Raw genomic sequence first — 288,358 nt, 5'->3', positions numbered from 1 at the left:
GATAATAGAAATATAACAAGTAAAAGGATTTCTAGACATATCTAAAAGGAACATTGCCAATTTCAATGCTTACATTTGACAGTAAGAAAAGTCTAAAATCAATAGGGTAATATCTACCTCTAGATGCCAGAAGAAAACTGAGCTCAACATAGAGGAAAAAAAGAAAGAAGCCCAAGCACAATAACTGAAGAAATGGAAAAGAAATGGCAAACTTTAAGTTAAAATTTAAAAAAAAAAAAGGGATGCGTGCGTTTCCTCTCTCTCTCTCTCTCTCTCTCTCTCTCTCTCTCTCTCTCTCTCTCTCTCTCTCTCTCTCTCTCTCTCTCTCTCTGTATGTGTGTGTGTTCCCCTGCATGCAGGTACCTACAGAGGCCCTAAGAGAGTGTTAGATCTCCTCAAGTTACAAGCAGTTATGAGATGCCTGATATGGGTACTGAAAACTGGACCTAAGTCCTCTTCAAGCACAGCATGTACTCTTAACTGCTGACCCATCTTTGAGACCAGCTAAATCTTTTTTTTTTTTTTTGGGGGGGGGTGTCAGGATTTCTTTTGTTTTTGTTTTGTTTTATTAAGGAATTTTTAAATTCATTTTACATACCAATTTACCATTTTACATACCACCCTTCCCACCTCCCCCTCAACCCTCCCCCCATTCCCTTCTCCAACAAGTCAAGGTCATTTTGTAATTGATTTTTACACTGAATTACGCACTTGTGTGTGTGTGTGTGTGTGTGTGTGTGTGTGTGTGTGTGTGTGTGTGGTGGGTTAGTGTGCATGCTCATGTACATTGGTGCAAGTGAACATGCACCATAGGGCATGTGTGTAGGTTAGAACACAACCTCAGGAGGCAGTCTTGGCCTCTCCACCTAGTTTTGAGACAAGTCATTGCATAAGCCAGGCTAGCTGGCCCAAGAGCTTCTGTAGATTGTCTGCCCCCACTTCCCAGTCCTGCCCTTGCCATCTTCCCAAAGGCAGGCTGGAGTTTACAGATGTAATGCAGCTATACCTGGCTTTCAGGGAGGTTCTGGGAATTGGAAACCAGATCAGCGTTGTGCAGCAAGCACTTTCAACCACTGGGTCATCTCTCCAGCCATCACTTAGACATTTTTACAGTTCCTTTTTGATTTGTGATGGTTTCCTTTAAATACTGAAGTCCATAATTTGTCTTTGAAAAACTGTTCGGCTTTATTTGTGATAATTTTTGTCCCTGAGTACATTTTGTTGTTTATATAGTAATGGTGTTTAGCCCTTCTGGACTTTGTGTTCAATTCAAGAAGACTTGCCCTGCACTGAACATACCCTGGAAATTCCATGGTGTTGTTTGAAGCTGCATCTGAATGTTGCTGTAGAACGTATGGTGAGGTGATGGAGTGGCTTTCTTGAAATGGCTACCGAATTTCCTCATTAACATTTACTGAATAATCCAGACTGTTCCCATTGATAGGAATAACTAAACTAAAATCCCATATGTTTATAGATCTATTTACATAGTTACTCATTGATCTATCTATCCATGCTTAGTGAGACACTGCAAAAAATAATTAGGTTTATAATAGAACTAGTTTCAGCTCACTAACCTCCTCTCAAGCACTGATCTGTTTTGCTTGTTGGTTGCTGTTGTCTTTAGATTTGTAGTCATTTTCTTTAGAAGGCCATGAGTCTTGAGAAATGGAAGAAGAGTTAATACCTTATGACACTGAGTCTTAGCTGAGATTAGGTATGTTAGATATTAGATGTGCTTTCTATAGAATTGGTTTTTTTGGGTGTCTTACTAATGCTTGAATGTTAAAAGTCTTTCTGGGTCTGGGGGGATGTCTGAGTGAGTAAGCATAGAAACCACAACGATCTGACTTAGGATGCCCAGAACCCACATAAAAAGCCCAGTAGCATGGCTGAAATCCAGCACTAAGGGGGAGGGCTGGGACTAGGTAACCAGGCAGCTAGCTGAAAAGCAGTGAACTCCAGGTTCAGTGACAGAACTTGTCTCAAGGGAACCAGAGAGGAATAGAGAAGGACCTGGCACTGCCAGTGTTTGTTACTATGCGTCATAGCCAGGTTTAGCTGTCAAGTTAGTACAAATCTAGAGGCACCTGGAAAGAGGAAACCTCCCCCGAAGAATGGCCAGGATCAGCATGGTCTGTGGGCAAGTCTGTGAGACATTTTCTTTCTTTTTTTTTGGTTTTTCGAGACAGGGTTTCTCTGTGTAGCTTTGCGCCTTTCTTGGGACTCACTTGGTAGCCCAGGCTGGCCTCGAACTCACAGAGATCCGCCTGGCTCTGCCTCCCAAGTGCTGAGATTAAAGGCGTGCACCACCACCGCCTGGCTGAGACATTTTCTTAGTTGCTAATTAATGTAGGAGGGCCCAGCCCACCGTGGGCAGTACCATCCCTGGCCAGGAAGGCCTGGTTTATATAAAAATGGTAGCTGAACCTTTGGTAACCAGTGTTCCTCCATTGTCTCTGCTTCAGTTCCTTTTTCCAGGTTCATGCCTTGATCTCCTGCCTTGACTTTCCTTTCCTAAGTTGCTTTTTGTCATAGTTTTATCACAGGAACAGAGAAGCAAGCTACAACATTCTGAATTTAGTGTATACATGTGTATCTGTTCATGTGTATAATCTTTATTGTTGTAATTTTCTTTTTTGTTATTAATTCTTCGAGAGTTTCACACAACAGATTTTGATCATATTGACTACTCCAGCTCTTCCTAAGTCCAGCCTGTCTGTCCTAACCACCCAACTTTGTCTCCTTCATTTTCAATCCTTCAAGAGCATCTTGTGTTGCCCAAGTGTTTTTGGATGTGTGGTCTCCCACTGGAGTATGGCTGACTTAACGGGTGACACTTTTAAAGAAAACTGTCTATCCTTCTCCCAATAGCTAACAATTCCCATTTGCTCCATGGCTAGGGGTGAGATTCTGTGCCCAGATCCCCTCTCCATGGTGGTGTTTGGTCTGGAATTTTGGGAGTTGTTTGCTTATTTGTTTTTGAATAAGATTTGACATGAATGATTTATTAATTTGTGGTTTTTAAAATTTGATTTTTATTATGTTTATTATTGTATGTTTAAGCACATACATATTCAGACACAAAAAGATGGATACATATACTGAGCCACTTTTTTTATTATTATTTGTAGTGAGTCTCGAGATGTTTAGGTAAATGATAGAAACTATCAATAATGGCTGCTTCCTAATCCTCTGTAGTTTTATACTTTCCCTTTCTCATCGCCAGTCTTTTAGACAACAAATCACTGTGTAGCTCTTGCTGTCTTGGAACTCACTCTGTAGACCAGGCAGGACTCAAACTCACAGAGATCAGCCTGCCTCTGCTTCCCAAATGCTGGGACTAAAGCTGTGAGCCATCACACCCAGCTCTCATCTTAATGTTCAAAGGGAAATCTTCCACACTCTCAGTGAGTATGCTTCTGGCCTTTAGATTAGTGAAGACTTATTTTGGAAAGAAATTGTCTTCCCAACGCCATTGTAAGAGGTATTTTCCTCATGAGCAACAGGTATTAGAAATTTTATTTTTGAACTACTAGAACCCTGAACCATATTTACATTGCTGAATAGAGTCCACCAGATTATTTTGCATTCCCTCAGTGTGCTGTTGAACTTTACTTGCTGATATTTTGCTGAACAATTTTGCATGGCTATTTGTAAGAGTTAATATCATGGTTATGCTGTAGGAAATGTATTATCAATGTTTTTACTATTTTATAAAAAAGGATTAACAACTGTGTTCTAAAACATGCTTTGCAATCTGTTGTGTTGTCAGCTCAGGTTTGTAAATAAAATTTTATAGAATGCAGTTAACCATGACTATTCATTTACTCATTTCAGCCATTAGCATTCTATGGACAGAGCCAAGTAGATTGAGTAGAAACCAGGAAGCCTGTGAAGTCAAAGGTGTTTAGTGTCTGAACCTTGCAGAAAAAATTGCAGACTCCTACTGTGGAATAATTTAACTGGAATAAGGACTGGTTAACTTAATTTGGAAGGAGTCCTATGACGCTCATTACTTCCTTGGATTGATATTTTCTTCTGTTTAATGTGTTTATTGTTAACATAACTTCTACTCGTCACTTTCTTTGTGACTAATACATTTGGCATGTTCTAACTCTCTTGAAAGCACTGTATTTTTTGCGTGTGTTATATATACAATTAGCTTGATGTATATTATTTGCTTTTTATTTGCACCTGCTATGCCCTCATGTTTCTTCACTGACAATTTTTTAAGCAATAATAAGGATGGATTATAAAGTCTAATTACTTTTTGCATTTCTTAGTATCTTTGTTTTCTAATGTTGCTTATATATTATTTGAGGGGCAAATAATCAAGATTATTAGATTCATAATATGGAGTATCATCTTCAATGAATTAATTTCTTTTTTCCTAAATTTAATCTTCCCTGAACTGGAAACTGCCTCCTCCACTTTATTTCCAGGAGTTGTTTTAAGTACCTTCATTATTTTATTGTAATTTTCTGTCAGTGTGCTTCTTGCAAATGATATAGTATTGAATATATATCTATGATCATTTTATTGTTGAATGTGCAGTAATTTTCCTAGCTTATTTAATCTTTTAATTTTCAAATTTTAATTTGAGAAACTAAGTCATGTTTTATTATAATTGGTGATTTAAATAATTATATTTCTAATCTCCATCTCTCTCAATTTATACATGTCATCGAACTATGTTCTTTACCTTAGTGATTACTTTTATGCCTTTAATTCAGACATAGTCATTTTAATTAGGTTGCTGCTATTCCAGTCCTCTCAGTACAGAAGATGAGAACATGAACAACTTCTTAGATTTTTATCCCCATTTCTTTCAGTTATCTTATCTCTGTATTTTCAGGTGGTAAGATTTGTAATTTGTTAATTAACTTCTAAGTGTAGCTAGTTGATAGATGAAAGACACATAGATGAATGGTGGGTAATGAGAACAATAATACACATTTCATAGAAATGTTATATGGATTTATAATAGTGGCTGACCATTGCTAACTAGCTAATGGATATTAGCTTCTAATTATTATTTTATTGTTATTTATAGTCCTTACATTTCTTAGCTCATAGAGCTAAATGGGTTCGACGTTATTCCATTTACAGTTTGGTTACTTAAAAATACATCTTTAGTACCATCCTAAGGACTTTTGCAAACCACACTTCTTATTTTATGTCTAAAATTACCAGTTTTGTTTTGTTTTCACACGTGACCCATGGCTTGGCCAGTCCTAAGTCTTGGAGGATTTTGTGACTATCCTTTGTGCCTCACTGGACTTCACACTGTTGTGGAGAAATTTAAGTCAGTGTCTACTATATGTAATCATAGAGTTATTGATCATTTAGCCTTAATTTCCTCAAAATTTTTTGTTTTTGAAGTTTAATACAGGTATTTTTTTTTAATTTCTATACTCTATTTTTGTTGTTGTTTTCTTTGGTTTTTTGAGACAGGGTTTCTCTGTGTGTTTTGGTGCCTGTCCTGGATCTAACTCTGTAGACCAGGCTGGCCTTGAACTCACAGAGATCCACCTAGCTCTGCCTCCCAAGTGCTGGAATTAAAAGCGTGCGCCATGGCCGCCTGGCGAGTTTTCTTTAGTAATGACGGTTATCTGACTCTTGTTGTGCTGTTTCCACACGTATCATCTTCCCCTTCACTTTCATCTGTGTTCACTCTACTCACTACTTCACTTACTGAACTTTTTTGGTGGGTGTTTTGTGGTATTTTTCTTCTGCTGCTTCTTGTAGGCTTTATTTCTGAGCTGATTTTTTTCCACTGAACTCTTACTTAAGCCATCTTTTGGGTTGTGACATTAATCAAATCTTTACAGCTTCACAATTTTGATTCAACCCATCTTTGATTCCGTATTATATAGTGTGCCACTTGTTGTTTTTATTTCTTGTTTTCATCTGAGTGGAGACATCTGTACTTTTAAAATGGGGGCAAGACATCCTTTCAGTCAGTGTATGTATTTGAATAACTTATTTCCTCTCTAGAATTATTACAGGGGATCTCCTTTTATGCAAACAGATCTTTTCTTTCATGTTCAGTTATATATATGAAGAATGAATGGATCCTACTACTGTGCTTCCCAATTTCCTACATCTGCAGTGGCAAAATTGCATAAGTAATTCAAGTCTTCCACATTATTGCAGGCTGCTTCTTTCAGCTGGCCCAGCAATGTCCTGTCTCTTACAGGACCATTTTACTTTTATCTTTGAGTCAGCAGAGGTTCAGGGTGACTTCCATCACAAATCTGCCCTCCTATTTCCATTATTGCAAGCTGGGAATTTTTGCTGTTGCTTTATAAGTTTCCTGTATCTGCATGTGATGCCTCTTGGACTTCATCCTGTATCCCCATATGAATCTCCAAGCTCTGAATGCCCTCTCTTTGTTTCGCTCTTTAGTAGGAAGAATGTCTTCTTTCCTTTATATGTGAGTTTAGGAAGTATTAGTTTTGACTCCTCGATGTCTGGTTATGTCACCTTCACCACCAAGGAAAAATCATGAAAGCAACGTATTTGTTGTACTAATTAGTAATTCTGGGATCTGGTTTTATGTTTTAACATTGGCCACTGACACATGTAAAAGCAGTATTTCCTTTTCTCTATCAGTGCAAGCTGCCAAGTCCCAACAGTTTCCCCAGTTGTATGATACACTGAATAAAAGAACTGCCTCATTAATCATTAAATAGTCAGCTCTAGGTCCACAAGGACTTCCTGTCGATGGGTGCCTGCCAGAGGAGACAGTTCCCTCATCCCTTCCCCCAAGGGATCAACTATTTATATCCTGCCTGCAATATTTATTAGACAAAGTGTCAGTGGGTTTTGGTTTAACTCACCCTTTTAGGAATTTCACCAAAGACTGAGTAATACCTTCTTGGGCTTTGTCATGCTGACAGTCATCTTTGTCTGAGAAACACTGCACCTTCCTTCAGTTTCAAAGTGTTCTATCCTTCAAAGCTCAGCAAACATCCTGTTCTTTTCTAAAGACATCTCTAACTGCCAGGCACACAACCCAGGCTGCCTTTTCTGAATTTCCAAAGTCTCTCCTTCCATATGTTGTGTATTGGAGCTCTTTTCCCCAGACACATGCTTACACAGAAACTTCAATCCTATGAGTAGCTTTAATGTCTTTGCTTCTCTAGGCCTCAATATCTTAACCTAGAGAAGAGGGTATTTGTCTGGCTTTGTTTTCTTATTTTTTAAATGTTTGATAAAATGTGACCCCCTTGGGGTTTTAAAAAATGAACTAAATAAATTAACAGATGATATTTGTTTATAGCAAGCATTGTGTATGTGCTTATTATTTATAAGTGAACACATAAAATGGCATGGATGCATTTGGTACCTAATATATTCTAACCCTGGTGCCAGTGAGTTTTCATGAGGATAGGTCAGGCATCAAAATTCTCTTTCTTTTTAAAAGATTTGTTTTCATTTTATTTGTGTGTATGGTGTGTGTGAGTGTGTGTGTGTGTGTGTGTGTGTGTGTGTGTGTGTGTGTGTATGTGTGTGTATGCGCGTGTGCACATGCGTGTGCACACGCGCTTCAATACAGGAACCTGTAAAAGCCAAAACAGAGTATCAGATCTCTTGCAGTTGGAGTTGTGAGCTGCCTGCTGTGAAGGCTGAGAATTAAGTGTCCTCTAGAGGAGCAGCAAGCACTCTCAACTGCTCAGCCATCTCTCCAACCCCTCAAAATTTTCTTTTGATGAATGTGAGATGTAGCATTTATTTTCTCTTCTTTTTTAAACAACTTTATTGAAGTATAATCTTTTGTACAATAAACTACATATGAAAGTTATATTTTATTATTACTATACTTTATATTTCATATATTTATATATTTTATACTACTATAAAATATCATCACAACAAGCATAAGAAATACACCCAGCACTCTAAAATGATTCCCTTGGCCTCCTTTTAAAATCTATCCTTTCTTCCCACTTGTGTTTCTTTATAGTGACTGGTCTACAGTCTGGTTGTGGTTGTTTTTTGTTTGTTTGTTTGTTGTTGTTTTAAGACAGGGTTTCTCTGTGTAACAGCCCTAGCTGTCCTGGAACTAGTTCTGTAGACCAGGCTGGCCTTGAACTCACAGAGATTCACCTGCTTCTGCTTTCCGAGTGCTGGGATTAAAGACATGTGCCACCACTGCCCAGCTACAGTTCATTTCTAAGGACTGGTTTATATTTTCTAGAAATTATATAGCTGAAAGCCTAAAATTAACTTTCTTTCTTAAATAACTTTAAGTATTTTTAATTGATATACTAATCATACATATAAATCTTTTGTTAACTACTCTGAAATATGCAAATTCTTGTCAGTGGTAATTACCCAATGGCACTGTGAAACCTTGGAATGCATTTCTCCTATACAACTACATCCTTGTACCCAACAGTTCATTTTGTGTCTATATTTTTTCCATGTAACCTAACAATTTTAAGATCCAGTCAAGTTGTTTGGGTATATCTGTTAGTTATTTAGCCACGTTGTGTTCTTACCCTGCAAGGAGATGTCACGAAACACGACAGAATCCACTTATAAGAGTTTTATTAGAGATAAAGGGATAGAGAGTGTGCAGGCCTGTGGGAGAGACACGTGCGTGGAGAAGAAGAAGAGAGAACCGGTAACATGGCGCTCTGCTTTAAAACCGGCTGGGGGCATGGCCAGGTCACATCACTACTCCACGTGTGTGCGTAGATCACATGGTCACGTTGCGTGCTTACGTGGCCATGAAACGTCACGGATCCCGGTTACGCAAGACGCCTTGACCCAGAAATGGCTATCTTGACTTGGAATTGTCTAGGCGGAAGTGTCCGTCTGGTATATGCGACCGTGGGGGTGTGTTGTGAACCTTTCAATATCATTATTTATCCATTGAACTGTTGCTAGGTATTGGATTGCTTCTAGGGTTTGGAGTATACTAACAATTACTGTGAACAACCACTCATAAGATATTGTGTGATTGTTTTCATTTGAACTCTCTAGATTATTTGGGATATACATATTTAATTTTCATAAAATTTAATTTAATTAATAATTTACTCTCATAAAAAACAACACAAATGCCTGCTGTCTGGTTTTTCTATTCCTGCAGACCTTTTTCTGATGGAACTAAAATGTCTGAAAACATATGTTTTGAATGTAACTCCAGATAATAGAGAAACCATGTTTCTCCAGTATAAAATCACAAATTAAGAACTTGCAATTTCTATCATCCTCTCAGTCAGAACCAAAATTTATGATGGAATTTCTAAGCCCAAGAGACCTGGACAGTCAGGTTCTATAGCCTTGAGGTGGTCTAGGGATAGGAGAGGCGAATTATCATATAATGTATGACTATGTTCTCCCACAAGTGTCTGTTAAAATCCCAACTCCTATGGCATCAGGCAGTGAGACCATTAGGAAGTGGTTTGTTTATGAGTCCTTATGATTGGGGTTCAGAAGAACACAATAAGAAGGTAGCATTCTGCAGTTAGGAGGAAGGTCCTTATCCTTTCCTGGTCATATTAGGACCCTGATCTTATGCTTCCTGTCTCCATCACTGTGAGAAATGAGTTTCTGTTGTTTATAAGTAATCCAGTCTGTAGTGTTTTATTTTAGTAGCCCAAGCTATGATGCCTATCATACATATTTTTAAATGAGTATTTGAATGAACATTTATTTTTATTTTAGTCTGTCTGTTACCATAGCATTTTCCACAGAATGAAGTCCTGGGATTTTACTTCTTAAAAAATGGATTTCAAAGCAATGTGTTTTCAATCTTGTCTCAGAAATAAGGCAGTGACATATATAAATGTGATTCTTATTTTATTTATCACCCTTCTGTGTTGTATTTAGTTATTTGTGTTTTAAATACTTCTTAAATTCTACAACTGAAATGTAATTTTCTTATTTTTGCCTGCTATGTACTAAACACCACACACTGAACACAAACTCAGGTTTTCATTGTGTGTTTCCTAATAGATTGACTCATAATGTTGATGAGTAGAGGGCCTAGTTGATATTCACTTAACATTTGCTCATTGGATGCATGTCAGGTGCTGTTTTAAGGGATTTAAATATAAACTAACCACTTCAGATGGTATTTTCTGCCTTTATACAGTTCGAGTTATAGTTTGGGTTGGTGGTAAAGAAAAAAAAGAAATAGAATAAATACATAATCTGATGTGTCACAGGATGACAAAGATGATGGGGAAATAAAGCAGGGATGTACGGTGGTGACAAGCAAGCTATGTAGATATTGATGGAAGTCTACTTTAGGTGGCGAGTCAGCATGCACCAAAGCCGGTGGGAGCATCCCTTGCTGGCAGCATTGTGCAGAGGAAGAAAGTGATCCTGAGTTCTCTATGGCATCTTTAACTCCTTGAATAACATCTATGTTTTATGTAATTCTTATTTTTTTTAAGATGCTAAACTCTTGGTTTTTTAGTTTAGTTTTGTTTTTTATAAAAACTGTCAGTTGTCCATTCCTTGAAAGAAGTACATTCTAAAATGTCCCAGTTTAGAAAATACCTGCCAGTACATAGTGAAGTGTTCAGCAATATACCAATTTGTAAATTTCTTTGCATTTCATATGACTAAAATTGAATAAATTATTATTATTACATGTGATCATTGTTGCTCCAAGCACAAGCATCTTTTTCTGTTTATTAAGATTATTCAGCCATACAGGGCTCTCTGAGTCTTTGGTTACTTCTTTGGGGATCACACCCTATGTCTGAGGCTCAGATCATTCTTAAAATAGGGTGCTTGTTCTGTGTCGAGGACTTTGTGGTGCCACAGACAAATGGTTACCACTAGAACTAGCTTGATGAAGTCAAAGATTTGATTTATCAGCTTCCAGTCATTGTGTAGTAGGGAAGAACAGTGGTACCTGGGGCTGCCAGTACATTTTCATTTGAACAACTAGTATTAATTGTCAAAATGACAAGACCTAGAATAACCTAGAACAAATCTTTGGGTATGTCTGCGTGGGAGTTTCTAGACTGGGTTAATTGAGGCATATAAGATGGTTGACGTGCTGCCAGCAGAGATTGGAAAAAAGGGGACCTGAGATCGTGGACCATCAACCCTCCATGTGTTCCCCTCTGGATCTTCTGCTTAGCATGCTTCTAGAGGGCCAAGGCAGAAATGTCTACGTGTCCCAAGGTCATGCTTTATGGCGTGCATGTCATGTCCTCCTCCATATAAATATTACTTGTAATACTAGTCTTTTTCTTCTATCTGATCTTCATGTTCTGTATTCTTAGACCAATGGTGACTTCTGTGATGCAGGAAAGGAGTGAAGTAAATTTCACAGGAAATTATACAGAGATGATCGCTCAGGCTGGGATTAAGGCAGTTATGCAGTTCATGGGAAAGAACCTGCAGCCTGGGGAAGCTTTTTAGGCTTGGATACAATGTACCAAATGTATGTTCAACTATAGCATATGGTATGATGTGTATTAACACACTGGACTTAAATTGGCCACGATGAATAATTCAGTTTCTAAGGATATTCCAAGGACATTGTGTAAAACTTGAGACCCTAAGGGGTATTGGCTGAAGACTATAGATGGAGTAACACATAGATGGGATGACAAACTAAAAGTGTGGGAACCTAGAATAGGAGGAAAACAGTGGCCTCAACCAAGAAAGGGAGATGGCAACTTTAATTCAGATACTTTTTATTCCTCCTGAAGGAGTATGGAGATAATGTGACAATTGATGGAGTGATTGCTACAAGCTTTATTGGGTTCCTAGATTAAAAAGAGCTGCCAGAAAAGGTTAGCTTCCTTTCATAGGAGCTCCAAAAAATGAGATTAGGTCTTCCTTGGAATTGTTGGATATAGAAGGACAGAAATTGCTGACTTGCAGGGACAGATTTCTTGTCTGAGGTCATTGTAGCCCACCAGTCATGGGGCTTAGTGTTTGCAGAGGGCTGAGGAAGAACTTAGGTGGCACAGGGGTCTTGAGGATGGAGCAGACTGTGTGAGAGGGAAATGACTGTCTGGTACATTGACAACTGTTCTTATTTTTACCTTTCTTTGTGAAATTGCATGTTGTTACCCTTTGGGTCAAGTGCTCAAAAGATTGTATAATCATTAATAATAAAAATAGATTATGTTTGCTTTGGTGTTAAGTCTGGGATAGTTCCTGAGTTTAGTAAAAGATGATGAAGAATATATTGGTGATTTTCTAAGAATAACCTTTGGAATCATGAGAACATTTTGTATTGGGTGATTTCCCTTTTTTTTCTGTTCCCCCTTTTCTTATAATAATAAAAGACTGAGGTTACCAGGTCAAAAGCAGAAGCTAAAGCTAAGAGAAGCCAGGGAAGAAAAAGAAACTTAGCAACTCCAGAAGCCTGAAGTGACCTGTCAGCTTACACGAACATTGTTTCTGAGTCATTATTGCACCTTCCAGGTATCCCATGCTTCAGACCCCAAAACTGCTGAGGCTGGTCCCTGACAGGGAAGTCCCACCCTAAATATGGTTGGCACCATTCCATGGGCCAGCACCATGGACTAACTAAAAAAAAGAGAGATGCAAGCATTCAACTCTCTCTACTTCTTGACTTTGGCCTCAACGTCATTGGCTGCCTCATGATTTTGTCACCATGCTTCCCCTGCCCTAGTGGACTATATTCTGTGAGGCAGAAGAAATCCCTCCTTAAACTGCGTACATCAACTGTGTTGTCACAGTTGAGAATGACTGGCACAAGCAACATAAATGAAAGTCAAGGTGACATTGAAAAGAAGGAACACTGCGTCGACCCCAGCACCGAAGGTTCCTTGTGTTGACCTCTTCCAGGTGATCAGTTGACTTAAGCTACAGAACCAAACCAGTGAGAAAGGAAGGTAGAGAAATAAGCTTTCTGGGTATTTTTTTAACATGTATTTCCAATAGTTTTGAGTGATGTTTTATAGCTTAAGGATTTCATGCCTGATTTAGAAACTTATTTTTAGAATAAAAATGAATTTCACTACATTAAAAAAATCTTTATTCCCCCATAAAAGTATTAATCTAAAAATATATAAAGCTGAGCTGGTAATTTGCATAGGAGGTAAAGGTGTTTGCTTCTAAGCCTAAAGACCTGAGTTCAATCTATAGAATTCACATGTTAAAAGGCAAGAACTGACTACCTCAAGCTGCCTCTGGGCTCTACTCATGCCACCCACCCCAAGAAGGAAATGCATGTGTTGAAGTGGTATTTTAAAATTATATTTCTTTGTTTAAATATCATGGATTTTAATTGTCATCTAATTGTATCTTAAATAACCAGTAACAACTTTATTGGGAGACACTTAATTACTTTGATAAAGCATCTCTACTCCACCTGAATTGTTTGTTAAAAGCTTATACATGTCAACTGTAATGTATTATCTACAGACATGAAAAATATGTTTCTTCAAGTGGAGGCAGGAGAATTGTAATTTTAAGGCTAGACTATGCTGCATAGAGAAAGACGGTCTCAAGTAATAGAAATGACAACAAAATGTTTTGTTTCTAGTTCTTGGCATAAATTGAAAATATAGTTGTGAAAATTTGTAATCTCTACTAGCATTCATGTGAAATAGATGATATCATATACTTTGAATACTATTTCTTTCAAACGAATCATCTAGAATTTACTACTTACAATGAAGGGGAAGTACGTAAGGAAAGAATGTCAGGAATTTCCTGAAACTGTGAGGGTCTGCATCTGCCCCAGTGAATGGTTCCTTGAAGAAAATCAGTTCACTTATAATAAACATCTGGCTCACATTTTGCATAAATAAAAACACAGGTATGGGCCAGAAGTAACAGACAAGAGGGCTGGGAGGATGAACTGTGGGTTTTTGCTGCAGGCTGCAGAAATATTGAAGTAGGAATTCAGATTATGATAAGCTAATACCTGGAAGAAGCCAAGGGTCTTCCAGAGGTAAATCCCAAGGGTCAAGGAGTCTTGGTGATATTAGCTTTTGAATATTAGGTGGTTCCTGCAATGATTTTCTTGTGAGCTATGGCAGCTTTCCCAATTAATTCTTCTCCTAAGAACTAAACAGTGTGGATTGATCATTCTTTGGGCACATATCATCAAGGTATTTGGGTAACAGCCACACAGGCAAGGCTTCCTGCTTCCAGGATTTTTTTAGCATTAGGATCAGATATTTCCCTTAGCTCCATCCAAGGACAAATGACAGACAGAAATAGCATTCCAGTTCACCACTTGTTGGTCTCTTGAATTAAAGTAAATAACCATATGGAGACACTGCCTAGGCCAGGTTAACTGTTAGGTACATGGCTGGCCTTGTTTCCTGTGCAAATTAAGCTCAGACCTTCCTTTCTTACACAGCCTTAGTAGCACCCCCACTTTTCCCCTCCAGCAGTTAACTAAGTACAAAAGGGTTTTTACATATCAGGTGCAGTCGAGGTATGAGGCAGGTTTCCTAGCTCCAAGCAGACTGACCTTACCTGCCCAGAAAGTGGCAGGGCCAGAGTATTGCTGATTGTAGGTGTAGGAAGATGGGTCACTGGAAGAGGAGAGGAAGGAACAAAGATGGAGATGGGAATGAAGACAAAGATGAGAATGAGATAGAAAGAACTTAGATAGAACTATGAGAGGACTGGAGGAGACGGGACAGAGAGGAGCTAAGTATGAGAACAGAATTGAACCTGTGTAGCTAGAATTTTGTCTTAGGAGCATAAAGTAAATGGACTAAACAGCTTGGTATACTTAGATTCATTCCCTCAGATTATTCTCGCCATTGGTAGCATCTCTTCTGGAAACCCTGGGAAGAAGACTATTAGAGGCTGGACTCTAATACCTTTTATTAGGTTTTCTTGCCTAATCACTTATAACAGCCAAGAAATCTAATTAGAGGAAATGTCATCTGATGAGACACCAGCCAAGATAATTCCATAGGAGAAGGGAGAACCTCATGAGATTACAAGAAAAGGAATGAAACTACTAATAATTAAAACAAAAACAAAAAACGAAAACAGAACAAAATATTGGGGCACTATGTAGAGCTGAAGGACTCCATTCTGTCAAAACACCAATTATCAATGTCTTTTCTGGGCACCATTTATGATATTAACCACAGAAATTCCATGTTGTAGTCAATATGCCTTAACAATCATGGCAGTGTAATTTGTGTGATCAGTTTTCTGTCATTTCCTCTACTTACTGTCAGTCTGGAAGAAGAGAGCATGCCAATTAACTATGGAAACAGGAACATACCATTACACTGGTACATGGGCTAGTGGAATAGTTTCTCCATGGAAATACCATTTCTAATGATTAGTTGGAAGCCAACTTGATGTTAAAGTTGAGTGTCATCGATTATTCATTCCTCAGTTAAATTTTCTTCTGGATTTTTCCTAGTATAGAAAGTGAAGGAATAAATTGAAATCAAATCACATAGACTATGATTAAGCAGTACTATTAATAAATAGTGAAATAGTTTAAATAAAATAGTTGAAGTAACTGGGGTTACTTTTGTTCCTTTCTCTAAAGGAGTTAGCTGGTTTGAGTTAGACAAGTTTTGCCTGGTGTTTTTTGTTTGTTTGGTTTTTTTTCTTTTGTTTTTTGCTTATCTCCTCTTTGCTCCACAAAGCCTAGAAAGGAATGTTGGGAAGGAAAGTTTGTGTGCCTCTTACCGACTCAGACTTCTTGAGAGACAAACTAGTCATTTAATAGAGCCACTAAAACTGGTTTAAGCCTCCAAAGTCAATGTATTAAAGAAAATACTGGAAAAAATACAGATTCCACTAAAAATTAAAACTAAGAAAGCAATACATTACTATAGGGTTCCTTAAACGTGGTTCATCTGTGGTTGTGCTAACAAACTTCCTTTCACTGTACTTCCTGTGTTAATTACTTTTCTTTATGATTCAGTAAGAACTTTGATGACAAAAAAATAAAATAAAACCAATTAGCACTTCTGGTGATATTTTGGCAACAACTATTGCATTCTAGATTAAATGTCCCAATTTAGCTATTATGCATTTGAAATGTGTAGCTTTTGACCCACCATTTCTAGGAACTAATTCTAATAGACTAAATACCCAGAATCATACAGGAGAGTGATTAACATTTTTACAATTGTAAAAACTGGAACCAAGTTAATGTTCTATATAAGAGCAGGGTCCAACTATGTGAGTTCCATGGGTGTGCCGAGGAGTCTGATTTAATCACTGTAAAGATGAGAGGAAGGAGCAGCCAATTCCAGTCTTTAATAGAATGCTTATTTATTGAGTCAATCCCTTCCAAGAATGCTGAATTTACTCAATGACACAATGTAAGACATGGCCTGGAAAGGCATACTTGAAGGATGTTAATAGTCGCCAATGAAAACTGTGATGATTTACTTCCTCATTACAATATAGTCCTGAAATGATCATAGCCTATTTTGAAGACACTTGTGTAAAACCAGCCAACAACTCTAGATTTCCACTTCCTTGGTTTCCTTCTCTCCTGCCACCTTTTGCTTCTCCATCCTCCACCAGAAATGATAAAATCCTGTAAGTTATATTACAAATAAATATGAGAATGTCAGCTTTTCTCTTTTTGATCCTCACATTCTGTTACTTCATCTAGTTCAGAACTTCTCAGCATAGTCTATGATCATGTTGCTTCTTTCTCTGATCTAGAAACAACCATCTTAATTATCTAGCTGGGAATCTAGATAGACAGACCTAACTCTTTGATGTGGTTTAATTTTCTGCTCTTCATTTTTTCATAGCACTGACAGGATTTCTATAAAGTGTCTTCTCTGTGGGAAGTTTCTGCCCCTTATCTGGAATCTCTAAAAAGTAAGAAATGGAAATTTTATGGGAAATTTTCTGCATAAATTTACCCTGAAAACAATTTGAAGCACACATATGGGATAAAGCAAGTAAATGTGTTAATTGTATTTGGAACTAGGATATTTGTGTTCTTTTAGTTTTTACCAACTTGATAGTCAACTGAGAAGAGAAACCTCAATGAAGGAATTGCTTCCATTCAGATTGGTCTAAAACCATGTCAATGGGTCATTTTCTTGATTGATGGTCGATGTAGGAGGGTCTATCCCATTATCCTAGTGTCTCCCCTGGGCAAGTGGTCCTGGATTACATAAGAAAAAGAGCTAAGAAGTTCCTCCTTGAGCAGCCTGACAGTAAACAATGTGGGAGCCCACAGAGGCTTCCTGGTGAGATCTGAGCTTACTTTACTCAACAGGGCTACATAAGGGGATGACTTGACCACCTGCGTGGTTGGTTACCAGGTGTTTATAAGGGTCTGCACTTGGCTGTGTGGTATGCTTTGTTCTAACAAAAGAGAGATCTTTTGCCCCACCCCTTGGCATTATTGTGAAAAGCCCTTTTGAAGAGACACAAGGGACCAGTGGATTTTGATCCAGGTCCCCCCAAAGCTATCCTGTGTTTCTGTCTGTCTCATCTCCACTATCTTTCTATCTACAAATTCCTCATGCCTCTTTCTTCCTTGTAGGAATCCTGTAAAAGGTGGGAGCTGGCCTCTTAAGAAGCAGAAGTCCTCCACAGTTGCTGCTTTAAGCAACTTGAGTTCTTGCTTTGACTCTCCTTGATGGTGGACTGTAACATAAAATTAAACAAACTCTTTCCTTCTCAATTTGCTTTTGGTCTTTGATTTATGACAGAAACAGAAAACAATCTGGAACAATATTCAATGCAAACAAGAAGTACTCTAGGATCAACAAAGCAAGTTAATATCAGTTAGTACTGAAGAGGAATTGAAAATAGCAGTATGAACTCAGGTTATGTTTCTAGCTATATTTTTATGAATTGTTTTAGTTTTGTCCACTGAAAAGCACAAGAGTAAACATGAATTTGTAATATTAAGTGCCTGGTAGACTTGTACTCAGCAAGCATCATTTTCTTCTGAAGTCAGAGCCCCTGGGAGAAATGGTTGGTTCCAGGAATGGTTGGTGAAAAGAAGCAAGCAAGATGCTCCAGGAATATCTCTTCATGTCAGAAAAAGAGGACACCATTATCAAGACAGTTGAGAACAGGTATACCTAGCAAAATATGGGACAGTGTCACAGATACAGGTAGCTGCAGAAGTTGAAACACAATAACTGTGCTGAACTATATATAAGTTTACCACACTGTTAAAGCATAGTGCTTTCTAGGACAGTCACTGGAAGAAGAGAGAAATCACCTTCAATCTGAAAACTAGAGAATCAGACATTTGTGCTTTACCATTAACTGTCTTTGGGACAGCCATCATGAGGAAAAGTCATAGCTAGCCAACGAAGAAGCAATAACAGAATTAGGATGCCTTCATTTTGTTCTCTCTACTGGGGCAATGGATCAGCAGTAGCTGCCAAAATCATTAGGTGCAAAAGTGGCGGGAATTTTTATAATGGACGAACAAGATGATACGACCTTGATCCATGGGTCAATCTTAATACTGAAAAAGGCTAGATATGAAAATACAATCTGACTTGCTTGGGCACAGTATCCTACTACAGGCTCAGAGTAACATGAGGGCTGAAGATACATTTTTAAAGATACAACATGGAATCAAATAGTGAAATACCATCACATAGCTTTCTCAGAAGAAACAAACACAGGAAACACATATTTTCTTAGCAACTAAATTACAAATAGGAAAAAGAATAGTGAATGGAACATTTGAAGAGACTTTTGAGACTTAGTAACCAAATACCATGGGTGGCACTTTCGAATCAGATCCAAGTTTAAAAAGAAAGAGAGAGAGTATAGACAATATTTATAGACTTTTTGTGAGATATTTGAAACAGATGGGATTTTTGAGGAAGTTATCAGCTTCTATGTAGTAGTTTTAGGTGAAAAATATGACACTACATTAATGTTCTTTATCTTTTTACAGAGAGCTTCTAGAACATTTTCAATTGAACAATAAGATACGTTGTTCTTCTAAATATTCCTGGGCTGTAGGTTTGGTATGGTGAGGGGGAATATATGAGTCAGGTTTGACAAAATGATGAAAATTACTGAAGAAGCTATATGATTAGTTACCCATAAAGGAGGAGCTCTGGAGATTTTTCTCTACAGGTCTCATTATTGTAAATGAATGCCTGTGTTTACAACATCTTGGCCCATTTTTTTTTTTTTTTTTTTTTTGGTTGGTTTTTCGAGACAGGGTTTCTCTGTGTAGCTTTGCGCCTTTCCTGGAGCTCACTTGGTAGCCCAGGCTGGCCTCGAACTCACAGAGATCCGCCTGGCTCTGCCTCCCGAGTGCTGGGATTAAAGGCGTGCGCCACCAACGCCCGGCGTTGGCCCATTTTTAAAATGGTGGTTTTTCTGTTTATTCACAGGCATCTGTGCTGCAGCAGGATTTTTTAGGTAGTGATTATGTTGATGGGTGACTCTATTTTTCCTCTGTGATTTAAAGCAAGTTTTAATGATATATAAAAATATTTGATATTCTAATTACCTCCAGAATCAGAATCTATAATTAAAGAAAGCATTAGCACCAGCTTCAAAGGTGGATGGGTTTTTAGTAAGAAGGTTGATTTCTGGGGTGTTTTAAAGAGCATCCATTTTTTTGTGTACCTAATGCGTGATATTTTAAATTGGTTTTTTACAGTGAATGATTTATTCTCCTGGATCATTAATGAGTAAGTACATGCAAGCCCATTTTGAGCTGTGATCTAAATTTTGTGAGATCATCTTTTCAGTCCCATTTAGAGTTTTAACCATATTTTAATAACACACAGTACCTCCCCATATCCTAAGGAGAATTGAGGGGCCCCTTCATCTGCCTCTAGAAGCTTGTGCCTCCATTTCCCATTTACAAATATTATGAGCAGTTAACTATTTTAGTGAGTGAAAATAGCGATTTCATCTTTGTTTCTTGTTATTCTTGAAATCAAGCTCATCTTCTTTCTCTTTTATGACATTATTCTTGTTCTGTCCTTTAATTCCTTGCACCTCCTAAGATTTTCCCAGGACAGTTTCCCACGAGGTCAGTAAGGCTAGTCCATTTGTCAAGATTTATTTCTTCTCACTTATCAGCTCTTTCTTGGTCTGGTTTCACTCTAGGTCTATGACACACTGGCATCCAAGAACCTTTCTGAACAACACCCCACCCTTGTTTTTTTTTTAAAATCTCAACTTGGATTTCCTGGTTTATATGTCATACTTTCCTATTTATTCTGATGGGAACATATGCTTCAGTAACTTGATCTGGATTTGGGTGGTGCATCTTTGATCACATGTGGCTGACTGGCTCTCCCATGCTTGCTTCCTGCCTCAGACTCCTGGGAATGCTTCTGTCTGAGGCGTGTCTGCCTGGGGTCTCCATCCACATCAATTTAGAGAGTATCATCACATTCCTTCCGTGTGGAGTCTCCTCCAGTCTGAAACTGATCATCCCTTCTTGGATACTTCCCTTTTCAGGCAGAAGCCATTATCTAAAAGATGCATTGGAAGGGAAAGTTTTTGGGGAAAATTTTATCCTAGAAGCCAGAGAAAAGTTGCAGTGAACTTCTCTTCTGAATTGTGCAGATGTATTTACATTATTTTCTTAACCATTGTTACTTCCAAGGAGCCCATACCTCCAGGGATTTATGATTCTTTATAGAAACTTCTGATTTTCACATCTAGAAGACTTCAGAGCCCTTTGTCTTTATCTGTGTGGCCCTGGCTTACCAATATTGAGTAAACTGTTGCCTGCTTGCCGACCTTGACCAGATGTCCTCCCTATGCAGATTCCCTGCTGGTTTCCTTCTTCCTGAATGCTCACCAGAGGTTCTTTGTGTATCCTGCATTTGGTGTAAAGAGCTTAGATGCAAGAATGTAGAACATTAGGTAGCGAACTTCTGCCCTCCGGGGATCCTCCATTGTGCTGTAAGCCTGTATTTAAGGTTTCTTCCCTCTTTCAATAAAGGGCGTTTGGCATTCTGCTATGGCAAATGACTCGCTGTCTCTTGTCTCTTATTTTTTAATCCACAGCCCCTCACTTGGACATGGTGAATGGGTGGTGGTAGCGTGGGCGCTACTGCAACATTTATCTACTTCAAGATTCACATTTATGCTCTGTTGAATAAATTTCATTCTATATAATTTTCATTGGATATGTCAAGTCCTAGCATGGCATATTTTCATAAATGTTTATGCTTTCTCCTGGTCATAGCATCACCTTTATTTTCTTGTATACATCTTCCTTTCTACTTAGAAATCTGTTATTTTGGTACTGGCTCTCCTGGATTGTTTCTTTAATCTTCTTGTTTATTTATTTATATTTGTATTAAAAGCAAATTTATCTGGACATATCACAGAGTTTACCTATTTATTTACTTATTTAATCCAGTAGTTTCTTATTAATCCTTTGATAATTTACTACAACATGTTTTGATCATGTCACCCTCCTTTTCCTATATATTGTCTTTCTCTTCCCTTTTTCTCTTTTGGTATGAATTCTGGGTGATTTTATTTTCAGATGTGTCTGTTCATGGCTTTGAAATGTTCCACTATCATGTTTTCAATTTCTAAGATTAATTTCAACTTCTCTAAATGTCCTGTTTTATTTCATTCTATTCTTTAAAAAATTTCTTTGAAATGTTGTACATGTACATATCTTGATCACATTCACCCCTTAATTCTTCTCTTCAGCTTTCATTTGGACCCCTACTAAACATGTTTCCCTCCAAATTTCATGCCCTCTTTTTTATTTTTATTTTGATTTATTTATTTATTTATTTATTTATTTATTTATTTATTTATTTATTTATTTATTTATTTATAAGCCATTTAGTCTAAATGGTGCTGCCTATGAGTATATTGACTAGTGTGGAATTACCCAGGAGGGTATAGGCAACTTAACAATAGTTACACCTAAAGAAAAATGATTCTCCCCACTGCAACTATCAACTGCCAGTCACTCCTCAGCTAGGGGTGACTCAGGACCCCTTCTCCCTTCCATGCTGGGTATTTTTAAAATGGGTTTAATCTTATGCTGGTAACTACAGCTACTGTGAGTTCATGTGGGCAACACCCACTTCCTACCTAGAAGACAGCATTTCATAGCCCTCCTCCCCATCCTTCAGTTCTTATGAATTTTCTGACCCCCTCTTCTGCAATGTTTTCTGAGCCTTGGGGATGGGGGTTGGTAGAGTTGTCCTCTCTGTGGCTAAGCACTCATGGTCATTTATTCTTAAAACTTTGAAAGGTTATAAAACTACATTAACCATCATCTACAGCAATAAGGATCACCCCACCTTATATCACCTTTATCTCTTTAAACATGAAATTAACTTTTTTTTAAAAAAAATAGCATTCTCATTATTTGAAAGTTTCATACACTTATACAATGTATATCAATCATATTCATCCACCATTACCTCTCTCCAACATCCCCTAGTGCCCCATCCCATCTCCCTCCCAACTCTGTGTCCTCCTTTTATTGTTATTGATAACCTACTGAATCAAATTAGTGCTGCTCATGTGCTCATAGGCTGAGGGCATCTGTGTATAGCAGCCCTATCCTCAGCTCTTCCTTGCTGGTTGGGAATTGGGTTTACGTGGATCTGAAAAATCAGATACTGAACATGGAACGCAGCTGAAGCTGTGCTTATCTCTCTAGTCCATTTGTCTTGCCTTCATAGTTTAAAAAAATGTAGTTCTCATGGAAATTTCAAGAGGGGAAAATATTTTTTCATGTGCATTAGCATCAGTAGAAGTAGGAACAAGATGAAACAAGAAAAAAAAGAACACCATTTTTTCTGCTTTATTCTACAAAGAACACTATTGCCTGAGATGTATAAACTGACTCTAGTATCAATAAAGTACCAGATGAACTCAAAGTAAAAGACACTGTAGAAAATTGTACAAAGTCAATGGATATGTCAAGGACATAAAAATAAGGAAAAAGTCAGGGACTATTACAGATTCATGACAGTGATATGGAGAAGTCTTACTCTGGACAAGGCTCATTCACCGTGAACGGGTTTGCTGAGAACATTAGTTTAACTTGAATGAAATTATTTCTGGATATTAATTTCCTGATTTTGATGATAGTGAATGTCCTTGTTTATAGGAAACAAATATACCCAGAAGTATTTAAATTGTCAGGTACTGGGTCATTCAGCTTCCTAGAAATTCAATATATAATTTTCATAATAATATAATAAAATGTACCAAGATTCTTTAAATTTTTTGATGCATTTTATTAAAAATTCTTTACATACAATGTATTTTGATCATATCTTTTCCTGTCCTCCAACTCCAAGACCCTCCCTGACTCCCTCCCACCCAACTTCATGTTATTCTCCCTTTCTCTTTCTTAAAAATAATTATCAAAGTAAATCAATAAAAAGGAAAGAAACATGACAAAACATACCAAAACAAAAAATGTAAGTGCGCGCGCGCGCGCACACGCACACACACACACACACACACACACACACACACACACACAGAGAATATGTTTTGTATTGGTCAACTATTCCTGGGTATGGGGCCTGTCCTGAAGTGTGGCTGATATACACAGTGACACTCCATCGGAGAAAACTGATTTTCTATTTCCCAACAGGCATCAATTGCAAATGGGTGTTTTACCTTCATGCATGTCTATCTGTGGGCGCCATGGGCCCTGACCCCCGACTGTGAGTGGCTGCAGCCTTGCTTGCTGACCAGGTGTCCTCCCTATTCAGATTCCCTGCCGGTGTCCTTCTCACCTCAGGATCATCGGAGAGCTTACCGGAGGTTCTTTGTTCCTACATCCTGCTTGTGGTGTAAACAACTTAGGTGCATCCTGTATTTGGTGTAAACAACTTAGATGCAAGAATGCAGAACTTTGGGTCTAGAATGTAGACCATTGGTAGCGAACTTCTGCCCTCAGGGGATCCTCCATTTGTGTTGTAAGCCTGTATTTAAGGTTTCTTCCCTCTTTCAATAAACGGCATTCGACATCCAGTCGTACGAATGACTCGCTGTCTCTTGTCTCTATTTTTTAATCCGCAGCCCTTCGCTCGGACATGGTGAACGGGTATTGGTAATGCGGGCATTACTGCTACAGATGGAGGTTCCTACCGAGATCTGAGTAAGAAGGACCAGCTGACGGACACTCTTGGAAGGCCGGCCGGCATTTTACAGGTAAGAGTGGATTGAAATGGGTACAGCTAGCTCACAGTCAGTTAATTGGACTGTTGAAGCAGGAAGGCACCAAAGTTAAGAAAGGACAAGACAGCTAAAGATTTTAAATGAAAAAGGAAATCTTCCCAATAGAGAAGAGGGAAGGAAAGGAAATTTCCCGTTAGAAAAGGGTAAAAAAATTTTAATCAAGAAAAAAGGATTTTCCCGGTAAAAAGGGGAAAAATTTTTGAAACTAGGCCTAAAGATTTGGGCCCTGTAGAGAAAGGATGAAGGAAAGAGAAAAGCCTCTTCCCAGTGGTAATGGAGGATGTAAAGACTTTTTCCAGTTGTAGAGTTTTCAGGATAGCTGGAAACTCTTGAGTTTTTTCTCCCTGCCAGTGCAGAGCGGCAGCATCTGAATTACAAAGAATCAGCAGGTAGGCCTCTGCTGCTGGCTGAACAGCAAGCGAGCCCAGAGCTTAAAGTTTTGCTGTCTGTTTGCTTAATTTTGGTTCAAATGTTTTTTTATTTTTCCCTCAGAGTGGGAATAATTCAGTATTTAGGATCCCTTTGTGGGAAATGTTTTTCTGTTTTTCCCTTATGGTGGGAATAACTCGTTATTAGGTAGTCCCTTCATGGGAGTAGGAAGTTTAAATGTGAGTTTGTGTGTGCGGGGCACGCCCAGTGGCTGTGGCGGACAAAGGCATGCACGAGATAGCCCGAAGCAGCGGGCAGACAGGTATGCGCCGATGGGAGACAAAGCCGTGATGGAATGCGGCCCAGGCAGGTGCTGGCAATAAAGCCTGAGCACTGGGCAGAGCCAGCGAGCTGAGCCTGGGAAGGGACTAGCGCTAAAAGTTTAAACGGGGCCTAATTTCTGGTGAAATATGGTTTCGGTCAGGACACTGAATGCTAAGTCAATGCTGTTTTAATAAAGGATGTTCTGTTCTTTTGATTGTCTTGATAAATGTTTGGATAAATGTTTGATCCTCATGGTAGATAAACTAAAGGAACAGGATTCATAATTTTGAACTATATATTAGGTATGGTCTTGTCTGTTGATCATTACTGAAAATTTGGTTCTGCAATTTAAGTTGCTTTCTAGAAATTCTTGGTTTAATTCTATAAAAATATAACACCTGAAATGAATTGGGTTATTAGCCTATTAAATAATGCTGCTAAGAAAACCCATAAATGATAATCTCTCCCTGATAAAGAGGTTACAAAATTAATTTTCCAGTAAATAAAATACAGGTAAATTGTTTGGTCCACATTGTTAATAATTGGCTATTTGTGCTAATGTGTTATTTGGGATCTATAAAAAAGAATCCTCTTTTTAAGATTTTATAAAATACTACTGAAAAGTATTACCTAAAGTTTACCTTTTCAAATCCTATAGAGATTATATTTAATGCTTTTATAATTGGCATATATAAAAAGGACCATGGAAACAAAAGCTGGTGATAGAATTGCTCAATTATTATTGCTTTCATATTTTAAATTCAAAATGGCGCCGATATATAGAACTAGAGGCTTTGGTAGTACAGGGGAAAAAGGTGTTTTGACAAACAGTTATCAATGATAAACAGCCTAAATTAAAAACAAAATTATATGGGATTGAGATTGGAAGATTATTGGATTCTGGTACTGGATATATCTGTAATTTCACAAGAATCCTGAGATCCCAATTGGCCCCTTAAAAATTCTACCTCTAACCAAAAGGTATTGGCACAGTTCAGATGCCATTGCAGAGCAGGCTACTTTTAAATTGGAAGGATGAGGAAGGTCATGCAGGAACTTTTCAACCCTTTGTGCTACCTGACATTCCAGTGAACTTGTGGGGACGGGATGTGTTAGACGTTATTGGAACAGTGCTTACTACACAGCCTGTACAACAGATGCTGAAGAGTCAGGGCTACTGCCCGGACAGAGGCTTAGGGAAAATGTTGCAAGGAGGCCCACAACCTGTGGCAGACAAAAACTGTCACTAGAGGTCCTGGGGATACTAGAGGATTAGGGTCTTTTCCATAGAGGTCACTGCACAACAGCCTTCGATTATACAACCAATAAAAATCACTTGGAAAAGTGATGACCCTGTATGGGTGGAGCAGTGGCCCCTTGCTAAGGAAAAATTGGAGGCTGCGTATGCATTGGTTAAGGAGCAGTTAGATGCTGGACATATCATTCCTTCCACTTCACTTTGGAACTCACCTATATTTGTTATTAAAAAGAAATCAGGAAAATGGAGGCTGTTACAGGATCTTAGAGCTGTATATAAAACCATGCTTCTCATGGGAGCAACACAGCCTGGCTTGCCTGCCCCTGTGGCAATTCCTAAGCATTGGCATTTAATTGTGGTTGACTTGAGGGATTGTTTCTTCACCATTCCTTTGCATCCAGAGGACAGTCCTCGCTTTGCTTTCAGTGTTCCTTCAGAAAATCTTAAGGAACCTTATCAGAGATATCAGTGGGTGGTATTGCCTCAAGGAATGGCCAATAGCCCTACTATATGTCAAATTTATGTATCTTTGGCCCTAGCTCCAGTTCGAAAAGCTTTTCCAGGTATTTATATAATTCACTATATGGATGATATATTAATGGCTGCTAAAGATAAAAAACTTGTTTTTGATGCCTTTTCTTATTTACAAGAGGTTCTTAGCTTGGCTAATTTACAGATAGCCCCAGAAAAGGTACAGGTATCTTTTCCCTATCATTATTTAGGTCATGAATTGTTACGCACGGGCATATGCCCACAAAAGATTACTCTGCGCATGGATCAGCTACGCACACTTAATGATTTCCAAACCTTTCTGGGAGATATTCAATGGCTTCGGCCCACTTTAAAAATTCCAACAGGTCAGCTTCGCCCCTTGTATGATGTCTTAAAGGGCGACCCTGACCCTTCATCTCCCCGTAAATTAACAGCTGAAGGACGTGTAGCCCTACAACGTGTGCAAGAGGCCCTGGAACAGGCTCACGTACAGTATATAGATCTTAATTCTCCCTTATTGTATTTGATATTTTGTTTTACTCATTCACCTACTGGAGTGTTTTGGCAAACAGGTCCTAGTCTATGGGTACATTCCCCAGCTTCTCCAGCAAAAATCATCACTCCTTATCCACAGGCTGTCGCTCAGATTATATTTAAGGGAATCAAGATCAGTGTTCAAACTTTTGGTAAGGAGCCAGATATTGTGGTGACCCCATACACCCAGTCTCAAGTAGCATGGTTGCAAGCTAATGATAATGATTGGGCCATATTGACATGCTCCATGCAGGGTCAGTTTGATACTCACTACCCCTCCAATGATGTGTGTCAATTTTTTAAATTGCATCCTGTTATATTTCCCAAGATAGTACAAATGACTCCTATTCCTCAGGCCCATGTGGTATTTACTGATGGCACTTCACGTGGTTTTGCTGTGGTGGTTTCTGGTAACACAGTAAAGAGAATAAAAGTCCAGGGCACTTCTGCCCAGATGGCAGAGGTACAGGCGCTGTTGCTTGCTTTACAGATGTTTTCTGATGAGAGTGTAAATATTTATACCGATAGTCAATATGTGGCACATGCCATTATGCCTTTGGAAACAACAGCCTACATACCATCCATTTCTTCCATTCATGAATACTTATTGCAAGTGCAAGGGCTTATATGGTCCCGCTCACATAACCTTTATGTGGGCCATATTAGAGCTCATACTCAATTGCCTGGACCTCTAAGTGAAGGTAATCAGAGGGCTGACGCCATTACTCGTATAGCTGTCACATTAGTCTGTTCTGCCTTTGATAAGGCTACTCAGTTGCATCACCGTTATCATCTTAATGCTGGATCTCTCCGTGATCATACAGGCATAACCCGGGAACAAGCCATCCAGATAGTTAAATCATGCCCTACTTGTGTGGAATTTTTACCTGTTCCTCATTTGGGAGTTAATCCTCGAGGACTTTTACCTAATCATGTGTGGCAGATGGACGTCACACACATGCCTTCCTTTGGAAAATTACAATATGTCCATGTGTCTATTGATACATATTCTTCTCTAATTTTTGCTTCTGTCCATTCAGGGGAAAAGGTTAAGGATGTAAAGAATCATTGTCTTCATGCTTTTGCTTACATGGGAGTGCCAAAATGCATAAAGACTGATAATGGTCCTGCCTACAGTAGTACGGGATTTTCAAAATTCTGCCAAGATTTTTCTATTGTTAATAAGACTGGTATTCCTTATAATCCTCAAGGGCAGGCTATAGTAGAACGCTGCCATCGTACCTTAAAAACTTATATTGCTAAAGTAAAAAGGGGGAAGTTAGGGGCTCATCTCTCCTCTCCACATTCTATTCTTTCCCTTGTTTTATATATTTTAAATTTTTTATCGGTGGATTCTGCTGGAGTATCTGCTTCAGATAAGCACTGGAGGGCTCCTGTTGCAAATCATCCTCTGGTGTGATGGAAAGATCTTTCTACTGGCACTTGGAGGGGACCCGATCCGGTGTTGGTGTGGGCCCGGGGATCTGTTTGTGTCTTTCCGCAGGACAATGAAATTCCTCTGTGGGTTCCTGAACGCTGTGTACGTCCTGTGGCTGCTGCTGAATCCCAACATGGCAGAGACCTATTGGGCCTTTGTAAAAAACTCTCCCCTTCTGATGCCAATGGGGATTGAGAGCCCAATACGGCCAGCCTTGGCAAACATTATTGTAAGCCTAGGAACTGTAGCCATGTGGTTGGATTCTTCAGAAGGTAATGTATGGTAACTTTTTTCAAAAAACATTGAGAATGTATCACACCTTGGAGATTAAGGATAACTCTGAAAGTCAATGAACTTCATTTGATAACAGTAGCATGCCAGCTAAGCTTTTTGCATTTTGCAACCCTCCTCAAGCTGGTGTAGTACCTACTTTTCAGGAATGGCTCTGTGCAACATTTATTTGCCTCCTAAAATTCATCTAGCCTTTTTGAAGATACCTCAAAATTTGTGAGCCTGAATGTAGCCATTATTGAGGCCATTAGTTCTGCTCCTTGTTTGCTGTTTTTGTTTTCTGTTTTCCTTATGTTTCTCAGTTGTTCTCTTGCAGACCTGCCAGCCTAAGTAGTGCTGGGATCAAGAAAAATGGGCCTTGGTGGTTCGTGTTCCTGGAGCCGTGTCCATGCCAGTGGACCGTGGCAGCTAGACACAGATGATGCTCACACGCTCCAGAAGAGACTCTGACATCGCTGTTGCCATTGATGCTATTGTTTCTGGGATTGCTATTTCATAATTGGTTACTACAGCTAGCACAATGGAGACCCTGGCAGCAAAAGTAGCTACCACAGTTAGTTAATCTTTCTTCTTATTGGGCATGATAAATTTAATTCCACTTTTATACATTATAATTGGCTTTGTAAGTTGTAAATTATTTAAAACTCAAGTTCCATTTGCTCGGGATACCACCTCACAGGACTCCTATTTGCGATAAAGCTCGTTTAAATAGGGAATGGTTCAATTGCCTGTAGCCTTCTGGCTATGGGTGGGTTAGGACTTCTGTTGGTCTTTTCTGTGTCGCACAGATTGCAAGCCCAGTGCCACTTTGAGATCTTTGGCAGCAGTCACTCTACAGCTCACGTGGTTGAGTCTGTATGATAATGAGTATTCAGAGACGGGTAATAGTTGGGGGGCTGCCATCAACCTAAGACAGAGCACTTGTGTGGCCTGGGTAGGTGTCTCTATGACGGGTAAGGTGGTCTGCTGGTCCCACGCAACCTAAGTCAGAAGCTCATTTAATAAAAAGGGGGGACCTGTGGGCGCCATGGGCCCTGACCCCCGACTGTGAGTGGCTGCAGCCTTGCTTGCTGACCAGGTGTCCTCCCTATTCAGATTCCCTGCCGGTGTCCTTCTTACCTCAGGATCATCGGAGAGCTTACCGGAGGTTCTTTGTTCCTACATCCTGCTTGTGGTGTAAACAACTTAGGTGCATCCTGTATTTGGTGTAAACAACTTAGATGCAAGAATGCAGAACTTTGGGTCTAGAATATAGACCATTGGTAGCGAACTTCTGCCCTCAGGGGATCCTCCATTTGTGTTGTAAGCCTGTATTTAAGGTTTCTTCCCTCTTTCAATAAACGGCATTCGACATCCAGTCGTACGAATGACCCGCTGTCTCTTGTCTCTATTTTTTAATCCGCAGCCCTTCGCTCGGACATGGTGAACGGGTATTGGTAATGCGGGCCTTACTGCTACATCTATCCACCATGTATGTGTGGTGCCTAAAGAAGACATCAAATGTTCTGGAACTGGAGTTACAGATGGTTGCTAGATGCCATATGAGTGCTAGGAACTGAGTTCTTCAGGTCCTCTGGAAGAGCAGCAAGTGTTTTTAATTGCTGAGACATCTCTTAGGCATGTAATAAGATTTTTAATGTATATGTCCCTAATAGCACATGTTTACAAAACGCTAATCAATACTTGAGCAAACTGAAGGAGAAATGCTTAGATCCGTAGACCTGCTTGAAATACTTTTACACTAGTAGTTGATAGGGAAAGACACTTAAAAATTTAAACATTTCCTTAATACATTTTAAAAAAAGATTTATTTATTTATTTATTTACTTACTTACTTATTTATTTATTATGTATACAGCATGTATGACTGCAGGCCAGAAAAGGGCACCAGATCTCATTGCAGATGGTTGTGAGCCACCATGCGGTTGTTGGGAATTGAACTCAAGACCTCTGGAAGAGCAGTCAGTGCTCTTAACCTCTGAGCCATCTCTCTAGCCCCTACATTTTTGTTTTAATAAAAAGACAATTACATCATTTCCACTTTCACTTTGTCTTCTCCCTTCAACCCTTCCCATGACCCCCTTACTCCCTCACAAATTTATAGCCTGTTTCTGTGTGTGTGTGAGAGACGGGGGGGGGGGGAGAAGGAGAGGGGGGAGAGGGGAAGGGAGAGGGAGAGAGGGGGAGAGAGAGGGGGAGGGAGAGGGGGAGGGAGAGGGGGAGGGAGAGGGAGAGGGAGAGGGAGAGAGCGCCTGTTGAGTCCATTTACCGTTACATATGATTTCAGGGCTGACCACTGTAATGTCTAGACAAAGAATAACAGGCACTGGGCATGGTGGCAGCGGTGGTGCACCCCTTTAGTCCCAGCACTTGGGAGGCTGAGGCAGGTGGTTCTCTGAGTTCCAGGACAGCCAGGGCTACACAGAGAAACATTTATTATTGAAAAATAATAAAAAAAGAAAGAAAGAATCACAGAATTATGGATAACTAACAACACCCGAGAGAGGTAGAATTAATCAAATTAGTCCTCCGTAGGGTGAATTGACCTAACTGGCTATCCAATACCAAGTGATCAGGCTTGAACACTGTTTTGTATTGGTTCTCTGTACATAATCCATTGTGGTCTTAAACTTGGGATCCTTTTGCCTCTTTTTACTTTGGGCAGGGATTATAGGTATGTGCTTCCATTCTTGGAACAATATCTTTAAGTAAATGATCTAATTGATATGAATGAATACTTCACACTCAAAAACAATATTTTCATTCATCAAAGTAAGACAGGACATTAGAGTATTTTTTTTTTAAAGAATTGAAACCATACCTGTTTGCATTCTGGGACACCATTAATTAAAATAGAAACCAGTAACAAAAGTGTAAGTGAAAAAACCCAAAATGATAGGAACTGAACAAATGTAAATAATTTATGGGTTGAAGGAAAAATGTTTAGAGAAATTAGATAATATTCTAAGCAGATGAAAACAAAAATGCATTAAAGCTCTTTCTTTAGTTATAGTTACATCAATTCTTAATGAAAGGTTATGACTTTGGGTGCATGTATTATAAACATAATTAGCTGAGTTTCTAATTCATGTAGCTAGATAAAGAAGAGCAAATTAAACTATGTAAAAAAATAAAAATATGATAATAAGGAATGATAAAAAGAGTTATTAGAGAAAACTAAAAAAAGAAGATTAAAGTACGGTTCTTAAGAAAGATAAATTCTGGGCTAGAGAGAGAGCTCAGTGGTGAAGAGTGCTTGCTGTTTTCGAAGATGAGTTTGGTTCCAGCACTTGCTTAGGCCAGCTAACATCTGCCCGTAATTCCAGCTCCAGAGGACCCAACGCCTCTTCTGGCCTCCACAGGCACCTGCACTCATGTACATACACACAGACATACATATACACATAATTAAAAAATAAAATCTTTAGAAACATGTTTTAAAAGATTAATTTTGTGTGTATGTGGGGGGGCGGGGAGAGAAATACAGTATCAGGGGCTCAAACTGAGTTTAAAGGTCGATAGTTATTTGAGGGCCAGTTGTATTTGAAATTAACACATAATCAAAACTCTGGGGGTATATTAAAGACCTTTCAGAGTTGGGTTCGCAGAGTTAGAACTGTCTATAGAGCTGTAGACACAGAACTTTCCTTGGAAACTTCATTATTGAATACATCTAATCAATGGTAGTTAGATGGTATATATCAGCTTAAACACTTTTATGCCTAGCCTGTGACTGGCTGCAGCAATGCCCTTAATCATAGCAACTGGGCTGTTAGAGTTCCCATCACAAGTCTTGGAATATAAATGTTTAACCTGTGACCATTTTTCATCTCCGATTATACTGGTTTGCTGTCTTATGACATTTTATATTCCTTCCTTTCTTCCTTTTTTTCTGGAAAGGAAATAGGTAATCAGATCTTTTCTTCCTAAACTTTTCTTGTATTTTATGCTACCCAAGATCATGTTCTACATTAAATTAAGGGTGACATTTAAAGATCATGATCAGCTTGATGGTTTTGTGTTCTAGTTAATACAATGTTTCTCTATGAAGCCCAAGCTGGTCTCAGATCCTCCTGATTCAGCTTCCTAAATGCTGGGATCACAGATGTATGATCAAGCATGCTTTCTATGTTATGTCTTAGTTAGAATTAACATTGTTGATATATCCTTGTTGTGGATGAGTTAAAGCAAATAAAAAAGTATTCCTTATGCCGGGCAGTGGTGGCGCATGCCTTTAATCCCAGCACTCGGGAGGCAGAGGCAGGCGAATCTCTGTGAGTTTGAGGCTAGCCTGGTGTTCAAAGCGAGTTCCAGGAAAGGCGCAAAGCTACACAGAGAAACCCTGTCTCGAAAAACCAAAAAAAAAAAAAAAAAAAAAAAAAAGTATTCCTTATAACAGAACTGTTGACTGATTTTCTCACAAATGTGTGTCCAGATCATGCGCTCAGTGAATTTCAGAAGTGGAGTCCATTGTAACAGATGTCAAAATAGGCCTGGGGAAGAAACGTGCTGTGGTATGGTTTCAATTTGAACTTAAAGTACTTAAAATGTTCCCCAGCAACATGTGATTCTCTGAACTGTATGCTGTCTACTGTAGAAATGCCCATCAGACAGAAAACAAACAGAGACAGTTAGGCTAAATAGAGGGTGGTTGTGAGGATTGTATGAAGAGGGACAGAAGCAGGGTATAAACACCTCCTAGGATCAGCACTATTTCATGATTAGTGTCAAGAGGTAGTCAACTGACTTCTCCAAGTTCTATTCAGGGTAACTGTGGACTTGACGTTTACTAAGTGCTAGTGGGAAGATGCAGAGTTAGAGAGAGAATAGCCCAGTGGGTAGAGATGGAAAACAAGTTGACCAGGACTGCAGAATTTGCCATTGGGTATCTAAACAATCTCAATAGCTAACCAAGATGGCTGATAGAGTAAAGCACTTGCCATGCAAGCATGAAGACATGAATTCTGGTCCCTAGAATCACATAAAAGCTGAACACAGTAGTAATTGTAGTTAGAATCCTAGCTCCCATCATGATATGAAAGGAGGCGGAGAAAGGAGAATCTTAGAAGCTTATAGGCCAGCTGCCCTGGCCTGTGCAGTGTGGAACAGGAAGAGAGACTCTGTCTTCCTCAAGGTAGAAGGTGAGACATACATACTATGGGGTGCTCATGATCCCCCACACATAAAGTTATACAAGACTAGCTATGATCAGTTTCTCAAAGTTCCAGAGAACCAATTACATCAGCTGTTCTGTAGCACCCGCCATTGAAGATTTAGAGAAGAGCAGGAGGGGCAAGGTCCATTTCCACCTGTCTCCTCACTACCTCATGTAACCTTAGCTTTACCTCTTCCATACAGCCAGTGATCAAATGGGAAAGTCAGAACAAGGAGAGTCCAAGACTTATTTATTCTGAAAAGAAGATAGGTGCCATCTTATTGGAAATTATTTAAATAGGACACTCTGGCAAGTGCCAGTTTTCATTGTTCATTGAAAAAAATATCAGAACAATCATATGAAATAATCAGAGCTAAGTTTCTTTGGAGAATTAAATGTAGCATGCATAAAGTTGTGACTTGATTATATATAAATGTAAAACAATATCTTCAAACTGGTCAGCAGTTATCTGTATTATCAGCAGGAGGTGTACTTGGTTTATAACTTAGCTGAGTTTTTCTGCAGTTTTCTTCTGGTGAGAGGCTGTGAAGCAGGCTGTGACTGCCAACCTAGACTCTGGAGAGTAGGCATTAACTAGTGATAGACAAAGAATGAAGCAAACACTTTAGATGTTTGGATGTGCATGAGCTCATTGCAAAATGAGGTATTCTTAGACTATCAGTAATGTGAGGGTCAGCTGCTTTTTATGAGATGGAAGGCCCATGGATCTAGGGCTAGGAGGGGATCTATGTCATGCAGTCTGGTGTAACAAATGGTCTTTAATAAGAGAGGAAGTCATGGGTGTCTAGACTTTAACAACACAGGCATAGAGTCATTCCAAAAAAAAGAGTTCAACATTCTGTTTGTTTTTATCCCTTTGTTCTTAATGACAAAGAAAGAAGGACAGAAGCACAGAGATTTCTCACATCATCAGAGCAGGGGCTGTATCCACGAAATAGGAAAGGTCTGCTTAGGTTTGTCTGTATTGTTGTAGGCCTCAGAAGTTTCTCTGTAGTAGTTTTCACCGCACACCCCACCTGGAGTCCCATCCCTATTGACAGGACTTTTGGACATGTCCACAGACAGGATCCTCTCTTCTGACAATCATGACATGCATAAAGAGATTATCAGCAGGCCTTCAATAAATATATTAAAGTTACAAAGAAAAGGGTGTCTGCTGATTTATGCTTCTTCACCATCATTTTTAGAGCTTCCTAAATCATGTGAAAGACTAGGAGGAGGAAGGCTACCATGCTCATGAGTGCAGTAAATTAAGTAGTACTTACATTCTGACCTTCAGAGATTTTTCAGTTTGATCTCCTGTGGCTTTTTCCTCATTATGGAGGCCATCCACATTTACTTTAAGCTCCCTCTCTGGATTCCCATGGGTCTTCTTGATCCCTTCACTTTGAGTCCATTGTTCTACCTGTACAGTCTTCCTTGGATTGCCCCCTGGCTGCTGATTCACATCTGTTTGTTCCGCTGGGACCTCTTGATCCGAGTTCTTGGGCTCCCCCCCCCCCAACCTGACTGTTAACTCAAAAGTAACTAATATTGAATTAATAGGATGGTCATGAAAGACAATTCTGGGGTACAAATTATAGGATGTAGCAGATGTTTGATGGGAAACCAGCTATTAAATGAGTGTTTGTGTCATCTGTGGAGTCTGATTGATGGTAAAGATTTTGATAAAAACATTGACAAGTCATTGTGATGGGTTGATCTTGGTTGTCAACTTGATTGGCCAAAAATTGTCTAGGAGAATGTTAGAACATACTTCTAGCTGTGTGCATACCATTTCAAGAGACAGGTCATGAGGATGCTGACATGGTAAGTGTATCAGTGCCTCAAAGGTTCAAAACATGATGACACCATTGGGAAGCAGTGATAGATTAAAGTAAGGCCTGTATGAAGAAAGTAAGTCATTAGAGGGCAAGTCCTAGAGAGTTATACTTTTCCTGGCCCCTTTCTGTATTCCATTTTACTTGTGATTTTTTTGCTACTGTGATATGGATGACTGTGACTCACCCCTACTGTCACCATAGATGGGAACATTCCAAACTAAGAGTCAGGGTAGTAATGTACCTTTTAAATTGTTCTCTTAGGTTTACAGTAATGATTTAAAAAAATGAGTAATACGGTCATGGAGGTGGGAAGAGATGATGGTGTAGAGAAGGAGAGAAAATAACAAATGTAGTATAGGATAAAAAACAGAGACTGATTAGCCTTCTGTCATATTGATTTCATGTTTTATTTTGACATACATAATTCCACAATGCTAAACACATTTTAATTGCTACTTTCTAAAAATATGATGTATTTAGGGAAAGAAACCAAAGTTAAGTAAGCTTGAATTACCTAAGATTCTAGCATAATAAATGATAAAAAAATAGGTGTTTGTTTCATCTTGACTGAATTCACTAACTGACTTTATAAACATCATCATCTACACATGTAACAGGAGTCCCAACATTAGTTCCGATATATCCTCTGACAATCCAAAGAGGCATAGGATTTATTAAAAGAAAATGGGTTCCTAAGTGTTGGGAAACCAGGTTTCCCATTTAGGGTCTGTATTCCTGAGTTCTCTGTTGCTATGGCAAAATACCTGAAATAATCACATTACAGGAGGAATAAATATCCGTTCTGGCTCATGGTTTCAGAGTGTCCAGCAACAGTTGCTTGGCAATGTTGCTTTTGACCCTGTGGAACATCAAGACAGAAAGTACATTGTGGAATGAAAGTACTTAATTTCATGAAAGCTGGAAGCAAAGAGACTGATAGGGGGAAAAAAACTTGAAGGTTTTATTGTCTTCGGCAAGGGCACTACTTCCTTCCACTGAATTCCACCTCCTAAGGTTCTGCTGCCTCAAACAGGGTAACAAGCTGTCGACCAAGACCAAGACTTCAGCACATGAGCCTTTTGAGATCACTAAAGACCTGAACCATGAGCTCACTAAAGTCTCTGGCCCTGGAGTATGTGATCAATATCCTGCTTGCTTTGTGTGTGAGAATTACAAATACAATCTATGACACACCTGCCCTGCATTCTCTTATCTATCAACACTCTTCCTGTTATAACAATCCAAGATTTATTAGATACAAATGTCCACTGAAAGCTGTATGTGAAAGACTCAATAAAAAGACAGGAATAAAGGTTTGTCTCCAGGGCTTTCAAAGGCAACCTTGTAATCTCAATATTGACAAGATGCTGATAAAATATTGAAATAATAAGAAAATTCACATTATAGGAGCCAGAGGGATCAAGGACACCACAAGAAAACTCACAGAATCAACTAACCTGGGCTCATAGGGGCTCACAATGATTGAACTGACAACCAGGGATCCTGCATGGGACTGATCAAGGCACTCTGCATATATGTGACAGTTGTGTAGCTTGCTCTTCTGGTGGGACTCCTAACTGTGAGAGTGGGGGCTGTCTCTGACTCTTTTACTTGCATTTGGGATCCTAATCCTCATAATGGGTTGCCTTGTCCAGTTAATACATGGGGTGGTGCTTAGTTTTACTGCAACTTGATATGCCATGTTGTGTTGATATCCATGGGAGGCCTGCCTTTCCTGAATAGAAATAGAGGAGGAATGGGTGGGGGGTGGACAGAAGGGAACTCGGGGGAAGGACTGGGAGGAGAGGAGGGAGGGAACCTGCAGCCATGATGTAAAATAAATAAATTTGTTTAAAAAAAAAGAAAATTCACAATAAGAGACTAACACCTCCACATTGATGGTCTAAATCCATGGAAGGCCTGACCCACAACCGGAATACAAACTCACAACTCTACATGTAACTTCTGAAATTCATCATTGCTGATCCAGCCATCAGAATGAGAACAGCTGGATTCTATTGGTATTTGGACTCTGTTTGGAATTCCTTTCTCATCTATTTTTTGAAACCATTCTAAATAATCCAGAATGCAGAGAATGTTTTCTGTGGACTATTAGTAAATGTGGGTTGTATGATACACATCTGTGAGCTATATGAGGAAGTGTTTTGTGTTGTGTATTTTTATATTTATCATTTTTTTCAATCTGATGTTTTGGAAAAAGAAAAAGGACCATGTGCTTGGGTCTCATGTGCTTTCTGGTGCTGTTTAGCTTGTTTAGATTATCAGATGTTTTTACTAAATTATAATCATCTTTTATTAAGGCCATTTGGCTTGCAGCAAGAGTCATCTGGCTGGGGAATCATGAAGATGTGATTTTGATTCATTTACAGATTACAGAGAAGGCATTCATTTATGGTCATTGTAATAGGCACTTTGGGTATTTCTTAATAGTCCTAAAAAATCAAACTTGTAATATCTGAGTAGGTTCCAATTTAACTGTACTTTATGTAGAAGATTCATCCTAACTCCAAATTATGTTTGTTCTCAAGATGTTGTAGAGTTCAGAGGATCTAGCAATGAGATGAGTCCACTTATGACTTCTCCAACTGAGGTATGATTTTCAGCTGGGAAGATTCCATTTCTCCTTTCTTCTTTCTCTTCTTCCCACTCCCATTTATATATAAAGAATGTAACAAGGAAGAAAGACAAAGATCCACCATGTAGCTCAACCAGTCAAATCAATCTTGGCCTGCATAGAACCTGGATCCTGATGTTGGAATCAACTCATGTACAAATGTGCTTCAGAGAAGGTTTTCTACTCTTGTTCATCTTCCTCTCATGGATTTGGTTTGTTTAATATGTCAAGAAAAAACTAAAGGCATTGAGAATGTAACTCAGTGCTGGAGTACATGCTTTGCTAGCCTGAGGCAAGGAAGGCCCCGGGTTCAATACACAGTACTGAATAAAACTTCATACAGGGAAGACATTTGCAGTGGGTATCAGAGATGAGAAAGGTATAGTGTCATGTTTTCAGGAGGAAAAGTGACAATGATTCCAGCAGGAAGTAGTAGCAAAAAGGTCAAATGGGAAGGACAGAAAGTCATGCTACTGCAGAGCCACATGTCAGATGTGGTAGGATTCTAAGACTCAATTCTTTTATGGACAATTAGTTAGTGCTCTATGACAGTGGTTCTCAATCTGCGGGTCACGGTCCCCTCAACAAACCTCTATCTCTAAAAAATATTTACATTATGTTTACAGTAGCAAAATTACAGTTTAGAGTTGCAATGAAAATGGCTAGGGGTCACCAAAACATGCAGAACTGTATTAAAGGTTCACAGCATTAGGAAGGTTGAGAACCACTGCTCTATGTGAAAATGTTCTAGAGCATAACCTCAGGTAAACATTACAAGTACTGATTTTTTCCCCCTGTGTATCTCTTTCACCCTCATGTCCATCCCAAGTTCTCTAGAGTCTGCCATAGCTCAGCCTACTTTAGATGTTCTGGCTTGATCTAGGAGAAGTTTGATTTTCACATGTGTGTGGTATACAGATCTTCTGGAATATAGCAAGACTTCTACCAGCCTCCCCTGTGGGTGATACCTCACAGGACCAATCACTCCTGCATCTCATCCTTAAAAAGTTGATTTCTCAAGGTTTTCTGCATAGCTGTGAAATGGTCTAGGATTATAATCAACTTCCAGCTGAACCCTTTACCCATAACCAGTTCAGATGTCTGTAGGAACCATGACAGACCTAGCCCTTTGGCAACTGGGATCAGATCACCCTCTTCTCCTTTCTACACAAGTTTCCATTGTTTGTTTGTACTTATTATCAGTTGTCTGTGGTTAGATCTCCATGTCTATATACTCTGCCCTCTTGATTCCTGAGGTGATCTTAAGTCTCTTGTGTCCAGTGTCACCCAGAAGATGAAGTGAATGCCCCTATGTTGCCTCCCTACAATCCTATTACCAACATGGAAAAGTATGAGACTCTCCTCTTTCACTCATTTGCCTAGGTGTCTTTTGAAGTGCTTTGTGAGCAAATGGTCAGTAGTAAGAGAACTCATTCTTTGTGGGCATGTTTCTATTAAATATAGTGCTTTTTTCATAATTGTTAACTTTTTACAGCAGTCTATGTATGTATAGGTTATGTGCCACAATCATTGTAGAGCTGTGTGTGGTGATAAATTGAAGGGTGGAGGGAAAGGACCAATCAGTAATACATGATTCAAAAAAGGGACTTCACAGTTGGACATTTCTCATAATCACCTCAACTGTAATCATTTTTAGTGCTCTTGTGTTATGATTATCCTGGTAGAGACCTAATTTATTCTTCTTGCTCCAGTAAATTCTTAAGTGTAGCTAGAGTTTTCCTGTCTTGCCCACAGTCAGGACAAATCTTTGTCACCTGCCAGTCCCACAGCTGCTCAGACCCAACCAAGTAAACACAGAGACTTATATGGCTTACAAACTGTATGGCCGTGGCAGGCTTCTTGCTAACTGTTCTTATAGCTTAAATTAACCCATTTCCATAAATCTATACCTTGCCATGTGGCTTGTGGCTTACCGGCATCTTCACATTCTACTTGTCCTGGCGGCGGCTGGCAGTGACTCCTTCTGCCTTCCTGTTCTTTCTTTTCTCCTCTCTGTTAGTCCCACCTATACTTTCTGTCTAGCCACTGGCCAATCAGTGTTTTATTTATTGACCAATCAGATCAACACATTTGCCATACAGAACATCCCACATCACTTAAGTGTCAATTTTATAATGTCCTCAATTGGGTAGCAAAATTACTTGAAGACTCTATTCAGAGGATAATTTCATGGAAAAAATGGAGTTTAGCTGAAGGTCAAAGCTAGAAAATTATTTTTAACTTATTTATCAGCTCTAAACAAAGGAAGCTTCAGAGAGGTTGACTTGAGGAGATTTCAAGGCTGTGTTCTAGCTCACCAGAGGTGATGAAAACTGTATTCCATGAATAGAGTAGAGTATATGAATTATTCCAATTATCTAACTCAGACAGCACTTTATAGATTGATCATTGTACTTTCACAGCATACATAATTCATAATTGGTCATTTGATATCCAAATCTGAGATAGATGGAGTGGCATGATTCATAGTCACATGAAGATTAATCTATAGGTTCCATATTCAAACCACTCAACTTATATACAACTACATTCTTTATTTACTTTTATTTCCATCATATATAGTGTTTGTTCATTGTTCACCTATTCAGAGTTCACAAACTACCATCTATCTGTTTATCTATCCATATCTCTGTGTATATTACCTATACATCTACCTACCTTTATAGTCATCTCTTTTATATCTAATTAATATATCATATATCTAACTTCTATTATCTGCCTATCACCATCATTTTCTTTCTATCTTTCAATTTCTATTTCTAGTGCTTTAAATAATCTTTACCCCTTCTTCCATTTTCCTGTCCATATGATCACTACAGCTTATTCCTCTTTATACCTTCCTACATGTATCAAAAACATAGTCCCTGTTACATGGGTCCAACGCAGGTCTGTTTGAATCAAATGAAATAAATTGAATGGAAACAGATATCATAACCATCTTTTATATGGATCATTGACAAGAATTTCCAGACTAATCACTTACTATGCAATTATATGCTTCACCCAACCTGTCACTAGAAAGTCTTACTCACTAGCTAGAAAAAAAATATTATAGAGAACTTTGATGTAGATCAATGTTCTCGATGGTCCTATACAAGCCACATCAGCCTCTCTTGAGAAATTCAGTTTCTCAGATGCCACCAGATTTCTCTGGGTTCATAAGAGGACCCCATAAAAGTGCATTTAACAATGTGGCCACATGTTCCTCAGGCGTGCTGTAACTGGCAATAGCTTCTCTGGAGGCTGAGTTATTCCCTGCTATAGCTCAACTCAAATCACTTTTTACATATCTCTGGAGGCATGCCAATTCTCTTATTCTTTTATTTCCCCTTACCATGGCTCTTATCTCTTCCTTTTTCTTCAGCACACCATATTTTTGCCCATGCATTTCATATGCATGGGATGACCTTTTCCTTTGAACTATGCATGACTACCCATTATGGTCAAGCATATTAATGTATTCTCTAATTGAGAAGATTAAACCTCATCTTGACCCTAAACAGCCCCTCCTTTTCACTAGAGTTAATGATTCCCCCTCTTTCCTCTGTACCTTTGTAGCTCTCACTATGCATTTTCATTACACTCTCATTATGTGTTTCTAATTTTACATCTGTTATCCTCTGCTGGAATGTCTTTTATAATAGAGCAGGGACACTGTCTCAGTAGATGCATGAATTAGTGAGTCAAGAGACTATTAACCTTAAGGCTGGCTCTGATGTTGCCATTTCTTAAAGGAAGCTTTCTTGGATTTCATATTTGAGGGAAATGTATTTTGATAATTTCTTTCAAGGATTGCACAGAAGCCAACATACTTCTCTTCCTTAAGTATCTTCTCTCTATTCTTGTTTTATAGCAAGCATATAGCAAATAGTGTTTCAGAAAGGTGTGACCCAGCTTTGTCACCAATAGTTTAACCAGAAGCAGAAGGAATTCTTACCATCACCATTACTGACATATGCATATTCTGTTCAAATTTTGGCAAAACATCCCGTATTTTATTGCTAACAAACATTCTAAACCAAAGTGCAGAAATAATCTCATGCATTTACAGTAGAAGGAAAGGACAAGTGTGAAGGAATTTAAGTTGGTCAAAGAGAAAATAGTTTGCATGAGATTGGAGGGTTAGAAGGGAGCCAGTTTTCATGAACATCATAGATCCTGGAGAAGGAGTGAGGTTGAAGAGTGAAGTGAGAAAGGAATGTAGACTTACTAAGTTTACAAAGGATAACTTACAGAGCACATTATCCTAGTTTCCTTGCTGTTTGTATGACAACATTAACTTAAGAGAGAAAGAGCTTATTTGGCTTACAATTTTAGGTTATAATTTAGCACTGTAGGGACGTCAAGGCAGGAACTTTCAGCAGCTAGTTAGGTCTACAAGATGTACAAGAACAACGAGAGAGAGGAGTGCATGTGTGCTTCTACTCAGTTTGATTTCTCCATTTTTATACAGCTTATGACCTAACCCCAAGGGATGGTCTTGCTGACTTCTGGGTTAAATCTTCCCACACCAATTAATCTAATCAAGATAATCACTACAGATACTATGGAAGGCCGACATTATCTTTGCAATCCCTTATGGTGATATTTTATTTGTACTGAAATGTTATTTTAATTTTATGTTAATAAATAAAGTTGCCCTGGGGTCAGAGCTATTAGAGCCATAGCAAGAGCGTGGTGGTTAGAAGAGCTAGGTAGATTTCTGTGTGTTCAGGGATACAGCCAGTATTGGAGACATATGCCTTTAAGACCTGGAGGGCGGTACTTACAGGCAGTGATGAGGCAGTCATGTGGTTGGGTTTACAACAAATGAGAAGGCAGAACAGAAAGAATATTTAAACACGGACAAACAGGAAGTAGCTCTCTCTCGGGGAAGCTAGGAGCACTGCAGGAGGTAAGATTTTATCTCTGAGCTCTGACCTCTCGGCTTTCTCTTTTACCTTGGCTCTGTGTTTCTTATTTTAATAAGATGATTGGTTACATCTACATCTGGCGCCCAACGTGACAAGAATCCATTAAAAACTGCTTGGGGCCGGCTCCCTAGCCGGAGCAGCCGGCTCCCTAGCCCCGGCCCAGATCTGCTTGGGCTCAGGCTGGACTGTGAGCTGCTTGCTTAAAGCCAGTGCTACAAACAGCTCAGGCCTGCCCTGCTAAACAGGGCCCCTGCCTGTAAAGCCAAGCCTTGACTCGGCTCAAGAGGGAACAAGTGGCTGGCTTTAAGCTTTAGCCGGCTACCCCTTCACTTTCACTTTCACTTTCGCTTTCGCTTTTGCTTTCTCTCTGTCTCCCTGTTTCTGTCTCTCTCTCTCTCTCTCTCTCTCTCTCTCTCTCTCTCTCTCTCTCTCTCTCTCTGGATTTACACCTAGGACTCTAGGTGGCTGTTTTGAAATTCGCTCGGATTTCTACTGTTCTACGCAGATTTGGTAAGTCATAAAGGAAACTATTTAAAAGACAAATTTTTTCCACATTTAAAAAAAAAATGGGTTTCCTGTGTACATTGGAAGAAAATTGGGTTTTGTTTGAAATTTTAGGCAGTCTGACAATGCAACAACTATATGAAAAGATTAGTATTATGGGAATTATGCAGTTTATCACCATGCTTATTCTCATTTTACTGTTTAAAAAGATAGTCGATTTAAGTGCCAGGATAACAGCTTTAGAAAAACCTGTTAAACCTGTAAAAATTCAGACAGGAGAAATTAACAGTGAAGTTGGTTCAAGTTTGGATCATAAGGTTACAGAAAGAAAGCCTGTTTTCACACAGTCACCCTTAATTTATCCTGTAACCGTACAGCAGATGCCTGATCAAATGGCTACACAAAATATCTGGGCTCCAATTGAACTGATGGATTTTAAAGGGTTTAAGGAGACAATAGTATCTTATGGCATGCATTCCCCATATGTAAAGCAAATGTTAAACTCTTGGTCAACATATAATAGGATTATACCACAGGACTGGCGGGACCTTGCACAAGCTGTTCTGGAACCCAGCCAGAGAATTCAATTTCTAACGTGGTTTAAGGATGAAGCTAGAAACGTAGAAAAACAATGGACGGATAAAGGAATACAAGTTTGTCAGGATCAGCTTATTGGAGAAGGCCAATATGCTTCAATACAAACACAATGTTTATATGATGTTCAAACCGTAATTTTATGTCGAATGGCAGCCTTGAATGCATGGGACAGAGTTGAGGAACCAGGAAAAAAACCTGAGTCATTCACAAAGGTTATGCAGGGCCAAAAAGAATCTTTCACAGATTTTTTAGAAAGACTGGCTTCAGCAGTAAACAGAATGGTCTCAGGATCAGAAGCTAGTAAGGCAATAATTGAAGCTTTGGCATTTGAGAATGCGAATGCAGCATGCAAAAGAATAATCAGGCCGTTAAGGGCAAGATCTGCACCTTTGGAAGATTGGATTAGAGAAACAATTAATGTTGAGGCTGATGAGCATGATGATACCTGGGTAGGAGAAGTAATTTCAAAAGGTTTGAGGAGTGTTAGATGTTTTGGGTGTGGAAAGCAAGGACATTTTAAAAGGGACTGTAAACAGGTCATTCCTAGAAGCAATGTTTCTTCAAGGAACAATGGCAACAGAAGGCCCCTTCCTTCTGGAGTATGCAGAAGGTGTGGTAAGGGAAAACACTGGACCAACGAATGTAGATCAACAAAGGACAGACAGGGTAAACCTTTGCCTCAGTTTTCGGGAAACTCCAGGAGGGGCCTCATGCAGGCCCCCATAGCAAAACCAGTTCAAACCTTTCCTGCAGCTGTAGAGGAAATCCCTGCTCTGAGCGATTAAATAACCAAATGACTATTGGAATAAATCATGCTGGTCAGGATGATGAAAAAGAGAGAATAGAAAATTCAGGAGAAAACATAAAGAAAATTTCTTGGCAAACTTCTATTAATGAACAGAGACCAAAATTAACGATAAAAATAAATGGTCTGGTAGACACAGGTGCGGACATTACCATAATTGCACCAGAATTTTGGCATCCAGCTTGGCCTCTTCAGGAGGTAAACGTTCAACTGTTAGGAATTGGGACATTATCTGGAGTGAAACAGAGTGCAAGATGGCTGGAATGTATAGGTCCAGAAGGACAGAGAGGAAAATTAAAACCATATGTCGCTAACATAGCTATGAACCTGTGGGGTCGAGACTTGTTGCAACAATGGAATACTCAGATTAAAATCCCTCCAATCTCAGAAACAAATCATAAACTAGCACATGTTTCTGAGAGAAATATTAGAAGGCATTATTTTGAGTGGTCACCAGCCATCCATATTATACAGGAACAGGGCACAACAACTGATAATCTTCCAAAAATACCAACAGCTCTACCTTTAAAATGGTTAACAGACAAGCCTGTATGGGTTCAGCAATGGCCTTTAACAACAGAGAAACTCCAGGCTTTAGAAGAGCTGGTAGAAGAACAGCTAAATGCTCAGCATATTGAACAGTCAACCAGCCCTTGGAATTCTCCTGTATTTGTTATTAAAAAGAAATCTGGTAAATGGAGAATGGTAACAGACCTTAGAGCAATTAACAAAGTAATTCAGCCAATGGGCTCTCTACAATCTGGAATTCCTTTGCTTACTCTGTTACCAAAAGGATGGCCTCTCATAGTTATTGATTTAAAAGACTGTTTCTTTTCAATACCCTTACAAGAAAAAGACAAAGAAAGATTTGCTTTTACAGTGCCTACTTATAATAATTCTCAACCGGTTAAAAGATTTCAATGGAGGGTCCTCCCACAGGGAATGTTAAATAGCCCAACTCTGTGTCAATATTCTGTACAACAGCCATTGGAAGTGATACGTAAAAAATTTCCTAAATCTATAATTTATCATTATATGGATGATATTTTACTAGCTGACTCAAATGCAGATACTTTAGAAAGAATGTTTGAAGAAGTAAAGAAAATTTTGCCTTGCTGGGGATTACAAATTGCTCCTGAAAAAATACAAAGAGGAGATTCTATTAATTATTTAGGATATAAAATAGAGCTACAAAAAATTAGACCCCAAAAGGTGCAAATTAGGAGAGATAGACTACAGACTCTTAATGACTTTCAAAGATTATTTGGAGATATTTCTCATCTACGAACTATTGTTGGGGTAAAAAATGATGAACTGACTAATTTGTTCAAAACCTTAGAAGGTGACAAGGACTTAAATAGTCCAAGAGAATTATCACCTGAAGCTGAGAAAGAATTGGCCCTGGTAGAAAAAAAAGTACATGAAGGGCACGTGGATCGTATTGATCCAAAGCTGGATTGCATTTTGGTTATTTTACCTTCTAGGCATTCCCCTACTGGAATATTAATGCAGAGGGAAGATATTATATTGGAATGGATATTTTTACCAAATAAACCAAATAAAAAATTAAAAACTTGTGGGGAAAAAATCTCTGACTTGATTTGGAAAGGAAAATTGAGACTTCGTCAATTAGCAGGAATAGACCCAGCAGAAATTGTCGTACCTTTAACTAAGGAGGACATTGAAAAATTATGGACAGAAAGTGAACCTTGGCAAAGAGCTTGCAGTAATTTTTTGGGAGAAATTAACAGCAAATATCCCAAAAGCAACAGAATTGATTTTATAAAGAGAGCTGATTGGATCTTGCCTCGAATTGTACGGCAAAAACCCATATCTGGAGTTCGTACATTTTATACAGATGCCAACAAACAAGGAAAGGCAGGTTACAAATCAGAAAATTTAAGTAAAGTGGTTCAAAGTCCGTATAATTCAGTGCAAAAATCAGAATTGTATGCTATTCTGTTGGTATTAATGGATTTTTCAGAACCTCTCAACATAGTAACTGACTCTCAGTATGCGGAAAGAGTGGTATTACATATTGAGACTATAGAATTTATCCCTGATGCTTCAGAATTAACTTCACTATTTATTCAATTACAAGATACAATCAGGAAAAGGAGTCATCCTTTATATATAACTCACATCCGATCTCATACTGGTCTGCCAGGCCCTTTAGCACAAGGCAATGACGAGATTGATAAATTATTGGTAGGAAATGTGCTGGAGGCCTCAGAATTTCATAAAAAACATCATGTTAATAGTAAAGGTTTAAAAAAAGATTTTTCCATAACCTGGCAACAAGCCAAAGAAATAGTAAAGAAATGTCCTACTTGTTCCTTCTATAATCAAATGCCATTACCAGCAGGATGTAACCCAAAGGGTACTCAGAGGAATGAAATCTGGCAGATGGATGTGTTTCACTTTGCAGAATTTGGAAAATTGAAATATGTACACCACACCATTGATACTTATTCAGGATTTCAATGGGCAACTGCTTTGAGTTCTGAAAAAGCTGATTCTGTAATCACTCATTTGCTAGAAGTTATGGCCATCATGGGTATACCTGCACAAATCAAAACTGACAATGCTCCATCATATGTCTCTGTTAAAATGAAACAGTTTTTTGATTATTACAAAATAAAGCATATTACAGGTATACCACATAATCCTACAGGTCAAGCAGTTATAGAAAGATCAAACAGAACTCTAAAGGATATGCTAAATAAACAGAAAGGAGTAACAAAAACCCCCAGAAATAGACTGCATAATGCTCTATTAACTTTGAATTTTCTGAATGCCAATGAGAAAAGAACAACAGCTGCAGAGAGACATTGGGTAATAGAAAAAACTACAGAATTAAATCAGCCTATATACTTTAAGGATGTGCTGACCTCAGAATGGAAGCCAGGGTATGTATTACGTTGGGGACGAGGTTTTGCTTTTGTTTCTACAGGAGAAGATAAGCTGTGGATACCATCAAAATTAATAAAGGTTCGATTTGAACAAGAGAAACCTCTTAATTAGAGGAGGTGATAGTTTATCAACCAGCATGAACATCCAATTTAAACTAACTTGTACCAGTAACACATGTCTTTTCATTTAATCAGATAATAACTTGCCAAAAGGGAACATCCCCAAAGTTAGTCTTGGGGAAAGGTTTTTGTTTTTGTCTTTTAGGAGAATGAAGGTTAAGGAATCTGAAGGACACAAGACAAATGAGACAACTGAAGAAAAGGGACAAATCATCTATCCCAGGAAACAGAGTATATGGGAGTATATGGCATATGGGTATATATTATCTGAAAGTTTTTATGTCTTCTTAAATGTTTGTTTCTGCTTTTCTCTAAAGATTTAACACTATTGGTTTTCTAATAGTCCCAGTTCAATTAAAATTTAAAGCTGACTTTGGAGTTGGAGAATGGCTCTCTCCTTCTTTAAACTCAAGCATGTTGTTAAAAGGAAAATGCAAACTCCCTGTATCATGCCAGAAAGAGCCATTTTCTGCTATGGGACAGGACAAAAGCCAAATTAATTAAGGGACTATTCTATTACTAATCTCAACTCTTTGATTCTATTCTGATTCTTTAAACTTTTCTTAAAGTATAAATTTTATATCCAAATTTACAAGATTAATATATATATATATATATACATTTTAAACTTTGTTAAGATATGAATGGTCATATAGAGTACTATCTAATTCTAGAAAAAAGGCTTCAATTAGCTGCATATATATGTCTTTGTGTTCGAGTCTCTTATCAGTTTTCTGCAGGAAATCACGGCCAGGCCTAACATCAACTGAAGTCTCCGGAAAGAAGATGGGGCCCCACAACAACAACAACAACAACAATTCCACGTGGACAATAATAATATCACTGAACTGACAAACATCATCTACAGATCAGCTTTGAACTACAAGGTGCTCAGAGCAATTTTGAGATGACTAGCTGAGATGATCCAGTCTCAAAGACTACTTGAATAAGGACTTGAGATAAACCCTGAACTTTGGCTTTATACACAGACTGGATAATAATGAAGGATATAGTTACCTTTCCTAGAATTTGACAATTAACCTAAATTTTTCTTTCAGGATAAAGATAACTTCGCCCATACCCAGCAGGAAGCAATTTTAAGAATATGACACCCACATTGCCAAAGAAGTGGTGTGGTGCGGGTGGTTTTTTTTGGTTCTTTTAATGGGTTTTGGGTCTGGGATAATTTTCATTGTTTAGGGGGGTTGGTTACAAGTTGTTGTCAAGGGTTAGGAAAAAGGCTAAGCAAAGGAGATTAGATTTAAGGTTCTTGTTTAAAAAAAAAAAGAAAGAAAGAAAAGAAAAGAAAAAGACAATTACTAGTTTTAAATACTTTACATTATTACCAACTATTAGTTTATAAAGAAATGAAAGTAGTTAGACATTACATTAAAAATTGTAGTCATATTAGATATGTTTTAAAAATTGAGCAGATATATTTTAGACAGGTCATCTTCAAACCCTTCAGAGATCTAACGAATATGGCATTTAAAATATTTTAATAACTTAGAAATTTTTCTTTTTTGAGACATGTCGGCTCCTGGCAGTACCAATCTACTTCAGAGAAAATATGGGCATTGAAGAAACTGCATATGGAGTTAATTTTCATTGTGGCAAAAGTTAGCCACTGGACAACAAAGTATCCTCAAATCAACAGGACAAAATGGACAGACAGAACACGAAACAAAGGACTACCGATTCCTGCCAAAACAAGTGTGGTTATGGCTTTATCAGAAGGCATCTTCTGAGGCCAGGACAATATGGCACCATCCCTGAAGTGGCCTTCACAATCTGGAAAAGGTACAGTACCCTTTTCTTAGAAGGCAGCTGAAGAGGCAGTGGGCCGATGGCTTCTGTTGTGCAATGGAACAGCAACTGAAAGCTCACGCCTCTCAATAGTAGACTGGCATTTAATAGAGGGATGTGGAGAAGAAGAGGATGCTGAGATGAAGCCATATATACACAGCCAAGAAGAATGGACAGCTGAATTCAAAAACCGTCAACAATTTCCAGAATTTAAAATCCTGAATCATGACATGACACTAGTGGAATTCAGGTGTTTCTGGTACATGGACTGCTCTCACCCAGTGTGAGGTTGAACTGTTGACCTTGTGTACAACCTACTTCACAAATGAGTCTGTCAGATACCATAAGCCTATAGGCTGAAGATGATGCCCCAACACTGTGGAGAAACCTCAGGTGACTGTCCAGGCAGCTGGCTGTTTCTGTCAACTCACAAAATTTTTGGAAGCTGCTTTTGTGCACTTCTTGTTTTTATTTTTGTTAGCTAATATTATTTCCTTCTTGGGTCTCTGAGGGAGTTGAAGATTAGTTAGTTATAGTTGAAGATTAATTAGGATAGAAAGTTAATTAGATACATTTTGGACTTACTAAAATAGGATAGATAAGGGAATTATTTTCTCTGATTTGTCAAATACAAATGGACTAGACATCGTTTAGGTATTTGTTACTTGTATATATTGTATATAGTTATTGTACTTTTGTATATAGTTCTTCTTTTGTTAGTTGCCTTTTTTCTTTTTATTAAAATAGAAAAGGGGAAATATGGTGATATTTTATTTGTACTGAAATGTTATTTTAATTTTATGTTAATAAATAAAGTTGCCCTGGGGTCAGAGCTATTAGAGCCATAGCAAGAGCGTGGTGGTTAGAAGAGCTAGGTAGATTTCTGTGTGTTCAGGGATACAGCCAGTATTGGAGACATATGCCTTTAAGACCTGGAGGGCGGTACTTACAGGCAGTGATGAGGCAGTCATGTGGTTGGGTTTACAACCAATGAGAAGGCAGAACAGAAAGAATATTTAAACACGGACAAACAGGAAGTAGCTCTCTCTCGGGGAAGCTAGGAGCACTGCAGGAGGTAAGATTTTATCTCTGAGCTCTGACCTCTCGGCTTTCTCTTTTACCTTGGCTCTGTGTTTCTTATTTTAATAAGACGATTGGTTACATCTACAATCCCTATTGAGACTGTTCTCAAATGATTTTATATTGTTTCAGGTCAGCAATATAAACTAGCCATGGAACAAGCAAATCCATTGTAAGTGATTGCTAGGTAGAGAAACAGTTCCTTGTGTTTTATTTCATTTTAAAATTTCTTTACAAAATAAAAAAAATCAAAATATTTTTCTACATGAAAACCAAAGACTGTACATGAATTTAATTTTAACCACCATTTCTTGAATTGAAAGACTCAGCCCTTTTTCTTTTATTTCAATCATTTATCTGCATCTACTTTTTTCTGAACTGTGTCTTTGTATAGTTTGTCCAGTTGTTAGCTAGGGGCAAGTATTTGAATGTGTGTATACACACACACACACACACACACACACACACACACACACACACAGTTTTAGGAGTTCTGTTTGGACTACACTAAATAAATATTATGTTAATGTTTGTGTTAGCTCTCTTGTATCTACCCCTTTTTAAGTTTTAATTTTATTTCTTTAGCTCTGCAACTTTAAATAATGTTGAAATATTCTTTTTTGGTATGGCTATTATTGTGCACTTACATCTTATATTCGTATTTATGCTCTAGGCTACTCAGATTCTGAACCGCTTACTTACATTGGTAATTTCAGATCATAAATTATGTCTGCAGGTAGAGCTCCAAGTTGTCTTCCTAACCTGAAAGCTGAAAGGTTTGCTTTTATAGTTTGCACAGGGCTGGTGCTGTACAGCCTGTGTTTGGCCTCTCCCATCTTTCAGCAGGACTTAGCATCATCACCAGTGGAGGAAGCATACACACCAGGGAACAGCAAATAAAGCAGCATTCTTAGCCTGAGGTCATCGGTGACATGCTCCTGGGAGATCCAAGCCCGGGCCTTGCAGGAAAGGATACAAACTCCTCACCCTCCTATTGGGAGCATAGGGTCCCACAGGCTGGCTTTGTGGAGTGAACATAGCTATAGTATGCCCCACCTTCCTTTCTTCTTGCTGGTTTGTAGCTGGAGTGTCCTCCAGTCCTGCCTGGCCCACGGTCAGGACAAATCTCTCTCACTCACCAGTCCCATAGCTGCTCAGACCCAACCAAGTAAACACACAGAGACTTATATTGCTTACAAACTGTATGGCTGTGGCAGGTTTCTTGTTATCTAGTTCTTGTATCTTAAATTAACCCATTTCTATTAATCTAAAAGTTGCCTTGTGGCTCATGGCTTACCGGTATCTTAACATCTTCTCATGGTGGAGGCTGGCAGCATTTCTGTCTACTCTCACAAGACTCCCAAAAGTTGCTTGCATCCTTCTCCCATTTCTCAGGTAATATTATATCCTTCTGAGGATTTTGATGTAGTTGAAGACTAGATAGTTATAATTTCCTCAGTTATGATAAAAGATAAGTTAGATATGAAACCTTAGACCCACAAATGTAGGATAGATATGATATCTTCTTTAATATTGTAACTGTAATTCTTGCTTGATAATTGTTTTGTTATATGTAATTTTACTATGTTAAAGTTAAAACATTCCTTTTTGAAAAAAAAGAAAAAGGGGAAGTGCCGTAGATGATTGATAAAACTATGATTGGCCAGTAGCCAGACAGGAAGGATAGGGTAGGTGGGACAAGGAGGAGTAGAGTTCTGAGAGGTGGAAGGCTGAGGCAGAGAGACTCTGCCAGCTGCCGCCATGAGAAGATGTTAAGATACCTATAAGCCACAAATCACGTGACAACTTTTAGATTAATATAAATGGGTTAATTTAAGATATATATAAGAACTAGATAACAAGAAGCCTGCCACGGCCATACAGTTTGTAAACAATATAAGTTTCTGTGTGTTTACTTAGTTGGCTCTAAGCGGCTGCAGGACTGGCAGGTGAGAGAGCTTTGTCCTGAGCGTGGACCAGGCAGGACTGGAGAAAACTCCAGCTACACTGGTTTTCCAAGCCTTTGTGACCAGTTTCTTTTTCGTTGTCATTGTCATTTTGACTGACAAATAACTGCCCTGACCAGTATGGTTATCTAAACTCTTTAGAATATTTCCTGCCTTGATTTTTAAAGCTTGTAGACCTGACTTCTAATGTTTAAAGTTTAGAGTGATTTGTAGTTTACTTGGAAGTAAGAAATGTGATAAATTCGGCCTCCTCTTATTCCTGTTAGCAACACCAAGTACCTAGGTATTCTCCCAGTATTGAACACCCCAACACAAACAGAACATGTATGGGTATACTCACTTGTTTTATTACAATCAGGGTAATCCTGCCAAACTTATCCAAATTTTAATAGAGATTTATAACTCATTTAAAAGGGTTAAACTTATATATTTCTCTCTCATCATTTAGAATTCATCATGTTCTTCTTATCAGATTATCTTTCTAGATAAAAATTAGGGCCATAATGCTAAATCCTTTATGAAACCACATAGTTATGTCTATTTAATGACATTTCTCCTCACAGACCACAATAATGGTGATTTGAAAAGCAGACATTTCTCTATGCAACAATTCTACTGACAGCTAGACAAGCCTTTCTCTAGTCTTCTATTTAAGAGCTAGAGAAAAAGCTCATATTATTCTGGAAATAATGCTTGTCTCCCTTTCTCTACCACCCCCCTACCTCATTATAGCAATGCATGCACAGGGTTTTAAAAATTTTGTGTGTTGTAATACATCTCTGTCATTCTGCTTGATGCTCTTATAGCCCCTGCTTTGCCAGTGGGAGTCCCTGGAAGCCAGCTCCTGTGTCCTTTTGGCACGACTCCATTAATCTTTAAACATAGCCCCTATAAATCCTTCTGATGAATTTCTATTATGGGTGGGAAGCTGAATTGCATATAATTAAATTATAAAATGAAGTAAAATGCAACTGTTCCCCTTCACTACATGTATAACAATTCACACAATATTTGGTGCAGACCATTTAAGAAAATTTGATTCTCTCATGTCTGAGTAATGTCAGAATATCTTGGTACTGTATTATTTCTGAATTTACAACGATCTAATATATTCTGAACACACAATGATGTCAGTAACTATTCATTTTAAAGAATTTTAAGATAATGAGAGCTCCCTTCTCTTGTATGTGGAAGGAACCCTGCCTGGGGAAAGCATGAGTACATTCTTGAGAAGCCTCAGCTGGATAAACTAGGAACTATAATCTGTTTTCACAAATGGTACACAAGTCTATTTTATAGAGCTGACCTTAGGTTACACAAGACTTAATAAAAATGTTGGCTCCATACCAGAAGTTTGATTATTGTTTTTTTTTAGTTTCAGAATTTTATTTATTTATTTATTTATTTATTTATTTATTTATTTATTTATTTATTTATTTATTTATTTATTTATTTATTTTTATTATTATTTTATTTTATTTTATTTTACAATACCATTCAGTTCTATATATCAGCCACGAGTTCCCCTATTCCCCCCCTCCCACACTCTCCCCTTACCCCCAGGCTACCCCCCATTCCCACCTCCTCCAGGGCAAATCCTCCCCCAGGACTGCAATCAACCTGGTAGACTCAGTCCAGGCAGGTCCAGTCCCTTCCTCCCAGACTGAGCCAAATGTCTCTGCATAAACTCCATGTTTCAAACAGCCAACTCATGCAATGAGCACAGGACTTGATCCCACTGCCTAGTTGCCTCCCAAACTGATTAAGCCAATCAACTGTCTCACCTATTCAGAGGGCCTGATCCAGCTGGGGGCCCCTCAGCCTTTGGTTCATAGTTCATGTGTTTCCATTCATTTGGCTATTTTTTTCAATAATTGAGTAAAACCGAAATTTATTATAAGCCACAGTTGTCCTAGGGACCTCCATGCTATATATATAGCCTCTATGGTTCTATGGGCTGTGGTCTGATTGTTCTTTATTTTATATCTAGACTCCACTTATGAGTGAGTACATACCATGACTGTCTTTCTGGGTTTGGGTTACCTCACTCAGGATGATTTTTTCTAGTTCCATCCATTTGCCTGCAAATTTTATGCTTTCATTGTTTTTCTCTGCTGAGTAGTACTCCATTGTGTATATGTACCACATTTTTTCCATCCATTCTTCCGTTGATGGGCATCTAGGTTGTTTCCAGGTTCTGGCTATTACAAATAGTGCTGCTATGAACATAGCTGAGCATGTAGCTTTATGGTATGAATCAGCATTCCTTGGGTATATGCCCAAGCGTGGGATGGCTGGGTCTTGAGGTAGTTCGATTCCTAATTTTCTGAGAAACCGCCATACTGATTTCCACAGTGGTTGTACAAGTTTACATTCCCACCAACAGTGGAGGAGTGTTCCCTTTGCTCCACATCCTCTCCAACATTGGCTGTCATTGGTGTTTTTGATTGTAGCCATTCTGACAGGTGTAAGGTGGTATCTCAGAGTCGTTTTGATTTGCATTTCTCTGATGATTAAGGATGTTGAGCATTTCTTTAAATGTCTTTCAGCCATTTGTGATTCTTGTTTTGTGAATTCTCTGTTTAGCTCTTTAGCCCATTTTTTAATTGGACTGTTCAGTATTTTGATGTCTAGTTTCTTGAGTTCTTTATATACTGTGGAGATCAATCCTCTGTCAGATGTGGGGTTGGTGAAGATCTTTTCCCATTCTGTTGGCTGTCTTTTTGTCTTATTGACTGTGTCTTTTGCCCTGCAAAAGCTTCTCAATTTCAGGAGGTCCCATTTATTAATTGTTGTGCTCAGGGTCTGTGCTGTTGGTGTTTTATTTAGGAAATGGTCTCCGGTGCCAATTTGTTCAAGAGTGCTTCCTACTTTCTTTTCTATTAAGTTTAGTGTAACTGGATTTATGTTCAGGTCTTTGATCCACTTGGACTTGAGTTTTGTGCATGGTGACAGATATGGATCTATTTGTAATCTTTTACATATTGACATCCAGTTATGCCAGCACCATTTGTTGAAGATACTTTCTTTTTTCCATTGTATAGTTTTGGCTCCTTTGTCAAAAACCAGGTGTTCATATGTGCATGGATTAATGTCAGGGTCTTCAATTCGATTCCATTGGTCCGTATGTCGGTTTTTATACCAGTACCAAGCTATTTTTATTACTATAGCACTATAGTAGAGTTTGAGGTCAGGGATGGTGATGCCTCCAAAGGTTGCTTTATCATATAGGATTCTTTTAGCTATCCTGGGTCTTTTGTTTTTCCATATGAAGTTGAGTATTTTTCTTTCCAAGTCTGTGAAGAATTGTGTTGGGATTTTGATGGGGATTGCATCGAATCTGTAGATTGCTTTTGGTAAGATTTCCATTTTTACTATGTTAATCCTACCTATCCATGAGCATGGGAGATCCTTTCATTTTCTGATATCTTCTTCAATTTCTTTCTTTAGAGATTTAAAGTTCTTATCAAAAAGGTCCTTCACACAATTTATGCTGGAGAGGATATGGAACTAGGGGAACTCTCCTCCACTGCTGGTGGGAATGCAAGCTTGTACAACCACTTTGGAAATCAATATGGCGCTTTCTTAGAAAATTGGGAATCAATCTCCCCCAAGATCCAGCTATACCACTCCTGGGCATATACCCAAGAAATACTCAATCATACCACAAGAGCACTTGCTCAGCTATGTTCATATCAGCATTGTTTGTAATAGCCAAAACCTGGAAACAACCTAGATGCCCTTCAACTGAAGAATGGATAAATAAATTGTGGCACATATACACAATGGGATACTACTCAGCAGAGAAAAACAATGACATCATGAGGTTTGCAGGAAATGGATGGATCTAGAAAAAATCATCCTGAGTGAGGTAACCCAGACTCAGAAAAGACAAATATGGTATGTAATATGTACTCACTCATAGGAAGATGCTAGATGTGGAACAAGGATGACTGGACTGCTACTCACATCACCAGTGAGGCTACCAGGAAAACAGGACCCCAAGAAAGACACGGAGAAATGGATGAGATCTACATGAACAGCCTGGACATGAGTGGGAGCAATGAATGGTGAGGGTCGAGGGAAACAGAGCGGGAGATCCTAGCTGGATCAAGAAAAGAGAGGGAGAACAAGGAATAGGAGACCATGGTAAATGAAGACCACATGAGAAAAGGAAGAAACAAAGAGCTAAAGAGGCCCACAGAAATCCACAAAGATACCCCCACAAAAGACTGCTGGCAATGGTCGAGAGACAGCCGGGACTGAACTACTCTGGTGATGGGATGTCCAAACACCCTAATAGTTGTGCCATAAACCCCATCCAAGGACTGAGGAATCTGGATGCAGACATCCATGGCTAGGCCCCTGGTGGAGCACTGGGAGTCTAATTAGTGAGAAAGAGGAGGGTCTATATGAGCGAGAATTGTTGAAACCAAGGTTGGATAAAGCACAGGGACAAATAACCAAATGAATGGAAACAGATGAACTATGAACCAAAGGCTGAGGGGCCCCCAACTGGATCAGGCCCTCTGAATAGGTGAGACAGTCGATGGGCTTGATCTGTTTGGGAGGCATCTAGGCAGTGGTACCAGGTCCTGGGCTCATTGCATGAGTTGGCTGTTTGAAACCTGGGACTTATGCAGGGACATTTGGCTCAATCTGGGAGGAGGGGACTGGACCTGCCTGGACTGAGTCTATCAGGTCGATCCCAGTCCTCGGGGGGGGGGGGAGACCTTGATCTGGAGGAGGTGGGAATGGGGGGTGTGCTGGGGGGAAGGGGAGGGGGGCAGGAAGGGAGAGAACAAGGGAATCTGTGGCTATTATGTAGAACTGAATAGTATTGTAAAATAAATAAAAAAAAATAACCTAAAAAAAAAAGAAAGTGAAAAAAAAAAAAAGGTCCTTCACTTGTTTAGTTAGTGTTATCCCAAGGTATTTTATATTATATGTGGCTATTGTAAAGGGTGATGTTTCTCTGACTTCTTTCTCAGCCCTTTTATCATTTGTGTATAGGAGGGCTACTGATTTTTTTGAGTTGATCTTGTATCCTGCCACTTTACTGAAGGAGTTTATCAGCTGTAGGAGTTCCCTGGTAGAGTTTTTGGGGTCACTTATGTATACTATCATATCATCTGCAAATAGTGAAAGTTTTCCTTTTTCCTTGCCCATTTGTATCCCTTTGATCTCCTTTTGTTGTCTTATTGCTCTAGCTAGAACTTCTAGTACTATATTGAATAAATATGGGGAGAGTGGACAGCCTTGTCTTGTTCATGAATTTAGTGGTATCGCTTTGAGTTTCTCTCCATTTAATTTGATGTTTGCTGTTGGCTTGCTATAAATTGCTTTTATTATGTTTAGAAATGTTCCTTGTATTCCTGATCTTTCTAAGACCTTTATCATGAAGGGGTGTTGGATTTTGTCAAAGGCTTTTTCAGCATCTAAGGAGATGATCATGTGGTTTTTTTCTTTCAGTTTGTTTATATGGTGTATTACATTGACTGATTTTCGTATGTTGAACCATCCTTGTATCCCTGGGATGAATCCTACTTGGTCGTGATGGATGATTGTTTTGATGTATTCTTGGATTCGGTTTGCCAGTATTTTGTTGAGTAATTTTTGCATCAATGTTCATGAGGGGGATTGGTCTGTAGTTCTCTTTCTTTGTTGCATCTTTGTGTGGTTTGGGTATGAGGGTAATTGTAGCCTCATAAAAAGAGTTTGGTAGTGTTCCTTCTGTTTCTATTGTGTGGAACAATTTGATGAGGATTGATATAAGTTCTTCTTTGAAAGTCTGGTAGAATTCTGCACTGAAACCATCTGGTCCTGGGCTTTTTTTGGTTGGGAGACTTTTGATGACTGTTTCTATTTCTTTAGGGGTTATTGGTCTATTTAAATAGTTTATCTGGTCTTGATTTAATTTTGGTATGTGGTTTTTATCCAGAAATTTGTCCATTTCTTCCTGGTTTTCCATTTTTGTGGAGTACAGGTTTTTGAAGTATGATCTGATGATTCTCTGGATTTCCTCATTATCTGTTGTTATGTCTCCCTTTTCATTTCTGATTTTGTTAATTTGGGTGCTCTCTCTTTGCCTTTTGGTTAATTTGGCTAGGGGTTTGTCTATCTTGTTGATTTTTTCTAAGAACCAACTCTTTGTTTCATTGATTTTTTGTATTGTTCTCTTGTTTTCTATTTCATTGATTTCAGCCCTCAATTTGATTATTTCCTGGCATCTATTTCTCCTGGGTGAGTTTGTTTCTTTTTGTTCTAGAGCTTTCAGTTGTGCTGTTAATTCATTGGTATGGGATTGCTTCATCTTCTTTATGTGTGCATTTAGAGCTATGAATTTTCCTCTTAGCACTTCTTTCATAGTGTCCCATAAGTTTGGGTATGTTGTACTTTCATTTTCATTGAATTCTAGGAAATCTTTAATTTCTTTCTTTATTTCTTCCTTGACCCATTGATGTTTCAGGTGGGCATTATTCAGTTTCCATGAGTTTGTGGGTTTTCTATAGTTTTTGTTGTTGTTGAGGTCTAAGGCTGAGGTTTAAGGCATGGTGGTCTGATAAGATACAGGAGGTTATTCCAATTTTTTTGTATCTGTTGAGATTTGTTTTGTGTCCAAGCATGTGGTCAATTTTTGAGAAGATTCCATGGGGTGCTGAGAAGAAGGTATATTCTTTTGTGTTAGGATGAAATGTTCTGTAGATATCTATTAGGTCCATTTGAGTCATAACATCTGTTAGGTCCTTTATTTCTTTGTTAAGTTTCAGTCTGGTAGATCTGTCTTTTGGTGAGAGTGGTGTGTTAAAATCTCCCACTATTAATGTGTGGGGTTTGATGTGCGTTTTAAACTTTAGTAGTGTTTCTTTTATGAATGTGGGTGCTTTTGTATTTGGAGCATAAATGTTTAGAATCGAGACTTCATCTTGGTGGATTTTTCCCGTGATAAATATGTAATGTCCATCCTGATCTCTTTTGATTGATTTTAGTTTGAAGTCTATTTTATTAGATATTAGGATAGCTACACCAGCTTGTTTCTTCAGTCCATTTGCTTGGAAAGCCTTTTCCCAGCCCTTTACTCGGAGGTAGTGTCTGTCTTTGAAGTTAAGGTGTGTTTCTTGTATGCAGCAGATGGATGGGTCCTGTTTTCTTGTCCATTCTGTTAGCCTGTGTCTTTTTATAGGTGAGTTGAGACCGTTGATATTGATGGATTTTAATGACCAGTGATTGTTAATTCCTGTTATTTTTTGTGGTTGTGTTGTGTTGTCCTTCTGTGGTGTATGTTGTTGTGGGTTTATTTATTGCTTGATTTTTCATGGATGTGTTTAGCTTCTTTGGGTTGGATTTTCCCTTCTAGTGCTTTCTGTAGGGCTGGGTTTGTGGACAGGTATTGATTAAATCTGGTTTTATCCTGGAATATTTTGTTTACTCTGCCTATGGTGATTGAGAGTTTTGCTGGGTATAATAGTCTAGGTTGGCATCCGTGGTCTCTTAGTGTCTGCATGAGATTTGTCCATGATCTTCTAGCTTTCATAGTCTCAATTGAGTAGTCTGGTGTTATTCTGATGGGTTTGCCTTTATATGTTACTTGGTCTTTTTCCTTTGCGGCTCTTAATATTTTTTGTTTGTTCTGTGTGATTAGTGTTTTGATTATTATGTGTCGAAGGGACTTTTTTTTTTTTTTTTTTTTTTTTTTGGATCCAGCCTATTCAGTGTTCTGTAAGCTTCTTGTATCTTCATAGGTATTTCTTTCTTTAGGTTAGGAAAGTTTTCTTCTATGATTTTGTTGAATATATTTTCTGTGCCTTTGAGTTGGTATTCTTCTCCTTCTTCTATCCCTATTATTCTTAAGTTTGGTCTTTTCATGGTGTCCCAAATTTCCTGGACGTTTTGTGTTAGGACTTTTTTGTCTTTAGTGTTTTCTTTGACTGACGAATCTATTTTCTCTATTGTGTCTTCAGTGTCAGAGATTCTATGTTCCATCTCTTGCAATCGGTTGGTTATGCTTGTTTCTGTAGTTCCTGTTCATTTAGTCAGGATTTCTATTTCCAGCATTCCCTCAGCATGTGTTTTCTTTATTGTCTCAAATTCATTTTTCAGATCTTGGAATGTTTCTTTCATCTGTTTAATTGCTTTTTCTTGGCTTTCTTTGATTTCTTCCCATTTTTTGTTCGTTTTTTTCTTCCATTTCTTTAAGGGAGTTTTTTATTTCCTCTTTAGTGGAGTTTCCATTTCCTCTTTAAGGGAAGTTTTTATTTCCTCTTTGAGGGAATGTTTTATTTCTTCTTTAAGGGCCTCTATCATCTTCTTAAAGTTATTTTTAGGGTTGATTTCTTCTGTTTCTTCTGTCTTGGTATGTTCAGGTCTTGCAGGTGTAGAATCACTAAGTTCTGATGTTGTCATATAGGTCTTTATATTGTTACCTGTATTTTTGCGCTGGCATCTACTCATCTCTTCCTCTGTGTGGTGCAGGTGGTGTCTGTGTCTGAGAGTGCCTCTCTTGTTCTAATTTTTAGTCTTGGTTTAGTAGGGGTTCTTGGTTAAATTGGTGCTATTGGGCTATTTCTTCAGGAGCAGCTGATCTCAGTCGGTGAAGTATATACTTATGATTCTGGTGATCTGGTTTGGTGGCTGGGCAGTGCCTTCTTCTGTGTTCCCAGGTCACGATTTGTTCATTCGTCAACTCCTCAGCTGATCTTGTTTTTCATACTTCAAACTGTAGGCATCTGAATCCTCTCCCAGATGGGTTTCAGCTGAGCGGGGTAATCTTACCAACACCTCCAAGTTGTTGGGTTTTGCAGGATCAGCAGGTGGGTCCTGGGTTGTCCTCAGATGGAGTTTTCAGATTCGTTCTTGTTCCGTCCCATGGAGATAGCTTCTTCCCCGGGTGTTGGGGTTAGAGGCGTCCCTGTTCCACGCTGCATCTGCTTGTATTCCTTGCCGGGCCTGTCTACCTCTGCGGTCTGCTGCAGGGCCTGTATGTCCTTGTCAGCTGCCCCTGGGTCTGTCTGTCTCTGTGGGCCACCAATGGTCTTGTATGTCTCTGCCAGCTGCCGCCGCGGGCCTACCTACCTCTGCTTGTCACTGCCACCGGGCCCATCTACCTCTGCAGGCCACCACTGGGCCTGTATGTCTCTGCCGGCTGCCGCCGGGCCTGAATGTCCCTGTCGGCCGCCACCACCGGGCCTGTCTACCTCTGTGGGCTGCCGCCGCTGGCCTACCTGAGTCTGCTTGTCTCCGCCGCTGGGCCTGTCTACCGATTATTGTTTTTAGTCAACTTTAAATGGTGACCAAATAATATATCATAATTTAAAGACCTGTTCTAATACTCATAATTATTCAAACTACTGAGAAGAAGTGATTGTGAGTGCTGAGCTGTAGACGGGATATCTGTGACAATTCTTCACCCCAATGCTCAGGGAATATTATAGAAGATGGGGCTGAAAAAACTGTAAGAGCCAGAGGACAGGGTGAGGGCCATGTATGTTCAGAAACCAGGAAAGTAAAAGGGAACTATAAGGGATGTGTTGGGAGAGCATGAGACAGGACAATAGCAGGATGCAGCTTGATATGAAAGGGAAAATTGGCAAAAACATGGAGGAGGGTTTAACTGGGGAAGGTAGAAAGAGGTCAATACAGAAGGACAGGAAAATAACATTAAAAGTCTCAGCAGGTTATAAATATTTACATATTTATAGATATATGTAACAATAACAGTTAAAGAAAATAGTAATAATAACAAATAAATGGTTAACATAGTGACTTTAAGAGGGAGCAAGGGGAAGTACCTGAAGAAGTTTGAGGAAAGAAGAGAAAAATGATATAATTATGTTTTAATTTTTAAATTAAAAATATATTTAAACAAAACAAAAATTTAAAGTTGCTGGCTCATGTTTCATAAATTAAACCATAAAATGAATTTTTACTTGGGATTGGGACAAAATATAAAAATTTCTGAAATGGCTCTAAACCCTTCTTTTTATCATTTTATACTATCCTTTATGCTAAGCGGCATTCTCAGTGCTGATAATTATAAAAGTACTATTTAGCTCTGGAAAATGTTGACAGTGCTTTGTTCTACAATACTCAACCAAAATTTAATCCTTTATATTAAAGCTGACAATTCAATTATTTTCATTTGTATTTAAACTTGGTTTCATTTTTAGTTAATGGTAAATTGATATTTTCCAAAGAATAAATTTCATTATTTGTTATCAGAAAAATAAACAGAAACACTGTTAATAAGAGGAAATGTAAGTAAAAGAATCCATTCCCTACCTCATTCTTTCCACTTCCATTCTTTTATCCAAAGCAATTTTGTTAATAATAATTCCCATTTCTCTAAGAATGGGTTTAAAAGTCCTGCTTTAGCTGGGCACGGTGACAGACACCTTTAATCCCAGCACAGGGGAAGCAGAGGCAGGTAGATTTCTGAGTTGGAGGCAAGTTCCAGGACAACCAGGGCTACACAAAGAAACCCTGTCTTGAAAAGAGAAAGAAAAGAACAATGAAAAGTTAAAAGTCCTGCTTTATTAGTTGTTTCGATAGCTGCTGGCTTTTTGTCTTGGTAAAGGAGAAGAGCACAAACATTGTTGTTCCTTTGCCCCACATAGCAATGTCACCAATTTCCATGTTCTGTGACTGTGAGCAGCAAGGCTGCATTAGTTCCATTAGGGCTGTTGAAGTATGGTGTCACACCTTGTGTGGTTTAAGCAGCAGGTATGTATTACCTGAGAGTTCTGGAACTGAAAGTCCAAGATCCAGGGTGTGGGAAAGGCTGGCTTCTTCTAAAGGCTGTGAGATGGGAATTCTGCCCAGGTCCTCTTGCTGGGCATATAGACAGTTGTCTTTCTCCTTGGCTTTTTCATACCACTTTGCCTCTATAGACAAACTCCTCCCAGTCTCTACTTTTTATAAAGATACCAGTTATATTGCAATAAGATCCAACATAATGGCCCCTTTTAACTTAGTTATCTTTATAAAGACTATCTAGAATTACCAATGGTGATATTTTATTTGTACTGAAATGTGATTTTATTTGTATGTTAATAAATAAAGTTGCCTGGGGGGTCAGAGCTAATAGCAAGCCATAACAGAAGCTGGGCAGTGGTGGCACAAGCCTTTAATCCCAGCACTTAGGAGGCAGAGCTAGGTGGATCTCTGTGTGTTCAAGAATACAGCCAGCATGGAGACACATGCCTTTAATCTCAATACCAACCATAGAAAACCTGGAGGTATGTACAGACAGGCAGTGATGAGGTCATGTGGTTGGCTTTACAACCAATGAGAAGGCAGAAGAGAAAGTCAATAAAAAGGACAGACACACAGGAAGTAGGTCTCTGGCTGAGGGAAGGACAGCAGCGGCAGGAAGGGTAAGGAGGTTTTTAGTCTCAGCTCTTAGCTATTGCTCTGACCTCTTGGCTGTTAACTCTGTATTTGGCCCTGTGTTTCTTATTACACTTTGAGGTCCTAAGAATTAGGACTACAACATATATTTTGGTTAGGGATCAACTGAAACTCAAATAGTGATTATATTTTTATTTTCTATAACACTAACTATGTGGTTTAAATAAGAGATTTTCCCCACAGGCATTTGAACACTTGGTCCCCAGTTGATGGTGCTGTTTGGGAGTGTGTGGAACCTTTGGGAGGTGTGGGTGGTGTAGCTTTGTTGGAAGAAGCAGGTCACTAGGGATGACCATTGAGATTTTATAGCCTTACCCCATTTCCAGTCCACTCATTGCTTAGTGTTTTCCATTGAAGATATGATCTCTAAGTCTCCTGCTCAGGCTGTCTGCAGCCCTATCTACTCTCATATGGACTCTCCCTCTGTGACCCTAAGCCCAAGTAATCACTTTCTTTCCTACATTGCTTCTGTGTTTTATCACAGCAGGAAGAAATCAGTAATGTGGCCAGGTTAGATGTCCTCTTTGAATGGTTCACTTCATACTGTGACAGCCATCATTCTGCCTGTCTCTTAAAGTCTAACAGCCTCTCCCCCACACAATCTGTCTTCCCTATTTTACTTTTAAACAAGTAAGGGAGATCAATGCTACATCTTCTTCTTTGAGCATCTTCCAAACTTCTATGTTATCGATAGCTTGATTTCAAAACTTGACATTTCATAACCATATTTTCATTATTATTATGGCCATATGGAAGCTACTCATCATGGAACTGTCGCTTGATCATGGCCTTCTGGTCTCTAGACTCATGAAAGAGTAAGTTTCAAGCATTTGACCTCCCTGGCCTGGTTGTATTTTATGATGGCAGGCTGAGCAGCTGGGTGGACTCTCTTCCTTTAGCATTTTGTGTCTGGAAGGCTCTAACCCATAATTCCATGCTGAACACATTCTCTCAGTCTGTGACACAAATGCCATGGTTATATTTCTAGTGTTTGCTCTCCTGAAGGATAAGCACCCACCACTTCCTAAGTCCTGCCTTCTGTCTATTTCCTATATAATCACACTGACACAATCTCATAAAGCCTCCCAACAAAACTGTGTTCTCAGGATAAATTTTGGCATCTCTGTGCCTTGGATATATTTCTATTTTTCCTTCATTCATATAAGCAGACTTATAATTGGAAATAATTTCCTCTTGAAAAATTCTTCACATATTACTGATAAAATAATTGTGTGTGTGTGTGTGTGTGTGTGTGTGTGTGTGTGTGTTTGTTTTGTGTTTACCATGTTCACTGATTTTGTTGTTCATCTGGAAGTTCCTTGACTCTCTTCTTTGGAGGTTCCTTGTGTCACAATACCATACCCAGGCTTTGGTATTTTTCTGGCTATATGTTCTCTTCAACTCAAGGGACCAACTTGCAGGGGCTTTCAGAAGCAAAAATTAGGATAATTAGACTTTCTAAACAAAAATGACAATGATGGATAACAATATATTGAATAAAATTCATACATTTCTCTATACATCTTTGAGTCATTTGTGTTACCTGAATGGTTAAAGGACTAACAGAGAAGTAAAATCGGGGGTGACTTGGCAAACATCACTTATTATTTTTAATATAATAGCTAAATTCATCCAAGGATTCTCCATGGCTGCTTGTACTGTGGATTGAATGATTGTGAGACGAGATTGTAATTGCCCCAAAACAGCAGCTCATGAATTCACTCTTAATTGCATCCAAGAAGCCGTAGCTTCTTAATAATAACAATGTATAATGCTCATCATCTGATCATCAAAGCTAGCATCACACACAACTTATACTTGAAATGTCAAAGAAAGCATCTTTTCTCATTTCTGATAACTCTTCAATATTTTGTTTTTCTTTTGTTTCTTTATAAATACAGTATCTTCTCAAATTCCTTTTAAAATGATAATTAAAATTATTTTAAGTTTTCCTCTGTGTGAATAATAACATTTCTTTACAAATGTGTGTTATTTATGAAAGTTCTGGTTGTGTGTGTGTGTATGTGTGTGTGTGTGTGCGCGTGAATGTGAGTGTGTATGTGTGTGTGTGTATGTGTGTGTAGGCTTTACTTAAATGGCTAGCATCTCTTGGTAGCCAAGAATGGGGAAGTAGGAAACCATAGTACTATAGTCTATAGTCTACACGAGGTTCCTTTAGTCTAAGTAAGATTCCTTTACCTCTGAGATTTGCTTAGGTCAGAACTGGAAGGTGAAGTTAATTACTTCTTTGTAGTATTTGAGCTCCCTAATGTCTGTGGGTCTAGTTCATAAATCCAGTCAACTCATGAAAGGCAAGTTGTAGTTTTCTCTCATGCTTTTCAAGCCCTGTCTGTCTTAAACTATTCCAGCAAACTCTTTTCCAACAACTTTCCATCCTCCAGAAATTCTTTATTCTCCTTATCCTCAAATGGCCCGTCTTTAGCTCTGTTTGCTAGATTTTGCAGCATTTTCCCCTCTATTGGACTTTATTTTAGCTGTTGGGACCACCAACCACATTAACTCAGTGGCTCACAATGTGGGTTTATTTCCTGGCCATATTGCTTGAGGGTGTGGGGTCAGCAGCTATTCTGCTTGATGGCACCTGGCTTGTTTAGGCTCCCTGTGCCTTCTCTTGTGGTGCCTAGAACAAAGCAGCAGCCCTTATCTGAGTAAGACTCTCTGTTCCTGTAGGGTGAAGAAGGACACAGAAGTCTGGTGCCAAGCTGCTTGACCCCATTTAAAGCCTCTACTTGAAGCATGGCATTTAAATTTCCATTCATGTCTCATGAGGCAAATACAATCACTTTGCCAAGATCAAAGTAAACAGAACAGGACAGTTAGCTAAACATATTCTATCTAGAGCAAAGTGTCCCCAGAGATTAAAATACACACACACACACACACACACACACACACACACACACACACACACACACACACACATAAATAAAACAACCTCTTATTTTATATGAAGTTACTTAAATTCTGTGACTTGTTTTCATTTTTAAGTTTCTTAAATTATATTTGTGTGTGTGTGTGTGTGTGTGTGTGTGTGTGTGTGTGTGTGTGTACCATGTTATAGTGGCTATAGTGAATGAGTGGAAGGCAGAGAATAACTTGCTGAAATCAATTTTCTCCTTGCACCATGTCAGCTCTGGGGTTTGAACATGGGTCCTCAGGCTTTTGACAAACATCTTTATCTACCAAGCTATCTCTCCACCAGCTCCACAGTTTCTGTCCTTTAAAATTGAAGATTAAAGTCATAGTTCCATCAAAACATTACTATAAAGAAGAAGTGAGTAAATGTGGTTAGAGCTTCTGATCAGTTTGTAGCACAGAGTAAAGAAAGGCTAATTGGACAATGGTCTTCATGACTTTAACTAAAACTATGATGAACTTGAGGACACCTACTTCACAACCTGTGAACACTTCTTGGTGGGAAATGGTCCTGGAAAAGGCACAATCTATTTCCAAACAAATGTTCCACTGAAGTGAGTAGAAAGGGCAGATGCATGTCCTTCCTTACAGGGCTGCTCTGCTGTCCACCAGCCCCAGAACCACAGTGTGAAGCATTCAAAGAGCACAGGGGACTTCACAAGCCATGGCTGCTTTCAGGATACACAGTTGAAAGTGACTGAAATTCAGAACTCCAGGAACTCAGAGAGTTCTGATAATTTGATAGTTCCTTTCCTTTTCATTCTACAAACCTTTGCTGTTCAACAGGAATGGCAGGGGTCAGACAGGCTTTCTGCATCTGGTTTGTCTGAACTGAAGGATGAGAAGGAAAAAGAATGTGATGAGTTTTGCTCCATTATTTTTGGAAAGATAATGTCAAATAAACATCTGGGAGCTCAAAATGATTTTTCCCAGCTTGAGGTTATATTTAAGCCTTTCACTTCTTTTCTTTTCTTTTCTTTTCTTTTGCTTAATGAAGTTAATTTGTTGTCTAGGAACAAGTTCTCCAGTTTAGGCACGTACTCTAACTTCCCAGTGTTTTTATGTTATCGATTCACATTATTTAACTTTGAGCTGTGTATCTGGAAAAAGGCAGATTGCTATCTATCCCTACAACAAAACAAGAACTTGTGTAGATCAGAAGACAGTGCTTGGCTCCTCCCCTATTCCTGCTCCAAAAGGAAAATGTTTAATTTTAAACACTTTGCTAATATCCATCTGTGATGCAAAAGTACTCTTGTGTATTGTAAGAAACTTAACTGTGGAGCCATCCCAGACTTACTTATTTCTGAAAAGACATCATCTTTAGGGCAAGAATGGTCAATTATTTAATTATACTATTGTCTCACTGGTTTGGGATGCCATTCTTGATAGAAATTGTGTTTTGTGGTATTTAAAACCTAGTAGATTTTTCAGTAAGTCTAGAGAGAAGGTAGTTGAGTAAACACTCACTTCTAGCATGGAGGAAAGAAAACATCAAACTTGAAAGAAACAAATGTCAAGGGAGACTTAAGGCATCACTGAAGGATAGAGATGGTTTGCATCTATGGACTTGTATCTGCATGTGTAGGGGAAGTAGAGATGGGATCCTGAACAGCATCAGAAACTGCTCACATAGGCAAACCATTGAGTCAGCTTACCAGTTCAGTGAATGTTAAGATCGCTCAAGAAGTACAGGAATGATGCACATGGCTAGCATGCGGGAGGAATAAGCACCAACACAATCTACGATCATGGATATTGGAGAAACTCAAGGCTTATAATAGGGCAGTGCAGTGGGTTCTGGCCTGTGCACAGAACTGTCCACTTCCATGGTTCATACCTAGGTTCTTCCATCAGATATAATGAAATTCATGTTAAGTGATTATACTAACATTTTCTAATTGGCCTGTATTGTTTTATTGCAAATTTAACCTTTAATTTACCAAAACAAAGACATTAAAATGTACATGTGCCCATGTTTACCTAATAAATACCTAGTGTATGTCATTTAACAAGTGTGTGTGTGTGTGTGTGTGTGTGTGTTTGTGGGTAAGCTCAGTCTATCCTATGTGTTTAAAGCAGCTGAGTTAAAACAGTACTATCTTCACACTTTCTTAGAGCCACTACTCTGTTCCCCAGCTTTAAAATTTCCCCTCAGGTTATAGGAAGAGGGAAGCACATTTGAGTACGCTGTGGACATCTGGTAATTTGTAGGGTCTTGAAGCAATTACATCAGCCTCGCAGCAGCATAATTGACTGCAGGCATCAGTCCCTCACTGCATAGCTATGCATCCCACAGTAAAATGTGCACAAGGGGATTTCTGGCAGTTTCTATCAAAGATGAAGCGTTTCAGCTGCATTTGTTTCAGTGCCATGGTCATGATGACCTCAAAGATGAGATTTCTGTCTTGGAGGCAAAAGATGTGGACCATCAAATGAGGTAGAGCTACTGTTCTTTAAGGATGCAGAATGCAATGTGATTCTTGGAATGAAGCAAACCAAAAAGAGCTTCCGGGTTTATCTTATTATACTCTGCCTCCTTGAGAGAAAGCCTGCTCTACTTCATGTCACATAGACTAGGAAAGAGGCAATGTGTTTATGCTCACAAAGTGAGTCCATGTGCACAAGCTCAGGCAGCAGTCACTGCAGATAAGTATTTACCACTGCTGGGCTCAGAAGTGCACAATAAAACAAGAGCAATATCTTCACACGGTGAGCAGGAGAAGACCCTTCCATGCTCTGATCGTGGAATTACTAACTTGTGCAAAAAGGTTAGAGACTCCCTCTGTGAAAACAGATAACCACACATGTATAGAGTCTCAGATAACCTATGTAAAATTTTTAATGTAGAGCCATTATTATAACAATGACTGAGGACACCCAAATAGGGGTACCTATTGGAGTATCATTTATAGATAATGATGACTTGACAACAGTGTCATTGTCCATCACTAGGAAGTAAGTAAGTAAATCAGGTTAAATTGAACAGTCTGAGACTGGGGAGATGGCTTTGCTAGTAAAAGGATTGCCACAAAAGCATGAAGATCAGAGCCCAGAACTCCTACACCCACCCAAAGGCCAGATGCAGTGTCTGGTAACTATAAACCAAGAACTGTGGAAGCTGAGGTGAGGGAGATCCCTGGAGCTTATTAGACAGCTGTGTGAGCCAAATTAGTGAACTCCAGGTTCTGTGAGAGACTCGGTCTCAGAAACTAAGGTGGCAAGTGGTTGAGAAGAACACCCGACGTCACCTTTTGTCCTCCACATGTATACACATACACATGCAGGTACACAATAGTTGACTAAGTGTGTATTGATTGTTAAAATAAGATTGTAATTCTGTCAGGTCTCCATGGTCACTCCTTCTTGCAGCCTTTACCTTCCTCTGTGCTTCGTGAGTATTCACTGTCACTACTCTCATCCTATTTAGTATTTTCCATAGGTTGAGGGTCATTGTTAGCATACATAAGATGTTTGGAGAATGGTCAAGTGGTGAACTCTGTCATAGGGTTTTCTGACCCCAGAGTGTCTCAGTGGAGAAAGAGAAACCCTGGGAGTCCTGAAGATCCCTGCAGGAAGTACACGGATGCAAAACTATTTCCATAGTAATAAGGACAGCACTTAGTTATCGTCTTTGCACTTACACTTTCAAAACGTTAGGAGGGGGTTTCCAGAAGACCAGCAATGTGGAATATTGTAACAAATTGAATGCAGAATCAGATAAGAGAGTCCAGCTGTGCTCCTTTAAGCCAAACCTTAAAAAGATTTATGGAAATGTAAAGCAATGGCTTTCTTAGTAAAAGTGTTTTGTATTTGGAAAATACAGTGTTTGAAACAAAAGTCTGTTGCTTACATTAATAGTATTTATTTTTTCTGTTTAAAATTAATTAGTAAATACTTTAAAATATCATTTTAATAGATAGCTACAAACCATGTAAAAAAAGTTCTTTTGGGGTCTCAATAATTAAAAAAAATTATTTGTTTTTATTTATGTGTATGTAGGTGTGCTTGTGTGAGCTTATATTCAAATGCCTGTGGGTATCCCAGGAGAGCCATAAGAGGGCACCAGATCCCCTGAACTGGAGGTACAGACATAGCATACTACCTGACATGGGTGCTGGGGACATTGCAACAGCAGTGAGCACTATTAATTGTTGAGCCATCTCTCTAGTCCCTCAATGAATAATACTATTTATTCTTTGAGGGTGCTGTATATGTGTACATGCATTTGCATTACAGTGATTCTCAATAGTTTTTTTTTTAAGTGTATAGCAGTCCTGAATCAGTGGGGTCTGAGGAACAACTGGGTTAGATGATGCTGACATGTGATCATAGAAAGTAGACAGATTGCCCAGTTTTCCTTATGGGAAGAACAGCTTTGCCAGACGAATCTAGTGTTCTTGGCTGAAAAGTCTATGAATCAAACCAAAATAAAGTATCAAGTTAAGGTAAAATTTATACTGACAGATGGAATTTTCTATCTGAAGGAGTAGCTTGAATGAAGAATTTTGATCCAATAATTGTTCAGTAACTGCTTTTCAATTAATTAATTAATCAATTAATTAATTTTGAGACAGGGTTTCATTATATAGACAAGGGTGGTCATGAACTCACAGAGATCTGCCTGCTTGCTTTTGTCTTTCAAGTGCTGGGTTAAAGGCTTGTGTTATCATGTTAAACTAGCAGCAGCTGCTTCTAAAGTTCTATAGTCAACATTAAGATACCAATAAAGATATTTTGTTTTTTATCCTTAAAATATCCATAGTTTAATTCACATAGTATAATAAATAACAGAATAAAACACATCATAAACTTATATTTGATTCATCCACTAGGTTTTTGACTTTTCAAAGTTTCCAAGGAAATAAAATCCTGGAATATTTAGGTTTGGTAAAGTACCTGATTGTGTAATCACACACTGATGGTCATCACTTGCTATAATCTATTTACTTGGTTATGCTATACTGACAGCCCTGAATCAATCAGCACAGACTAAGTAACAAACAAACCCATTTCTCAGTGGCTAAAGTTTTTATCTATTCCTTCATGTTGTCTGTCTGCTCTTTGGGAGTAGTTGGAGGTACTCCTCTGTGTGTTTCTTTACACCACGTTCTCAACATGAATCATCAGGGTTGCATGCATTGGGGAAGGGAGTTGGAATGTGAGCCGCTAGCAATATTTTCTGGAAGGGACAGAAGCTTCTTAACTAATTCTATGGTCCTACTATCATGGGGAGCACATTCAGTCCTTATTTAGGCTCTTTAGTCCTCCATATTACATCCAGGGAAGCCAAAGGAGAACACAGAGTGCAGTGTAGAAGACAGGGTTTATTTTAAAGTGGTGTGCCCTGGCCGGGCAATGGTGGCACACACCTTTAATCTCAGGAGGCAGAGGCAGGTGGATCTCTGTGAGTTTGAGGCCACCCTGGTCTCCAAAGCGAGTTCCAGGAAAGGCGCAAAGCTACACAGCGAAACCCTGCCTCGAAAAACAAAAACAAAAACAAACAAACAAACAAAATAAAGTGATGTGCCCTGAAGGAGTAAGAGTGCATGACAGTTAGAGTGACCACTGTGGAGAAATGTTCTCAGGGATAAGGGTGACGACGGCCAGAGAGACCATTGTGTCAGCTCACATTTTTAGGTAGGCTTTATACTGTCTCTTAAAGTCACTGGAAGCATTTTTCTGAAGGCATTTTCTTGTCTAGTTGATTGACAGGTCCATCTGGTGTAACTCTTAAGGGAAGAGATCATGGCATGTCTTTGTTCTTTACCAGAAGGCCTCCTGCTAGATAGTAATCTTAAGAATTTGGGGGAAATTTAGAGCTCATGTTCTTATCCTAGGCCAGGGATACAACTATGATCTGCTGTGGATATTGCTCTATATATAAATAAAACACTGATGGAAAGTGACCAGACAGGAAGTAGGTTGCCAGGCTGGAAGTAGGTGGGACAAGGAGAGAGGAGAATTCTGGGAAGCGGAAGGCTGAGGGAAGAGACACTGCAGCCACCGCCAGGACAAGCAGCATGTGAAGACGCTGGGAAGCCACCAGCCACGTGGCAAGGTATAGATTTATAAAAATGGGTTAATTTAAGATAAAAGAACAGTTAACAAGAAGCCTGTCATGGCCATACAGTTTATAAGTGATATAAGTGTCTGAGTGATTATTTTATAAGTGGATTGTGGGACTGTGGGGCTTGGGGAACCTGGAGAGAAGCTCTCCGGCAACAAATGGCGCCCAACGGCTCGAGTTTCCACCTTAAACCTGAGAATATTTAATAACCAATTCTAAACAGAGCCAAAAACAGGTTCCTGCTTCTTGTCTCATATGAGCAGCTAGACGCCGCAAAACGCAGGTTTGAACACTGGCGGGTTCCTGGCGTGTGCGTTTGACCGGCAGTATGGCAGGAATGAGGGGTCTGCCAGAGGCACATCATGCTGTGTAGTAGATTTAGTCTTTACTACTATTTTTTAAAAGAAGGTTTCTGGGCTACACCCTGCTTTGATAAAAGCTTAGACCCACTATTTCTGAGACTTGATGACTCCCAGAGCTGGCGGAAAACGTACCACTGCCATGTTGGGAAGCTGAAGTGGGCGGAGCCAGCAGCCACAGCGCTGTTTCAGGCTTAGAAGGATGCAGTTTAAAGCAATAGGCTCACAAAAAGACTGATTAAGATAACATCGTTTACAATGTGTATAAAATATACGTAGGCTTGAAAGAGACAAAAAAATTAATGTAAAAAGCCACGTAAAGATGAATATTACACAGACAATCTGGATTGTGTTGTCTTTGGGATTTTTAACTGCAAAAAAACATTTGATCAAAAAAGATGTTGAATTAAACCAATATGTATATTTTAAAGGTAACTTGACTTCAAAATTTAGATTTAAGGATATGTTACTTTGGAAAAGAGGTTTTGCTTTTGTTTCCACAGAAAGCCAGAGACTGTGGATTTGTTCCAGATTAAGATACATCAGGTTTCACCAGCCAAGACCCCCTGAAAGGTCTCCGATGACACCATGGCCCAGATGATCCAACATCCAGAGCGGTTTCAAGGCAACTGGTTCACACAATACAGCCTCAAGGACTACCCCATAGGCTTAAAATTTTCTTTGCTTCCCCATAAGATACAGCGCCCCCCTCCAGCAAGAAGTAGTAAGAGATGCTACGCCCAAATTCCCAAATATACCAAGCTGGCTTTGGAGATGGAATTGGCTCACTCCTTCTCTAAACCCAAGCATATTGCTAAAAGAAAAGTTTAAGAGATTCTTCAGTCCCAAATCAGAAGAGCCCTCTGGTGTGGGACAGAGAAAAACCAATATTTTTATTTAAAACAGGTTGATTATAAATGTGATCTCTTTCTAAAAAAAGAAAAGGGGATATGATATAGATATATAGGAGGATATAGAGATGATAAGATAAAAGGATAGATTAATCAACCTACTTTTAAAGAACAATTTGTTTAAAATGTTTTACATTGGTATAGATTTTAGTTTATGCTTAAAATGTTTTACATTGGTATAAATTTTAGTTTATTGATACAAGCTTGAGGTTAATTTTGTTGTACTGTATATATATATTTCTATTCTTGTTTGAGGTATTATGTTTATGTAACCATTTAAAATTGTAATGGATAATTAAAAATAGGTTAATAATTAGTCATTTATGATAATCATATTTGTAACCATGTTAGTTAAGTCTTCTAGGTATACATAGATATATTTCAGATAGATAGGTAATCTTCAAACACTTCATAGACCTAGAGAATATGGCATTTAAATAACTTAGAATTCTGTTGACATGAGACACAATTGCTCCTGGCTGCACCAATTTGATCCCGAGAGAATGTTGGGCTTCTAAGACATTTCCATTTGGAAGTTTGTCTTCTTGGCACAAAATGGCCTACTGGGCAGAGAACTGCCCTTGCCTTGACGGCTGACAGTACGAATACAATGCTGTCCTTCCTGGACAAGCGGGACACAAGGAAAGCGACCACTGTACTCTACCAAGACAGGGTGAGATGGTCTTTCAGAATTCCTGCTTCTGAAGATGGTCTGTCAGATACTCTAGGCCTGTAGCCAATTTGAATGCACCAATAATGCTGAGAAACATTGGGTGACTGTCCAGGCTGCCAGCTGTCTTGGTCTACTCTTGCAAGATTCCCGAAAGTTGCTTGCATCCATCTACCATTTCTCAGGTACCATTATCTTCCTTCTCAGGTCTTTGATGTGGTTGAAGACTAGATAGTTGTAATTTCCTCAGTTATGATAAAAGATAAGTTAGATATAAAACCTTAAACTCACAAATATAAGATAGATAGGACAACTTCTTTAATATTGTAACTGTAATTCTTGCTCTATAATCATTTTGTTATATGTAATTTTACCATTTTAAAGTTAAAACCTTCCTTTTTAAAAAAAGAAGAAAAGGGGAAGTGCTGTGGATATTGCTCTATATATAAATAAAACACTGATGGAAAGTGACCAGACAGGAAGTAGGTTGCCAGGCTGGAAGTAGGTGGGACAAGGAGAGAGGAGAATTCTGGGAAGCGGAAGGCTGAGGGAAGAGACACTGCAGCCACCGCCAGGACAAGCAGCATGTGAAGACGCTGGGAAGCCACCAGCCACGTGGCAAGGTATAGATTTATAAAAATGGGTTAATTTAAGATAAAAGAACAGTTAACAAGAAGCCTGTCACGGCCATACAGTTTATAAGTGATATAAGTGTCTGAGTGATTATTTTATAAGTGGATTGTGGGACTGTGGGGCTTGGGGAACCTGGAGAGAAGCTCTCCGGCAACAATGATCCCATTCCTTTGATTAGTATCCAAAGCACTGTCTTTTCAGCCCCTGGCTTTTCCAAGTACTGATTGGAAAATCAGCCTTTAAATCTGCTGACATCTAACGATATAGCAGACACAGCCTAACTCCCAAAGTGCAGGGGCAGCAAGGGGCCTGGGGAAGTGGAGTTACAGAGAAGTAGAAGAGAACAGAATAACAGAAATCTAGAATTACTTTTGACAAGTGCTGCTTAAGGAAAATAAATTGTAGTAAACATCCAAGTCCAGATCAGAGAATTTATCTAGCTGAATCAAATTCAAGAAGGATATTTCTCCAGCTGAATTAAACATCTTCCAGCTGAACCAAACACCCCATGGTATTGGTTTCCCCTCAGCCTTAACCTTCAAGCTTCATTTCTTGACTCCCTTAGTGATGTAATAACAGATGGATATACTAATTTAATTCAGACTATTTACTTTTGTCTTAAGCAAAATTTCTTGTGACAATATTAAGTTCACTAATTCTCAATTCTATGGATTAAATTTATGGGAGAAAAGACCTATACTCATACCACCAACTAGGTCCATACAACTGGAACTCATCATGGACTGGAAGCGAAAACATTTCTAGTCCCCCCCCCGTGTGTGTGTGTGTGTGTGTGTGTGTGTGTGTGTGTGTGTGTATGTGTGAATTCTTTCCAAAGGTATACAAATTTAATTAAATAAAAGCATAAACATTTTGTATTTTTAAAATGAGGGCCATTTTCATGTCTAAGTATAATTAGTGCCCAAGGAGTGTGATTTTATTTTGTGCTTTATATTGGAAGAAGTTTTAGAGTTCATGATAAATCATGTGTACTCCTTTGCTGGGTAAGTTGGTTGAACAAGCAGTATGGAGGCCATTGCTTACCTGAGCTACTCTTGCCTAGAAGTGAGCAAACATAGATGGAAATTGGTGAGAGTAGAAACTCAGTTCTAGATCTGTGAAAAAAAGGAAAACAGGGCTTCACATATGAGTATTTACATGTAAAGAAAACTGTCAATTATAAGTGAGTTGATATAGGTTGGCAGGAAAGAAGTGGTTCCCAGTTCTAGGTGTGAGCACATCACAAGCGTTTGTTCCATAGTCTAGAGCATTTGAGCAAAGATTTCAAGTTACGTTGGTTGTTACATTGTATTCATTCTCAGAAGAAAATGAAATCAAAACACCATCCAAAGAGGGTATGAAGTATAAATAATAGGTGAAAAATAATTGGTTTATCAAATCTACAAAGTCAGCAGTTAAATGCCTCATGTGGTGTTTGGATCCTCTTTGCAGAATTCAAGCAATGATATGCTTAAAAGTCACCAATGTTAATCTGCTTCTTCCTGCATGGCTTACTCCTGGAAACCTGACTAGGATGGGGAATGAAAGGACAGGCACACATACATACATACAGAAAGGCTGGGATCGGATGGGGTGCAATCTCTCTAATGGAGTGGCACCACCTACACAACCCCACTGTGTTCATTATATACATCAGGAGAAGGCGGGGTTAGCTAGTCTCAGTAGTGGTCTCTGTAGGGGAGAAGTCTCGGGTTGCAGTCATCCAGAAAGAGAATACTGTAGCAGCTAGCTTTTGTACACTCATTCTTGGACCACAGGAAGTCTTTGTCAGTTCCCATTGGTCCAATGCATTGGTCCTTCTCAATAACATACACTCATTCAGAACTTCCTTACAAATTCTCCAAGGCTTTTTCAGCTCCCCACAGTTGCCACATCTGCCCTGATCATTTCTTGTTTTTTTTTTTTTTGGGGGGGGGGAAGCATATGAGTTACATCTTTTATTGTGATAATGTCTATTCTTTAGTGGGCTTGCATAGTCAAAATGAGCTCTGTTATTAAGATTCTGAGAATTATTTCATTATCTCATTTGCCTCACACATCAGCTCCAGAAAGTGTGGATTCATTCATACTGATCATTAGTCCCTGTTTCATACATAGGTAAACTGAGGCATGATAAGGTTAAAATACTTGATGAAGGCAGTGAAATGTGCAGCAATGAGTGCTCATGTTTTGAAACAGCACTTGAATGCAAATGTATTTTCATGTGACTAGCATTGCTAGTGTTTCATTGAGAATTCATGACAATGCTCTTAGTAGAGCAACCATAGTGCTGACGTGCTTTTATCTATGCCAGTTTTTACATTTCCAATGGCCTACACTTTCTAATCACTCAGTGAAGCTCAGTACAGGGTGAATAATCACTCAGAATAGAATGATATATAAAATAAGTTCTCCCAGAAGATTTAAAACACAGGATCTTTTGCCCATTTTTTTTTGTTGTTAATAAAATCAAAGCTTGCACAGTCTGAAGACTGTGTGCTCAGGAGACCAGCCATTTTCAATTATGTAGTACAAGGTCATCCAGGGATAGAACTGGTAACCTCTTGGATTATTTCTGTGACATGATATGCTAGTTAATTTTTTTTGTCAACTCAGCACAAACTGAAGTCGTCTATGAAGAGGGAACATCAATTGAGAAAATGTCTTCTTCAGCTTCGCCAGTGGGCAAATCTGTGGGGACCTTTTCTTGACTGATGATTGATATGGGAGAGAGCAGTGCACTGTGGATGGTGCCACTCATGAGTAGGTGGTCCTGGGATGATTAAGAAAGCAGTTTAACAAGCAATAGAGAGCAAGCCTTTAAGTAGCATTCCTCCATGGCTTCTGCTTCAGTTTCTGCTTCCAGGTTACTGCCTTAAGTTCCTACCCTGACTTCCTGTCATGATAGACTATAAATTGTAAGGTGAAATAAATCCTTTCATTTTTCACGTTGCTTTTGGTCATGGTGTTTTATCTCAGGAATAGAAAGCAAACTAAGATAATAAAATGTTTAATTAACCAATCAATCAAAAGTCCAGGCAAGTTCCCAATGAGAGGTGACACAACTACAATTCAGTTTATAAATATATTAACCAAATCCCATTTGCCTCATGCTCAATAGTGCCCTTTGCTTCCCCTGGAGCACTGAACTGAATCAATAGTCTGTATAACAAAGATCTTATGAAAGAAGAATGGTTGGAAATGTGAGTCCTGGCCCCTTGTCTTATAACCAGATGTTTTCTCTTCACTGAAACTAAGAATTGGATCACATGAGCATCTCCTCAGCAGAGCAACAATAGATGTGAAGAGAACACCAGAAGAAAGAACTATTACTTTGTTCTTACGTGCAAGGACAGCTCTGGGATTCCCACTTCATTTCTTCTTGGTTTTATTACTCATAACTTTTCAAATCCAGTTTCTGTCAGGAACGACAGACTCCATAGCCTGTGTTTCAAGGTTTAGGTTACACTTAGTTCGAACCTAATGCTTCAGTGTCATCCAGTACAATCTGTGTTTGATGGATGCCTGTGCTTGTCCAGAGCCCATGAGTTTTGAAGCAGAAATAACCTGAGCAGACTGCAGTTAGAGACTACTCTGTTATGGAGACCACCCACTGAGACTAGCTAAGTCCTGCTCCTCCTGATACATATAATGAACACACTGAGGTTCAGGGTTGTTGCATAACCAGTACCACTCCATTAGAGAGATCACAGCCCTCCTGAGCCCAGCATTTTTTTATGTATGTCTGTGTGTGTTTATCCAAGAAATGAGAGAGCAGCATCCATAAGTCCATGAGGCCACAAGGACACTCTTAAAAGCATGTGGTTTTGCTCATGTAAGACATATATGTTTCTTATAACCAATTTGGAGCTTTGAATAGCATTGTATAAGCATCATGAAGTTTTGATATGATTGACCATGAAATTGACTCTCACCATACACCAAGCCCTGTGCTCAGCAGGGGAGCTAATTTATCAGTGATTGTTTTACTTAACACACATTTTTCCAGCAATTAGTTAGTGGCAGGCATTACTGTTCCATGTATATCAATGAAGAGGAAATAGCCTTCCTCTCCTGGTGCTCACATCCCACAGAGAAAGAAGACATAATAACAAGTTAGCAAGTGTACCCTAGTGTATATTGTAAGGATAATGGTAAGGAGAAACATAAAGAAATGTAAAATGGAAACACAAAACAATCAAGGAAACACTAACAACACAGAGACAGAGACAGACAGACACAGAGACACACAGAGAGAACAATATCCATTTATTTACCAGTTCTGGGGGCTAGAATTTGGGATCTGGGTGCCAGTAGGATTGGATTCTAATGAAGGCAGAATGTTCATGGCCTTTCTCACTGTGTCATCTTATGACACACAGAAGGTTCTCTTCCTGTGAGGGGGTTAATCTCAACTGACCAAGGTCCTATTCTCATGAACTCATCAAAACCTAATTACCTTGAAGAAAGCTCCACCTCCAAATACAATAACAGTGGGGATTAGGATTTCAACATGTGGGTTTTAAGGAAGCACAGGAATTCAGGCCATAACATGTACACACATGCATACTCAAACATCAAGGACGGCTTTCAGATAAAATAGGACTTCTTCACAGGACTGTGGGAAGTTAGTCAGTAGTTGGCTACCATGGTAAAATGCATTCCAAGGACAGGAGAAAGAAGCTCAAAGGCCATTAATCAGGAATGAGCTGGGTGTGTTTAAAGGACATTGCAGATCTCAGAGTGACTGTGAAGAGAGGGAAGGGAGGAACAATGGCTGATGGAGTTGCTGAGTCAATTAGTGGCTGGCACTTGGGAGGCCCTTATCTGACGAGTAGAGAAGGAAAAGCAAGGAGAGTTTGGAGCAGGGGAGTGGTTTTATACAAAGTGATGTTGTACATAAGCATCCATTCCTGAAACACCACTAGATAGAGAAATATGGAATGTGTGCTAACAAGAATGCTCTCAGAGAAACAGTTTATTGATTTATGTACAGGCTCTGTGCTCATTTATCACCTTAGCACTGACACTTAGCCTTGTCTATAAGAATGTGTCTGTTCCATAGTTCCTACGTAATCTCTACTCTTGTGAGACCTCATTATTTTAATATAACTTGTCAGAAGTTCAATACTCAATTAAAACAAGTGGGTAATTAACAATTTCATGAATATTAATATGGCATATGGACTCAAATGTAAGAAAATAAAATATTTGATTTCATAATTGCTCACAGATCATTACCAGGAAAACAGTAAATATTTTCTATACAAGCCTGTTCACACCACCCAAGTTTTCCACTAAAAACTCCCTTGCAGCGTTTTCTTTCCTCTTACTATTTATAGAACAGGTTGCCATTGAAATATCCACTTCTGAATCTGGTTTTGTGCATGAAGATGGAGATCAACAAAATGAGCCCTATGTGATCAGATGGAATTCTCCCACCTAAGCCTAGAAGCCAGAGGCAGTGTGTTGAGGGAGTGTGGGCTTACCAGATTCAGCTCCCCAGGGAGGGGGAAGCCACTGCTGCAGCTGCTCATTCCCCTTGGTCCAACATTTTATTGCTGACCAGGCACAGCAACTTTTCTATATCATACAAATCACAATACATGTAAAGAAATAGTAAGGTTGGCTGAAAAGGAAAATAAAATTAGTTTCCTTCAGCATGGATTAAGAAAACAACTGATGTATCAGCCAGTGAGTGATGTGATGGTTGCCGTTTATCAGTTTACAGTTAAAATAATGCTTGATACTGTCATTCAGTATCAAACCCAGTTCAGGTGGCAGGCATAATTATGAGAGAAGAATGACATGACCCAGGATCAGTCCTCCACAGGAACAATAGTGAGCAGATTATCCAAGGCTTTTAGTAGTCACCTACCTATAAATCATACAGTTTTTACATAGTTAGTTTTAATGAAAGAAAATTATTACAAGGTGGTGAGCATGAGAAAAAAGGACATCCTTGTCCCAGGATGCTTGTGTCTTGAGAAATGACATCTGCTCTGTGATCATCCAAGTCCTCATTTCAACATGAACTGAGAACCCAGTTGTTCTGTGTGTGGAGCCTTTACTGCTAAGAGAAGATGATTTTGGTGAGCTTGTTTCCAAACTAGCAAATAAACAAAGCACAAAGAATGCTTTTCTCTTCAAATCCCATCTTCCCTAGATTTCAGTGTTTAGCTTGAAGGAATGGTTTAGAACAACTTTTATTTCCTGAAAATTCTCCCAGCTGGCTTTCCAGTTTACTCAGATTTTTCACTGAGGATAATCTCATCAGAAAGGCGCTCTTTCTATTTCCAAACTCCTTTGCTCTATTTCCCAGCAGATCTTGTTTCAGGTAAATAGTTCACAGGAGCTATAGAACAGTATTGCTATCCTCTCTTATTGCTCTGATGTTCACTTTGAAAATCATATTTCCCTTGGCAAATACCCCCTATCCTTTCTATGTGTGATCCTGTCTTCAGAAAATTCAAATAATCCACCTCATTCAGTTCAACACAGGCCAAGTGGTTTAATTGGCTCAATGGAATAAGAGTGGAAGTGACATTTGCCCCTAAAACCAGTTCTTACCTAAGCAACCCTCTTTGAGAAGTCCATGTGATCATTTTATTTTTAATTTACTGGTTAAGGAATCTTCACCCAATTCAAAGTGACAAAGATATGTTTTTTTTATCAATGCATCATATTTTATGTGTATTATTATCTGAAAAGTCTAAATATAACTTAATTGAATGTTGTATATGGTATATATACCATATCCCCCCTCCTGTGGATATTTATTTGCTATAGATGTTCTTACTGAACATCATTCAGCTCTTAAGTTTTCATTGTATCATCCAGTTATATTCTAGGGTTTTGGGCACAATCACATTTTTGTCTGGCATTATAAGTTAACAGTAACATCTCAACATTGTCAGATCTCTCTGGAGTCTGGAGAAGTGAAAGGTTTTAGAGGTTACACTAATGCACATCTATTGCTTAATTAGTATGAGTTAATAGGGTAAAAACTAGATGTGTGTCAGGACCTAGGTAATGTTCTATGATTACAGGAAGTAGCTCAATAATAAAAATACAAAGGAAATATATAAATTAGAAATCCAATAGTAAAATGTGGAAAGCAGCAGCTAAAATGTATTCTTCTCATTTCCTAGGTGAGTGAAAAATTTCCCCTTTTGCAATGAAAATGTTAAGCTCTGTCCCTCTTTCTGTAGAGGTTGCTGTATGTTAAATGCTTTTCAGGTATTATAAAGAATAACTAAAACTGTCTGGATAGAGACACGCAGTCTGGTAGAGTGATATTCTGTAGGGACAAGGATTGGTAAGAGGTGATGGATGCTCTGTTTTGGTCTATGAATGTTGCTATGAACTCCTCAGCAATGCCTTCCAGTGCATAGGTAAAACATGTGTCATTGGCTTTGTCAATGATAAAACCATAAGCGGATAGTTAATGGGATCATAATGTAGGTGCCTTAATCAGATAAGGTGTATGCCCTTATCAGTAGAGTAAGACATAGGGGATCTGTTTCTCTAGTCTGTGAGTGCACGAGCAGGTACTTATGAGCAACTCAAGAAGTTAACTTATGTTGTGAACTGAATCTGCTAATCTCTAATAGTTTATATGGCTATAATTAAATTCTGCACTTAAATTTTATTGACTATTTTGTATTTATAAGAATAAGGTAAACATTCTGATTACTAATATTTATAACTATAGTTTCAACAAGTATTGAGTTGATAGAGTCAGTTAAAATTTTTTTTTAAACTTAAGTTGTTTGTAGCTGAACATTTTGTTTTTATAATTTTGGAGTATGATAATAAACACCATGCTAGATATATCCAAGGCATATGGCTGCTTAAAATTGGACTTATTTTCTGAGGATAGATCCCAGAATTCAAATTACTGAGTCAAAAAGTACAAACATTTTTAAGATGCTTGTTATATTTTGCCAAATAATAAATCTGATAGTTCTAATTAACTCCCAAGCCTATCAGTAACCATCAGGTAGACCCATTCACTTTTCTTTGGACGTCGTTGGGCATTATTTAACTTTATCTTTATTTCCATAGACAATATCATAATTCATTTTTAATCACATTTTTTCTGCTCTTAAACATTTATGTGTGAAGAATCTTAGTAAATAGACTTTGTGTGGTTCTCATAATGTTCCAAAATATAAATATCCTGTGATGAATTACTTTCAGCCATCAAATATAAGATTTCTGTTGTATATACAGATGTATCTCCTTGATTAATAAATGAATGTTGACAAAGTAGCCATGCACTAAAACTGATCTGAAAGAGATTGTGAAAGAGAGTAAAAAACATCCTGGAAATAATACTTTCCTTCCTGGAAGACCTTCTTGGGAGTCACCTAGCACTGTTTGCCTTAGTGTCTTTATTGTCCTGGGCATAGTACATGCTGAGTTTGTATTGAGTTAGGGGTCATGAAAATGGATAATATTCTACACACACATATGTACACACACACATATACACATATGGTGTGTTAATTTAGCATTAAAAAGAGATGTTTGGAGAATGAATGGAAGGGTTTGGGAAGGAAAGTTTAAGCAAATCAACTTCAATATTTAGGAAGTGATGGTCACTATGCTATCTGCTCATGTAGATAATTCCCAGTGTATGTGGAAGGCACCAATGTGTGTGTGGGTAGAATTGGGGGTGTTCACATGTATATAGGAGGTACACATACATAGATGTACATGTGTCTGTGTAGTCCAGAGGTTAACAGCAAGTGTTTTCTTTTCTTCCTCTCCATCTTACTTTTCAAGACAGGGTTTCTCAATGAACCTGGAACTCACTGATGCAGCTAGACTTGGATAGTCAGCAAACCTCAAGGATCCGCCTGTCTCTGCCTCCCTAGCACTGAGAATACTAGAACCCAGGCATTCTGGGGCAATTTTTGTGTGGGTGCTTGGCATAAAATGAAGGTTCTCATGCTTGAATGGCAAACGCTCTCCTGACTAAGCCATCTCCCCTAACCCCTCATTGAACTTCTTATGACTGTAATGGCCGGTCATGTCAGTCTATATTCCTCTATTTTCTTTTGTCTTCCATAGTGGATGAATCATCACTTGTGGGCCCCGGCCCCCGACTGTGAGTGGCTGCTGCCTTGCTTGCCGACCTTGACCAGATGTCTTCCCTATTCAGATTCCCTGCTGGTTTCCTTCTCACCTAAGATCACCAGAGAGATCACCAGAGGTTCTTTGTTCCTGTATCCTGCATTTGGTGTAAACAACTTAGATGCAAGAATGTAGAACATTCAGTAGCCAACTTCTGCCCTCCAGGGATCCTCTATTGTGCTGTAAGCCTGTATTTAAGGTTTCCTCCCTCTTTCAATAAACGGCATTTGGCATTCAGCATTTCAACCGTGGCAAATGACTTGCTGTCTCTTGTCTCTATTTTTTAATCCGCAGCGCCTCGCTCAGACATGGTGAACAGGTATCGGTAACGTGGGCATTAAACCGCTACAATCATTCTTTTGAAAGAATTTGTACTAGTATCCTTAGCAAGTGATTTTTCAAAACTGCAATTGTGAATACATGGTTTTGGCTTTTTGATTCTGGAGGGAAGTTTGAGAGGCAAGGATTCTACCTACTATCATTTTTTTTTTTTGCATTATCATATTCCTTCCTGCACAATCGAGCCCTAACTGTCATCAAAATCTACCCCATTTGTAGGGAAAAGGGGCTGGCTAGAGAAACCCGCCCTGACCCTCGTGCCCAGAATTAGGGAAGGATGGCTCAGATAAAGCCAGTGAGAGAAACACAGTTTAGCTCAGATCAGAGGCATCTCTGCCCCTGTCCAACTGACTTGTGAAATCAACCAATCACAGAGCAGGACAGTAGAATCCTGGCCCTAGGGAAAAGAAACCAGGGAAAGAAACACAGCCTGTGTTTGGGACCTGGGCCAGAGAAATGAACCAAGGAAACATGCCCTGACTCTGAAACCAGTACCAAAGAAACACTCTTGGCCCCTAGAATCAGAGTCAGTGAAAGAAATGTGCCCTGGCCTTAGAGGTAGTATTGTGAGACCAAAATGAGCCATCTTAGAAATAAGACCAAAATGCTTTCACCCCAAAATTAAGGCCTAAGATTTCTCCTTTTAGGAATAGGCCATTAGTTACTGAAACCAGTCAGTTCAGATTCCAGAAACCAGGAAGTGTAAAAGTACAGAGTCACAAGATAGTCACGAGGTAATGCCTGCCAGACTATAGAATGTCCTCTCCCTGGTTTCCAGGGTAACTGACCACAGAAATGCCCCCACCTGAGGGCAGCCAATGAGAAATGGTGGCGGGCAACCACTCCCTTAGAAGTAATTTCTAGAAGTCCCTAGAAGCGAGCCAATCAGAATTGTACCTGTACTAGCACCCCTAAATGATGTAACCTTGTGACTTTTCCCTTTAAAAACTGAGCTTGCAGACAGGTGGGCGCTTCCTCCAGCCTCCACTGCGTTGGATGTATTGGATGAAGTCCCTGCCTAGGCTTGTATTGCTTTTGGATATCCAGAATTAAACCTTGCTTTTGCATTCCGGCATGCTTGTCTTTGGTGGTCTCTCTGGGGGTCACGATCTGGGCACAGCAGTATCAAAAAGCTAAGTAAGGCCAGTGAGAGAAACACAGTTTAGCTCACATCGAGCCATCTCTGCCCCTGTCCAACTGACTTGTGAAATCAACCAATCACAGAGCAGGACAGCAGAATCCTGGCCCTAGGGCCCAGGACTAGGGAAAGAAACACAGCCTGTGTTTGGGACCTGAGCCAGAGAAATGAACACTTTATCCCCAAGCCCAGAACCCAGGAAATATGCCCTGACTCTGAAACTAGTACCAAAATAACACTTTTGGCCTCTAGAATCAGAGTCAGTGAAAGAAATGTGCCCTGGCCTTAGAGGTAGTGTCAAAAAGCCAAGAAAGGCCAGTGAAAGAAACACAGTTTGGCCCTGAAATTAGGGCCATCTCTGCCCCTTGCTCACAAAACTGGCCAATCCCTGGGCAGAAGATACACTAACCAATGACAGTTGACTCCGCCCCCTAGATATCCTATATAAACTGCCCTGCCGGGTCAGTTGTGAGCTGTTCTCTCCACCCTGGTAGATGCAGCTATTCTCCTGGACTCCTCCTTCCCAAATAAACCTCTTTCTCAAAAGAGTATTGGGTGAAGTCCTTCATTTACTGCTAAACAGAAGAACCTTGCTGGGACTCCCATAGTGGACTGAGCAAGGGGGAGCTGAACAGAAGAATCTTGATGGGATGTCCCATAGTGGACTGAACGAGAAAGAGCTGGTAACACTGAACCAGAGATTGTGGCTCTCCAGGAGAGGAGCAGGATTGTTATGTCCTGAGGGGAGACTATCCCCCATCATACCAGGTATATTCTGACTTTCCTGAAGAGTCAGGATACCCTTCCTTGCTGAAGCAGTTCCAGGCCTGACTCTCCCGAGAAGTCAGGAAACCTCCCTTTCCATGGTTAGGCTGTTTCTTTACAGTCCCAGCCATCAAAGCTGTGCTAAACAGCTCCAGGTGTCTGGGACACCTTCAGTGCAGAGCTCTTATTCTAAGTAGCTCGAGGTGTCCAGGAAACCTCGCCCTCTAGGGCTGAACTGTTTCCTTGCAGTTTCAGCCATCAATTGACTAAAATTTTGGTGCTGAAACCCGGGACACCAAACCCAGAGCTTTTGCAGTTTACTTACACCATTCATTGTTCCAGTCAGAGGTAGACTTGGTTGTCATGACATCCTAATAATGACGGTGAGTGTTATAGTGATTTAAAACATGTAGTTTATAGCTGTAGAGTTTCTGGATAGATCACATATTTTGATGTCTCTGATTTCCAGTGTGAATGGAAATACACAACTTGCATTTTCACTGGAATCTGCTTTGAAACCATGAAGAGATCAGGCTGATGTAAACATTAAGAGAAAAACAGTAACAATACAGGCAAAATATTATTTTTAGATGATGTATACCAACTTGACTAAATTTATAACTTTGGCAAAGGAGGGGCCATATCTCTTTCTTTCAGTGTGGTCTTTCTAGAAAGGATTAGAAGGAAGACTCTTCCTGCATATGGTCAGCACCATCCTGTGAGCAGGGGTTCTAGACAGAATTAAAAGGAGAAAGGATCTCTCCAGTCACCAAACCCCCAGAATTCCTTTTTCTTCTCACTTCATGACTTCTATGAAATAAGAGCTCTCTTGAGCCACACATCTCCAACAGCTATTTTGTTCCTCCAAAGTGTGTAATGACAAGCAGATTGAATCCTCTGAACTTCCTAACCAAAACGCTTTCTGTCTTAGGTTGCTCCTGTCTGGTGTTTTGGCTTCAGGGAGGAGAAAAACAACTAAAAGCACATAATTCTGCAAACTTTTAGAGTATGCCTAGACAGACAACCACCACGCTTCATCTGATATACCCTAAGTAGTTTCATTATTGATCAAGATAATTTGTCTCCTGCTTTCTGTTAGTGATAGAAAGTATCTTAATTGTTATTTTGACTTTTTTTTCAGAGCTGAGGACTGAACCCAAGGCCTTGCACTTGCTAGGCAAGCGCTCTACCACTGAGCTAAATCTCCAACCAGAAAGTATCTTAATTGTTAAAGCTGATTTCATTTCTGTGCTTTGGAATCTGCTGAAGTACATCCAAGGTGCTAACAGGGATAGAGTATTGATATTTTCAGAAATGTCTTTGGATAATTTGGATAATAAATGTAGTAGACACCCAAGACAAAGCAGAGGGCTAAGAAATGGGGTAAGAAGTGGCTTGCACCATGCCTTGTTCCATTCAGCTTCTGACTGGGAGCCAAAAGTTTTCATCTCCATGCATTCTGAAGGAATCTGTGTTATATAATATCCTAGGATTCCTGCCATGTAGAATGAGCTCTCAAAAAACATGAACTAGACCTCAAGGGCAACATCTGACCATAGAATCTATTCATGAGGGAATAGGACTCAACAGATTATAGGCTACACTCATAGATGGCATCTGCCACTCCAGTGTTGTGAGACTGGCAAAATAGTGTCATGATGCATCATGTCAAAGATTCTCCATGAGCCAGTGAGTCAGCCTCCTAGGGCCTGTTTTTAGCTAGAGCTTAATGATGAGTTTTGGTATCAGCTCTTGTACGATCCAGGCTTGACAAGAAGCCTGCCATGTCAGATAGAGGGGATGCCCCTGATAATTGATATCTTACAATGTTGATGTGAACTTAGCAAGAATCTGTTTAGCCCTTATTTTGCCTCCACTTCCTCCTCAGCTGTGGGTTTCCATTTGTTTTTGTGTTCAGGGTTGAGAAGAATCTTCTTCCAATCTCACTGGAGTCTTGACACAAAGTCATAAATAAAGTCTTCCTTAACCATTATAACAAGTGTCAAAAAACTTTTGTTTAGTAATAATACAAGTGGTTAAAGAAGTTGGATATTAGGCCTGAGCCTAATGTGACCTTCATATTCTTGTTTTCTCAGAATATTGAAACTATTCCTTTAATGAAGACACCAAGGCTTTTTTCAAGGAAAGTTGCTTTATCAGGGTCACTCAGTCACATCTCCTGTTAGTATTGTTTCAAATTCTTCTATTCAAAGAACTGAATGATTATTCTTGGGACAAATATTCAGGGACTTGAAAAGTTGTTCAGGGAGCTAAACTCCTTCAGCCATGTCTTGAACATCTCCCAGACACTTTCCTCCCTCCCATCCAGCTCCCATTGTTGTTCTTCGCAAGGTCAGTGGTCACATCTGGCTTCAATATGATACTATCTTCACTCCACATGTGGACATAAGCTGACTAATGTCAACTCTATTTCTGTGAAAAGAACAACTTCCCTCTCTTCAGGCTTCAGGTAGCTGTTGTTTTGTGAAAATAGCAGCCAATTCCTTTTGTGTGATATTGAAGTTTTACCCTCTCTGACTCTCTGAGCGCAATGTCCTTCAGAAGCTCTGATGGACAGCTGCTTCATAGGTGTCATGATTGAAGTTTTCTTTAATAGACATCACACATGTGATAAAGTATTAGTAGATTGTTCATCAGAGAAGTTTTATTTGTTATAATTTACTCAGGAGTCAAAAACAAATCTTTCAGCCTTAGCTTTTCCTATTTTAAATTTAGGAAAAAAATATACTTATTACTTCTCTCAAACTTCCTTTCTAATATCCTGGCACATACTTACTCCATATTTGCAAACTATATCACATCTCCAAATGCTTCTTGGCTTTTTAACCCTTTAATATATGACCCTCAGATATCTTTGTTGGTAAACATTAGGGCGATGTGCATTCCAGACAGTGCTTCTCAACCTTCCTAATGCAGTCCTTTAGTGCAGTTCCTCATGTTGTGGTGATCCCAACCATAAGATTATTCCATTGCTTCTTCACAACTGTAATTTTGCTACTGTTATGAATTGTAATGTACATATCTGATATGCGACTCCTGTGAAATGGTCCTTCGACCCCTCAAAGGGGTTTTGACCCACAGGTTTAGAACTGCTGGTTCTGGTGGATCACTTTATCACTTCATAAACAAGGACTCCAAACATAGTCTGAACTATGATGATAATTTTTTTTGTTGGCTAAAATATATCATATGAAATGCTAAGAATTCTATACCTTTTAAAATATATAAAATTTAAAACATCCTTCCCCCTTATGGGTCACATACAGTTTTGGCAATGATCGACGACTAGTACACTGGGTTTAGAGTATCAAGGAAATGCATTTGAGTCTTCTGCAAGAGAATATATGAAAAGTTACTTAAAGGACCATGGATAATTCAGGCAGCTGCATTGCCAAAAAGCACCCCTTGCATAGTCAAGGACAAATGAAAGCTTCTAGTTACCTGCCTAATTTACAGGCAGCAACTCTACCAACATTTCCTTTCCCAACCCCTAGCAATTGTTTACTCTTTCATTCCCTTTGGGAGGAACCTCGTAGCATTTGTAAATTTCATGAGCTTCCTAAATCTCGTCAGCTTTTTGTTGTCCAGAGGTAACCTTCCATCTGGTGATGGAAGTTGGGGGGAGGCAAAAGTGCTTGAAAGCTAGTCTTTTAAATTGGCCTTATTATGCTTGTGTTTCTCCTGTTCCAAAATTTTTCTGCTGGAGCTCTAAGCTTCAATAGAATACTGTTAGCAGATGATGCCTAAGACAGGTAATTGAGTCATGCACGTAGACCTCATTAATGGCTTAATTAATAGAGCAATAGAGCTACTGTCTGTATGAGAAGAGATCTGTACACTTGTTTTCTGTAAATCAGGAGGAAATTTTCCACCAAGAAACTGACTATAATCTTGTAGCTCCATCCCCAGAACTGTGAAAAAAATCCATGTTTATTGTTTAAGCCACCCAGTCTAAGATTTTTTTTTATAAAAGCCTGTGATGATTATAACAGCATGTGTATTGCTTTCTCATCACTTGTGATCAAATACCTGACTTAAAGCCACTCAAGGGAAGAAAGGCTCACAATACAGAAGAAGGCAGTCCATCATGGTGAGGGATGCATGGTAGTGGGGGTGACTCCTCCTGTGGCAGCAATGAGGATGCCAAGAAAAGAGATCATCAGTTTCATTCACTGCAGGAGCTCAACCTATTGAATGGTGGCATCCACATTCAGAGTGGGCCTTCTCTCCTCAGTTAATTATCACTGCAAATGCTTTCAAATACATGAGTAGAGGTGTGTCTCCTTAGGTGATATCAAATTTAGTGAAGTTGACAATGAAGACTGACCATCAGAGGTTTTAAGAACGATGGCTTTGTGTACATCTGTCTGCTGTACAAACACACAGCCTTTCTTTGTCAAATAGGATTGGCAAGTTCTCTATATAAGTACACAGAGCAGTACTATAGGATGCCCAATAACCTTGATGTGCTATGTAATGAAAATAAGATCAGGAATATTTGGATCACTAATGCATGCAAATGTACTGACCAACTTGGGTTAAAGAAACAACAGGTAATGGAGCAGTTGATTTCTTCTTTCTCCTTTCCTCCTCCTTTACCTCATCTGACTCATTTTCATTTAGAATCCAGTAGACAGATGAGTTTCCAAACCCATCTGCAGAACAATTCTTAGTCCTTTTTTATGCCAGGGCTCACTAACAATCAATGACAGCAATAGTGGAAAAACACAACAGGAGGTGACAATTTCTTCTTAGAATTTGAGGATGAATGCTCAGCTATTTTTGATGCAAGGCTGTTCAGCTTTGGAAAAATGCAAATTGGGTAAAATTATTTCAAAGGGAAGAATAGTGGCTTTGAATGTTTCTTAATTTAATAACTCTAGGCTAACCTCTGTGGACTCATAAATACTATTATTTACTTTTATCATCAATGTGGCAAAATAATTGACCAAAGTTATTTATGGGAGGAAAGAGTTATTTGGGGTCATGATTTGAGAGGGACATAGCCCATCATGGCAGGGAGTGCAACATGAAGGGTAAAATCAGTGGTGGCAAGAGCACATAGCAAATTATCCATATGGCAGTGTTCCAGCAAGCAGAAAGAGCTGGAATGGAAACAGGGATAAGAATAAACCATAAAGGCCCACCTCAAGTGACTCATTTCCTCCAGGCAGACCCCACTTTTCAGAGGTTCCTTAGCATTGCAAATTGTGGACAAAGTGTTCAAAGCATGAGTCTCTGGGGGCCATTTCCAATCCCAAACATAATAGCTTTGTTCTAGAAGCTATTCAAGCCAGTTACGCTTTAAAGTGCATCTAATATGGATGGAATGATAAGCATATTAACAATCTTTCACATTAATAGCTCTGCCTCTGGCAGGTTGGTGCTGCTTGAGATATTCTGCCAATTACAGCATCTTGATAGTTTATTCCTTATGCAAATTATTTCTTTCATATATGCATATTTATTAACTCCCAAAGGCCTACACCAAAGATAAATCATCCCCTACACTACCATTCCTTGGGGATTACATAGTTCCTGATAGCCACTCTACTTCAGAAAACTGAGTTATAACACTCACTACCTATAATATCTCTTTGGTTCCCAATCTACAGTCTTTATCATTTGAACAGACTTTCAAACAGATTCTTTCATTCAGTCCCCAAATTCTATTTCAATAGGACTCGGTTCTGGATTGATACTGAATTTGTAGTGTGTTCATCATTGATCTGACACTAACTGGCCATGAATAGAGTGCATCAGAAAGATTCTATTGGCAAGCTGATACAAAAGACTATGTATCATCACCTCTGAGGATGCTGAAATGTTCCAAACAGTGTACACAGAGACACTGGCCAGCACAGCTATACCAGTAACACACTGATAAACAGGAAACCCAAGTGCTGACATACATCTAGTCCTCTGAGGCTGTAGCCCCAAGAGCCCCAAGTAAGAGGTCAGTCACAAGTTTTTTGAGGTTGATATTGGAACCAGATTTACATTTTTACCTCACTGGTGGTTAAGTTGAAGAAGTAATAAAATTCAGAAATAGACTGGTGAGCTTCTAGTGGGTGCTTTTAAAATGTATAGACATATATATGTATGTATTTATGCAGACATAAATTAAACTTACATAAACAAATATATAGAAGGATAAATGATTATATTATGTACAGGTATATGTCTGTGTGCTTACATAAATATTCTCATAGATAGCAATCAATCCACTGGGGTATCTTCACATAGCTATATATCAAGTAGATGGAATGTTTCTTCCACTTCTCAACATGTTCATTTGCATTTGTATCATAATTTCTTCTTTAAAATTTTTTCTTGCCGGGCGGTGGTGGCGCACGCCTTTAATCCCAGCACTCGGGAGGCAGAGCCAGGCGGATCTCTGTGAGTTCAAAGCCAGCCTGGACTACCAAGTGAGTTCCAGGAAAAGGCGCAAAGCTACACAGAGAAACCCTGTCTCGGAAAAAAAAAAAAAAAAAAAAAAAAACCAACAAAAAAACAAAAAAAAATTTTTTTCTGGATACTTAATTTTTAAAAATAGTTTTCAAAAATAGTCATGCTGAGGAGAAAGGAGCTGGCAGTGTGATTCCTTTGGTTGGACCACACTTCTGGGGATGCCTGACACTGATAGAGAATGTCTACCATAATCTCTTGGGAAACATGAGGGACAGCAGTAAAGTGATACCTGATCTCTGAATGTGTCTCTCTGTTCAGCCCTGTAGAGACCTGAAAAGAGAAGGCTGTCCCTCTGTCTGGAATCTTGCCACATTCTGTTGTTCTAAATATGTACAAGTGACACTTTCTCTGAGGGCCCCATGTCAAAGACATGACTATCCTTCCCAGCACTGCTAATAGCACTTCCCTCAGCATGCACAAAGGGTCTGGAGATTCTTAGTATTCCAGCAATAGAAAGGCCAAGTGAGAATGAGGTAAAAGCAGTTATATAGAAGAAAGAGAATGTCTGAGATCCCCACTATTCCATCTGCTGCCATGTGCATGCGTGTGTGCCTGTGTGTGTCTGTGTGTGTGGTGGGTGGGGGTGGGTGTAAGCTTCTGGAGGGGCTGACTTTCAGCCCTTTCTTGACATTAGAGTGTGGCTGCCTGGGTGACAGTCAGGTGGCCTTCTATTCAAGTACAGATTTGAATCCTGCTTTAGGCTTCCACAGGGGCTGTTTGATTATTACACTCAGAGCATTGTATGACCCTGCCTCATTATGCAATCATGTTCTTTAAGAATTTAATGCTCACAAAGATCTGCCTGCCTCTGTCTCCCGAGTGCTGGGATTAAAGGTGTGCACTACCACCACCTGGCCAACCTGGTCTACAGAGTGAGATCCAGGAAAGGCACAAAGCTACACAGAGAAACCCTGTCTCGATAAAAACCAAAAGAAGAAGAAGAAAAAAAAAAAAGAATTCAATGCTAGGACTGAAGAGATGGTTCAGTAGTTAAAAGCACTTGCTTCTCTTACAAAGAGAGTCCAGCAGCTTGTAGTTGTGGCGCCAAAATGTGGGGCAATAGTTTCTACCTAAAACCTGAGAAAGCTTAAAAAAAAATTCTAAAACAGAGCTAAAAAACCAGCTTCCTAGTTGTCTCTCTCAGGCCAGCCACAGGCTGCAGGCTTGAGCTATTCTATGGCGGGTTCATGGTGTGTGGGCTTGACCTGCAGCCTAGTCAATTCCTGCCAGGGTACACAGAGACATCTCCAAGTTGCACATTACACTGAGTGGTGGATTTAGCCTTTGCTAGTGCAGACAAAAAAAGAAAGAAAGAAAGAAAGAAAGAAAGAAAGAAAGAGAGAGAGAGAGAGAGAGAGAGAGAGAGAGAAAGAAAGAAAGAAAGAAAGAAAGAAAGAAAGAAAGAAAGAAAAGAAGGAAGGAAGGAAGGAAGGAAGGAAGGAAGGAAGGAAGGAAGGAAGGAAGGAAGGAAGAAAAGAAAGAAAAAAAGAAAGAAAGAAAAAGCAAGAGGTTTCTGGGATACATGCTGCTTCCCAGAGTCAGCAGACAGCATGGTAGTGAATTACCTCCACCATGTTAAAAAGCTAAGATGGGAAGAGTCAGCAGCCAAGGCTGCTGCTTCAGTACTAACCACTGCAGTTTACAGCAAAAAGACAGATTCAGATGGAATAAGACTTTAAATGGTTTACTGTGTAAAAATGTACGTAGGTTTAGAAGAAAGAATATAATGAATATAGGCAGCTATATAAAGAAATAGTTTTTAAAAATAAAGTCTTTAAAGATACAGTAAAGGTAATACAAAAAATAAGCCATGGATGGATATTATACAGAGACTCTGGATTATATTGTCTTTGGGATTTTTAACTGCAGAGAGACATTTGATTGTAAAAGCTGCTGAATTAAATCAATATATATATATAGATTATATATATATTGATTTTATATATATTGATTATATATATATTGATTATATATATATATTGGTTATATATATATATAAGATCTCTTGATTTCAAAATTTATGAATAAGGATATGTTGCTTTGGAAAAGAGGTTCTGCTTTTGTTTCCACAGAAGATGAGAACCTGTGGATTGCTTCCAGGCTCATATGTTTGATCAAGGAAGATCCCCTGAGAGTCAGATGATCCAACATCCAAAATCATTTTCAAGGCAATTGGCTCAGACAATGCAGCATCACAGACTACTCCAGTCAGGACTTGACCACAATTCTTAATTTTCTTTGGATTCCCATAAGATTATCAGTGCCCACAACCAACAGGAAGTAGTATGAGAAGCTATGCCCAAATTCCCAAAATATTGTTTATAAATGTTTATTTTTATTTAAAGGGGGCTGATTATAAATGCAATCTCTTTCTAAAGAAGAAAAGGGGATGCATTTCCTGTTTATTTTCCTTGGTTATGATAAAAGATAAATTAGATATGAAACCTTAGACTCAAATATATGATAGATAGAAAATTTTTCTTTAAATTTACAAAATACAAATAGACTGCAATTCTTGCTTGATAGCTGTTTTGTTACATGTAATTTTAATAGCTTAAAGTTAAAACCTTCCTTTTGTTTAGACAGAAAGGGGAAATTGATGGGGAATGTCTTTCTGTATGCTGAGAATATGTGTTGCTCTGATTAGTTGATAAATAAAGCTGCTTGGCCTATAGCAAGGCAGCTTAGAGGCAGGCAGGAAATTCAAAGAGAGAGACAGAAAGAAGGCTGGGAGAGAGGCCAGTGAGCCACCTAAGGAGCAACATGTAATAGGATGCAGATAAAGCACAGAACATGTGGCGATACATAGATTAATAGTTATGGGCCAATTTAAGATATAGACCTAGCTAGCAAAAAGCTTGAGCCATGGCCATGCAGTTATAATTAATATAAGCCTCTGTGTGTTTACTTGGGGGATTTGAGTAGGAGAGATTTTTCCTGACTGCCAGCAGGCTGGGACACAGGAAATCTTCCAGCTACACTGTTGTCTATAAGTTCAGTTCCAGGGGCTCCAACACCAGTCACTCTGATGCTCTGATATAGATTCAGGCAAAACACTCATTCACATAAAATGAAAGTTAATTGGTCTTAAGAAATGGTTTTTAAAGATTTCAGGGCCTAAGTTTGTAAAACTGCAAATCTTTAAGAGGTTGGAAGAAAATATGAGGGAATCTTACTCTATGTGCATAGATAGCACGTTGTCCCAATTTTTATTTCTGTCTCAACTTTCCCATCCTCTTGCAAAAAACAATGTCAATGACAAACTCTACCTCTCTCTGTTCAAAGTGTAGCTCTGAGTCCACCCTTCCCCTTGTTTCCCTGTAACATTGCTCTGTAAGAGGCTGCTGGCCACAGGAAAAGTCCACCTGCCTTTTTCCACTCAGCACTGGCTCTTGTGGAATGGGTATGTCTCTACTAGTTGTAACTACTCCTCAAAAGAGAAAGCAAGGCTGATCTATGACATCGTTCCCCTTGAATGCTATTGTAGATCTCCCTTGCAGAGCTGCTCAAGGGCTTGTGATTACATACTTATTCAGGATCATAACTTCAGAAGGAATGGCCCTTGTCTTTAGGCTATGTGACTGCCATCTTGAAATCTTTAATGCTCTTGAATAAAAGGCCCTGAAATTTCATCTTTAATTGCTCTTGGCAACTTACGTAGCTGGCTCTGTCAATGCGGCTGATTTTATCCTGAGTATGAAAAGTGAGGTAGCAGGTACCCCATGTTTAAGACAGTAAGAAAGAGGCCTGAACACCTCACCAGCTTTGGGTTAGAGGAAAAAGAAACAGTGATTTCTCAGCTGTTCATGACTCCTTCCCACAGGGTGCATGAACTTGCTTTATGGCCCTTCAGCATTAGAGAGATGACAGGACTTTCTTTTCTTCGTTCTGAGGCTGAGGCTGAACACTGAGACTTTTATCAAAAATTATTAGGATGTGATAGTGACTTGTTGGACTTTGAAGCTCTTATGAAAGGCCCTGGGGAAACACTGGTTTGAGTTCATGCTGAAAGGACCTCAAATCTTGCTTCCTCCAGTACTTACCCTTCTAACTTGTATTTCAAAGCACCTAGACATCATAATAAATTCTCTGTTGGATTTCTCTCCTTGGGGAAATAGAGGAGTTTGCTTTAACCCTTAATCAACTTATCATTTACTTATTCATGACATGAAAAATTTATCTCTATTCATTTGATAAAGAATACCATTAAATTTTTTGTCTTTGATTTTACAGAAATGTTTGGGAGCAATATACAGAACTATACTTGGGGGCTGTGCATGTAGTTCAGTTGTTAAGAGTGCTTGCCTAGCATGCATTGTTCATTTCCTAGCATTACGTTAAACTGGTGTGGTGGACACCTGTAATCCTGGCACTTGAGAGGTGAAAGAAAAAGAATCGGTGGTTCAAGGTCATCTGGGCTCCATGGCAAGTTCAAGGCCAGCCTGGGTTACATGAGTTCCTCTCTCAAAGGTCTCTCTCTCTCTCTCTCTCTCTCTCTCTCTCTGTGTGTGTGTTCACACACATGTGAACTGATGTAATTCTGTTTCAATTAATAAAATGACAAAACAGTAAAATTGCACTCATAAGTATCTTTAAAACTTCAAGATTCTTGTGCTAGATCCACAGTGATAGACAATTTTATGTGTGAATGTAGCTCAGTTCTCACAAGTTTTGATGGTCCCTAGGAGAAGACCTTGTTCTTTCCTCCTAATGTTCCCATTGCAGCATATGGCTTGGAACACAACAACACTAACAGACATTCATTGAAAGCCTAGCATTGAAACAAATGTTTTAGACAGAGACTGACTCTTACTCTGTAGCTTAGGCTAGCCTAGAATTCACTTTGCACACTAGATTGGACTCAAACTTATGATAATCCTCCTGCCTCAACTTCTCAGATGTCTGGATTGTAGGTGAGACAGCTATCATGCAAACGTCACTGAATGGACATTTTTCAAAACTATCAAAACAGTCAAAACAGTGCCTCTTAGAAAGAGTCATGGTGAAAAACAACCTTAAAGGACCTGAACAAGGACCTGGAACACAAGAAGGAAATGATAAAATAAGGAGATTTTAAAAACTCATTGGCAGTATACTAATATTAGGCTATTAATTGAAACATATTTAAGAAGCCAATAGGAGAGAACCTTGCTGTACTATTTCCAGAATTTCCTACACATTTAAATCTATTCCAAAAATAGATTTTAAAGAGTGAAAGTGAATTTTACAGCTTTTGAAATCTGATTAAATGACTGATTAAATGCTCTTGTTGGGCAGGTTTTGCTGTAACAGAAAGACATGCTTGGTAAACATTTTCATAACAACTTCAATGATGATTACCATCTATAAATTGGGAGGCACCATGCTGTCTCATAATGAACCTTCTGCCTCTAGGGACCACTCTCTTCAGATTGATGTCAGGGAGCCAGGTGTGGTTAGAAGCAGCAGATGGTGTGTGATGGCCAGGCTGTGACTTCCAGTCTCTTAAAGCCCATGGAGTGAGGCATTCTTTTGAATAGTCTACCTTTCTTGAAGCACAGGCTGAAAAAGCTGATGCAGCCTAATTCAGTGTGCTCCACATGAGTTAATGGGTGACATAGCAACTATTTTCTGTCACATGACACTAACTGTAATGAATTCTACATGCTTGATATGGATGATTCAAAATGGCCGTCCAACATTCTTACATGAGACTCCCAGTATGACTTATCATTCCCTGGAAATGACATGCATGCATTTTCAATTTTAGGAAAACTATGATTTGTAACTTTTCTATCAATGCTTTGGAATTTGAATGAGATCAGTAAGTATTGTGTGAGATTATAGATGAAGGTTGACTAAAGTAACATCATGTCAGCAAAGGCTTTATGTGCTGTCTTGATAATACAGCTCAAAGGTCTTCTGTGGTAAGTATATAATCCTGTCTGAAATAGGTTAGAAAGATCCAGAAATCTGACCATATTTTAATATAATGTAAAGTTAACTTTGGATATAAACCAATGATCTCACATTTGAAAATAATTAAAAGGTTTTGTTTATCTAACATGATGTTATAAATTTGCCAATGACATCATAGTTTCTAATGTATATACTGTGTATTTCCCTCCAGAGCAGTTGGAGGGAAACTGGAAATTGAAAAACCCAATTCAGAGCAGCAAAATGCAGGGAAAAAATGGCCTTAAATTTTCCAGTTCCATGTTTTTAATAATAAACAATGAGAGATAAACATGGAGAAGATTCTATAATCAATACCTCAGCACCTTAATAGTGATTATATAGTGCTTAAAGGGTTAAAGATTATTTAACTACAGGTTCAGTGTCTAAAAGTGCTTGCTGCCAAGCGTAGCAACCTGAGTTTGATCCTTGGGAGCCATATGGTGGAACTCTAGAAAGTTGTCTTATGACCTCCACACATGTGCTCTGTGCAAAATACACATGCTGCCACAACTCACATAAGGAAATATAGTAAAAATTTAGGTATATTTTCCAAGTGATATCTTAATATTTTGACCCTAAATATGTACTATATTTACAATTGAATAAAACTTTTCTAATATCGTAAAATATCTTAACTAAAATGTGTTAAATGTTTATGATTCGGTATGTTTAGAGCAAGGTATACTGTGAACGTTTGAGATTAGTCATATGTTTTTACAGTCCTGATCTAATAATGCTGATCACCGTGATAGGATACAACATTATTGGTTCTAAATCAGATAAACTCTACTTTAGCTTTATTCATTGCTTTTGATAAAGTAAAGATTTCCTAAGCAAACTGAGTTTCCCCCAGATTATCAGAAGATGTTAAATATGCAAGGGAATATTGGGCTTCTTAGAACTCTTAGTAGCCTTTATTTGTATTATATTAGTTTATTTTGTATATTAACTATTATTAAAAAACACTAGCTTGAGTATCATTTTTTCTCATAAATGAAAAAAATATGAAAGAATATTGGGTAATTTTGTATGTATCATACAGATTACTGAAATACAGGCTGGAGTAATATGGGGTTGGGGAGGCTTCTAGAAAATATTCCCTGCCTCCTGTACTATTATCTACCTCAGTTTATGTCATATTCTTTATCCCTTTATTTTTCCTTTTATCTAGAACTAAATGTACTTAAATTATGTGTCAAGAACAGGGCCATCTTGCCCTTACAATGCTAAACAGATTCTGAGTACAGAGGTTCTGTATTTCCTACTTTAGAATTTCTATCTTGGAAGATAGATGAAATAATGATTTTTTTCTTTTTTTTTCTGTTTGTTTTGAGACACAGTTTCTCTGTGTAACCACTCTGGTTTTCCTGGAACTTACTTTGTAGACCAGGCTGGTCTTGAACTCACGGAGATCCACCTGGTATGTGAAGCTGAAGGAGGACCCATGGTAACAGTACCGTGTGTACTTGACTGCATTACCTAGAAGTACAGGAGACTACAGACATCACAAGGGAGTCAAAGGTGAGCAGGGAACAAGCAGAACCGTTGCCCTTAGATGATGTTGGTACTTGGATACTGAAAACTGAGAAACGTGCTACCAAAGCAAAGAAGGAACATGAAAAAAAGATCTGCTCAGCATCTGATGCTGTGAAATGCTTGCCATACTATGCAAGGTAAGAGTTGTAGACATTTCTAGTTGCTTCTCTTTCTCTACTCCAGGAGCATTCATCGTGAAACTTGTACAGAGATATAAGGGGGAGGGGTGGAAATCCAGGGGAGGGAAATATAAGCAGAAGTCACATGGAAGGCATCATTGGCATGAAATGAGGCTTGCTGATTAAAACACATCAAAATGAACAAAAATAGCATTTCACAGTATGAAATAATCAAATGTGGCATATTTTGTCACTGCATTGTTTTTCAGGGAAAGCTCAAAGGACACGCCAAAGGAGAGATCACACTACAATAATTCTAGGAGACAAAATCCAAGCTGGCTGTGAACAGAAAAGAGAAAAGAGCATAACACAAAAAAGTTTTAGAAATGTAAAAGCAAAAGCACACCAGAAGCTCCAGAAAATAATGCAAGTGTGATTCAATCCTTTTGCTTGGAAATTGCAAGAGCAGTAATCTCAGACTAAGAAGAGAGCAAAGGCAGGAGAATTATTATGGAGAATGCATGGATGCAGTGCACAGGAACTCACTATACAAACCACAATGGAATTTAAAAAAATATGTTTTGAAATGGGAGGAGGAAACTTTTCTGACATAAATCTGTGAATGAGCAGGCTGAAAATGTATGTCTGTGAGGGTAACTGAAATAGAGTAGTCAATAGTAAAGCACACTTTGAAATTCAAGAATAAAGGAAAACAGTTTTATACACAAGTGGGGTGAAAAAAAGATACCTTGGGGAGAGGTAAAGAAAATATGAAATGAATTTCAACATTCGCTACTCTCAGTACCAAACAACAAGGAGTGAATATGGCTGTTCTCTCCAAATAACTGAGGAAATAATCCGGCACTGTTTAGAGAGATGGGACTGAGAGGACAATGTAGTTAATACTTCATACTTGGCCAGACAACAGACTTCTAATAGATGTATTAGTTCAAGGAATAAAATGTTAAAAAACTCTTCTCCAGAATAACAAAGGAACAAAAAACAATAACAAAGCTCCTGAGAAACAAACAAACAAACAAACAAACAAACAAAACCGAGCACTGGATGTCAAATGCTAGACAAAAGATTTGCATCAAATTAACAATTTAGCAATGGAAAATCAGCAAAAGCTGAGAAAACTTTAAAATAAAAAGACCTCGCTTTACATATAACACAGAGATTGGATCTGTTTAGAGATAACCAAGAAGGAATAGAGATGAAAATCCAAAAATAGAAATGATATAGAAAGTGTTAAATGTTCATTTCTTTTGTAAAGATGTATCTATTTTATGTATAAGTATATATGTCTGAGTGTATATATGGACACAACAGACATGTACCAGCTGAGGCCAGAAGCACACATTGGATCCCCTCTCCTGTAGCAGGAGTTACAGGTAATTATGAATTGCATGATATGGGTCCTCTGCAAGAGCAGGAAGAGATCTGCACTTCCAAGCCATCTCTGCCGCCTCCATGTTTGTTTATTAACTATTCATAGCAGAGTGAATAAAATGCAGTAAAATAAAGATTGGCTGATGCTGTAGGTCAGTAGTGAGGCACTTAACCAATCAGCCTGGCAGATGTCTATCTACACTTATATCATCTATCTATCTATCTATCTATCTATCTATCTATCTATCTATCTATCATCTATCTCTATATCCATATCATCCAATCTATAGTCATACATATTCTGTATCTATATTTATTTCCATATCATTTAATATATTACTAATAAAAACCTACATCAAGATCTTGATTGTTTCTCAATTTTTCCTCTTACAAAAATGTTGAGAATAATTTTAGGAACAATTATATCTTTGATGAAGAAAGAACTTTGTTTTCTTAATTTTAGCAATTCCTTCACTTCACTGCAATTCATTTTTGCTTGTGTCAAATACAAATGTGATGAAATGTAGTACTCTCTAGAACAAAACCAGCAGAGACACTTGGATTTGAACTGCTGACCATCCTTTCTTCCTTCAGACAGGGAACTGTGGAATGGACTGACAAATGGCAGAGACTGTGGAGAAGGGATCCAGCCCTTCCCATTCCCTTCCAATGGGAACTCTTCACACAAGCTGGTTGGTCTTGCTATGCTTACTTTGTTCTCTCCTTTGAGCAGTGAGGGTAAAGATAATGCATATCTCAGAGCCCTTCCCTAAAGAGGACTATGCCCATTTAAACAAACTATTGCTGTTCCCTACAAACTGATCATAACAACTCTATCAAGTTTCTATGGGTTTTATCTTATTCTTCTAGTTATTATATATTTAAAAAATAATATCAGTATTCATGAAAAATAAACAGTTTCAATCCAGTAAGATGACAGCCTAGGATCCAGCCAAATTTCCTAATACTCAATTTTCTGTTCTACTTTACTGGATGTTGGCATTATGACCCATTCAAAAGATCTTTGTCAAGGTTTATTGATATACTACGTAGCAGCTTAACATAGCTATTAAGTATTTATCTGTTATATAAATATTTCCTTTGATCAATTGCATGTTTTGTATCTATCTGTGTGGTTGTACATTTAAGAACAACAAAAAATGACAAGTGTTTGAAATCAACTGAAAGATAATCACTTAAAAGTTTTTCATAATAGTAAAAGTATTAGGGCACAGTACTTTACCTTGTTTTATCTCACACTGGCTTTGCATGTCAGTTATTGAGATGATTCCCAGGTATTTCAAATACTAACAGTGAATTTCTAAAATTCAAAGTTGTTGGGAACTTCCTAGAGATCGCTAAGAATTAGGATGAATAATGCTATCAATTGTTCCAGCTCATGCAGCATACAGCTCTGGGTACCATGGGGTAATAGGAAGATGAAAATTCGGCCAGTTCATTCTGATTCAATAAGCACCGACTGTCTACCCAGTATGAAGCATTCACTAAGGCAAAGAATTGTGCATTAGACTTCTCTGAATCCCATTTCATGGGTCCTACATACCAAGGACAAGATAAGGGTGAGAAACCTATTTCCTCTAAGAATCCCTTTGGTAAATTTGTGAACAACTCATAAAAGAGGTTTTTCATCAAAGAAATAAGATAATAATAGCAACACCAAACAAAGTTGTTTTGAAAGGTGAATGAGCTGTCAAACTTGATGTCCAGGCATGCATATGATGGTCACTGATGGTCTCCTGCACTTTGAATATATTTTTCTTTAACAACCTAGAAGTGTTTGAAATCAGCTAGGAGGTAATCACTTAAAAGCCATTCACAATTAAGGCATTACTTTGTGTTAAATACCACTTAGAGATAAAGTCTAATATTTGGCATCCATTACTATAGCCATCATAATATTAGACTACTATATTTTCATGAATATTGGTGCCTCAGGAACAGTTATTGAGATTAACTTGGTTTTATCTTTTCTTTGCTAATAGCTATGAAACAACCCCAAAGTGTTTTAGCACTTGTAGGGACATGTTTATTTCATGAGAAATTCTAGAACTTACCATTTATTCTGTTTTAAATAAGAAGTGGTGTAAGCTAGGAGCCCAATAGTATCTAGGAAGTTCTTAAATAAACCAAAAATTGAATGAACATGCCAAACCATAGAATTTAACATTCTGTCCTCTTCGATGTTGAATGTTCTGAAGGGAAATGTCTTGGATACACTGACACAAGTCAGTGAAACACAATGGAGAACCCTGAACCCATCATACCCATAATTTTCATAAAATATCTCTGGGAACACACAGTTGAGGGAGTGCTCAGTTGGATGTACATATGCAGAAGATGAAATTAGACCATTTACTTATATCATAAATAAAAATGAACTTAAGATGAAATAAGGACTAATTTGACTCAAGATCTGAAGCACAAAACACCTGGAAGAGACTTCTGATGAGATGGAGGATTTTATGTCGTCCCTTTGCACCAGAGAGAATGAGGAGAATCACGAGTAAAATAGACTTAGTTCCAAAGGGAGTAAGACTGGAAGAGCTTCAAGAGTCACCAAGGAGTTGAGAGGATCACTAGAAAGCAGAGAAACAGGGAGGCCAGACCCCTCTGTCTATGGGGGGATGAGGGGCTGAGAACAAACAAGGAAGTGGCTTGCGTGCCAAGACCACTTACGATCTTTTCCACCCTGACAGAAACTTAGGTACAAAACAGAAACAAAACACTGAAGGCTTGTAAGGACTTAATTTCCCTTATTTAGAGGGAAATCAGAGGAGAATAACAGACACCATGACCTTGTAAGGCAGAGGATATCTCATATACAAAAACAGAGCTAAATATATATAAGCTTTTCAGAATGGCTTCTATTCTGAGTGGACAACCTTGAATGAATCATTATTTTAAAAACCTTCAAGTAGATGAACTTACTTCTTCTTTTTTGATCTTTCTAAACTAGATCACTTCATCTAATAGGCATCACAACTAAGGACCATTGGTAAAACTTTTAGGAAGGTTATCAGTATGCCAAAAATAGTTGATGTCTGTTGATCTTGGCACAACTCACACAGCAACTGAAGCAATCTCTGCTTAGATGAGAGGCCAGAACATCTCTGAGATGCTCTGGGAAGGTATATATTTAGTTTCCCATTAGGTACTTTTCTCTTCTTTCCTGCTCATGTGGTATATTAACAACAAACCTGCTGGCATCTCCATGGAAACAAGCACAGATGTTCTGAAATATGCCTATGGGAAAAAAATCCCTACTAACAAGCAGCCCTGTTATTTCTTTAATTAATTCAAATATTTTTTCCATCAGCTCTTTCCCTTTGAAGTTGCAAATTGTTTTTTAATCTGATATTCAGTTTCTTCCTCATCACAGATACTAGTGATTTCTTTTGTCCCACTGTCTTGAGATTCAGAAGTAAGGAGATTCTCGGAGTGTGTTGTAACAGTTCATCTGTAATCACCATTTGCAGCCTTTTATCCTCCCAGGAAAGGTTGTCTTATTGTTATATGGATGATGTCTTCTTTTGTCATATCCTGGATGAGCCAATGTATACAGTTCCACCCTGCATGTCTGAACCTTACACAACTGTTATAACAATTATAAAATACCACCTGAAACATTTCCAACATTCAACGCTATCTACATGTCCTCCACAAGCATGACTATACATCATAAGACCATCGTTATTTTGATATCTTCACCTCTTCCCTTCATCTTTTGTTGTTGTTGTTCATGTGTATATGGTGTCTGAAATTTGACTTGAGACAAGATATTATCAGCCTGATTCCTAGGTTGGGAAGGGATTACATTTTATCCTTCTATTCATTTTTAAATTTTGTAAAATTTCCTATGCGTGAGAGTGTGCTTGTGCTGTGCATGCATCCGTGTGTATGTTTCATGTTCCTGTATATGAGAACAATGCACATGTGGATGTCAGAGGGTATCCTTAGGTGTTTGTTGATTCTCATCTTCTGCCTGTTAAAAGAGAGGGTGTCTTGGTGCTTGCCAGCATATACACTGACCAGGCTGGCTGGTTTGGGGCTGCTGCTGATTCCCCTTTGTCTCCTTCCCATCTCACAGTAGCAGTGTTGAGATTACAGCTGAGTGCTACATGCACATGGCTTTATGTGGGTTCTGTAGATCAGAGCTCAAGTTGTCATGCTTGCAGAGCAGACATTCTAGCCATTGAATCACCTCCCCTTCCCTTTTTGTTCTGTTCTTAAACTGTGCTGAGGAAATACGAATCAAGTGATAAGATGAACTGACAAAAGCTTAATTCTGAAAGAAAATGCCATGTGGATTTTTTTGACCGAATAAGTAAGCTATCTCAGATGGGACATCCTGTCATTAGTAACCTATTAGAAATGATGCATGACATTGATTTATTTTCTAATTTTACCAATAACAGTCATAAGAATCTGAATGAAACTGAGTCTCCCAGAATTCACATGGACGGGAAAGAAAAAAGGCACAAATAAAATGCAGATTAATTCAGCAGGTGGAGTAAATCTTTAATGATGCTTTTCCATTTGCCAAATGGTGGCTCTCTTGAGAACCTAGCAATGGGAAGACAAGCTACACACACACAGCCATCATGAAAGCAGCCTCAATGTATCCAGTCTCCAGATGGCTCATGGTGAAAAAGTAAAAGAGAAAGTCCTCACTGTATCTCCTTCACAAACCTTATTTCTCCTATGTAAAATAAAATAAAATAAAGTAACTGAAGGTGCAGTCCCTAGTCCTCATAAATTTCTGTCATCTGATAGAAATATTGAAATCTCATCAGGAAGTTCATATATATAATACCTTTCAGCTCTCTATCAATAAGCACTAGTGTGGGTCTCAGGCCAGTGTGAGATTCAAGTAGCATGCTATATATGATAGCCCAACAAATGCAGAAGAATTCTTATAATTTTATGACAATAAATGATTGTCACTAGATGAAAATTCGTAATTAATAAGGTAGTTTTAAACTTAAGCCATTTCACCAGATGAAATCTTATCTTCAAGGTACATACACAATTTAAATAGAGGTAAGGCACAATGCTGATCTCTTGTGTGATTTTACTAATGTACATTGTCTATAATTCAGAATTAATCCTATTTAGGAAAGACAAGACATACTCTGTTCTTTATAGAAATTTTATGCAGAACATCAGCACTGTCAGGGCTAAGGAATCCATAAATTTCTATTTTTTGAAATATTTGGAGCTATAAATCATGCCTCTGGATTTTAATTTTTAGCAATTGTCTAAAAATCATAAAGGCTGTTATACAAGCACCAATCCAGAATTCCTGAGCAGTATAATAGTTCTGATATTTCTATATGCTCACAGATAAGCTTCATCAAATATAGCCCCATCCCTCTTCTTACCACCCCATCAGAGCACACTGAGCACTGTAAACAAAGCAAATTTGGGGAATTATGAGGTCAGAGACAGTAAAAATTATCTCAGAATTATCTCTTGGATTCTTTGATTCCATGAGCAGAGAGAAAAGACGAAATATGTAATGTTTAGAGACCACTTTGCAGTACAGATATAGCTCATATGTTCATAATAATGAACAGCATGCCTTGTTCTTCATATCTATGATGTCAGCACTCTCTTAGGTAAATAATTATTTTCACTTCAGCCTTGAGGATTGCATGAAGAGAAAGGTGGGTTTTATTAGATAGTAACAAAGGAGCAGGAGAAACATTATCACCGTGGGCCTGGTAAAAGAGCTGAATATGGTTGCCTGAAGGAAGGAAGTGGGCAGAGAAAATTCACCTTGTCAGGCCAGTATGGTCTTGTAGGGTGGGCAACTGGGCAAAGCTTTCTTTTCACCTTGGTTATCAGTTGAGGACCTGAATCTAGAGAGTTATAGAACCTTAAAGATTAGCTGTGGCATACAGTGTCATTGATGGGCTGTGGTCAATCAGACTTAGCAGAAATTTTGGAAACTTTGTGAAAGAAGCCCATAATGTTGTTCCCTAAATAGAAATCATTGCAATGAGTGTTAATAGAAGATACAGTATCATTTTTAGCATGGGAACAGTGGAATAGTCCATAGTAAGAGTCTGCTGCACCTTAAACTGAATAAGAAACCAGAAACTCAAAGTTTAAATCCCACTGCTTCTACTTTCTGCACTCCCCCCAAGTCCACCATGAAGAGCCACAGATGTTCTTTGAAAAATGAGCTTGTATCTTGCTACTCTTTCATTTAAAATTTTCAATGATCCTTCTTCTATTCAAAGGGAGCATGAGCTTCCATAGTGGTTTAAGGCCTCATGTAACCTGCTTAATATTGCTTCTCTGATCTCTGCTTCCCCCTCCCAACTTAGTTCACAGTCTCCTCCTGGGCCAGCTCTTTCTTAAGCTTTTGCCACAGAACCTCTTCATGGCCTTTGCCTTCTGCCTGGTCTGTTTCTCCCCACCATCTTCCAGCTAAGGGAGTCCCTTTTTTTTCTGGCTGCTCAAGGCACACCTTATCAATGATGTGGAGCATGTCCTTTCCTTTGCTGCCAGTCCCAATGATCTTGTCTACTTTGTTTTCCCCAGATTTTGCTATCTTCTCACAGAGTAAGCAGTTCACATACTTCTTGTAACTTTCTTTGCTTCTAAAGCACAGCCTTTGTGGAGTTGGAAGCCTATTCCTGGTCTCACAAATGCACTTCAAGTATATGTTCAAGCGAGCTTTGGACTAATGAATAGAACAAAGAAGTAAAGGAAATGGCTGATTCCATAGCAGAAGAGTGGTGGATTAGACTTTGTATCCAAATTACTTTCTACCATTCATTCATTAGAGAGAGATGTGGCTAAATGCCACTTGGTGTGAGATGGAAAGAGGAAACAATGTCTAAAGCATGCCTGCCACCCCTAAGTATATAGCATGGGTTACAAACTTGTTCCCAAATCTTGGGCAGACAGATTAAGAATTCAGGAATACATAGACTAAGACTTTTGCTCCTGTCAAGAGGAGAGTTTCAATTGCTTGGCTGGTCATTCATAGTATATTCTTTATCGGCATAGTTTAATGTGAACTTTGGCAACCACAACTGCTCCCCTGCAACTCCCTGAGCCAGTGTCACTAGTTCAAGATGCAATAATAAAACTGCCATTAACTGAAAAATCCAAGCTGCCATTCTATGCCTCCCTTCCTCCCTGCACCTCCTTTGAGCTATGCAAGCCTCCATTCAGGAGTAATAGTAGGACTGGTGTGGGGGTGGGCAGTGGACTTAATTAAATCATTAACCTTCCTCACCAATTCCTTTAAACCAATGGGGAAAAAAACCACTCCCGATGTAATTGGGTATCAATATGAAATATGGCTCTTTAAGACTGTCTCATATTCCATTTATAGAACAGAGATATAATTATTATGCCTAGCTGAGCATGCTCTGAAAGGTGAACTCAATGACAGCAGCAGAAGGTGTGCATAATTGAGGGTAAGCCCTCTGAGGATAGTGATGGTGATTGTTGTAACTCTGCCCAAATGTGAGTCTCTCTTTATGGCACCAGTGAGATTAACATTGCTTGGCATAAATGAAATTATTGGGTCAAGGCAGTCCAGGATTCCTTGTCAATAATATGTAGACTATCTAAGTTTTAATGGAGACATTTAAGTCAAGGTCGTCACTGGAGAAGGACTTTTACCTAACAGGAGACTTAGATCTTGAACATGATGAACAAAACAGTGAGCAGTCACCAATCCTGGCAGCCTGCCTAATTCAGACGATGGGGGCAAGCAAGGGACCCCCATCAGGGCTTCTAGGCTACTAATCAAGAAGGACCTGTGGCAGTAGGTTTTCATTTGATCCTTTACAAGAAGTAAGTTCTCAGATCCATGATGAAGGCACTTCATTTTCCTATAGTGTCCCACATACCTTTTCATAAAAATAATGCTGGAAAAACACACAAAAGAGCAAAGCAGAATAGGACTGCAAACTCCACTGACAATAACAATGCAGTTCCATTTTGATGAGGGTTTTGAATGATGGAATTCTTTCTTCCCATGCTCCCTTCTTATCCTTAGGCCAAGATTAAGAAAGAAAGATAAAAGCCTATGTCTGTAGAAATGTCTACATTCAACCTTGGTAGTGATTCTGTTTGGTGGTTTGTTTGGTGTGTTTTTATTTTACATATTGCCTCAGTTAGCCTTACCAGAACCAGGAAAGTCCTGAGCTAGTATGTCCAGAAACAGACTCAGGGGTCCAGGGAGGAGTTAGGGTAACTCATTCTGAGCCACACAGCCAAAAGGAGCTGATCAAACACAAAATGAGGAAGTGCAGCTACTCATTCTATAGATCTTTCTGGAGCAGGAAGGGGGGGTCTTCTGCATTCTTCTAGAAGCAGAGATTGTATAAGCTGCCAAAATATATAATCCATGGATTTGGACTGTTACAGTGAGGAATCTTCTGTACCTTATTTCCAGATTCTCTTCTTTGGAACTCTTTAGGGATGTCTTCAAAAGTCTCTATGGGGACAGGTAAATTCCCTCTAACTTGGTATCTCTCAACCAGGCTGCAGACAAAAATAACTTGAGGGAGGTCAATGAAACACTGAAGCACAGAGATCTTGTATAATTGGTCTGTTATGGGCTCTGGGCATGTGTGCATTTTATAAGTTCCCAAGTGATTTGACTGTACAGACAGCACTGAACCTAAAATCATGCACTAGTTTAAAAACATGTAATCTTGAGCATCAGGCACTGAGTAGAGGATTGAAATAGGTTGTTTTTAATCCACTCCCAATTTGTGAACATGAAAAGTGAAACTCATTCTCTTTTCAAAATGGAAAATGCATCTGTGACTGCAGTTGGCCTGGTGCTTTCAGAATTTGGGAGGTGGCACTCAATGCCCACAAATTATAATGGAGGATGTTGGGGCAGATGTGCTTTTGATTGGACTGCATTTTCTAATCATCAAGTGGAAATTGTGTTCAGCAGACTGTGGCTGACTGTATCAGAGCACAGAGTAGTGTGTGGGCTGAATAGTTGAGAAGCTTGCCCCAAGGAAAGCCAGGGGGAAAAAAAAGAGTTAAATTCAGCACCTGAGCTACTTGTGCATAATAATGAGACTGCTGAATAAAAATAAAAAAATAGTTACTAAGGGATTTATAGGGGACGGTCAAATGGTCTGAGTGCAGGAGAATATAAAACTAGTTGAGGCTGAGGCTGCATAGGTCCCATTCATTATTGATAGAAGACAGATATGCAACTATCACACAAGTAAAAGAGAAGGTACCACCCAGAGATATTCAAAGAAAGGGGCTAAGATGATTAGAATGCACAAGAAGAAATAAAAACACAGACAAGAGATTTCAGAGCCAGACATGTCTATGGTTTTATTCTGCCAGATTTAGCCACTTAGTGCATGTGTGGCTTTTTTCCTAAACCCATCTTTGCAGGGGAATGAGAAACCCAAACTTGATACATAGCTGACATAGCTGTAAGGCCTAGTAATTGTGAATGTTGTGTGCCTAGGACAGGCCTTAAGCAGACTGAAAAATTCGAATATAGGGAAATGATTAGCATGATTATGTAATCTATTATTCAAATTGGAATTTCTATTTATTTATTTGTGTGTGTGTGTGTGTGTGTGTGTGTGTGTGTGTGTGTGTGTAAGTGGACTATTTAATAATTATGGAGCAATTACAGTTCAAACTTGGGAGAGCCTAAGAAGTCACCATGTATGATCACTCTATGTAGGCTAAGAATTGTTAGAAGCTGTTCCTGATAGGGGATCAAGAACATAAGATTTGAATCAGGCTTTCTAGGTTTCAATCTTGTATATATCTCTCATTAGTGATGTAATCTTGAGCCAGTTAACCAAACTGAATCTGTTTACTCCACTACAGAATGGAGATAGTTATACCTCTGATTCATAAGTACGTTTGAACCAATGTTTAATTCATGTAATGATTTAGACAAGTCTGGAGGGCTTAGCATGTACTTGGAAAGTTTTACACAATATTAGTAGTACCAGTAATAGTAGAAGATTTACAGCCAGATATGGAGTAATCAAAATAATATAGTCATTGGTTGTATCGAGGGAAGTGGTGAACTTGCAGAAGTACAGGACTCAATTTAGCAGGAAAAAAGAAACAAAGAGGTATGGACATAATGATAACTTTTAAGAGAGTAATTTACTACTGTAATAGAACCCCAAACCTTATAGAATGAGAGTATGGAGGAAAGCAGATGTAATCTTTGCCTATAAAACAGTTCTTGTTAAAGCTTGTCAGTGGGAAATGGGACCCAGATGATTGGGAACTAGAGGAGGAAATAGAATTGAGGAGAGTAGTGTCTCTTGGAATTTCTTAGAGACCAAAAAAAGAGGACTTGGGGAGAAGTTGAGCTTGAAGTACAGCAGATAACAGAGAAAACTAATGACAAGAATTCTTGATGCTGGGGTAGATTCTAGGTCAGATAAAGGAGCTGGAACTTTACTAAGATGAGGGGAATTCCCTTCATGATTACTTCATAAGTTATCTGTTACTGGACTGAAGAAACAAAACATATGAGTGGGCATAGGGAAAAGTTTCTATGCAACCTTAACTTCTCCCATGGACCCTTGTTTTCCTGCAGTGGGAAGGAGGCTTCCTCCGTGATCATCTACATAGGCAATTTTGCAACAGTGTGTTTATTTCTGTTATCCCAAAGAATTACATGAATAATAAGAAATGAACTTGAGTCGGTATCTCTTAGCTATCATCTGGTTCCACTTTTTGTCCCTACTCTCTGCAAATTAAACAGTGTTTACCTCTTCACTTGGCTACCTTTCACTTATTTCTGAACCTATTGCCCCCTGCTTCTTGGGTCCCTTCCTACATGTATTGGGTCATTATTTATTTTTTTCATTCAAAAATTAAATGAAGTGTTTTCAGGGCTGTTTCTATTAGATCTATTACTAAGAAAAGAGGCTCTCAACTATGTTTCCCACCATAACCTTTTATGTGTTTCATAGACCCTGATGGATGATTCGTTCTTATTCAGATTCATGTTTTAACTGTCTCTCCATGTTGTTTTTTCCCTAGGGATCTCTCTTCAGTCCACTGGAATTTTCACTTTCCAAAGTACCTCAGCTACTGCCCACACTAACACTTCCAAAGTATCTATGCTTACCCAGAGTTCCAACTCATTTGACCAATTCCTTGCTGAAGGGAGTCTCTGAGAATCTGCATTAGGAACCAGAGTAGACCATCTCTTCCATAATGTTCATGGGATGTCACCCCGCACCTGCCTACATTTCCACCAATGGCTTGTTAGGGTCCACAGAACACCCCACAAAACAAAGATCACTACTCACATATGCAATCAGCAAGAACATTGTTAATTCCAGCTTGCTGGGGTCAACCAGCCAGACAACAAAATGGCTGCAACCCAAATGGAGCTCACAAGCTCCTCTTATAGGCAGCCAGGAGGGGATGAGGTCATCCTGAACCTGATTGGCTGGGGTCACTCTTCCTGCTTTAACAGGTGGAGGCTGGGACCAGGAGAAGCCTAGCTATGGTGCTATTGTGGCCCCTTAGGCTCAGAGAAAGTACAAGCACATGTCCTGATGTTAGAGCACCTATACTCCATCATTCCCAACAGTATGCCTTACATCACATATTTAATGTGCAAATCAGTTTTTCTTTTGATAGTTAAAATAGTAAAAACCAAACCAAAACAACAACAAAAAGCCTAAGTTATGTGAGAATGAAGTGAAAAGCCACCTGAAAACCATGCTGAAGACTATCTTGCATGTAAATGCTCAATTAATACAAGCTATTATTACTGTTTTGTTGATATCTTTCTTTCAGTTGCAGCATCACTGCCTACTAGTTCATTCAAACTAGAGAACATTTCAGTTCCTGCCTTTTCATATTCTGTATTCAACCACAGACTAACCACCAGCAACCTTTAGACATGACTTCTGTCTTAGGGGTTTACTGCTGTGAAGAGACACCATGATCATGACAACTTTTATAAAGGAAAACATTTAATTAGGGCTGATTACAGTTTCAGAGATTTAGTCCATTATCATCATGGCCAGACACGGTGGCATGTAGGCAAACATGGTACTGGAAAAGGAGCTGAATGTTCTATGTCTTGATCCTCAGGCAGCAGAAGGAGACTGTGTGGCACACTGAGCATAGCTTGAGTGAATAAGACAGCAAAGCTCACTTCCGCAGTGACATACTTCCTCCAACAAGGCCACACCTATTCCAACAAGGACACATCTCCTAATAGTGCCACTCCCCATGGGCTAAGTATTCAAACACATGAGTGTATGGGGGTCATTCCTATTCAAACTACCACACCTCTTGTCATTTCTGACATTCTTTTAAACCTAGTTACTCATCAAGTGTTTTCTGGATTACTGACAGTCTCCCAGATGACCTCTTGGATCCCAGATATGCTTGCTTCCAGTCTAAAGTGATTCACTTAATCACCAAATGTGGCGTATCCAAGTAAACATATCCAAGTTTAAGACCTGTGGATTGCTGTCATGTCTACCCTAGTACATCAGAGCTGTAGATGGTGTGATTTAGAGTCTTGCTGCCAAATTCTTGACACATGTATAGGAGCGTCATGAAGTCTTGCACATAAATAAGGAACAAGAAGGGGAAAAGAGGAATGATTTCATGGGATTGAGTAGGTTTTCAGAGAATGAGATTGATAGTTGATAGTGAAAGAGTAAAAGGTAGTATCTCTTTTCTCATTTTCTTCTCAGTGTGACACACTAAGTCATGTAGTACACGTCTGTACCTGTTTGCACATATGTGTATACACACACCATCTGAAGCAAGCATAGTAGAAGATTATCACTCTTCACTAAGAGCAATGGTGTCATGGTTGAGGGTGGGGTTCTTTGATTAAAAAGAAAGCCCCCCAAAACTAAACAAGAAAATGAATTGTGAAAGTTAGTTTGTCTTAAAATAATAGGAAGAGATGGTAGAGAAAATTCATTGAAAAAAATTTAATGATGGTGGACTAGTGAGATGCCTCAGTGAAGGGCTTGAAGCACAAACCAGATAACTGGTGTACAATTTCTGGAACCTATGTAAAGGTAAAAAGGGAGAACTAACTGCACAAGTTTCTCCTCTGACTCCATATGTGCACTCTAGCACATGGGCATGTGCCTATCCCCAACCACACACATACACTCAATGATACATAAAGTTTAAGAAATTAATGATGGCAACTTTGGACTCAGAACATTAAATATATGTTTATATATGTGGATAGATATGCTTATATCTCTAATATTAAAACAAATCTATGGGAACAGGTAAAAGTAGTTATGTTTTAAACATGATTTTTCAAAATAATAAGTAATTTTTACCTTCAATTTTTAAGTTGTCATTTCATGGTGGAGTAAGATATTTTAATGTGAATCAGGTGGGAGACAGGGTAAGGGCTGGTTGAAAGTTTTAATCAGATAATGACCTGAGGCCCCAAGACAAGATAAGCCTATCCTAAAATTCATACTTTATCAGTTGTGTCAGAATTGAGGAGACCCTTTCATCAGGAAGGCTCTGCTTGCTACATGCTTTCCAGTTTCCATATGGGAATATTTCTAGCAGCAGAAGCTGAAGCTACAGTTTTCACCTGCTGCATGTTGTTGCAGCTTTGAGTCACATCCAACAGTGAAAATGTATAACATTTGTGTGAGGATGGTGGTAGTATGCAGCCACACAACAGCAGTCGGTACTTTAGACCACCAGGGAGAGTCAAGGGAAGAGTTTTAGGTATAAGGTACCTGTGTTCAGGATGAGGAAGGACTAAAGAAACCTAGGCTTTGCAAGATTACTGGTGAAATAATTTGAGAAACTGAAGTTTCTTTCAAGAAGTTGGAAAGTTGATAGAGCCAGTAAAGCATGGTGAATGATGTCATGATTCTAAAACGAAGGCTTTTTCTTACCTGGTTTTTCATTTGCTGCCTTAGCATCATCAGCAAAGTGGCTATGAAGGCTTTTATTCCACCTAGAAGACACCAAAGGCCTTTGTGGAACCTTGTTCTTGTTGAGAAAAAAAATGATTGAGACTATCTCAGATAATTGTTTAAGGGTGATATAAGGTGTTTGAGGGCTACAAAGAAGCCCAGTGGGAGATTTTTATATTAGAAATGAGAACATCATTAAGAACCACATTCCTTTCTTTTACTCTGCTATATGGACCACATTGGCATTAATCCTTCAGCACACTTCCATGTGAATGATCATGTAATGGGAGCCACAGTTCTATGTGTATAGCTGAAACCATTAGATGCTGTCTTCACATAAGCTCACACAAAAGGATATATATATGTATATATATATATATATACACACACACATATATATATACATACATATATGTGTGTGTGTGCATGTGAGTGTGTATGCATGTATATGCCTCTTCTTTTAACATATTTTGTGATAATGAATAAAATATTTTCTAAAAGAGTGAGAGCAGCTTCCATTCCCACACCAGAATTTTTGTGGTCTTCCAGGTCTTATGCTGATAAAATCCCCTTTGGGCAAAGAGGGTCAAATCACTGCTCTTGAACTAGACTTATTTACATTATCTGACTAGAATATTCCATGGCCTAAACATAAAAGAAAAGAAGGCAGAGCCTATTGAGCTCATGAAGAACCTTCTTTTCATGTCATTGTTCAGAGTGTCATGCTGTTATTTAAAATTAAACATTAGGCAGAAGAATTGTGTCTGGATGATCTATTAGATCATCATCAGTTGATCTATTAGATCAACTACTATTCCAAATTATTGCAAATTTGATTTCCTTGTGTCTTGAGGTTTACTGAGTCAGGGATGGACTTGGGAGTGGAGTTCTCGGTGGGAGGTCACATTAGGTTTGGCCTGACTACCACCTTCATGAGTCTTTAAAGAGAAGAGACAGGGTAGGGGAGCAGATCACTGAACTGTGCCTCCATTGCAAAAACTTGGCAACTGCCTTTTCTAAATGTAGAGCCAGGAACTTCAAATGAATATGTAGGTCAGGACAGATCTTGGCAAACCAAGGCTGCAAATGTGTTTACCTGCAGCTACCAGATAGGTTCATACAAGAAGAAGGATTCTCTAGGAAGGGAAGATGAGGGTGAGATGTAGAGGTAAAATCTTTCCACTGTCTTGAAACAAAAAACTCAAGCAGATTAACTTTAATAGAGTCAAATGTCTAATGATAGCTCAGAGAAAAGCTTCATTTTCTCAAATTACTTCATCAATGGCCTTGTAGTTTTGGTCATTGTAGAGTTAATGAGAGGAAAACTCATAACTTAGCTATAACCTTTGATGGGCTCCCTGCCTTAGGAAACATTTTGCAATGGAACTTATTTGGCTAAATGTGATTTAAGGTCCACTGTTTGTAAGTCTAGATAATGCTGATGTGACATTGAACTAGCTCATACTTTTAATTCCATGAGCTATGCTAAGAATTTTGTTGTTGATGTGATGGTGGTGGTGGTGGTGTGTGTGGTTTTCTGCTAAACATAAAATGCCCCTAAATTTCCCTAAAACTAAAAAAGAGGAAAAAAGTAAAGGAAAGGAAAGCAGAGAGAGAGAGAGAAAGAGAGAGAGAGAGAGAGAGAGAGAGAGAGAGAGAGAGAGAGAGAGAGAGAGAGACAGAGAGACTACCCCAGGCCAGCCTGATTTCTGGATTAATGCTGTTATTTAGTTTAATTCTATTTGATTGAAAGTAAACTCAAATTGTTCTTTGAATTTTCTGCTGTATTATGGTTCCAGTCTTTACATCAGTATCAATGAAATATGTCAACTCCCAAGTATCACAGCACTTAGAAGTGGTCCAGATACCACCCTTTATTTCATTCCTTACCCTTGATTAAGGGTGCTACTCTAGTTTCATTCCTTACTGGTGATAAAACACTATTAATAAAAGCAGCTTGGGGAAGAAAGGGTTTATTTGGCTAATACTCCCCAGTCACAGTCCATCATTGAGGAAAGTCAGGGCAAGAACTCAAGGTAGGACCTTGTGATAGTTTGAATGTTATTGGCCCCCATAAGTTCATAGGGAGTGGCACTATTAGAAGGTATGGCTTTGTTGAAGTAGGTATGGTCTTGTTGGAGGGAGTGTGTCACTATGGGGATGGACTTTGAGGTCTTCTATGCTCAAGCTATGCTCAGTGTAGACACAGTTTAACTTCCTGTTGCCTGTATATCAAGATGTAGAACTCTCAGCTCTTTCTCCAGCACCATGCCTGCCTGCATGCCACCTGATTTGAAGATAATGGTCTAAACCTCTGAACTGTGAGCTAGCCCAATTAAACATTTTCCTTTATAAGAGTTGCTGTGGTCATGGTATCTCTTCACAGTAACAGAAACCCCAAGACAGACCTCTTTCTAAGCAGAAACCATAGAGAAATTCTGCTTACTGGCTACTCTTTAGCTTTCTTACTGGTTCATGCTTAGCTAGCTTTTACATATAACTCAGGATCACCTGTCTAGCCATGGTAGCTCCTGCAGTGGGCCCGGCCCTCCTACATTAGTCAATAATCAAGAAAATTCCCTGTGGTTGTGAACCTCAATAAACTTATCTGGGTGTCATAGAACAGAACAGCCACTATATTAAACATTGAGGTTAGGCAGTGGTAGCACACACCTTTAATCCTAGCATTGTGGAAGCAGAGATCCATCTGGATCTCTGTGAGTTCAAGGCCACACTGGAAACAGTCAGGCATGGTGACACACCTTTAATCCCAGCACTTGAGATCTCATGCCTTTAGTCCCAGGAAGTGATGGTAGGAAGCAGAAAAGTATATAAGTCGTGAGGAACAGGAACTAGAGGCTTTTTAAGCTTTTAGGCTTTTGAGCAGCAGTTCAGCTGAGATCCATTCGGGTGAGGACTCAGAGGCTTCCGATTTAAGGAAACATTGGCGAGGTGAGGTTGGCTGTGGCTTGTTCTCTCTCTCTGATCTTTCAGAATTTACCTCAATAGCTGGCACTGTGTTTTTATTATTAATAAGACCTTTTAACACCGTGTTAAAATCCCCCACAGACAAGTCTACTGGCCAACCTGACAGAGAGACAATTCAATGGAGCTTCCCTTTCTTATGGCTCTAGGCTTTCCCAAGTTGACCACTGAAACTTACTAACTCAGATGCTTTCATGAGTACTATCTGCTCACTTTTGTGGAAGCTGCATGCTTTCAGCAGGACAGTCTCAATCCTTTCTTTTAGATGAGCGAAGGACTGGGTTCAAATAAGTGAAGACTAATTGGTAGCAAGCAAGAGATTCAAACTCAGGTATTCTACCATTAAATTTAGAATTCCTTCTACTCCTTGTATAAAAGATCCAGTCCACATTGTTCAGTCCAGATTCTCGAATGATATTGAAATCCCCATAATTATCCTCAAACCCATGAGGATATAAGCATGAATTCTTTAGAAGCAGAAATGCTGAACGGTAAGTTGCTTTTCTCTATGGGAAAGTGTGTAATGAATCCTGAAGGAGAGGTGTGGGGGTACTTAAAAGTGAGTGCACTGAGTTTTCTTATTTTCCTTCACTCCTGCTACTTTCAAAGTAAATCCATATTAAGGGACATTTGCCAGACTTACAAAGACAGTCATTTTATATTTTCTCTCATATATGGAATCTAGGGGTAGGAGAGAAATTTAAAAATAAACAGATAGTATATATTATGAAAAATGAAAGGGATCAGAGGGAAGCAGGAGGAAGGAAAGATAATACAGAGCTATGAGACAGGGGTATGATCAAACTTCACAGTGAAATCCATTATTCTGTGTAGTAAGTGCTACTACTAAAACACTAAAGACTAGAAGTTAGAAAAACTTGGTGTTTAGCATGTGTGCAAATGGAAGGATCACAGAAACCTTGTTCAGGGTCTAGAGCTCAGGCTCTCTGGAATCCGGGGACACCCCAACCATAGTCACACTCTGACCCTCCGCCACTGCCACCTACTTTGGATGCTTGGAGACTAAACCTAAAAGGGTGCTCCTTAGTTCCATCCTCACCAGATCCAGCTAAAAATAACTGACAGATTGTCATGAGTGACAATGTTCAACAAATAGATTCTGACACCTCAAGCAACTTAACCTCTATCATCAAGGAGAAAAGGGAAGTCACATGATGGAAAGTCCTGACAAATCTGGACTTACATGCATTTGGCCATTTATTTTTTCTTCATTTTCTTTGGATGCAATGGAAAGGTATGACTTTATTGTCTAATGCCCATCACTGTGATTTCAATTGTCTACCAAACTTCTATTCCAACATCATTTTTCTTTATATATACTTTCTTTCCCAACAACATTTAAACATGGTCCTTAATGACACTCTGTTAACAATGCTATCCTCCATATATTACAGCCATCATCTTTATCAGAGCAGCTATGATCACTTGCAAGAGAGCCTCAATATCAGGTTTGCTCACATACCATCACAGATTGAGAGAGCCAGAAGGAGAAGGATCATTGGAGCTGTGCCTGGTACTTTAGTTGCTTTTTGTGCACCTCCATCCTCTTACATATAATTTTCCCTCCTTGCCTTTGGTCTCATTGTCTTGGGAGGTGTTAGAATCTATAAGCAATTTGGAGGATTCATGGAAGAGGGGCATCTCTGTAGATCTAAAGAAGTCACCATCTATGCTGGGGTGAGATTTCCCAGTGGTACACCTGCTTTGTGGTTATTCTTGCTTTTGCAAGTAACCCCTCTTCCATGTTCTACAAGTACGCCCAATAAACTCATTGGTTCTCCAGGTTAGACTATGATGGAACTGTGCTTTGGCTTATTTCTGAAAGAGTAGATACTTGTTTACATCTTCACAGAGAAAGTTCCCTAGACACACTCTCAGCTTCTCCACAACTTCGTCAATTAGTCTCTGCTCAATTCTTTATCATCACAAATCAAGGGTCATTATTGTTTACGTGTATTTCCACTTTAGTTTCTGTAACTGAGTTACCAATGAGCCATCTGCTCATGTTTGGACTCCTTAAATTCCAGAACTACCATTATGAATAATAAAATAATCATGTATCATTTAACATTGAGCACTTTTGAGACTGAGATAGCCTACTTGTGGTGATACTATTACAGTGCAAATAAGAAGTCTTTTAAGAAAAACTAGTCCATATACAAATCCTAAAAACACTATATCTCAGTCTTTTCCTCACTTGGTTGCTGGGGGAAATGCACACTTAGCTGCTCCTCTGCAGTGTGTTCTCTCTTCCAGCCTCCTTGACAGCAGATTCTAATTTTCTTGTATCTATCTGAGTTTTCATTATTTTGGAGTTCCTACCTTACTAAAATTTGAATGTGTTTCATTCCCCAGAGTTTATTCTGGGCCTATCACTGTCTGCCTCTTGGTTCCAATAATGGCACTGACAAAGAGACAGATTCACAAATTCATAGACCTAACTAGTAAGTATCTCAGAGTCCAATGTCTGTGGTGTATTAGGTCTCTTCTTTTGACTCTTTAATGCCAGAAAATTATCATGTCAAAGTCTTCTACCTTTTTTCACTTTGACATCTTTTCTTATGTCTATTCCATCATCAAGTCCTATATCCCATAGCTAAGCATCTCAAAACTCACTTCCTCTCTTTCCACCTCTCTGGTTCAGATGAGTATTGTTTTGCATCCACACTTCTGTAAAGCCTCTCCATCTAACTACTTGTCCTTTAGTCATATTTCTTGTGACAGCCAAATCTGTGAAGGCTACTTTGTAGTTTAAAATATTGCAAGAGTACCTGTTTCTTTCTGAGAGACTTCCTCTCTGATCTACTTTTGGCTTATTTTCCAAGCTTCAACTTTCTTTTTAACTTATCTCATTATTTTGTATTTTTAGTAGAGCTTTCCCTGTGATCCAATTGCTTTCCTTGGTTCCTTTATATAGCTTTTAGCTACTCTCTAGTGTAATGATTATCTGCTTCCCACCTTGATTATGGACTAACCTCAATCCTCTAAAACTATAAGCAATACCCCAATTAAATGCTTTCTTTTATGAGTTGCCTTGGTCATGGTATCTATTCACAACAATGGAACAATAACTAAGAAACTGGTTTAAGTATTCTTCTTATGAAAATCCAGAGAGCCACACATAGTTCCTTTAACATGGCAGTCATCACATATTAATGCAATTACTTGCTGTAGGCCCACCTTGCACAGAAGATTGTAACTAGCATGGTGTGTGTGTGTGTGTGTGTGTGTGTGTGTGTGTGTGTGTGTGTGCATGTACTCACCCATGATCTCTGACAGTACTGAAGATATGAGTATAATAAGTGATCATGACTAAATAAATTATCAGTTGAATAATAATATTTAGGGTGAACCCAAAGATTAAGTCTCATCACTCCAAGTTATTGAAGATAAATGTAAGGACAGTACAGGTCAATATACAGAGTTAGAAAATGTAACATGAACTAGAAGCTGTGAAGAATGTGGTTTGACAAGACTGAAAAGTAGGCTACATCCCAGGAGGAGTTACCTGGAGAGGGAAAAGCAGTCAGAAAAGAGTTGTAAGAATAAAGACCAAAATGACGTCATTTTCTGAACGTACTTATTACATGGACTATTCAGGAATGTTGAAAAGCATGCAGCCATTATGATAGGTCAGTCAAGCCATTCCGACTCATTTTCTGATTTCTTTGATGAAGAAAGAGCCAACAGACAGCCAAGACATTTTGTTGTGAGTATATTCTGTCTGGTGGCTGAAAAACCATTGGAGAAACATCAAACCTGTTATTGCACACACATCCATCAAGGCCTCCTCCTCTTCCTTTCCTGTGCGCAAAAGGCCATTGAAGTAGTAGCTTTCAATAGAGGTGTGACATGTTAGACATGTTTATGGACAGCTACTCTGTATTAGGGTTCAGATAGCTTAAAAACTGGCTTGTGAAACAATGGACACAAACAGTATTATTATAGGTTTCTTCCTTTATGAATTTACACAAATCTGATCTACCTAACAAATACACATTTACACAAGTCAATGAGAATAATTCTATTTTTTTTAATTCTTAGAAGTGTTTTGAGGCTGGAAGATGACACAGTGGTTAAAAGAACATACTGTTCTTCCAAGAGACCTGAGTTTGATTTACTGCACCTACTTTAGGCATCTCACAACTGTCTGTAACTCCAGCTCCAAGAGATCTAATGCCCTCTTCTGGTCCCTTCAGGTACTGCATGCATGGACACAGACATAAGACATGCAGGCATACACATAATCAAAAATAAAAAGGAAATAGTTTTAAAAAGAAAGAAGTACTAGAAATAAAATCAACAGATCAGAAAATGAAAAAAAATGGCTCCAAATTAATTCTGAAAGAGAAGGTTCTGACCCACAGCAGCCATTTCACAGACCTGTATTAAGCAAGAGGCAGAGCCTGGTAATGACTTTCACATGCTAAAGAGAGACAGGTCCAGGTTTCATACTATTCCTAAAAGCACACTGCACATAGAAAAGCTGTATGCCAACAAGCCATGTTATCATAACTCCCCACCCAATGTTATTCTTTCAAAAACAGCAAAATGTTAATTCCAAAGAAGTGTGGAGAAGACAGAGCCAAACCTGTCACAATTCTCAGGAAATCTTACATAGGTCTCTCTCTCTCTCTCTCTCTCTCTCTCTCTCTCTCTCTCTCTCTCTCTCTCTCTCTCTCTCTCCTGGAACTCGCTTTGGAGACCAGGCTGGCCTCAAACTCACAGAGATTCACCTGCCTCTGCCTCCCGAGTGCTGGGATTAAAGGCGTGCGCCACCACCGCCCGGCTCATAGGTGTCTCTTTAGCAGCACCTTTCATAGAGTGAAGTCCAACATCATCAGATTTAAAAAAAAGAAAAAAAAAAAGAAATAGGCTAAAATGGAAAATACATACCTGGACCACGTAAATCTCACCTTGCTCTGCATGAGTGTCTGTGTGTGTGTGTGTCTGTGTGTGTGTGTGTGTGTGTGTGTGAGAGAGAGAGAGAGAGAGAGAGACAGAGACAGAGAGACAGAGAGAGACAGAGAGAGAGGAATCATAATGCAAAGTACAAAATTAAATACATTTTTTCATTCAATCATTGTCAAAATGTTGGAAATATCCAGTTATTTTCAACAGAGCTCCCTTTTCTGCTTCATCTCCAGCAGAGTGTGTTACTGTCAGAAACAACTCCCATCACCACTGTTGAAGCTGCCCTGCCTCATGCCCCTTCTTTGATGAACACAAGATGACTTTGTTGTTTCTCTATATATAATGGCAAACCAACAAAAGCAAGTATTATGTTTGTCTTTCTTATGTCATAATCTAATCATTTTCAGCCAGTAATGCTTTTCCATGAAAAAAATGTGCACAAAGCTCTAGTCTTTGTTCTCAATGAATAATGTAAACTTGCCTCAGAGACTTGACTATTAAATAGTTGCACTGTTTAGAAAAATGTTATGGTAAAAACAGCTTTTCTCACTTCATCTCTATTCATCGTTTGCCTGCTCCTACTCTTCCTTCCTTTTTTCATCTCTTGACCTGCTTTGACTTTCCATTTCCACAGAGAACTTGGCTCTGAGAGGTTTATTGTGTAGCTGCCCAAGCTTACAAGTCCATAATGAAAAGTATAAACTATAGAACTAATGGGAAATGAAAAAATTATACAACTACAGGGAAAATATTTACAAATGCTTAGGCATGTAATGTTAAAGTGGAAATTGCTCCATCAGTGCTCAGAGTTCCAGATTTACTGACCTTAGAGGACCTGGCAATACTCATAACTATCACATGTTGAGTGTCCCAACTCTGAACTGCATGACCATCGTGTCTGTTTGAGTCACCGAGCTTAGCCTTGAGAAAGAGAGGATTTGATTGATCATTTTAAATGCTTTGTGGAATTGATGAAAGACTGGCCATCTCAAGATACTATCTACTTTCCTCCTTCTCATCTCCTTTACCAAACCCAGGTCCTCTTTGTTGATAGTATTGCCATCTGTCTGTGACAGAGGTGATCTAACCACTTGGTTTCTCTATTCCTCCCAGGTACCCTGTTGAGGAATTAGCCACCAAAGATACTTTATATTTTGTTCTTGCTGGTAGGCACTCAAAAGTCTCAAGTATAGATGTAACCAACCGTCTTATTAAATAAGAAACACAGAAACAATGCAAAAGAGAAAGCCGAGAGGTCAGAGCTCAGAGCTGAAATCTCACCCTTCCGCCTGCGGTGTCCTAGCTTCCCGAATCAGAGCTGCTTCCTGTCTGTTCGTTTTTTTTATAGTATGTTGTTCTGCTTTCTCATTGGTTGTAAACCCAAACACATGACTGCCTCGTCACTGTCTGAATGTACAGCCCCCTAGGTCTTAAAGGCATATGTCTCCAATGCTGGCTATATCCCTGAACACACAGATATCTATGGGATTAAAGGCGTGTGCCACCACCGCCACACTCTTGCTATGGCTCTAATAGCTCTGACCCCCGGACAACTTTATTTATTAACATACAATCAAAATAATATTTCAGTACAATTAGATTACCACCACACTCAAGTCCCCTTTTCAGTCAAAAGCTCATTTGGCAATGGTAGTATATACCAGCCTTTTTCTTATAGGCCACCACCCAACTTCCAAATCATGACACAGAGATTTCTTATTAGTTTTGAATGCTCAGCATAGCTTAGGCTCTTTTCTGGCTAGCTCTTTTAATGTAAAATAACCTGTTTTCTTTTATCTATCTTTTGCCTCAGGGCTTTTTGCTCTTATTTCTGTAAATCTTACTTTTACTGCTTCTCATGTCTGCCTGACAGGAGGCTATCTGGCAGCTGTCTGGCTTCTTGTCCTGGGGGAACCCTCTCTTTCTCCTTCATTCTCTTCTCCTCCTTCTCTCGTTCTTCTCTTCCTGTTCTTAGATTTCTCCTCTGACTTTTTCTCTCTGCCCACCAGCCCCACCTATCCTTTCTTTGCCTTTCTGTTGGCCACTCAGCTCTTTATTAGACCAATTAGGTGCTTTAGCCAGAAAAGATTAAACAGATACAACACATCTTTATATTGTTAAATTAATGCAGCATAAACAAATGTAACACATCTTTGCCTAGTTAAAATAATATTCCACAACAGTAGTAAACACTACAAATCATGGAAATAGCAAAAGTGAATGCTATGAAACTGGGGTGATGACAAGCCGTATAAGGTTACTCACACAGTACCAAGGAAATCATTGTGGTGGCACTTGAACCTATGTCTAAAGCCCACAGAAAGTGCAATCCATCTCTTTGAACTCTAATGATAACACATCCCCATAGTGTTATAAAGCTTGTGGGTTGCAAATAATTCCCATACATGTTAATATTTTACCCTTTCAACAACACTATGTAGTGGTTTAGAAGACTATTATGTAGGTTTTACAGATAAGAGAATTAGCAAGCTTAGACAATGTACTTTGGCGAGTTATCCTTTAACACCAGAAATGAGACCTGAGTGGGGAGCTAAGCTAGGTTCTGAACCTTGCAGAATGCTAAGAGGGAAAGGATGCTGGAATTCCATGAACTGGAATTGCATTTAGACAGATTACAAATTAGTTAAACAAGCAAGAGGAGCAGAAATTGGCTAGAAAAGAGAAGACCTGACTGATTGACCTGAGGATGTGGACAGCAAATGAATGAACAAACTTAGAATGCATAAAGGAGTAAGGAAAATGATAAATGATCTAAATGCTAGAGAGAAAGAATGCCAGGTCAGCCATCACTCACAGAAATGAGATGCTTCAATTAGTCTCTGCCAGTTCAGATTGCCCTCTGATTTCTTTGGCAGCCTGGTAACAGCATCCTTTCAAAACAATCAGCTTTCTGTAAAAACTGTCACCATCTCCTCTTCCACGGACAGGATCACAAATCTAGTGTAGCTGGTCCTACAGCCCACTTATAAAATAAACACACAGAAGCTTATATTATTTAAACTGTTTGGCCTAATAGTTCAGGTTTCTTGCTATCTAGTTCCTATATCTTAAATCAACCCATTTCTATTAATCTATACCTTTCCATGTGGCTTGTGGTTTACCAGTACTTTACATCCTACTTTTCATGGCACTGGCTGGCAGTATATCTCTGCCTTTGCCTTCTACTTCCCAGACCTTTCCTCTCTCTTTGTTCCACCTATACTTCCTGTCTGGCTAATGGCTAATCAGTGTTTTATTTATCAATCAATCATCCACAGCAATCTAGTGTTTCTATAAACTCAACACTAAGTCATGAAGTGTTGATCTTTGGCTGTAGTCAACTCATACAGGAATGGGCTGCAATATTGAGAGAATCCCATGGCCTCAAAGCAGAAAGTCTACCCACTGTTGGTCTGAAGCCAGGGCATTTGAATTCTTAGTCAAAGCATCCATGTCTCTACTACTTACTATCTAAGATCAGGTGCTGTGATAGGTAGCTGAATCCTCAACTACCATTGCAGGTATTCTCCAAAATTGTTGTTTGAAATAATAGCCAATGGCAACAAGATGACTCAGCAGATAAAGGTACTCACTGACAATTCTGAAAATCAGAGCTATATTACCCCAAGACTCAAACAGTGAAGGTTAGAACCAGTTCTCATAAGTTGTACCCCGACTCCCACACTCATGTTATGGCACGCAAACATATACACATAATAAATAAATAAAATATAATTAAAACAAGAAACAATGGCCAAATATTTTATTTCTACACTGTTGGAAGAGAATCTGTAACCAAAAATGGACAATGTGGAAATAACAGTTTAAGGCTGACTGTTTACCTGTTCTTAGCTTCAGCTCTATTAACTGTTTTTCTCTATGCTTGTATTATTACTAGAGGAAAATAGAAAATTCACTTTAAAAATGAAAACTCAAAGATGAACAGAGAAAGGGAGAGACACTTAGTGAAATGGAGCTGTGCTAGGAAACAAGACCCAAGGAGACATCAGTAGAGATACAGCCAAGGACGGGGACACAGGGACAACAAAACTTTTTACAGTTTCTTGGGGCCAGCACCCAGGAATGGAAAATCTAGTACGTTTCCCACACTAAAGTTTCTTCTGCACTGCCACTCACTCACTCATTCATTCATCGATCCACATGACTGTTGTTTGTGGAATTCACAGTATGTGCAGTGCATCTCTGGGGAACAAGAGCTAGAGAGACTCAGTGCCAATGGAGGGAGCAGACCTTCTGTGGCAAAGTGTGATTAACAGACAAGGAAGTGTCTGAACAACGATGCTCACATGACAGAAGTGGCAAGTGCTGTGATAGAGGATAACCATCTTTTTTGGAGAAAATGCTTCTGCTTGATCAGAGTGAAGTAGGAGGCAGAAGATGGATGTGGCTTCAATATTCCTTCTTCTGAGTATATACCCTGAGTGTTGGTGGGGCTTATGGGTATGTTGGAGCACCTATCTGATATTAGTTTAAATTGCATGGCATATGTTATTAAGTTCTTTGATCAGCAGGTTTTCAGTACATCAGGGAGAGATTTTTTTTTCTGTGTGGACCTGAATTAATTTGGTGAACCCTTTCAAAGAGAAAATAGGAAAAGTAGAGATCCTTCCTTGAGAGAGTAGGAAAGGTATAGCTTCCTGAAAGTATACCTTTTGATAAAGAATGCAGTGAACTGCATTGTAAACCATTGACATGTTTTTAATCTGAAATGTCCCCAAAGGCTCATGTTTTAAAAGCTTAGTCTCTAGCTTGTGGTCTTATTTTTAAATTATATTTTTCTTTATTCTTGAAATTTGATTACATCTACCTTCAATTCTTTCTTCTAACCTCACCCATATTCTCCCTTGTAGCTAGAGTTTTCCTGCCTTGCCCACAGTCAGGACAAATCTTTGTCACCCGCCAATCCCACAGCCACTCAGACCCAACCAAGTAAACACAGATACTTATATTGCTTACAAACTGTATGGCCATGGCAGGCTTCTTGCTAACTGTTCTTATAGCTTAAATTAATCCATTTCAATAAATCTATACCTTGCCATGTGGCTCGTGGCTTACCGGCATCTTCACATGTGGCTTGTCCTGGCAGTGGCTGGCAGTGACTCCTTCTGCCTTTCTGTTCTTTCTTTCTCCTCTCTATTAGTCCCATCTATACTTCCTGCCTAGCCACGGGCCAATCAGTGTTTTATTTATTGACCAGTCAGAGCAACACATTTGCCATACAGAACATCCCACAGCACTTCCCTCCCCCTTTTATTTTTTTTTCAGAAAGGAAGGTTTTAACCTTAACAAAGTAAAATTACATATAAATTGGGAATTTGGGTGTAGCTTCTCTTACTACTTCCTGCTGGAGGGGGGTGCTGTATCTTATGGGGACACAAAGAAAATTTTAGGATTATGGAATAGTCCATGAGGCTGTATTGTCTGAACCAGTTGCCTTGAATCCGATCTGGACATTGGATTATCTGGGCCATGATATCATCGGAGACCTTTCAGGGGATCTTGGCTGGTCAAACCTGATGTATCTTAATCTGGAACAGATCCATAGCCTCTGGCTTTCTGTGGGAACAAAAGCAGAGCCTCCTTTCCAAAGGAACACATTCTTATATCCAAATTTTGAAGGCAAGGTATCTTTAAAATATACATATTGGTTTAACTCAACATCTTTTATGATCAAATGTTTTTCTGCAGTTAAAAATCCCAAAGACAACACAATCCAGATTCTCTGTGTAACATTCATCTTTACGTGGCTTATTTTTTATATTAATTTTATTGTATCTTTAAAGACTTTACTTTTTAAAACTATGTATTTGTTTATATAACTGTATATATCACCTTTTTTGCCTCTTTCAAGCCTACGTATATTTTACACACATTGTAAACTATTATATCTGAATCTGTCACATTGTGAATCTATTGCTTTAAACTGCAGCATTTGTAAGACTGAAACGGCGTTATGGCTGCTGGCTCTGCCCACCTCAGCTTCCCAACATGGCGGTGGTCCTACCTCTCCAAACCAGAGCTACTTCCTGTGTGTCTGTCTTTTTATAGTGTTTCTGTTCTGCCTTCTCACTGGTTGTAAACCCAACCACATGACCGCCTCGTCATGGCCTGTCTGTATAGACCTCCAGGTGTTCTGTGATTGGTATTGAGATTAAAGGCATGTGTATCCAATACTGGCTGTATCCCTGAACACACAGAGACTTACCTAGCTCTGCCTACCAAGTGCTGGGATTACAAGCATATGCTACCACTGCCCTGCTTTCCTATGGCTTGCTAATAGCTCTGACCCCCGGGCAACTTTATTTATTAACATACAAATAACATTTTAATACAAGTAAAATATCACCATATTCCCTAATCACTGGTACTCCAATGGATAGGTCCACACCCATGAATATACAGGCAATACAAATTCGACTTAGTGAATCATCAAAAAAAGAATAACAAAAATAAAAAGACAAGCTGCTTTGGCATTAGTTTAAAGGTCATGAAGTATGATTTGAGAGGTGGGAGGGACCTGGGCTAGTGAAGTAAGCTAATAGAGGAGGGATTAGGGAGGTTGTTAGCCTCACTCCTAGATCTGGCTAGCCTGCTTCCATGCCATGCTTTCTCAGCTTAGGTGGACTGAAATCACCATGGAATAATGCATTGTTTCATCAGGCACTCTGGCCACAGCAATGCAAAAGGAATGAGGATGCAATCCAGGGAATTATGAGCTGAGCATGGAATCTAGTATGTAAGAGTACCATGTTTGGCAGCAAATAGAAAAACAGTGGGGGTCTAGGAATTGAGTTTTTCAATGACCTAAATGACCTTGAAGAGGATGCCAAATTATAGATGAGACTGAAGCTAACTTGATTGTAATCCTCCTGGAGGCACTGAGTTGAATGTCCATCAAGGCTGTGTCTGGATTTGGATATACAGAAACTGTGAGATTATAAATAGATGTTTTAAAACATTAAGTTGGTGATAACTTGTTAGGAAGCAATAGAATGACTGTAGTAGCTCCTGGTTTTACCTTTGTCAAAGGAAAGCCATCAACACAGACAATTTGTTAGGCTTTTTCCCCGTCTTAGAATACCCACATTTCCAACACTCTGGACCGAAACAGAACAAGCAGGGGCATGTCTGACTCCTTATGTCATCCTCTCTACCCTCTCCCTGATGAATGAGGTCACCAGTCCTCCTCAGGACAGGGTTTGTCATCAGACAGAGGAGAGCAGGAAAACCAGAGACGCTCCTGACTTCAGGAAAGGGTATGTTGGCTCCTCTTAAAGCGCTTAGTGAGACGATTTTTTATGTCTCCTTATGACAGCCCATTACACCCAAGCAAAGGGAGGACAGCAGAAAATGAATATTTTATTGGCTTTCATACAGTGGGCATGGCCTGAAGTAAAAATAAATGTTCTATGACATTCATCTTTCTAAAATGCATTCTTGCTCACTATAAAGGGATCCAGCAAATCATCTCTTTACATATCTCTCACTTATAATTTTACTAAGTAATTATGGTAATATTTTCAGATGTTCTCTATGCCTAGAAAAATTATGGCCAGATAGAAACAACTTTTTCTAATATAAAGGAAATTATAAATGCACTAGTTGGAGAGCTCTTTCATACTGAGGTTCCTCTTAGCCAGAAGGCTGGATACTTTTATGAGAATGTCTAGAATTTACTATAGATTAATGAATTCCAGAATATTGATGTTGTGTTTGGGGAAAAATATAGTATTTTCAGCTAAATATGCCTCATCCTAAGAATTTATTTAGTGAAAATGAGAGTGTGACCTACCACCAATTGCCTGTTAGTGGCCATGAGAGGACTTAAAAGGAGGGAGCAGAAAACCAGACATGATGTGCATTCACATATGAAGGACTAGTGAGTTGTACATGTGGAGAACAGCTTGTGGGAATTTATTCTGTCCATCTACCATCCGGGTCCTAAAGATGAAACTCAAACCATCAAGCTTGGTGGCAATACCTTATCTGCTGAATCAGCTTGCCAGCCAAAAGTTCTTATTGATGCCACTATTATGGTAGGCCTTTAACTTGTGACTTCCATCTGAGAGCAGAATTTGGGACAAATTTTGTCCTTCTAACCATCTGCTATACAATTTCATGCAAATACAGACACATTTACTCACATTTTTCAAAACAGTGAGCCATGGAGACTCTGGTGACTTGTGTGGGGAGAGGTAGGAGACGTTTACACTACCACAGAGGAACTAGTTTCAAAATTACCCCTTTGGATCTTTAGGCATCATTTCTTCAATGTTCTATGAACTGGCTTATTTTGTGCATCAACTTGACATAAGCTAGAGTCATCAGAGAGGAAGGAACCTCAGTTGAGGAAATGCCTCCATGAGATCCAGCTGTAAGATATTTTCTCAATTAGTGATCTATGGTGGAGGGTCCAGTCCATTGTGGGTGATACCATTCCTGGGCTAATAGTCCTGACTTCTATAAGAAGCAAACTGAGCAAGCCAGGGAAAGCAAGTCAGTAAGCGGCACCCCTTCATGGCCTCTGCATCAACTCCTGCCTCTAGGATCCTGCCCTGTTTGAGTTCCTGTCCTGACTTCCTTCAGTGTAGAACAGCAATGTTGAAGTGTAAACCTAATAAACCCTTTCCTCCCCCAACTTGCTTTTTGGTCGTTGTCTCAGCAATAAAAACCCTAAGATAGTCCACAAGTCAGTTCTTTGTTCCTTGACCATAAAGCCACTCTTCTTTTCTTATTTGATTGATCACTTCACATTTTTCAGATTTTCACATTGTTTCAGATTTTCAACACATTTTTTTTCATGTTGTTTCTTCATGTTCACAGCCAAATTATTTGGGCTTCTAGATAATGCTCCAAGTTCTGCTTAAGATATGTAAATTCCTGTGGATTAGGCTTCAGTTACTTAATTGCCACTCTGTGACATTACCTGAGCTGTCATTTTCCTCCAGCCAAAATGGGAAAGGGTCCTAGTCACAAATTATGTTTGTGTCCATAGCCCAGCTGTGTTAGGGAAGTCGGGTAGCTGCCTTTCCACAGCACTTAACCAGAAAGCCCAAGAATGCTCAACTTCAGGGCTCTCTGCTGGAGAGCTCAACCGTGACTGGCTGTGTGAGTAGGAATTCTGGTATCCACAGTGCTCCACATGCAGCCACCACTGGGAAAGAGTTTTATAGATTAGATGATATGGGAATTGACATCAGCACTGTTCCTTGGATGACTAACATCCCAATTAGCAGCTGCTTCTGGCACACACGTAGGAAGGCAGGTTTTCTTCTAGGAAGCCCTAGTTTGCTGAGTTTCCAATGCCCTTCAGAAAATAATCATCCAAAAGTTGTGACCCATTTTACATTGTTCCTTTGACTTGGCTACACCCTTGAAAATATAAAATGTAACTCAATCACATGCTGTTTGGTGTCCTTTTCTTAGTGACCATATAAATACCTCTAGACATTTTATGAACTTGTGTTATTCAGAAACAGCAGAGCAATATTTTTATTCAATGTTTCTCAACACAATTCCTTACTAAGTTCCATACCATTACAATAGCATATGGATTAGGAATGGACATATTTTAATTATCTGCTTTCTGATAAGTAAATAGCTCCTTGAGTGAGATAATGTTCTGTTCAGTGAATCTATTCCTGTGTTACTGAAATGGCTATTAATGTTTGTTTCTTTTATTTTATAAAGAAGGAATGGACCTTCAAATAAAGGTATTTGTAATTTAGCTTTATATCTTACATCAAGTCAATATATTATGTATTTGAGGTAGGGAATACCAGGTATTCTTGGTAACAAGCCAAGGTGAGGAAAGGCTACTGCTACAAATCTTCATGCTAAGTTAAGAGATTAAGAGGGTTGATAAAGAACTCAGGGAAGGGGAAGCAAAGGATTCAATTATAGATTATAGTGTTTATCAAAGTTATTTTCAAAAAACTTTTAGAGAAATGAAACAAAGTAAGGATGTCATAACATACCAATGCTGAAATGAAGGTTTAAAATATCAGTATTGGCTATTCTGATAACTTATGTGTATTAAGGAGGTTGTAAACAATGATTTATCTCTGGGGCACCAGCATATATATGTACATAATTTATTTGTGTAGGGGGTGAGTGTGTGGGTAGAAGGGAGTGCATGGAGAGCAGAAGAAAACTTTCAGGAGTTGGTACTCTCCTCATACCAAGTGGATTCCAGGCATTAAACTCAGGCCCTACAGCTTGATGGCACATCTTTATCTGTTAAGTCATCTTGCTGGCCCTAAGGTATCATTTTTCACTTAATGTTCTTTATTTTCTAATGAAGGATGTACAAATATTACATCATTCCCTGTACTTCTCCTTCAGCCTTTGATGGTCAGGCCTTTCTCCTTACTCTGTTCAGTGCTCTGGGAAATCAATTGAGACCATCAGGAAAGTTTACAGTGAGAGGGTCATCTACTATCTCCAAGGATATAACTTGGTTTTGTTTTGAGATACAACTTTTAATCCAGCCAGAACATGTCTGATTGTTCTGCTTTGGGATTCAGATTGCTACACATTATTCAGTTATGAATTCAGTGATCTTTAATTGGAGCTGATTTTTTTTTTAAATTGAGATTTCAATACTTTATTATTGTTTTTATTTTAACCTTTTTATTCATTTTACATACCAATCACATTACCCCCTTTCCTCCTGCTCCCCTCCCCACCCCTCATCCACTTCCCAGAAAGAGTAAGGCCTCCTACGGGGAGTCAGCAAAGCCTGGCACATCAAATTAAGGACTAAGCCCCTCCCTGCTGTATCAAGGCTGAGTAAGCATCCCACCCTAGAGAATGGGCTCCAAAAAGCCAGTTCACGAACCAGGGATATATCCTGGTCACACTACTAGGGGCTCCACAAATAGACCAAGCCACACAACTGTCACCCACATGCAGAGAGTCTAGTTTGGTTTCATGCAGTCTCCCTAGCTATATGTCCAGAGTCCATGAGGTCCCACCAGCTCGGGTCAGCTGTCTTTGTGGGTTTCTCCACCATGATCTTGACCCGCCTTGCTCATGTAATCCCTCCTCCAGCTCTTCCACAGGACTCTAGGAGCTTGGTCCAGTGCTTGGCTGTGGATCTCTGCATCTGCTTCAATCAGTTACTGGATGGAGGTTCTACAATGACATTAGGGTAGTCACCAATCTGATTATAGGGGAAAGCCAGTTCAGGCACCCTCTCCATTATTGCTAATAGTCTTACCTGGGGTCATCCTTGTGGATTCCTGGGAATTTCCCTAGGACCAGGGTTCTACCTAACCCCATAATGGCTCCCTCTATCAAGATATCTCTTTCATTGCACTGGAGCTAAATTTTGATTGGGAGTTAATGACAACTAATATGTTGCCATCAACTATTGTTCCTTTGGTATTTGCATTATATGTATTTTCCACACATTTTTTTCTCAACAAAAATACTTCAAATGTAGTTAAGTAATATTTTCATATACTTTTCTACCCATGTTTAATATGACTTTAACTGACTTTTTTATATATATTCTGCTCCCAAACAGATCCTCTTATTGGCTTAGCTATACTTCTGTTCATCTAGATGGCTTTATTTTTTTTCCATTGACTTTTGGTATTCATCTACAACACCTATTTTTTCCACTATTAAATATGTTTTAACTCTGCTCTCAAATATATTCAGATTTTGACCACTTCCATGGATATCATTCTTATATATGACCTGGGAAGAGGAAGGCAGAGTCAAGAGATGCCAGCCTGCCATCCAAAGAACAGCATGTAATGGCACATAGGTAAAGTCATGGAACATGTGGCAACACATAGATTAACAAAAATGGGCTGAGTTTAAGTGTAAAAGCTAGTCAATAGTAAGCCTGAGCTAATGGCTGAACAGTTTTAATCCTCTGTATGTTTACTTGGGTCTGAGTGGCTGCTGACCAGGCAGGACACAGAAAAACTTTCATCTACAAATGGCACCAAGATGTGGGCCAAGAGTTTCCACCTAAAAGCTGATAAAGCTTAAAAAAAAAAAAAAAAAAAAAGCTTCTAAAATGGAGCTAAGAACAGCTTCCTAGATATGTCTCTTAGGCAAACCATGAGCTACAGTATGGTGGGTTTGCAGCAGCATTTGGGCTTGAGTACAGCATGGTGGATTCTTGCCACTGTACACAATGGTGTCTGCAAGCTGCTTAACACACTGTGTGATGAATTTAGCTTTTGCTAGTACAAAAAGAAGAAGGAGGAGGAGGATGAGGAGGAGAAGAAGAAGAAGAAGAAGAAGAGGTTTTTGGGCTACACACTGCTGGATGGAGGCATAGACACACTGCCTCCCAGAGTCTTGCAGTGAGCATGGTTCCCCAAAGCTGGTGGTAAACTTAGTTTCATAGTTCCTCCATGTTGGAAAGCTGTGGTAGGCAGAGCCAGTAGCCAAAGCTGCCATTTCAATCCTAGTAATACTGCAGTTTAAAGCAATTGATTCACGATACAGATTCAGATGAAATAAACCCTAAACGGTTTACACTGTGTGTAAAAATGTACGTAGGCTTGAAAGAGAGAGAAAAAGTAATATAGACAGTTATATTAAAGAAATACAAAGTTTTAAAAATAAATTCTTTAAAGAGAAAGTAAAAGTAATATAAAAATAAGCCATGTAAAGATGGAAATCACACAGAGAGTCCGGATTATATTGTCTTTGGGATTTTTAACTGCAGGAAGACATTTGATTGTAAAGGTTTCTCAGTTAAACCAATATATATATTTTAAAGGTATCTTAACTTTAAAATTTGGATCTAAGGATATGTCACTTTGGAAAGGAGGCTCTGCTTTTGTTTCCACAGGAAGAGACTATGGATTTGTTCCAGGTTAAGATACATCAGATTTAACCAGCCAAGACCCCCTGAAAGGTCTTCAATGACATCATGGCCCAGGTCATCCAACATCCAAAATCAACTTCAAGGCATCTGCCTCAGAGAATACAGCCTCACAGACTACTCCAGTCAGGACTTGACCATAATTCTAAAATTTTCTTTGTATTCTCTTAAGAATACAGTGCCCTTTATCAGCAGGAAGTAGCCTAGAAAACTATGCCCACATTCCCCAAAAATGGATTATAGATATTTGTGTTTGTTTAGGTTGTTGGTTGTTTAGGTTGATTCTAACTATCAACTATATCAAGGACCTTAGAAGGACATAACTTTAGAAGGTCCTTGATATAGTTGATAGTTAGAATTTTCCTTGGTTATAATAAAAGATAAATTAGATATGAAAATTTAGACTCATAAACATAGGATAGTTAGAATATTTTCTTTAATTTTGCCAACTACAAATAGACTAGATATTGTTATTGATCATAGTCAATCTCTTTCTAAAAGAAGAAAGGGGGATATGATATGGAGATATAGGATATAGGTATGATAGGATAAAAAGATGGATTGTTGAACCTACTATTAAAGAACAACTTATTTAAAATGTTTTACATTGATATAGATTTTAGTTTATTGATACAAATTTAAAGTTAATTTTTTTTTTTTTGGTTTTTCGAGACAGGGTTTCTCTGTGTAGCTTTGCGCCTCTCCTGGGACTCACTTGGTAGTCCAGGCTGGCCTCGAACTCACAGAAATCCACCTGGCTTTGCCTCCCGAGTGCTGGAATTAAAGGTGTGCATCAACACCGCCTGGCTTAAAGTTAATTTTTAATACTATATGTATATTTCTACTCTTATTTAAGTTATTATGTTTATGTAACTCATTTAGATTGTAATGGATAATTAAGAAATACAGATTAATAATTAGTCTTCTATAATAGTTAAACTTATATGTTAAGTTTTCTAGGTATACATAGATATAATTCAATGAGAGAAGTGACTGAGAGACTCTAGGCCTATAGACTGAAAAATGGATGCCCCAGCACTACAGAGGAACTTTGGGTGACTGTCCAGGCAGCCAGCTGTCCCTGTCATTCTAGATTTTTGGAAGTTGCTTACAATGCTCTTCCTGTTTTCTTAGGTAATATTATATCCTTCTAAGGTCCTTGATATAGTTGATAGTTAGAATTTTCCTTGCTTATAATAAAAGATAAATTAGATATGAAAGTTTAGACTCACAAACTGTTAGAATATTTTCTTTAATTTTGCCAAATACAAATAGACTAGATATTATATCTATAATTCTTGCTTGATAACTGTTATATTATATGTAATTTTACTATGTTAAAGTTAAAACCTTTCTTTTTAATTAGACAGAAAAAGGGAGGTGCTGTGGAATGTTCTGTATGCTGTGAATATGTGTTGCTTTGATTGGTTGATAAATACAATGCTGATTGGCCAGGCAGGAAGTATAGGCAGGCAAGCAGACGAGCAGAATTCTGGGAAGAAGAAGGCAGAGTCAGGAGATGTGCCAGCCTGCCATCCAGGGAGCAGAATGTAATGGCACACAGGTAAAGCCACAGAACATGTGGCAATATATAGATTAACAAAAAGTGGGTTGAGTTTAAGTGTAAAACCCAGTCAGTAGTAAGCCTGAGCTAACAGCTGAGCAGTTTTAATTAATATAATCCTCTGTGTGTTTACTTGGGTCTGAGTGGATGCTGACTGAGCAGGACACAGAAAAACTTTCAGCTACAGAGTTGAGCATCAGGGGGAGGGAAGTGCAGAGAGTCAGTAGAAGCTGAGAAATGAGACATTTCCCAGAGCTGGCTAGTGCTTATGCAATTAGGCCAGCTGTGCCTGGTGGCTGGCAGTTATTAACATTAAGTTTCTTCTACATTCCCACAGAAGCTGCCCAACAGAAGCTCTGTCCTTCCTGTTGATTATATTATAAAGGGATGGCTCTCAGACCTATTTATTTATTATATTTATTTATTTTGTTTATTACTATTTATTCTATTCTCAGAATAAGAAATACATATCCACAGTTGGAAGCCCCTTTCATGCTCTTAGAAAAGAAACTCAGTGGTTTATTACATGTGAGTTGGTAGAACAAACAGTAACCTTTTTGTGAGGTCAGAATTATATCTTAGGTAGGCATGTTATCAGGGAATGGGGTCACATTTGAAGCACAGATGAGGCTGTTGGAGGCTATGCTTGTTTGGTTAAGTTCCTCAGTGCAGGCATTTGGATAAGATTCTCCTGGGATGACAGTTCTGTGGTTTTTTATAATGCCTGTGAACTAAGGGGAGATGGAGTAAGTAGAATGAGTCTTCAGACCAAGATTCAGGTCTGATACCTGAGAAAGGGAAAGAAGGAAGGGAGGGATAGAGGGGGAAAGAGAGTGGGAGGGAAATGACATTGAGTTATAATAATCTTAAACTGTTCAGTCATCTAATGAACTCTCAACAAGCATGGGGTGGTGTATCTCAAGTTAAATACAGGCATTAAAGGAGTCATGGCATCACAGGAAGGACATTGCTCTTGCCCACATTGTACACATGAAGGTATTGGCCAAGAGTAGCCTATAAGAGCCATGATTTAGCTATGGACATGGTGGTAAATCCAAAGGAATGGCAAGTGGGACTCTAGTTACCTGTTGCATTTACAGCAAGAGATCTAGGCAACAAGGACTCATAGTCATACCATTACCATATTGACTACTACTGGTCTAGCTTCCCAGGCTATTCCATCTCTTGGGGCCTGTGCACTTGATACATTCTATCCATGGAACACTCTGGCACTAGTGTGTTCATTAGCTTTTCATTAGCCAAGTCTCAGACTGAACTAAAATCTCCAATCTGGGAAATTTCTCTAGTCACCCTGTGTTGGATGTTCTTTTCCCAATATATTTGTATCTGGTTTTCATGGCGAATACATTTTCCTTTGGTATAATTACAATTGTAGTTCATATTTTACCATTTATTGTCTGTCTATATAATACAAGGAGTTTTCTTTTCATTATGACCATAAATTCTAATAGATTCTTGAAAATATCTGAACACTAAACTACTTTTAATGAAACCAATGTAACTATAGATTTTTCATCTCAGAACCTCCTTTCCAAGTTCTTAGATGCTTGGAAAAATTAAAGAGATGCTTTTTCATAGATCTCAGTTTAAATCAGTGTCATTTACAGGTTAGAAGATTTGGTTAAGCCCATGATACATATTTTTCTTGTTTTTTAATGTTTTAATCTTTAATAATGCTTCACTTGGGCCTGAAAGTTGTGGTGTGCTATTCATTCACAAGGATCTGAGTTTAACACCCCAGAATCTATGTTAAAAGCCAAGCATGGTGGCACGTGTCTAGAATATAAACCCTGAGGGAGTGTGGCGGGGATAGCAGGATCCCTGAAGCTCAATGGCAATGGCCAGCTAGCCTCACCAAATAGATGAGCTTCAGGTTTAGTGAGAAACCCTGTCCCAAAAAGTAAAGGTGAAAACCAATCAAGGAAAGACACTCAATGTTCACTTTAAGCTTTCACAAATGTACACACACACACACACACACACACACACACACACACACACACAGTATCCCACATCAAATTTTAACTCCTGCTTAATGAACTAGTTAGTGGGTGATTTCTGAAGCTAAGACCCTCATGGGAAAGGGGAGGGAGAACTATAAAACATACATCCACTGAAGATCCCATTCCACACTGATTCTAGGTTTTATATTCTTCCTCTAGCCCACGGGTAGAAAAAAGTAGTTTCAGGAGGTTTGATCATTTTTGGTTGTAGTACATGTCTAAGTTTGCTAAGATTTGCAAAACCCAGCTTGCTGGGTTATTAAAAATGAAACAAAACATACGGAGATCTGAGCCACTGCTTCACAAGTGATGTCTTATGTCCTTGTGGCTGATCCCTTGATGCTTTAAGATCTGTTGGTGTTAAGCATCAGGGTGTATAGTGCAACTAATATAGAATTCATTCATCTCACTTTCCAAGGTAATTGATGAAAGTGAAAAAGAATAGTTGAGAGCAGTTGGGAAAATATTTTCTCTTAATATCCAGAAGGAAAGACACAGGGAAAAAGTGACCTGTGTAGACCATGGAAGATTAAACTACAACCTCTGAATTTCACATTCAGATTTACTTTCAGCTTCTGAAGTAGAGCTGAGTGGAGACAATAAAGTGAGCTTAATGTGTATACTGCCTGTCTGTTTATGAATCCTAGTTTTATCTAAAGACAAATAGATAAATAATAGAAGTCTATGATGTTTGTCTTTGAAATAATAGTTCAACTAAAACTCACTATTCGGGCAGCAAAGGATGAATGGCCTTTATAACATGTTTTTATAACATAATCTTTTCATATATAAACAACTGGCAGGGGATTCTTAGGGAATCTTATTAGCCAGGGATATCAAAGCTTCAGTGAATGGATTGAGTTATAGAATTATTTCCCAGTTTTGTGCTGGTGGAAGGAAACATCTGTTAACTGTATGTTAATGAACAAGACATTCTGTTCTTTTAGAAACCCAACAAAGAGCTCTGAAAAAGCAGGACAGTTTGGTAAATAAGAAAAATCGTTTCTCCAAAGATGACAAATTATGTCTAATAAGAAATATTATGAAGATAGCAGTCCCACCCCCACCCCCCGATGAGAATTGCTATATTTGAATCAAATGAGGAATGGGCAGTTCCTGTGATTCAAAGGCTGTCTAGAGCCCTTTGCTTTCTCTCTGCAGACAGACTGGAGTTAGAAAACAGATTTGCCTCATGGAAGAAGTGGGCAGCAGACAGCCAGGAGAGGCAAGGCAGTAAATCTTAGTTCAGTTACTATTTCCACATGTCTGGCAAATGCTCTTGGATGTCCAGGAGTCCAGACAGTCTGAAGCAGATGCCACAGAGTGAGCTGCCTTTTCATACTCTGTTTGGTCTCTCTGTACCAGATTGATGATGCTCATCATGTACACACTAATTTTATATGAGGTGAGCTTGGCTTAAGGGCAGGGAATGAATCTTTATGGGCCATGAGTGGGGACTCCTGAATAACCATGGTGGTCAGTCAATACAACTTATGGGCTGAGACAAATAGACAAATTTTTACCTTATGAAGAGCTTACAAATCTGGTTTTGTAACTCAGGGGGACCTGGTTCACTTCCTAAATTCCAATGTTAAGGGGAAATTTGAAATATTAACATTGTAAATTTTAGTCTTTATCATTTAATCTAAATGTCTCAACTATCCTTTAGTATTTTATATGTAAAAACTGTTGTGGTTTAAGAATATAGCTAAAAGTTTTAATGGAATAAACATTTAGACTATAAATATGAAAACATTGCTGTATTTTCTTCAAGAAATTATTACTGGAACTTTTGAAACTTCCCATTTTTTCCATTGGAGTAATATTAGGTTTGCTAACTCAAGTTTTTAATCTCAACACTAGGAAAGCTGAAACCTATGTATGGCCATGGCTTTGAGGCCAGACTGGACTACATGGTGAATTTCAGGCTTGTCTGGGATATGGAGTGAGACTGTCTTAACAAAAGAAGGGAATAAAGAAAGAGAGAATGAGAAGAATAGAGATAGGTAGATAGATAGATGATAGATAGATAGACAGATGATAGATCAATATAGATAGGTAGATAGATAGATAGATAGATAGACAGATAGATGGTTAGATAAAAGATAAATATAGATAGATGACAGATAGATGATAGATAGATAGATGGATAGATAGATAGATAGATAGATAGATAGATAGATAGATAGATAGATAGACAGGTAGATATTGAAATAACTGTTCTTGCTTTAGACTTACATTTTATATTGATTCCATTAAAACTGATGGTTTTGAGTTACGTTTTTGGAGAGAAAACTCAGTAGATAAAGTCTGTGTTGCATGAAACCTATGTAAAGACACGAGTGTGGTGTTGTGCACTAAATCATCCCCATGCTGGGGAAGTGGAAACAAGCAGGTCCATCAGCTTGCTAGCTAGCCAACCTGTCCTACTAAGACCAGGTCCCAGTAAGAGACCCTGTCTCAAAATGCAAGGTAGACAGGCTTCTGAGGATGACATTGAAGAAATACACAAGCACGTGCTGGCACACACACACACACACACACACACACACACACACACACACACACACACACACACATTCACTGGAGATGATTATTAATGAATGTTGGATCAAGTTTACCAATGTTTCTGATAAATATTTCTTACTCCAAGCTCTCCCTCGAGGTCTTAGCCCTCAACAATAGTTTTATCCAGAGTGTCCAGTGTGAAAATCTTTGCTTCTGATTTTGTGTATTCACTTCATTTTCCCTAGATTTAAATGATGTTCACACAAGGCCATCGAAATTCTCCCCAGATTATGTTTTCTTAATTTAGAGGTCCTCTATGTTTTATTGTTGTGTGCCAGCACACTTCAACTTAATTTTGCTTGGCAATTGTTATTCTTTAGTTCTTGGCTGATTCTGATCCCAATCTCCTCCAAGAAAGAACTGTATATTTGAATGTTTTAAATCAATTCAGATGCCAGTGATGAAAGCAGCTAAGTAAGAACATGTGCACGGAGCAAGCAATAGACGTGTTTCCTCCCTCCAAGATGGAGAAGGAGGAATGTATAGGGGACTATTGGGGTCCAGCCCCTAATAGTCTCCTTTCCAGTGTCTGGAGAAGAATCTATCAACCAGCTGAGAATCTATTCTTAAGGTCGGCGAATCAATCTACGCACACAAAGTTCTTTGGTCCATTCGATTTAATTCTCTAAATCGTCCCTTGCTTTACAGTTATTTTATAAGTATTATTTTATAAGTATATTCCCCCAAAATCACAATCTTCCCCTCCACCCAGGACACCCAGCCTGAACTTTCTCAGGCAGTGATTGTCCACTATCAGGATCAAATGGAGGGGTGATAAGAATCACAAAGAGGGGCAATAGTTGTTAATTATCATTTTTGACCCAAAGGGGAAGTGACTAATGAATTAACTAAAGGCTAAATACGGGTAATATCTAAGAAGAGGGATCTTATGTGCACAATTATAATCTTAAATGTGTTTGGTAAAAGATGTTAAAAATCTATAAGTTGCTAGGTCAATGGGAGAAAATAAAACTGTCTTCTTTTTTTTCCTGTGGCTCCAATCTGTCCAAGCTGTCTGCCATTTTTCTGCAGGTTGGGGGAAAGTGTGCTCAGTCTCTAGGTAACCTGTGTACAGGTAGATGCCTCTGGTGATAGTTAAAGGGAGATCTGGAACTGGAGGTAAGATTTGGGAATGGAGGAAGTTAAGCTTAATTGGCACATCCACCAGGCCTTCTCAAACAGGTAGCCTGGATACTTAAGTCTGTTCTTAGAGAGTACAGTGGTATCTCTGATAAGGTACTTTCATCCATCGGGGGATGGACCTGGCCCGATGCTGCCAATAATGATAATTACAGGGAAGCTTGAACTGGGAGTTCTGGCTGAGTATAGCTGTTAGTGCACAGGTTATCTAACTATTCCTAGAAGTGGTTGGGTAAGGAGTTAGAGGAGTTAGAGTAGAGTTAGTAAGGCTGTAAGAAGGAAAGGTCTGAGCTAAATTGCATAAAGCTATTATTTAATGTCTACCTGACCTAGGCGGTGTCCCCTTGTGGAATTAGTCAGGAGACTTGTATGTGGGCTGCTATCACGGTTAGTCCTTGAAAGTTGGGCACCTATCTGGGCGTTGTTTCCTGTAGTCCTTGAAAGCAGTCAAGGGAGATAACTGATTCCAAGAGAAAGCCTTTCCTGAAGCTGTTCTCCAAATACCTGGAATGTGTATGTCCACACTACTAGCCCTTCTTAGGGGAAAGTCAATTGGGAAAACTATGAAAGCACACATGATTTTCATAACAGAATACAGCTGATATATAACAAGCCAAGTAACACCAAAAACTCCTTGGGATTTGGCTTCTTCTGGAGGAATTCCTTGATTCCTCCAGGTAGTGACTTTGCCATAACCAGCTGAGTTCTTAAGATATATTCCTGCGACCCGCAGCAGGAATGAATGGCTCATGCACAGCCACACACCTGCATGCCTCTGTGAGTTTACTATAAATGTATGTGTGTGTGTGTGTGTGTGTGTGTGTGTGTGTGTGTGTGTGTGTGTGCATATGTTTATTGACTTGAAGTTTTACTTCATACTTAGGTCATGAGAGCTTGCTATACACAAGCATTTTAAAGCAGCAACTAATGAGGCAATCCATGTAGTGTATCTGAGTGTCAGAGAGGTTTATTTTGGTGCAACTTACGGACAGCAAATGGATTAGTGGTTACTGGATCCAGGAAAGGTGAGGTTCTGTCCAACACGGACTTTTGGAGAACTCTGACTTGGTCTGCAATCCAGCATCCAGCATCCAGGATCACGAGGTAGCCAAGAGAAAGTGGGCACGTATGCATCTTGGTTCTTAAGGGGTCTCCCATCTTGGCCATGCCCCAGGGCCAGGTCATAGCCAGGTGTGGCAGTTACTTGCTGTCTCACTAGGGGCAGTGCTTCAAGATCAAAGCTGGAACAGCTACCCACTACAGTATATGATTAAGATTTATCTGCTTGTGCAAGCAATCCTAACTCAACTCATTGGGACCCCAAAATCACAAAGCCATGAAAGTAGAGGGGGGAAGAGTTGGAAGAGGAATGAGACTAGCTGGGATGGAAGGAAGACAAGAGAATGCTATGGATATTGCTCTGTATGCTGTGTTGCTCTGATTGGTTAATAAATAAAATGCTGATTGGCCAGCAGCCAGGCAGGAAGTATAGGTGGGACAAGCAGAGAAAAGAATTCTGGGAAGAGGAAGGCTGAGTAAGGAGTCACCAGCTAGACACAGAGGAAGCAAGATGTGGAGGCAGAATTGAGAAAAGGTACCAAGCCATGTGGCTAGATATAAATAAGAATTATGGGTTAGTTTAAATGTAAGAGCTAGTCAGTGGTAGACCTGAGCTAATGGCTGAACAATTTTAATTAATATAAGCTTCTGAGTGATTATTTTATAAGTAGACTGTGAGATTTCAGGGGCTTGGCAGGACCCAGAGAAAGACTTTCCAGCTACAAGAAAAGATGATAGAGAGGTGAGTGTGATCAAAATATAGCATAAATATATATGAAAATGTCACTGAAGCCCATTACTATATATAATTGAGACATACTAATAAAATGTTCTATCTTTTTTGAACTCCAGGGAATACCTCTAGTGATTACATAGCACTAAGATTCAAAGTGAAGATAGTGCCACCTTTGTCTCAGCTGTCATAGTTTATTCTCAACATTGCTCTTATCTGAACCTGGTTCCATGCTATTATCTTTGTGTCCTCAGCTAGAGCTCATTTCCATAGCATTCTTAATAATTGAGTCTGATTATGTGAACATGGATCTACCATCTATAAGAAATTAATTTCTTGGGCTGGGGAGATGGCTAAGAGGTTAAAAGCACAGACTGCTCTTCCAGAGGTCCTGAGTTCAATGCCTAGCAACCACATGGTGGCTCACAACCATCTGTAATGAAATCTGGTGCCTTCTTCTGGCCTGCAGGTATACATGCAGACAAAACACTGTATACAATATACATAATGAATAAATCTTAAGAAAAAAATTTTAAAAAAGAAATTAATTTCTTCTGCTTCCATGTTTGATATAGAATATTTGAAAGCTTATCTTGACACATTCTTTCAGAGTCTTTACCTTTCCTAGTGCCACCTACTTTTTATAAGTGATAAGACGTTGATGCTAGTCTGTATGCATATTTTCTTTCATTTCTCAGGGTTTTTTTTTTTTTTTTGCTTTAGAATTCAACGGAGCTCTATGACTTAGAGATCATCAGTTTTGTGATACTATGAACATGCTTTCCTTAACTTGATGGATGTAACAGCTAAGCTCCTTTGTGTTAACAACATCTCCATTATGTGATATTCTCATTAGTTATGATGGCTTTGATGAGAAATGTCCCCCATGAACTCACATATTTGAATACTTGGTCCTCAGTTGGTGGCTCCATTTGGGGTAGTAAATGGAATCTTATGAGCCTTGGTGGAGGAAGCGTGTCGGTGGGGATAGAGTTTGAGGGCTGAAAGTCTTGTCCTCTTGGTCTCTCTCTCTCTGCTTCCTGCATGCTGATAGAATATGATCAGCCAGATACTTGATCCTGTTGCATGCTTGCCTGTTGCCTCGAATTCCCAATGAGGATGGATTTTAGCTTTCTGAAACTATGTGATAAAATAAATCCTTTCCTTCTTATGATACTTTTAGTCATTGTATTTTATTAAAACAACAGAAAAATTAGTCTAATAGATATTTCTGATCTGTCCTGCATTCTGGACAACAGAACTTAGGGTTAGAAAAACAATTGTACAAGTTTTAGAAGTATATTTGTGTTGAGAAATAATGAATAGTAGGATTCATGCAATATCCTCAACCAAATGGCATGAGCCTTGAGTGTCAAGTTTTGAAGTCAGTTTTATCCTGGAGGAAAGGATAATTATGTATATGAGACCAAAGTCCTAGGAAGATTGACTTGTAACTGGAGAATATAGAAATAGAAATAGAAAATACAAAATTATTTAAATCCTTGTTTGGATTTCATAATATAATTTTAGGGGGGGTCATTGCTATTCTAACTAAGTTAAGACCTGATTCAGGATTATTTCTTATCAGAGTCCAGCAGCTTCACAATCCAAGGACATATATATCAGTCTGTCTAAGTAAGGAATGTGGTTATAAGAAACAACTTCATGGAAAGATGAAACAGAGGAAAAAACACAAAACCCATTATGTTAAAAATACTTTGTTGATGGTTTTACCTGCTATAAAGATTTTTGCATCCAAAACCATAACCCCAACTTGGTTTGACTTCAGGGAAATTTTATAAGCAAATCAAACATATTAGTGAAGGAACAGTGACTGCTTATAATCTTTCCAACAATGAGTCATTATAGTAACAGGCACTATGAATATTTTGCCTGAATTTGGAACTGCTAAGGGTAGGATTTTCCACTAAAAATGCCATTTTGTGGCTTGCTTACAACTAATATATGACTACTATTACTATTTTATCTCTTAATATTAACATGTTGAAAAACAAATACCCTACTATCTGACCTCTGTAGCATGAATCTTAAAAGTTCTTATTAATAAAATCAAACCTGGTGCCAGGTATTGAGGTAAGCTGGAAGATCAGAGAGACAGAACAAGCCACAGCTAACCTCACCTGGCCAACTTCTCAGCTGATCTTGTTTCCTCAGACTGGAAGCCTCTGTGTCCTCATATTCGAATGGCTCTCAGCTAAACTGTGCTGTTCAAAACCTAAAAGCTTAACCAGCCAAATGCTGCTAGTTTCTGGCCCTCATACCTTATATACCTTTCTTCTTTCAGCCATCACTCCCTGGGATTAAAGGCTCCCTTTCTGGGATTAAAGGCGTGAGTCACCATGCTTGGCTGTATCCTTGAACAGATAGATGGATTTCTGCCTCTGGAATGCTAGGACTAAAGGCGTGTTCTACCACTGCCTATCCTCTATGTTTAATATTGTGGCTGTTCTGTCTCTGACCCCAGATAAGTTTATTAGAGTGCACAATGTTTTGGGGAGCACAATACCCTCACAGACCTCAGATAAAGAATCAAAGTCATTTCATTCTTCATTTACCAGAGAACAATGCAGACTCTGTATTTCTTACATTATTAATCCTACATAATACTACTTATTGATATAAAACAGAAATTTTTGTTAGAATAATTTAGTGTTTGATGTTGAATATCTAGGCTTTATAGAGCCAATTAACAGATTTTTTTTTTCTCAAGACAAGTTTTCTCTTTGTGGCCCTGGATGTACTACAACTCACTTTGTAGACCAGGCTGGCCCGGAACTTACAGAGAACTGCCTGACTCTGCTTTCCAAATTTAAAGTGCATGCCACCACTGCCTGGCAATTAACAGGTTTTTAAAAATTGCTTTGTCAGTGAAAGGTTTATCATTTGTCAAATGAAGATGTGTAAAAGCTTATAATACAGATAAGCAAAGACCTTTCCTTCTCTAAACTTTATTTCAATATATATTGAACTAATACTATTAATTTAAAAATATTCCATGAGTTATTTATGAGAAGATATGATTTTAAAAGAATCTTCTATGGAGTCTCCTCTTACATGGAATGACAATTCCTTAGTTCCCTTCTTCACTCACATTTCATGGGCACCAGTCTGGACAGACAGAAGCTCTTGTTTATCTTGTATTTTGAGAACTCTGTGCTGAATTGAGGAGCAACATAAAGAAGCTCCGTGTCTGGGTTTTGGAATGAACCACTGTGTTCTTTATACAATTGACATGTTCTCAGATGTAAATAGAAGACAGCAAGCAAATTAATCACAAGGCTAATAAGACAGAAAGTTGACATCTTCTCACTTGTGTTCTTTCAAAGACCCTGGAGAGCATCTTAGGGATATATTAAGATAACACTGGACATCGTGTAAAGACAGTATATGTTTAATTCTAATGGAGCAAAACTATTCCCAGTTTCCACTCTACCTTACCCTCTGTCATATATTACTTTTCACTCTATCACTTGGGATACTAGAATGTACAAAAACAGTTCTTAGATTCATAAATATAAATGCCCTTGATACTGTGAAGATGTAGACAGAGGGAAAGAAACAAAGTTTGATATTCATAGAGTTCACAGCCGATATGCATAATAGATACAAAGTGTTAAGTGAAGAATGTTTCTCATTAACATTGGTCAAGATGCATGTTAAATCTCTTCTGTCAAGAACATTAAGTTCTGCCGGGCGGTGGTGGTGCACGCCTTTAATCCCAGCACTCGGGAGGCAGAGCCAGGCGGATCTCTGTGAGTTCGAGGCCAGCCTGGGCTACCAAGTGAGTCCCAGGAAAGGCGCAAAGCTACACAGAGAAACCCTGTCTCGAAAACCAAAAAAAAAAAAAAAAAAAAGAATATTAAGTTTATACAATGTGTTCAAACACACACACATGCATGCACATACCTATAAAAGTTCTACACAAGAGAAACTCAACTGAAGCTTTCTGAGGTTCAACAACAGAAGAGCTTTCTCTTGCATTACCAATGATAAATCAGGGAGCTAAAAACTTCTAAGTTTATTTTTTATATTAATATTGTTTTTACTAGCACACTGGTCACATGAATTTTCCAGAGCTACCACAACAGAGTGCTAGTTATGTGACTTAAATTACTACTCTATAAGGCTCTAGGGAACCTCCTAATATCTAAAATGAGGGCAGACCATGTCCCCACTGTCATTGTACCCTCTGTTGCAAGGTGAGAGAATTCTGGCCCAGAAGATTTATAAGCTTCTATTGTTGTAGTGCACAGTGATGTACTGACTGGGATAGTAACTAAGACTTGTGGGAGATCCTTCACTCTAGGGAGAAACCTGGCCAAATGGTCCCAAATGGGAGATTTCTCATGCCCATGAGGAACCTTTCTCTAGGGAGAGCTAATTGAAGTCAAAAGCTGTGGGACTATTAGCAGGTAAGGTGTGAAAATCTCTAATGAGACAGTTTCCCATTGATGCTAAGGGTCTGAAGATTCTCTCCTGGATGTAACCAGTTTGTAGCTGAACCTATTTGCATTTGGATCAGAATTAATGCCAGTAGGGATAGAGATTACAGACTTCAAAGCAGGGAATTTTCATCATTGGCATTCTAAGTGCTTTGCAGCACTAAAGGAACTAAGCAATTAGAGCAGAAAGTCCACTTTGTAGTTCTTCAGAATGCTGAAAGAACTGAGTGATTTGAGTAATGGTGTATGCCATTGTATTTTCTGAATGGTCTTTGCATTTAGAATATTTATAGATAGTAAAAATGTCCCTATATATCCTGCACACAATTCTCCTTTTATTAATACTTTAAATTACTATGATACATCTATCACAATTAATGAACCAAGATTGAAGCCCATGCATTTCCAGATTTCTTTAACTTCTCCTCCTTTCTATTTTCAGGATCCCTCCCAAGATAGCACAGTACACTTATATGACAATCTCCCTAGGATCTTAGTCTATCAGGCTTTGAGATAGGGAACCAAACAGGTCTTCCTGGGTTTCTTTGTACACAAAGAACATTAATTGGATCTAATGTTGGTTCAGGTTGTGAGTAAAAAGTGTCCTTAGAAAAGACCTCAGCTTGGTGATGGTCAAGGTTGTATTTTTCTGGAGCTCCTGTTGGGTAAAACTGGTCACAAAATAGTAGTTTTTCCCCAATGATATCAGTTTACTAGCTTTATCTTATTTGACTATTGCAGAGAAATTTCACCACCTTTAAAATCACATGGTTTTGTAGTAGTGCTGGCAAAATGGTACTGGATATGTGAATGGAGTTTTTCTGAGGAATAGGTTCTTATGGCTGGTTATCTGCAATATATGGAATTAAAATCCTCTCCAGAATAATGTCACTGCCATTTCACATTCCACTTTGCAAAGAATATGTTCCTGTGTCTGTGTCTGAATATAGGGTACATTTGTGCTCATTCCTCCGTGTGACCTATAGGTACAACTATTCTATGACTTCTTAGTCTTGCTAGAATTAGCTGCTTTGGCAGCTAAAGGCTGAGATCTAAAGAGTACATAAACTTTGCAACTATAGTCAGTTTCTCAGGAACACTGCATTAGAAACCCAGGAGACCTCAGAACATAAAATTATGTATGTATCAGTACTGACTCATGGATTATACATGCTTTTGCCCAATCTAGTGGCATAGTGTGCATTTTGAAATACCCTGTGTTTGTGCACACATATAATGCACATAAAGACACTGGATTGCATGATATAAGGACACTTTTGCTTGTTATTTGTTTGATGACCAATTATTATTAACCACTTCATTGTGCTCAGCAGCATCTGAATTTAATCTTCCCCCACCCCAATTACTCCTCAGGAGTGGGGTCACAGCCTGTTCTCTACTTATTTGTAGGGATAAAGTACCTAATTAAAAATGTCAGTAGTAGTGAAGGACTAGGAGTGAGACGGGCTCTTTGGTAGGCAGACAGAGAGGGAGTGGGGCCACGGCTAGGTACTAAAGGTGGAGAGCATCAAAGATGGAATGCTTCCTCTTTAGCCTTTTGACCTAAGACAAAAGTCTTCCAGCTTAAAACAAAGGCATTGTAGGCTTTTGTCTTGCACTAGCAGGCCCCTGCTGGTAGACTGACTCAACAAGTTCAAGGCTGGATCAGGACATGTTACACACCAGTTCTGGGCCAATCAACCATTCTGACTTTCTTCAAACTGACAACCCTAAATTAGGGGAGGAAGACCCTTTAAAACAAACAAACAAACAAACAAACAAACAAACAAACAAACAAACGAACGAACCAACAAATGCTCCCAAGAAGAGACTGGATTTTTCAGCTTCTGAAGTCCCCCCCCTGCTTTGTGGAGGGTCTCTTTCTCTTTATGGCTGCTGTGTGTGTGTGTTTCCTCACCCACAATAAATGCCTTTCTTCAGCTGCTGGTTCTGCCTGTTCCTGCTTGTGGTGTTTGCAATTTCTCTACTGCTACCTTTCATGCTTGAGACTCATTTCCTGCCCTTTAATTCTTTAGCTGGCAGAGAAAACAAACCCAATTAAGGCCCCTAGACCATATCAGTAGAGAGAATATCAAAGCCCAAATCTGGTTAATGTAAACTTGAGCTTTCAGGCAAGAGGCTTGATTGCAAAGCAGGGTCTCTGAGGATGTGGGCCCTCCTCAGCTTACATAAAAACTTGGAGAGAATGACACTGACAGACAGGTATGTGAGAATCAACTTCCAGGTTTTTATCTGCACCACACCCCCAACTAGTTTTCCAAACAGAGAATGATTAGGGAGCCTTTAAAATGTCTATTGTAATAATGATCCCTCTTTGTCACTTTCTTTTTCCTCACATAAAATATAAATGTGAAAAAAGCCACAGGAGATTTGGGTCCTAGTAAGTATGGTGACCATTTTCTTCCTCAAGTCAGAGAAGTTGTCTTATTGACAAACTCACTCAGTTCCTGACTGGTCAGTTTGGCTTGGAAAACAAGTACTTTATAATCATCTGCTAAGGTTATCTTCTTTTTGGAAACTTCTAGAAACCCTCATCTTTCTTCTTTTAAAAATCTCATAAAGAATTTATGATTCTTAAAAAAAATGATGCATATTTTCTTTTTGAGAGTTGTAGGGCCTAACCAAAATTAAACACAGTGCATGCTCCCTGGAATCTTAGGATACGCTGAGAGATTTCCTTCCATCCTCATGGTTATATCTGCTGCTGACAGCTGGTCCATACAATTTCCCAGCAGGAGCTGACCTCTTTAAAAATACAATCCATCAGTGTGCTTCCAGACTTTCATAGTGGTGTCTCAATCTGTATCACTCAAAAACACTATACTGGAGAACGGTGATTAAAAATTGAAAAGAGATCATAAATAAATATAGAGGCTGTTGCTGTCCTAAGTAAAATAGTTCATGTCAGTACTAGAAGCAGAAATTAAATAAATCCACTCCAATAAATAAATAAATAAATAAATAAATAAATAAATAAATGCCCAAGTTATTGCATTTTGAAGGCATTAGAGCGTTTCAAAACCAAAGCCATCATAACATGAAAACAATCCTGAGATCATCACAAAAGCCTGGGTGTCCATCAAACAAAAACTTTCATTTCAGTTTCTTGTTGTACTGTTTTGAAGAGAGAGCTCTGTCCACCAAGAGAAGATATGTTTGCAGCAAGAGACACTGTGCCTCTGTTCTGACAGGATGAGTGACAGTGGACCAGACCATGCATGGGACCTAAGTGTTCTCTGGATACCATGGGTGAAAACAGCTTCATCAGCTTCCAAAACAAGTATTAGGATCACTGCAGATGTCTCTGCAAATTAAAGCCTTATCTTCCAAGCTGATTCCAGACAACAGACAATGTTGAAGGGGCCACACCCAGAGGAGCCTGCTGTTCCTACTATGACAACACAGCCACAAATCATGCACTGCAGATGCCCAAGGGAGAGCATACAATGTGGAGGAGCCATAATCCAGTCTTTCTGTGAGTCTAGAGAGTCAAAAGTGACTTAGTCTGCTTAAAAAAAACTTCTGCCTCCCAGGAAAAGGTAGAGTTGTTCTCTCCTAAGATCCTTCTTTCTTTAGACAATACACACACACACACATTATAACTATTGCTAAAATCTATTTAAAAGGAAAATAGTAAGTCTATAAAATGGACAACCAAACACAGCAGCACCAGGTATAGTGTGACTGAAAAAACAAAGTTCTGAAGCATTCTGTTATTTTTGTTTTGTTGTTTTTGTTTGTTTGTTTTTTCTGAGAGGAGGTCACAAGGTCAGGGGTTGACCTGGGAGACTGGGAAGTGAGTGTGATCATGATCAGTGTGTATTATGTGAAATTCTCAAATAATCAATAAAAAATATGTTGGAGAAAAAAAGAACGATGTTCTAATCATCTGATTCCTGTATGGACTTTCTTCAGCAATATAGGCCCACCCTCAACACCTGAGATGTAACCAAGGGTGACAGTGATAGCCTATATTGTTTTGGGTGTCACCTGGAAAGAAGGAAGGAAGGAAAGAGGGAAGAAAGGAAAGAGGGAAGTAAGTAAGTAAGTAAGTAAGTAAGGAAGGAAGGAAGGAAGAAAGGAAGGAAGGAAAGCAAATAGGAGTATGGCAGCACTGGATCTGGTGATAATTCCCCTGGTCGCAAGCTATCTTGGCTGATGTTATCATGGTTAGGAACGTGTATGTGAACAGCCAGTGCCTGCATCAGAAAGCCAAGCACTGGGGAATAGCCAGTCTCAGTCTTCATATGCAACTTGACCTTAAGATAACAACTCATTGCTTAATACTTCAGAGGGCTATATTCTGAACAAGCTAATTATGCCCTACTAGATTCTAGCAGCACCACCAACAGGGCCAGCTTTCCAGTCTGTGAGCCTTTGGGGAGCACATTTAAATCATTGCATCTGGAAAAAAACAATGAATTACTTTTTGGGAGTGGCACATTCATGTTTTGAGAGTTTTGCTAAAAATTTCTCTAATTTCAAAATAAAACCCAATATTTACCATTTTTAATACATTCAGCTGCTGAGGAATGAAGCTATGAATGTAAACCTTGGATCAAATAAAAAAGTGTAATTGAAATCAGAAATTGTATAGTTAAGTGATAGTAAGTGCTTGATGTATCACAGCCTCTGAGATGTAATTTAAAGCTAAGAAAGAACCTGACGATGTTCAATGTTAGTGATATCATCTTACTAAAATATTTTATGCTGCTATTACTTAGATTTTGCCTGTTACATGTCAGTTAACCTGTACCATTCTGCAGCATTCATTTCTGAATATGAAGAACTTTGCCATCATAGGTGACAAAGATGGACCTTCGTGGAAAGATGAAAATTGAAATATGTTCTCAAACAATGCAAAAGTTGTTTCCCTGACAAATTTTCAACTGAATGAAGATAATTAGGAATAATTACCACCATCTGAAATTACAAAGCAAATGAAATAATCTTTAATTTCATTATGAGTCTAGGAGATTTCAACACATTTTCTTATGTTTTGGATTTCCATAGCTGCCTGTGGGCTTCTTGATATTGTTTTTCTCAATGTAAGAGCATCCTTGATAACTTATTTTGATAATGTTGGCATTTATAATTCCTTTATGAAAGAAACACCAGTACTAAAGTCATTCTATTTTTATAAAAAATGTGACTGTAATTAAAGCAAAATTATCTAACTATGTAATACTTGTTGGAAAAAAATACAGACATAATGTTCTAATACCAGTGCACACGGACACTCATTTTCAGTAATGTGTTATGTGCCTTACAAATTTTAAACATGTTTGCATTACTTATTTATCAAAGTAATGGAGTGTCTTAAATACTTAGTATTGTATGATTTCAAGTGGCCCCTCAAATTAGCCAGATATGTAAAGAAATACATAAGTATAACTGTTATGACACTTAACACTAAATCCAAGTTTTACCAGTTCCAAATGCATCATGATTTTCTACTTAAGGTGAATTCTTTGAGTGACATGACATATGACTATGACACATGAAGGTACCTTCTTGGAAAGCTATGAGGAACTCTTACAGTGGAAAATGATCAGAAACCAAAAGAAGCTGGTCAGCCCAAATTACTGCAAGGTTATATGTAGATGAATTTCTAAATAGTCTTATTAAATAAAAAACATAGAGCCAAATATAAGGAACAGTGAGACATGTCTGTTCCTGGCAGCACTGATTTACTTCAAAGAGAAAGATGGGCATTGAAAACACTCCACATGGAGTTTATCTTCATTTTGGCAAAAATAACCATTTGGGTAAGAAACTGTTCTTTCCTGGACAGCTTGACAAAATGTTGTATCAACTGGACATGCAGGACCCATAGGAAGGTAACCACTGAACTTTGTAAGGCAAAATGGTCCTTCATGTTCCTGCTTCACAAAAGAAACAGACATTCTACAGGACACAGAGAGAAGTGACTGAGAGACTCTAAGCCTGTGGGCTAAACATGGATGCCCCAACATTGCAGAAGAACTTTGGGTGACTGTCCAGGCAGCCAGCTGTCTCTGTCATTCTAGATTTTTGGAAGTTGCTTACAATGCACTTCTTATTTATTTAGGTAATATTACATCATTCTGGGGTCTTTGATGTAGTTGAAGATTAGATAGTTATAATTTTTCTTGGTTATGATAAAAGATAAATTAGATATAAAACTCTAGACTCACAAACATAGGACAGTTAGAATATTTTCTTTAATTTTGCCAAATACAAATAGACTAGATATTGTAACTGTAATTCTTGCTTGATAACTGTTTGTTACATGTAATTTTACTATGCTAAAGTTAAAACCTTCCTTTTAATTAAACAGAAAAGGGGAAATTCTGTGGGATAATGCTTTTGTACACTGGTTTAATAAAACACTGATTGGCCAGTAGCAAGGCAGGAAGTATAGGCAGGATTAGCAGACAAGGAGAATTCTAGGAAGAGGAAGGCTGGGTCAGGAGATGCCAGTCTGCCGTCCAGGGAGTAGCATGTAATGGCACACAGGTAAAGTCATGAAAAATGTGGCGACATATAGATTAACAGAAATGGGCTGAGTTTAAATGTAAGAGCTAGTCAGTAATAAGCCTGATTTAATGGCCCAGCAGTTTTAATTAATATAACCCTCTGTGTGTTTACTTGGAGGATGTGAGTGGGAAAGATTTATCCTGACTGCGGGCCAGGTGGGACACAGGAAAAGTTCCAGCTACAGTCATACATGCCACCAAACCCAGGAATCTGGCTGCCTGGCCTCTTTCTCTCCATGAAAGATTTCTCTACCATCTGTGGTCTCTAGGAAAGACCCCTAATACAATGCCTTTGCTATAGCCAAACAATGATGAATACCAGCAGGATGGACTATAGTAAAATCAAATCTAACTCAAAGCAGATTAATAAGTATTGCAGAATGTACAGGCTGTACAAGGTTAGCTTCTATACATCTTTAGAGGTGGACAGAAAGTAATTACATATAAAAGAGCCAAAGAAACATAATAATGTAATTTAACAAAGTTACCCCTTGTCTTAGTGGGATTTTGAGAAATTCGTTGGTAGATAGGTAATCATAAATCATAAATGTAAGATGGGAATAATATGTGCTAGGAGATCAACCCTCACCTGAGGATTGGAATATAGTGAGTTTAAAAGACCAATAAAGTCCATGATTTTAAAAAAAAAATCTCATTTCTATGAAGCCTCAAATCTCAAACTTAGCCAAGACCCTGATACGTAGACAACATTAGTCAGCAGAATGATTGCCTTCCCATTGGATAACTGCCTCTACTATGGAGAGAGCAATTGCCTATGAAAACTTTTAAACTAGAGAGTCAAATTGTTTTTGTGTGTTAAGGAGGATTCTGCGTGCATCGGTACATTAAATATTATTAACATTACAGATAATTTACCATGGCAAAATAATTCAAGTTTCAGTTGTTTAGCTGGGTAATTGACTTGGTTGATTCAAAATGTACAATGATATTGGCTACTAATATGAGATTCATCATCTTGAGAAGGGATCAGGTTCTGTGATGAGACTGAGCTTTGTGGTGTGATATGATCAGCAGCCCCTTTGGGGAGATGATTATTAACAATGTGATAAAATGCTTGAACAACTTTTCTATAGACATTAATTAGCTTAAAGACTTCTGACCACAATTGCTTTGTGAAATGCCTCCAAACTTTTAATCAGGCTTGCAAATTATTTCTAATAGGAACCTTTAAAATCCAGTGTAACATGTTCATCTAACCATGTTCCCCTGTAAAAAGCCTCTAACCAAGGCTATCTCCACATTGCTTAGAATGCCCATTTTCTTGCAGCTAAACTTTAACTCCTCAGCTTGCAACTTATTGGAGAAGTTGCTCTGATAATAAGCTTGTTTAACACATTAGAATTTAAAGTCCCAGAGTGTTTGAAAATAGCTTGCAAAGTGACACTAATTGATGCTAAATATAACAAGTCAGAGAAAACTGCTTCAAGGGATGTGCTGGGTTGAGTTTATGAGAAAGAGTGAAAGAGTGTAGAGTTACCAAAGGTCACCTCCAAAATAATACACTATTGTCAAAAGTCTATTGATTTATTGAGTGAGACTTATATACCACATTTAAAATTTAAGGATGGAGAGGTGGTATTTTAATAATTAATTAAATTATTTTAAAATAATTAAATTCCACTGCTAAGATGATTTGTTGCTCCCCCATCAGAAAACCCCATACATTTGATGATTAAAGTATTAAGAACCAACTACCAGGGAGCCTGCATGGGACTGACCTAGGCACTCTGCACATATGTTACAGTTGTGTAGCTTCGTCCTTTTGTGGGGCTCCTAACAGTGGGAGCAGGGGTCAGAGGCTGTCTCTGAGTCTTTTACTGGGATCTTTGGACCCTACTCACCATATTGAGTCTCCTTGCCCAGCCTTAATACATGGGAAGGTGCTTAGTCTTACTGCAAATTGTGTAGCTAGAGTTTTCCTGCTTTGCCTACAGTCAGGACAAATCTTTGTCACCCACCAGTCCCACAACCGCTCAGACCCAACCGAGTAAACACAGAGACTTACATTGCTTCAAACTGTATGGCCGTGGCAGGCTTTTTGCTAACTGTTCTTATAGTTTAAATTTATCCATTTCCATAAATCTATACTTTGCCACATGGCTGGTGGCTTACCGGCGTCTTCACATGCTGCTGGTCATGGCGGCGGCAGCAGCTGGCTGTGTCTCTGCCTCAGCCTTCTGCTTCCCAGAATTCTCCTCTCTCCTTCTCCCACCTACTTCCTGCCTGGCCCCTGGCCAATCAGTGTTTTATTTATTGACCAATCAGAGCAACAGGTTTGACATACAGACCATCCCACAGCACTTCCCCTTTTCTTTTTTTAAAAAGGAAGGTTTTAACTTTTATACATCTCCAAAGCCAGCTTGGTATATTTGGGAATTTGGGCGTAGCTTCTCTTACTACTTCCTGCTAGAGGGGGGCACTGTATCTTATGGGGACACAAAGAAAATTTTAGGATCATGGAGTAGTCCGTGAGACTGTATCGTCTGAGCCAGTTGCCTTGAAACGATTCTGGATGTTGGATCATCTGGGCCATGGTGTCATCAGAGACCTTTCAGGGGGTCTTGGCTGGTCAAACCTGATGTATCTTAATCTGGAACAAATCCATAGCCTCTGGCTTTCTGTAGAAACAAAAGCAGAGCCTCTTTTCAAAAGCAACATATCCTTATAGCCAAATTTTGAAGTCAAGGTACCTTTAAAATATACATTTTGGCATAACTCAACAGCTTTTGCAATCAAATGTTTTTCTTCAGTTACAAATATCAAAGACAATATAATCCAGATTCTCTGTGTGGTAGCCATCTTTACATGGCTTATTTTTTATATTACCTTGAGCCTAGAGGTGCTGTGGCTGCAACCACTTCAGCTTCCCAACAGGGCAGTGGTATGTTTTCCGCCAGCTCTGGGAGTCATCAAGTCTCAGAAATAGTGGGTCTAAGCTTTTATCAAAGCAGGGTGTAGCCCAGAAACCTCTTTTTTTTTTTTTAAATACTAGTAAAGACTAAATCTACTGCACAGATTAATGTGCTGCTGGCAGATGCCTCATTTCTGCCATACTGCCGGTCAAACGCACACGCCAGGAACCCGCCAGTGTTCAAACCTGCGTTTTGCAGCGTCTAGCTGCCCATTTGAGACAAGAAGCAGGAACCTGGTTTTGGCTCTGTTTAGAATTGGTTATTAAATATTCTCAGGTTTAAGGTGGAAACTCGAGCCGTTGGGTGCCAAAACATACACCATGTTTTGTTGATACTCATGGGAGACTTGCCCTTTCCTCAACAGAAACAAGGAGTGGATTGGGGAGTAGAAACAGAGAGGGGGAGAGGGAGGGACTGGGAGAAGAGGATGAAGGGGAAACTGCAGCCGGGATGTAAAATTAATCAATTAATTAATTAAAAAAAGAATTTTAAAACTCTCATAACAGAACATTAAGATAAACATGAGCCTTTGTGTAGCTGCCCCCAACCCATACCCTCTAGCCAATCCTGCTGTTAGAGTTTGAGGACAAATAGCCAAACCATGCTAAACAAGCTACATCAGGAAGGCAGAAGATCTTCTAAAGAGAAGATTCTGAGAAAGTCTGCAACATACAATTCTTTTTATAAAGATTCTCTCTGTTCTATAGATACCCACACTGTGGTGTTCAGTAAGTAGAGGGGAGGAAACAAAACAAGCCTCTAAAGAAGCCATGAGCAACCCTCTCACTGTGTATCATTCTACAGAAAATATAATGGTGGCTTTTCATGGGATTTTCATATCTGAGGATTGGATTTATAGGAATGCAGAGTAGCATGAGGAGAGATACTTCAAAATAACTTCAGAGTAGCATAAAAGAGCTCCTCCAAAATGCCTGGCTTTGAAATATATAATTGAAGAGAGAATTGAAGTGGATTCTAATGTAAGTAAAAACTCTGAATACATTTTTAAACAAAAACAGTCAAATTATCAGGTAATAATGTACCTGAGGCAATTCATATTTCCTTACAAATTTTGTGATGAAAATAAAAATGGTTGGTCTTATAGTCTGAAACAATGTGTACCTGTTAGTGTGCTTGGAGTATAATGATGGTAGTAGGCTGTATAACAAGAGCTTCATATGCAATTTTTCAAATGAGAAATGCATTCCCCTGCTTTAGAATTGCCCCAAGGAAGGAAAGGCTCCCCTAGCTCATATGATGGTGGAAGTGTTATTTCTATGGATCTTGAAAGGTATGAGTGTACTGGAAACTAGCAGAGGTGACATCTAGAGACATGGTTAAAAAAACAAAACAAAACAAAACAAAAATCTAAATGGTCCTTGCATGACTGGTTAACACTGCACTGGTACAGAGACCAGCAAGGGCTACAAAGTGAGACCCTCTCTCAAAGCAAACAAAAGTTAAACAAAACACTGCCCATGTAGATGTGAAGGTTTGATAGACAAAGTACTCTGTCTGTCTACAGACACTTAAGGAAGCTTGTCCTCAGAATTATTTGGTATAATATTGGTTGGGCATTCGACCAAAACAAAAAATTTGGCTTATAACAAAGACAAAAGAGTATGTTGTGCTTGAAAATGTGAAATGTCCCCATAGGGCTGGTGTGTTTAAATAGTCGGTGACCCAGCTGGTGTCAATATTTAGTAAGATTGTAGGTCATGAAGGGCAGGCTTTGAGCTTTATATCTAAGCCAAACTCTCTGTTTACTCTGTTTTCTTAGTACTGATTCTAGCTCTCCACTTCTGCAGCCAGGGGTTCCCAACCTGCTACTATGTCTTTAAGATATGATAGACTGTACCACCATAGACACATAAACCAAGATAAGTCTTTTTTTTCTTAATTTTTATTTTTCATTGTATTTTATCAAAATATCAAGCCAGTAAATAAAGCACAGTATGTATTAAAATGCTACCACATCATTTTAAAAAGGAACCCCCATTCTTCTTTATGGAGGCATTTTGCAAATAAAGAAAATACATGATATAATTTTTAGTTACTCTATTTAATATTGCTCAAGAATAATATAAATAAACTTATTTCATGTGTTGATATATATTTTCTTAGATTTCAAAATAGCATGTAAGTTTCACACCTTGAAAGAATGGATAGTTAGTACCAAGGTAAATGTTTGGTATGTAGGTAGTATATTTCTAAAAAGTTTTTATAAATTAAAATGAATAATTTACTGTGAATTCTGATTTCTAGTTGCTAGAAAGCAAAGTAATGATCCCCATGCTGAGTGGCAAGCTAGAAGAATAAATAAAATACCAAGTGTATTGCAGTAAGAATTAGAAGTAAGGAAAGATCTGTGGGTGGTGGAGCACATCGAAGTGGCTACTTGAGAGAATTAAGATTTCAAAGCAGAAGAATGTGTAATTAAATGGACGCAAGCCTCCTCTGGTGGTAATGTACAGTGTGGGAGCATGAACTGAGATTTAGAATAGTTTAATTCAAAGTAAACACTGGCATGTTGTTACTTTACTAAGGAAAAGTAGGTTTCTACAACAAATACCCGCCTTTGTATTTATGGTATTAAACTCTAGCAGAGAATACGGTGCTGTACTGACATTTTCTGATCATCAAAGAATTTCCCTTTTCTATGCCAAGATGGCTACTTTCTCCTCTAGGAAAAAAAAACAAAGGGAGATATTGGCAGAGGAATTCCTGGCATCTGGATAGAAAATGCCTGTCTTCTATGGATATACTAATGGTGTGTTTTATTCTTTTTAGGATTTATTTTATTTTTAATTTTGTGCATATGTGTGTACTTGGGACAAGATGTGTGCATGCAGGTACCTGCAGAGACCAAAGGCATCTGTCCCTTTGAAGCTAGAGTTGTAGGAATCTTGAGCTACCCAACAAGAGTGAACTCAGAGAGTAGTAGACCATGCTTAGTTGTCTCTCTGTCCCATGCTTTACTTTTAATTGAAAAATATGTTATGTTCTAGACTACCCACAATATTCTAATTATTGAAACGGCTACTTAAATCTACTTTAATATTTAAAGATAAAGTTATTTATTGCTATGGCTATATATGTTAGAAAGCCTCTAGATACAACAGGAGTGTAGAGTTTTTGCTTTGACATTTTGGGTCTCATCATTTTTCTCACAATACCTGTTCCTTCCTTCAATGTCAGCCACAGTGTCCTGAGAGGTTCCAGTTAGAAACCAATCCCTGTTTTCTTTCTCCTTTACTCCCCCTCCTTCCTACCTAGTTATATGAAAAACATTGTCTCTTTCAAGAGACTAAGGTGGTAAAAATGCATCCCAACTTACAGAAGAGATTAGCTTCAAATTCTAGAAGTTTATTTCAACTTATCATGTGGCCTTATAAAATAGGGATGTTTACTTTAAAATCTTACTCAGTGGGACCATTGAGATGAAACACGCTAAGTCTTTAGAAAAAAATAAATGTCCTGTGTAAAGTCAAGGGTATGATTTGAGAATAAAAACCTTTAATTTTTTTCTGTCTACCATCTAGGAGGACACAGAGTTTCATCAAATTCAGAATGCACTTTAAATTCTTTAAGGAAATATACAATTCAATCAAAACAAAACTGAAACTGTCAGAAGATGGAAAAAAACACACCTGCAAATTCTAATGATATGAGAATAGAGGTTTGGCAGAATGAATTCTCTAATTCCATGATCAAATTTTTATGTGTTAAATTTACCACAGAGTTATCAAACAGATGAAAATAAGTCAAAATATCTTCAAAGCTGACATAGTGGAAGTGTATGCATGTGCAGCCATCAGGGGGAATTTGCCTGGCCATCTTTATTCATGAAGGCTTAGTCTATGTAGTTTGCAGAATGAACCCTGTACTCAAAGCAGGAACAGGGAAGTTGCTAAATGCTTGCATTCCTGTCCAGGGGCTCCCTTAGAGAACAGAAGGGTAGGACTCAATGACTTACAAGAACACTGCATAACTTTAGTAACTTTAGTTAACTAACTCAGGCTTAAAGAACATAGGGCTGGGTCAGGTCTTTCATTCATATGGCAGAACAGTTGTCACTGTTCAGCTCTCAAGTCAAGAAAACCCACTTCATTCCAACTGAGGTACAGTGTAAACCAATTTGCTATAGTAGACTGTGGTTTATATTTTAGCTAATTATCTTGCTTTTTTCTATTTTGTTAGTAAATGAATAAAGATAAGTATTATCTCAGTACTGCCTAGTTTTACTTCAACTTGGCACACTAGAGTCATTAAAGAGGAGGAGATCTCAATTGAGAAAATATCTCTATACAATCAGGTTGTAGGCAAGCCTACATGTTTTATTGGTTATTGATGGGGACAGGCCCAGCCCACAGTGGGTGTGCCATACCTGGGCTGGTGGTCCTGGGTTCTATAAGAAAGCAGGCTGAGCAAGCCATGAGGAGCAGTCTAAACAACACTCCTCCATAGCTGCTGCATCAGCTCCTGTTTCCAAGTTCCTGCTCTGTTTGAGTTCCTGTCCTTACTTCCTGTGATGATGAATTGAGATGTGGAAGCTTAAGCTGAATAAATCCCATCCTCCCTATGTTGTTCTGGTCATGGTGTTTCATCACAGCAATAGTACACTAATGAAGACAATCTCATATTGGAAAGGACAATATATGATTATTATATAGACATAGACAATAGATGATTATTAACAGAAGAGTGGGGCCTCAAATAACTTAGATTTCCATTTTATTAAAAGTAACATCATTTTTACATGAAAAAAGATTACTAGTTGTCTTTCCTTATGACACAAGTGACTTTATTGTCTTTTAATCCACTAAGGTTATAAACTACAAGAATTACAGAATAGATTTAATTTGAATTAGTGATAATTTCCTAATGATATATTTAGAAGCATGAACAGCATAAAGAATATGAATAACCACAGGAAAGACCCCAAATGCACTCATATTGTCAAACAGAAATTTGAAAAGCGATGACATGGTTGAAAGTGGGAACATATTAGATTAAACATTACAGAAGCTAAGAAGGAATAGGGCATAGGAACCAGAGATCTATCTTTAGAAAGTACAATACATAAAGAAGAAGCATATAGAGTTTGTATTTGAGGTTTGCATGACTTGATCATGAAATCTGAAAAGTAGATGGTACAAAGTGTTTCTCATGGATACAGGCACAAATCTCAGACGACACTCTAACAAATCATATTCAAGATTGCCTACATGGATAATGTGTCACGGTCTACTGACATATCAAGAAACCTTGCAGAGGTTAGTTTTGAAAGTATGAAATGGTGCTGGTGGGTCAACGGAAGAGTCACGGCCACAACAGAACCCAATATTAGTTTTTAGAGCTTTGATGGAGGGAAAGGGGTGGGGGAGGAGCCAGGTCTGGCAGAGGGAACAGAGCGGGGACAGAGAGAGGAAACACAGGAAGAGAAGCACAGAGAGAGCACGTGGGGGTCCGTGTGTGGCCTTTTAAGGCAGGGACACAGTTGCCCGCTGATGACGTAAGGTGCCAGACAAGACCCCAAGCTGTGCATGTACAGAATCTAAATAGTTTAGCACTGAAAAGTCCATAAGTACAGACTATTATCTAACAGAATAAAGTATTGAATGCTATTTCTATAGAGAATCATATTAAGAACAAGTGAACTGGGAACAGAAGAGGACTCCCTTAATCTAATAATGTGTTATCTACCAAACCTCTTCAGCCCTCTTCAGTATGGAGATATGAGACTCTCCCTCTTGAGTATGTGCCTCATTGAAGATGTCTGCCTCACTTTCATGTAGTATTGACCTGATAACTGTTGGCAGGCAATGAGGGAAAAGAAATAATACACTCCATGCTTAGATAGGGGAAATAAGATGGAATTCCCTGTGACAATCAAAGCATTCATAAGAGTAAGTAAAATGCACTCTAAACAGGAATAGTTATCTATTATCTGTGTTTTCACTTATGGTAGTTTCATTGACCCATAATGGACTGTGGTCTGAAAATAGTAGTTAGAAGACTCCAGCTAAAAACAATTCATGAATATTAAATAACTTTTATTATAGTATATTGTTATACTAATTCTTTTATTAGTTATTATTATTCTCACCTAACTTATGCAAATAAAGACAAACAGTACATCGAAGTTTCAGTAGTACTGAAGGCTCTGGCATCCACTGGGTCTCTTAGAATATGTCTTATCTAGATAAGGAGAGAATCATCTCTCTACATGAGTACTTGTGTGTGTGTGTGTATGTGCGCGCGTGCGTGCGTGCACGCATGTATGCTTGTGTATACCTTTCTCTCTCGTACTAAAAGTTCAGACTTGACAAAATTGTATCAATATCTCTTTTGTAGAATAAACACATGGTAATTGACATGAGAACTCTAGGGAAAGAGACTATAAAGAACAATGATTTTATGAGTATCTTTTGAAGAATAAACACATGGTAATTGACAAGAAAACTCTAGGGAAAGAGGAGGAAATAAAGGACAATAAGTAGTGAATAAGACCAAGAAAATGTACATTTTCAAAGTATAATATTGAAAAAAGACCACAGTTTATATAGAGCAAAGATGTTCTATATATTGCTAAATATTTTAAAAGTACTGTTGGCTTTTTTAAAAAGTATATTTGTTGTATCTATAGGCTTATTTTGTATTAACTACTTTTAGTGGAGTTTAATTTTTTATGAGGTGCTAGCTTTATGGAGATAGAATTGCCAAGCAAGTTTGTATGTATTTAAAACATGCAACATGATGAATTACTATACATACATTTGTGAACTGATTATAGCCAGGTTACTCAACCTGTCTACTGCCTAGCTGCTTCTTTTGGTTTGAATTTATTTGTAGGTGAGAATACGTAGCAAATTTGAAGCATATGAATTATAACTATAGTCTCCGTGGGGACTATAGTTGGGTCAGAAGTGTTCATGGTGTACTTTGGGAAGCAAGAATGTGAATATATAGAGAGTTTCTGTTTTCTAGCTGTGTGTTTTACTTAATGTCATAACTACTTGTAAGAAACTAGTTTATGTAGTGAAAACATAAAATTTAACTTTATTGCCTCTCTACACAAATCTGTAAAAATAACACACTGTGTGATAGCAAGGAGGTTCCAAAGAGCTACCTCCTGGAATGAGGTTTAGGGAGTGCTGTAGACAGACAGCTCTAATACTAGAACTGAAGTAGCAGGTATTAAAGACAGATGCAGGGGCTGAGGATGTAGTTTAGTTGGCAGGAGGCTTGACTTGCATGAAGCCCTGGGGTCTATCTACAGCACAGCATAAACTGAGCTTTATGGAGTCCCGCAATCCCAGCACTCAGGAGGTGCAGACAGGTGAATCAGAGTAATGAGCTAAATATTGAGGTAGAAGCCAGCCTTAACTACACAAGTCTCAGTGTCATAAAGTAAATAAATAAATTAGTAAAGATATTTACAAAACTCTGAGTGAATGAAATACATGGGTTTTACTTTACTTTGTTTTCATAAAGAGATTTCATTCAGGAGTCTTTTACTAGTAAGTTTTTTGAAAACCCTTTCAGGAACTCTGTATTTGCTCAGGTCCTATCAACAGGAGCTGATGATAGCCCTCTGTGTTCAACATGATGTTCTTTTTAGACCAATGTGCTGCTGAAAAACTTTTAGAATTAGTTTTACCAAAAATCTGAAATGACTTCATCTTTGGAAAGCCACTGTATACTTTCATATTCCAAAAAAAAAAAACAAAACTAGTAATCTCACAGGAGCAGGAAACAAATGAAAATCATAAAATGTAATAAATATTTCAAATGGGTACACATGTCTATGCTCAGCCTTGGCCACCTTGGTGGCTTATGCCAAAAATCATGATTCAACCAGCTTCCCAGTTACCCAGTGGAAAAGCTGTAGGAGAAGGCAACTTCATGGATCTCAGCAATGGCCCATGCAAATGTATAGAAAATATCAGGAAACAAACAGAAAAAAAAGAGCAGTCTTGTAGCTAAATTTACTAAGTGGGACATAAGTAACCAGTGAACTCAACTAACCTTAGAAAGTCATGGCTAATCTGTGAAGAAATTAGTACTTGCCATTTAGAACAAAACAACAAATAAAGTCAAACATAAACACAAACTTCATATTTTGAAAAATTTAACATATTGAAGCTAAAGGGGAGAAAGTGGAATGACATCCTAAATAAAATCAGAATTACTTTCTACTGTACTTGTTTCCCTTTAAAAATATTTTGACAACATTTAGAAAGCATTTTTGGAGCCAGACAGACCCTGGTTCTGCCCAGCATGTGCTATCAGAATGAAGATGAAGCATCAACTACCTCTTAGGTCATTTACAAACTGGAAAAAAATTACTTGGACTTGTTGCAAAGGGAAAGCAGAAATAACAGTAAAAACAGAACAGGTGACTTTCATATTTCATAGGCAAACTCTTCAAAATATATGAGTCACTGTTCAAAACTTGAATCCATTTCCCCTCACATAAAAGAAATGTGAAATTGTGTGGGGTTTACAGATGGAGTAGGGCTGGATGATTCTCTGGTTTATATTTTAACAGTGGAGAAAAAAGATTCTGGGAATGGTAATCAAGATTCCTGGGTACCAGTGATGGAGACAAGCTATCGAGTTGGTTATGAAACAGAGATTTAGAAGGAAATGGGGTTATCTCTCAGAGCTCAGGACTAATTGTAAAACTGGCTCAGGTCTGTGTCTGTTTGATGCTTCCTCTGCATGTAGAGTGCATGACCATCTAAGAACTTCTATTCCCTTTGAATTATCCACATCAAATTGGGATCCAGTTCTATTTCCCAATATTCATTTAGTTAGCCTGTTGTGGGTAGAGTCTCCATGAACACTCCAGGTGTCTTTTAAAGATATTCATTGAGTGGGAAGCATGCAGGTCTTGGGGAAGCAGTCTTCAGCATACAGAAGTCTCTAATAGTACACCATCTGAAGACGATACCATTGGCCTAGGTGCATGAAGTGGTTGGTGATGGTAGCATGGAATTACATAGTGTACTGAGTTGTAGCTGAAACATCTTGATAACTCTTATTTGCTTAAGAAGAAGTGCCTCTGACACTTTTAACCCTGTGCAGATGTCTGTTGACAACACCAAGGTTATGAGAAAATTAAAATATTTGGTATAGTTGAATTTTTAGTAGAACCTATCATTTATATATATGTTCCAACACTAACAATGACAGATGACTTCTGTTACATCCACAACTTTTAGAACCTTGATGAAAAGAGTTACTTCATTTTGATTTGGTGTGCCAAATCCATAAGAACTAATACTGGGGAGGGGCTGGAGCAATGCTTCAATTGGTGAGAGCACTTGCTGCTCTTGCAGAGGACCTGGGTTCAAATCTCAGCACTTTACTGGTTAGTTTACAATCATCCTTTACTCCAGTGTCAGAAGATCAGATGCCCTTTTCTGACATCTACAGGTACCAGACATGCATGTGGTATACATACATACATTCAGGCAAAACATTTCTACACATAAAATAAAAATAATTAAAATTCTTACCAAAAAACCCAACAGAACTGATTAGCAAATTGCAATGGTTTTGGAGAACTAGGTGCCATGTTTTGTGATGTCTCTGTGCCCATTTTATACTAGTTTGCTTCCACTTTTAATTGAGATTTCTGTCTTTTTGTCCTTCATATATACTGTAAATATTGTAAAGATGAATTCTTTGTCAAATATATGTATGACAAATATTATTTGCTAAAAGATGGCTTGCTTCTTAGCTTTTTAAAAGATGTTTTCAAGAGAAGTTCTTGTAATTCAAGTATATTATATCAATATTTAGTTTCATGGTACACGCTGTGTCTTGGCTGCTTTTGTTCTCACACCAAGTTCAAATAGATATGTTCCACCATTTTTCTCCAGGAATGGTGGTTATTCACTTTCCCTATGCAAGGATACAAAGCACCTAGATCTAATGAATATGGTGTGAGGTAGGGGTCAAGATGGGTAATTAATTGGTTAATAGTCATTGAGAGTACTGAGTAGAAGAGAGCAAGTGTGTTACATGGTTTTAAAACTGCCTCAGCCAGGCTGATGGGACAAGAGTCCTAGTTCCACAGTGAAGTCTCAAGAGTATACCACCATACTCAGGTACATGGCCAGGATTAGCCACAAGGATCCTGGAGAGGGTGAGGCCAATCCTCTTATCTCAAGTTCTTGTCTTGACAGTGCTCCAAGAATGGAGTTGGCAGCCTAGAAAGGGTAAACAGATGAGGGTAACATCTGTTACTTCCTACAAAAGAGAATAATTCAAACTTCAGGAGTGCCTCTCCAACACAGAGAGAACTGGGAGCATTTGGCAGGCTTCTAAGGCCCTTTCTTGCTGCTGAAGCATCAGGTCTCCAACAGGAGCTGTGACAAGTCTCCCCCGCCCTCAGCCTGTGCTCATTCCCCAGTGGGGTAGTCTCTGGAGGAATCTTAAGAATATTTTCCACTCTCTAATCCAGATTCTGGGAGCCAGACCCTCACAAACTGGCTGGAGGTAGACTCCGAAGTCTACTTCAGGAGTCTTCCTCCAAAGAGAATTGGAGGGAACCTATCAGGAGAGAGACATCAAAGAGAATTAGGGAATACTTCTAGGGTGTTCTCCATTAGTGCTGTTTCACCATCCTCTTTCCCCATTTCTCTTGATGCTGCAAGGAAAAGAGGAACAGGCTGGAAAATTCTTGTGGATCTTCAAGTTCCTTCTGTGCCAGTGGCCTGCTGAGTGGGGTGGAGCTGCTGAGTAGGTTATTAGCTGTTCAGGCTTTTGTTCTGTTGCCATGAAAAAAGTCCTAAGTCCCAGTTGCTAACCAGAGCCATCCTATTATCTGTGAAGGCTGTCAGAACTGCCAGCTGGGGGAGGTTTTGTGTTTCATTCTCCAGGCTGCCATGACAACCATAGGGAAGTATGCACCTGGCTATCAGAAGAGTGGCAGCTCCCTTAGTCCACCAGACCCACCAAAGCAGTAGCAATGACACTCTGTCAAGCAGTGAAGCAGAGGGAGTGGGGCTCATGAATGTGTGTGTGTGTGTGTGTGTGTGTGTGCGTGTGTGTGTGTGTGTGTGTGTGTGTGTGTGTGTATCTGTATGCAGTTACCTTCCCTAGAATTTGACGATTAACCCAAAATTTTTCTTTTCAGGATAAAGATACCTTCGCCCATACCCAGCAGGAAGCAATTTTAAGAATTCAATGCCCACATTCCCAAAGAGGTGGTGTAGGGCGGGTGGTTATAAGAAATTATCACAGTCTTTTTCATTCTACCCTGAACTTCCATCGGTAAGTATTTATTTTCATAGTTTAACTTAACTATACTTGTATATATTCCAAAACAGTATGCTGTAAAATTTTCTTTATGTGTGTCTTTGTAGAAATTCTATATTCTATTTAGGAGGGTTGGTTACAAGTTGTTGTTAAAGGTTAGGAAAAGGGCTAAGCAAAGGACAGTAGATTTAAGGTTCTTGTTTAAAAAAAAAAGGATACATAAAAATGATAGAATAGAGAGTAGATTATTGAATCTACTCAAACAATAAAAAGAAGATATAGATAAAAAGATAAATTGTTGAATCTACTTTTAAAAGACAATTACTAGTTTTAAATACTTTACATTGGATTGGATTTTTGTATATTGTATACAAATTATATATATTGAGATTGATATTGTTAGAAAATGCTAAATATATATTTCTAATCTTGTTCAAGATATTGTACTCATACTGTTCATTTAACAATGTAATGCAATTTGCTGATCCTTGAATGTTATTATTACCAACTATTAGGATATAAAGAAATGAAAGTTAGTAGTTAGACATTGCAATCAAACTTGTAGTCATATTAGGTATGTTTTCAAGATTGAGCAGATATATTTTAGATAGACAGATCATCTTCAAACCCTTCAGAGATCTACAGAATATGGCATTTAAAATGTTTTAATAACTTATAAAAATTTTCTTTTTGTTATGACTATGAGACATGTCGGCTCCTGGCAGTACCAATCTACTTCAGAGAAAATATGGGCATTGAAGAAACTGCATATGGAGTTAACTTTCATTGTGGCAAAAGCTAGCCACTGGACAACAAAGTATCCTCAAATCGACTGCTGACAAACAGGACAAAATGGACAGACAGGACATGAAACAAAGGACTGCCGATTCTTGCCAAAACAAGTGTGGTTGTGGCTTTAACAAAAGGCATCTTCTGAGGCCAGGACAATATGGCACCATCCCTGAAGTGGCCTTTATAATCCGGAAAAGGTACAGTGCCTCTTTCTTTGAAGGCAGCTGAACTGGCAGTGAACCGATGACTTCTGATGTGCAGTGGAACAGCAGATAAAACAGTTATTCTTGAAGAGCAACTAAGCTCACACCTCTCAATAGTAGACTGGCATTTAATAGAGGGACGTGGAGAAGAACGGGATTCTGAGATGAAGCCAGAGAGAGAGAGAGAGAGAGAGAGAGAGAGAGAGAGAGAGAGAGAGAGGAAGAAGAAGAAGAAGAAGAAGAAGAAGAAGAAGAAGAAGAAGAAGAAGAAGAAGAAGAAGAAGAAGAAGAAGAAGAAGAAGAAGAATGGACATCAACAATTTCCAGAATTTAAAAACCTGAATCATGACAGGACACTAGTGGAATTCAGGTGTTTCTTGGTACATGGACTGCTCTCACCCAATGTGAGGTTGAACTGTTGGCCTTGTGTACCTCCTACTTCACAAATGAGTCCGTCAGATAAGGTAAGCCTATAGACTGAAGATGATGCCCCAAACCCTGTGGAGAAACCTCAGGTGACTGTCCAGGCAGCTGGCTGTTTCTGTCAACTCATATTTTTTTTTGGAAGCTGCTTGCATGCACTTCCTGTTTTTATTTTTTATTAGGTAATATTATTTCCTTCTTGGGTCTCTGAGGGAGTTGAAGATTAGTTAGTTATAGTTGAAGATTAGTTAGTTATAGCTGAAGATTAGTTAGGATTGAAAGTGAATTAGGCACATTTTGGATTTAGCAAAATAAGGTAGATAATGGAATTATTTTCTCTGAATTTGTCAAATACAAGTGGACTAGACATTGTTTAGGTATTTATTACTTGTATATATAGTATATAGTTATTGTACTTTTGTATATAGTTTTTCTTATGTTAGTTATAACCTGTTAAACAGAGAGCCTGATGTGTATATTTGCCACATTTTCTTAACAATCCACAACTCCAGAGAAGCTAGCTAACAAGGGAGATCCAAAGAGGGATGCATGGATTGCCCTGGGAAGGGGAAATAGATGAGATCTCCATGAGTGAACTGGCGGTGAGGGGTGAGCAGTGGAGGTTAGGGGATGGGGGATGAGAACATAAGGAAATGGGATGGTCGATCTGGAACAGGGATAGAATGGGAAAGCAATGAGAGAGATACCATGTTGGAGGGAGATATCATGGGCATAGAGAGAAACCTGGCACTAGGGAAGTTGCTAGGAAACCTCAAGGATGCCCCTAGTTTGGATTATTAGAAATAGTGGAGAGGGTGCCTGAACTGAACTGATCAGTGAATATGCTAGCTGTCATCACAGAACTTTTCTCCAATGACTGATCGTGGCAGATGCAGAGATCCACATCAAACACCAGGCAGAGCTCCAGGAATGCAGTAGGAGAGAGAGAGGAGGGATTCTATGAGCAAGTACATCAGGATCATGATGGGGAAACCTACAGAGACGATCAAACCAAACTAATGGAAACTCATGAAAGTTGGATCAATGGCTGTGGAGCCTGCATGGGACTGGACTAGGCATGGTGAGACAATTGTGTAGCTTGATCTGCTTGGGGGGCCCTTAGACTCCATCCCTGGTGCATAAGGGGGCTTTTTGGAGCCCACTACCTATGATGGGACACCTTGTGCAGCCTTGAGGCAGGGGGAAGCGCTTGGACTTGCCTCTATGGGATGTGCCTCCCCATGGGAGGCCTTGCCTTCTTATAGGGAGGACTTGGGGATGGGTTAGCGAGAAGGCTGGGGGATAGGGAGGAGGGAAGAGGTGGATCTTTGATTGGTGTGTAAAATGAATGAAAAAAGTTTCCTAATAAAACAAATGTAAAAAAAAAAGATAACCTTTCAAAAAGCTTTCACCTGATTTTACAATTTAGCTTAATTTGATCAGCGGCCTTTTCAAGATGTAAATGTATCAAAAATACTAAAGATGACTTTTCTACAGTTGATGCCTCTTTCTACTGAAAATATGTCCTCTAAGTGAGGAAAATATGTGTGTAAAAATCCATCACCTGTCTTCTACAACTGTAAAAGGGAGCAAATGACAAATGGACCTCACCAATGATTGTGACACTCTTGATACATACAAATTCCATGAGGAATGACACACACATTCACACACACATGCGAGCGAGCATGAGAGAAAGAGAGAGAGAGAGAGAGAGAGAGAGAGAGAGAGAGAGAGAGAGAGAGAGAGAGAGAGAGAATAAAGAAGAAGTCACGAATTTGAGAGGTAGTAGTAGGGGGACGGGAGGGGAGGAGATGGAAGAGGAGAGGTAGGGGTGAAATGATGTAAATATGATAGTTATATATGAAAATCCAAAAAACAAAACAAAACATTTGAGGTGGGAAAGAAACAAAGGCTAGGAACCTTGATTAATATGTGCAGAATCATGACTCTGACTGTAGTTCAGGTGGCCACAAGTATATAGCATATTCTCTCCTGTATTTCCCAGTATTGAAATGTGTTTCACCAAGCTTGCACCTGGCAAGTCTGTGGTCTTTTAGTTTCCTTTTCCCGGCTCTGTGGAAACAGGTACAATCCTGGAACAATCTCCTGAAAGTCTTAATTGGAAGGTTTTTCCTATATTGTTTTTCATTTTGAGGATAGAATGAGAAGGGCATTAGTTTAACAAAGTGGCAAACAATTAGTGTTGATATGATGTGATAATTACTCCATGTAGATAAGACACCAGGAAAGGAGATAATCAACTCTGCTATCACAAGTCTCATATGTACATTATAAGCTGCTTCCAGATGAGAAAACACTGGAAGCATTGCATTTAACATTGGAGCCAGGAGATGATCCTGTATGAAGGATTACGTGTATCTAAAGTTAAAAACATAAGGAGTTTCTTTAATGCTGAGGACTCAACACTTGGTGGCTGATGCCTTCTAAAGCCCATACAAAGATTAGGAATATGTTGCAAGGTAAATAGAGTCTTACTTCCAGTTGGATAGAAAACTCTAAAATATAGCTGTTGCCCTAAAGTAATGATGTCTTTATCTTTACTTGATCTGTGCCTTCATATCAAACAGGGATTAGGATGGTGGGTCACTCTTCTAGTGCTTTTCAAATAGTATGAAAGTAGAATGAATAATCAGAGGAATTGCTCATCTGTTACTAGCTTCTGTGTTAAAAATGCAAAGATGTATAAAATTGCCATTATTACACAGAGTTTTTTGTCTAAAAAGGGAGACAAATATATAAGATATCTTTACTTTATTCTTTTAACAAATTGTGATCTGAGGGCAGGGACAGAGGTTTCCTTCCTATCTGTATTCATCACAAACCATGCTCTGTCCCCTTTGCTAGGTACATTGCAAAAAAATCTTACTTACAATTTTACCTGAGCACAGAGCTCACATCCAATGTCTCCTTGGTGTGTGTGTGTGTGTGTGTGTGTGTGTGTGTGTGTGTGTGTGTGTGTTTATTACTTTCTCTAGTTTTGTTGGCTCAGATCACGTTTCCTGGGATGCTGGTTGTCTAGCTGTAGGACACCGATGGTACCTTTTGGACTTTGAGAATAAATGTTAATGAAAATAAACACAACAAAATACAGGAAACAGAAATGTTATGAACAGTGCAGCCTTGTTTGGTTCTATGTTAAATAATCTCAAATGAGTCCACAGCAGAGACTAGGAAGGTACTGAGATGAAATGTATCTGGAAATAGGTAACTGCCATAGTTTGCAGCAACCAAGAAACCACTCTCCAATCACCCGAGGCAGTGTTCCATCACCAACCTCTCTGAGCATGCTCTGCACTTAGTGCACACAGGAAATTGAACTCTAATATCTTTGTAATGTGCCTCTTCCATGGACACTGCTTCCACTGTGTCCACTTAACCACACAGTCCATGAACTAGGAAACACAAAGTTCTTCTTCAGCTACCTTCTAGTTAAATGACTTCTCATAAATCCTTCATTTAGTGTTGCTCAGTCTGCCATGTTTTATAGGGTGTTCTTCCCTGGACTTTGAAACCCCAGAATCTAAACCACTGGATTCTGTTTTTCAGTGCTGCTCCAATTCTACTCTAAACTCATTTTGATTTCTCTTATTATCTAGAACATTTCTTATATTATAACTTTATTATTCTCTTGCTTCTTTATCTCTCTTAATCTTCTATTCTCTGTGCCTACCCTGTGGTTTGGGACTTCCATATTTCTGTCTCTGAAGACCTTTGGCGAATGACTGGTTTGAGAAAATGAATACCTTCTTCACCTGCCACACACACACATTATGGCTATTATTATGTTCCAAATCAATAGGTTTCAAATAAAGTATGTTTTGCTGACCTTTATACCACCACCCCTTTCTCTGTGTCCTTTAATGACACAGTTTACTAACATTTCAACACACTCAATTCACCACCATTCATAAGTTTTCTGTCCACTCTCAGTCTTGAAGGTCTGGAAATACATCTTTACCTGGCTATTCAGCAGATATCTACATTGCTCTCCAGTCTTCCTTTGTAGTGCTTAAAGAGAAAAGCTAATATTCATCTCAATGTTGTAGTGATAGAGCATAAGCAAAGTTTGAATTATTCCTCTTTAAAAATAAATTATTCCTCAAATTAAAATCAATCAAAAGACATCAGGATGGACATTACATATTTATCACAGGAAAAATCCACCAAGATGAAGTGTCGATTCTAAACATTTATGCTCCAAATACAAAAGCACCCAAATTCATAAAAGAAACACTACTAAAGTTTAAAATTCACATCAAACCCCACACATTAGTAGTGGGAGATTTTAGCACACCACTCCCACCAAAAGACAAATCTACCAGACTGAAACTTAACAAAGAAATAAAGGACCTAACAGATGTTATGACTCAAATGGACTTAATAGATATCTACAGAACATTTCATCCTAACACAAAAGAATATACCTTCTTCTCAGCACCCCATGGAACCTTCTCAAGAATTGACCACATGCTTGGCCACAAAACAAATCTCAACAGATACAAAAAAATTGGAATAACCTCCTGTATCTTATCAGACTACCATGCCTTAAAGTTAGACCTCAACAACAACAAAAATTATAGAAAACCCACAAACTCATGGAAACTGAATAATGCCCACCTGAAACATCAATGGGTCAAGGAAGAAATAAAGAAAGAAATTAAAGATTTCCTAGAATTCAATGAAAATGAAAGTACAACATACCCAAACTTATGGGACACCATGAAAGCAGTGCTAAGAGGAAAATTCATAGCTCTAAATGCACACATAAAGAAGATGGAGCAATCCCATACCAATGAATTAACACCACAACTGAAAGCTCTAGAACAAAAAGAAACAAACTCTCCCAGGAGAAATAGATGCCAGGAAATAATCAAATTGAGGGCTGAAATCAATGAAATAGAAAACAAGAGAACAATACAAAAAAATCAATAAAACAAAGAGTTGGTTCTTTGAAAAAATCAACAAGATAGACAAACCCCTAGCCAAATTAACCAAAAGGCAAAGCGAGAGCACCCAACTTAACAAAATCAGAAATGAAAAGGGACATATAACAACAGACAATGGGGAAATCCTGAGAATCATCAGATCATACTTCAAAAACCTGTACTCCACAAAAATGGAAAACCAGGAAGAAATGGACAATTTTCTGGATAAATACCACATACCAAAATTAAATCAAGACCAGATAAACCATATAAATAGACCAATAACCCCTAAAGAAATAGAAATAGTCATCAAAAGTCTCCCAACCAAAAAAAGCCCAGGACCAGATGGTTTCAGTGCAGAATTCTACCAGACTTTCAAAGAAGAACTAATACCAATACTCTTCAAAGTGTTCCATACAATAGAAATGGAAGGAACACTACCAAACTCTTTTTATGAGGCTACAATTACCCTGATACCCAAACCACACAAAGATGCAACAAAGAAAGAGAACTACAGACCAATATCCCTCATGAATATTGATGCAAAAATACTCAACAAAATATTGGCAAACCGAATCCAAGAATACATAAAAACAAATAAAAACAATTATCAATTACGACCAAGTAGGATTCATCCCAGGGATGCAAGGATGGTTCAACATACGGAAATCAGTCAATGTAATACACCATATAAACAAACTCAAAGAAAAAAACCACATGATCATCTCATTAGATGCTGAAAAAGCCTTTGACAAAATCCAACACCCCTTCATGATAAAGGTCTTAGAAAGTTCAGGAATACAAGGAACATAATAAAGGCAATTTATAGCAAGCCAACAGCAAACATCAAATTAAATGGAGAGAAACTCAAAGTGATACCACTAAATTCAGGAACAAGACAAGGCTGTCCACTCTCCCCATATTTATTCAATATAGTACTAGAAGTTCTAGCTATAGCAATAAGACAACAAAAGGAGATCAAAGGGATATAAATTGGAAAGGAAGAAGTCAAACTTTCACTATTTGCAGATGATATGATAGTATACATAAGTGACCCCAAAAACTCTACCAGGGAACTCCTACAGCTGATAAACTCCTTCAGTAAAGTGCCAGGATACAAGATCAACTCAAAAAAAACCAGTAGCCCTCCTATACACAAATAATAAAAGGGCTGAGAAAGAAGTCAGAGAAACATCACCCTTTACAATAGCCACAAATAATATAAAATACCTTGTGATAATTCTAAGTAAACAAGTGAAGGACCTTTTGGATAAGAACTTTAAATCTCTAAAGAAAGAAATTGAAGAAGATATCAGAAAATGGAAGAATCTCCCATGTTCTTGGATAGGTAGGATTAACATAGTAAAAACGGCAATCTTACCAAAAGCAATCTACAGATTCAATGCAATCCCCATCAAAATCCCAACACAATTCTTCACAGACTTGGAAAGAAAAATACTCAAGTTCATATGGAAAAACAAAAGACCCGGGACAGCTAAAAGAATCCTATATGATAAAGCAACCTTTGGAGGCATCACCATCCCTGACCTCAAAGTCTACTATAGAGCTATAGTAATAAAAACAGCTTGGTACTGGTATAAAAACTGACATACGGACCAATGGAATAGAATTGAAGACCCTGACATTAATCCATGCACATATGAACACCTGGTTTTTGACAAAGGAGCCAAAACTATACAATGGAAAAAAGAAAGTATCTTCAACAAATGGTGCTGGCATAACTGGATCTCAATATGTAAAAGTTTACAAATAGATTCATATCTGTCACCATGCACAAAACTGAAGTCCAAGTGGATCAAAGACCTGAACATAAATCCAGTTACACTAAACTTAATAGAAAAGAAAGTAGGAAGCACTCTTGAACGCATTGGCACCGGAGACCATTTCCTAAATAAAACACCAACAGCACAGACCCTGAGCACAACAATTAATAAATGGGACCTCTCGAAACTGAGAAGCTTTTTCAGGGCAAAAGACACAGTCAATAAGACAAAAAGACAGCCAACAGAATGGGGAAAGATCTTCACCAACCCCACATCTGATAGAGGATTGATCTCCACAGTATATAAAGAACTCAAGAAACTAGACATCAAAATACTGAACAGTCCAATTAAAAAAGGGGCTAAACAGAGAATCCACAAAACAAGAAATACAAATGGCTGAAAGACATTTAAAGAAATGCTCAACATCCTTAATCATCAGAGAAATGCAAATCAAAACGACTCTGAGATACCACCTTACACCTGTCAGAATGGCTACGATCAAAAACACCAATGACAATCAATGTTGGAGAGGATGTGGAGCAAAGGGAACACTCCTCCACTGTTGGTGGGAATGTAAACTTGTACAACCACTGTGGAAATCAGTATGGCGATTTCTCAGAAAATTAGGAATCACACTACCTCAAGAACAAGCCATCCCACTCTTGGGCATATACCCAAGGAATGCTGATTCATACCATAAAGATACATGCTCAGCTATGTTCATAGCAGCACTATTTGTAATAGCCAGAACCTGGAAACAACCTAGATGCCCGTCAGTGGAAGAATGGATTCAAAAATGTGGTACATATACACAATGAAGTACTACTCAGCAGAGCAAAATAATGAAAGCATGAAATTTGCAGGCAAATGGATGGAACTAGACAAAATCATCCTGAGTGAAGTAACCCAAACCCAGAAAGACATGGTATGTACTCACTCATAAGTAGATTCTAGATATAAAATAAAGAACAATCAGACCATAGAACCATGAAGGCTATATATATAGCATGGAGGTCCCTAGGATGACTGTGGCTTATAATAAATTTCAGTTTTATTCAATTATTAAAAAAAATAGCCAAACGAATGGAAACACATGAACTGTGAACCAAAGGCTGATGGGCCCCCAGCTGGATCAGGCCCTCTGAATAGGTGAGACAGTTGATTGGCTTGATCTGTTTCGGAGGCAAATAGACAGTGGGACCGAGTCCTGTGCTCATTGCATGAGTTGGCTGTTTGCAACCTGGAGCTTATGCAGGGACGCTTGACTCAGTCTGGGAGGAGGGGACTGGACCTGCCTGGACTGAGTCTACCAGGTTGATCGCAGTCCTTAGGGGAGGCTTTGCCGTGGAGGAGGTGGGAATGGGGGGTGGCTTGGGGGGAAGGGGAGGGGTGGGAGGGGGAGAACGGGGGAACCCGTGGCTGATATGTAGAACTGAATGGTATTGTAAAATAAAATAAAAGGAAAAAATTCTTTAAAAAATTCTGCCCAATTCTCCTGTACTTGAGAAGTGGTAAGCAATTTTCCAATATGACTTGACCAAGAGGAAGTCCCAAGTCATCTCATTTCAGATACTGTGCTTTCTATGCTATATGGAGACACTTTCTAGAAGTTTCTTAAGTTTCAGTCATACTTTTAAGTGCTCCTTTAAAAACTTTTACAAATAAACTCTCAGCTAAAGGCACATGGTATCTAAAGTTCTTTGGGAATTTTTCCCACAGCCAGTTATTTTCAGGGAAGAATTTTCTCATCCTCAAATCCCAGGTGAATTTACAACAGTTCTATGTAATGTGTTCATGTCAAAACAATTACTTCCTCCTGACTGGCTCCATCTCTGTGTTTTTGTGTTTTCCTGACACACAGGATACACCATTTACTACCATCTAGGTACTTTTGATTTTCAAGACCAAAATTTAAAAATTAAGTGCATTCATTTATTAATTCATTTGTTTGTGTGCAGGAGGAGGATACATGGATGTCAGAAGACAATTTGCAGAAGCTGGCACTCTCCTTCCACCACATTGAACTCCATTTCTCAGGTTTTGCAGCATGCTCCTCTACTCACTGTTCTCTCTCATGGGCCCTCACATTCAAATCTTTTACCTTCATTTCTAAATGCCTATTACAGAGCCCTGGTGTATTAGGTGAACAAAAGATCTTTGAAGAATGAATCATTCCCATATCGGGTTTAGCTTCCTGTTTAAATGTTTTGAAAGTTTCAGTTTTAGATATTTTTTTTCAGATCTGAGGACCGAACCCAGGGCCTTGTGCTTGCCAGGCAAGCGCTCTACCACTGAGTTAAATCCCCAACCCCAGGAAATATTTTGTATATGTCCAAGTGTTAAATACTATCCTTCAATATACTACTCTTTGCTAAAGACTGTTACTGACCACAGTTTATCATGGAGCCTTATCTGGTCTCTCCTCCTTTGCTAAGATCTTGTTTTTCAGCTGTACTCCTTAACTAAGGTTTAATTTTTCTTTGACTTATGTGTGAATCCTAATACCCTATCAATATGCTGCCTCATGAAAACATATTAAGAAATAGTGACACTTCTCATTCCCTCTCCTAGACATGCAGTTGGATTTCTTCAGGACTTGCTAGACTAATTCTCAGTTGGAACATAGAGTGATTATTTATTTTTAGTCCAGAAAAAATATATATGGTCAACATCTCCATTCCCAAGAGGAAAAACAGGAAAATTTTTGTAACACCAGCTGTTTCCCTGAGCCTGGGAAGACTTAGCAGACCTCCTTGTTCCTGTTTCTCTCTAATGCATTTTTATCCAGAAATGATTGCAAATTCCTTCCCTGTGAGACATGACACATGCTGTGTGACACCTTGAATATTATTCTTGTTGTGACTTTTAGGATCATTTGAAATAACTTCTGGTGTGCTGTTTTGCACTGTGGAGTGGCTACAGATACCAATAGCATGCATTTAGAAGTCTACAAGGAAAAATTCTGGTTGTTTTAAGCCTAAAGAAATGGTATGTGTGAGAAGATAGACCTGTTTAAACTGATTTGAGTATAACACACTATATTCATGCATTAAAAACTTGGCATGGTACTTGACTATAATTTTTATGTATTTATATATCAGTTAAAAAAACTATTGAAATACACATGAAGATTATTGTGTGGTTATATATGTCAAATAAGAAGCAATATAAATCTGGAGTTTGGGTGATTTATTTATATAATTGTTTTATGCATCTTCTTTAATATCAAATATGTATGTTCATTTACAGGAATATAATTTCTTTACAAAGAAATATAATACAAATAATATCTATGAACTCAACACCAAACTTACAGTTACTAATAAAATATATAACCCTATAAGAAATTTTCACAGTCTTTTTCATTCTACCCTGAACTTCCATTGGTAAGTATTTATTTTTATAGTTTAACTTAACTATACTTGTATATATTCCAAAACAGTATGCTGTAAAATTTTCTTTATGTGTGTCTTTGTAGAAATTCTATATTCTATTTAGGAGGGTTGGTTACAAGTTGTTGTTAAAGGTTAGGAAAAGGGCTAAGCAAAGGAGATTAGATTTAAGGTTCTTGTTTTTTTTTTTTTTTTAAAAAAAAGGATACATAAAAATGATAGAATAAGCCGGGCGGTGGTGGCGCACGCCTTTAATCCCAGCACTCGGGAGGCAGAGGCAGGCGGATCTCTGTGAGTTCGAGGCCAGCCTGGGCTACCAAGTGAGTTCCAGGAAAGGCGCAAAGCTACACAGAGAAACCCTGTCTCGAAAAACCAAAAAAATAAAAAAAAATGATAGAATAGAGAGTAGATTATTGAATCTACTCAAACAATAAAAAGAAGATATAGATAAAAAGATAAATTGTTGAATCTACTTTTAAAAGACAATTACTAGTTTTAAATACTTTACATTGGATTGGATTTTTGTATATTGTATACAAATTATATATATTGAGATTGATATTGTTAGAAAATGCTAAATATATATTTCTAATCTTGTTCAAGATATTGTACTCATACTGTTCATTTAACAATGTAATGCAATTTGCTGATCCTTGAATGTTATTATTACCAACTATTAGGATATAAAGAAATGAAAGTTAGTAGTTAGACATTGCAATCAAACTTGTAGTCATATTAGGTATGTTTTCAAGATTGAGCAGATATATTTTAGATAGACAGGTCATCTTCAAACCCTTCAGAGATCTACAGAATATGGCATTTAAAATGTTTTAATAACTTAGAAAAATTTTCTTTTTGTTATGACTATGAGACATGTCGGCTCCTGGCAGTACCAATCTACTTCAGAGAAAATATGGGCATTGAAGAAACTGCATATGGAGTTAACTTTCATTGTGGCAAAAGTTAGCCACTGGACAACAAAGTATCCTCAAATCGACTGCTGACAAACAGGACAAAATGGACAGACAGGACATGAAACAAAGGACTACTGATTCTTGCCAAAACAAGTGTGGTTGTGCTTTAACAAAAGGCATCTTCTGAGGCCAGGACAATATGGCACCATCCCTGAAGTGGCCTTTACAATCCGGAAAAGGTACAGTGCCTCTTTCTTTGAAGGCAGCTGAACTGGCAGTGAACCGATGGCTTCTGATGTGCAGTGGAACAGCAGATAAAACAGTTATTCTTGAAGAGCAACTAAGCTCACACCTCTCAATAGTAGACTGGCATTTAATAGAGGGACGTGGAGAAGAACGGGATTCTGAGATGAAGCCACACACACACACACACACACACACACACACACACACACACACACACACACATAGACAAGAAGAATGGACAGCTGAATTAAAAAAAAAAACATTAACAATTTCCAGAATTTAAAAACCTGAATCATGACAGGACACTAGCGGAATTCAGGTGTTTCTGGTACATGGATTGCTCTCACCAAATGTGAGGTTGAACTGTTGGCCTTGTGTACCTCCTACTTCACTTGATCTTAGCCAAAAGGCCGAGAAGCACCTCCTACTTCACAAATGAGTCTGTCAGATACCGTAAGCCTATAGGATGAAGATGATGCCCCAAACACTGTGGAGAAACCTCAGATGACTGTCCAGGCAGCTGGCTGTTTCTGTCAACTCACATTTTTTTTGGAAGCTGCTTGCATGTACTTCCTGTTTTTATTTTTTATTAGGTAATATTATTTCCTTCTTGGGTCTCTGAGAGAGTTGATAGTTATAGTTGAAGATTAGATAGTTATAGTTAGTTAAAGATTAGATAGTTATAGTTTTCCTTGCTAAAAATTTTAGAAAAGAAACCCACTAAAGAGATATAAGTGTATAAATTTGAAAGACGTTATAAGATAGTTCTGTTAGTAATATGTTAGGATAGAAAGTGATTCAGGTACATTTTGGACTTACCAAAATAGGATAGATAATGGAATATTTTCTCTGAATTTGTCAAATACAAATGGACTAGACATAATAAATAGGTTGCTTGTATATATTGTATATAGTTACTGTACTTTTGTATATAGTTTTTCTTATATTAGTTATAACTTATTTCCTTTTTTCTTTTTATTAAAATAGAAATGGGGTAGTATTCCATTGTGTATATGTACCACATTTTATTTATCCATTCTTCAGTTGAAGGGCATCTAAGTTGATTCCAGGTTCTGGCTTTTACAAACAATGCTGATATGAACATAGCTGAGCAAGTCTCCTTTTAATACAATTGAGCGTTCCTTGGGTATATGCCCAAGAGTGGTATAGCTGGATCTTGGAGAGATGTATTACCAATTTTGTAAGAAAGTGCCATATTGATTTCCAAAGTGGTTGTACAAGCTTGCATTGCCACCAGCAGTGGAGGAGAGTTCCCCTAGCTCCACATCCTCTCCGGCATAAGCTCTCTTCAGTGTTTCTGATCTTAGCCATTCTGACAGGTGTAAGGTGGTATCTCAGAGTCATTTTGATTTGCATTTCCCTGATGATTAGGGACGTTGAGCAATTCCTTAAATGTCTTTCAGCCATTTGAATTTCCTCTGTTGAGAATTCTCTGTTTAGTTCTATAGCCCATTTCTTAATTGGACTGTTGGGCATTTTAATGTCTAATTTCTTAGAAAACAATGACATCATGAGGTTTGCAGGCAAATGGATCGATCTAGAAAAAATCATCCTGAGTGAGGTAACCCAGACTCAGAAAAACAAACATGGAATGTACTCACTCATAGGAGGATACTAGATGTAAAACAAAGATGACTAGACTGCTACTCACAACTCTAGGGAGGCTACCTAGAAAACAGGACCCCAAGAAAGACACAGGGATCACCCAATGACAGAGAAATGAATGAGATCTACATGAACAACCTGGACGTGAGTGGGGGTAATGAAGGGCAAGGGTTGAGGGAAAGAGAGCTTGGGGGAGTGGGAGATCCCAGCTGGATCAAGAACAGAGAGGGAGAACAAGGAATAAGAGTCCATGATAAATGAAGACCACATGAGAATAGGAAGAAGCAAAGTCCTAGAGAGGTCCACAGAAATCCACAAAGATACCTCCACAATAGACTACTGGCAATGGTCGAGAGACAGCCCAAACTGACCTACTCCAGTGATAGGATGGCCAAACACCCTAATTGTCATGCTAGAAACCTCATCCAATGACTGAGGGAACCAGATGCAGAGATCCACGGCTGGGCCCCAGGTGGAGATCCAGGAGTCCAATTGGCAAGAAAGAGGAGGGTTTGTATGAGCGAGAATTGTTGAGACCAAGGTTGGAAAAAGTAGAGGGACAAATAGCCAAACAAATGGAAACACATGAACTATGAACCAATAGCTGAGGAGTCCCCAACTGGATCAGGCCCTCTGGATAAGTGAGACAGTTGATTAGCTTGATCTGTTTGGGAGGCATCCAGGCAGTGGGACCGGGGCCTGCCCTCAGTGCATGAGCTGGCTGTTTGGAACCTGGGGCTTATACAGGGACACTTGGCTCAGCCTGGGAGGAGGGGACTAGACCTGCCTGGACTGAATCTACCAAGTTGAACTCAATCCTCAGGGGAGACTTTGCCCTGGAGGAGATGGGAATGGGGGGTGGGCTAGGGGGAAGGTGGGGGGGGATCCTGGAGGAGGGAGAACAAGGGAATCTGTGGCTGATATGTAAAATTAAATTAAATTATAAAAAATAGATAATGGGAAATATGGTGATAATTTATTTGTGCTGAAATGTGATTTTATTTGTATGCTAATAAATACAAGTGCCTGGGGTTAGAGTGAATAGCAAGCCATAGCAGAAGTCTGGCAGTGGTAGCACACACCCTTAATCCTGATCACATGACAGGCAGATCTCTGTGTTCAAAGGCACCACCAGCATGTAGACTCACACCTTTAATCTCAATGCCAACCATAGAGACCTAGAGGTCTATATAGACAGGCAGTGACGAGGAGGTCATGTAGTTGGGTTTACAACCAATGAGGAGGCAGAACAGAAAGTCAATAAAAAGACAGACACACAAGAATTAGGTCTCTTTCTCAGGGGAATGACAGCATCAGGTGGTCAGAAGGCATTCTTGGTCTCAGCTCTTAGCTACTGCTCTCTGACCTCTGGGGCTTTTAACTCTGCATTTGGCTCTGTGTTTCTTATTTAATAAAACCGTTCAGAATTACATCTACAATATTCTGTAGGCAGTCATCTACATTGCCGTTTCTTACTAAATGATAAGTGCTGCTGTATAGATGTCTCCTCTGAATGGAAACATTCCCTCCTAGAAGGAGAAGGGATGCTTACCCCACTAAGCTCACTACTTCACTGAGCTAGGCTTGTGTGGAATTGTTTCTTTGGTCTGTTGTTCATACTTATTTAAGGTTGATGTTTATTTACATAGTCCCAGGAAAAGTCATACAACACAACTGGCACCTAAATGGAATCCTAGGATGACCATCCCATTGCCTTGGTATAATGTTATGTCTCCTTGATGAATGGGTCTATCATGAAATTATAGGGGTTCTCTAGAACTGTTGAAGGAGTAGGGAATTTATCGCAGTTCTTGAATGTAACGTGCATAGGACAAGACTATAAATAGGCTAAGATGTCAGTTGTGTTGTAAGCTCCACATTCAGTGGGATGTGCTGATGCAAGACAATAAGACGAGCAAAATGACAAGCAAGTGATTCTCAGCTGTCTTTCCAGAAAGATATGCATATGTAAGGGAGGAATGGGGGAAAGACGTGTGTATTCTATTCATTGTATTAGCCCTTAACTTGTCAGGAAAAGTAGGGGGGAAGTGTGAGATGTGACTGTTGGCTTGCTGTTTCTAACAGCTGAAAGGGTGCAAAGGAAAGAGTGTGCACATTATATCTATGCTAAGGAGCCCTTCCTGAGATCCAAAAACTTGAAACTCATGGGAAAAATTGAATAGACAGGAGGAATAAGAGGAAGAAAATATAGAAGAAAAGGTAGAAGATATTCTTCATATCTGATCATATGTAGGAAGGAAAAGTCCACAGTCAAAATGCAGACATGCCATCGGGGATGTAGACAATGAACATTGTGGAAGGAGATGATAGATGTGATAGAAGACATCACTCAGGTCTGATTTTAATAGAGAAGGAAAAGTCTTTGAGTCAATGTGCATATGGCATCTTAGTATTAGCCCACTACAAGAAACAGGCAATCAGGGAATACTCAGCATCTAAACTGCTTGCACTGGGAAAGACTTCCCTCTTCTCCTCCTCACCACTCCTCTTTCCCCTCCTCCTTCAAGTGTGTGTGTGTGTGTGTGTGTGTGTGTGTGTGTGTGTGTGTGTGTGTGTGTGTGTGTACATGCAGGAACATACACACAGAAGCCACAGGAGAATGCCAGGTATCATGCTCATTCTTCACAGTTTGTATTCCCTTGCAAGAGGGTCTCTCACTGAACATGGCACTCAGGTTTTCCAACTAGGCTAGTTGGTCAATCAACCCCAGAGATACCCCCATGACTCCCCACAACAGGCCACATTTAACTATTTTGTGTGGGCACTGGGGATTGGCATGGATACTCAGGGTTGAGCAAGTGGTCTTATCTGCTAAGCCAACCTTCCAGGCTCAAGAAAGCCCTAAACAAGCATTGAAGGAACTTCTCACAGCCTGTATACTATGTTATAACCTCGATAGAATTGTATGTGCTTTATTGGTACACTCCCTCATCAATATTTAATATTATTAAATATCCCCTTGACAATCAAATCAGTAACAATTAGTAGTTTAGCATGGACTAAATTAACAGTTTCACAATAGCTTAAGATGTAAAGCATAATTTAATTTATTTATGAGCAATCTGTGTTCCCATTTCTGTAAAGTACATGCTCATATTGTTTGAGCTACTTTTCTGTACTGGGTGCTTGTTGTCTTTGCTTAATGGCTTGTAGGAGTTCACTATATATTGTTAGTATAATACTTTTGTTATTTTAAGGTGATATAGGTGAGTCTTTTTAATATTTACTGTGTTTTTTCACCTTCATAGTAGCTATTGATTAGTGGAAAAATATTAATTTTAATATAATCAGATTTATCAAATTGTGATTTCATTTCCCTATCATAACTTTCTTATAAATGGTTTTAATGTTTTCTTTTATTTCCAAGTGTATAATCAAGATTTTTATTATCTTTGACTAAGAATGGTATTTTCTGTATATGTATTCAGCATTCTTCAAAAGGAATTATCGAATTCATCATTTCCATTGTTCTCTGGAGATATGGCAGTCATCAGTTTTGAATTCTTGCTGATCTTGTGGCCCCTTTCCTATTTTTCTAAACTCTCCTAATACATCACTCAGCTAGGTTCCTATCAGATAATTTGTTGCTTCAATGAGGCTTGACATTCTGTTTCTGTCCATGAAGTTTAATTTATTTAGTGAACCTTAAGAAATGGTTAGTTCAGAGTAGTTTTATCCTACTAAAATATCAACTTTATATGGTTCACTCTAAAATAATCATTTCAACATCTGCTCTGATACCTTTTGCTCTAACATCAGTATTAGTCCACACGTACACATTCTTCCTTTAACACTGTTCTTGGTTTTAAATTAAACCTTGATGCTTTTCTATAGATAAGTGCTTCAAGACATGTTCAAGCTTTTCTTCACCTTTATTCTCATCTCTCCTTCTAGTTTAACCTACATGTTTATTTCCCCTTGATCGTTTTTAAAGACAATTGAAACAGCATTTGCTTTCCATTCTAAGCCAGCTGCTAGCTTCAGGAACATCCTTTAAGTGACCTCCATTAAACTTTTTCCAAATCCAGTTAATTTTGTCTTCTGAGGCTATTTCACAGTTACCTATTTCTTTGTGTTCATTTTAAATTGGTTCAAGTCAATCTTATATCTCATCACAATTTTTTGTTGTCTTTTATTTCTGAGATTATAATATTTTTCCCTTCTCCTTCTTCCCTCTAAACCCTCCCATTCACCCCCTTTTTCTCTTTCAAATTCACGGCTTCTTTTTTTCATTAATCATTGTTACATACATATATGTATATACATATATATTCCTAAATATAACTTGCTTAGTCTGTATAATGTTACTCATATGTATGTTTTCAGGGCTGACCATTTGATGTTAGATAACCAATTGCTGTGTTCTTCCTTAAGGAAGAATATTTCTCCCATTCTCAGCATTCCTTGATTGCCTTTAGTTCTTTGTATAGGATTGAGGTCTCGTGGTCTTTTGCCCCGTTCACTTTGGTGTCCATTGGTGCTGTCCTTTTAAGACCATCAGCATGATTCTTGCTATAACTTTAATATTTGGTTCTAAAATTATGCTGCTCAGGAATGGGAGGTGAGAGAAGCCAAGTGGCTGGTGTCTAAAAGTCAGGTGTTATATGGAGTCCTCCACACATATGTCCTGCTAAGTCCCGTCTAATTGACTGTACTCTAGAAACAACTGGAGTCTTTTAAAGATGAGAGAAAAGCTTCCCTAAAACACTACAGAGTGCTGAAAGTCAAGCAGACATGTGGAAGACTGTATCTGAAAGAAGGGCATGGGATAGGATGGATTTCTCACTTCATGAATTTAATTTTTCCATAAAGGCAGGCCATGATTAGTGACAAATGATGTGACAAAAATCTTTTTTAAAAATCTAATATTTCTGGCATGCAAAACTAGAAGACAGTGTTCAGAGCAATGCCACACAAAATTATTTGACACACTGTAAGAACAAAAGACAAAGGGAAAATTCAAAATGACCCAGATATTGAACTTAACAGTAGAATATGTCACTGTAGCTACTAGAAGTATACATGATCTAAAGAAAATGTAGTTATAGTGAACAGAAGAAAATCTTTGTGCATCTGTATATGTGGTATATGGATGTGCATGCATATGTGGAGGCCAGAGATCAACCTCGGCTGTCATTTCTCAGGGGGCATCCACCTTATTTTTTGAGACAGGACCTGAGTTTGTTGATTAGGGAAGGATAGGTGGCCAGCAAGCCACATGAATTCCCCTGCCACTGTTTTCCCAATACTGAGATTGCAAGCATACTACCACATCCTGCTTTCTACATGTGTGTTGGGGGTTGAATTCAGGTCTCCATGCTTCATTAATACTGAGTTACTCCCCAGCCTCCAAAAAATCTAAGTAGACAAAATAAATAAATAAATAAAAGAAAAACAGCATATAAATTTGAGAGTAGAAAAAATAGCATCAATTATAAAAACTTCATTGAATAGGTTGATTGGTAGAATGACAGCAAAAAAGGAAAGAAAAAAATGAACTTGAAGTTGCATTAATTTTAATAATCAAATCTGAAGGTGGCTTTCATGGTTAGGTTAGGTGTTACCCAAAGATCTATTGGTTAAAATTATTTGTCTCTGAGTATTACTTTTCAGAAATGGTAGAATCGTTAGGAAGTGGGGCCTATGGGAGGTTCTTAGGTCACTAATAATCACTTCTTCTTTCACCTAGGTAAACAATAGGCTTTCCCGTATGTTCCTTCTCATTGATATCAGGCAACCCCACTGGAAGCCTCAAGCAATGAACCCATCTAATGTTAGACTGGATGATCAAATGATCCAAAATATCCTCTTTATAAGTGAATTATCACATTTACTTATTAATTATCTTAGATAATCAGAAGCTGGTTAAAAAAATAGCAGAGACAAAAGACTGGAGAAAGTAATCAGGTCCCTGGAGGCTTGTGGAACATTTCCATGTTAATACATATATTCACAACTGATGTTATAATAGGAAAGAATGGTAAATAACTTATTGACAAGTATACCCTTAAGTGCAGAAAAAGCAGAGTTGACAAATTCGTATATTAGCAAAAATTGCTTCCACTGATCAAGTTGAAGTAAAATATTTGAAGACAGAAAAGAACTAAGTGAGATATTCTTCTGCAGAAGCACACTGTCAGGCATGCTAAAGTTCCTCAACTGAAGATAGGTGATACCAAGTGGATACTTATCAATTACAAGGTTAAAACTGGATCCACATAAATGGCTGTTTCCCTTTTAGTTCATTTAAAGTATATGGTCATTTAAAGGTAACAGTTTTGATGTTTTCATGTGAAATTTAAATACTATGCATTTCAAATGAAACATAACAAAGTCAGTATGAAGTATATGAAGATATGTGGGCTTCATCTGTTGCTAGGTTTCTACATTTAATGTGAAGTGTAATTAATTTCTTATGAGTAAGAGATTGAGGCTCACAACATGGGATAGAGGCTAAAGGTGCTCACCACCAATTCTTATGGCTTAAGCTCTATCCCAGAGATTCACATAGTAGAAGGAAAGAATCAACCCCCACAAGTTGTTGTCTGACCTCCACACAGGACAATAAATAAATAAATATTGAAAAAGTCAGTGACTACACAAAGCTGGCTATGAAAAATCCTGCATAGCATACATGTTTATTATTGCACTGTGCACAACAGCTACACAATGGAACCAGCTTTGATGCTCACCAAAGGATGAATGGATAAATAATTTGTAAATAACACACACACACACACACACACACCATCGAATTTTATCACTACAAATAAGGATGAAGTTATATCATTTGAAGGAAAATGCAGTAATCTTGGGGGAAATCAGGATGAAAATAAAAGGGGGCTATTAAACTATTCAAGCACTGTAGAAGTGGAATGACAAAAAGGGAAGTGGGATTAGAAAGCACTGGCTATAACCCAAGTACATTATCTGAACTTATGGACATGACATAAAAAATCCCCTTTGTAAAATCCACCTGTACCAATAAAAACCTAAGGGAAATGTAAAAAATAAAGGTCCTTTACACCAAAAAGTAAGAAAAAGAAATAATAATAAATATTATACAGCTATGTTCTGATTACAGATGTACATTTTAAAAATAAATACTATACATATAAAGGCTTCTGCTGAAGTGGTCACATAAGTGTAAGGTCCAACAGTCCTAAAGATAAAATATACACCCAGAGGTAAAATGGGAGTCTTTATAATGATACAATGAATTCTTTAGGGACATTAACAATCATGAATATGTATGAGTCTAATAACAGTGCTCCAAATGGATATCAATTAAGACATGACAATGCTGTGACAGAAAGCCTGTGACAATATCACAAAAGACTTTGACTCCTCTGACTTGAAAACTGATGGAGCCAATAAAAAATCAGAAAATACATAAACAACATAGGTAGTTTTGCAAGCCACCATACTTTTGGTATTTATAGAACAGTATATCAATAGTTATATAATACACATTCTTTTGATTGTAAATGATATATCCATTACAACAGGCTACAATCTAGGTCATAAACTGTGCTTCATTAATGTATAATAAGTGAAATATAATGATCTCTTAAAAAGATGAAAGAACATGAGCATGTAAGAAATACATCCATTACATCTAGAACACCAATATTTGAAGTAAGTAATACATGTGGGTTATAAAAGAAATCAAAGGAAATCAGAAATTATATTGTTGGATAATAGTGAATATACAATATTTTAGTCAGACATGAGCTTTTATTATAAAAGAAAAAACTTATCAATGGTATATTTGACAGCAAAGGTCCAGAAATGTGTTAAAATAGTCAAAAAGGAAGAAAATAACAATTATAATCACAAAAATACCCAGTGAAATTAAAGGAGATAAGTATAGACAATGTAATCAAAGGAAAATATGTGTTTGCTTAAAAAAATTATATGTATAACATATACAACACATATAATATATGCTACATTTATACTACACATAGTATATAATATTAACATATATTATGTGGTATATAATATATAACACATAGTGTATATAATATATGATTATATATAAATATATACATATATATTTATGGATACAATATATGGAATTAATAAGTTTTCAACAGTATCTATAATACATATATGTTACATAAAATACATAACACACACACACACACACACACACATATATATATATATAAATTCCATATATATATACGAAATTGATCAACCAGAATAGCTAAGAGGAGAAAAAACAAACTTGCATCAAAGGAAGCAATAAGAGGAAGGATGAGAGTTCTATAAGAATATTGTAGTTTCAAGGTTATTAAAGGGAAAAAAGCCATCCTTGGTGATTTCCATTATTGTATGGTGAGACTCCATGTTCTGTGTAGCAACATTGGTCTGGGCTCAACTACAATAAATCCATCAGAAAAGTATCTTCCCTTCTCTGTGTACAATTATCCAGGTCCCTTTGCACATTAGTTATACAATACACATACATGTGTGCACACATACAAACATGCACATGCACAAAGCATTCATGCACACATATCATACATCTACACATACACACAACCCTACACATATAAAAACACACTACACATACTACATACACACATATCGACGAACATACATATGCATACACACCCTCCACACACATTCATAGACACATATACAAATACTACTTGCACATGCACACACATACATTAATATATTCACACCACATATAAACACACAAACATATTCACATATACACATACACACATACATTGGCACACCATCCTAAATTATGCAAATAATCCCAACAATCACTGTAAGTTCATGGGGCTCAGCTATAGAAAGTTCCTTGAATGAAGAGCTTGGTGCTATATTCCTGTGTGGCTTCTGTCCACCTGAGATTAGTTACCAATCCTGAATGTTAGCAGGAAACCTTGTTTCATTTCAAATAGACAATTGAGCACCATGGGACTTAAATCAAGGTATTTAGTGAATTTCCCCTAGAGTGAGAATTCAGGAGAAGCTGCTGGTAATGGCTCATCCTGAAATGAAGCCCTCACGGGTTTGAACACTTAGGGGGCAGAAGCTATGAAATGAATCAGGGCAGGAGACCCACGTAGGAGAATCAGCAACTAGAAAAGGCAGGAGTTCTTTGTAAGAAATGTGTAATAAAGCCAGCATAAAATGTGAAAGAAAATTGCCAGCTGTGTGACTGGCTGGTTTTTGGTTCCTTATAATTTGTTTTTTCTGACATGGTGAGCAACCAGATGAGAGAGAATAAGAGTGACTGATTGACAGCATATCAGGAGGTAGATACTGAATACCTGGAGATTTTGCCTTAAAAAGAAGCCCAGGTTAATGACTCAGATACCCAACTCTAGCATATAACCACCTCAGGTATCATGAAGGCAGGCAGCCATTTCAAGGAAACTCACCTTGAGGCACAGACTGAAGCTTTAAAAACATGTGCCCAAGTTCCTTGTGTTAATCAGTCTTTGCCTTTACTTGTCTTATTACTGCAACAAAACACCCCTGAGAAAAGCAATTTCAAAAAGGATGGATTTGTTTTGGGTCATAGCTTAAAGCCATAGTCCATCATGGACAGAAGGGAGGTCATGGAGGCAGGCAGGTAAGGCAGTGGGTGAAGCCGTACCTGCTGATAGGTAGTAGCTAGAGATGGCTGCTGTTCTGTAGCTCACTTTCTCCTTTTTATTTAGTCCAAGAGAGTCCTGCCCAAGGCACAGCATCCCTCACATATAGCTTGGGACTTTCCAGCTCAATTAACCTAATATAGAAATTCTCTCACAGACATACTCAGAGATTTGTTTCCATAGTGATTCTAAGTTGTCAAGTTGACAATCAAGATTATCTATCACATTCCCAAAGCAATTCTCTGAAGTGAATTCAGGGATTGCATTTGACTCATTAGATTGTACATGCCCTGGACAGCAAAGACACCTCCTTTACTGTTTCAACAAGTTTCACTCAAAGGGAAAGTGGTGCATACCTAATTTCTCCTTGCTGTAGCTGCCAAAGAATATTACAATAAGTGAAGGAGTCAGTCAGCTCAATTATTCTTGAATACCTTTGTTGCAAAGTGACTACCCATCACAGCCTGCCAAAGGAGTTACAAACACACAGAAGGATACCATAGGCAGAAGGATCGGAGAGGGGGATTGCTAATGCAAGGAGACTGAAACAGTCAGGTAGTTAACATGAAACTAACTGAAGAGCATTAATCAGTCAGATTTTTCAGGTATGGCTAAGTATATGTGGTATGGAGAGCTGAGGGCACCATGCTACAAAAAAATAACAGTATAATGAATTCTAGAGTATAAGACACAGGAAATTTAAGTCCAATAAACTTTTATTGAAATGTCATTATTATTGTTTAGATATTGAATGTCCCTTCCATGACTCATATGATAATGGGACACTTATCAGCCTTTGGAGTTATGTGAGGTGATGAACCATTTAAGAGTTGGTACCTTGCAAGAGGACTTAGGCAATGTGGGATCTGACTTTGAATGGGATATGAGAATCTTGGCCTCTCTTTCTTTCTGTTTCCCAGGCACCAAGAAGAGAGCCTCCACTTCCACCATGCATCCTCCTGACATGCCTCCACAAGCCCCAATGCAAAAAGAAAAACTAATCATGTATTGAAACTTTTGAACCCTTGAGCTAAATTGAATCTTTCTTGCTTTTCTGTTAGCTCTTTTTGGTATTTTGCCAGAGACAAAAAGCTAAGGTTTTCATAAAACCCTGTGTGTGATAAGATACTTGTCATTTCATCAGGATGTTAGAACCTCAATAATCATCTTACCCTCTGCAGCTAAGGACCAGATTAATTAGTTGGGTTGATAATTCATGATGCAGGAAATAGCTGCTGAGATAGAATTAGAAATGCAAAAAAGTCTCAGGAAAAAAAAACTCATATAAAACAAAAGGAATGGGAACAGGATTAGTTGGGTGGCAGAAACCTATGAGGTAGACTGACAGAGCTTCTACCAGACTAAGGGATGTGGGGGCAGTCTAAATGAAAGCAGCATCTCTAGAGGTGATTTGCTTGGCATAAATGCAACCCTTAAACAGTTGGTTTCTGGAGGTAGTCCTGGACATGCTCTGATGGATCAACAGCTAGAGGATGCCAGATACCAGTTCTAAGGAGGAGGTTGTAGGTGGACTTTTTCTGTCCCACCAGCTAGCTCCCAAATTATGACATGGAGACTTATTATTAATTATGAAAGCTTGATCAATAGCTTATGCTTGTTCCTTACTAGCTCTTATAACTTAAATTAATCCATGTCTATTTATATGTTGCCATGTGGCTTCTGGATTTTCCCTGTCCTCTAGCATGTCTTGCTCCCTTTGTGTCTGCTGGTGACTATGGCCTTCTTCTTCCCAACATCCTCTCTGCCTGGAGATCCTGCCTAGCTATTGGACATTCAGCTCTTTATTAAAGCAACCAGAGTGACACCTCTTCACAGTGTACAAAAAATATTATTCCACAACAAGAGGTAGCCCTGAAGGGATATCTGAAAGGTTCACTGTTGCATCTGCTTATCAATGGACCACAAATAAGATCTCTGGCTCACCAACTTCAGAGCCAAGGGCAGGCAAGAAGCAATAGTTGGGCTAATTTTCAATGTTCACCTCAAAGACAAAAGGAGGCTCCAACTGGTCTCTAGGAATCAAAATGATGCAGAAAACTCAGAAGCACCATCCAGCGAAAACTCAGCACCACAAAGAAGGGGCTGTGAGGCTCTATATCAGTGATTTTTCAACCTGTAGGTCAGGTCCCCTTTGGAGATCAAGCAACCCTTTCACAGTGGTTACCTAAGATCATAAAAAACACATATTTTACATTAGGATTCATAACAGTAGCAAAATAACAGTTATGAAGTATCAACAAAAATAATTTTGTGGTCAGGGTCACCACAACATGAGGTAATGCATTACAGGATTGCAGCATTAGGAAGGTTGAGAACCACTGGTATATATGGATGATAATTCAGTCCTCCTCAGTAAAATTCCCCTGCCAGAGTACAGCTAGGTTTCATATATGTGGAATTCAAGTTCAAAAAAGTTATTACTATGAAACTATGAAACTCACTTTCATCCTTTTCAGTGAGCCACCTCATCCATGCCCCTGCCTCTTCTCAGCCTACTCAGAAAGAAACTCTTTGGGAAGTCAATTTCAGGGAACTCATATGCATATGCCTCAGCTAGAGCAATTGAGACCTGCCCCTTACTTTTGCAGTCCTTATAGACAGTCTGAGTGTTGGAAACTCTTGTGGAGTCAATAATAATACTAGCTCACACAAAACAAAATGTGGTCTCCTCTGTTCTCAGGTAAGACTCCCAGGGATCTTGAGAATTCATACTGAGAAAATGTACTGTCTCCCTGGAGAGGTAGAATCAGGTTTCAGAATTCTCAGAAGAGTTACTCTCCTTTTCAAATTTTTTGTAATTGTGTAGAAAACACCCTGATCTTTTGTCTGGCAATGTCTCCTAGGTCCAGACAAAGTCTTTCATAATCCCACAGCTAGGGGGCAGGGACTATGGTAGGAATGCCAAAGCCAAAGTATTTAATCTTCTATTTATCTATGAAGTTAAGCTAAGAAGGTTGAAAGAGTCACTTGAAAACATCTTGAGTAGAGATTGGACTGGTGGAAAATCAGAAAAACAAAACAAAACAAAACAAAAAACCAAAAACAAAACACAAAACTTGTGTTTGGGGTTGAAATAACTAAAGTACTGTAGTGTGACTATTTTGTATTGCATTAAAATGGGCTAATTCTTGCCTGTGTTTATTTTTCAAATTGCTGGGGAAGATAGCTATGTATTATATATTGGGCTTGCTTTATTGATTGTAGGAAAATAACCCTTGGAAAATCACATAGATTCTCATTGCAATACAGTGTTTTAAAAGGTAGAGGTTTTCCTATTTCACATACATCAAGGGAGTTCCCTACTTGGTGATTAGGAGTTGTTCTCAGAAACAATCTCTATCTGGGGCCATAGAAAGACCCTAAGCCCCTACTTCTGCATCATCCTTTCTCCTCTGAATATTTCATCCTCATTTTCTGCCATCCTACAAACTTGTATTTAGGGATTCTATGTACATCACATGAAGTGTTTCCTCTTTGTCCACTTGGAATGCTATGCTACTACCTCATTTTAATAAAGAAACAAATTTTGAATTCAGAGAGGAAAGTCTACCTCTTTCTATTATATTGCTACCTTCTGAACCTGGAACTCACCACTTCAACTAGAATGGCTGGCCAGCAAACCTCCAAGTTGAGCCTGACTTTGCCGCTCCAGCATTGGAGTTACAGCCAAGCACTGCCACACTGCTTTCATATCAGTTCCTAATGATTGTATGACAATCATTTTTGTAGTGCAGGATTTTACTTACTGAGCTATCTTCCCAACCCCCTAAGCAAACTTTTAAATCTCACTCTAGATGCATATTCTGTTTACATGACACAGTATTTTTAATTGTTGCTGGATATTAATGATACGAGTCATAAGTTGTGAAAAAAATCAAAATTGAAGGGTGAAGTAGAAGAAAAGAAGACAGATTGGTCTAACAAAGAATATTTTCAGATGATAAAAATCCATAGAATTCATAGTGCTGGAAAAGAAAGAAAGCCAGCTTGAAAGACAAACATTGTCAAATCCTATGATAGACTACAAATAATGGCAAAAAAAAATGATTGCTAAGGGTTGGTATCATGTGTATGAATAGGTAGAAACGGAGGTTTGGGGGGCCATGAGACTATTCTGTATGTGAATACATGACACAGTATATATTTTGAGAAGTTTGCAGCACTACATAAGACAGTGAACCCTAGTGTAAACTGTGGACATAACTTATTAATGATGCATGCACACTGACATTAGGTTATCAAAGCTACCTCCTGGATGTGTAGTGTGGATAACAGGGGAGGGGAGAGCTGGTAGAAGTTCCACACATCCTCTTCAGTTCCCCCTGTAACCCTGTAACTACTTTAAACAAATCAGAACAGAAAGATTTGGTATGCCAAGATTCACCCTGATTTTAGCATTCTTGAATAGGTCACCTACTAAAATGTTTAAGTCATAGTGAATTCTCAAGAGTGGCTGCATATTCTGAACAAAGAACAAAGGAAAACGGCCTTGAGCTACATTTCCATTTGTCTCTATTCATTGAAGACAGCATGCTCATGCCTTTAAGTTGTGGACAGATGGTCTGGTGACAGGCAGTGGGTAGTCACATGTGCAGGAATGAATCTCATTACAACCTAACAAGAAGATCATAATGGAGACAATCACAACCAAGCCCAGCTAATCATAAACAAGAAAGCTGATTTAAATGGGGGTGGTGGGTGGGGGGTGGGGGTGGGTGGATGGGTGGGGGAGTGGGGGGTGTGGAGGGGCAGCGACATTTTCATGCAATCCAAGAATGGTGATGATAGATACTGTTTTCATCATTATCTTTTGTTTCCTTTGTTCCTTGAAGAGCTAAGTAAACCAGTGCAATTTAAAAATTAATTTTCAATTACATTACAGTTATTTTTATTATTGTGATTTCTTACATTATTTCTTCAGTGTGACCTTCTCTTTTACTTGCTTACAACTCCAATTATATTTTTTGAAATATTAAAAAAATTTAAACCACTTTCTGCTGCTCCTTTAGAGTGAGTGCAGTAAAAATAAAATAGGTTTTCAGCAAAGGCCCACAGTCATCAATAAACTCCCCCAATTTCAATATGTATCAAATACGGAGACCTTGGTTTTAGTTTATAACATAAAATGAACAATGTAGGATAGACTTCACCTCTAAATGCCCTACAATGATAGCTAGCAATCTCATATATTTTATGAAATTCACTTAATCAAAAATAGGCATCCATTCAAAACCTTTCTGAGAAAAACTGCAAAAAATATATTCTTTTAGAAAAATAATTGAAATTTGAAAATAACAGTAGGTGTTTTAAAATGACAATGCTGTTCCCCTTACTGTTCTGGGACAGGTGAGCTTTTAAGTGACTCTTTCATAGATGCGAGATAATATGCTTGATAACAGGAAAATGCAAATACTCTTAAGTGTCATGAATACAAGAGAAAGAAAATGAGTTAATGACCCTCAGGGGAGGTGCAGTGAAGATGAATGTCTTTGTGTAAATGTGTTTCCAGCAGGAAATCAGAGCTAATGAAGCCCAGAGGAGGATGGCTGGAACTTAAAGTCGAGCATTGAGGGGTATTTAATGTACATAGCATGCAGTGGTGGAATGGGGAAGGAACAGGGACTAGTCTATGTAAGAAAAGATCAAAGCCTCTTGAGGCCAAGTGTGGAAATGTCGTGTAAGCTCATGCAAAATTTACTTTCAAGGCATAGAGCAGAGAGGCCAAAAGAGACGGAAATCTCATTGGAGGAGAAAAAAGAGCGAAGACTGAGAGCTGGCGTATAGCTTTCTCTGAAACATGTTAGGAAATGACAGTGACCAAGACAGGACTGGGCTGTCATTTTTCTGTGGAATTTGAATTTTAATAAGGGACTTTGACCTGCAGAAATCAGGTAATGATTAAAAGACATCTGTAGACTGGAGAAAACCTATAGTCCTTCCTCACTCATTCATTCACAGAAGACAGGGGGAACCTTGTCTACTCTTTGCTGACTCCAAGGTTAAGGTGGTCTGTGCTTATTTTAAACCCCAGTCCTCTTTACTAAAGTGTTTTGGGCATTGGAAGCAATTACATTCTGTGATTCATAAACAGAAGCATACAATTAGCAGAAAACTAGATTTTAGACCCCTGGAGTTACTACTGACCATATGGAAAAAGAAAAGGCAAAAATGCCAAAGGTAGATACCATCAGAATTCTCAGACAAGGCATTGGGTTGATTAGGTTAACAGTCTAAAATTGTAAACACTCCAGGGACCAAGTCACCAAAAGCAAGAGGAAGCATACCACAAGCACAGGTGTAGAGCCCTTCCCCTCAGAACTTCCTGATTCACAATGAATAGAATCTCTAAAATAAACAGTTCATTTAAAAATAATAACAAATGCCCTAGAAATTTAAATGAAATGCCAACATAAAGACTAATCTCTTTCTTGTCATACACTATGCCAGCAAGGCACAGGAAATAGAAAGGTCAGTGAAGCAACAACAGTATAAGAGGAATTCTGCTAAGTGTGGTGGCATATGGTGTCACTATAATCCCAGCATTGTGGAGGCCGAGGCAGGAGGATGGTGATTCTCTACATAGTATGAGCCTGTCTTTTACAAAATTATTTTAACTGGATTCCCAAACCTATTAATGTGCTGAGATTTAGTCATAACAGGAGAACAACTTTGGAACAAACTTCTAGTTACTGGGTTGTAAGGAAAAGATTATGTCATCTATAGTCCTTCCCAGGTTATACCATCCCCCCATTCTGCTGAGCACTCAATTATCTACAGCTACTGCTGCTTCTGTTGTGATAACCCTAGGGTGACTGAGTCACAACTCAACTGTGACCCGAGTCTTTACAATTGTCTCTTCATCTCTCTTATATGATGGCATGCACCTGTGTTCCAGTTAGAGATGAAAGGAATAATCTCTGAGCACTCAATTCATTGACTTTATTAATGTCTTGCATTTGGAGGGAAAATGTAGTAGTGGCTTGTGTTTATGTCCAAATGACAGCACCCTTTTCGGAAATCTCTGGGAAGGTAGGGGAGACCTTTAAGGATTGGAAAACATGTCATCCTCAGCTTTAGACACCCCTCATTCTAGATCCCATGAAAAAGCTTTATCATGTTACAGAAGGCTTGAAGAAAATGCTTTCACTTCCAACAAAGGAGTACACTAATGAATCTTTCCCACACACCACATTTTTTCCCCACAATTAATAAGCAATAATTTCACTTTCTTTGGAAGATGAACACTTGTTCTCAATCATTACATTTTTAATTCATCTTAAAAAATTCTTGAAACGTTGAGAAATCCTACATTCCAGAATTATTTCTTGAGATGAATTCCCCCATAAAGTTTATAAGGCTGATTATTCTTAAAACAGCCAGAAAGTGATATCAGTATTTTCCAGCTCAGCAGCTCTTTACTGTTTATATTGATTAAATAATTCAATTTAAGATTTGTGACCAGACAAAGCAGGTATATGACAATGGAGGCAACCATGCTTATTATCATCTTCTTCATTTTACTGCCATCTAGTGTTTTATTTTATTATGGCTCACTACCCAGGTTACCATTATCGCCCTTGTCCGAATAAAGAAAAATAAAATAAGAACAAACTAAACATTAAATGTGTCTATTATGGGAAACATTACTTCTCTATTTTTACATGACTAATAAGGTTATTTTTTAAATCTATGACAAAAGAAAATTCCTATTATTTTATTAGCTGTTTTGGATCTACTCTGTTTATTAAGATTTGGTAATGTGGTTTTAGGATGGTTTGATAAAAATTATGGAATCTGAGAAGTAGGCAGCTTTACAGATGAAAAACAGCAGTCAATGAAGGAAAACAAGATTCAAGTCTTTGTTGGAAGTCTCAAGGATGCTAAATTCACCATAAGAGAGGAGGACTACTGAGTTAGCCAGGCTCTCTGTGTGACCTGGCTTTAACTTTAAGAAAACATGTCACCAGCCTGTTGGAGACAGAATCAGGAAGTCATGGAAATACTAACAAGATGAGATTAGGTCAGTCACCATTTGGTGACATACGTTTGGTAAGAAGGTGTCTGAACCAACAGTGAGGGGGTTAGATATAAAAAGATGGTCTAGGGGGACTCAGCACAGGGTCATGCTTCAGCTCAATTTGAAGTGTGCTGCTACCACATACCTCCATAAAGACATGTTTATTTTATTATCACAGGGAGACACAGCACTGTTGCCATGATTTTCATGATATGAAAAAAAAATTTATTGTGGACTCGGGGTATTACAGACAGAAAACAGGGTGAGGCTGTTTACCTGCTATATGTCTGCCTGCATATAGACAGTAAGGGAAAGAGACCTCCAAGAACAGAACTTACATTTCTTCCCTCAAATCTTTGAGTCCATGCCAATATCACAATTTCTTAATTAAAAAAATATGTTGGTTAGAGTTTCTTGAGGTTTTGTAATAGTATTGTTTAGTGCTGAATCATGTGTGTAATTGAAAACTCCCAGTGTATTAAATATGTGAGCCTGAGTAGACATTTTACTAAAATGATTGAGAAAAATATTGATGAAGTTATTAATTTTCTTTAACTTATACTGAAAATTACAAATTAAAAGACAACGAATTTTTAAAACAACCAAATATAAGTACATAATTGTGTAAATTGACCCTAGTTTTATTTAAATTTTTGAGAATTTCATAAATGAATACTGTATTTATATCATTTCCACAACCCTCTTTGTCCCCTCAAACTTACCTTATTTCAAAAAATTCATATATATATGAATTCATTATATATATATATATATATATATATATATATATATATATATATGAAAGAGTGAAGTTTCTACCTTTGATATATGGTGGTGAAATTAGAAGTTAGCCAATGAAAATCACAGTGAGCTTTGGCCATGAAACTAGGTATTAAAAACAAGGCAGCTGTCATTTGGAAAATACTACTTAAAGACAAAAGAAGAAGAAAATGAGTGCTCTGATGTCAGACAAGAAATTTAAGTGATCAAATCTATTACAGATGCCAGGAACAGAACCATCAGAAGCCAGAGGTCTGTATGTTGACATCAGCTGTTGTTTTCATAGCTAAGTCACAGGAACAATGATTTGCTACTAAGGAAAGCCTTCTGTCTTCTCTGCCTTCAGAGAATGGTGCACGCCCTTAGTCCCAGCACTCGGGAGGCAGAGGCAGGTGGATCTCTGTGAGTTCAAGGCCAGCCTGGGCTACAGAGTGAGTTCCAAGAAAGGCACAAAGCTACACAGAGAAACCCTGTCTCAAAAAAACGAGAGAGGAGAGAGAGAGAAAGAGAGAGAGAGAGAGAGAGAGAGAGAGAGAGAGAGAGAGAGAGAGAGAGAGAGAGAATTCATCTCTACAGGGCAAAAATCTTATTGCTGATTCCAACTTTGGTTGCATGATGGCTAGTGTGAAATGGCAACTTCACACAACCTAGAATCTCATTAAAAAAGAAAATCAGCAAGGAATTGTCTAGATTATGCTAGGTGTGCCAGAGGAAGGTTTGTCTTGATTACAGTGATTAATGTGGGAAGACATTCATTGTGGGTGGGGTCATTCCCCGGACCTAAGATCCTGGGTTACCTAAAAGCTGAGGGGGTTAGATATGGAAAAGACACATTAATCCATCTGTACTCTGAACTGTGGACAAGGTCTGATCAGCTGCTCCTAGTTTCTGCTGCTGTAACTTCCCAGCAATGATGGACTATGACCTAGACTTATGGGCCAAATAAACCCTTTCTCCCTTAAGTTGCCTTTGTCGGGTATTTTTCACAGCAAAGTAAAAACAAACAAAGTCAGGCAGAATTGCCTATCAATTCTACATTCACTCTGCATTAATCTATTGGAAGTCACTGAGGTGGACCTTATAAACAATTCATTACAAGGTGTCCCAGTGTTATCAACGGAGAATGATGCTGCACACATACCATGGAAGGGAGGGGTTTCTTCCCCTGGCTTTTGGTGCTCTCCTCTCACTAGGCTCAACAACCATGTACCTTCTCCAGAATAGACTGGCAAACATCATCCCCACACAATGTTTTCTCCACTACCTCCTTAGAGTTGTCAAATCTGCATACCATGGTTACTTTTCCATCCCGTCACCAGTTTCCCCAGAAAGCTTTATAGTAAAGTTCAGAGATACAGCTCCTGATCATGCATTGATGTTCCCAGCAACCCAGAGGTCTGGTTTCTGGAAAGTCATAGCAGCAAAGAAATAAGCTTTTCTGCCTCCCAGTGAACTCTCTATAGCAAAGACTGGAATTTGTAGTTGGTGGGATGTGTGGAAAAATTGAGGGTAGCCCTTCTTTATCTTGGACCTGAAGAGGTGTATCAATTAGGATTCTCAAAAGAAACAGAAGCAACAGTTACAGTCTTGGAATTTCAACAATGATTGTCTGCATGCTGAAGAACCAGAGAGCCCATGTATGCTCATCCAAGAATCTGGAAGCCTCAGAGCAAGGAAGGACAATGATGTAGATGAATTCTAGAGGTGAAGACATGAGTGCTCTGTGAATACTACTATGAGTCTGCAAAAGGCCTAAGTTACTAGAGTCAAAATGCACAGCAATAGGGGCACATGCTCAGAATGAACTGGACTTGCTAGAGATAGCCTTTTTTTATTCTACATTTGTTCAGTTTTGGAGTTCAGCCTATTGGATGGTGTTATCAATACTAAGGACATATCTTTCTCTCTCATTTGCTTTCCTGATTGCCAATTCTCCCTGGAAATGCCCTTATAGGTAGACAGAACAGTGTACTTTAACAGTGTGCACTAGGTATTTCTCCAATCGCTCAAGTTGACAGTCAAGATTAGACACCACCGGAAGACTGGTGGCTTCTAATACCTGGTATTTCTACATTCTTCATCATTTTCTTTACTTTGCCAAAGCAGTTCTTCACTGCTACAATTGTTATAGTTACAATCTGTTTTCCTGTTCACATGACTGGGTGGTTTCAGTTCTTCTGACTAGACCCCAATGATACCTTCAATGTCTTCTTTACATCCTTCTAAACCAGGATTCATTTAGACTGTCAAGGCAACTTATGGTGAGCCTAAATACATCTAGGCCATATCATTAACAAGGCAGATGAAATGTTGTCATTTTAATAAAAAGAATCATCACAGGGTTGTGAATCTGAGATGAATTGTAACAGCTTTCACACCAATCTTTGTAGTAAACTCTTACAGCCTCACTGTACAGTAACAATGAAGACTGGTGGTTATTTTGTGCTTTATGCTTTTCAAAGCATGCTTCATTTATAGGGTGTTCTAGAGTAAAATCCTCAGTGTGGTAATAAGAACAATCCTTAATCAGTACATCCAATAATGTCTGTCTATTTCAGCAAAACTGCATCAGGCAGTGAAAGATGCCTCCTCCCATGCAACAGATGTTTTAGATTCATGGTGATATACTCTGGTGATACTCAGATGCCAACATTAAATAAAATCCTTGTCATGTAGTCACTCAGTTGCTCCAAGATGTTAACTATTGAGTATTTCTGCTGTGATCTGGGGACACAGCAGAGAGGAGTATGCTAGCAGTGTCTGAGCTTCATTGCTAGAATCTTGAGATTTAGGGACATTGATACCAAATAGAAATTTAAACAGACACAGCTGTCCATGGTTGCTACATACCCAGGGGGTCTTTGTGTCTGATTTACGTTGGGATTTTAGAGTTTCAAAATGATGTAGAATATATCAAAAACACTGTTTTGAAGTTTTTTTTCCCCTAAAGAGTAGTCATTTATCCTTAAGAAACTTTTCTTAGTGTCTGCTAATTTTCGAATACTCTGCTTATCACTCAGACATAGTGATCTACCCTGAGAACCAGAAGTGAGAATTAAGGCTGGCTCAGGGGTGACCTGTGCATAACTGGCATTCAGGCTCACAACATGGCAGCATCCCCTCCTGACTATCTTGAAAGGAAGAATCTCATTTTTCTATATGACAGCTGTGGTTCTGCTTCTTCCTCATGGATCATCAGTTTGTAAGGTGGGGAAGGGAGCCAAAGTGGGTAACAGGGGTCAGACAGCTATGGATATGATGGAGATAGCCCTCCAGGAGAAGGTTTCAGTGAATCAGCTTTATTTTAGAGTATAGGAAATATATAGGATTGAGGAGCCTGTAGACAAACCATATTTTGCACTAATTGGCATGTTCCTATCATAAGGCTTCATGTGTGGCAGCAGTGTCCTATAGAGAAGTTCCTAGTGCAAGTCTTAGTTAACATATGTACAGCAGGGGGAAGACGTCTAGCAAGAAACTGTGCCAAGGGTCACGCTAGAGCTAACTCAGACATCCAAGCTTAGAGACAGCTTTCAGATAAGATCAGTCCTCCAGGCCTAGAGACATTCTCCAGATAAGGGCAGATAGAGAGCAGGAAGTCTCCCTGGGAAGGGAGTCCCTCATGTTTCAGAGCTTTGGCGAGAGCTGTCAGGCCATGATAGACTGCAACCTCTGACCATCAAGGCCTCCCAACAAGCAGCTATGAGTGTGAGATATACTGTATGTCTTTTCATTCACCCCTACCAGACAAATTATATCAGTCAATCCCTTTTTAGCCCAATGCAATATTTGACACAAAATATACTTGAATAATAAATAGTTGTAGTATAAACCAAATACTTTGTGAGATAGTTATACAAAAAATGAGTCATGGACAATCAGAAATTTTGGTTTTTCTGAACATCTTACTTTGCCTTCTGCATTAGTTAGCTTTCTCATTAGGACAAAATACCTAATGCATGCAGATTAAGTAGGGAGGGGTTTATTCTGACTCCAAGTTTAAGGGTACAGTTAATTAAGACAAGAAAGATGCTGCAGCAGGACCACTGATCCATTGGTCACATTGTCCACAGTTAGGAAACAGAGATGAATGCTGTTGCTCAGCTCTCTCTCCCTATTTTATTCAGTCCAGGACCTCAGCCTCTGGGATGGTGTTGACACACTGAGGATGTGTCTCTCCTTTCCAGTCAGCCCAGGCTAGCAGCACCTTCACAGATATACCCAGGACTTACTGCCACAATGATTCTAAAGCCCATCAAGTTGAAATACCAAATTAGCCACCACAGGCTCCCTTACAGGGCCTCGTTCCTCATAGCTCAGCATCTGGAATGGAGGTTTCCTTGTGTTTCTTTATATTATTTTGTATCTTTTATACCCATGTCATAGAAATCTTGTGGCATTTCCAAGATGTTTATAATCAGAAGGCTACCAGCCTCCTCATCACATTTCATTGTACACACCACAGAAGGATGGAGACCTGGACATGAAGCTATTGTACAAACAGTGCTCTATCTCACTCAGGCCATCTTGCTCCCTTTTCAGCTGCCAAAGACTCACTGGAATGCTGTGCAAACTGAGGAAAAGCTTGGCCCCAAATTCCTACTTATTTTAAAGTACTACTCTGACGAGGGGTTGTCACTTCAGGGTCTCCATGTTAAGAACTGATTCTCGGGGAGTCTTTCCTGCTCTGGACCACACCCCATGCTCCTCTAGCTGAGCCTGGCCTTTCTTCTATCCTTTCAAACTTGATAATGTGGGGCTACCCATAAAAATCACTCAATAGCTGAACAATAGCACTCTCTCCAAAGACAAAGCTGCAGGCCTGCTGGGTACACCTGTGTATCTACAGCAGAATTACTAGAGTGCGTGTGCCAGCATTTAAAAGAGGCACTGCAAGAATACTTTCAGAAAGGAGAATAATTATAGGATGCAAAAATAACAGGTTATTATGAAGAATACAGTAGAATCAGTGGGTGTCTTAAAAGCAGTCAAAATGTAGAATACAAAACTGTCCTCAGTGAATACATTTTACAAAGAAATGGATTTGTAGAAGGAAGAAGTGAAAGATCTCTCAGCAGAAGGCTGCAGAGTTTCAGAAAGAATAAATGATAGGTATGCAGGACAGAGTTTGAGCATCCAGAAGAAAAGAGAACCAGAAATGGAAGCAAAAGAAAAAATGTGGGGAAAATGTGAATAAAAACAAAATATAAATGCTTATAAACAATAAAATTTGAAAGATCTTAAACTGAAAATACGGCAAAAGCCAGGCATGGTGCCTCTTGCCTTAATCCAAGCACTTGGGAGGCAGAGGCTGAAGTTTGAGGTCAGCCTGGTCTACAGAGCAAGTTCCAGGATAGCCAGTGCTAAACAAAGAAACTTTATCTGGAAAAACAAAAAACAAAAGAAAGAAAAAAAGAAAGGAAGGAAGGATGGAAGGAAGGAAGGAAGGAAGGAAGGGAGGGAGGGAGGGAGGGAGGGAGGAAGGAAGGAAGGAAGGAAGGAAGGAAGGAAGGAAGGAAGGAAGGAAGGAAGGAAACACAACAGAACACTAAATAAGAGAGAAATAAGAAAACTTCTGCAGCCGGGCGGTGGTGGCGCACGCCTTTAATCCCAGCACTCGGGAGGCAGAGCCAGGTGGATCTCTGTGAGTTCGAGGCCAGCCTGGACTACCAAGTGAGTCCCAGGAAAGGCGCAAAGCTACACAGAGAAACCCTGTCTCGAAAAACCAAAAAAAAAAAAATAAAAAAAAAAAATAAAAAAAAAAAATAAAAAAAAAAAAAAAAAAAAAAAAAAGAAAACTTCTGCAGACATACATAATGGAACTTACTGATAGTGATGATTAGCTTTACAGTTGAAGATACCTTCTGGGCACACTTGTGAGGGAAGAACTGTGTATATTACTCTGGGTAGCCTATGAGAATACCTATAAAAGACTATCTTGATTATATAAACTAATGTGGGAAGCTCCCCTTTAACTGTGGATAGGACCATTCCCTGAGCAGGGGATCCTGGACTGTATGAAATGGAGAAAGCAAGCTGAGACCAATGTGTATGTGTTCATTGCTCTCTTCTGACTATGGACATGACATGACCAGCCACTGCATCTCCTGTTGCCACTGTGACTACTCTGTTTTGAAGGAATGTAACCTGAGCTGGGAGCACATGTTTTGCTAAGTTACTTTTATCTGGAGTGTTTTATCACAGCAAAGGGAAAGTGAACTAAGACAATAAGAGAAAATAAAATAGGTTAAAAATGGATCAGATTGAGACCAAACTTGATGACAATGTTAAATACACCAAGAAATTCAAATACCCTATCTGTCACATGTGTGGATGAGCTCCTCTCTCTTCTCTTCCCTCTTCCCTCCCTCCCTTCCTTCCTTGTTGGTCCTGGGAACAGATCCAGAACCCTGTGCATGGTAAATAATCATTCTTACACCTCCTCCTCACAGCCTCCAAATAACTACCTTAAGGTGCTGAAGGGAAGTAAATTGGCTTTACAAATTCATGCCGTATTGAACTGTTGAATTATAAAAAGTTATCACTTTAAGAATATTTTTAAGAATATTTCTAACATCTTAGGATTCACAGATTCTGAAAAGACCTCAATATAAAAAGCATTTCTGAAGCATTAACGAGGACAGTGATGAAACTAGGAAGAGGCTTCAAATGACTAATGTCTTTGTAAGAAAGAAAAATAGAATCAAGAGCCTAGGTTGGTCCAATCGTCTTACCACTGCACCAAGTCTGTGCAAGGCATCACACCACAGTCCACCATATTCCTAGAAGCCTTCCCATGCACCAGGGACAGATCCTGATCCCCCTGCCTGGGTGCCCCCCCCAAACAGTTCCAGCCAAACAATCATATTCTGTATCCAGAGGGCCTAGTCCAGTCCCATGGGGGCTCCACAGCTACCAGTCCACAATTCATAGGCTTCCACTAGTGTAGCTGGTTATCTCTGCATGTCCTCCTATCATGATCTCAATGTCCCCCACCTGCAGAATCCCTCCTTTCTCTCATCACTTGGATTCTCAAAGCTCAGCTTGGTGCCTGGCCATGGATCTTTGCATCTGCCTCCATTAATAACTGGACAAAGGTTCTATTATGACAGCTAGATTATTTGCTAGACCAGTCACCAGAGTAGACCAGCCCAGGCACCCTCTGGACCACTGCCAGCAGACCAAGGGGGGATCATCCTTATGGATTTCTGAGAGCCTCCCCAGCACCCTGTCTCTTCCTATTCCCATGATGTCCTCTTCTATCATGGTATCTCCCTCCTTGCCCTCCCACTCTGTCCCTGTTCCAGCTTGAACCTCCCATTTCCCTATGTTCCCATCTCCCCGTCTGCCACCCCCCAACACATCCAGACTGTTCATGTAGATCTCATCCACCTCTCCTTTGCAGGGTCCTCCATGTGTTCCTCCTAGGGTCTTTCCCTGTTATCTAGCCTCTCTGGAGCTGTGGGTTACAGTCTGGCCATCCCTTCCCTCATATCTAGTATCCACTTATGAGTGAGAACATACTATGTTTTGTCCTTCTGTGTCTGGGTTACCTCACTCAAGATGATATTTTCTAGTTCTATCCATTTGCCTGCAAATTTCATGATATCATTTTTTTTTACTGCTGAGTAGTACTCCATTATGCATATGTGCCACATTTTCTTTATCCATTCTTCAGTTGAGTGGCATCTAGGTTGTTTCCAGGTTCTTGCTGTTACAAATAATACTGATATGAACATAGTTGAGCATGTGTCCTTGTGGTAAGATTGAGCATTCCTTGGGTATATGCCCAAGAGTGGTATAGCTGGATCTTGAGGAAGACTTATTCCCAATTTTCTGAGAAACTGCCATACTGATTTCCAGTATGGCTGTACAAGTTTGCATTCCCATCAACAGTGGAGGAGTGTTCCCCTTGCTCCACATCCTCTCCAACATAAGCTATCTCAGTGTTTTTGATTTTAGCCATTCTGAAACATCTCAGAGTTGTTTTGATTTGCATTTCCCTGATGACCAAGGATGTTGAGCAATTCCTTAAATGTCTTTCAGCCATTTGAGATCCTTCTGTTGAGAATTCTCTGTTTAGCTCTGTAGCCCATTTTTTTTATTGGATTGTTCAGTATTTTGAAGTCTAGCTTTTTGAATTCTTTATATATTTTGGCAATCAGCCCTCTGTCAGATGTGGAGTTGGTGAAGATCTTTTCCCAATCTGTAGGCTGTTGTTTTGTCTTATTGACTGTGTTCTTTGCGCTACAAAAGTTTCTCAGTTTCAGGTGGTCCCATTTATTAATTGTCACTCTCAGTGTCTGTGCTACTGGTGTTATATTTAGGAAGTGATCTCTGGTGCCAATGCATTCAAATCTACTTCCTATTTTCTCTTTTATCAGGTTCAGAGTAATTGGATTTATGTTGATGTCTTTGATCCACTTGGACTTAAGTTTTGTACATGGTGACAGATATGGATCTATTTGCAGCTTCTACATATTGACATCCATTTATGCCAGCACCATTTGTTGAAGATGCTTTCTTTTTTCCATTGTAGAGTTTTGGCTTCTTTGTCAAAAATTATATGTTCATAGGTGTGCGGATTAATGTCAGGGTCTTCAATTTGATTCATTGGTCCACATGTCAGTTTTTATGCCAGTACCAAGCTGTTTTTATTACTGTAGATCTAGTAGAGCTTGAAGTCAGGGATTGTGATGCCTCCAGAGGTTGTTTTATTGTACAGGATTCTTTTGGCTATCCTGGGTTTTTTGTTTTTCCATATGAAGTTGAGTATTGTTCTTTCCAGGTCTGTGAAGGATTGTGCTGGAATTTTGATGGGGATTGCATTGAATCTGTAGATTGTTTTTGGTAAGATTGTGATTTTTACTACCTATTAATAGATAGGTTAATTCTACCTATCCATGAGCATGGGAGATCTTTTCATTTTCTGATATCTTCTTCAATTTCTTTCTTCAGAGACTTAAAGTTCTTATCATACAGGTCTTTCACTTGCTTAGTTAGAGTTACCCCAAGGTATTTTATATTATATGTGGCTATTGTAAATGGTAATATTTCTCTGATTTCTTTCTCAGCCCATTTATCATTTGTATATAAGAGGGCTACTGATTTTTTTTTAGTTAATATTGTATCCTGCCACCTTATTGAAGGAGTTTATCAGCTGTAGGAGTTCCCTGGTCAGATTTTTGGGGTCACTTACATATGTCTGCAAATAGTGAAAGTTTGACTTCTTTTCCAATTTGCATCCTCTTGATCTCCTTTTGTCATCTTCTTGCTCTAGCTAGAACTTCAAGTACTATGTTGAATAAATATGAGGAGAGTGGACAGCCTTGTCTTGTTCCTGATTTTAGTGGAATCGCTTTGAGTTTCTCTCCATTTAATTTGATGTTGGCTGTTGGCTTGCTGTAAATTGCCTTTATTATGTTTAGATATATTCCTTGTATTCCTGATCTCCCTAGAACCTTTATTATGAAGGGGTGTTAGATTATGTCAAGGGCTTTTTCAGCATCCAATGAGATGATCATACAGTTTTGTTTCTTTCAATTTGTTTATATGGTGTATTACATTGACAGATTTTCATATACTAAACCATCCTTGTATCCCTGGGATGAAGCCTACTTGGTCATGGTGGATAATTTTTTTGATGTGTTTGTGGATTTGGTTAGCCGGTATTTTATTGAGTATTTTTTGTATCAATGTTCATGAGGGAGATTGGACTGTAATTCTCTTTCTTTGCTGTATTTTTGTTTGGTTTGGGTATCAGAGTAACTGTAGCCTCATAAAAAATTTGGTAATGTTCCTTCTGTTTCTATTGTGTGGAACACTTTGAAGAGTATTGGTACTAGCTCTTCTTTGAAAATCTTGTTTTTGTATCCATTCTGTTAGCCTGTGTCTCTTTCTATAAAAAAGCAGTGAATTGAGACCATTGATATTAATGGATATTAATGACCAGCAATTATTATTTCCTGTTATTTTTTGGTGGTAGTGTTGTATGTTTCCCTTATTTGGTATTTGGTGGTGTGGGACTATATATTGCCTGTGTTTTCATGGGCAATAGATAGTCAACTTCCTTAGTTTGGATTTTTCCTTCAAGTGCTTTCTGTAGGGCTGGATTTTTTGAGAGATATTGTTTAAATCTGGTTTTATCATGAAATATTTTGTTTACTCTATTTATATTGATTGAGACCTGGATATAATGATCTGGGTTTGCATTCATGGTCTCTTAGTGTCTACATAACATCTGTCCAGGACCTTCTGGCTTTTAGTCTCCATTGAGAAGTAGGTGTTATTCTTATGGGTCTGACTTTATATATTACTTAGCCTTTTTCCTTTGCAGCTTATACTATTTTTTCTTTATTCTGTATGTTTAGTGGTTTGATTATTATGTGGCAAGGGTTTTTTTGATCCAGTCTATTTGTTGTTCTGTAACCTTCTTTTATCTTTATAGGCATTTCTTTCTTTAGGTTGGGAAAATTTTCTTCTATGATTTTATTGAATATATTTTCTGTTCTTTTGAGTTAGTATTCCTCTCATTCTTCTATCTCTATTATTCTTAGGTTTGGTCTTTTCATGGTGTCCCAAATTTCCTGGACATTTTGGGTCATGACTTTGTTGGCTTTAGTGGGTTTTTTTTTTTGACTGATGAATCTATTTCCTCTGCTGTATCTTCAATGCCAGAGATCCACTCTTCCATCTCTTGCATTCTGTTGGTTATACTTTCATCTGTAGTTCTTGTTTGTTTACTCATATTTTCCACTTCCAGCATTCCCTCAGTTTGTGTCTTCTTTATTGTCTTGATTTCAGTTTTTAAATCTTGAACTGCTTTCCTCACTTGTTTAATTGATTTCTCCTGGCTTTTGAGGGATTTACTAATTTTTTCCCATTTTTTGCTTGACTTTTTCTTGAGTTCTTAAGGGAATTTTTCATTTCCTCTTATAAGGTCTCTAATATCTTCTTAAAGTCATTGTTATGGTTGAAATCTTCTGTTTCTTCTGTGTTGGGATGTTCAGGACTTGCTGATGTAGGTTCTGATGGAGCCATATTGGGTTTAATGTTGTTGACTGTATTTTTACACTGGTATCTACCTATCTCTTTCTCCACTTGGTGCAAGTGGTGTCTGTGTCTGAGGGAGCCTCTCTTGGTCTGATTAATACTCTTGGTCCAGTGGGTGCTCTTGGTCTAGTCAATGCTGATGGACTCTGTCTCAGGGAGCAGCTCTTAGTCCAATTGGTGCTAGTGGGTTCTATCTCAGGGAGTAGCTGCAGTCTTGGCAAATAGTGGTAGTCTGACCTGTCTGCAGGATGTCTACCTGCCAACTGGCCTGAAACTGGGGCTTTTAGTCCAATCAGGTGCTGGCAGTCTCTGTCTCAGGGAACAGTTGCAGTGTCTTTTAAAAAACTATTTTAAATAAATAAATATTTATTATGGGGCTACATAGTGAGAAGCTAGCGTGTGTGTGTGTGTGTGTGTGTGTGTGTGTGTGTGTGTGTGTGTGCAGAGAAATGCAAAGGAGGTGGGCTATAAGACATGTCTGTGATTTGACACAAATGTAACTATAAATTATGACTTCCTTCATTAGGGGAGGGGAGGCCCTAGGAGGAGGCAAGATGGACAAAATAAATGGGCTCATGTTACAGCAAAAGGAGAGTAATAAACTAATGAATCATTGCTCTGGCTTACCTATAAACACACAAGCACCCACAGCCCAGGCAGTATCTCTGGAGAGACAGCCACTAGGCAGCAAAAAAGTAAAAGCAAATTATGTTTATAGAACTGTCATCATGTTCAATAAATCCTCCAGGCTTTGCTTCAATTCTTCTTTGCCTTACCATTACCTACAAGTTCATTTAAACTTGAGTATAGAATCCCCTCTCTTTTTTCCCTCAAACTAAATTCAGTATATTTCCTCCAGACAAAGAAGAAGCTCTTCAAGTCACCAGGCCCCAGAGATGAATAAAAAAGATTTCTGTTCAAATTTTGACCATGGCTCTCAAGAAAAGTTTCATCACTACAGATTCATTTGAAGAGAGTGACAGACATGCAAAAACTCAGGTTATGGCAGAGTTAAGCCCGAGGAACTCAGGGGACCAGAGAAGGTCAGTGCACCCATGTGGAAAGGCTAGAGTCAGGAGGGTTGTTGTTGAAGAAGTGGTAGCTGAGAGAAAAGCTGTGCATCAAGATGCTGATGAATATGGAGGGGTTTATATATGACCTGGAGGGACCTCCAATGAAGTCTATTCACTTAGAAAACACCAGGAGTCCAAGAGGACAACCTGAGTGTCTACAGTCATAGTCTGGATGTCACAACTGGCTTTTTGTAAGATGATCTGAAGTGCTGGTAATGTATGATGTACTACCCCTAGGCAGGTTGTCTTGGCTTGTATATGAAAGCAGCTGAGCAAGTGATGGAGAGCAAGACAGTAAACAGTCTTTCTCCACAGTCTGTCTTTCAATTTCTGCCTCAGGCTTCCTGCCTTCAGTTCCTGCTGTGACTTGCCTTCAGGACAGACTGATGTGGAAGTGAAAGCCAAAACAAATCCTTTCTTCCCCAAGTTGGCTTCAGTCATGGTGTTTTATCACATCAACAGAAAGCAGAGTAAGATACCTGGAGTTGCTTTCCTCTCTGTCTCTCCCCTCATCCTTCTCGTTCTTCCTTCTTTTCTTTCTCCTCTTCAGAGATAAACATGCTTATACCTTGGAAGGATCCTTCCAAGCAGATAGTAAAACTTGAACAAAGCCTGGAGCTGGAAGTCTGCTTCCTTGATTACAGAAGAAAATGCGTTTAGTGTTGAGAATCTTCCAACACATTCAGAAAAGCCTTCTTGGAGCTCTCTAAAATGTCTGTGCATTGTTGTTTCTATAGATATTAGATATGTGAGAGGATGTGAGACAAATGAGCCAGACAGGAACAGTGGTCATTGCTAGGTTATAAAAACCATAGGGCATTTGCAAGGGAGGGTACATTTATTTATTTATTTGCCTGCTTGCTGTTAATAAGGTCATTTGTTTTGCTAGATCTTTGTGACTTATAGAACTGAATCACTGCTAAAGTATGGTATCCGAGGAGGCTCAGGATGGGGTGACTTCAAGGGAGAGAGGTGGTGAGGAGCACTAATCGGTCTCTTGGGAAGAGATGGGTACTTTCAGACATCAAGGCTTTGAAGGTAAAAGAAAATCGGTAGCCCTTTTCAGAATCAGCCTCCATCTTGAGGCATATGCTGACCAGGTCTGAACCCAGAGCAGATTGGAAGCTGAACTTTTGTGGAAATGGGCTGGAACAAAAACTCTCAATGTATATATCCTGGGCCTATCAAAACAGGATATAGGGAGTAAAAATTTATGTCTCTATAGATACCCTGCCTCCTGTCAGCCATTAATAATTTCACACTTAATAGTTCAACCAACAACTTCAAAGAACTATATCACTCCTAGCCCCCCATCCAATCTTGGAATGCCAAGATATGTAACCTACTGCTTGTAAACTTTTTCTTATATAAACCCCTTGTAATTGATGCTCAGGGCTTCCTCCTTCACTTGTTGTAATTGAGTGTCAGATGTGGTCCTTACCCAGGCTTGCATAAGGAAAACTTTTGGTTTTGCATTGGAAGTCAGCTCCTTGTTGGGGGACTTGTGAGCTAGGCATAACATTTGGGGGGCTCATCTGGGATACTCCCATGGCCCCTTAGATGCTGACTTTGAAGGTTTCAGACCGATTGGTGAGATTTTTTTAAATCTGTTCCATGTTGTGTTGCTCATCTTTCCTGTCAACTCAGTTTCTTTAGGTGAGAGAGGTGGAATCATCTAAAGTATTCTTTTCTGAGGCAATTGGTGGAGCCTAAGTGGATGCACTTGGGGGCTCAGATTGTGAGGCTCTGTAAGATGTTCTGGACACCATTAACAGGGATTCTGAATTCCTTCTGGAGGGTAGAGGTATGGTGATATTGTGTTCCACAATATATTGTGCACCTTAATAAACTTATCTGGGGACAGAGAACAGAACATCCACAATATTAAACATAGAGGTTATGTAATGGTAACACACACACACACACACACACACACACACACACACACACACACACACCTTTAATCCTAGCATTCCAGAGTCAGAGAGCCATCTGGATTTCTGTGAGTCCAAAACCACACTGGAAACAGCCAGGCATGGTGGGAGACATATGTCTTTAATCCCAGGAAGTGATAGCAGGAGGAAGAAAGGTTTATAAGGGATGAGGACCAGGAATAGAACCTTGTTAATCTTTTAGACTTCTAGCAGCAGTTCAGCTGAGATCCCTTCGGTTGAGGACACAGAGGTTTCCAGTCTGAGGAAACAGGATCAGCTGAGGAACTGGCAAGGTGAGGTAGCTGTGGCTTGTTCTGCTTCTCTGATCTTCCAGCATTCACCCCAATACCTGGCTTCAGGTTTGTTTTTATTAATAATACCTTTTAAGATTCATGTTACATGAAGTAACTCTGTTTTTTACAGTTTTCAGTCTTAAATTCTCCAGCCCATTGGATTTGTGTGAGAGATTCGGTTCAACCCACTGAGCCCTCATTGTCATCCTAACTGTCATGTCTCTGTGTGTGATGCTGATGATTGACTTGACACTAACCACTAACATGGGACAAACACCTTCCTCACCTTTGGGTTTATGTCACACTGGAGTGATGTGAGAGTCATCACTCAAAAAAATAATGTTGAGATTCATAAGGGTAAATTTAATACTTTTTTTGGATGGCCACCAGAAGGCATTTTCAGTAACTGCCTCATCACTGCAGTGCAGAAGACTGTTTTTTGATCATGGAATGGCCACCCTGACCAGATACCATATATAGTCACCTGGAGGGACCTAACTGAAAATCCCCCCTCTTGGGTTAAACCCTTCTTGCTTCAACAGGTAAAGGTGCTAACAACAGAAAAGAAGTGGAGCCTGCATTCTTCCCTGATTTTACATGGCACCACACCTGAGGAAGACATATTCTCCCCTCCCTATGTGCCACTGCCCATGGTGCTCACACTGGGCCTAGTGTAACCCGAGGCACCCACCATGCTGGGCCCAGTGCAACAACCACAGCACTCCCACCACAGGGTCTGATAAGAGAGGGAGGGGAGAATGACAGAGGAGGAGAGTGCTGGGGAAGTAATCCCAGTCCTGGTTGGAGAAACATGTCTGGCTTGAGCCACACAGAGCCAAAGAGGAGGCACTCCCCAACTCTGGGATCCTGTGGTCCTACCTGTGGGACTGGCAGGGTCACTGGGTGAGGATGGAACCCAGCAGTTTCACTAGTGGCCATTCACCAAAAGTGACCTATACAACTGGTGTTCACAGAACACCCCCTTCTCTGAGAACCCTTGTGACCCCACTAACTTAATTGAAACCATCCTGTTTACCCACATGCCTATGTGGGACAATTGTCAGCATTTTGGTGCTTTTCACCACCAAAGAGTGATGCAGAATTATCCTGGAGGCCCACAAGGTGGTGCTGGGACATAATGTAGAGCTGACAGTTGATTCTACAATCATAGATATGGGCTTTCTGACTATAAGGCCCAATTGGAATCATAACACTGCAGAACGTAAGGAGAGTCTCAAGATCTATTGCCAGACTCTGTTGGTGGGTCTTAAGGCAGCAGCCAGAAGGCTTGCCAATGCTAGTAGGGTATATGATGTAAGACAGTGAGCTGAAGAGAGTCCAGCATTATTTTTAGAACACCTGCAGGAGGTCTTCAGGTAATACACTCCATATGATCTGGAAGCACTAGGGGCAGAGCTGACTCTGATCTTTGCTTTTGTGAATCAGGCAGCACCAGATATCAGGAAATTACTTCAGAGGCTGGACAGGTTAGGGGAAAGAGGCATAAGAGAGTTAATTATGGTGGCAGACAGAGTTTATAACACAAGGGAGAGTGCAGAAGAAAAAGAAACAAAAAGAGAAAAGAGACAAGAAAAGAGCCTGGCTAGAATTCTAGAAGCCCAACAGGAGAAATATCACCAGCAACTCATTGATATCCTAACCAATGCAGGAACCACCAGCCACCCACAAGAGTTAGGGCATATGAGATCAGATAGGGAATGGCCCAAGGATAAAGAGCAGAAAGCCCCCAGACTGAGAAAGAATCAATGCACATACTGCAAAGAGGAAGGACACTGGGCTAGAGAGTTCCCTAAGAAGAAACAAATAGCCAAGGTCCTCAAGCTAGATATAGACAGAGAATAGGGGCGTTGTGGTTTGGCCCCCCTCCCTGAACCCAGGATAACCCTGAAAGTAAAGGGGAAGAAGGTAGACTTTATGGTGGATACTGGAGCTGAGAACTCATTGCTATTGGAGCCAGGAGGACCCCTAAAAAGTGGGTTCAGGGGGCCACAGGGATCAAATCTTACTCATGGACTACCTAAAGATTAGTGGATTTAGGAATGGGGTGGGTAACCCATGTTTTTCCTGATACTATCTGAATGCCCATATTCCCTCCTAGGCTGAGATTTGCTTGCAAATTCACTTCTCTGAAAAAGGGGCAAAGTTATTCCAGCAAGATGGTCAACCACTCCAAGTACTGATGTCACATTGTAGCTGAAAGTTTTCCTGTGTCCTGGCTGGCCAGAGGTCTGGACAAATCTCTCCCACTCGAGTCCCCCAAGTAAACACATGGAGGCTTATATTAATTGTAATTGCATGGCTATGGCTCATGCTATGCTCTTTAAGATATAATTTAAGATATATCTTAAATTAGCTCATAACCATTAATCTATGTATTGCCACATGTTCTGTGGCTTTACCTGCATTCCATTATATGTTGCTCCTTGGGCATCTTGGTGGTGTCTCCCCTGCCTTCTTCCTGTCTCTCCTTTGAATTTCCTGCCTGCCTCTAAGTTGCCTTGCCATAGGCCAAAAGGCTTTATTTAGCAACCAATCAGAGCAACACATATTTGCAGCATACAGAAAGACACTCTTCCACCAACACATGACTTGGGGGAAGACGATAGGCTGCACCAGAGGTCTTCAAAGCCTGATGAGTCTGTGCAGGTTTGGCTCCAGAAGTTTCCCTTAGCATGGGCAGAGACTAGGAGCATGGGTTTGGCAGCACACTGCCCCCTCATACATGGAGATCAAAGCAGCCCATAAAAGTCTGACAATACCCAATGCCTTTGTAGGCTAAAACCCCTCTATAGTAGATGGCTATTGAAACTGGATGTGTTAAGGCCTATTCAGTCAGCCTGGAATACACCCCTCCTGCCAGTGAAAAAACAAAACAAAACACCACACTAACGACTATTGGCTGGTTCAGGACTCGAGAGAAGTAAATAAAAGGGTTATAGATATCCACCCTACAGTGACAAACCCATACACTCTGCTCAGTGCCCTATCTCCAGACTGGCAGTTGTACACAGTTCTAGATTTCAAGGATGCATTCTTCAGCCTACTTCTAGCTCCCAGGAGTCAGCCCTACTTTTTGTGGCAACACCCCAAGATTGGGGTCAGTGGACAACTGACCTGGCCCTGACTACCACAGGGGTTAAAAAACTCACCAACCCTTTTTTTATGAGGCCCTCCATGAAGACTTGGGTTTTAGTATCACATCCAAAACCCAGATATCAGTCTGTTACAATATGTAGATAATCTCCTGATTGCAGCCACAGACCAAGAGTCCTGCCCAGCAAGTACAGAAAGCTTACTACGCACTCTTGAAAACCTGGGGTACCAAGCTGCATCCAAGAAGGCTCAGATTTACAAACAACAGGCAATGTATCTGGGGTGCATCCTGGAGGGGGGGCAACGGTCACTCTCAGATGCATGCAAGGAGACTGTGTTTAAAATCCCTACTCCCACTCCCACTAAAAGAGTGAGGGAATTTTTAAGCAGCATGGGTTTTGCCATTTGTGGATGCCAGGCTTCGCTGAATTGGCAAAACCCCTGTGTGAAGCCACAAAAGAGGGGCAGGGCTTTACTTGAACAGAGGAAAAACAATGGGCTTTTGAGTCCCTTAAGTAAAAGCTCCTGGAGGCCCCAGCACTTGACTTACTGGACATTATCAAACTGTTTTATCTGTTCCTGGACAAACACAAAGTGATAGCAAAGAGTGCTCATTCAGACACTGAGACCCTGGAAATGGCCAGTGGCTTACCTGTCAAAGAAACTGAACCCTGAAGCGACAGGGCAGCCCTCATATATACACATCATAGTGACAGTAGCCTTCCTGGTTACGGATGCTGATAAACAAACTTTGGGACAAAACCTCACAATAGCCACCCCACATGCCTTGGAAGGAGTACTCAAGCAGCCTCCCAACTGCTGGCTAAGTAATGCCCACATGACTCTGCTGCTTAATCCAGCCAGAATAATCTTCCAGGTCCCAATGGCCTTGAATCTGGCCACCTTGCTACCCAACCCAGATCTGGAGGCACCACTCCATGAATGCACAGGGATACTGGCTCAGGCTCACTGCATCTGACTGGAACTCAGAGATACACCACTACCAGATGCTGAGGAAACATTGTTCTCTAATGGGAGCAGCTTTGTGAAGAATAGAATGAAGTATGCTGGGGCAGCTGTCATCACACTGGATAAGGTAATCTAGGCAGAACCAATGCCAGTGGGGATATTGGCTCAGAAAGCAGAGCTGATAGCCCTAGATCTGGGACATGGGAAAAAGATAAATATTTACATTGATAGCCTCTATGTCTTTGCCACAGCTCATGTTCATGGAGCCATCTATAAAGAGAGAGGGCTCCTAACTGCTGAGGGAAAGACTATCAAGAACAAGGAGAAAATTAAAAATCTCCTTAAGGCCTTATGGGGGCCCCTAAAACTGGCCATAATTCAGTGTCCAGGGCATCAAAAGGTAGTGGGCCAATACCGAGAGGTAACAACTTAGCTGATCAAGTTGCCTGGGAAGTGGCCATGATACCCACTCTAGCACCAGTTCCATCTATGCTGCCAGAAACCCCTGATTATACAAAGGGCGACATGGCCTGAATTAGGACTATGACTCAGTCCTAGTAGTCCCTATGAATCAGTGCCTCAAGGGGTGATGGAGAGCAATAAAGTAATTTTTCCAAAGCAATTGGAACTTAGCCTCCTGTGTTGAATACATCATGCTTCCCACATGGGCATCCAATGAATGCAGGACGTGTTAAGGCATTCAGAAGTAAAAATACAGAATAGAAAACAAGCCATAGAGGACCTGGTTAGCAGTTGTAAAGCTTGCCTATTAATCAATGCTTTTACCAACCCCAAAAATCCTGGGATGCATATGAGGGGCAAAAAGCCAGGTACATACTGGGAGGTTGATTTCACAGAGATCAAGCCCAGTAAGTTCAGCTACCGATATCTTCTGGTATTCACTGACACGTTTTTGGGATGGACTGCAGCATACCCTACCAAACATAAGTTGGCCCAAACCATGGTGAAGAGATTGTTAGAAGACATCTTGCCAAGGTATGGGTTCCCCATAATGATAGAGTCAGCTAAGAGACCTGCATTCATGTCCCAGGTGAGTCAGAACCTAGCCACCATTCTGGGGATTGGTTAGAAGTTGCATTGTGCTTACAGACCCCAGAGTTCAGGACAGATAGAAAGAATGAATAGAACCCTAAAAGAGACCTTAACCAAATTAACCCTAGAGACTGGCACAGACTGGATTACTCTCCTTCCCTTTGCCCTCTATCATGTAAGGAACTCTCCTTACCATATGGGTCTGACCCCTTTCAAGATCATGTTCGGTACCCCTGCCCCTATTATTCCTAACCTTCAATCTGAACTCATAGCTTAAATGGATGATCAATATGTGTTTGATTCTCTCAAGCACCTCCAAGTGCACAGAAGCATGTCTGGCCTAAACTTAGGACCCTCTATGAATCTGGCAATTCCTCTGAGCTGCACAGGTTCTGGTCTGAAGACTGGGTCTTCATCTGCCATCATTGACAAGTGACCCTCGAGCTATAATGGAAGGGACCCTTCATCATTTTGATGACTACACCAATAGCCCTAAAGGTGGATGGAGTCACCACCTCAGTGCACTACAGTCATGCAGGGTTCACCAACCCATTCTCCCAGAAAGAAGACTAATAAGTAGAAGAATGGGAGGCAGCCCAGCACCTGACCAACCCACTCAAGATCAGATTCCAATTAAATGGCCCAACCCAATCTGAGACCACATCCTGATGACCCTTCTCCTGCCCATGGTTTCAGGGAACCCACACACACTCTGGAGACAAACTTGGGTAATCACTTCTAAGAATGGTGACCAAATCCAAGAGGCCTCAGCAGAGGCACCCCAAGGTACTTGGTGGCCAAATCTTACAGTAGAATTGTGTGACCTGACAGCTGGCTCCTGGGGGGTATTCGACTGAGACATGGGGATGGATCACCCTGAGTTTGAGGGTCAGGAGTGATGCAATCCCAAACATTTCAACTCTTTGGAAATAGGAAAGATGGAGGCATTAGGTGGAAATTGGATAGGCTGTAGTCACCCATCACTCTGGTGATATCTGAGAGACATCCCTATTTATATATGTCCTGGAGGTAGGTGGGACATGTCAGGGGCCAATAGATGTGGGGGCCTAGCTGACTTCTTCTGTAAAGAATGAGGATGTGAAAAATCTGGCAACACCTAATGGGGATCCAACTCCTATTGGGACCTCATAACAGTAACCAGAAATAACTCTGGGCTGGTGACCATGCAAAATTATTGTAAAGGCTACTCAGCAGTCTACATGAGAGCTTGATCAAACCCCATTTGGCAATGAGTAGGGTGGGGAGAATGCTTTGAATATTGGTGTAACCTCCTAACCATCAGGTTTACAGAAAAGGGACTTGAATTCATAGATTGGCTGATGAGAAGGACATGGGGATAAGACTTTATAAGGATGGCTATGATCATGGGTTGACTTTTCACCTCAAACTAAAGATCAAGCCTGTCCACCAATAGCCCATGGGCCCCAACATTATTCTAGCCCATCCTCGTATGCCTAAACTAACCCCAGACCCCTAGATGTCTTTTGTAATCAACACATCAACACAGCCAAACACCCATGTACAACAGCCTTGGATGATTACTGCCCTGTATATGCCTAGGGCAAACCACCACACAGTGCCTGTCATCCACTGGTTCTGCTCCTGGGCATCATAACTCAGTCTTTTTCAGTGCTTAATGCTTCAAAGCTTGATTTGACCACAGCTTGCTGGCTTTGCTACAACCCCTCCCCCCTTACTAAGAGGGCACTATCATGGTGGGAATGTTTAGTTAAACCTTGGACTTCACTCAGTGTGGAAGGAAATCCACAGCGTAGCTGACTCTACAGCAGATCACCAGAGCCAGGACCTGTATTGGCAATGTCCCTGTTAATCAACAGTCCTTATTCAATTCCTCTCAAACCATTCCTAAGGGGGCCTTCTACCTAATTCCCCACAATAATACCTGGTGGGCATTTTCCACTGGCCTTACCCTCTGTATCCACACTATGACTCTCAAACATAATGAAGGATTCTGTGTGCTGGGATGCCTGGTCACCAGACTCATTTACCATGTGGAGGACAAGTTCCTTGACAAACTGGGAATCTGCACATCAGAAACCAAAAGGGAACCTGTGACTGCTTTAACTCTTAGTGCCTTATTGGGAGCCAGCCTTGTCAGGATAGGGACTGGGACAGCCTCCTTGATTACCCAGAATCAGCACTATTTCAACCTCTAAGCAGTCATTGATCTAGATATAGAGATATTAGAAACCTCCATCTCTCATTTGCAGGAATCCCTGACTTCCTTAGTGGAAATAGCCATGCAAAACAGGAGATGTTAAACATCTTTTTATGACAAGGAGGATTGTGTGCAGCCCTGGGAGATGAATGCTGTTTTTATGTAGATCAGTCTGGGCTGCTTAAGGACTCTATGGCCAAAGTAAGAGAAGGTCTCAATAAGCAGAAAAGGTACAGGGAATCTGGCCAGGGATGGTTCAAATCTTGGTATAACAGTTTCCCCCAGCCAATAACTCTAATCTCCACCCTCTTTTGACTCTTACTGCTACTAGTCTTCATACTAACTTTCAGGCCCTGCCTCTTAAACAAGCTGATGCAATTCATCAGAGAAAGATTGGGGACCATCCAATTAATGGTGTAAAGGACTCAAATGCAATATAAGATCCTCAACCAAGATATAGAAGAGGGCCACCTGGCTTGGGGTAGGCACTCATTCTACCAAATTAAACATTGACAACCCATGATTGGGTGTCCTTAGGTCACTAGGAGAGGAGGGGATGAAGGTAAAAGAAAATCAGTAGCCCTCCTGAGTGAGAGTCAGCCCCTATCTCAAGGTATCTGCTGACCAGGGGTTGAACCCAGAACTGATCAGGGGCTGAATTGGGCTGGAACAATAAATCTAAATGTATATATCCTGGACCCAGCAAGACAGAATACAGGAAGTAAAAAATTATGTCTCTGTAGATATCCTGCCTCCTGTCAGTCACACTTAAAGTTCAACCAATAACTTCAAAGAAGTACCTCACCCCTAATCACCCATCCAGTCTTGGGATGCTAAGATATGTAACCCACTGCCTGTAAACTTTTTCCTATATAAGCCACTTGTAATAGATGCTCAGACCTTCCTCCTTCACTTGCTGTAACTTAGTGTCAGATGAGGTCCTTGTCCAGGCTTGAATAAAGAAATCTTTTGTTTTTGCATCTTAAGTCAGCTCCTTGGTGGTTTGTTGGGGGTCTTGTAATGTGGGCATAACAGTTTCAAAGAAAAAGGCTTGGTACTTTGCTCTGCAGAGAGATCATAGTTGGGTGTAGAGTTTATGATCTTCTCTGATAATCCCTTCTAATTTGTGCCTCTATACCACCAGTGTTCTGGCAGCTTCTGATACACTGCACTAATATGTCCCCTGTCTATCACTGTTTTTGCTTGATGTCCTTATCCTTTGCCCCAACTTTTATCTTCCACTCTTTTTGGTTTCCACTCATCTGTGGTTTAACTGATCACTTTATATGATTTAATTTTCCTCCCATCCTGACATATAGGTCACGCATTTGAAGAAACATGTTTTGCAGGTTGCCATGGAATTCACATATACATTTACAACCAATCTGTTTCAAACAGTGCTGGGCTAATTTATGGATTATGAATCAGCCATACCTTTCCTTTATGATAAAATAGTTGTAACTCTTCCCCCAGGTTTCATGCATTGAGAGGGCTACAGAGCCAGACCAGATCCATGACAGGCTTCTAACAGCCCTGTAGGGACCAGGCCTTCGTTTTGGTTTATTAGAACTGGCTGGAGCTGAGCAAGAAGTTCTCAGAAAGACCACAACTCAGGGGCAACCAAACAGCAGGCATCCCACAATCTTCTACTGGCTGAGCAGGAACCCCACAGCCTTCTACTTGCTGGCTGAGCAGGAGTCCCACAGCCTTCTACTAGCTAAAGATAGCTTTCCCTACCCTGTAGCTGGAAGGTCCCTAACCAGTAGAACCTTCCACCAATCTGCCCTCAGACTAATCTTTCCTCCACCAAAATTAATCCCTCCTGCCTGGAATTTCCCTAACTCCTCTTAAAATGGGCTTGTGACTTCACTCTGGGGTCACTATTTGCCATCTCAACTGTTGGAAATAATAAATGCTCTTGCTAAATTGCATATGTGACTATTGGTCTTACTTTGGGACTTTTCTTGGACACTAACAGCATCACTGATGTTACTTGTTTCAGTTATACATCAGCATTCACAGTAGGCATTCTTGTGTACTTGTATGCAATTCAATACACTGTTCTTTTATTTTGAACAAACTGGATTATCATTTATAAGTTAGATAAATGAAACTTCCCATTGGCTCTCACTTGTTCCTTCTTCAGTACTTTTGCTTCCTAATGACTTCCTGAACTTTGTTTCCATCTTTCTCCCTAAAGAGCCTCTCCTGTCAAGTCCCACTCGACCTGTTGAATGGTTCTAAAGTGGGGAGTGTGGAATTGGGAAATGATAACTATGAAAGCTATGAAATATAGATGTAGATGAAGAAAAAGACAGAGACACAGGATAGCTTCAGGAGGTCTCTGGGTCAATACCACGGACACTGAGTTTATTATTCACAGCCTTTATATACCCAGAAGCAAGTGTGTGTGTGGGGGGGCAAAAGACCTCCCCCTTGCAAGGACATAACAGTTCAAGGTACAAAACACAATCCAGTATAATCATCTCCTTAGTACTTAAGACATTTGGTGGCCACATTTAAATATCCCTGAAAATGTATCCTGTAAATAGGCCTTGAAGTATAAGATACCTGGTAACCACATCTCTGGCCAAAACTTCCTATTATGCAGCCTTGCAGGGAAAAAGAAAGTTGGATTCTCTGACCTTGAGTCAAGATGAAAACCAGTCACAAGCTGGGGTCTCCATGGGCCTCCACAGTTGCCTGATATTTTTTGTGAAGCAAGTCTACAACTAATGGATTCCTTCAATGTCTTTCTCCTTTTACCTGAAAAAGTCTTCATTTCTCCTTCAGTTTTGAAGGGTGACTTTATATGAGAAAATTCTGTATTATGTTTGCTCCTCCCTCTCAACACCATCTCTGCCTTTAAACCCTTGCTTAATCCTCACTTTCATTATTTGTATAAATAATTTAATGTACTTCTTACCTTGGGCCCTTGATAGATGAGTGGGGCTTTGTTTTTTCTTTGCCTTGTAACAGGACTAGTCCTTTATCTATAGTTTGAAGCAAGCTACCTCCTTCAGGATTGTTTTGTTTATTCTGTGTGTATTTACTGAGCTTTCTGGGATTGTAGTCTGGTGACAGAGATTAATATTGGAAAACTGTTTAAATATTCCCTCTGTTCTGTTTTCTATTTCTTCATTCTCATGTATCAAGATTGTATACATATTTATCATACACATCTTTTATCAGTATTCCACAATTTTTGGCTTTCTAATGTTTTCTACCTAGTCTTTTTATGTTTGCTTTTCAGTTTTGAGGTTTGTATTGAGACATTATCAGATACTTTTAGAAATTCTGCTCTCAGTTTGGAATCATGATCTTTTCTAGTGTTCATCCTAACAGAGGCATTCTTCATTTCTAGCATGTTTTCCCCTGTTTCTAACAATTCCTTTTGGTTGTTTCTCAGAATGCCCATCTCCACTTACAATGCCTATATTTTCTTGCATCTTGTCTGTATACTTGAGCCCTTAGCTTAATAATGGCAATTGGATTCTTGGGGTCTGTGTCTGATTATTTTAATATCTCTTTAAATTGTAGTTTTTATTTGTTTATTTTGGAGGGATTTTCAATTTTGGAGGTTTCTTTCCTTTTTTATTTGAGCGAGGACTTGAGATAAGCCCTGCACTTTTACATTATGCAGAGACTGGACAACACATAATACATATACTTCTCCCAGGACATGACAATTAACCCAAAATTTTTCTTTACCCCTAAACAGCAGGAAACAATTTTAAGAACACGATACCCACATTCCCAAGAGGTGGGGTGGGTGGCTTTTAGTTTTTCAATGGGTTTTGGATAATTGTCATTGTTTAGGATGGTTGATTACAAGTTGTTATTGTTAATGGTCAGGAAAAAAGGCTAAACAAAGGAGATTAGATTTAAAGTTCTTATTTGAAAAAAGGAAAAAGGAAAAGGAGGATATAGATAAGAGTTAGATTATTGAATTACTCTGAAAAGAAAGATGAGAGGATATAGATGTTTCATAGATAAAAAGGTAGATTATTGAATCTACTTTTATAAAGCAAACTACTAGTTTTAAATATTTTACATTGAATTGGATTATTGTATAATTTTGCATACAAATTATGTATATTGATACAAATTTGAGGTTGATTTTGTTAGAAAATACTGTACATGTATTCCTAATCTTGTTCAAGATATTGTACCTATACAGTTCATTTAACAATGGCAATTTGCTAATCCTTGAATGTTATTATTACCAATGATTAGGATCTAAAGAAATGAAAGTTAGTAGTTAGTCATTACAATTGAACTTGTAGTCATATTAGGTTTTCAAGGTCAAGCAGAGATATATTTTAGATAGACAGGTCATCTTCAAACCCTTCAGAGATGTACAAAATCTACCATATAAGATACTTTAATAACATAGATTTTTCTTTTTTTTATGAGACATGTCTGCTTGTGCCAGCACCAATCTACCTCATAAAAGATATGAACATTGAAGAAACTGCATGTGGAGTTAACTTCCACTGAGGCAAAAGTTAGCCACTTGGCAAGAAAGTATCCTTGAATCAACTGCTGACAGTATGCTATCCAAAATGGATAAGCAGGACACACACACACACACACACACACACACACACACACACACACACACACACACACACACGACTACCGATCCTTGCCATGACAAATGTGGTTGCAGCTTTGGCAACAGGCATCCTCTGAGTCCAGAACAATATGACACCATTGCTGAAGTGGCTTTGCAATTCAGAAAACATACAGTGCCTATTCCTTTGAAGGCAGCTGAGCAGGCAGTGGGTCAATGGCTCCTGGTGTGCAGCTGAACAGTAACTAGAACAGTTATTCTTGGAGGAGTAATTAGGCTGATGGAGTCTGGTGTTTCAATAGTAGACTGGCATTTAATAAAGGAGATGAAGCCACCCACAAGCCGAGAAGGATGGGAAGCTGAATTCCAAAAATACCAGCAATTTCCAGAATTTAAAATCTTGAATCATGACATGACACTGGCAGAATTCAATTTTCTATAGTACATGGATACTCACATAGAATATGAACTCAAGCTGTAGGCCCTGCATACATCCTGCTTCACAAATGAGTCAGTCAGATATGTTAAGCCTGTAGGCCAAAGATGATGTTCCAACATTGCAGAGAAACCTTTGATAACTGTTAAGGAAGCTGAGTGTTTCTATAATAACTCACATTTTTTTGGAAGTCACTTGTTTGCACTTCCTGTTTTACTAGGTAATATTATTTTCTTCTTGCATCTCTGAGGGAGTTGAAGATTAGATAGTTGTAGTTACAGTTTTCCTTATTAAGAAAATTCTGAAAAGAAACTCACTAAGGAGGTGCAAAGTGTGTAAATTTGAAAGACATCATATGATAGTTTTCTGTTGGTAATTCAGGATAGGGTAGAAAGTAAATCAGGTACATTTTGGAATCACCAAAATAGGATATATAATGGAATATTTTCACTGAATTTGTCAAATGTAAATGGACTGACATTGTTGATGTATTCATTGCATGTATATATTGTATATATTTATTGTACTTATTACATATAGTCTTTCTTTAATTTAGTTATAACTTTTAAAAATTTTTATTAGACAAAATAAATAAAACTTGCCTGGAGATCAGAGGAAAAATCCAGCCATCATAAGTAAATATAAAAGTCATGCAATGTTAGCATATGCCTTTAATACTCACCCTTGGAAGGCAGGGATATGTCTGGATCTATGTGAGTACAAGGCCACACTGGGAACAGAGTCAGATGTGGTGGCACATGCCTTAAATTCCAAGACTAGTTAACCATGGAAGTCTGGAGGTCTGTACAGATAGATAGGAAGTGACAGAGCTGGGCAGGAAGAGGAAGTGATATAGCTGGACAGAGAGAGCAAATCAGATGTCAGAACAGCAAGACATATCGGCATGGGTAGACAGAAAGTATCTTACCTTTTGGAAGCTGTGGAGTTGGTGAGGTGAGGTTAGCATGTGGCTGTTCCTATTCCTCTGATCTCTCTCAGGTTTTCACCCCTATATCTGGCTCTGTGTTTTTTATTTAATAAGACCATTTATAAATTCATCTACATATGTATTCATATACATACATCCTTACTAAAAGCTCCATGACCTAAACTATGATTAAATTAGATTTTTTCATTGTGTTTAGGACCTTGCCTTAATATTAAGGAGATTTAACTATTGTTCTGTGACTGTTCCCCTCCTGTAGGATCCTTGGAGTCCCCCTGCTCTAATTTCATGCGATGGAAACAAAACATTTATCATTTTGAGTATGTATGGCATGCATTGAAACACAAATTTAAGTATTTCCTTAATTTGTTTGCTAAGACAGATGTTTCCTGGGAGATCTTAAAGTCCTATTCATGTAGAATTAACTGACTAGCAGGGAGCTTGGAGGAAAGAACAGACTTTGTTATTTATTTATCAAAGGCTTTGGGCAATTAAATTACTTAAACCTCAGTTTTATAGTAAGTGAAAATGAAGAGAAGAAGCAGTCCTCCATGTCTCCAGGATCACATGAGAGAAGGAAGTTTATTAGGTATGAGCTACTTCAGAAAACTTTATTTTACAATCATTTTTCACTTTTAAGAATATATTAACATTAAGCTTCACTAAAACTCAACAGTTTAACTCATTACGTTAAAGATAAAGCCGAATTTTCCTTGCACTGTTTCCTCTGTTACCTTTGATCTTCTGAGATTTAAGTGAGGTGAACCAGGTTGTGCAATCCAGACACTAACCAAGAACAGCAAAAGTACCTGTTGGAGTTCCCCCTTGTTTTCTGTAGACAATACCTTGTGGGAATGGAAGGTCAAGGAAGATATCCAGCCTCTACTTTGTCACACTACCTTCAAAGTGGTGTCATCCACTAGAAGCATACGGCCCACAGTCTCCCAAGGCCATTGTTGTACTGTCCTAGTACTGTCTCAGTCATCTGCCATCAACATTTTATATTTACCTTTCCTTGGTCCTGTCACCATGGGGGCATCTCTATTCTCCCCCCACCTCTCTCTCTCTCTCTCTCTCTCTCTCTCTCTCTCTCTCTCTCTCTCTCTCTCTCTCTCTCGTGTGTGTGTGTGTGTGTGTGTGTGTGTGTGTGTGTGTGTGTGTGTGTGTATAATCATTCTCTATTTTTGATTGTATCAATCCCTTACCCCATTCAATTTTTCCTGGACACCCTTCATATCACATCTCCCTCCCAACTCCATGTCCTCTTTTCCTAATCCACTGAGCCCACTCACTGCTGCCCTTTGGTGCACAGGTATATGGCCATCCATTGGAGCATGTGCATTCTAACAGGAGCCAAGTCTCTGACGAAAACTGGTCCCTCCTCCTTTTCCCAGAAGCCTTCACCTGCCAAATCTCCTCAGCTAGTTCTGAGGCTTCATGAGCTCCTTCTACATCTATGCAGGATCTCTGACTATCTTGATCTCATGCGGGCTCTGGAGAGGACAGGGCCATTTCACTCATGTATTCACGGGGACATCTTTACTTCTATGGAGACACACAAACATTCTTCACTTCTGACTACCTCAGAGGAGTATTATGTTCTTCAATCCTCAGAAACACAGCTACCAAATCCTGGAATTTTCCTTCTAACCCCACTAACAGCTTTGTGACCCTGGAGCACCCTAAATGCTAAGCAGTTTTGAAAGAACAGAAACACTGTATTTAGGAAACCCCTCCTGAAAGAGGTGTGACAGAGACCAGAGCAGAGGGTAAAATATGGCATTTGTCCACTGACAGTGAGGAGTAACAGTCTGGAGAGACAGTTTGTTTTGCTCCCCAAAAATCACACAAAAATAGCAAAACCAGTGATGCACATGACTACTGCCTGTCTTTGTTTTCCTCCCCTCTGGTATTAAACTTGGCAATTACACACATTTCAAAGACAAGTTTGTCTTTGTCATCACAAATTTCAAAAGGGTGAGTGCTCTGTTTTATATAAAATTAAAAATTTTGGTCATTTAACAGTGTCACAAATTTCAAGTGGCTTTTTAAGGAGACAGGTATGTTATGATTGAAGAGAGATCCTGCAAAACACAATGGACATTTGCTGCCTTCCCTGCCTTGTGCTGATTATATCAACTGTGTTTTTTTCACTTCAACAAACCTTTACTGAAGAGAGCTAAATTTTTTTCCTCCCCAATTAGCTGTTGATGTTATTTTTCCACACTGTCCCACTTGTAAATAGGAATTCACCCATTAAAGCTGTTTCTTAATTTCATTATAGCTTTAGATTACTTTCAAATTTTTAGGAATGGATAGTAGGCTTTTCTTTTTCTTTTTCTTTTTTTCCAAAATAAAGCAGCATGGATGGTAATGATTTACCTCTGAGGTCAGTTTGGAGGTTGTTTGTTGCAACTGCACATGAGCCAGACACAGCAGAACCAGTCAGTCTGATATGCAGAGGGGAGGGCATGCAGCAATTTGTGGGGTTTTTTATTTTTTCTTTTTTTACTGCAATTCATATGGTTTTAGTGATGTTTTCATTTTAAAAATTCCATTTAATTGCAGTATAGTCAAAATACATAGTGAGCAACTGGAACACCTGATACTTTAAAAGATTTATTTGTGAAAATTTAAATAGCTTGGCATGTTAACATGAACCTGTAGTTGATATCTTAGGTGGTTGAGGCAGGAGGTTAGCTAACTGAGAAATTTCAGGCCAGATTAAGTAACAAAGAAAGTCCCTGCCTCTTAAAATAGTGGTGGGTGGTGGGAGACATCTTTATTCTGTCAACTGGCTCTAAAAGCCTATTACTAGACCAGATTTATAATTACATCATATAAATTCTATATCCTTTGATCAGCTTGAGTCTAAAGAGACTATTATTTGGTATTTGTTTTCTCCTATTTACTTTTCATTCTATTGTCATATATATACATATTATATATATATATATATATATATATATATATATATATATATATATATATATATATATATATATAATGAGAGAGACAATCATTTGGATAGCAATAGCAATGGGAAAACACAATGAATAAGAAAAATCACGTATTATAAAAATATTTTATTCAGAAATTTAATATTCCCTTTTTGATTTAGTAATACCAATCTCTCTCTCTCTCTCTCTCTCTCTCTCTCTCTCTCAATACACACACACACACACACACACACACACACACACACACACACACACATTCACAACATTTCTATTAATTTAGGACATTCAACCTAATAATACATAACCTGCTTTATTCTTTTTTTTTTTTTTTTTGTTTTTTTGAGACAGGATTTCTCTGTGTAGCTTTGTGCCTTTCCTGGGTCTCACTTGGTAGTCCAGGCCGGCCTCGAACTCACAGAGATCCGCCTGCCTCTGCCTCCTGAGTGCTGGGATTAAAGGCGTGTGCCACCACTGCCCGGCTGCTTTATTCTTAATTTGTGTTTTTTCAGTATTGTTTCAGCAGAGGTTCAAATGAGGTGAATATCTGTAGATCATTCAATGTGTTGACACCTTGCAATCTGGTAAGGTTATATTAGCTGTGTGTAGAACACTTTCATCTCTATATCCCCAGATCAGTGGAATATAATTATTTTAAAACCTCTTCAACTTAATTTACATAAGTTGTAACATTTTCATGGGCTTTTGATTGAATGCAAAATTTACCATTTTTAATCACTGGGTATTTTTTTTATTGTTTCTTATCTGTAGGGACAATTTACTTTCATTGACAACTTTTTATACTTAGGTAGTTTTTTATTAATAGTATTCTTTATCTGTAAGATACTGGATGCCATATACTAGCAATAACATCTAAAAACAATGAAGCATAGAAATATAAAGAAAAATGTGACCTAGATATTTGTCAGAGACTTTTGTGTACTTCCTGTCTCTCCATTGTGAGAGTCTTGTTTATTGACCCTCCTGTCCCAGAGCAATGCAGAAACACATAGCTGAATATGTGGAAGGAGGAATATGCAGCATCCACTTCTATGACTATGCTTAACTTTTTCTGCAGCTGCATCCATAGGAAATCAACAAGCTTTGGTTGTGGTCTGTCTTTCTTCAGTCTTTTTTTTGCTTTTATTTTACTATTTTATGCACTAAGACATTAAGTAGATGTCCTGATAGAAACTAATAACTATAATGGGTAGAGGTCAAGGTTCATGGTTCCAGAATGAATGTAATGTACATTTGTTTGAGAGTTAGTCTGTCCTCTTTTGGGGATGATAACTAGGGTTTGAACTTAGAACCTCCTGCTCACCAGGCATGTGTGAGGGGCTGATTTGCATAGTGAAGTTTTCCTTCTATTAATAACAAACAAGCAGAGGGTGTGCTGTGGAATAATCCTTCTGTACACTGTGAATATATATTACTCTCATTGGTTAATAAAGAAGCTAATTGGCCTGTAGCAAGGCAGGATAAAGTTAGGCAGGACAATCAAACTGAGGATTCTGGGATAAAGAGGGGTGGCGTGACAGAGTTACCAACAGACACAGAGAGAGCAAGATGAGCATGCTGTACTGAGAAAAAGTACCAAGCCATGTAGCAAAGCATAGATAAGAAATACATGTTAATTTAAGGGTGAGAGTTAGCTAGTAACAACCATGAGCTATCAGCCGAGCATATATAATTTATATGAAGTCTCCAAGCTGGTTATTCGAGAAGTGGCTATTGGTTATTTGGGAACAGGCAGTCAGGACAGGAAAACTCCATCTACAAAGTTGTTATTTGCTTCAGAGTTTTATGCAATGCTGTTTAAAAGTATTGTTTATCAGACTCATTGAGTTCTTTAGTTAGTAGATATTCTCTGGAGAATTTAACATATTGTCTTCAGTGTTGGATGCTTTTTTATTTGTCTGGATGAGCTAAAAGGAAACTCCCATGATGCAGATAGGGCATAACTAATCTGCCATTTGCCAGTCCAAGATTCCAGTCCTCACTGAACAGAACTAGGGGTGTTTTCCACTGTAGCCTTTGGGATTATTTAGCTTTTTCTTGTTATACAATTTAACTTAATTTCCTAGATCAAATGTATAAGATGAGATGATGTGGTTCATGCCCAAAAAACATTGGTATGAAGGTCAAAATGCAGATGGAGCCTCCACACAGCTGTAGAAGGGGGAGTTCAGGCCAACTGGCTCATCAGAGAACCTAAATGCCAAATTTCCTCCTGTATTAAAACATATACAAGTAAAAGGCCAGAGGTATTTTGCTGGAAAACTGTATGTGTGGGGAAAGTAGATGATTCTGTCAGGCACTGGTGAGGGTGAGTGATATCATTGGAGAATATCTAGACCCAGAGCTACAGTTATCCTGGTTTCCTTATCACCATGGAACTGGGTCTGGGGGAAACACCCAAAGCACAAGAGCCACACAGGCCAAAAGATCAGCTGTGAGAGCAGCATGGTAGTGATGTGGATAAACACATTTTTATGGAAAACTTGAGTAGAACTTGCTGGATGCTTTTCCATACAGCTGGGAAAATGGAAAGAGGCTCTTCCCAGGACACGCAGGACAATGGGCCTCATCACAAAATGGAAACATGTGGGGCCACAGAGACTTTCCAAGAAATATTTAATTTAGCTAGAGTAGGGTAAAATGATAGCCTCCTAGGAGTGGAGGAAAAAGGCAGAATGTCTGGGTCAATACTTAATTAATCCAAAACCATTTTGAGAGGACGGTGGTTCCAAAAGACAATTTAAAGTGTTTAGGTGTGCACTCAGAAAGTGACCCAATGAATGAGGAAAAGTTATCTGAAGAAAACATTTAGAAATACAGGTTTTACCACTGGCAAGAGCACTAAATGGGTTAAAATGCTTGTCATTGTGGTGATATTTTAATTGAGCTGAAATATGACTTTATTTGTATGTTAATAAATAATGTTTGCCTGGAGATCAGAGGTCACACAGTGAGGTCACATAGCGAGCCACAAGCAGAGTCAAGTCATGGTAGAACATGCCCTTAATCCCCTTAATCTGGTAACATGGCAAACAGAGTCTCTGTGTGATCAAGGACACAGCCAAGTATAGTGACATGAGTGAGCCTTTAATCCCAGTACCAAACATAGAAACCTGGAGGTCTGTATAGACAGGGAATGACAAGGAAGTCATGTGGCTGAGCTTAGAGCCAATGAGAAGGAAGAATAGAAAGGCAATAAAAACTCAAGTCAGACAGGAAGAAACTCTCTCTGGGGAAGTGATGGCAGAGAGGTAGTAATATATCATAGTTGTAGCTCTCTGATCTCTTTGGCTATTACCTCTCTATTTGACTCTGTGTTTCTTATTTACTAAGACTGTTTAGAATTTTGTCTACATGTCATGCAAGCCTGATGACCTGAGTTTAATCCCGAGAGCCCACAGTGGAAAGAGAGATCTGACTCTCCCAAATTATCCACTGATCTCTGCATACATCATATGCCACATTTGTGTCCAACTCTCATGCACACATAATTCACACATGCATATGCACATAATATAGTAATAAATACAATAAGTTTTATTAAAGACATCCTGCTTTATAAAGTATTGGTTTCTGGGTTACAATTAGATGAAACAAAGCAAAACAGTTTAGACTCTGTGTGTGTGTATGTGTGTGTGTGTGTGTGTGTGTATGTGTGTGTGTGTGTGTGTGTGTGTGTGTGTGTGTGTGTGTGTGTGGTATACTATGTATGGTGCTTGTTTATACAAGTGCGTACATTTCTGCCTGTGGTTATAGGTTTGTACTTGTCCATGTGTAGTAATATTTGCTCCTCCCATGATCCTGGGCTATATGGCCCAAAGGAAGTGGTGCTTCTTGCTATTGTCTGTGACCTCTATAAGGAGCTGGAGAAGGGTCACATGCCCCTTCTCCCTGCTCCTGCCTGTGAGGTATATTTGCTCCCAGTCAGATCAGAGGAAAACTTCTGATGTCCACTCTATGCTGTAATCATGAGTGTATTTCCTCAATTTATGTCTTAATAAATTCTGTTACCCACTTAATAGATTCATGTATATTGATCTTAATAAATGACACCCACGTGACAAAAAGGGCTCACACTCCCTGTAGCTTTTGAACACAGTTGCTGCAGCAGTGGCAGCAGGTTGGCTCAGAGGCTTGTGTGCTTACTGCAGGTCAGCCTTGCTAACACTCCCAAGCCACTCTGTCCTAATCATGTGAATCTGAGCCCTGCATCCCCACTGGTGCTACTTGCATGACCAAACCCTGAAGTATTCTGGCCACTGCTGGTGAGTTTTTCTGCCCTGAAGAGCCCATGCAGCCCAATCCTTCAGAAAGGTCCTGACCCCTGCTCAGGTAACCAGCTGCATACAGCAGCCCATTAGGGAGGCAGTAGACCAGGCAGCGCATGTAGCAGGTGAGTCAATCACTCTCTGGCCAGGTGACTCATAAGGCAGAGGATAGAGCACCAGAGAAAAGTACCTTTCTAGTTCCATGCTTTTAGCAGCCAAATTGGGTTTCAGTTCTCCACCTGTTTAGAGATTACCAGCAGAATGTTCTTTAACTTTTAAAATTGTTCAGTGTAACAGCTGCCAATTCCAGGACACCCTGGCATGCCATACAGTGCCCTTGAGTGTGCACTTCCATTGGCTTCCATTGGCTTCTACCACTCCAGCTGAGTCTAGTCCAGTGCGGCATTCCCACCTGCTGTTACCAGACCTATAGCACCAACCAGACAGGCAGCTCCTGCCAGATGCATGACTGTACCTGAGGGCTTCCAGCACATTGGTGTATTGCCTCATTGTTGTATAAAATCTGCTGTGGTCCCAGCATTCCTACCTAGTACTCAGGGGTAGCCTGGGTAAGTGCTTATTCACAGGAGCCATTCAGGGACCTCAGTCAGCTTGCATCAGACCTATTTTAGTGCTATACCAGTAACACTTGCTGGCTAAACAGTTCTACTACACCCAAAAAACCATTGCAAGGACTTAAACACCAGCAATCAAGAATTTCATTTCAGGTAAGAGTACTTGATAATTTTACATTTTAAAACTGATTAATAAATATACAAATTAATAAAATTTTCTTTACAAATTTTGAATATTTATCAAAACATGGCGGAAAACATTACTTCACAAGAGCTTAAGGACTTTTTTGCTTGTATGATGGGTGAAATTTTACAGGAAATATATGACCTTCCAGGGGTGCATTTGGTATGCAACATTTTGACATTTATCATAATAATTTACATAGCATTGAAAAACTGGTTTAATAGGAATAACAAAGATGAGTCTTTATCGGGACTGATACAGGCTTTACAAGGTAGCAATGAAGACTTACATAAAAAGATTCTTTCTCTGAAATCTGCTACCAAAAATTTACAAGGTAGCAATAACGACTTACATAACAGTTTCCTTAGTTTGGAATTGGTTAACTTTCTACAAGAACTTCAGCCTATTAATAATAAATGTACAAACAGATTTGATTTTATTAATAATAAACATGAGTACTTAATGGATAGAACAATAACCCTCCAGGGTGAAGTTGTTACTACTCAGACACTTTATAAGGAAGAAACATTATCATTAACTGATAAAATAAAGTCTATGGACTCATGTGTTTTAGAAGAACATGAAAGGTTGCATGATTCCATAAAATCTCTGGAATCTCTTCCAACAAAGTGGGTTCATTCACTGGAGCAGATCCTAGGTGCTTGTTTGCAAGCCCTAGAAGAAAATCTCAGTAAAGATAACAAGGGCAAGGCCATACAACTCATCACATTGCTAGATGGCTCTCATAAATTGGCTCATCCTGTCATCATCTGTGAGAAGCCAGCAGATGATAGACAGCCTGAGCCTTATGTGGAATATATGTTGCAACTTATTCCTATGAGAGATTTAAAATATTAAGGATGCAGTGGTCACATATGGCATACATTCAACATATGTAAGATAGATATTAAATACGTGGTCTACCACAAATAGAATCATACCAGATGATTGGAATCAGTTAATCTCAGCTGTTCTAGAATATAGCCAGCAGTTACAAAGGAAAAGCTGGTTGAGAGCGGAGGCTAGGAAACTAGAACAACAGGGTGAGATCAGAGGTTTTACAATCACCCAGAATCAAATTATTGGTGAGGGACATTTCACTGATAGAAATGTACAAACCACGTATGATGGGCATACAATATTTCTATGCAGTACAGCAGTTCTAAATGCTTGGGGAAAATTCCAGAACCAGTAAAACCAACTGAGTTATATACAAAGATGTTCCAAGCACCATAAGAACCTTCCACTGATGTTTTTTACAAAGGCTGACCACAGCTATAAAAAAAGCTGTGTCAGATAAAGAATTAAGATAAGTATTAACTGAGTCCTTGACATTTAACAATGTTAATACAGAATGCAAATGAACACTTACACCATTAAAGTCAGATCAGCACATTTGGAAGATGTATTCAATATACTAATGGTGTTGAGTCTCTTAACTATAGTAATGAGGCTTGAGTAGGAGAGGCAATTTACAGAGGTAGAAGAAGACCTTGGCGTACCAAATGTTTTAACTATGATATGCCGGGTCATGTAAGTAGAAACTTACACAGGGTGCTCCTAGAAGCAATACTCCCTCTAGAAATAACTCATATAGGGGACCCCAAACCTTCTGGATTATGTAGAAGATGCAGCAAAGGCTGACATCAAACCAATGAGTGCAAATCAACAATAGATGTAGGAGGCAACCCTTCACTGGTGGCAAATGCCTCAGGGGGGCTCTTGCAGGTCCCCAAATCAAATGTGGTCCAAAAATTTCCAGCCACTGTGGAGGAATTTCCTCTCCAGAAAAATTAATATTACAGTATCCAATGTAAAGAATGATACTGCACTGGATGACAGAACAGCTTTGATAGGTGAATCAAAAGTTCCAAAGAACAAATAAAATGAATATTTTGGCAGTCTTCCATAAATGAACAAATACCAAACTTCAGACTTTGAATTAATGGAATTGTTCTGGAGAGCCAGGTAGACACAGGTGTGGATGTGACTATAATTACACCAAAATCATGGCATCTGAATTAGCCCCTTCAAGAAGTAGATGTCCAATTTTTAGGGATTGGAACCATATCTCAGATAAAACAGTTTGAGATGGGTTAAATGCATAGGGTCCGAAGGACAGAGAGGAAGGTTGAAGCCATATGTTACAAGTGTAGCAATGAATCGTTGGGGCTGAGATCTGTTACAGCAGTGGAATACCCTGATTAAAATTCTTTGAGAGAGAACACAGATCAATGTGTGTTTCTAGGAATAACATCATAACAAGCTATAAAAAACAGTCATCAACAATTTAGGCTGTATATAAACAGAGCACAACTGCTGTTGAACTCTCAGAAGTACCAACAAGCCTACCTTTAAAATGGTTAACTGATAAATGCTCAACACACTGAAAAATCTACCAGCACTTGGAATTCTCCTGTATTTGTTATTAGGAAAAAGTCTGGTAATTGGAGAATGCTGACAGATATGAGAGCTATTAATAAAGTAATTCAGCCTGTAGGCTCCCTACAGACTATGATGCCCCTGCCCTTTCTGCTACCCAAAGAATGGCCTATAATAGTTATTGATTTAAAAGTCTATTTCTTTACCATACCTTTACAAGAAAATGACAGAGAAACATTTGCCTTCACAGTACTTAATTATAAAAAATCTTAGCCAGTCAGGATATATCAATGGAAAGTCCTCCCACCGGAAATATTAAAGATCCCTACCCTGTGCCACTATTTTGTGCAAAAACCATTGGAGATAATTCGTGTGAAATTTCCACAATCCATAATTTATCATTATATGGATGATATCTTATTAGTTGATCCAAATTTAGATACTTTCAAAAGCATGTTTGAAGAAATAAAGTTTTGGCTCAGTGGGTACTAAAAATTGCTCCTGAAAAAAATACAAAGAGGAGATTTTATTAATTAATTGGGATAAAAAATAGAGCTACAAAAATAGACCCCAAAAGGTACAACTTAGGAGAGACTGATTGCAGACTCTTAATGATTTTCAAAAATTGTTAGGAAGCATTTCCAACTTACAGGATATCATTGGAATACCTAAAGATGGACTAAAAATTTGGCTAGTACTTCAAAAGGGTACAAGGACTTAAATAGTCCAAGAGAATTATGACCTGAATCTGAGAAGGAATTGGCTCTAGTAAAAAAAAAAAGACAGTACAAGAAGCACATGTGGATCACATAAATCCAGTACTTAAATGCATTCTGGTCATACTCCCCTCCAGACACTCCCCCACAGGTATTTTGGTGCAGAGGGATGATATTCTAGTGTAATGGATATTTCCACCACATAAACCAAGTAAGAAGTTAAGGACTTACATAGAAAAGATGTCTGATTTGATTCAAAAAGGAAAATTAAGACTTTACCAGTTGACAGGAATGGACCCTGCAGAAATTTTAGTACCTTCAACTGATGAGGAAATTTTTTCACTATGGGAAGATAATGAATACTGGCAGAGAGCCTACAGTGACTTTTTGGGAGAGATTAACAACTGTTATCCCAAAAGCACAAGAATAGAATTCATAAAGTGGACTGAATGGGTCCTTCCTCACATTGTACAACGAAAGCCAATTTCTGGAGTCCTCACATTCTATACTGATACAAATAAATCAGGGAAAGCAGGATACAAATCAGGAGACTTAAGTCAAGTGTTTCAAAGTCCATACAACTCTGTACAAAAAGCAGAAGTGCATGCCATTCTTATGCACTTCACAGAACCCCTCAGTATAGACACTGACTCTTCATATGCAGAGAGAGTTGTTTTACATCTTGAAACTGCTGAATTTATTTCTGATTACACAGACATAACTTCATTATTCATACAATTATAGGAAATTATCAGAAATAGGGAACATCATATATATATATATATATATATATATATATATATATATATATATATCACATCAGACCCCATACAGGTCTGCCAGGACATCTAGCATAAGGTAATGATGATATTGATCAGTTACTAATAGGTAATATGCTAGAAGCCTCAGAATTTCATAAGAAACACCATGTAAAAAGCAAAGGTTTAAAGAAGGATTTCTCCATCACTTGGCAACAAGCCAAGGAAATTGTATGAAAATGTCTTATCTTTTCCTTCTATAATGGAGTTCCAAACTCCATTTACCATAGGAAGCAATTCAAAAGGCATACAAAGAAATGAAGTTTGGCAGTTGGATGTGGTTCATTTCACAGAATTTGGGAGATTAGTGTGTACACCATACCATTGACACCTATTCAGGATTTCAATGGGCAACTATTATGAGTTCTGAAAAGGCTGATTCTGTGATTACACACCTATTAGAAGTTATGGCCATCATGAGAACATCTGTTCAAAATAAGACTGACAATGCCCCAGCATATGCCTCAAATAAAATGAGACAGTTCTTTGCCTACTACAATATATAGCATGTTACATGTATATCACACAATCCCACAAGCCAAGTAGTCATAGAAAGGTTCAATTAAACTTTAAAGGATATGCTAAATAAACAGCAACAGATAATTATGACTCCTAGAATTAGATTTCATAATGCTTTATTAACCTTGAATTTTCTCAATGCTAATGAGGAAGAAACAATAGCTGTGGAGATACACTGGACAACAGAAGAAACTTCTGAGCTAAATCAGTTGGTTTATTTTGAAGATGTGTTGACCCCAAAATGGAAACCAGGATATATCCTATGTTGGGGAAGGTGTTTTGATTTTGCTTCTGCAGAAGAAGAAAAGCTATGGATACCAACAAATTTAATAAAAATTCATTTTGAACAGGTGAATCCCCTTGATGAGGAGAAGCAAAAGCTCATCCACTGATGTGATGTCTTTACAAGTTGTAAGAAAAATTTGACAAACAAGGATTGGGGCATGGTTCTGTTTTTGTCTTTACAGGATAATAGAAATTATCTTATTTTCACTTTCATCTTCCAGAAATTATAAGATCTTGGATATCCACACATCTACAGCAGAAGGAAAGAATTTATTGGTACCAATATACACAGGGTCATATCTCACTGCCTAACATCTATTTCTCTTTAAAGCTAGAAAAGTTGTGGTTCTGATTTAGTTATAAATTAAGCTGACTTTAGAGTTGAAATTTGGCTCCTTCCTTCTCTAAACTGAAGCATATTGCTAAAAGAAAAAGTAAAGAGATTATGTCTCATATAAGAAGAGCCACCTGGTGTGGGACAGGAGAAAACCAATAAAAAGGGACCATTGTCATTAGGATTCTATTTCTCTTCATGCTTATTCTTGATTTCTTGGAATCCTTTCTTTTTTTAATTTAATTTAATTTTATTTTACAATACAATTCAGTTCTACATATCAGCCACGGATTCCCTTGTTCTCCCCCTCCTGCCCCAACCTAACCCCCATTCCCACATACTCCAGGGCAAAGCCTCCCCCAAGGACTGAGATAAACCTGGTAGACTCAGTCCAGGCAGGTCCAGTCCCCTCCTCCAAGGTCGAGCCAAGTGACCCTGCATAAGCCACAGGTTTCAAACAGCCAACTCATGCAATGAGCACAAGAACTGGTCCCACTGCTTGGATGCCTCCCAAACAGATCAAGCCAATCAACTGTTGCACCCATTCAGAGGGCCTGATCCAGTTTGGGGTCCCTCAGCCATTGGTTCATAGTTCATTTGTTTCCAAACATTTGGCTATTTGTCCCTGTGCTTTATCCAACCTTGGTCTCAACAATTTTTGCTCATATAAACCCTCTTCTTTCTCACTAATTGGACTCCCAGAGCTCCACCTGGGGCCTAACCATGGATCTCTACATGCAGTTCCCTCAGTCATTGGATGGGGTTTCAAGCACAACAATTAGGGTGGTGGTACATATACACAATTGAATACTACTCAGCAGAGAAAAACAATGACATCATGAGGTTTGCAGGCAAATGGATGGATCTAGAAAAAAATCATCCTGAGTGAAATAACCCAGACTCAGAAACACGAACATGGTATGTACTCACTCATAGGAGGATACTAGATGTGGAACAAGGATGACTGGACTGCTACTCACATCACCAGGGAGGCTACCTGGACAACAGGACCACAAGAAAGACACGGGGATCACCCAATGAGGGAGAAATGGATGAGATCTGCATGAACAGCCTGGGCATGAGTGGGGGTAATGAAGGGTGAGGGTCGAGGGAAAGAGAGCTTGGGGGAGCAGGAGATCCCAGCTGGATCAAGAACAAGGAGAACATGGAATAGGAGACCATAGTAAATGAAGACCACATTAGAATAGGAAGAAGCAAAGTTCTAGAGAGGCTCATAGAAATCCACAAAGATACCCCCACAATATACTGCTGGCAATGGTCGAGAGACAGCCCAAACTGGCCTACTCTATTGATGGAATCCTTTCTTACATGTTATGTTATCTCTAAATCCAAACTTTCCATTTAGATATTAATAATGTTAAAGTGTTATACGGTGAAAATAAATCTTCCCAGTAGCAATCTCTGACATCTTCAGAAGGAATATGGAGCCCCACACACAACAGTGACTCTGCTCAATCCAGAAAGATGCCATGGTACCTTAGAACATTACTCAGTGATCAGCTTTGGACTGAAAACTCTTCAGGACATCTAAGATGAGATAGTCCATCATACTAAACTTCTAGCCAAAATTTCAGACAGTCATTTCTGAAACTGGTTGCAGAATCTATGGCTAGCCCTATTGAGACCTAACAATGTAAGCTTTCTTACTGGACCCCACAGAGATACCATTACCCCCCCTAATCAGCAGGAAGTAATTATAAGAAAATGATGCCCCTCTCCCAAATGTTTCATTTTTCTCAGGGTTATGGATGGATGATTATAGGGTTGGGGATAGAACAATAGAATTTGGACTCAGTATTCTTTTTTGGAAAAGAAAAAGGGGAATGGATATGTATAGGATTTTGTGGTAGATTATTGTATTTACTAGTAAACTATTTCAGTAAAATATTAGCCTTAGATAATTGGCACTGATATGGATTCTTTTTTTTTTTTTTGAGACAGGATTTCTCTGTGTAGCTTTGCACCTTTCCTGGAACTCACTTGGTAGCCCAGGCTGGCATCGAATTTAAAGAGATCCATCTGGCTCTGCCTCCTGAGTACGGGGATTAAAGGTATGCACCACAACCTCCCAGCTGATATGGATTCTTGCATATGGATACAAATGTAAACTATTCTTATATTCCTATTTAAGATAATTTGTATATTGATAGTAATACAAAATGATATTTGTTGTATTGTTCACATATTCCTACTCCTGTTTGAAAAATTTTTATAATGATAAAAATGTAAAATTATATTTGTTATACTGTGTGTATGTTCTACCTCTGTTTAGGATATTTTGTATATTGATATATATTTAGGATTATTGTCATATTGCATATTTCACTATACATTCCTACCTCTGCTTAAGCTATTTTGTGTATTATCACCATTTTGTGATCATTGTCCTTATACTATACATCTCCTTACAGACTGTTTACCTGGTTTACGTGAAGTGTTAGTCTTTAGGTTATTTAGGCAGATAAGACTTACAGATTTATGGTCACCTATGCTTGTCATTTCTATACTTATATTAGGTTCTCCAGACTTATGGAAACATATGTCATATGGATAGGTAATCTTCAAACACTTCATAGACGTAGAGAATGTGGTATTTAAATGTTTTGATAACTGAGAATTCTGTTGATGTGAGACACAATTGCTCCTGGCAGCATTGATCTGATCTCAAGAGATTCTGAGACATTATCATTTGGAAGTTTGTCTTCTTTTAGGACAAAATGGCCTACTAGAGAAAGAACTTCACTTGCCTTGACTGCTAACAGTACAAATATTGTCCCTTCTGAATAAACAGGGCACAAGGGAAAGTGACTACTGAAGCGTGCCAAGACAGGGTAAGATAATCTTTCAAAATACCTGCTTCTGAAAATGGTCTGTCAGATGCTCTAGGCCTGTAGCCAGTTTGAATGCACCAATGATGCTGAGAAACTTTAGGTGACTGTCCGGGCTGTCAACTGTCTCTGTCTACTCTTGCAATACTCCCAAAAGTTGCTTGCATCCTCCCTCTTCTCAGATATTATTATATTTCCTTCTCAGGTCTTTGATGGTATTGAAGACTAACAGTTATAGTTACAATCTCTTGTATCTTAGCTAGAACACATTAAGTATTTGATCCAGGTTCTTCAGGATAGGACACCTTTTGGAATGATCTCTGTAATGTGCCATTTACCTATTCTCCAGACTTCTCTGGATTTTAGTATATGTTTCTTGTTTGATGTTATTCTTGTTGGTTGTAGTTCCATTTTTGTTTATGTTATTATCCTTTGTTTTTCCTGGACAATACTTGATAATCATTTTAATGTATACAGTTTGCATTAAGATTAGAACCTTCTTATTTAGACAAAAAGGAAAAATGTAGTGGTATTTGCCCTGCCCATGACCCTGGGCTATACAGCCCAAAGGAAGCTGTGTTTCCTGCCATTGTACATGACCTCTGATAAGGAGCTGGAGAAGGGTCGCATATCCCTTCTTCCTGCTCCTGCCAGTGAAGTGGATTCACTCCTGGTCAGATCAGAGGATGACTTCAGCTATCTACTCTGTTTTGTAATCATGAGTGTATTTTCTCAATTTATATCTTAATAAATTCAGTTACCCACTTAATAGATTCATGTGGATTGATCTTAATAACAATGTATACATTATCTATCTATCTATCTATCTATCTATCTATCTATCTATCTATCTATCATTATCTATCTATCTATCTATCTATCTATCTATCTATCTATCTATCTCTATTCCAGATTTCTTTTTTTTTCAGATTTCTGAATATATAAATATGACCTGTTCAGTCCATCTAATAGTACCTGTTTGTGTGTTTTCAGGGCTCACCACTTGGCATTGAAAAACCAATTAGAGTACTCTCTCCTGGAGAAAACTACTTCACTGTTCCCAGTATTCCATAGCTGTCTTTAGTTCTTTATCTAGTGTAGAGGCTCCAAGGTCTTTCCCTCTTCCAGTTAGCACATTCATGGGTGTCCTTGCTCAAGTCACATTTAGTTTGCTATATTGATAAGTGTCTCTGTACTTTTAAAGAGGAAAATAGTTTCTTCTGACCATCTCAGTTATTTTTCTTAATTACTTAATCTCTAGCCTTTTCTGTCTTAGTGTTTCTATTTATTTTGTTCTTATTTTTTATCTATTGTGGATGTCATGCTCATGTTATTTTAATGTAGAAAGATACATAAAAGCTTACTATAGAGAAATGTTAGGCTAGCATGCTTTATAAACAGTCATACTTTTAACTGTTTAAGATTTTTAGTATCTATTTTAACCCATCTTTGATTCAGTTATGTATCCCTTTTTATGATGATCTATGGAAAATTTTAAATAAACACCCAACCATCATTTCTACATTAATGCCAAAATCAGAAATAACCTACACCTTTGCCTATATGTTCATTTTGCAATGGACAGAAAATAAAATATCACTGTAACATTTTAACTGATCAATATCTTCTACATAGGTGTGAAATTATTTTTTTTACTGATAAAATATTATTTTTCAGGAAGTGATGTGATAAATTAATCTAGCTACTGAGTAAGATAGTTGTGGTAAGTATAAAACACCCTTCTCAAAAAGTATTTGGGTTAGTTTGCAATAATACTACTCTTATTTTACAGATCATCTTTACAAATATCTTAGAATACACTCTTATTGGTAAAATTATTAAGGCCACTCCATGTAGTTAAAAGGGAGGTTTATTTTGTGGGGTAACTTACAAGTGAATGGATAGTTTACAGAGTCTGGTAAAGGCATGGCACAGTCCAGTGGTGTTCTCTGGAGAACTCTGCTCAGTCTACCTCCAGCGTCCTGGGTCCAGGAACCAAGAACACCTGTGCATATCCAGATTTTGGGTCTCCAGGATCCTCTCTTGGCCCTGCCTTGTAGGTGTGACAGTTACTGAAGCCTCAATGGGGGTTGGAACTTCCAGATCAAAGCTGGAACAGCTACCCACTACATCTCCCCCTTTTGTCTAAATAAGAAGGTTCTAACCTAATACAAGACTATATACAATAGGAATGATTATCAAATATTGTCCAGGAGTAATAAGGGATAATGACATAGATAAGATGGAACTACAATCAATGTGAACAATATCAAATAATAGACACATACTGAAATTTAGAGAAGTCTGGAGCATAGGTAAATGGCATGTTAAAAAGATCATTCCAAAAGTGTCCTAGCCTAAAGAACCTAAATCTAATATTTAATAAGTTATATTTAAGATATTAAATATATACTAAGTTGTAACTATAACTGGTAGTCTTCAATCCCATCAAAGACCTGAGAATGAATATAATGATACCTGAGAAATGGAAGATGGATGTAAGCAACTTTTGGGAGTCTTACAAGAGTAGACAGATACAGCTGGCAGCCTGGACAGTCACCTAATATTTCTCAGCATTGTTGGTGCATTCAAATTGACTACAGGCCTAGAATATCTGACAAACCATTTTCAGAAGCAGGAATTCTGAAAGATCATCTTACCCTGTCTTGGCAGAGTTCAGAAGTCACTTTTCCTTGTGTCCCGCTTGTCCAGAAAGGACAGCATTCACACTGTTGGCAGTCGAGGTGGGGCAATTCTTTGCCCAATAGGCCATTTTGTGCCAAGAAGACAAACTTCCAAGTGGAAATGCCTTAGAAGGCCAACATTCTCTCAGGATCAAATTGGTGCTGCCAGGAGCAATTGTGTCTCATGTCAACAGAATTCTAAATTATTTATATGCCATATTCTCTAGGTCCATGAAGTGTTTGATGATTACCTGTCCATCTGGCCTATGTATCTGTAAATCTGGATAACCTAACTAACATAACTATGGAGATGACAAGCATAGGTTACTATAAATCTGTAAGTCTTATCTACCTAAATAACCTAAGGACTAAGGCTTCATGTAAACAAGATAAACAGTCTATAAGCAAATGTACAGTAAAGGACGATGACTTCAAAATTGTGACAATATACAAGTATTTAAAACAGAAGTAAGAATGTATAGTGCAATATGCAATATGACAGTAATACTAAATATATATATCAATATACAAAATATCCTAAACAGAGGTAGAATATACATATAATATGACAGATATAATTTTACATTTGTATCAATATACAAATATTTCAAATAAGAGTAGAAATATGTGTACATTATAACAAATATAGTTCTGTATTTGTATCAACATACAAATTATCTTAAACAGGAATATAAAAGTAGTTTACACTTGTATCAACATATAAGAATCCATAACAGTGCAAATTATTTAAGGCTGCTATTTTACTAAATTTGTTTACCAGTATATACAATAATCTACCATAATATACCTATCTATTCCATTTCTTCTCTTTTTTTGAGACACTTTTTCTTTGCTTAAGGAGAATACTGAGTTTAATATTTTCTTCCACTCCAACCCTATAACCATCATCCATAACCCTGAGAAATATGAAACCTTAGGGAGAAGGGGCGTCATTTTCTTAGAATTGCTTCCTGCTGTTTAGGGGGTGATGGTATCTCTGTTGGGTATTGTGAGAAAGCTCAGATAGTTAAATATCAGTTAGACTAACTGTAGATTCTGCAGCAAGTCTTAGAGTAATGGGTAAGATTGTCTGAAATTCTGGCAAGAAGTGTAGTATGATGATGGCATCATTCTGGATTGGGTAGAGTTGTTGTTGTTGGGGCCCCATCTTCCTTCTGGAGACTTCAGAGATTGCTATTGGAAAAACTTATTTTTTACTGTGAAAACCATGAACATTATTAATATATAAAAATGGAAAGTTTGGATTTAAAGATGACATGACATGTAAGAAAGGATTCCAAGAAATCAAGAGTAAGCATGGAGAGAATTAGAATCTTGAAGACAATGGTCCCTTTTATTAGTTTCCTTCTGTCCTATCCACACCAGAGGGCTCTTCTTATATGGTACTGGAGAATCTCCCAACCTTTTCTTTTAGGAATATGCTTGGGTTTAGAGAAGGTGTGACCCAATTCTATCTCCAAAGCCAGCTTGGTTTATAATTGAATTGGAAACACAACTTTTGTAGATTGATAGAGATATAGGTGTTAGTGAGATTTTACCCTGTGTAGATTGGTACCAATAGATTCTTTATTTCTGCAGTAAATATCTGGATATCCAAGGCTTTATGATTCCTGGAACATGAGTATTTCCATTATCCTGGAAAGACAAAAACAGAACCCTACCTTTGATTGTTAAATTTTTCTTTCAACTTGTAGAGATGTCACATCTGTGGATGGACTTTTACTTCTCATCAAGGGGTTTCTCCTGTTTGAATCAAATTTTTATTAATTTTGTTGGTATCCATAGCTTTTTTTCTCCTGCAGAAACAAAAGCAAAACCCCTTCCCCAATGTAGGATATATCCAGGTTTCCATTCTGAGGTCAACACATCTTTGAAATAAACCAGTTGGTTTAGCTCAGAAGTTTTGTCTGTTGTCCAGTGTGTCCTCCACAGATGTTGTTCCTTTCTCATTAGCATTGAGAAAATTCAAGGTTAATAAAGGCCTATGCAATCTATTTGTAGGAGTCACTGTGACCTGTTACTGTTTATTTAGCATATCCTTTAAAGTCTGATTGGATCTTTCTATGACTGCTTGGCCTGTGGGATTGTGTGGTATACTTGTAACATGCTTTATATTGTAATAAGCAAAGAATTGTCTCATTTTATTTGAGACATATGCTGGGCCACAGTCTGTCTTAAATTGTACAGGTATTCCCATGATAGCCATAACTTCTAATAGGTATGTAATCACAGAATCAGCCTTGTCAGAACTCATAGGAGTTGCCCACTGAACTCCTGAATAGGTGTCAATGGTATGATGTACATACTTTAATCTTCCAAATTCTGCAAAATTAAATATTTCCATCTGCCAAATTTCATTTCTTTGTATAAAACACTTGGTACCACAGGGCCTTCTTTTACCTCTGGGATTTGTCTCTCCTCTCCAAGTCTCATTACTGTAGTTAAGAGACTCAACACCATTGATATACTGAATCCATTCTTCCAAAGGAGCTGATCTGACCTTTAACGGTATAAGTATTCTTTTGCATTCTGCATTAGCATTGTCGAATATCAAGGACACAGTTAATACTTTTATTTCTTTATCTGACACAGCTTTTGTTATAGCTGTGTTTAGTCCTTGTAAAAAATCAGTGAAGGTTTCGTGCAGTCCCCGAAATATCTTTGTGTATACCTCAGTTGGTTTTCCAGGTTCTGGAATTTTTCCCCAAGCATTTTGAGCTGCTGTATGGCATAGGGATATTGTGTGCTCATCATAAGTGGCTTGTACATTCCTGTCAGTGAAACATCCCTCACCAAGTATTTGATCTTGGGACATCTCAAAACCTCTGAGTTTACCTTGTTCTAAATTTCTTGCCTCTTCTGTCAACCAGCTTTTCCACTGTAACTGCTGGCTATATTCTAGAACAGCTGAAATTAACTGATGCCAATCAGCTGGAATGATTCCATGTGAAGTATACCATGAATTTAGCATCTGTCTTACATATGTGGAGTGTATCCCATATGTAACTACTGCTTTCTTTATATTTTTAAAGTCCCTTGTTGAAATTGGTTGTAATGTATATGTCATATATGGCTCAGGGTGTGTGTCATCTGCTGGCTTCTCATGGATGATAACAGGATAGGCATTGTATGAGAGCCACTTGGAGATGTTACAACCTTTATGGTCTTGCCCTTGTGCTTATTAGGCCCATTGTCATGTTTACTGAGAGTTTCTTTCAGGGCTTGCAAACGAGCACCTAGGGTCTGTTCTAGGGAGTGAACATCCTCTCTTGATAGGGATTCCAGATTTCTCATGGAGTCATGGAAGTTTTTATGTTCTTCTGAAACACATATTTCCATAGACCTTATTTTATCAATTAATGATAATCTTTCTTCCTTATATAGTGTCTAAGTAGCTACAAATTCACTCTGGAGAGTTAGTGTTCTATTCATTAAATATTCATATTTATTATAAATAAAATCAATTTTGGGTACAAGCCTGTTTTGTAAATCCTGGTTAGCAGATTCCAGAGAAAGAATCTTTTTATGTAAGCCTTCATTGCTATCTTTCAAGTCCTGTTTCAATTCCAATAATGGCTCATCTTTGTTCTTATTATTAAACCAGTATTTGAACACTGTGTGAATTATTACGATAAATGCCAAAATGGTTCTGGTTAGATACACCTTAGGAAGGTCGTATATTTCCAGGAAAATGTCATTCATCATACAGGCAAATAAGTTTTTAAATTCTTGTGAGATAATGTTGTCGGCCATATTACAAGAATTACTCAAAATTTGTTAGTCAGTTTTAAGGTGTAAAATTATCAAGTACTTTTACTTGAAATAAAATAAGATAGGCTGGTTTGCCTATCTTATCTTTCAGTGGTTTTGGGGGTGCAGTAGCGCTTTTCAGCCAGTAGGAGGTGCTGCTGGAGACCTTGGTTGGTGGCAGATGGAGGCAGGAGCCAGGATGGCGGGGAGCTGGCACTCAGAGAGGAGGGGGAATGCCTCACTCACAGCGGTTTTTTGATGATCTGGTGGCTAAGCTAGGGAACTGAGACCGGACTAGCTGCTCCCTTTTTTGGGAATGGAAACTTGTAGGCATTCCCTGGTTATATGGAACTCTGCAGGTAGGTTTCGGTACCCAAAACCCGGGGAGGAGGTTGAGGGTGGGAGCTACCAAGGCCTTTGGAATTTGCTCCACGTAAGTGCCAGATATTGGTGAAATTATTAAGGCCACTCCACATAGTTAAAAGGGAGGTATATTTTGTGGGGTAACTTACAAGTGAATGGATAGTTTACAGAGTCTGGGAAAGGCATGGCACCGTCCCATGGTGTTCTCTGGAGAACTCTGCTCGGTCTACCTCCAACGTCCTAGGTCCAGGAACCAAGAGCACCTGTGCACATCCAGATCTCATGTCTTCAGGGTCCTCTCTTGGCCTTGCCTTATAGGTGTGACATTTACTGAAGCCTCAATGGTGGTTGGAACTTCCAGATTAAAGTTGGAACAGCTACCCACTACACATTCTCATCTTTGAAGAGCCATATGATTATAAATTAATCAAAACTTTTTTTGTTAGTTGTGTAAATGCATCATCTTTGGACCAGTTTTTAATGGAAAGCAGAGAGCCAAGGAAAGGAAGGCACATATTTATTTAGTGCCTTATCTCAAAATTTGGCATGATCTGTAAGATAGTAGAACTCTACATATGCAAATATATAGTATACTAATACTATGCACAGTTAAAATGCACAGTTTTAATACTATGGACTCTGGAGGTATCAAGAAACCCTTATTCTGGTCTCTGTCATGATTTTCCTGCATTTCAGTTTCCCCATCATTCAAAATGCAAGTGAAACATTGGTAAATTGTTCCTCTACTAAGCAAATGTCTCAAAAATGTTAGCTTAGGAGAGTAAATCATTTTTGAAATCCTGGTATTCCATATTGATGATTCAAAGTCCATATTCTGGGAGGGAGCTAGACAACAAAACAAAACAAAACAAAACAAAACAAAACAAAAACCTCCTTTACCTATACCAAGGTCTCAATTCCCCAATCTCCATGCAAGAAAACTCTCTGACATTGTTCTGTGGCATTTCTTTCTGGTCTGTTTGCCACACAGTATTTGTTTGCCATTGTATACATACATATATTCAGCACATACAGGATTGTGTTTCAACAAGGGGTTCTATGGCATGTCAGTGAAGGAAATTTCATGATATGAAAAAGAACACAAGCATTCTGACCTGAGTTTGTCTCTTGTTTCTCCCTATTATTCTTCTGAAAGCATCCTTAGGATTGGCTTCACAGATCCATGCAATGAAAACAGAAGTTCTTTCCCCTTTTCTGTACCTTATTGGCCAGTGAGGTCAGAGCAGCACAGTGGTACTTCCCAAGTAGAATGTCATGAAATTGCTTTTATAATTGAAGCATCTATCCTAATTAGCAAGCATTGACTCCATGATCTTTCCACTTCAAACATTTTAGAGTACCTTCTGTAACAGAATTCAAATTTCTCCAAGATCTTCGGACTATAAAGAAATATTGTAAAATACCCAGACATTCTGAGAAATTATAATGAGCTATTGATATCCAGATTATATGCTCTTCCAAAGCATTTCATAACTTTTTTCTCAAATAATGATTTTATTTATTCTTCAAGAATTTCATACAATATATTTTGGTCATGTCCATTCTCTTCCCAGGTCCTTCTACTCCCTATTCATCCAACTTTGTTTTTCCTCTATCTCTTTCTTAAAAACAATCAAACAACAAAACCACACCATGAGTCCAATTTGTGTTGACTGACTAGTACTAACCCTGATGCTTGCCCAGGAGTATGGTTAATACACTCAGTGTCACTCCATTGAAGAGAACTGTGTTGCTGGAGGGCTTCTCTCCAGGTTCCCCAAGCCCCGCAGTCCCACAATCCACATATAAAATAATCACTCAGACGCTTATATCACTTATAAACTGTATGGCCGTGGCAGGCTTCTTGCTAACTGTTCTTTTATCTTAAATTAACCCATTTTTATAAATCTATACCTTGCCACGTGGCTGGTGGCTTCCCAGCGTCTTCACATACTGCTTGTCCTGGCGGTGGCTGCAGTGTCTCTCCTCAGCTTTCTGTTTCCCAGAATTCTCCTCTCTCCTTGTCCCACCTACTTCCTGCCTCGTCACTGGCCACCAGTGTTTTATTTATATAGAACAATATCCACAGCACTTGCCCTTTTTTTTTTTTAAAAAAAAGAAGGTTTTAACTTTAACATGGTAAAATTATATATAACAAAACAATTACCGAGGAAGAATTATAGTTACAATATTAAAGAAGATGTCCTATCTATCTTATATTTGTGAGTTTAAGGTTTTATATCTAACTTATCTTTTATCATAACTGAGGAAATTATAACTATCTAGTTTTCAACCACATCAGCAATTCTAAGAAAACGACGCCCCTTCTCCCTTAGGTTTCATAATTCTCAGGGTTATGGATGACGGTTATAGGGTTGGGGGTGGAAGAAAATATTAACTCAGGATTGTAAAAAAAAAAAGGGGGTGGGGGGAGAAGAAATGGAACAGATAGGTATAAGATATGATGGTAAATCATTGTATATACTAGTAAACAAACTTAGTAAAATAGCAACCTTAGATAATTTGCACTGTAATTTGTACTGTTATAGATTCTTATATGTTGATACAAATGTAAACTATTTTTATACTCCTGTTTAAGATAATTTGTATATTGATACAAATACAGAACTATATTTGTTATAATGTACATATATTTCTACTCTTATTTGAAACATTTTTATATTGATACAAATGTAAATTTATATCTGTCATACTTTATATATGCTCTACTTCTGTTTAGGATATTCGGTATATTGATATATATTTAATATTATTGTCATATTGCATATCGCACTATATATTCCTACCTCTGTTATAAATATCTTGTGTATTGTCACAATTTTGAAGTCATCGTTCTTCACCATACATTTGCTTATAGACTGTTTACCTTATTTATGTGAAGCCTTAGTCCTTAGGTTATTTCAATAGATAAGATTTATAGATTTATAGTCGCCTATGCCTGTCATCTCTATAGTTACGTTAGTTAGGTTATCCAGATTTACAGATACATAGGTCAGATGGGCAGGTAATCTTCAAACACTTCATAGACCTGGAGAATATGGCATTTAAATAACTTAGAATTCTGTTGACGTGAGACACAATTGCTCCTGGCTGCACCAATTGATCCCGAGAGAATGTTGGGCTTCTAAGACATTTCCATTTGGAAGTTTGTCTTTTGGCACAAAATGGCCTACTGGGCAAAGAACTGCCCTTGCCTTGATGGCTGACAGTACAAATGCAATGCTCTCCTTTCTGGACAAGCGGGACACAAGGAAAGCGACCACTGTACTCTGCCAAGACAGGGTAAGATGGTCTTTCAGAAATCCTGCTTCTAAAAATGATCTGTCAGATACTCTAGGCCTGTAGCCAATTTGAATGCACCAACAATGCTGAGAAACATTAGGTGACTGTCCAGGCTGCCAGCTGTCTTGGTCTACTCTTGCAAGATTCCCGAAAGTTGCTTGCATCCATCTACCATTTCTCAGGGACCATTATGTTCCTTCTCAGGTCTTTGATGGGATTGAAGACTAGCAGTTATAGTTACAACTTAGTATATATAATATCTTAGATAGAACATATTAATTATTAGGTTCAGGTTCTTTAGGATACGACACCTTTGAATGATCTTTATAACATGCTGTTTACCTATGCTCTATACTTCTCTGGATTTTAGTATGTGTTTCTTGCTTGATATTGTTTGCATTGGTTGTAGTTACATCTTATCTAGGTCATTATCTCTCATTATTTCTGGACAATATTTGATAACCATTCCTTTGTAGATAGTCTTGTATTAGTTTAGAACCTTCTTATTTAGACAAAAGGGGGAGATGTAGTGGGAAGCCATTCCAGCTTGGTTCTGGAAGTTCCAACCCCCATTGAGACTCTGGCAACTGTCACGCCTACGAGGCGGGGCGAGGGGAGGCGCCTGGGGACCCGAGAGCTGGATGGGCCAGCGCTCGCTCTGGGCGCTCTCTCGGTGCTGGAACGCTGACCGGTGCAGATTGACTGTGCAGAGCTCCGGAGAACACCGCTGGACAGCATTACACCTTCCCCCAGACCCTGCGACCTACCCATTACTTAATTTGTGAGTTACGCCATTTAATAAATATCCTTTTAACTACGTGGAGTGGCCAAAATAATTTCTCCAATAGAACTGACTTACCCTCTACCAGCAGCTATCAATGGCTAATAGTTTCTTAGGTAAGGGTAGGTCTGCAGGCCCACTTCTCCTGCTCCAATCTGGGATTTTGTCTGGCTTGAGCTTATGTAGATTTTGTCCATGCTGCCACAGTCTCTATGAGTTCATTTATCAGCTCTGTTTTGTCTGGAAAACTCATAAAAGCCACCTAGTACTCTAGTTACTACAATCTTCCCACTCCTTCCCTCAACATAAATCCCTGGAACAGAAGAATTAAATAGGGTGGGGGATGTGAGGATAGGGTAGAGGGTGAGAAATAGGGAGGGATAACTAACATTACTACACTGTTTTAAAAGGCCACATGGAAACTTAACTACTGTAGAAGCTTCTTAAAATATGTAAATATATAAAAAGGGATTTAAAGGGAGTTACCACATAATGGGTGGGGTTGGGGAACAATATTTCAACTGGACATCATATGCTACCAAATTCCATAACTTTTTACTTTAGCAAATGATGGTAAAGACCAGTTTTTAGTGTTTTACTCCATGTTGCCCCTTTTGGAATTTGAGAATGTTGTAGCTTAGTTGCTAATGAACACTAACGCCATATTGCTTTTGGTGCATACTGATCAAAGACAAAGGAAATGTGCTCCAAGGCCAAAAGAAAATCCTGGACACCATCACAATGTTGAATGCATTAATAGCTGTGGGTGTTCAAAGGAGTGAAGAAATGTATTCGTTATGTGGTGTGAAAGCCCATGGTGAATCTATGATCACTGATGGAAAGTAGCAGAAGAATTTGGCGAGATCCACATAGGCTAACAGTGCAAAATTTCTTTGCCACAGCAATATGATGGGGGCCATCTGGCAGAGAAAATCTAGATAAATTGCAGGTATACATATAGCCCAGGTGTGGGTATCACTGCATATATTAACATAAACTTAGGTTGTGTCATTTGCCCATACAATGAAATCATTCTCAGAAAGTAACTCCTTCCTTAAGTGATGCATGACTAGGTAAGGGAATAGTTTAAGTTAAATTATGCCAACAACTAAATGGCTTAAATAAAATGAACAAATTTCTAAAAAGCACCCAAGTATAGAAACTGAACAAAGGGGATATAAATAACCTGGATAAAATAGACAGCAATTAAAGAAACTAAATAAATAAACTTTCAACATAATAGTCAAGGTTCAGATTCCTTTACCTGTGGATTCTACCAAATATTCAGCTTGTCCATGTCAGGCCAATTAAAAACACCCGAAAGAAACACATTCAGATTTACCCAAAGAGCAATACATTTCATCATTCCATGACGAGGGACTCAAAACTGTAAGCACATTCTAGAAAACCAAACCAGCAATGCATTCAGAGGATTATAAGCTATGCTCATTCACAACAAAGTCTTACATTTGTAGGATTCCTTCTTTTGTAGGACTTGAAAGTGATGTTTTATTGATCTTGAACCTTGAAGCCCTTTCCTGAGGGTCAGAGGCCTAGATGAGAACCTTATTCTTTACTGTGACTGAGAAAGTTGATTTGATTCTATTTCAAGCAGGAAGATGAGGGGCCTTCCAGTCCATGTCTATGTACTATGCTTAAACCACTAAAACTTTGGTTTAAGCTCCCCTAGGATCAGTAGCAACTGGACATTTTTCAGGACTGCTGCCTTTAACATTCAACTCTGGAACTGTTGAGTCAGCACCAAATTTTTAACGAGAATCTTAATTCTGGAACATACATTAAAATCTGAGAAAAATTGGAATTTCATAATGACACTCTTATGAAAAGGTGCTGTAGAATGTTAGCTTCCCTTCATCAACAGTTGTATGCAAAGGCTGCTCCTGAGCAGTCTACAAGGACCAAGCTCTGTGAAATTCTTTTCTCTCTGACAAGATACAACAAAACTGCACTCTGGATTTTGGTTTAAAAAGAAGTTACACAATAAATAGCTTCTGTTTATTATTATCCTTGGTTCAAGGTAGTTATTAGCCAGGTCCTCATTTGGGAATCACATGTAGTTTTTCATTGTAGCATAAAGAGTTCTTTTTGGGTAAGGAAAGTCACTATTGAGATCCCTTTGCCATATCCTGTGCAAATAGCACTCGCATCTGTTCTCAGGAAGTACAGTGTATTGGACTGAAAAGAATCTTCTGTTCTATTCAGTTTCCTATGTAGAATTGAACTAGATATTGCCCTTGTGTAGGAACACAGTTCTTATGTTCTGTGCCAGCTCACTGTTCTGGCCCTACAGGAAACACAGTGGTGTGGAAGAGGGCCCCTTTGTAAAAAGCAGAGTGTTTTTCCTGTAAGGCAAGCTAGGGCTATATTCCCCTTCCTAAACAGAGTTGAATTACATGCAGTTTCTCATTCTAGCAGCAACAGTTCTTTTCGGGTATGTATAGTCACTATTTAGTTCCCATTGTTAGTACAGTGTATTGGACTGAAGGGTGCTGATGTTCGAGTCAGTTTCCTGAGGAGAGTTGAACTAGAAATGGCCCCTGTGTATAGAAAGTACAGTTTTTTTGTTCTGAGACAGGTAATGTTTCTGGTCTTATAGGAAACACAGTAGAATAGAAGAGATCCCTTTTATCAATATCAGTTTGTGTTTCATGTAAGACAAGCCAGGAATCAATTCATCTTCTTATATGGAGTTGAATCACATGCAATTTCTTGTTCTTGCAGAAAGAGTTCCTTTTGGTTAAGGAAAGTCACTATTGAGCTCCCATTTCATGCACCGTACTAATACTACTCACATCTATTCCTTACAAGTACAGTTCATTGTACTGAAGGAAACCTCCTGTTCTAGTCAGCTTCCTAAGCAGAGTTGAACTAGATATGGCAGTGTGTGTTGGAAGCACAGTTCTTTTGTTCTAAGCCAGCTCACTCTTCTGGTCCTATAATAAAAACACATTAGAGTAGAAGAGTGCCCCTTTCTCAAAAGCACAGAGTATTTGTCATATGGCAAGGTAGATATCAATTCCCCTTCTTATACGGAGTTGAAAAACATGCAGTTTTTCATTCTAGCATACACAGTTTTTATCTTGTAAGGAAAGTCACTTTTGCACTTAAATTGCCATACACAGTGAAAATATCACTCGCATCTATTCCTAGCAAGTACACAGTATTGAACTAAAGGGAAGTTTCTGTTATAGTCAGTTTCCTAAGCTGAGTTGAATCACATGCAGTTTCTCATTTCACCAGCAGCAGTTCTTTTTGGATAATGAAAGTCACCATTGTGCTCCCATTGCCATGCACAGTGTAAATAGCACTCTTTTCTCTTCCCAGCAAGTACGGTTTATTGGGCTGAAGGGAAGCTCCTGGTCTAGTCAGTTTCCTAAGGAGAGTTGAAACAGATATGGCCTGAGTATGTAGGAAGCTCTGTTCTTTTTTTCTGATTCAGCTCATGGTTCTGGCCTTTTAGGAAACACAGTACTGTAGAAGAGTGCCCCTTTATCAAAAGCAGAGTGTGTTGCTCCTAAAGCAATCTAGGGTTCATTCTCCTTAGTAAATGGATTTGAATCATATGCAGTTTCTTGTTCTAACTGCAACAGTTGTTTTAGGATAATGAAAGACACTATTAAGCCTCATTGCCATACACAGTGCAAATAGCACTCATGCCTGTTCCCACTAAATACAGTATATTAGACTGAAGGGAATCTCCTGTTCTATTCAGTTTCCTAAGCATAGTTGAACTAGATATGGCTCGTGTGTGTAGGATGCACAGTTCTTTTTTCTAGGCCTGTTCACTGTCCTTGACCTATAGGAAACACAGTAGAGAAGAAGAGGACCCTTTCTCAAAAACAGAGTGTCTTTATTGTAAGGCAAGCTAGGGTATAATTCCCCTTTCTTAAACGGAGTTCAAAAACATACAGTTTCTCATTCTAGAAGCAGCAGTTCTTTTTGGGTGGGGAAAGTCACTATTGCACTCCCATTGCCATACACAATGCAAATATCAGTCATGTCTGTTCCCAGCAAGTATACTGTATTGGACTGAAGGGAAGCTCCTGCTCTAGTCAGTTTCCTGAGCAGAGTGGGACTAGATATGTCCCGTGTGTCTAGGAAGCACAGTTTTTTTTGTTCTGTGCCAGATCACTGTTCTCATCGTATAGGAAACACATTAGAGTAGAAAATGCCGTTTTCTCAAAACAGACAGTATTTCTTGTATGGCAAGCTAGGTGTCAATTCCTATTTATATACGGAGTTGAATCATATGCAGTTTTTCCTTGTATCATAATTAGTTCTTTTCAGGTAAGGAAAGTAACTATTGTGCTCCCATTGCCATACCCATGCAAATAGCACACGTGTCTATTCCCAGTGTATTGGACTGTATGGAAGCTCCTTTTCTAGTCACTTACCTAATTAGAGTTGAAGTAGATATGGACTGTGTGTATAGGAAGCACAGTTCTTTTGTTCTTAGCCATCTCACTGTTCCTGCCTAATAAGAAACACATTAGAGTAGATGAGTGCCCCTTTCTCAAAAGCAGAGAGTATTTCTTGTATGGCAACCTAGGTATCAATTCCTCTTCATATACAGAGTTGAAACATATGCAGTTTTTCATTCTAGAATCAAAAGTTCTTTTTGTGTAAGGAAAGACACTATTGTGCACCCATTGCCATATCCATGCAAATAGCACTCGCATCTGTTTCCAGCAGGTACAGTGTATTGGAATTAATGGAAGGTCCTTTTCTAGTCAGTTTTCTAAGCACACTTGAACTAGGTATGGTCCGTGTGTATAGGCAGCACAGTTCTTTTGTTCTGAGCCAGCTCACTGTTCTGGACCTATATGACACAGTAGAGTAGAAGATGGTCCTTTCTCAAAAGCAGAGTGTGATTCTTGTAAGGCAAGGTAGGGTTCAATTTCCATTTCTAAGCTGAGTTGGATCACATGTAGTTTCTCTGCTAGCAACAACAGATTTTTTTCGGGAAAGGAAATTCACTATTGAGCTCCCATTGCCATACACAGTTCAAATATCACTCGAGTCAGTTCACAGCAAGTACAGTGTATTGGACTAAAGGGAAGCTCCTGTTCTAGTCAGTTTCCTAAGCAGAGTTGAACTAGATATGGCCCGTGTGTGTAGGAAGCACAGTCCTTTTGTTCGTAGCTGGCTCACTGTTCTGGCCCTATAGAAACACAGTAGAGAAGAAGAGGACCACTTTCTCAAAAGCAAAGTGCATTTCTTGTAAGGCAAGCTAGGATATAATTCCCCTTCTTAAACAGAGTTCAATCACATGCAGTTTCTCATTCTAGAAGCCGCAGTTCTTTTCCGGTATGGAAAGTCACTATTGCACTCCCATTGCCATACACATTGCAAATACCACTCGCGTCTGTTCCCAGCAAGTACACTGTATTTGACAGAAGGGAAGCTCTTTTCCAGTCAGTTTCTTTTTTTTTTCATTTTTTTTGATATATATTTTTTATTTTACAATATCATTCAATTCTACATATCAGCCATGGGTTCCCCTATTCTCCCCCCTCCCACGCCCTCCCCTTACCCCCAGCCCACCCTCCATTCCCACCTCCTCCAGGACAAGTCCTCCCCCCGAGGACTGTGATCAAACTTGGTAGATTCAGTCCAGGGAGGTCCAGTCCCTTCCTCCCAGACTGTTGGAGACCGACTCTGGACAGCGGTGTCTTGAACCTGTGTAACCTTCCACGATTTATCAAGCCTCATGTAAATAGGAGGCTCTTAGTCTAACCTAGGAATGTACGATTAAATAAACTTCTTGGAGCCTGTGCTAAATCAGCTAGCTGCAGGGGCCTGGGACCAAAGCGACCTCCTGCTGACCCTCCCTTAGGAATTTTCTTTGTCCTCTCTTCACTCCTCCTGCTCCCCCTCCCTACCTGAAGCCCTGTTTATAAGCTCTAACACCCAGTCAATAAACGAGACCTTGACGCAACTCAGGCTGACTTTGTCTTTCTTCAAGCGCTTGGTCTCCTTTCCCTCTCACCCCCCATTGATTCACAGGTGGTCCCTCCTCGAGACCCTCGAATAACCTGGCCTGCTGGATGGGTCACCAGACTAAGCCAAGTGTCCCTGCATAAGTTCCAGGTTTCAGACAGCCAACTCATGCAATGAGCACAGGACTTGGTCCCACTGCCTAGATGCCTCCCAAACTCATCAAGCCAATCAACTGTCTCACCTATTCAGAGGGCCTGATCCAGCTGGGAGCCGCTCAGCCTTTGGTTCATAGTTCATGTGTTTCCATTCATTTGGTTATTTTTTTTCAATAATTGAGTAAAACTGAAACTTATTATATGCCACAGTCATCCTAGGGACCTCCATGCAATATATATAGCCTCTATGTTTCTATGGGTTGTGGTCTGATTGTTCTTTATTTTATATCTAGAATCCACCAATGAGTGAGTACATACCATAACTGTCTTTCCGGGTTTGGGTTACCTCACTCAGGATGATTTTTTCTAGTTCCATCCATTTGCCTGCAAATTTCATGCTTTCATTGTTTTTCTCTGCTGAGTAGTACTCCATTGTGTATATGTACCACATTTTTTTCATCCATTCTTCCGTTGATGGGCATCTAGGTTGTTTCCAGGGTCTGGCTATTACAAATAGTGCTGCTATGAACATAGTTGAGCATGTATCTTTATGGTATAAATCAGCATTCCTTGGGTAGATGCCCAAGAGTGGGATGGCTGGGTCTTGAGGTAGTTCGATTCCTAATTTTCTGAGAAATCGCCATACTGATTTCCACAGTGGTTGTACAAGTTTACATTCCCACCAACAGTGGAGGAGTGTTCCCTTTACTCCACATCCTCTCCAACATTGGTTGTCATTGGTGTTTTTGATCATAGCCATTCTAACAGGTGTAAGGTGGTATCTCAGAGTCGTTTTGATTTGCATTTCTCTGATGATTAAGGATGTTGAGCATTTCTTTAAATGTCTTTCAGCCATTTGTAGTTCTTGTTTTGTGAATTCTCTGTTTAGCTCTTTAGCCCCCTTTTTAATTGGACTGTTCAGTGCTTTGATGTCTAGTTTCTTGAGTTCTTTATATATTGTGGAGGTCAATCCTCTGTCAGATGTGGGGTTGGTGAAGATCTTTTCCCAATCTGTTGGCTGTCTTTTTGTCTTATTGACTGTGTCTTTTGCCCTGCAAAAGCTTCTCAGTTTCGAGAGGTCCTATTTATTAATGGTTGTGCTCAGGGTCTGTGCTGTCGGTGTTTTATTTAGGAAATGGTCTCCGGTGCCAATGCGTTCAAGAGTGCTTCCTATTTTCTTTTCTATTAAGTTTAATGTAACTGGATTTATGTTTAGGTCTTTGATCCACTTGGACTTGAGTTTTGTGCATGGTGACAGATATGGATCTATTTGTAATCTTTTACATATTGACATCCAGTTATGCCAGCACCATTTGTTGAAGATACTTTCTTTGTTCCATTGTATAGTTTTGGCTCCTTTGCCAAAAACCAGGTGTTCATATGTGTATGGATTAAAGTCAGGGTCTTCAATTCGATTCCATTGGTCCGTATGTCGGTTTTTATACCAGTACCAAGCTGTTTTTATTACTATAGCTCTATAGTAGAGTTTGAGGTCCGGGATGGTGATGCCTCCAAGGGTTACTTTATCGTATAGGATTCTTTTAGCTATCCAGGGTCTTTTGTTTTTCCATATAAAGTTGAGTATTTTTCTTTCCAAGTCTGTGAAGAATTGTGTTGGGATTTTGATGGGGATTGCATTGAATCTGTAGATTGCTTTTGGTAAGATTGCCATTTTTACTATGTTAATCCTATGTTAAGCATGGGAGATCCTTCCATTTTCTGATATCTTCTTCAATTTCTTTCTTTAGAGATTTAAAGTTCTTATCAAAAAGGTCTTTCACTTGTTTAGTTAGTGTTATCCCAAGGTATTTTATATTATTTGTGGCTATTGTAAAGGGTGATGTTTCTCTGACTTCTTTCTCAGCCCTTTTATCATTTGTGTATAGGAGGGCTACTGATTTTTTTGAGTTGATCTTGTATCCTGCCACTTTACTGAAGGAGTTTATCAGCTGTAGGAGTTCCCTGGTAGAGTTTTTGGGGTCACTTATGTATACTATCATATCATCTGCAAATAGTGAAAGTTTGACTTCTTCCTTGCCAATTTGTATCCCTTTGATCTCCTTTTGTTGTCTTATTGCTCTAGCTAGAACTTCTAGTACTATATTGAATAAATATGGGGAGAGTGGACAGCCTTGTCTTGTTCCTGAATTTAGTGGTATCGCTTTGAGTTTCTCTCCATTTAATTTGATGTTTGCTGTTGGCTTGCTATAAATTGCTTTTATTATGTTTAGAAATGTTCCTTGTATTCTTAATCTTTCTAAGACCTTTATCATGAAGGGGTGTTGGATTTTGTCAAAGGCTTTTTCAGCATCTAATGAGATGATCATGTGGTTTTTTTCTTTGAGTTTGTTTATATGGTGTATTACATTGACTGATTTCCGTATGTTGAACCATCCTTGCATCCCTGGGATGAATCCTAATTGGTCGTGATGGATGATTGTTTTGATGTATTCTTGGATTCGGTTTGCCAATATTTTGTTGAGTATTTTTGCATCTATGTTCATGAGGAAGATTGGTCTGTAGTTCTCTTTCTTTGTTGCATCTTTGTATGGTTTGGGTATCAGGGTAATTGTAGCCTCATAAAAAGAGTTTGGTAGTGTTCCTTCTGTTTCTATTGTGTGGAACACTTTGAAGAGGATTGGTATTAGTTCTTCTTTGAAAGTCTGGTAGAATTCTGCACTGAAACCATCTGGTCCTGGGCTTTTTTTGGTTGGGAGACTTTTGATGACTGTTTCTATTTCTTTAGGGATTATTGGTCTATTTAAATGGTTTATCTGGTCTTGATTTAATTTTGGTATGTGGTATTTATCCAGAAAATTGTCCATTTCTTCCTGGTTTTCCATTTTTGTGGAGTACAGGTTTTTGATTTCTGATCTGATGATTCTATGGATTTCCTCATTGTCTGTTGTTATGTCTCCCTTTTCATTTCTGATTTTGTGAATTTGGGTGCTCTCTCTTTGCCTTTTGGTTAATTTGGCTAGGGGTTTGTCTATCTTGTTGATTTTTTCAAAGAACCAACTCTTTGTTTCATTGATTTTTTGTATTGTTCTCTTGTTTTCTATTTCATTGATTTCAGCCCTCAATTTGATTATTTCCTGGCATCTATTTCTCCTGAGTGAGTTTGTTTCTTTTTGTTCTAGAGCATTCAGTTGTGCTGTTAATTCATTGGTATGGGATTGCTCCATCTTCTTTATGTGTGCATTTAGAGCTATGAATTTTCCTCTTAGCACTGCTTTCATAGTGTCCCATAAGGTTGGGTATGTTGTACTTTCATTTTCATTGAATTCTAGGAACTCTTTAATTTCTGTTTTTATTTCTTCCTTGACCCATTGATGTTTCAGGTGGGCATTATTCAGTTTCCATGAGTTTGTGGGTTTTCTATAATTTTTGTTGTTATTGAGTTCTAACTTTAAGGCATGGTGGTCTGATAAGATACAGGAGGTTATTCCAATTTTTTTGTATCTGTTGAGGTTTGTTTTGTGTCCAAGCATGTGGTCAGTTTTTGAGAAGGTTCCATGGGGTGCTGAGAAGAAGGTATATTCTTTTGTGTTAGGATGGAATATTCTGTAGATATCTGTTAGGTCCATTTGAGTCATAACATCTGTTAGGTCCTTTATTTCTTTGTTAAGTTTCAGTCTGGTAGATCTATCTTTTGGTGAGAGTGGTGTGTTAAAATCTCCCACTACTAATGTGTGGGGTTTGATGTGCATTTTAAACTTTAGTAGTGTTTCTTTTATGAATGGGGGTGCTTTTGTATTTGGAGCATAGATGTTTAGAATCGAGACTTCATCTTGGTGGATTTTTCCCGTGATGAATATGTAATGTCCATCCTGGTCTCTTTTGATTGATTTTAGCTTGAAGTCTATTTTATTAGATATTAGGATAGCTACAACAGCTTGTTTCTTAGGTCCATTAGCTTGGAAAACCTTTTCCCAGCCCTTTACTCGGAGGTAGTGTCTGTCTTTGGAGTTAAGGTGTGTTTCTTGTATGCAGCATATGGATGGGTCCTGTTTTCTTATCCATTCTGTTAGCCTGTGTCTTTTTATAGGTGAGTTGAGACCATTGATATTGATGGATATTAATGACCAGTGATTGTTAATTCCTGTTATTTTTTTGGTTGTGTTGTGTTGTCCTTCTGTGGTGTATGTTGGTGTAGGATTATCTATTGCTTGATTTTTTCATGGATGTGTTTAACTTCTTTGGGTTGAATTTTCCCTTCTAGTGCTTTCTGTAGGGCTGGGTTTGTGGACAGGTATTGATTAAATCTGGTTTTATCCTGGAATATTTTGTTTACTCCGCCTATGGTGATTGAGAGTTTTGCTGGGTATAATAGTCTGGGTTTGCATCCATGGTCTCTTAGTGTCTGCATGAGGTTTGTCCATGATCTTCTAGCTTTCATAGACTCTTTTGAGTAGTCTGGTGTTATTCTGATGGGTTTGCCTTTATATGTTACTTGGTCCTTTTCCTTTGCAGCTCTTAATATTTTTTCTTTATTCTGTGTGTTTAGTGTTTTGATTATTATGTGGCGAGGGGACTTTTTTTTTGGATCCAGCCTCTTCGGTGTTCTGTAAGCTTCTTGTATCTTCATAGGTATTTCTTTCTTTAGGTTAGGAAAGTTTTCTTCTATGATTTTGTTGAATATATTTTCTGTGCCTTTGAGTTGTTATTCTTCTCCTTCTTCTATCCCTATTATTCTTAGGTTTGGTCTTTTCATGATGTCCCAAATTTCCTGGATGTTTTGTGTTAGGACATTTTTGTCTTTAGTGTTTTCTTTGACTGACGAATCTATTTTCTCTATCGTGTCTTCAGCGTCAGAGATTCTCTGTTCCATCTCTTGCAATTGGTTGGTTATGCTTGTTTCTGTAGTTCCTGTTCGTTTAGTCAGGATTTCTATTTCCATCATTCCCTCAGCATGTGTTTTCTTTATTGTCTCAAATTCATTTTTCAGATCTTGGAATGTTTCTTTCATCTGTTTAATTGCTTTTTCTTGGCTTGATTTGATTTCTTCCCATTTTTTGTTCGTTTTTTCTTCCATTTCTTTAAGGGAATTTTTTATTTCCTCTTTAATGGAGTTTTTCATTTCCTCTTTGAGGAAAGTTTTTATTTCCTCATTGAGGGAATGTTTTATTTCTTCTTTAAGGGCCTCTATCATCTTCTTAAAGTCATTTTTAGGGTTGATTTCTTCTGTTTCTTCTGTCATGGTATGTTTAGGTCTTGCAGGTGTAGAATCACTAGGTTCTGATGTTGCCATATAGGTCTTTATGTTGTTGCCTGTATTTTTGCACTGGCGTCTACTCATCTGTTCCTCTGTGCGGTGCAGGTGGTGTCTGTGTCTGAGAGTGCCTCTCTTGTTCTAATTTTTAGTCTTGGTTTAGTAGGGGTTCTTGATTAAATTGGTGCTATGGGGCTATTTCTTCAGGGGCAGCTGATTTCGATTGGTGAATTATATACTTATGATTCTGGTGATCTGGTTTGGTGTCTGGGTTGTGCCTTCTTCTGTGTTCCCAGGTCACGTTTTGTTCATTTGTCAACTCCTCAGCTGATCTTGTTTCTTCAGACTTTAAACTGTAGGCATCTGAATCCTCTCCCAGATGGGTTTCAGCTGAGCAGGGTAGTCTCACCAACACCTCCAAGTTGTTGGGTTTCACGGGATCAGCAGCTGGGCCCTGGGTTGTCCTCAGAAGGAGTGTTCAGATTCGTTCTGGTTCTGACCCACGGAGATAGCTTCTTCCCCAGATGTTGGGGTTAGGGGTATCCCTGTTCCAAGCTGCATCTGCTTGTCTCCGTCCCTGGGCCTGTCTACCTCTGCGGTCCGCCGACGGGCCTGTATGTCCCTGTCAGCTGCCGCTGGGTCTGTCTTCCTCTGGTGGCCACCACCGGGCCTGAATGTCTCTGCCGGCTGCAGCCGGGACTGAATGTCCCTGTCGACCGCTGCTGCCAGGACCGTTTACCTCAGCAGGCCGCCGCTGGGCCCGTCTACCTCTGTGGGCCGCTGCTGGGCCTGAATGTCTCTGCCGGCTGCCGCTGGGTTTGAATATCCCTGTCGGCTGCCGCCGCTGGGCCCGTCTCTCCAGTCAGTTTCTTAATCAGAGTTGAAGTAGATATGGCCCGTGTGTGTAGGAAGCACAGTTCTTTTGTTCTGAGCTGGCTAACTGTTCTCACCCTATAAGAAACAGAGTAGAGTAGAAGAGGACCCCTTTCTCAAAAGCAGAGTGTGTTTCTTGTATGGGAAGCTAGGGTACAATTCCCCCTTCCTAAACACAGTTGAATCGCATAAAGTTTTTGTTCTAGCATCAACAGTTCTTTTTGGGTATGGAAAGTCACTATTGAGACCCATTGCCATAAACAGTGCAAATAGCACTGGTGTTAATTCCTAGCACGTCGGAATTATTCGTCTGAAGGGAAGCTCCTGTTCTAGTAAATTTCATAAGCAGAGTTGAATTAGATATTGCCCGAGTGTGTAGGAAGCACAGTTCTTTTGTCTTGACCCAGCTCACTGTTCTGGCCCTATAGGAAAAACATTAGAGTGCACCTATATCAAAAGCAGAGTGTGATGCTTGTATGACAAGCTAGGGTTCAATTCCCCTTTGTAAACACAGAGTTGAATCACACGCAGTTTCTTGTTCTAATAGCAACAGTTCTTTTCAGGTAAGAAAAAGTTTTTATTTTATTTATTTATTGAGCTCCCATTGCCATACACAGTGCAAATAGCACTTGTGTCAGTTCCCAGCAAGTTCAGTGTAGTGGACTGAAGGGATGCTCTTGTTCTAGTCAGTTTCCTAAGTAGAGTTGAACTAGCTATGGCCTGAGTGTAGGAAGTACAGTTCTTTTGTTCTGAGCCAGCACACTATTCTGGCCCTATAGGAAACACAGTAGAGTAGAAGAGTGCCCCTTTTTCAAAAGCAGAGTGTGGTTCTTTTAAGGAAAACTACATATTAATTTCCCTTCCTATACTGAGTTAAATCACATGCAGTTTATCATTCTAGCAGACGCAAATCTTTTTAGGTAAGGAAAGTCACTATAGTGCTCACATTGACTTATAAAGTACAACTAGCACTCACGTCTGTTCCCACCAAGTATAGTGTGTTGGACTGAGGCGAAGTTCCTGTTCTATTCAGTTTCCTAAGCAGAATTGAATTAGATATGTGCTATGTGTGTAGGAATCACAGTTCTTATGTTCTGGACCATCTCACTGTTCTGGCCCCATAGGAAACACTGTAGAGTAGAAGAGGGCCCCTTTCAAAAATCAGAGAGTATTTTTCATATTGCAACCTAGGAATCAATTCCCCTTCCTATACAGAGGTGAATCACATGCAGTTTTTCATTCTAGCACCAACAGTTCTTTTCAGGTAAGGAAAGTCACTATTATGTTTCCATTGCATACACATGCAAATAGCACACATGTCTGTTCCCAGCAAGTACAGTGTATTGGACTGAAGGGAAGCTCTTGTTTTAGTCAGTTTCCTAAGTAGAGTTGAACTAGATATGGTTCGTGTATGTAGGCACCACAGTTCTTTTGTTCTAAGCCAGCTCACACTTCTGGTCCTATAGGAAACACAGTAGAGAGCAAGAGAGCCCCTTTCTCAATAGCAGAGTGTGTTTCTTGTAAGACAAGCCAGGGATCAATTCCCCTTCCTATATGGAGTTGAATCACATGCAATTTCTCATTCTAGTAGCAACAATCTTTTTGGGTAATGTAAGGTCCTATTGCTCTCCTATTGCCACACAGTCAAAATAGCATTCGCACATGTTCCCATCAAGTACACTGTATTGGAATAAAGGGAAGTTCCTGTTCTATTCAGTTTCCTAAGCAGAGTTGAACTAGATATGGCCTGTGTGTGTAGGAAGCACAGTTCTTTTTTCTGAGCCAGCTAGCTATTCTGGCCCTACAGGAAACACAGTAGAGTAAAAGAGGGCCCATTGTCAAAAGCAGAGTGTGTTTCTTGTAAGGCAAGCTAGTGTTTAATTCCCCATCCTAAACGGAGTTGAATCACATGTAGTTTCTCATTCTACCAGCAACATTTCTTTTCAGGTAACGAAAGTCACTATTAAACTCCCATTGCCATACACAGTGCAAATAGCACTCCAGTCTGTTTCCAGCAACTACGCTGTATTGGACTGAAGGAAAGCTCCTGTTCTATTCAGTTTCCTAAGCAGAGTTGAAATGGCTATGCCCCATGTGTGTAGGGAGCACAGTCCTTTTGTTCTGATCCAAATCACTCTTCTGTATCTATAGGAAACACAGAAGAATAGAAGAGGGCCCCTTTCCTAAAAGCAGAGTGTGTTTTTGTATTGCAAGCTAGGGTTCAATTCCCCTTCCTAATTGGAGTTCAATCACATTCAGTTTCTCATTCTAGAAGCTACATTTCTTTTCTGGTAAGGAAAGTCACTATTGTACTCCCATTGCCATACACAGTGCAATTATCTCTTGCATCTGTTCACAGCAAGTACAGTTTATTGGACTGAAGAGAAGCTTCTCTTCTAGTCACTTTCCTAAGTAGAGTTGAAGTAGATATGTCCCTTTTCTGTAGGAAGCACAGTTCTTTTTTTCTGGGCCATGTCAATATTCGGTCCCTATAGGAAACACAGTAGAGTAGAAGAAGGCCTCTTTCTCAGAAGCAGAGTTTGTTTTTTTTGTAAGGCAATCTAGGGTTCAACTCCCCTTCCTAAATGGAGTTGAATCACATGCAGTTTCTCATTCTTCCAGACACAGTTCGTTTCGTGTAAGGAAAGTCACTATTGAGGTACCATTTCATGCACCGTGCAAATACCCTCGCGTCTGTTCCCTACAAGTATAGTGTATTGGACTGAAGGGAAGCTCCTGTTCCAGTCAGTTTCCTAAGCAGAGTTGAACTAGATATGGCCCGTGTGTGTAGGAAGCACAGTTCTTTTATTCTGAGCCAGATTACTGTTCTGGTCCTATAGAAAACACAGTAGAGTAGTAGAAGCATCCTTTCTCAAAAGCATTGTTTCTTACTTGTAAGGCAAGCTAGGGTTCAATTCCCCTTCCTAAATGGAGTTCAATCACATGCCATTTCTCATTCAAGAAGCAACAATTCTTTTCAGGTAAAAAAGTCATTATTGAACTCCCATTGCCATACACAGTGCAAATAGCACTCGCATCTGTTCCCAGCAAATACAGTGTATTGGACTCGAGGGAAGGTCATGTTCTAGTCAGTTTCCTAAGCAGAGTTGAACTATATTTGGCCTGTGTCTCTAGGCACCACAGTTATTTTGTTCTGAGCCAGCTCACTATTCTGGCAGTATAGAAAATACTGGAGAGTAGAAGAGGGCCGTTTTCTGAAAAGCGGAGTGTTCAAGGGTTCAATTCCCATTCCAAACTGATTTGAATCACATGCAGTTTCTCGTTCCAGCAGCAACAGTTCTTTTTGGGTAAGGAAAGTCACTATTGATCTCTCCTTACCATACACAATGCAAAAAGCATTCCCTTCTTTTCTCAGCAAGTACAGTGTATTGGACTGAAGGGAATCTCCTGTTCTGGCCTTATAGGAAACACAGTGGAGTAGAAGAGGGCCCCTTTCTAAAAAGCATAGTGTGTTTCTTTTAAGACAAGCGAGGGTTCAATTCCCGATCCTAAACGGAGTTTAATCACATGCAGTTTCCCTTCCTACCATCAATAGTCTTTTTCTGGAAAAGAAAGTCACTATTGTGTTCCCATTGCCATACACAATGCAACTAGAACTCTGGTCTCTAAGCAGCAAGTACAGTGTATTGGACTAAAGAGAAGCTCCTGTTCTAGTCAGTTTCCTAAGCAGAGTTCAATTAGAATAGGCCCGTGTGCGAAGGAAGCACAGATCTTTTGTTCAGAGCCAACTCACTGTTCCGGCCCTAAAGGATACCCAGTAGAGTAGTTAAGGGCCCTTTTCTCAAAAACAGAGTGTTTTTCTTGTAAGGCAACCCAGGGTTCCATTACCCTTCCTAAACGGAGTTGAATCCCATTCAAGTTGAAGTTTTAGCAGGAAGTGTTAGTGAGGCTACCTGGAAAATGGGACCCCAAGAAAGACACTGAGAAATGGATGAGATCTACATGAACAGCCTGGACATTAGTGGGAGCAATGAAGGGTGACGGTCGATGGAAAGAGAGCAGGAGATCCTACCTGGATCAAGAAAAGCGAGGGAGAACAAGGAATAGGAGAAATGAAGACCACATGAGAAGGGGAGGAAGCAGGGAGCTAGGGAGGCCCATGTATTTCCACAAAGATATCCCCGCAAAAGACTGCTGGCAATGGTTGAGAGACGGCCAGGACTGACCTACTCTGGTGATGGGATGGCCAAACACCCTGATAATTGTGCCATAAACCCCATCCAAGGACTGAGGAATCTGGATGCAAACATCCATGGCTGGGCCCCTGGTGGAGCACTGGGAGTCTAATTAGTGAGAAAGAGGAGGGTTTATATGAGCGAGAATTGTTGAAGCCAAGGTTGGATAAAGCACAGGGACAAATAACCAAATGAATGGAAGCACATGAACTATGAACCAAAGGCTGAGGGGCCCCCAACTGGATCAGGCCCCCTGAATGGCTGAGACGGTCATTTGGCTTGATCTGTTTGGGAGGCATCTGGGCGGTGGTGCCGGGTCCTAGGCTTATGGCAGGGACGCTTGGCTCGGTCTGGGAGGGGGGGACTGGACCTGCCTGGACTGAGTCTGTCAGGTCGATGCCAGTCCTCGGGGAAAATCTTTATCTGGAGGAGGTGGGAATGGGGGGTGGGTTGGGGAGAGGGAGAGGGAGGAGGGGGGTGAGAGCAGGGGAATCTGTGGCTATTATGTGGAACTGAATTGTGTTGAAATAAATATTTTTTTTTTTTAAAAAAAAGCAGAATGTGTTTCTTGTAAGGCAAGCCAGGACTCATATCTGCTACCTAAACTGGGTTGAATCACATTGCGTTTCTCCTTCTGGCAGCCACAGTTTTTTGGGGGTAAGGAAAGGCATTCTTGTGCTCCCCTTGCCATACACAGTTCAAATAGCACTCATGTCTGTTTCCAGCAAATACAGTGTATTCGACTGAAAAGAGCTCCGCTTTTAGTCAGTTTCTGATGATGAGTTGAACTAGATATGGCCCGTGTGTGTAGGAAGCACAGTTCTTTTTTACTGAGCCAGCTCATTGTTCTGGCCCTATAAGAAACACAGTAGATTACAAGAGTTCCCTTTTTCAAAAGCAGATTTATTTTCTTGTAAAAAAAAAAAACTAGGGTTCAATTCCCCCTCCTAAATGGAGTTGACTCACATTGAGTTTCTCGTTATAGCATCCACAGTTATTTTGGTGTAAGGAAAGTCACACTTGTGCTCAGCATGCCCAACAGTGCAAATAGACCTCGCATCTGTTGCCAGCAAGAACAGTGTATTGGACTGAAGGGAAGCTCCTGTTTTAGTCAGTTTGCTATGCTGGGTTTAACTAGATATGGACCGTGTGCAGGAATAACAGTTCTTTTGTTCCTAGCCAGCTCACTTTTCGGGCAATATAGGAAACACAGTAGAGTACAAGAGTGTGCCTTTCTGAAAAGCAGAATGTATTTCTTGTAAGGGAAGCTGGGTTCAATTCAGCTTCCTAGATTTTGTTAAATCATATTCAGTTCCTCTTCTAGCAGCAACAGTTATTTTGGTGTAAGGAAATGCACTCTTATGTTCCCCTTGCCATACACAGGGCACATAGCACTTATTTCTGTTCCCAGCAAGTACAGTGTATTCGACTGAAAGGAGATCCAGTTTTAGTCAGTGTCTGATGATGAATTGAACTAGATATGGCCCGTGTGTGTAGGAAGCACAGATCTTTTTTTTCTAAGACAGCTCACTGTTCTGGCCCTATAGGAATCACAAAAGGGTACAAGAGTGCCCCTTTCTCAAAAGCAGAGTGTTTTTCATGTAAGAAAAGCTAGGGTTTGATTCTCCTTTTTAACAGAGTTGAATTGCATTCAATTTCCTTTCTATCAACCACAGTTATATTGGGTAAGTGAACTCACACTGTGGTCAGCATGCCCAACAGAGCAAATAGCACTTGCATCTGTTCCCAGCAAGTACAGTGAACTGGACTGAAGGAAAATTCTTGTTTTAGTTAGTTGCCTATCCTGAGTTGAACTAGATATGGCCCTTGTATGTAGGAAACACAGTTCTTTTTTTCTGAGCCAGCTCAATGTTCTGGCCCTATAGGTAACACAGTAGAGTACAAGCATGCCTCTTTCTCAAAAGCGGAATGTTTTTCTTGTAAGGCAAGCCAGAGTCCAATTATGCTTCCTAAAAGGAGTTGAATCACATTCATTTTCTATTTGTATCAGTCACAGTTATTTTGGTTAAGGAAGTCACTCGTTTGTTCCTCTTGCAGAACAGTACAAATAACACTCGCATCTGATCCCAGCAAGTACAGTATATTGGACTGAAGAGGAACTTTTGTTTTAGTCAGTTTCCTATGCTGAGTTCAACTAGATATGGCCCGAGTGTAGGTAGCACAGTTCTTTTGTTCTGAGCTGGCTCACTCCTCTGGCCCAATAGGAAACACAGTAGAGTACAAGAGTGCCCCTTTCTCTAAAGAAGATTGTTTTTCTTGTAAGACAAGCCAGGGTTCAAAACTGCTTCCTAAACTGAGTTGAATCACATTCATTTCCTTTTTCTAGCAGCCACAGTTATTTTGGTGTAAGGAAAGTCACTCTCTTGCTCCCTTACCATACACAGTACAAATAGCACTTGCCTGTGTTTCAGCAAGTACAGTGTATTGGACTAAATATGAGCTCCTGTTTTAGTCAGTTTCCTATGATGAGTTGAACTAGATATGTCCCGTGTGTGTAGGAAGCACAATTCTTCTGTTCTGGGCCAGCTCACTGTTATATCACTATAAGAAACAAAGTAGGGTACAAGAGTGCCCCTTTCTCAAAAGCAGAGTGTTTTTCTGTTAAGCTAGTTAGGGTTCAATTCCCCTTCCTACATCGAGTTGAATCACATTCAGTTTCCCGTTCTATCAGGCACAGTTATTTTTGGGTAAGGAAAGTCATTCTTTGGTTCCCCTTGCCATACCCACTTTAAATAGCACTCAAGTTTTTGAAAGCATGAACAGTGTATTGGACAGAAGAGGAGCTACTGTTTTAGTTAGATTCCTATGATTAGTTGGACTAGATATGGGCCGTGTGTAGGAAGCACAGTTCTTTTGTTCTGAGCCAGCTCACTGTTCTGGACTTATAGGGAACACAGTAGAGTACAAGAGTGCCTTTTTCTCAAAAGAAGTGTGTTTTTCTTGTAAGGCAATATAGAGTTCAATTCCCCTTCCTAAATGGCGTTGAATCACATTCAGTTTCTCCTTTAGCAGCCACAGTTATGTTGGAGTGAGGAAAGACACTCTTTTGCTCCCCTTGCCATAAACAGCGCAAATAGCAATCGAGTCTGTTCCCAGTAAGTACAGTGTATTGGACTGCAGAGGAGCTTCTCATTTAGTCATGTTCCTAGGCTGAGTTGAACTAGATATGGCCCGTGTGTTTGGGAAGCATAGTTCTTTTGTTCTGAGCCAGCTCACTGTTTTGGCCCTATAGGAAACACTGATAGATTACAAGAGTTCCTCTTTCTCAAAAGCAGAGTGTTATTCAGGGAAAACAAGCTAGGATTCAATTCACCTTGCTAATCAGAGTTGTGTAAAATTCAGTTTCCCATTATAGTAGCCACAGTAATTGAGGGGTCATAAAAGGCACTCTTGTTCGCCCCTTGCCATACTCAGTGTAAATAGCACTCTGGTCTGTTACCAGCAAGTGCAGTGTATTGGACAATGAATAAATTCTGTTCTAGACAGTTTCCTTTGCTGAGTTAAACTGGATATGGTCCGTGTTTGTAGGAAGGACTGTTGTTTTGTTCTGAGCCAGCTCACTGTTTTGGTCCTATAGGAAACACAGTAGAGTACCAGAGTGCCCCTTTCTCAAAAGCAGAGTGTTTTTCTTGTAAGGCAAGCTAAGGTTCCATTCCCCTTCCTAAATGGAGTTCAGTCCCATTCAGTTTGAAGTTCTAGCAGCAAGAGTTAGTTTGGTTTAAGGACAACCACTCTTGTGCTCCCCTTGCCATTCACAGTGTAAATAGCACTCGCTTCTGTAACCAGCAAGTACAGTGTATTGGACTGAAGAGGAGCTCCTGTTTTAGTTAGTTTCCTTTGCTGAGTTGAAGTGGATATGTTCTGTGTTTGTTGGAAGCACAGTTCTTTTTTTTTCTGAGCCAGCTCACTGTTCTGCCTCTATATGGAAAACAGGAGAGTACAAGAGTACCCCTTTCTCAAAAGCAGAGTGTTTTGTTAGTAAGGCAAGCTAGGGTTGAATTCCACTTCCTAAATTGAGTTGAATTACTTTCAGTTTCAATTCTTGCAGTCACTCTTCTGCTACCCTTGACATACACATAACAAATAGCACTTGCGTCTGTTCCCTGCAAGTAGAGTGTATTGGATTGAAGAGTAGTTTCTGTTGTATTCAGTTTCCTATAATGAGTTGAACTAGAAAAGCCCCGGTAGGGTTCAATTTCCTTTTCTAAACTGAGTTGAATCTCAATCAGTTTCATATTCCACCATCAAAAGTTAGTTTGGGGTAAGGAGAGTCACTCTTGTGTTCCCCTTGTCATACACAGTGCAAATAAAACTCCCAACAGTTCACAACAAGTACAGTGTTGGACTGAATAGGAGCACATATTTTAGTCATTTTCACTTGCTGTGTTGAATTAGATGTGGCCCTTGTGTGTAGGAAGCACAGTTCTTTTGTTCTGATCCAGCTCACTGTTCTGGCCCTATAAGAAATACAGTAGAATACCAGAGTGCCCCTTTCTTAAAAGCAGAATGTTTTCTGGAACGGCAAGCTACGGTTCCATTCTCCATCCTAAATGAAGTTGATCATATCCAGTTTGAAGTTCTAGTACAAAGAGTTATTTTGTGGTAATGACAGCCACTCTTGTGCTTCCCTTGCCATACACAGTGCAAATAGCACTCACATCTCTTTGCAGCAAGTACAGTGTATTAGACTGAAGAGGAGCTCTTGTTTAAGTCAGTTTCCTATGATGAGTTGATCTGGATATGGTGCATGTGTGTTGGAAGCACATTTCTTTTGTTCTGAGCCAGCTCACTGTTCTGGCCCTACAGGAGTCAGAGTGGAGTATCAGAGTGCCCCTTTCTCAAAAGCAGAGTGTTTTTCTTGTAAGGCAATCTAGGGTTTCATTCCCCTTCCTAAACGGAGTTGAATCCCATTGAGTTTGAAGGTCTAGCAGCAAGAGTTAGTTTGAGTTAAGGTCAACCACTCTTGTGCTCCACTTGCCATACAAAGTGCAAATAGCACTTGCGTCTGTTCCCAGCAAGTACTGTGTATTGGACTAAAGAGGAGTTCCATTTTAAGTCAGGTTCCTATGCTGAGTTGAAGTGGAAATTGCCTGTGTGTGTAGGAAGCACATTTCTTTTGTTATTAGCCAGTTCACTGTTCTGGCCCTATACAGAAACACGGTAGAGTACCAGAGTGCCCCTTTCTTAAAAGCAGAGTTTTTTTTCTGTAAGGAAAGCTAGGGTTACATTCCCCTTCCTAAAGGGAGTTGAATCCTGTTCAGTTTGAAGTTCCTGTACCAAGAGTTAGTTTGGGGTAAGGACAGCCACTCTAGTGCTCCCCTAGCCATACACAGTGCAAATAGCACTTGCATCAGTTCCCAGCAGTACAGTGTATTGGACTGAAAAGGATTTCCTGTGTTAGTCAGTGTCATATGTTGAGTTGAACTAGATATGCCCCTGATCGTAGGAAGAATATTTCTTTTGTTATGATCCAGCACACTCTTCTGGCCCTATAGGAAACACAGTAGAGTACAAGAGTGCCCCTTTCTCAAAAGCAGAGTTTTTTTCTTGTAAGGCAATCTAGGGTTCTATTCCCCTTCCTAAACGGATTTCAATCACATTCTATTTCTCATTCTAGCAGCAACATGTAGATAGAGTTAGGGAAAGTCTCTCTTGTGCCCTCCTTGCCATACACATTGCAAATAACACTCATGTCTGTTCCCATCAATTACAGTGTAATGGACTGAAGAGGAGCTCTTGGTTTAGTCAGTTTCGTATGCTGAATTGAACTGCATATCATCGGTGTGTGTAGGAGTCACAGTTCTTTTGTTCTGAGCCATCTCACTGTTCTGGCCATTTAGGAAACACAGTAGAGTACCACATTGACCTTTTCTCAAAAGCAGAGTGTTTATTTTGTAAGCCAAGTTATGGTTCAAAACCCCTTCCTAAAAGGAGTTGAATCCCATTTTCTTTGAAGTTCTAGCACCAAGATTTAGTTTGGGGTAAGAACACCACTCTTGTGCTCCCCTTGCCATACACACTGCAAATAGCACTCACATCTGTACCCAGCAAGTACAGTGTATTGGACTGAAGAGGAGCTCATGTTTTAGTCAGATTCCTATACTGAGTTGAAATGGATATGGCCCGTGTGTAGGAAACACATATCATTTGTTCTTAGCTAGCTCAGTGTTCTGGCCCTATAGGGAACAACAGTAGATTACCAGATTGTCCCTTTCTCAAAAGCAGAGTGTTTTTCTTATAAGCTAAGCTAGGGTTCCATTCCCCTTCCTAAACGGGTTGAATCTCATTCAGTTTATAGTTCTAGCAGCAAGAATTAGTTTGAGGTAAGTACAGCCACTCTTGTTCTCCCCTTTACATACTCAATGCAAATAGAACTCGCATCTGTTCCCAGAAAGTACATAGTATTGTACTGAAGAGGAGATCCTTTTTTAGTCAGTTTCCTATGCTGAGTGTAACTGGATATGGCCCGTGTTTGTAGGAAGCACATTTCTTTTGTTCTGAGCCAGCTCACTGTTCTGGCCCTATAGGAAATACAGTAGAATACCGTTCTCAAAAGCAGAATATTTCTTGAAAGGCATGCTATGGTTCCATTCTCCATCCTAAATGAAGTTGAATCATAATCAGATTGAAGTTCTAGTACAAAGAGTTATTTTGTGGTAATGACAGGCACTCTTATGTTTCCCTTGCTTTACACAGTGCAAATAACACTCATATCTCTTCCCAGCAAGTACAGTGTATTGGACTGAAGAGGAGCTCTTGTTTAAGTCAGTTTCCTATGATGAGTTGATCTGGATATGGCACATGTGTGTTGGAAGCACATTTCTTTTGTTCTGAGCCAGCTCACTGTTCTGGCACTATCGGAATCAGGCAGAGTACCAGAGTGCCCCTTTCTCAAAAGCAGAGTGTTTTTCTTGTAAGGCAAGCTAGGGTGGCATTCCCCTTCCTAAACGGAGTTGAATCCCATTGAGTTTGAAGGTCTAGCAGCAAGAGTTAGTTTGGGTGAAGGTCAAACACTCTTGTGCTCCGCTTGCCATACAAAGTGCAAATAGCACTTGCATCTGTTCTCAGCAAGTACTGTGTATTAGACTAAAAAGGAGTTCCATTTTATGTCAGTTTCCTATGCTGAGTTGAAGTGGAAATTGCCTGTGTGTGTAGGAAGCACATTTCTTTTGTTATTAGCCAGCTCACTCTTCTGGCCCTATACAGAAACACGGTAGAGTACCAGAGTGCCCCTTTCTTAAAAGCAGAGTTTTTTTCTGTAAGGAAAGCTAGGGTTACATTCCCCTTCCTAAAGGGAGTTGAATCCTGTTCAGTTTGAAGTTCCTGTACCAAGAGTTAGTTTGGGGTAAGGACAGCCACTCTAGTGCTCCCCTAGCCATACACAGTGCAAATAGCACTTGCATCAGTTCCCAGCAGTACAGTGTATTGGACTAAAAAGGATTTCCTGTGTTAGTCAATGTCATATGTTGAGTTGAACTAGATATGCCCCTGATCGTAGGAAGAATATTTCTTTTGTTCTGATCCAGCTCACTCTCTGACCCTATAGGAAACACAGTAGAGTACGAGTGCCCCTTTGTAAGGCAATCCAGGGTTCTATTCCCCTTCCTAAATGGAGTTGAATCACATTCTGTTTCTCATTCTAACAGCAACATGTAGATTGGGGATTGGGAAAGTCACTCTTGTGCTCTCCATGCCATACACAGTGCAAATAGCACTTGAGTCTGTTCTCACCAAGAACAGTGTATTGGACTGAAGAGGAGCTCCTCTTTTAGAAAAGTTTCTTATGCTGAGTTGAAATGGATATGGCCCATGATTATAGGAAGCACATTTTTTTGTTCTGAGCCAGCTCACAGTTCTGGCACTATAGGAAACACAGGACAGTGCCATAGTGAGCCCTCTCAATAATGGAGTGTTTTTCTTGTAATGCAAGCTAGGGTTCCATTCCACTACCTAAAGGGAGTTGATTCCATTCAGTTTCAAGTTATAGCTGCAAAAACTAATTTGGTGCAAGGATTGTCATGCTTGGGCTCCACTTGCCTTACACAGGGCAAATAACACTCCCGTCTGTTCCCAGCAAGTAAAGTGTATTGGACTGAAGAGGAGCTCCAGTTAACTCAGTTTCCTATGCTGAGTTGAACTGGATATGGCCCATGTGGGTAGGAAGCAGAGTTCTTTTGTTCTCAGCCAGCCCACTGCTCTGGCCCTAGAGGAAACAGAGGAAGTGCCTAAGTGCCCCTTTCTAAAAAGCAGAGTGTTTTTCTTATAAGGCAATGTAGGGTTCTATTCCACGTCCTAAACTGAGTTGAATCCCATTCAGTTTCAAGTTCTAGCTGCAAAAGTTAGTTTGGTGTAAGGACAGCCACTCTTGTGCTTACCTTGCCATACAAAGTGCAAATAGCACTCGCGTCTGTTACCACCGAGTACAGTGTATTGGACTGAAGAGGAGCTCCTGTTATACTCAGTTTTCTATGCTGAATTGAACTGTATAGGGCCCAAGTGGGTAGGAAGCACAGTTCTTTTGTTCTCAGCAAGCCCTTTGTTCTGGCCCTATATGAATCACAAAATAGTGCCAGAGTGCCCCTTTCTCAAAAGCAGAGTGATTTTTTTGTAAGGTAAGCTAGGGTTCCATTCCACTTCCTAAAGGGAGTTGAATCACACTCATTTTCAAGTTCTGGCTGCAAATGTTAGGTTGGTGTAAGGACAGCCACTCTTCTGCTCCCCTTGACATACACAATGCAAATAGAACTCGTGTCTGGTCCAAGAAAGTACAGCGTATTGGGTTGATGAGCAGTTCCTGTTTAAGTCTGTTTCCTATGCTGTGTTGAACTGGATATGGCCCATGTGGATGAGAAGCACAGTTCTTTTGTTCTGAGCCAGCACATTGTTCTGGCCCTATAGGAAAAACAGGAGAGAGTCAGAGTGCACATTTCTCAAAAACAGAGTGTTTTTCTTGTATGGCAAGCTAAGGTACCATTCGATCCTAATTGGTGTTGAATCCCATTCAGTTTCAAGTTCTAGCCTCAAAAGTTAGTTTGGTGTAAGGACAGCCACTCTTGTGTTCCTTTTGCCATACACAGTGCAAATAGCACTCACGTAATTTCCCAGCATGTACAGTGTATTGGACTGAAGAGGAACTCCTGTTTTAGTGAGTTTCCTATGCTGAGTTGAACTGGATGTGGCCAGTGTGTGTAGGAATAACAGTTCTTTTGTTCTGAGCCAGATCACTGTTCTGGCTCTTTAGGAAACACTGTAGAGTACCAGAGTGCCCCATTCTCAAAAGCAGAGTGTTTTTCTAAAGCTAAGCTAGGGTTCAATTCCCCTTCCTAAATGAAGTTGAATCCCATTCATTTCAAACTTGTAGCAAAAAGAGTTAGTCCAGGGTAAGTTCAACCACTCTTAAGCTCTACTTGCCATACACAGTGCAAATAGCACTCCCATCTGTTCCTAGCAAGTACAGTGAATTGGACTGAAGAGGAGCTCCTGTTTTAGTCAGTTTCCTATGCTGAGTTCAACTGGATGTGGCCCGTGTGCAGCAATAACAGTTCTTTTGTTCTGAGCCAGCTCACTGTTCTGGTCCTATAAAAAACACAATAGAGTACAATAGTGCCCCTTTCTCAAAAGCAGAGTGTTTTTCTTGTAAGTCAAGCTAGGGTTTAATTCCCATTACTAAACTAAGTTGAATCCCATTCAGTTTGAACTTTTGGCAAAAAGAGTTAGTTAGGATAAGTTCAAACACCCTTATGCTCCCCTGGCCATATACAGTGCAAATAGCACTGGCGTCTCTTCCCAGCAAGTACAGTGTATTGGACTGAAGAGGAGCTCTTGTTTAAGTCAGTTTCCTTGATGAGTTGATCTGGATATGGTGCATGTGTGTTGGAAGCACATTTCTTTTGTTCTGAGCCAGCTCACTGTTCTGGCCCTACAGGAGTCAGAGTGGAGTATCAGAGTGCCCCTTTCTCAAAAGCAGAGTGTTTTTCTTGTAAGGCAATCTAGGGTTTCATTCCCCTTCCTAAACGGAGTTGAATCCCATTGAGTTTGAAGGTCTAGCAGCAAGAGTTAGTTTGAGTTAAGGTCAACCACTCTTGTGCTCCACTTGCCATACAAAGTGCAAATAGCACTTGCGTCTGTTCCCAGCAAGTACTGTGTATTGGACTAAAGAGGAGTTCCATTTTAAGTCAGGTTCCTATGCTGAGTTGAAGTGGAAATTGCCTGTGTGTGTAGGAAGCACATTTCTTTTGTTATTAGCCAGTTCACTGTTCTGGCCCTATACAGAAACACGGTAGAGTACCAGAGTGCCCCTTTCTTAAAAGCAGAGTTTTTTTTCTGTAAGGAAAGCTAGGGTTACATTCCCCTTCCTAAAGGGAGTTGAATCCTGTTCAGTTTGAAGTTCCTGTACCAAGAGTTAGTTTGGGGTAAGGACAGCCACTCTAGTGCTCCCCTAGCCATACACAGTGCAAATAGCACTTGCATCAGTTCCCAGCAGTACAGTGTATTGGACTGAAAAGGATTTCCTGTGTTAGTCAGTGTCATATGTTGAGTTGAACTAGATATGCCCCTGATCGTAGGAAGAATATTTCTTTTGTTATGATCCAGCACACTCTTCTGGCCCTATAGGAAACACAGTAGAGTACAAGAGTGCCCCTTTCTCAAAAGCAGAGTTTTTTTCTTGTAAGGCAATCTAGGGTTCTATTCCCCTTCCTAAACGGATTTCAATCACATTCTATTTCTCATTCTAGCAGCAACATGTAGATAGAGTTAGGGAAAGTCTCTCTTGTGCCCTCCTTGCCATACACATTGCAAATAACACTCATGTCTGTTCCCATCAATTACAGTGTAATGGACTGAAGAGGAGCTCTTGGTTTAGTCAGTTTCGTATGCTGAATTGAACTGCATATCATCGGTGTGTGTAGGAGTCACAGTTCTTTTGTTCTGAGCCATCTCACTGTTCTGGCCATTTAGGAAACACAGTAGAGTACCACATTGACCTTTTCTCAAAAGCAGAGTGTTTATTTTGTAAGCCAAGTTATGGTTCAAAACCCCTTCCTAAAAGGAGTTGAATCCCATTTTCTTTGAAGTTCTAGCACCAAGATTTAGTTTGGGGTAAGAACACCACTCTTGTGCTCCCCTTGCCATACACACTGCAAATAGCACTCACATCTGTACCCAGCAAGTACAGTGTATTGGACTGAAGAGGAGCTCATGTTTTAGTCAGATTCCTATACTGAGTTGAAATGGATATGGCCCGTGTGTAGGAAACACATATCATTTGTTCTTAGCTAGCTCAGTGTTCTGGCCCTATAGGGAACAACAGTAGATTACCAGATTGTCCCTTTCTCAAAAGCAGAGTGTTTTTCTTATAAGCTAAGCTAGGGTTCCATTCCCCTTCCTAAACGGGTTGAATCTCATTCAGTTTATAGTTCTAGCAGCAAGAATTAGTTTGAGGTAAGTACAGCCACTCTTGTTCTCCCCTTTACATACTCAATGCAAATAGAACTCGCATCTGTTCCCAGAAAGTACATAGTATTGTACTGAAGAGGAGATCCTTTTTTAGTCAGTTTCCTATGCTGAGTGTAACTGGATATGGCCCGTGTTTGTAGGAAGCACATTTCTTTTGTTCTGAGCCAGCTCACTGTTCTGGCCCTATAGGAAATACAGTAGAATACCGTTCTCAAAAGCAGAATATTTCTTGAAAGGCATGCTATGGTTCCATTCTCCATCCTAAATGAAGTTGAATCATAATCAGATTGAAGTTCTAGTACAAAGAGTTATTTTGTGGTAATGACAGGCACTCTTATGTTTCCCTTGCTTTACACAGTGCAAATAACACTCATATCTCTTCCCAGCAAGTACAGTGTATTGGACTGAAGAGGAGCTCTTGTTTAAGTCAGTTTCCTATGATGAGTTGATCTGGATATGGCACATGTGTGTTGGAAGCACATTTCTTTTGTTCTGAGCCAGCTCACTGTTCTGGCACTATCGGAATCAGGCAGAGTACCAGAGTGCCCCTTTCTCAAAAGCAGAGTGTTTTTCTTGTAAGGCAAGCTAGGGTGGCATTCCCCTTCCTAAACGGAGTTGAATCCCATTGAGTTTGAAGGTCTAGCAGCAAGAGTTAGTTTGGGTGAAGGTCAAACACTCTTGTGCTCCGCTTGCCATACAAAGTGCAAATAGCACTTGCATCTGTTCTCAGCAAGTACTGTGTATTAGACTAAAAAGGAGTTCCATTTTATGTCAGTTTCCTATGCTGAGTTGAAGTGGAAATTGCCTGTGTGTGTAGGAAGCACATTTCTTTTGTTATTAGCCAGCTCACTCTTCTGGCCCTATACAGAAACACGGTAGAGTACCAGAGTGCCCCTTTCTTAAAAGCAGAGTTTTTTTCTGTAAGGAAAGCTAGGGTTACATTCCCCTTCCTAAAGGGAGTTGAATCCTGTTCAGTTTGAAGTTCCTGTACCAAGAGTTAGTTTGGGGTAAGGACAGCCACTCTAGTGCTCCCCTAGCCATACACAGTGCAAATAGCACTTGCATCAGTTCCCAGCAGTACAGTGTATTGGACTAAAAAGGATTTCCTGTGTTAGTCAATGTCATATGTTGAGTTGAACTAGATATGCCCCTGATCGTAGGAAGAATATTTCTTTTGTTCTGATCCAGCT

Source organism: Peromyscus maniculatus, chromosome 13, assembly GCF_049852395.1.
Source record: "Peromyscus maniculatus bairdii isolate BWxNUB_F1_BW_parent chromosome 13, HU_Pman_BW_mat_3.1, whole genome shotgun sequence".
NCBI classification, from domain to species: Eukaryota; Metazoa; Chordata; class Mammalia; order Rodentia; family Cricetidae; genus Peromyscus; species Peromyscus maniculatus.
This window is presented reverse-complemented; position numbering follows the sequence as displayed.